The sequence below is a fragment of the Rhinolophus sinicus genome, linkage group LG06, assembly GCF_036562045.2.
Source record: "Rhinolophus sinicus isolate RSC01 linkage group LG06, ASM3656204v1, whole genome shotgun sequence".
In the NCBI taxonomy this organism is placed as follows: Eukaryota; Metazoa; Chordata; class Mammalia; order Chiroptera; family Rhinolophidae; genus Rhinolophus; species Rhinolophus sinicus.
In genome coordinates, this window is record NC_133756.1 from 54,711,853 (window position 1) to 54,955,645 (window position 243,793).

The following is a 243,793-nucleotide window of genomic DNA, read 5'->3' on the forward strand; positions in this document are numbered from 1 at the left end:
ACTCTGCACTTTCTGGACTTGTATGTCTATTTCCTTCACCAGATTAGGAAAGTTTTCAGTCATAATTTCTTCAAATAGGTTCTCAATTCCTTGTTTTCTCTCTTCTCCTTCAGGTGCCCCTATAATGTGAATGTTGATATGCCTGATGTTGTCCTAGAGGCCCCTTAAACTACCCTCATTTTTTTTCATTCTTTATTATTTTTACTGTTCTTATTGGGTGTTTTCTGCTACTTTGTCTTCCAAATTGCTGATTTGATCCTCTGCTTCATCTTCTGGTGATTCCTTCTAATGCCTTCTTCATTTCAGTTATTGTATTCTTCATTTCTGACTCATTCTTTTTTATGGTTTCTATGTCCTTTTTTATGATTGTTATCTCTTTGTTGAAGTTCTCACTAAGTTCCTTGAGCATTCTTATAACTATTGTTTTGAACTCTGTATCTGCTAGGTTGCTTGCCTCCATTTCATTTTGTTATTTTTCTGGGGGTTTCTCCTGTTCTTTCATTTGGCATGTATTTCTTTGTTTCCTCATTTTACCTGTTTCTCTGTGTTTGTTTCTATGTATTAGGTAGGGCTGCTATACCTCCCACTTTTGCCGGGTGGCCTTCTGTAGTAGGTGCCCTACGGGGCCCAGTGGCACAGTCTCCCTGGTCACCTGCACCTGATGTTCCAGGAGTGTCCCTTATGTGGGTTGTGTGTGCCCTCCCATTATAATTGAGGCTTGATAGCTCTTGGTACATCAGAGGGTGGGATTGAGCCTCAGGTTGACTGGCTGTGGTGTTTGGCCGTGTCCACAGTTTATGGAATGCTGTGTGGGGTCTTTCCCCACAGAGTGGGATTCACCCTAGTGTGCTCTGATGCTGGCTGAGATTGCACTTTGGGAGTGCCATTTGTGGAGCTAATCGGATGGTGCTCTGTTGTGGTCTGAAGCCAATCTCCAAATATGTTGGTTCTGGGGCCTCTTGTGAGGGGCTTCAGTGCAGGCCCAGGTCACTCACTGCCTGTGACTGGCTGGGAACTACCTGATAGGAGCTACAAAGTTATCCCCAGTTGGTTGCTGCCTTTGCAGGACCTGGAGGCATGTGGCAGAGACTATGCTGTGAACCTAGGACAGCTGCCTCCTGTATCAGGCCTGAGGTAGCTCTGCAAAAAGCCAGGATACCCTGAGGCCTGCTGCCACCTGCCAGCTCCCATAAGTTTCAGCTGCTGATAGAGCCCCCTGCAGTCCATGAGTTGGGTAAATTGTGTTCTCAGGGAGTCACCAGGGTGGAGCGAACAGAGCTCACCAGACCAATTCAGAATCAGATTTGGACATGGGTGTTAGGCGAGGGCTCAACATAGGAAACGTGGCAACCACTATCGGCTGCACAGGAGAAAGACCCTACACAGAGAAAATGGCCACTGTCCCTCCAGTCCTTGCTCAGAAGCCACACAACTCAGTGTCTCCCTGTATGTTTGGATGCCCCCTGAGTCACTGTCTTGCAGCTGGAGCTGAGGGTGAGTGCCTGTGAATGAGTGAGTGTGTGAGTTTGTCCTCTTTAAGAGGATGCCTGTGTTTCCCACAGCTTTCTGTCCCACCAGAATGGTCAGAATCCTCACTGTTTTTCACAGCCAGGGACTCCTCTTCCCGGCACTAGTATTCTGGGTTGGGGAACCTAGGGTGGGGCTGGGGTCCCTTGTTCCTCCAGGAGGGAAACTCTGTGTCCGAGATATCCCTCCAGATTCTCAGCCACCACATGCAGGTGTAGGGCTGGCCGTTTTGCATCTCTGCCCCTTCTATTTGTCTCCACGTGGCTTCTTTATGTCCTTAGTTATAAAACTTCTGTTCAGCTAGACGTCAGGTGGCTCTCCAGGTTGATTGCCCTATAATTTAGTTATAATTTTAATGTGTTCACGTGAGGAGACAAGCACAGTGCTTATCTACTCTGCCATCTTGGATCCTTCTGGGCTCATTTATTTTTGAATCTCCATCATTCAGCAGACTGTCTGGCATTTGGCAGAAGTGCAATAACTATTTTTTTAAACAAAATAATGTATGACTGAACCTATTGATTCCAACAAAATTGATTATTCAATTCCCTATGTCTCCATAACACTTTGTTTATGTTTCTTTTATGGCACATGACTTTCTACCTTGTATTGTAATTTATTTGCGTGAATATATACTTCCCCACTGAAATGAATGCCTGCTGTGGGCAGGCAACACATAACACCAAGCATAGTGCTTTGTGTATAATAAGCATTCAATTAATATTTAATGCAGTTGGGCAAAAAAGATTTTGAAAAACAAAGTAATTATTATGATCTAATTAACATGAAAAACAAATATATGGATGCTAACATAGATGCAGAAATATAAATAGGACGATCCTTCCACAATATTGTCATCTTAGAGCCAACAGAGATAGTCTGAGGCTTAAGTGAACTGACTTATTATGCACATAGTACCTAGCAGCCAGCGCAGCTCCATCGATTTGCTCTTCCTCCCTCTTTACCTCAGGCTTCCCCTCCAGCTGATGATAATTTTGACTTTCACACTGTAAGGAAAACTGGCACCTGGAAAAAGTCAGAGTGTTACTTCAATTCAAACAGCAAGTCAGCTGGAGAATCAAGAATAGATCTGCCCTCTCTGGCGTAGATACAGCCACTCTGGCATGAATCTGCTGCATAAGCTCTGGCTTTGGGAGTGTGGAGACAATTCCCCACATTTATTATGTGGATGACATACATCAAAGGAGAAGTTGCTTTTCAATTTCATTAAGAGGCGGTTTCTCAATCTGAGTTCTTAGGACCCCAATATATATAAGGAGATATATAAAGCATATATATACATATGTTTTACATCCCATACTCTCCTTTATGACTTGTGAGCATGTCACAGTCTCAGCCTTAGTTAAGGCACAATCATCTTTTTGTTGTGGGAGGAACTTTGAGGTATAAGCTATTTAATATTCCAGGAGCAATTCGCAGGTACTCAAGCTTAGTCACAAAGTCTGCTTAATGATGCTGAACATGAAAGTCTGGATTGTCTATTTTCAAGCTGTTATCCAGACTGGCTAAATGATCCATATTACCTCTGGCCTGAACTCCAAGAGAATTTGGAGTTTAGGATCAAATCTATATAGCTGTAGTCAGGTAAACTAGGGTTTCTTCCAGCAGTATCGACATTCTGGGCGAGATGATTCTTTGTTATGAGGATTCTGTGCATGGTAGGATTTTTAGCAGCATCCATGGCCTCTACACACTAGATGCCCACAGCACCACCCCTCCTCAAACCAGTTGTGACAGGTGACAACCAAAAATGTTTCCAGATATTGCCAATGTCCCCTGAGGAGCAAAATTGCCCCCAGTTGAGAACCTCTGACATAGACCCTGAGCTACTTGCCATTTATCCTCCAAGCCAGAGAGAGATGTTCCCAAACTCCTCTTACCTCCAGGCCCGCCAAATGGAGTCACGTCTCCTTTCACTGAGCCATAGCTTGGAATTTTTCTCTCTTATTTGTCTGGCAATTGCTGGTCTCCTGGTTGCTTGAGCTCCTTGAGCTCATTTCCCTTTGACCTTGGGATGACTTCACTGTTTTCCTGTTTCTGCCCCTGAACTTCTGGGCCAACAAAAATAATGTACACCGCAGTATTTGCAACATTTATTCAATAAACTTTTATTACTATGTATTCTGCTCTGGTGATATGCTAGGCTATACTACAGATTTTAGAATTTATTGATTAGAATTATCTTCAATTGTAAATGACAGTGGCTTGAATAGGATAAAAGTTTATTCCACATAAAAGTCCAGAGTGAGGCAGGCCAGAACTGGTGGGTGAGTTTGCTCCATGAAATTGCTCTGCTAGGCCTGCCCTCTTTCCTAAGATCACTTCATGGTCCAAGATAGCTGCCCACCTCTAATCAGATCGACCCATCAAATGAAGAATAAAACTAAATTAAGGAAGGTTCCTGGAGACTGCTATATAACACTTATGTTTACGTATCATTTGTCTGAACTTAGTTACTGGGCCACACCTATCTCACCTATCTGTAAGGCAGGATGAGGAAATGTGCTCTTTATTCTGAATGGCCATGTGACCCATTTAAAAACTGGGGGCCGGGGGGTGGGAGTGTAGTACCGTGAATATTGGAGGACAACTGGAAGCCTCTGCTGCATGGAAGACACGAGGACACTTGAAACACACACCTACCCTTAGGCTGCTTCAGTCTAGTAGCAGAATTTGGTTGTATACACAACTACCTCTAGTTTAACTTGACTAAAATAACTTTTGGCCTAAAGGGAAAGGTATGATTACAATGCTGATAAAATTATAAGGAGCATAAACCAAATACTAACCAAATGTGGATAAGGACATATGTTTATATTTGTACAATTGTACACATATAATTCCTTAGATCTTGAAATTTTATTTTACAACGAATTTGAATTTAGTTTTTGGAAAAGTTTATATCTTAGGAAATGAGTACAGGAAACTTGATTTCCAGTATTTGAAATGTCGGAAATAATAATGATAGTTCACTTGGTTGGTTCCCTTTTTGTCATCTAGTAGTGGGTGTCAAATTAACCACTGTTTTATTTTTAACTATGTGATATATCACTCAGTACACATTCCCTGGCGGATTACATTGGCTGAAATATGAAAAAGATCTGTAGTGTCAATAGGGTTGCCAAATCTTCATCAAAGATGATCTCAAACTGATAATTTGTTTCTCAGTACAAATTGACATATCATCTTCCAGTGCCAAAAATCATGATGCTCAGGGAGAGTTGGAACCAATGCAGCTCTTACTCTGCCAGTTTCCACGTTTTTATAGCTCTTTGCCCTAGAGAACTCTTTCAGAACAGTGCTGTTCTGATGGCCTCCATGGAGGGTTGGCCCAATCTCAAGGACTTGCCACATATTAAAGAGTCAACATGAGGAGAAAAGTTTAGTTCTGAGTAGGAAGCAGGCAGTCTAAATGCAGATGAACGGATTTGCTTTGACTTTCCTTAGGAAACTTACATAGAACGAGTCAAGAGAAAGCTGACCTCATTTTGCTACATTCATAAAAGTAAGCTTGGTGTCCTCCAATTCTGATCCCAGTTCCTTTCTGGAATCATTGTTCATTTCTGGAATTGTTTGGGTAAAGACAGAATCCTAGAGGTAAAGAGGAAAATGAGGTGCTCTTGAGGCCTGGTTCTTGGATAAGACAGAGGAGGTGGCCACTCCCATGGGTGCAGCAATCGGTAATGTGATGGCTGTTTTAAACCTTTGGGGTCTAGAGAAGAGGAGATGGAATGAGGAAGGGCTGAAGTTGGCAGCTACAGCTAGACATTAAAGGGCAGCTTTCTGTTATATGTATAAGGCCACGTCTCTTCAGTCACCGACACACAGTTGAATAGCAATCACTATCAGTAGTATCAACTTCCAACAGGAAGAACGATGGCGTCCTTCCATATCTTTGAACATATGTGTGTCATAGTTCTGTGAGGGAAAAATATGTGTAAAGTGCATAGCACTGTAGGTGCTCAAAAAGTGCGAGCTTTGGTCAATTTTATTATCCAAGTGAAGGGATACCATAAAGACTCTTCCTCCTGACCTGCAAATCCAACTCTGAGGCCATGAATGCAGATGAGAAAAATGTTATCTAGACCTGAGGCAGTGTCTCTCACCCTCTTGCAATATTTGTTGGCAGGTTCATTTTCACCAATCATCTTCCTTCTCCCTTCTCACCCTCAAATGCCTATTTTTTCTTCAAGACCCAAGACAAATGCCAGCTTTCCTCTGTACTTACACCTCATCACATTCCCAAATAGTCATCCACTTTCTCCGATGGGTGCCCACAGCACTTTGCTTATACATGTAATATAGTTCTTATCGTGCTGTGATTTATTTATGTGCCACCAACTCCAGCAACAGCGAACTCCGTGGTAAGGATGACTTCTTCTTTATCTCTGCATTTTCAATTATTAAAGTATTGCCTGACTGGATAAATTGTACATGTATTCAATGAATATTATTCATAGATAAAAAGAAATGATCTATCAAGTCAGGAAAAGATATGGAAAAATCTTAAATGTATATTGCTAAACAAAATAAGCCAGTCTGAGATGTTTATACACTGTATGACTTCAATTATGTGACATTCTAGAGAAGGCAAAACTATAGAGACAATAAAAATAGTGGTTGCCAGGGCTTCAGGGAGAGGGGTGGGGAGGTGAAGTATAGGTGACATTTAGACAGGTAAAACTATTCTGTGTAATATCTTAATGGTGGATATGTGACGTTATGCATTTATCAAAATCTATAGAACTTTACAACACAAAGAGTGAAACTTAGTGTATGAAAATTAAAATAAAGCCATTTAGAAGATCAGAGAATTCCAGAAAGGACAAGCAGACCGTGACAAGAGTATCTAACTGTATTAAAAATGTATGCGACAACTTCACTGATGGAGGAAAAAATGTGCTGATCTTAAGTAAAATTGGAAATCCGTGGAATCTGTAAGACTGAAGGCAAAAGAAATCGCATAAAAGAACTCTACTTTAGTTGATAAAGTTGTCTCACTTGGGGGTTTGGCTTACCAATTCCAGTACAGCTATATGTGTGTACTGGCACTGAACAATTGAGTAAATGAATGGCAGATGGTGGGCGCTGAGTGAGAATTTACAGATAAGCAAGGGGAGGAGGCTAGAATGATTCATTTAGTGATGAATTATCATTGGAGACATCAGTAAGAACTCATGTTTACCTTTATATAGATATGTATGTTTACATATAGAAATATTTATAAATAATGTGCATATATACCAAATAGTATGCACCCATATATTTTTTTTATCTGTTAACCCAAAAGTTGTAAAAGTACAAAAACACCTGGCACCCAGATCTTGGTTGTTAATATTATCCAATAAAAGGAACTAGGGCTATTTGGAGAAATGGCTGATTGTAGGACTGTGGCAGGAAATGTATAGGATGAGCCTGGAGCATCTTGTAGTGCCAGAAAGTAAGAATGTGATTTAGGAAAAAATCACATTGATAGGAGTATGACAAAGGAAAAGGTGGAATAATTTGGGCAAATAATAATAATAATAATGTAATTTTTAATAATAAACCAAAGTATAAAATAAATATCTATGAGTCAATACTGATATAAACAAATAATTGAATAAATTAATAGAGGAAAAGAGACAAATTTTCATGCAGAAGAATTTAAAATAATTTATATAGATACTCTGCCCTCAAGGAGAGGGAGCATAAATCGCTACTCCTTAAGTGTGGACGGTAAATAGTGACTTCCCTCCAAAGATTGCAGAAAGGGAGGAAATAAAATAAACTTACATGGGAGAAACCTGCCAAAAATTACATCAACCAGGTGATCAAGGTCAACATCAACAGTCATAAATCATGATGATAGTATATGATGTGATCAAAATGGCACTTTGCCTCTGTGATCTTCCTCCCCAAAATCCCATAACCCTCATCTAATCAAGAGAAAAACATTAAATTCCAATTGAGGGACATTCTACAAAATACTTGACCAGTACTCCTCAAAACTGTCAAGGTCATCAAAACCAAGGAAAGTCTGAAAAACTGTCACAGTCAGGAGGAGCCTAGGAGACATGAAAACTAAATGTAATGTGGTATCCTGGATGAGATCTTAGAATAATAAAAGGACATTAGGTAAAAACTAAGGAAATCTGAATAAACTATGAAATTTAGTTAATAATAATGTATCAATATTTACTCATAGATTGTAATCAATGTACCATGTTAATGTAAGATGGGTAATAATAGGAGAAGCTCGGTGCAGGATACATGGGAATTCTAGGTACTATCTTCTCGATGTTTCCGTAAATCTAAAATCGTTCTAACCTGACCAAAGAAAATATAAAGATGGCAATTTAACATATGAAAAGATGCTCCATGTCATATGTCATCAGAGAATTGCAAATTAAAACAACAATGCCATACCACTACCTACCTATCAGAATGGCCCAAATCCACAACACTGACATCACCAAATGCTGACAAGGACGTGGAGCCACAGGAACTGTCATTCATTGCTGGTGGGAATCAAAATGGTGCAGCCACTTTGGAAGACAGTTTGGAAGTTTTCGTACAAAAATAAACATACTCTTACACGGTTTTGCAATCACAGTCCTTGGTATTTGCCCAAAGGAGTTAAAAACATATGTCCACACAAAAATATGCACACAGACGTTTATAGCAGTTTTATTCATAATTGACAAAGCTTAGAAGTATGTCCTTCAACAGGTGAGTGGATTTTTTAAATGTGGTACATTCAGACAATGAAATAATGTTCAGGGATAAAAAGAAATGGACTGTTAAGCCATGAAAAGACATGGAAGAACCTCAAATGCATATTACTAAGTGAAAGTAGCCAATCTAAAAAGATGCATATTATATGATTCCAACTTTATGACATTCTGGAAAAGGCAAAACTATGGAAGCAATCAAAAGATTAGTGGTTGCAGGGGTTTGGGGGAGGGAAGAGATGAATAAGTGGATCATAGAGGATTTTGGGGGCAGAGAAAATACTCTATAAGATACCGTGGTGATGAATACGTCTCATTATACATTTGTCCAAACTCATAGAATGTACAACACCAAGAGTGAACCGTAACACAAACTACGGACTTTGGGTGTGTCAAGAGGTTCATCAGTTGTAACAAATGTTCTATCTGGTGGGGGATATTGACAGTGTAGGAGGCTATGAGGTATATGGGAAATCTCTGTACCTTCTCTTCAGTTTTGCTGTGAACTTAAAATTGCTCTAAAGAAAAGTCTTAATGAAACAAATAGATAAATAGTCTATTTTAAAAATTTTCCTGGCAGATAATTATTTATTATGAAAGAACCTGAAGTCCGGAGAAGATAAATAGTTTCCTCAAGTTAGCAAAAATATATATTGTCAGTATAACCTAAAGATAAGGATGATATTTATTGTGATTTGTTCTAATTTATTTAGAAAACATTTATACTGTACTTACTATGAGATAGACATTATTCTAATGTCTGTTCTGTTAATCCTCACAACAATATCATGAAGAGAATATTATTATTATTCCCATTTTACAGACGGGGAACTGAGATATGAAAGGATAAAGCGACACTTGCCCAGGCTCAAACAACCGGTAAATGGCAAAGCTGGTGTTCGGATTGAGGCAGTCTAGCTCCAGAGATTATGTGGCCTGTATAGTTCAAGGAAAACTTTGAAAAGTAGTTTTGAATTCAAGTTTTCTCCGTTGTTTTTGGCTTCAAAAGTTGTTGGAGAGCAGTAAACGCACACAATACTATTATGACTGGCCACTAGGGGGCATCAAAACTCTTACAAACCTGCCAGATGACTGTAGTATTTCAAAAGGCGTAAAGGACTTAGTTTTCATTTGCATTGCTTTTAACCTGTTTCCATTTGCTAGCCCACGAATAAACGGAAAATCATAAATAAAATTAGTACACAGACGTTTAAGTCTCACAAAGTTTCTCTCTTGTCTTTTTTTCTTTATTATTTACAGCCTATAAATTTTCCATACTGTACAATTTAACACTTCATTGTATGCTGTTTTGTTTTCAAGTTGTTTCATTTATTTGTCTTGTGCCCACAACTAAGATGCAAGCTCCTTGTCAGTAGGGAACATGGCTTGTATTTAAAACATATCAAGGTCCGACAATTAAGTTCACGAACTTATTGCAATAATGTTGCTAATCTTTTTTTTTATATTAGAGGGGTTATTCATCACGAATTTGTACCAACTGGACAAACACTTAACCAAGTTTATTACTTGGAAATTCTGAAAAGGCTGCGTGAGAAAGTTAGACAACCTGAAATTTTCGCCAACAATTCATGGCTGTTGCATCACGACAATGCACCAGCTCACACGGCACTGTCTGTGAGGGAGTTTTTAGCCAGTAAACAAATAACTGTATGGGAACACCCTCCCTACTCACCTGAGCTGGCCCCCAATGACTTCTTTCTTTACCTGAAGATAAAGGAAATATTGAAAGGAAGACATTTTAATGACATTCAGGACATCAAGGGTAATACAACAGCTCTGATGGCCATCCCAGAAAAAGAGTTCCAAAATTGCTTTGAAGGGTGCAGGAGGCACTGGCGCCAGTGCATAGCTTCCCAAGGGGAATCATTCGAAGGTGACTGCAGTGATATATAGCAATGAGGTGTGTGGCACTTTCTCTAGCATGAGTTCCCGAACTTAATTATCTGACCTCATACTGTTTTAAAAAATCGTATAGCACCTGGCACACTGTTAGGTACTTTATAAACACTTGCTAATCAGTTTGAGTGCATAAATACTTTAATTTACATAATATATGCATTCTTGAGGCCAACTTTAAAATTCAGTAGGGGATCTAGATATTTAAGGGAATCCAATAGTGAATCATTTTAAATTAAGTCAAAAATCACTCTGTAAATTAGCCTCGTGTAAATCTCTGTTTTTGTAGATGGTTTGGCTTAAAGCAGAAAGCATTTGGGTATCATTGGTTGAAAAAAATCCATTTCTGTATCTTGTGCAAGGTTCAAAAAAGGCTTATTTATATTCTGCCCTTTCTCTTTGCTACAGTTGATGGCAACAAACTGGGGGGCAAGGGAGGCTGGGTGGTCAAGATGCTGCCAAAGGAGGAAAGGACCTGCCCTCGATCACTCACTATTAGGTCAAACCACTGGAACTTCCTGGGACTCCGTGTCCTCATCCATAAAACAATGAAGTTGATTGAGATGAGCTCTTTCAAAGTAAACATTCAATTTCTTTCTTTCTTTTTTTAATTGGGGAAGGGGTACAGGACTTTATTGGGGGACAGTGTGTACTTCCAGGACTTTTTTCCAAGTCAAGTTGTTGTCCTTTCAATCTTAGTTGTGGAGGGTGCCGTTCAGCTTCAAGTTGTTGTCCTTTCAGTCTTAGTTGTGGAGGGCGCAGCTCAGCTCCAGGTCCAGTTGCCATTGCTAGTTGCAGGCAGCGCAGCCCACCCTCCCTTGTGGGAGTCGAACCGGCAACCTTGTGGTTGAGAGGATGCGCTCCAAACAACTGAGCCATCTGGGAGCTCAGCGGCAGCTTAGTTCAAGGAGCCGTGTTCAATTTTGTTGCAGGGGGCAGAGCCCACCATCCCTTGCGGGACTCAAGGAGTTGAACTGGCAACCTTGTGGTTGAGAGCCCACTGGCCCATGTGGGAATCGAATCGGCAGCCTTTGGAGTTAGGAGCATGGAGCTCTAACCGCCTGAGCCACCGAGCCGGCCCCCAACATTCAATTTCTTAGGTAAGAGGGTGGAGAGACAGAAAACACCTTCACTGGCTCTCCCTTCAGACTATGACTTACAGCACTTGTATTCATAACTTCAGTTAGATGCCATTGTCACTGGACCAGTTTGTAATGATATCGTCATTGTCCACAAGGTAAAGGGAGGTACCATCCTTGTGATCCAGTTTCAAAAAGGATGTTAAGGGACTGGTAGAAGAGCTGGTAGTGAACTTCACTTTTTACTTCTTTCCAAGAAAACACTCAGGTGTTATTTTTTTCTAATAAATAATTATAAACTTTAAAAAAGTGTAAGATTATTCAGATATTTCATTTTTTCTACCAAGGGACACTCAGGACTATCATAGGTAAAGAGGTTTGGGGACCATTTGGGAGGGGGTTTATGAGCTGTAAATTGAGTGCAGTGAGAGCAATTAAGCATTTAAATTAGAGCGATGTGTAAATTTAACAGCTGGTAAGTGCTGTCAATTGCAAGCTACTGACCACCTGCTTGGCATAACCTGCATACAAACTGAAGAAAATAGATTCAATAGTGGAGAGTAGAATCTGGATTTGGCAATTTGGAGCATAAATTCAGATTACACATACAGCTGGAGTATTGTTAGGATTAATCTAGAAGTACAGCATCTCCTCTAGGAATGCTTGACTGGACAAAAATTTGTTAGGCTATTTAAAATGTGCTTAAACTGCTATTTAATTACTCTCACAGTTAATCTCTTGGGATTGTTTCAAGAGACTCTGACCTTGAAGACTGATGTCTGTTTATCTCATAGTCATTTTTTGGTGCTAAAAAGACCAGATGTAATGAAGACTTAGAAGCTTCTATTTATAGATACACTATTTATAAAATTTATTAAGACAATGTTTTTCACATGTTCCCAGGATCCTCCCTTAGGACTTGCCAAGGGGAAAAAGAGGGAGTTCTTGAGACACTGGTCTTCCAGGCTTCTATCATTCAGCAACTTCTCGGTTAAATGTATGTTTTAAATCCTTTGTAGTAAAGCATCAATGATTGTTGAAGGGAAAAAGATCAGGGGTTTACTCTTCTTTTTCACATCAAAATCAACTCATCCTAGATCTGTTGCTCTTTTTTTTAAGGTAGCAGGTTTGGTCATTTCTGATAAACCAGGAGACAATAATCACAGAAAGGAAGCCCCACTTTTTGTATTAAGTGGAAAAGGGAAAGTTTGAAAAGTTCGAAGGATTTTTTAGGGCTCCTATCATTTGTTTTGATTCCTTTCTTAACATTCTTACATTTATCTTAGAATAGATGAGATTCAGCAACATATGCTGAGTTCTTCATGCATTCATATGCTTATGCAACAAATATATATTGAGTGCTCACTGTGCCTGGAACAGTGTCAGAAGTTAATGATACAAAGTTGAGGAAGGCTGTTCCTGGCCCTCGAGGAACCCCCATGGTCAAGGAGGGAGACAGAAACACAGAAATAACCACAACATAATAATCATAACCTCAGTATTTTGAACATCGATTCAATATCAGGCACTTTACTAGGTGATTTACGTATGTCATTTAATCTGGCCACCAACCCTAAGAAACTGGTATACATCTTCCTGTTTGCAGATGGAGATTGAGGCTTAGCGAGTGACCTTGCCATTCTCTCACTCTCCTTTGTACATTTCATTCTTCTGCTGGACGTTTTCTACCTGCCTGCACCTAATTCCTGTTTGTCCTTCAAAAAGGCTTCCCTGACCCAGGGAAGGGTCGGCGCCTTGCCTGGTGCTCCCTGTGCATATCTCTGGCAGTGCACTTGTCTCTCTAAATTTTAATTTACTGTTTGTCTGACTCCTCAACTAAGTTGCATTAGGACTGACTTTCTTTCAGTGTGAGCACAGCTTTGTCATCTTTGGATTCCTGGAACATGGCTCAGTGTGCTTTAGTAATTGTATTGAGTAATTCATACTCAATAAAAGCTATTTGACTGAACGAAGCGTGGCAGAGTGAGGATTGGACCCTATCTGTGCCTGCCTGGCTCCAAAGCCCTGGCCTTTTCACACCGTTAATTTGCTTCCCAATCTCCTGAGATAAATGCAATTGTAGAAATGTATGCAAAATACGGGAGCACAGAGGAGAGAAAGTCACGGCAGGGTTCACAGAGGTGAAAGGGACACTGGGTTTTGAAGAACGTGTAGTAATTTGTCAAGTAGAGAAAGGAGCAAAAGCATCCCAGCTGGAGAAACAGTTCACACAATGGGATGAGAGAGCAAGGTGCATTTGATTTATGAAGAGTGGTGAGTAATTCCATATTAATAAAGCAGAGGCTGGAGGGGGTGAATGATAGTAGATGGAACAGGAAAGCTAGGGTGCTCCAGAATGAGAGGGACCTTGTATGTCGTTCTAAGTAAAATATTTTGCCACTGATCGTTTATAAACAGAGAAGGTCCTACTTGAGAAAGGAGCTAGAGTCAGAATACTTGGGTTTAAGACCTAATTTTGTCACTAACTATGTGATTTTAGGGATTCCCATATCTTCAGTTTCCTAACTGAAAATTATAACACCATCCCAAACACCTCACAGAATTGTTACAAGATTCAATTAAGATATGTAACCTACAGTACTTTGTAAATAGTCAAATTAACCAATACAGGCATACTTTATTTTATTGTGCTTCACTTTGTGGTGCTTCACAGATGTTGAGTTTTTTACAAATTGATGGCAGGACCCTCCACCAGCAAAAAGATTACAACTCACTTTATTGCGATACTCATTTTGTTGTGGTGGTGTAGAACAAAACCCAAGGTATGCCTGTATAAATGTTAGCTATTATTAACTTAGCACGTGTATTACTTTGTTAGGGCTACCATGACAAATACTTCAGACTGGGTAGCTTAAATAACAGAAATTTATTTTCTCACAGTTCTAGAAGCTGGAAGTCCCTGATCAAGGTGTTGGCAGGATTGATTTCCTTCTGAAGCCTCTCTCCTTGGCTTGTAGATGGCTGTCATTTCCTTGTGTCTTCACATAGTCTTTTCTCTGTGCATTCCTGTGTTTTAATCTCTGTTTAAAAGGACACCAGTCACATTGGATTACAGCTACCCTGATGACCTCATTTTACCTTAATTACTTTTTTAAAGGCCCTATCTCCAAGTGCAGGCATATTCTGAGGTACTAGGGGTGTCATGCGGGAGACCCTGCTCGCTGCGCCATTTGTCGTGCGGGGTGTCCGGCGGGGTCTCTGCTCCCGCTCCCCATACAAGAACGCAGGATATGGTGAGGTCAAAAAGGAACACCCACGGAGCCATAGGTAGGGGAGTCATACCACTATATTCTCTCTGGCGGCACTATACTCTCAATGGAGGCTGGATCCACACTGTCCGCAAACCGCCATCCACAGTTGCCAGCCCAGCCACCATCTTCTTGCTAGCCCCCATTCTTTCTCTCTCTCTTTCCTCTCTCTCCTAGCGTAGCCACAGCAGTTATATTAGTGGCCAATGGCTCACTGGTTACAGCTGACGGCCAACCAGCCACAGCTGATGGCCAGTTGGCCATTTACTACCTGAGCCAGCACCTGTCTATGTGAGGCCGAGAGCCTGGAAACTACTCTCTGGGGCTCTGCCCCCACAAGGGGTTAGGACTTCAATATATGAATTTTGCAGGTGATATTCAGCCATAGCAGCATATAAGACAAGTAAAAGGTAATAACTCCAAAATGTCTACTTAGTAATGCCAAATGAAGAATGGAAAACTTACGTTATTTTCAGACCACACCATTCCAACCAGAAATGGAGTCATGGACATATATCCACACCTTCTTCCCTATGAAATGGATCCCCAGGTCAGGGGCTATGTTGAGTGGAATTTCATGTCTGTGGATCAAGTTTCCCACAGCGCCCAGAGAATAGTGCTGGCTGTGGCTCTGCAAGCAGGAAAGGCAGAACCTACCCCTGGAATTAGTATCTGTGCGTTCTAAGGATGAACCACTGGCTCTTCTAAGATGGAAGGGACCCTCCATCTGATCTCTCTAAGGATTAGTTCCACATGAGGACCCTGGTGTGGGGACAGAGCCCCAGAAAGTAGTTTACAGGCTCTCGGCCTCACGTGGAGGAGTGCTGGCTCGGGTAGTAGATGGCCGTCAGCTGTGGCTGATTGGCCGTCAGCTGTAGCCAGTTAGCCAATTAGCCGCTAATATAACTGCTGTGGCTACGCTAGAGGAGAAGAGAGGAAGAATGGGGGCTAGCAAGAAGATGGTGGCTGGGCTGGCAAGCGTGGATGGCGGTTTGCGGACAGTGTGGATCCAGCCTCCATTGAGAGTATAGTGCCGCCAGAGAGAATATAGTGGTATGACTCCCCTACTTATGGCTCCGTGGGTGTTCCTTTTTGGCCTCACCATATCCTGCGTTCTTGTATGGGGAGCGGGAGCAGAGACCCCGCCGGACGCCTTGCATGACAAATGGCGCCGCGAGCAGGGTCTCCCGCACGACACCTGGTGTTGGTGTACGTTGCTGATGTTTGGACATCCAGAGGCAGTAATTGCTAGACTAGCCCAGGAAGTCAAAGTTCGTGCTTTTGAGCCAGTATATAACCTCCATTTCTGCTATGATAGCCAGTTTGTTCATGTATCCATCATCATGCCTGTTCCAGGGCGACAATGGCAATGGCTGGCTAACATCAACTGAAACATTTTGTCTACTTTGTTCAACATTTCTATGGTAGACACTTCTGGCACGCATTAACACATGACATGAAAATCTTCATTCTCAGTGCCTACTCTCTATGTCCTCTCACATGTCTATGTTCCTTGTCTCCAGTCTTCCAATCCTTTTCTTTCCACGCCTCTGACCCGATGGTCAGACCATTGGCCACTGCCAAAAGTCTGTATATATTACCTCAGACCATGTCTCCTTCCACACCCAGGACAGGCAGAGTGAATTACCTGTCTGGTGAATTCTGAAGAAGATGAGCATGCTCCTTTCCTGTCTCTGCCTGCGAGTGTGTGGGTCAGTCTGTCCAGTTCTGCGGCTAAACTACCTCCTCAGAGCTAGCCTTTATCAGTAATTAAGGTACTGTTTTGATCTCCAACTGCTGGACTCCTCCATCTTTCTCTTAATTAGTTCCAAGCTCTGGAAACGTTACTGATTTTGCAACTGAAACCCCAACATAGAGTATTAAAGCTGGGGCTTTGGCAAACAAACAGGCAATGTGTCCTTACTCCAGAGAAGCAGGCGTTTCCCTGGGCCCAGGGAATTACAGAGATATCTGATATCATGGTGAACACGGAAGCTGAAGCAGCTTGAAAGAACATTATCCCTTGACGGAAACTCGTGAGTGACAACCAGGTCTAGATGACCCGGAGGTAGGTGTGGTCTGGTTGCTTCAGCTTCTTAGCCCGCTGCAGGGGCTCCTTTTTGGAGGCTGATGTGATGAGACTCAAAACCAGGCTCCTGCAGAAACCCGGATTCTCAGAACTCATAGTTCGTTTGGAATACATCATGGAGAGAATTTGGGAAGGGTTAGAGTGAAAATGCTTTTTCTAATTCTTGCTGAAAGCACATATTTTTCTTTATATGCATTTTTGTTGATCGTGACAGAAAGATTCTTTCCATATGTTCAATTCTACACAAATATTAATTGCCTGCTGCATTTGAGGTGTTTATTATGAGATGTGTGTGTGTGGTGTGTGTTGTGAAAGAAAAAAAAATAAGCAGTTCTCATGTCTCTTACAAGTATTTCTTTAGTGACTACATGCCAGTATAGGATAAGCAACTTTTTTCTTTTCAAAGCAATTGTTGAAATACCTTTGCTCAAACTGGTGAATTATTAGGAAGGAAAAGTTCACATATAAGTGTGGGAACTAGAGTACTTAATTTCACCTCAAAAGATAAGTGTCTTGTGTTTTTGTTCTAAGTAAACGGAACAGAATATATTTGATGTTCACTCTCTTAATTCCCACAGTACCAACAGTTGCCCCACACCTGCCATTCTTGTGGCCACACCTGGGGCATCACAAAACTGAAAACCGATGTGTGGACTCCTAGAAAGCAGAAGTAAGTGTCAGACTCAATCAGAGAGGCAATGGGAACATCATAGGGTGAAGCCTGTGTTTAACCACAAAGTGACAAATTTGATCAAGTGATGCTGAAGACAAAGAGAAGCCACTGAGAGTAGCTGGGAAAGGAAGAGAGGCAGAAGGAGAAAAGAGATGGAGATAAGAGATGGGAGAGCAGATATAGATCAATCCAGTGTACTTTGGGGAGGTGGTGTCTTTTGAGTTTTGGGCTGCTTGGAGTGAACCCAATGTCACTATTATTTCTTTCACCTCCTTGCACTGCCCAACACTGGACACCTGTAACAGGCACACTTTCATAGAAGGCCAAATAATGTGGCAGTGAAAAGCCTGGGCTTTGGAGGCAGGAAACCTGGTGGAAGGTCCAACTCCATTGTTTACCACTGTGTGATCATTAATTAACTGCCCTGACTTTTAGTTTCTTTATGTGTAAAATAGAAGTAATAAGGGATTCTTTCTCATAGAAAGGTGTGGTGATGGGTACATGAGATAATAGATTATAGAGTTCTTAGCCCAATACCTGGCACTTAGTGAGTCTCAGTAAAAGTTACCAGTATTATTAACCTGGGTCAGTCAATAGCGCTCCAAGCTCTGGAAAGAGCTACAGGTGTGTGGATGTGTCTGTTTACTCCCCACCTTCACCAAAGCCTTTCTATTTTTATCTATTTTATATATTTGTCTTCTGTGAAGATGAAGATTTTGAGTGAAGTTATACTTTTAAAAAACCTTTCCAAACCATGGTCTTAATCACTGATATAAATCTTGAATTGGACAAGTCCAAGAACTTGACAAGCACTTTACTAGAAGTAGAAAAGTCCCAGGGCACTTTACTAGAAAATTCCCTCCAGACTGGTAGGGAACCCTTTGGATACAATGTCCCATCAACCTTGAAGACACTTGTAATGCCATCAGCCTATTTACATTTTAACATCTTATGCATAAGGAAACAATGTGGTAGGGAACCCTTTGGGTACAATGTCCCATCAACCTTGAAGACACTTGTAATGCCATCAGCCTATTTACATTTTAACATCTTATCCATAAGGAAACAATGGGAAATTTTTGCCCTGTTCTAATCAAGAAACATTGCAACTGTGGGGACAGAGCCCCAGAAAGAAGTTTCCAGGCTCTCGGCCTCACATAGACAGGTGCCTGGCTCAGGTAGTAAATGGCCATCAACTGTGATTGCATAGCTATCAGCTGTGGCTAGTTGGCCGTCAGCTGTAACCAGTGAGCCATTGGCCACTAATATAACTGCTGTGGCTACGCTAGCGGAGAGAGGAGAAAAAATGGGGGCTAGCAAGAAGATGGTGGCTGGGCTGGCAAGCGCGGACTGCAGTTAGGATGACTGGTTGTGGACAGTGTGGATCCAGCCTCCAGTGAGAGTATAGTGCCGCCAGAGAGAATATACTAGTATGACTCCCCTACTTATGGCTCTGTGGGTGTTCCTTTTGGGCCTGGCCATATCCTGCGTTCTTATGTGGGGAGTGGAAGCAGAGACCCCTCTGGAGACCCCGCAGGCCTCCCTGCACGACAGCAACCATAGCATTTCTTTGATCTATCCGTCTGGTTGATGAAAAAGAAAAAGAAAAAAAATTGTCTCTCCTTGGCTTCGTGTTTCCAATGCAGTTTCCCAGCTCACAGATGATCAATGCTGGCAATGATCATGTATAGGTTCTTAGATTAGCCACATAGAGTTACTTCTTTTAGAAAGAATCTTTTGGATAAAGCTTGGGTTAATGTCAACCATGAAAGTTGTTCCCTGGATACAGAGCCCAATACCTTGGAAATTCATATAAGTCAAATAAAGGGAACAGTGAGTAGGTATAGAAAAGCTTTGATTTCTACAATATTATGTCAATGAAATTTAACTGAGTTTTTTTTTTTTTTAAATCTCTTTTTGGCATTAGTTATATAGTTAAATGGTTTTCTTCAAGAAATAAAGCTAGATGCATTATCATTTCTATAAGGTTAAGTTGGTGTGTCTTAAAGAATACACTGAGTATTCTTTAACATAGAAGGTCCCAGGTGGGCTCTCAGATTGTTCTATGCTTGAGCAATGTCATATAAATTGGTCTGAGATTATATTTCCCAGGCCTCCACCTCCTTTTATCAAATGGTAGTATATCATCCACCTATACAAGGTTAAAATCTACACTTGCATCATGCAGTTTTTAAAAGAGTATGTTGTTTTGACAGAAGACTTTGACAAGAAGGCAGCAAAAGTGAATTTTATAAACTTAGAAGGGCAGTGGTCTGGAAAAATAAATAAACTCATTATATTTATTTAACAATGATGAAAATAAGGTTTTTCTTTTAAAGTAAAAATATGTTTTTGATGGTATATCACAGAGAGAGGTTTAGAAATCTTAGTTTAGAAACTAAGTAAATAAAATCTTTACTTAGAATATATTTGGTCAGAGAATAGGATATATTGATAATCAAACACCACATGTACACTATAAATACAATATTCTGGGAATTAAATCTTCAAAGCACTGAAATATTATGTTATTAAAATAAAATTGAATGTAATGTCACCATTTTAAAATTTGAATTACTATATGAATCCCAGGGTCATATATGAAACCCCATAATCATTATATAGTACTGGGCTAAAAAGGAAAATGTCAGTTAACAGCTTTTTCTTACTAACAGAATAATGGATAATAGAATTTACTGCATTCAGTAGCATCTAGCAGCCCATCACCCCAGCTTAAATTGCTTTTCTTCAAAACTAGCTTCTTACATCTCATTCTACATTCAGTAAATATTTTTGATTTCCTGTTACTGTAATAGTTAACAAAATAACAAAAGTGTTCTATGCTTTAGCTACATGAACCCTGATGCAAGTATTTTTCTGGCTCAATAGTAAGCAGTATAAATAATTTACTATTTGAACATTTCTCTTAGGCAATTTGTATAAGTGATCTTTATTTATTAAACCCTTCAAATTAGCTGTGGATAAAAAGCTATTTAAAATTTATCATTGAGCATCTGCAGTTATAATTTGCATGCTATCTTTCTGCTCATTTATTCTGAGAGGGTTGAGAGGCTGATGACCTTTTCCTCAGATACCTCCTGGTTTATCTGACGCACATCCAGACAGATGCATGTCCTCGATGGGTGCCCCAACCAACCACAACTATGCTCCCCCGAGGCTCCAACTGCTGGATGCCTCCCCTGTTGCCTCATTCAACCACAGCCCCTCTTGGGGGTAAAAAAGTTTTGAGCAGATCAAACGGTTCCCCACTTAGACTCCTGCCTAAGTATCCAAATGATGATGGAATGTATTTTCACTGAACTTTTCTTTAAACTGAATCTAGAATTGTTGAGCAAAATATAATCCACTCTTTCAGCTTTTTTAGGTCAGAACAGTAGAAGAAAGATGAAAACATTCAATTGATGTCTGAGAATCTGAAGAATAAAACGTAATGTGCTCAAAATCATTCAGTTGGAAAAAAGATTAGAACTTGCAATCTCATGTCCTCAGATGCTTATTCAAAGATGTGTCTAAAATCACTTAGAAATGGAATATTTCAATCAATGTTGGTTTCATGGGCATACAATCTGAGCAGCCGAACAAGACCCACCCTCAAAAGTGCCCTACACTTTTGGTTCATTGCTCTGCTGTCTCCATCTTGAAATTCTTTAAAAAATTATCTTTGAATGTATATTTTGTAAGTGAAGTCTGATGGGAAAATGAAGCCTGCACTTCAGCAGAGGAGCTATGCGGGCCTGTCCTTTTTTTCTGTCAAATTTGCATACAACCCTCCAGATTTACCCCAGAAACATAGGATTCCAGTGTAGATCCAGAATACCTGATAATTCAGTGTGATTCAAAGCAAGTACATGGTAAGCATGCTACATCCAAAACTAAGTGGGCCCCTGACAGCCATGAGAGGCCATGTTTTCCATTAAACAAATTTTTTAAATTTAAACATTCACCATATTGTTTGATCACACCTCGTATGAGCTACAATACATGAATTGTATGATTTTGGTAATTCTGCATGAGTTAAATGCTCTTATATTTGCATTTAAAACTGACATTGCACAATATAAAGATGAACATTGAAATTCATGCTAATAATTTAAAATTTTTCTTTACTTAGAATGACATTAAATATCCAATAAAAACACCATTGCAAGTCCAGAAGGAGACCTCAGAAGAAAAGAAAAGACTTTATATTTCAGTGCCTTTTTTAAAAAACAGCTTTATTAAGATACAGTTCACATACCATACAATTCTCCCATTAGCAGCGTACATTCAGTGGTTTTCAGTATTGTCACGGATAGGTGCAACCATGACCACAGTCAATTTTAGAATACTTTCATCACCTCAAAAAGGAAACGCCTCCTCTCACCCCTGCATGTCTCTGGCCCCTGTCCAGTCCTAGGCAACCATTGATATGCTTTCCATCTCTATACATTTCCCTGTTATGGATATTTCATATAAATGGAATCATAGGATACGTGGTCTTCTTTTTTTTGTGACAGGTTTCTTTTATTTAGCATATTGCTTTCAAAGTTCATTTATGTTTTAGCATGTATCAGTACCTCATAACATTTTATGGCCAAATAATATTCTATTTATGGCCAAATAATATACCACTTTTGTTCATCCATGTATTTGTTGATTGACATTTGAATTGCTTCCACTTTTTGGCTATTATGAATCATGTTGCCAGAAACATTATCTTTTAGTACTTATTATTGCGATTTTTTCTTGCTTTTTGAGCAAGGAGACCTGTATTTTCATTCTTCCTTCTCCACCCCCCACCCCCCCACTTACCCCTACTGGGCTCAGCAAATTATGTAACTAGCTCTGGTTTCAATTCACTTAATTCAAGAAATTTTGTTAGATGTCTACTCTGCCCAAGGTATTATATTTTTTGCCCTTAAGTGGTCTACAGTGTGGTAAGCAAGTATAAATCAGATACGTGTCATACTTGGATCATTAATTTCAATGAAATTGAGATATTAAAAAATGTACTTATCACTAAAACACTTAAATACATCAAGTACAGTTAGACCTAGACAGGGAGTTTTCTGCTAAAGAGTGTGCTCCAACTTCTGGGATGAGCACTGGTCAATTTCTTGAGCATACTGACTCCCTGAGGGCTGCCAACAGAGTGCCCTTTCTTTCAAATAAGCAGAAAACAGTAGACATGCTGATAAGGACCAGGGAAACCCAGCCTCTGAAGCTGCCAAGTGCCTCTGTCCATTGAAGACAGGGGAGAAAGGATTTAATTTTTGGTAAAAGCCATTATAGTGACTTTATTCGATTTTGTCTTTCTTTTGTGACTAATGTTTGCCACTAAAATAAATCACAGTTGACTGGTAAATAGTCCAAATGAAAAGCCTAAGACATCAGTCTGAATCTAAAATTAGCTCTGTGACTTAAGAGTAAGGACAAGCCTGAAAGCTCCTTTAATACTTCAGAATTGAAAAGAACGGATAAAATTGTGGAAAGATGGTCTTCAGAACACTCTTGAATAATGTTCCTGGGTTCCCTGCCATTATAGACATGGGAAAGGAAAAAAATCTTATGAAAAAGAAACATATAACAAACAATCCACACTAGTATTCTTAAAAATTCTTTTATAGGTATATGTAGACTAACTCATATGGAAAAGCATAGGCAAAAAAGAAATGCTGTTTAAAAAAAGAGAAGAATGAAAAAATGTTGTTCATCTCATTGTTGATTCATCGCCTATTTATGTGTATATTGTGAGTCTGCTCTACAATAGAACATACATGGAGACGACACAGTTCTTTGCTTTCAAGGAGCTCATACTAAAAGGCAGAAATAAGTAAGTCTATTTCTAAATAAATTACAGTGTGAACAAGTGAAACGTGGAAATATGAGCCAAGTGAAGCACAGAAGGAGCTTTCACTTCTGGTACTAATGGAACTAATATCGAGAAAATCTGAACTGGTCTTTGAAGGATGAGGAGGAGCTCACCATGTGAACAAGGGAAGGAAGTTCATTCTGGCATGGCAGAAGGCCCAGGGCTATGGAAGAACATGTTCTCTTTGGGGAAATATGACTGGACTTGTGGGCTGGAGAATGGGGTGTGTATTAGGGTGGTGTAGGAGAGGAGGGTTCTGACCAACCTTAGGCTAACGGCTCAGAATGTTGCCTCTATCTTGTGGAATCAGGGGCATTTAAGAAGAGGAATGATACAAGATGCATTTTTTGGACAAACAAATCTGAGCTGCAGAGAAGAATCTTTGGTGGGAGAAGAAAAATGAAGGCTCAGAGATTAGTTAGAAGACATGGGAAGAAATGATGCCAGTTGTGTTAGGGCACAGGCAATGGGAAGGGAAAGGAAGAAAGAGACCTGAGAGATGTTTTAAGGTAGAATCGAAAAGATTTAGGGATCAGCTGAATGTAAATCAAATGCAAGCTGAAAGCTAGGGCCTGCCTAAAAGTCCTCACCCATAATAAGAAGGTTACAATTAATGTGAGATGGCCAGACAAGACCAGAAAATTACATACAGGTACCCACAATCCAGCAAACAAACAATAGCCTAAGTAGTACATGACAAGAGTCATGTATTATGACTGATACATGATAGACCTTTAATGTTTGATGAATGAATGAATGATATTACAGTTGACAAATGCTATGAGAGTTCAGAGGAACAGAATGGTAGACCATTAGGTGCAGTATTAATGAGGACAGGTGTTGGAATCAGGCCTTTTTCCCCCCCAAATTTCCATGCCACTTAGCAGGAGGAAGAACTTGGACAAGTTATTTAACCTTCCTAAGCTTCATTTACTCATTTGTAAAGCGGGCATAATAATCACTTCCTCAAAGGATTGATATAAGGGTAATAAAAGTATTGCATGTATAGGGCCTAGCACATAGTACATAGTCAATAAATGATAAGTATTACATTTCTGATGTCTTGGGGATGGTCCAGGAAGATTTCTCTAAGAAACTGTAGAGCCTAAACTGGATTCTATAGGAAGTGGAGATTTTATATAGGCAATGAAAGAGCAAAACTGTTATTATTGTCATAAGAAAAGATATGAGCAATATAAAGAATAAAAAAGGCAATTTTATAAACCAATTCTTCTGTACTTCCTCTCTGTACTCCCATAACAATATGTATGTATGATATTTTTAAGGTTTAATTTCCTCACTCCTTGAAAGCAAGAAATATATCATTGATGGCTGTTGCTGTATTCTCAGTACCTAACAATGTCTGTGGCACAGCAGTACTCAAAGGTGATGCCGAATGAATAGAGAAATAAACAGAGCTCAGATCAGCTGCAAGATTAATCAGTTGTGGATTTTGTGGGACAATGTCACTGATACACATTTTCATAGCAATTTATCTTTTTCTCTCCTGTGAGGTAGATATTTTTATTGGAGCCACAACCAAAGGGTGGTTTTACATCCCTGACAACATAAAGGCAGCAGCTTGCTTCTTTTCTGGCTTAAAACTTTAAAGAGTAAAGTATCTTCAAAAGGAAGTTAAAAACTATTAGGAAAATATAACTTTATAACTTCCGCAACTAGTTATTAATAGATTCTACAGCAGATTTCAGAGAAATTCTTTACAATGGCACAAGATCCTAAGTTAAAAGCAAGTGCAATCAAACTTCTAACACTTTATATCTTTTTTAACACTTTCTATAAGAAAATTAATTTATTTGAGAACTATTGTTATAACACTAAATGGCCTTTTGGCTTTCTCTTTCTATAGCTACACTATAGCTCTTGAATACAGTTTTGTTGAAAATTATAGCTTTATTTTTTATGCAGCTGAAAATTTAAGTTATCTTAAAAAATACTTTTAAAAAGTGTTATGGGGGGTGGGTTATCACTTTGCGAAAATTGTAAATGTCTAACTATTACATTGCTTTGTACACCTGAAACTAATAAAAAAAAAGTGTTATGGATAATGGAGCTACAGGCTCCCCTCTGCCTCTTCCTTGTGGTAATCAAAGCAGCAACTTCCTTTTATCTCTTGTTTCCGTATTTTTATTATCCAATCTCTTTTTCATGTCAGGACATTGAAAGCTCCTCATTATTTGTACAGCTGCATGGTATTCCACTTATGGATGTACCATTATTTATTTAACCAGTTCTCTATAAATTAGTGGTTTCAACAAGGAAATGGGAGAGATTTTGTCCCATCCCACCCCCAATCCCAACACCAGAAGACATTTGTCAATGTCTGCAGTCTTTTTAGTTTTGAGGGAAGAATGCTATTGGCATCTGGTGAGTAGAGGACAGTGATGCTGCTAAACATCCTACAAGGCACAGGACCCCACAACAAAGAATTTATCTGGTCCAAATTGTCAACTACTGCTGAGATTGAGAGACTGTGCTATAGACGGACACATGGGCCATTATTAATCAACAAAACACCTTGTAAATTTGTCATTTTGTATAAATGCCAATGTGTTTTTAGGATGATTTGCCAGAATTGAGATTGCTGGGTCAAAGAACAAATGCAACTGAAATGCTTTCTAAATTCCCTTCAAAGAGTTATGTTTTTTTTTTACTCTCAACAGTTTATTTATTTCCATAATTTCCCCAATAGAGTATATTCACACTTTTGCTTTTTAGCAAATCCGAAAGGTACAGGATGTTATTTCAGTTAGTTTTAATTTGCAATTATCTTATGGTAACACGTTTTTATATGTTTAAGGGCCATTTGAATTTTGTTTTCTTTTGCCTGAGAGTGAGATTCAGACTTGTCTAAATAGTATTGATGGGGTTTTCAGAGGAAGGCATTTGGACAACTCCTTCCTTGACAGTATTGTGCAAGAAACCCCTGGGGGAGGGGGAAGTGTAGCGCAGGAGGACTTTGTTCTCTTATCTGGGAGAGTCAAAGCTCCTATTGTAATTGAACTATGAAGATGGGAAAATCACCAAAGATTCATAATTTATGACTCTTCCGGTTGTTGGGTTCTTGTGACTAAGGACCTACTCTCCTTGATAATGGAATATCTAGAGTTCCACGAGAATGTAAAAATCCATGAAGACAGTAACTCTGGTGTTTTTGTTCATTGATGTATCTCCAAAATCTAGAACAGAGCTTGGTACATAGTAAGTGCTCAATAAACAATTGTTGGAATGAATGGGTAACCTGAAAATTGTGTTATAGGGATATGGTAATGGAAATGGACAGAAAAGAACAGGAAAGAAGCTAGAAAAAAAATTCGTGTTTGTTGACTGGGACTGAGTGCCAAGAGAAAGGAATGAGTAAATAGGACTTGGTGGATTAGCAAGCTGGTGCCTTTTGGAATTATGGCCCCATTGACATAAGTAGGGAAGTCAGAAGAGTGTCTGGTTAAAGGAGTTAGTTTGTGGGCATGTTAAGTTAGAGGAAATGACAGGATATGTAAATGGAAATGCTCAAAAGGCAGAGTTGGAGGTATTGATTTGGAAGACATTTGTTAAGAGAGTTGATATTTTACTAGTGCATGAGATCTTTGAAGGACAGAGCATTGAAAGAAATGTTTGCCAGGGGGAAATTAATTTCTAAAACTTTTTTTAAGAAATAGGTGAGCTCAACCTATTAATAAAATAAGTCCTTGTTCCACCAGTTATCCTTAATTCCCTATATTTTCAAGTTCTCTCTCTCTGTTGGCATCTCTCTCTCTCAATCAGTAAATGTGCTCAATTATCCACAGTACTAATAATACCCTCTCTTACTTCCCTGGTGACCTGCCTATCTCTTCTTCAAGCCCACAGGATCTCACTTCTCCAAGGTATCAAAAGTTTTTCGAAACAAAAAGGAGGTGGTGGTATTTTTAAACCTTTATTATGAAAAATTGTAAAGACATACAAAAGTAGAGAGAATAAAGAATCTCCCTCACTGAGATTCAATAATGATCGACTCATGGACAATCTTTTAAATCCATGGCCCCCCGATTGCCCTTATTTCTTAGGAGCAAATCCCAGACTTCATATGATTTCATCTATAAACACTTTGATGTATATTTCTAAAACACATAGACTTTTTAAGAAAACCACAGAACTATTATCACAACTAAAAAGTGAACAATTTCTTAATATCACCAAATATTCAGTATTCAAATATCCTTGATTGTCTCACAAAGTTTGTTTTTTACAGTAGTTGTTTGAATCAGAATCCAAAAATGTTCATACATTGTAAGTGGTTGCTATGTCTCCTAAGTGTTTTTAGTCTATAGGTTTCCTCTCTCTCTCTCAAACTTGAAATTTATTTGTTGGAGAAACCATGATTTTGTCCTAATGTTTTCCACAGTCTGGATTTTGCTGAGTTATCTCCATGATATTATTTAATGTATTCTTCTGTCCTCTCTATTTCCTGTAAATCGGTAGCTTAGATTTGATTAGATTTAGGTTGGCTTTGTTTGTTTGTTTTTTTGAAAGACTACTTCATGTATGGCGGCACTTACATCAAAAGATACGCAATGTCTGGTGATCTTTTTATAATGTTAGCAGCCACTGATGGTCAAGGCCTACAATCATTAATTCATTATGGGTTGTAAAATGATGATATTCTAATTCTATCAGTCCTGCATTATTAGCAAGAATGCTTCTGTAATGAGAAATTTTCTCTCGCCAACTGTTTGGTTATTTGGTAGCGTTCACATAGGAAAAGCAGGATAAAGGCTGCTTTTTCCCCATTATTTATAGGTTTTCAATAAATTTGTTGGTTCCTTAGAATTCTCTAAATGTGATTAATTTTTTTCCTAATTATTATAAATTCATAGACTTAAAGTTTATATTCTTTTCAACTCGTTGCAATTATTTTCTTTATTAATAACTTATTAATACTTAAACTATTCCATCTTTGGCCAGCTGGCTTCTGAGTTCTTTTGACATAACCCCAGTAGTCTTTGATTACTTTTTTGCTTTCTGGCATTACAAAACATTCCAAGCTTTTCTTTTATATTTTCTGCCTTAGATGGAATCAGCCATTTCTCCTAGTATCCTTGACTTCTTATAGTGGGAAATGTTATGTAAAGCCTACAAACGGGGCACTAGACTAGGGTGGCTCATTATTTCTGGTTTGTCATTGTTTGTAGACCATTTTAGAGGGCAGAGATAGGAAATACTGATTTAAAGATAAAATACATGTCGAGTTCATATTGATTGATATTGGCAATTCAAATTCAGCACTGCAGGGTTTTTCCTCTTTTACATTTATGTCTCCTTTCTCCCATGGCAAAAATGCCAGTTCTCAATGATGCCAATGTAATTGCTTATTTGCTGTAACCCACAATAATCTCAGGATAACAACAACGCCTCCAACAAGAAAGTTTAAGGGTTTTTATTGTTTTGCTTTTGCAAGTGTTTTTCCTTAGAGTATATCCCAGTAGGAATGTACAGTCAAATTACTGTGTTTTAAAGTCACTTGGAGTAGTTCCTGTCTGTGTGATTATGCCATCAACTGAATATGTGTGTAAATTTGTTTCCTTCTGCTTTCAATTTTTAGAGATTTAAAATTTTCATTTTGTTTTATAATCACATTAACTATTTACATAATTTTGGAGTCTAAATTAAAAAAAAAGCAAGATATAATTAAACACATCTTGTATGCCTGTCTCCTCTGCTCTACTCCTTCTTTTTCCTCACAAATAACCCTTTTAAAAATTGCATGATTATTCCATTTTTAAAAAATATATAGACAAATGTATATATACATTCATTTCTTCCTGTTCCTAATTCGATAAATGGTAGCATACCAAAACACTTTTCTCCCTCTTGCGTTTTTTCATTTACAGAATATCTGGGTGATCATCTGATTCTAATATATAAAGATGTTTTTCATTTCTTTCTACAGCTTTATAATTCTGCAGTTTGTTAATGTATCACAACTTATTCAACTATTCCCCTATTGATGGACTAGTGGTTCTTTTCCAGTCTTTTGATAATACGAAAAATGTAATTATGAATACCTTCATGCAAACTTTTTTTCTTATTTTTGCCAGTGTTATGTTTGGGACAGATTCCTAGAAGTGGGATTTCTGAGTCAAATACACATGTAATTTTGCCAGATATTGAAAATTTCCCTGCCATTAACCATTCTAGCATTTTGCATTCCTACAAGGAATATATGAAAGTGTCCGTTTCCCAATAGCCTCACCAAAAGAGTGTTGTCAAATTTTTGAATTTTTGCCAATCTTACAGGTGAGAAATCATACCTCACTGTTGTTTTGACTTGCATTGTTCTTCTTATGAGTGAGATTGTGTTCAATCTCTTTTCATCTGGTTGAGAGACATTTGCATTTTTGTGTGAACTCTCTGTCCATATCTCTAATTCAATTTTTGTATGGGATTTTTGGTATTTTGTATTTTAGAAGCTTTCTGTGTACTAGGGATATTAATCCTTTCTCTAAGATAAATCTTACAAAAAATTTCCCAGTTTGGAATTTTTCTTTTTGTTTTCCTTATTCTGTTTTTTAATCTTTTTCCTTATTGCTTCTGGATAGGAAAGTTTTCTCTGCTCCCAGGTTATAGAGAAGTTTACTAATTTCCTCTTTTTACATTAAAAACTCCAATCTTATTAGAATTTATCCTGGTATGTGGCATAAGAAATAAGTCCAATTGTATCTTTTCCATATGATTATTTACTTATTCCATCATTATTTATTTAAAAATCCACATTTCACTCACTGATTCATAGCGCTATCTTTATCAATTACTGAATTTCCTTATAAATTTGGATTTATTTCTGGACTTTGTATCGTATTTCATTTGTCTGTCTCCCTATTTGTGGGCCAATACCTCATTGTTTTAATTATGGAAACTTTATATATGCTCTTATATCTAATAGAGTGATCCCTCTTTATCTTTGCTTTTCTTTCTTAGGTTTTTTTCCTGGTTATTCTTGTTTGTTCTTCCAAATGAATATTATAATCAATGTCTAGTTCTAGTTAAAAAAAAACCCTAAGATATTTTTATTGGGATTTAATTAAGTTTATTTAATAACTTAGAGAGAGTTGACATTTTTATGATGCCAAGTGTTTGTATCCAAAAACATCGTATGTCGTTCCATTTGTTCAAGTTTACTTTTGTATCTTTCAATAGTATTTTATAGTTTATATAAGTTGTGGACATTTCTTGTTCATACCTAGGTATTTTCTTTTTTTCCCTTTGTAAATGGGATCTTCTATTATAGCTTCTAAGTGGTTTTTGTTTATATACAAAAAAGCTAGTGATTTCTGTATGCTAATTTTAAGACCTGAAATTTTATTAAATTCTTTTATTGTTTGTAGTAATTTTTCCATTGGAGAGTAACATGTTCAAACTTGTCACACTAACATGAACACATAGTTCTATTATCCAGAAATAAAAAGAAAATTGTCGTCTGTATGGAAAATCCAATATTCTATACAAATGAGCACTGAACCTCCTTTATTTTTCAGACTACTTCCATTTGGGAGCCAACCAGTATAGGGTAAGAAGAGGAAGTAAGAGAGGAGGGAAGAGACTAGAGCCATTTATCTGGTTTGAGTCTACTCTGGAAGATTCTAGAAATTTTCACATCTTTGTTATTCCTTGATGTTCCCCATGTGGACCTCAGCTTCCAAACAAAACAAAACAAAAAAACCCTAATGGCAGTTTGGAGGATGAAAGCATTGCCTGGCATATGCCCATTTTCACAATAGTAACAGATTAATGAGAAGTTTTAAGTTTCCCATGCCCTTTCTCCTGAGGTACAAACTTTCCTTTGCCTGCCTGTATTTCTAAACTTGTATTCCTCTATTCCCAACACAAACTCTTTGTTCTTGTAAGACTGGCCTACTCACTTTTCACTGTACAACACTTCCTTTAGAAGTGTCCTCCTTGACTGTCATCTATCACCTCACATTTTTATCTTGTTGGAAGGAGAGCCCCCATACACTAACTTCACTCTCCTCCTCCTCTTTTTCTGTGCAACCTTAAGGGCTCTTCCACCTCAGAATTTTGTTCCCACTTCTATTACAGCATTTAACTTGTATCACAATTGTTTATTTACGTTTTCCTTCACTTAGCTGTGAGGATAAGATTCATAAAGGCTTTTTTATTTCTATATCTCCACCACCTAGCACAGTGCCTGGCATATAATAAGCACTAAATTAACCTTTATTAGAGGAAGAGAGAAGGAAGAGAGATTTTTGTTTGCTCCTGATCATATTCTGCATGTTCCCCAGTGTATATCTGGTGCTAATCTGAGAGCTAGCTCTGCGCCAGGCGTCCTCTATCACCAGCTCTTTGCATTTGAAGTAATTGGTTTTCTACTCAATGTTGGGACATTTTCCATCTCCACTTCAAATATGCTAATTAATTCTAACCGTTAAAATGTATATAGTCTTCTAAATTAATAAATATACTGGGCTATCACTATAGTATGTTCAGTTTTATTTGTGTGTGGTAGTGACCAGAAACTCAGGGTGTGATGAAAGTTCTGTTCTTCAAAACAAAACAAAACAAAACAAAACAAAACAAAACAAAACAAAACAAAACACCCCCAACATGTTCTGATATCCATACTTCTCTGGTGTTCTTTATGACTATTTGATGTCTCACATACGACTATGGCTCTCATGCCCAGTGAATTACTCATATTGCGTTATCCAGATACCCTTCTCATGAAAAATTCTAGAGAAACACTAATGAAATATTAATCACCAATTTTACCTTTTATAGAATATTTGAGACTCAATTTCTTTTGAAGGTTTTTAAAAAGTTATATTACCGGCCTTTGTTCATTTCAACAAGCTTTTATAATTCTCTAAATTTAGTATATTTTATATTGGATTCTTCTTGATGACTTAGCAAGAAATACACTTTCAATGCTAAAAGTCTACTAACATTAAATTGTAAAATTTAATACTTCAGGAATATTTCTTGCAGACAATTACTCCCGTCAATGTTTCAACTCAGTTCAACAAGTATCTTGTGAAAAGTAATATAGTAAGTCTGAGTTTTTCTCAAAGCCTGATTACCACAGATTGAAGTATGTTTTATCTTCCATGTTCCTAGTACATACTTGGTAACAGAACAATACAAAGTTGAGTAATACTTATTTCCTAGCTCCTATTATAAGACAAGCTTCTTGGTGTTTGTTTTTTTTAAAGCCCCAGTTGTGATTATAAGTAAATGCTAAATTAATGTGAAGGTTGAGTCAGGAGTGGCTTCTCAAAACTAATGACATTTGCTGTAAGCTTTAAAGGATGAATAAGATATAGAAAGATGAGATGGAGGGCAAGGGCACTCCAGGCAGAGGGAACAGCATGAAAAGAGGCAGAACAGTAAGTAAAAACATAGCATACTCATCTGATATGCCTAAATTAGTAAGTGGAAGTGGGTAGAAAATGGTAGACATAGAGCCAAGATGGAAACACAGGGAGTGTGGGTATTTATAGTGGAAGAAGTGGATGAAATAAGTTATACGTGATTAAGTAACAGTTGAAGGCATGGAAGTGGGTGAACTAGTTTAGGAAGAGCAGACTAAAAAATCAAAAGGAAAAGGACTGAGGAAGAAGTGTCCTGGTTATTATTTAAGGGCTCAGCAGAGAAAGAGGAATCAGTAAACATGTAGATGGAAAATCCATCAGAAGAGGATTGAGGTTTGAATATTCATGTTTTATTTATTTTTTTATTTTAAAAATTAATGGAGTTTATTTTTTAGAGCAGTTTAAGGTTTGAGTAGAAGGTACAGAGAGTTCCCATGTACTCCCTCCCCCCACCTTAGTATCTTGCACTGGTGGGGTCCATGTGTTAAAATTGAGGAACCAATATTGATACATTATTATTTACTAAAGTCCATAGTTTACATTAGGGTTCAATCTTTGGGTTGTACAATTCTATGGGATTTTTATTGTGCTTTTTTATGTTCTTCCTAACTTTAAAGATTCATCTTGATGAGTTTATTCATCTCTTATTGTTCTTTATGGTGATATTTTAAAAATTAGTCATATTTAAAAATATTTTTGAAATCAATAGACGTTTTGTTGAGAATGGTAATTATAGATCTATCCCCTCTGTCTTCAATTTTGGTTTCATGAACTTATTTGTCATTAGCCTGCAAAATAGGTACTAGAAAATAAAAAATTCACATATATATTTAGTCACACTTCCAGTATTTTTTACTTCCAATTTAAATATGAACCACGGATGTCACATTTCTTTCTTCCTTTTAGAAGAAGTAATTTATATGGGAATATGGACACTAAAATATTAATGATGTTTAGCTTTAAATGGATTAAGAGTAATTTTTATTTTATGTTTTATACTTTTTTATATTTTTCTAGAAATAACATCATTACTTTGTTATTAGAAAAAATATCTGCTAGAGACAGGTATTGACTTACACAATTATTTTTCTTTTTGTAAAAATACAGAAGAAAAATCCAGGAAATCTAGGAAAACATAGAGGAAAAAATGTTATATATTACAAGAAAATATGTTATATGTTAAGAAAGGAACCGTTTTATAGAAGTCCTTAGAAATAAAAAGAAAATTAAGGCCAAAGCAAAAGTCATGTCATGGCTCAAAAGCACTTTATTCCCAAGGATACACAATCTATTAAACAGTGGGACTATTGTCCATAAGAATACCAAATATTTGGAATGGATAGAAGCCTCCAGCTGTAAACTGATGGACTTTTGTGGTCTAAAAGCAGTTGAGAGTTTCTACCTTTAAGAAACCATTTCTCACATTACAGCTATTGAGATTGTGAAAAATGTATAGAAAGATTAAGTTTCACTCTCTTTATTTGCACGGCTTGTTGAAAGTAGGTTAATACTATGGGAATCCTTATTACATTCACAACTCTGATTATGTACTTATGTTATTTATACATCTAGAGTTTAACTGATCACTTTTGCCACCATCTGTAAATGGATAATTTTTACCCTAAGAGCTATTGGTTCCAACGTATTGTTTTGACATTAAACACTATAGTTGATTCAAACAGAAGTAAATGCCACAACAGTTGGTGCTCTGAAAGAAAATTCAGCCCAATAATTTTCACATTATTGTGAAATCTAATATACTCATCACCCACACTGAGTTCACTATACAATCAAAGTGAAAGCTTGGGAAAGTAAGAATGAGATCTGAGTAGGAAATTATCATCATTCACTTGACAAAAAATCCTCAGTAAAAGGAACTGAGACTAAATAATTCAATTTAAGAAAGTTAAACAGACTTAGAGTTCCCAGAATTTATCAATTATGGCTGTTGACTGATATTTATGACCTCCCTTTCCATTTCTATTCTGTTTCTTTTTAATCATGATATAGTATAACTTGTTTAAAAATTTTTCAAGAACTGAGGATAAAAAGCAAAACTAAATAATTTAAAAGCAAAACTTCTTGGGATTATAGATGCAACCTAAAAAATATGAGCATAAGGTATAGGAAATCTTTATAATGTTTTTAGAAATTTTAATAGCAGCCAAGGTATAGTAGGTATCAAACAATCAAATTCCAGCCACAAAGGATGGTTTGAAAACTCATTTAAAAAAATTATACCACTTTCCACCAATTTTAAAAAAAGAGCAAAGAGAAAGCATGTGGATTATACAAGAGGATGATTTTTAGACATAACCGATGTTATTTATTCATGTTTTATGTGTTTCTAAATATCATTACAATTGAAGTTTTATGTTGAGTAGTTTAATCAAAACCTATCTAAAGTTGGAGAGAGAAAATATTTTGATAAATTGCTATATTGATTAATTCCTAACCTTAGTTATAATATATACTGACTTGACTCTAATATGATCTGAAACTATTAGGTTGATATTATTGTAATTATCTAATTCTGAATGCTCATACACATAGGGTCGATATGTCTGTAGGTCATCCAGGAGGTTTGCCCTGTTCTAACAACAACAACAAAATTAAATAGTGGGAATTTTGAATTGTTAAGGAACCCTGAAAGAGTGGGAAGAGGAATTTATATTCCTTGAATGCAATTATATATCAGACATCACGTTAGGCATTTTACCTTGGTTTCCTACTTAATGTTTCCAATAGATGAAGAAAGTAAGACTTAAAAGGGGGAAATGATATGTACATGACACATCTCTTCTTTGTGATGAAAACCCCAACTCATGATAAATTAAAGGAAGTTGTTAAGATAGTGAGGTTGGGCAAAAACATGTCAGATAAGTTTCAGAACGAACAAATGCAAAGTGACATTTATTTAAAATATATTCAGAGAATAATGGTAAGTCATTTTTCATTACTCCTTTAAGATAGTAATCCTCAAACTGTTACAGCCAACAAACTATTACAAAATTAGGCAAAAGTTAAATGGAAAACTAAACTGAAAACACTGTCCTACCCTTGAACAAACTACGATATATCCACATCTAAAATATTCTGCCCTATTCTGTGTACTTCATCTCTAGAAATAAATAATGGAATCAAAAAAAGCCCAGATGAAATTGACTGACTTGTTTAAGGGAAAGAGGCACTTAAAGTTTTTTAGACTAAAAATACAGATTCTTCCATCCTCAGATCACTTTTTTGAAATGCTGGTTTAGACTCTGGAGAATGATGGCAAAGAGTAACATGATCACTCAGCTCCTATCCAATCATTCATGTAACAAACATCAGACACTGTACATATACTAGAAATCAAAGATTTCTAGTTTAGATACCTCCTGTCTAGACATCCCTACGATCTTACTCTAACCTGGGATAGAAACACAGATCTGTGCCAGGTTCAACTTGTCATCTTGGGCTTGGAATACCAGTTCCTTATTTGTACTTTGGTTTTCCCCAACTCCCATCCTACCCCAACCCTGTTCCTAGATCATCCTCCTGTCCCCTAGAGGAAGGCTGGTTATGAAAGTTTATTGTCCCCATTTCTCACTCCAGCTGGCTTGGGTTTTATTGGGAAAAAAGTGTGATCTGTGTTGAACCCTAGGACCAAAAGCTCTGTATCAACTTCAAAATCTTGAAGAAATGAGAGTGACAAAACTATCACTGCCCCTAGCCTTTGTTTTTTATGTAGAGTAAGATATTTTAACTAGGCCTTAATGCAAACAAGACAGCACATGAAGACGATAAATCTACAGTGAGATTTCTAAAATATTTGTTTGATAAAATATGGTCAATTTAATGAATATTAACTCAGTTAATGTTAACAAGCTCTTAATGAGAAATACATGGATTTTTAAATAAGACATTAATCCAGTAACTACATTTGAAGTGGAGATCAGAGCTAGCGAAGTGGTAGCAGAAAACTCCAGAGGGTTGGGCCCCTCCTTCCCAAGGTCAGCTCGGCATTGGGCGCTGGAGAAGAGTGATAACACAAACACCATGCACTTTCTAAACTCTGGGTTAGATTAGAAACCCACTGAGCCAGAGTCCTTGGTATGTCTATCTTTTTATCTCTGTAGTTATAATAAACTATTTTCTGGCCTGGATTACTTCTCATACATCTGGCCCTACTAGGTACCTGAGCTTTTGCAAAAGGCAGAGGGTTTGTCACAGATTGGGAAGCAGACCCTGAGATGGAAATTAGCTTGCAGAAAGTTTATTATCACCCGTGAAATCATCACCTGTGGGGTAAGGGAAGAAAGGAAGACTGGGCAGAACAAGAATTTGGCTGCGATGTAACCACAACATGATCTCAGCTGACTCCATGGGAAGCTCTGAAGTTAGGATGACCCTTCAGAGCTGTCTCCAGTTGAAGTAAGGGGGCCTGATGGCTAATGATGTTGAGTATCTTTTGATGTGCTTTTTGGCCATTTGGCGATACTTCTTTGGAGAAATTTCTATTCAGAGCCTTTGCCCATTTTTAATTAGGTTATTTGTATTTTTGAGTTGTAAGAGTTCTTTAATATCCTGGATAAAAGTCCTTATCAGATATGTGATTTTCTCCCATTCTACAGGTGGTCTTTTCACTTTCTTGATAGTATCCTTTGAAGTAAAAATTTTATTTCATTTCGATGTAATTCAATTTACCAATTTTTTCTTTGCTTGTGCTATTGGTGTCATATCTAAGAAACCATTGTCTAATTCGAGGTCAAAGGCATGTTTTCTTCTAAGAGTTTTACAGTTTCAGCTCTTACATTTAAGTCTTTGGTTAATTCTGAGTAGTTTTTTTGCAAGTATGATGTGCAAGTAACAATTCGACATGGACAATAGTCTATACACTGTAACACTTGATTCAAACCCAGAGCAATCCAGTGAGATCCTCCAAAGGCTTAAAGGAAAGAGACAGGTTCTTTATCAGAATCCCTGGTTGTGTGTACTAGCAAGAAAGGCCGGCACACAAACACTGCAGCTCTTAGCAAGTTGCCATATGCCGTTCAATATCCTGAATACAGTCCGCAAAAATCTAAGGTCCTACACGCAGTATAACATCCTCCAGGACATGAGGACCTACACCACCTGCCTACATCAAAAGCAGGTCTTTTAGGCTCAAGGGATGACAATGCCTGCTCCCGAATGTTTGCACAGGCAGGTGGCTGACAAGCCTGTCCCTAAGGCTCCATCCAGGTATGTAAACCAGTGCAGGGAAACCAGGGAAAAGAAATGGAGAAAGTTTTAAAGAGATTAGATCAGATTTCAGGTTAAGCTGATCAGATATATTAGCGGTAACCTTTAAAAAGTTTTGAAAGCAGAAGAGTTGAAAAAAACTATTTTAAGATTTAAATTGATGTATGTGGAGGAAGAAGTGTTCTTGGCAGTGTCTTGTCCAAACCTCAGCTGAAGAAACTACTGATTTCAAGGTTGGGTGGTTGTGTCTAAGGGAGCTTTAGGCTGAAATAAAGGGTGAAATTTAAAGCCAACTGAATATCTTAAAGATCTGGGACATGGGTGTGAGTCAGCTGGAAGAATAAAGACAAAAGAATTAGCCAGTAAAGCTTAATGAATTAAATGAGTCTACACTGGTCGAATTTAAGTTTCTCTGCAACTGTAGTCTGCCTACTTTTGTATTGTTTATACCCTAAGATTTCCTTATAGGGGATCAAAGTAGTTTTACTGTCTAATCAACCAATCAAACATGCTGTGCTAAGCAGTGATAATGGAAAAGGTTTAAGCCTTAAGTAAAATACAGGAAATTTCCCATATCTTCTTAGTGAAAAATGAATATGTATGAGCAACAACATTCACTGATTTACTCATGCAACAAAAATATATTAATCATCTATGTGACAGGACATTCTTCTGGGCACTAGGGATATCAAAATGAACAAAACATCTTGACTCTCATAGAGTTTATATTCTAGTGTGGAAAACAGGTAATAAAAAATATGTCTTCAAGTGGTGATAAGTGCTATGAAGCAAATAAGAGAGCAGAGTGACTGAGACGTGCTGTTCGATACAGGACCATCAGAGAAGGTGGCAATTGCTCTGTTAATATTAACAATATTAATTAATACTGTCCAATAGAATTGTCAACATCAAGTACTTTTTTGGTGCCTATCAGAATAATAGCAATATCTGAGTACGTCTAGTGCCAGGTGTTATTTATCTTATTCTTCCAACAGATAAGAGGTAGGTATAGTATTATTTTTAATGTACAGTAGATGAAACTGAGCCTTTGAGAGGCTGACTGCTTCAATTATCTATTGCTAAGTAACAAAACATCTCAAAATATACTGGCCTAAAATAACAACTTCTTTACTCATAATTCTTCAATTTAGTCAGGGCTTGGTGGGGACAGTTCTTCAGCTCTGCACATCATGTCAGCCAGAGTGGCTGCACTGGAGCTGAAGTACCTACATCCAAGGGGCCTCACTACCATGGTTGGTAAGATGGCGCTGACTGTCACCTGGGAACTCAGCTAGAGTGTTGGCAAGGGGCCTCAACTTGCCATGGTTTCTCCAAAGATCAAGGTTGGGCTTCTCACCTTGGTGGTCTCCAGTTACTTAGACGTCCCTAAATGGCCACTGGCTTTCCCTAGAGCACAGACATGGGAGCTGCCAGGCCTTTTTGATACCTGGGCTCAGAAGTCCCGGAATGTGGCTTTTGCCACATTATATTAGTTAAAGCTCACACAGCCGGCTCAGATTCAAGTGGAGAGGCTACATCTGGGCATGTAGACCAGCGGGCATGGTTCATAGGGAACCACCGCGTAATTGACTACCATGGTCTACCCTTCAGCCTCTAATAATTTATGTTTTTTCTACATGCAAAATTATACTCACATATCCCAACACCTCCAAAAGTCTACTACATTTTACATTGGCTCAAAATCTAGGCTCTACCTGAATCCTAAACTCGTGGTACCACCACCTGCTCATAGGCTGAGGCTAGAATCTCTCATTCTCCTTAATTTCTCCTTCTTTCTCCTCCCATTTCAATCCAGCAAACTATATCATTGATTTTCCTTCATAAACATCTCCCCAAGCCCTAACCCTAACTCTAACCCTCATCAGCGGACTTTTTTCCTTTTCTACCTCCTCGAGTCTAAATGATCATAATGTCTACCCGGGCTACTGTAAAAACCCCTATGTGGTCCACATCATTCTCTCTTGCTCTTCCTCTAATTCAGTGATTTTCAATTAGGGATGATTTCTGCCCCTTGGGATATTTGTCAATGTCTGGAGGCTTCTGTTGTTTCAAGTCGGTGGCTGTGTACTGCATCCAGTGTGGAGATGTCAGGGATGCAGCCTCCCACAACAAAGAATTATTCACCCCAAATGTTGAGGAGTGCCAAGGTGGAGAAACCCTGCAATCTTTTCTCCACCAAGTAGCCAGAAAGGTCTTTTTCAAATACAATCATGTTAACACCCTGCTGGAAATCCTTCAAGGTCTTCCTACTGATGTCACGTAATGGGAACTTCTTTTTATGACCCATGGGTCCTCTATAGCATAGCTCCGACCAGCCTCTCTAGCCTCCGTTTGTGCACTCTCCTGTTTGCTTTCTGTGCTCCAGCCGCACAGACCTTCCTTCACTTGTGTACACATTGCACCTCTCGACAGGACTTCACTTACTCTTTGTCGATAATGCTCTCCCTTTTAACACCCACCACCCTCACCCTAACTCTACCCAGAGGAACCAGTGGGTGGGGTTGAGGCGGGAGCAGGCAGCTGGTCAAGATCCAGAAGCTCCACGTGGATGGTTCGGAAGTGTTGAGTGAGGCTACTAAATATACCTGTCTGCCATCCACTCTTTATACAGACTTATTTATTTATTTATTTATTTTAACAGGACTAAATTGGGGAACAGTGTGTACTTCCAGGCCTTTTTTCCAAGTCAAGTTGTTGTCCTTTCAATCTTAGTTGTGGAGGGTGCAGCTCAGCTCCAGGTCCAGTTGCCGATGTTAGTTGTAGGGGGCACAGCCCACCATCCCTTGCGGGAGTCGAACCTGCAACCTTGTGGTTGAGAGGACACGCTCCAACCAACTGAGCCATTCGAGAGCTCAGCGACAGCTCAGCTCAAGGTGCCATGTTCAATTTTTTAGTTGCAGAGAGCGCTGCCCACCATCCTTTGCAGGAGTCGAGGGATTGAACTGGCAACCTTGTGGCTGAGAGCCCACTGGCCCATGTGGGAATCGAACCGCAGTCTTTGGAGTTAGGAGCACGGAGCTCTAACTGCCTGAGCCACCTGGCTGGCCCTATACAGACTTATTTTTAAAGGCATAATGTGACCAGGGGAGTGGTATAGCTGAATGGAGCAGTGAGGAGGGAGCCTGGCTTTGTTGCCCTGAGAGGCCGGGACCGGGCACTGCATGCCTCTGTGGCTCCAGGGCTTCTAATACTTCCTAGGTGTGAACACAGTGATCCCGCCAAAAGTGGGTATTCCCTGTGCCTCAGTCAACACCACATGGTCTTCCAACCATAGGCCTGGCTGCCATGAGAGGGAGAATGATGTTTAACTTGGCTATTGAGGACTGTACCTTGGGAGAGGAAAGGCACTAGGCTGGTGGAGGCCGTGGCTATTGTGCATCCTGGCCTCTGTGAGCGCAGGCGGCACCGGCTCCATCATGCAGCTGGTGGGGATGCTCCCATTCTGAGTCCTGTTTGGGGATGGGGCCCCGATACCTTGATGTGATCGGCAAACAGCCTACAGCAAGGGTAGAAAGAGGTCGGTAGTCTCACTCTTGGTTGTGCCTTGTGACTCCTCCATGGCGGACATTTTCAGTCAAAAATAAAAGGGGCGAATCTCTGAAAAAGCAAGCAAACAAATAAAACCACACACCAAGTTAACGTCTATTCATCTTTGAGATCAGAGTTCTAATATATCTTCTTTAGGGAAGACTTCCCTAACCCTCCAGACTATAAGTTCTCATAGCTTTACGAAACTTTTATTCACAGCAGTGTGTAGTTAGGCACTTATTTGTGTCACTATTTCATTAGTGTGAGCACCCTTACACACTGCACTGTAAATGCCAAGAGGGCCAGTAATCCCAGTTGCTAGTGCAATGGCTGATACACAAGGTCTGCAAGTAGGTTTGCGAAATTGTTGCAATGATGTTGCTAACCTTTTTTGATATCAGAGGGATAATTCATAATGAATTGGTACCAACTGGACAAACAGTTAACCAAGTTTACTATTTGGAAGTGCTGAAAAGGCTACATGAAAAAGTTAGATGACTTGAACTTTTCACCAACAATTCATGGCTTTTACATCAAGACAATGTACCACTCACATGGCACTGTCTGTGAGGGAGTTTTCAGCCAGTAAACAAATAACTGTATTGGAACACCCTCCCTACTCACCTGATCTGGCCCCCAATGACTTCCTTCTTCATCTGAAGATAAAGGAAATATTGAAAGGAAGACATTTTGATGACATTCAGGACATCAAGGGTAATACGATGACTGTTCTGATGGCCATTCCAGAAAAAGAGTTCCAAAATTGCTTTGCAGGGTGGACTGGGCACTGGCATAGCTTCCCAAGGGGAGTCCTTCAAAGGTGAACATGTGATATTCAGCAGAGGTATGTAGCACTTTTTCTAGGATGAGTTCGCAACTTAATTGTCAGACCTCATATAATAGACACTCAATAATATTTTTATTAACAGATTTTAGTTTTTAGAAGTTTTAGTTTTACGGAAAAATTGAGCAGATAGTACAGAGTTACCATATAATTCCTGTTTTCCTCCTCCACTCCTCCCAGTTTCCGTACTCTGCTTTAGTGTGGTACATTTGTTAGTGTGATACATTTGTTATGATTAATGAACGAATATTGAAACATTATTATTAAATGAAACCCATAGGTTACATTAAGATTCATTCTTTGTGTTGTATGGTTGTGTGGGTTTTAACAAATGCACTATGTATCACTATATAATCCACCATTATTGTATCATACAGAATAGTTTCCCCACCCTAAAAATCCCCTGTGCTCATCCTGTTTAGTCCTCCCTCTCTCTTCCCTAGGACCTGTCAACTACTGATCTTTTCTTGTCTCTATATCTATATAATGATCTTTTCCAGAATGTCATATTGTTGAACTCATGCAGTATGTAGCCATTTCGGACTAGCTTCTCTCATTTAGCAGTATGCATTTAAATTTCCTCCATGTCTTTTCATGGCTTCATAGCTCATTTTTAAATCATTGAATAATATTCCATTATATGGATGTACCACAGTTTGTCCATTCACCTCCTGAAGGACATATTGGTTCCTTCTGGTGTTGCTACAAACATATATAACATATATAAATATTCATGTGCAATTTTTTTTGTGGACATGTTAATTTGAGTAAATATCTAAAAGTGTAATTTCTAGATCATATGTTAAGACTATGCTAGCTTTGCTGAACTGTTTTCCAAAGTGTCTGTACCATTCTCTGTCAATGATGAGAGTTCCTGTTGCTCTACATCGTCAGGTGAACCAGCATTTTGTATTGTCAGTATTTTGGATTTTAGCTATTCTAATATATTTGTTTTAATTTTCAATTCCCTAATAACATAGGATGTCAAGCATCTTTTCATATGCTTCATTTGCCATCTATATATAGTCTTTGGTGAGGTGTCTGCTCAAGTCTTTTGCACATTTTTAACCAGGTTGTTTGTTTTCTTATTGTTGAGCCTTAACAGTTCTTTGTGTAGTTTGGATATAAGTCCTTTACCAGATACGTGTTTTGCAAATATTTTCCTTGGCTTTCTTTTCATTCTTTTAATAGTGTCTTTCACACAGCAAAATTATTTTTCTTAAAGTTCAACTTATCAATTTTCTAATTTACAAAGAATGGTTTTGGTGTTGTATCTAAAAATGAACTGTCAAACTCAACTCATATAGATTTTCTCCTGTGTTATGTTCTGGAAGTTTATCGTTTTGTATTTTACATTTATGTTTACACTCAATAGTATTTGTTAAATAAATTAATGAAGGCTAATGGTAATAGAAATGAAACATATAGAAATGAGTTTGGGTGGGAAGAAAATTACTGGCTCTATAGATTTTAAAGGCATCAGCATTAACTGTTAAAGCCTGTTGGGAACTCGTCCAGAGAATTAAGTTGCCAGTTAAGACATAGTTGAGAGAGCCAGCTCATCAGCAGAGCAGGATTCAGGGTTGACTAAGGGCAAATAGGTCAGAAGAGAGACTGGGATCTGGTTTACTGATCAGAATTTCAGGAAGTGAATCCAGTACCCTGGAGAGCTCCCCAAAGAGCCCACGTTTTGGTAGCTTGGCAGCTTTCAAATGCCTCTAGCTGACAGCATCTAACTTTTCTCATGGGTCACAGGACCAGAAACCTATATCACTGCACTACATGAGTTTTAAATAACCTTTAAAATTTTTTAAGATTAGGAAAATTAAGAAATAGAAAGGAACACAAAAAAGAAAAAAGAAAAAAACCTTAGCCCAGAGATGATGATGAAGTACTTTCATTATTAACTGACGACAATCGTGAAACAAGACCCATAAATAGACCCTATTTACTTATGCCTATCTTCCTTTGTCAGCAATATTTCAATTACTCCAGTTTAATGTGTAAATTTTGTGAAATGAAAGTTGAATACCTAAGACTATGTAATTAAATATATTCTACTTCTGTTATAATTGCTATTTGTGCCAAGCCCTTGTCCCTGACATACAGGAGAGAGCAGAGGAAGAGCACTAGTGAAGCAAACTGGATTGGAGTACCAAGGCTTGGGTAAGTGTGCAGTTTTCCATTTAACACCAGCTCTGTCCTTTCTTGACCTCCAGATGCATTTCTAGCTGCCTACTAGACATACTCATTTTACTACTCTATGGGCACCTTAAATGCAACTTGCTTAAAACTTATTTCTTAGTTTTATGCTCAAATTGTTTCCACATCTTTTTTCTATGTTGGTTAATTTCAACACCAGCCACCTCTAATCTTTGTTAAAATGAATCAGGGAAGAAAGAAACAGGGAAGAAGAAACAAAGAAACACAGTCAACATCTCTCATCTCACTAAAGCCCTGAACCTCAAAGATTCTTAAATCAATCACTCTTTCACCTATCTCTTTCAAGGACTGCCAAATTTTGTTTGTATCTCCTTCTGTTTCTGGAGTCTCTTTCCTCCTTATTCAGGCTTTCACCAACTGGACGGTTGCAGTGGCCTCTTTACTTGCAGTACTTCCCCTCTTGAATTTAATTTCCACACCACTACAAGAAAAGTATTTCTAAAGGATGGATTTATTTTAAAGTCTCTGATGGTTGTCCTATTTCTATATAGGATAGTGGTTAAAGAGTGGTCTCCAGAGTCAAACAAAACTGAATTAAAATCTGCACTTCCTGTCGTATGATTGTGGACTACTTTCTTATCTTTTTTGTACCTCAGTTACTCTATTTGTAAAATTGGAATTAATAGTATCTTCTTCATAAGTTTGTTTGAAAGATTCAGTAAAATGACAAGTAAAGTACTTTTCACAAATCTTGGCAGAGGGCAAACGTTCAATGAATGTTACTGTTACTATTATTACTACTATTATTGTTATTACTGAAATTCAAACTTCAAAGTATTTTGGCAGCCCAGAACAGCAACCCCTTCTTTGCGGAAACACCTTCTCTCTAACTCCCATTATGTGCTTCTTGTGGTAGAAGCTAGTAAGACTCCACTTCTTTGGCTACACGGATGGGCATTGATCCAATTTTTGTTGAACATAGTATCTTATCTTCTTGTTTATAATATCTGGTCCAGGATAGGCGTGTGACCCAAGCCTAGCCCATCAGACTATTTCCCTGGGACTTATTTACTTGGCTAGAACTCTAAGGGTGGGAAGTGGGATTGGGGGAAGGAGGTAGAGGAGAAAAATTCCCTTTTCTTAATTACTAGTTCCTGTAATAAAATGGAACTTTGTTGAAAGCCATGTTTCTCACTAAATAGAGAAGGCAATACACAGAAGGAGAGAATAAAAACACCAGAGAGGGTGGCTGGATGGCTCAGTCTGTTAGAGGGCGAGCTCTTAACAACAAGGTTGCTGGTTCAATTCCCTCATGGGATGGTGGGCTGTGCCCCTGAAACTAAAGACTGAAAACAGCAATTGGACTTGGAGCTGAGCTGTGCCCTCAACTAGATTGAAGGACAACTACTTGGAGCTGATGGGCCCTGGAGAAATGCACTGTTCCCCAATATTCCCCAATAAAAAACAAACAAGCAAACAAACAAACAAACAAAAACAAAAGAGAGAGAGAGAGAGAGAGAGAGAGAGAGAGAGAGAGAGAGAGAAAGGTAACACCAAGGTAAGAGTTCCTGCCCTTCCAATGTTGCAGTTCAGGTGGCAATCGTGACCTTTGCAATAAAAAAAAGTCTTACTGATACCATTTGTCATATGAAGTCTCTCACCGTAAGACTGAACCATCTTTCTGTGCTTGTTTCTAACCTTCACACCAGGTTCCACTAAATCTATTTTCATTCCTAGTACATGACACCCTTTCACACCTCTATACATTTGTATTGTATCTTAGCGACTTGTTAATGTCACTGTTTCCAGACTGTAAGCCCTCCAGCCTGCTTTGTGGATATGGCTTACTAACGCTTGTATCTACTCCTGAGCAATATATAGCAATGTATAGTTCTTCACATATATAACATATTTAACATTGTTAAATGAATGAATATCCATTTTAAAATTTATTTACATAAGGGCTGCTCTGTGGTCGAGATGTGTTTTCAGGAATAGAGATATACACAAGGGTACCTCTTTATAGAAGTGCATGTAGAGGAGTAACTTCAAGGAGTTTGCAGTTCAATTGGGGATATCAGACATGTAAAAATTGCTGTGAGGGAAAAATAAAACCCTTTTACACATATGATTTCATTTAGTCTGTATGATAAAACTTTAATGTTGATGTGCTTATCCTCCCCATAGAGCCCACAAAGCTCGGGCTGTGAGAGTTGAGGAAACTTGTCCAAGATCACTCGGCTAATAGAGACAGAGGCTGCCCAGCAACTGAGGTCCTCTGTCCTGCAGGGCTCCTGCTTCTGTTACTCAGCCTCTCACTTCCTGCTACGTCTCTTGTCCACATCTTTGAATGCTCCGTGGACAAATCAGCTGTGTGAAGCGGATTTTTTATTTTTAATTGGGGAATGTTGGGGAACAGTGTGTTTCTCTCCAGCTCCAAGTCAGCTCCAAGTCGTTGTCCTTCAATCTAGTTGTGGAGGGTGCAGCTCAACTCCAAGTCTAGTCGCCGTTTTCAATGTTAGTTGCAAGGGGCGCAGCCCACCATCCCATGGGGGAATTGAACCGGCAACCTTATTGTTGAGAGCTCGCGCTCTAACCAACTGAGCCATCTGGCCGTGCTCATTGTCTTCAATCTAGTTGTGGCAGGCACAGCTCACTGGCCCATGTGGGAATCGAACCCTCAACCCTGTTGTTCAGAGCTCGCGCTCTAACCAACTAAGCCGTCTGGCAGCCCCTATCTTTCCTACCATTGGATTATTCATTCTCTTTCTCTCTCTCTCTCTCATTTCCCCCTCCCACCACAACCAAATGTTGGTGATTTCATCTTCAAAACCTTGTGTCATCAGCCGGGTATGTGGAGGTGGAAATTGGAACTCAGCTCTTATGACTCTTAGTTGAATGATTTGTTTTGACTGCACCCACACTTTTCATTTACTCACTTACATTTCTGACTGCCAAGACAGCACAGACATCACCTGATGGCAACACACATAAATTTTTCTGGGGTTGGTGTAGGGAGATGATTTCACAAGCCTGAGAAGGTGCACGTGCTGCGGGATCCCAGCTCTCGGGAAGCTGTGCACATTGTAGGAGGCTGCTGAGTGCACTTTGGAAGTAGGAAGGAAAACTGCTTTATAATGCATGGTCTCTACTGATGAAGCTTAACATTCTGCCAGCGGATGAAGGAAAAATTTAAAGGGCCCATAGACACTTTCACAAAGCAAGTAAGGAAGGGTACATTTGGAAATGATAGGCAACAAATTAATAATGGGCACACTATATTTTAAGATGTAGTTATACAAGAAGTCCAAATTTGCTATATATACTTTTTACAGCAAATAACTGAGTTTAAAAGTAGTGTCCACATTACGTATGGATCTTAAGCTTTGGACAAAAAGGAAAGACATTTTATTTTTTTTAAAGGAAAGGGTTTTTGGAGGTGGCCAGTTAGCTCAGTTGGTTAGAGCATGGTGCCAATAACACCAAAGTTGCAGGTTTGATCCCCGCATGGGCCACTCTGAGCTATGCCCTCTTTAAAAAAAAAAAAAAAGGAAAGGAATTTTAACAAATCCTTTTGATTTGATTATTATGAAAACATTCTTTTTTTGATGTTTCAGATCTAGTTCCCTTCTCAGACCAATGAAAGCAAACTATAAATACACAGAATGTCTTTCTTTGAACTCTCTGACTTCTCTGATAATTTGCGTTTCTATCTCTGCACAATGCGCGTTAAAGGTCTTCTAGCCCTTTTCCATGAGAAAGTAATACTAATAATTGGGAGCTTATAGGTTTATACATACAGTATTTTTTAACATCCCCTGTGACTTTTCAATGATAAAATTTGAGAATTACCTAATGTTTTGAATATTCTGCTCAAATTTTTATATTTTTAATTTTTGGTTCTGATCCTGGAAGACATTTCAATGCTATTTCTGACTTCTGTTACACAGTAACATATCTAGATTGCATGAGTCAGAGTAGACTAAAATATGCTGGTAGCAAACAAGTCCAAATTGCAGTGGCTTAACACAACAAAAGTTTTTCTCCAAGTAAATATCCACATGCAAAAAGATGAATATAGACCCATATCTCACAGTGTACCCCCAATGAACTCGAAATCATAGACTTAAATGTAAGAGCTAAACCTACAAAACTTCTAGAAGAAAACATAATAGAAAAATCTCTGATCTTGGGTGAAGCAAAGAATTCTTAGATGTAAGATCAAAAGCATGTGGCATTTAAAAAAGATAAATTGAATTTCGTCAAAATTAAAAAATTTTGGACTTCAAAAGTATTGGGCTATTATTTATAAAAGCCAAAGATTGGTAACAATCCAAATACTACGCATCAACCGGTGAATAGATCAACAAAATATGGTCCATTCATACAATAGAGTACTATTCAGCAATTTAAAGGAAAGAACAATTGACACATGGTACAAAATGGATGAACCTTAAAAATATTGTGCTGGTTGAAAGAAGCCAGACCAAAACACTATATATTATATGAATCCATTTATATGAAATGTCCAGAAAAGGCAAAACTATAGAGATAGCAGATTGTCTGGGGTTGGGAGTAGGAACAGAATTGACTGAAAATGGACATAATGACTATTTTGGAGGTGGTGAAATGATCTGAAACTGGATTGTGGTGATGGCTGCACAACTCTTATCTGTGCTTAGTGTCATTTAGGGACCCAAAATGACAGATATTTTATCTCAACACATGCTTCCATGATCACCACAGTAGGGGGAGGGGAATGTGTGTCTGCCTCTTAAAGATTTTCCTACCCCTCCCATTTTATTGGTAAAAAGCAAGTTGCAGGGCCATGCCAATTTTCAAGGATGCAAGAGTGTGTAATTTGTGTCTGAAAGAGAGGAAAAGCAGAATTTTTGTGAACATCCCTAATGACTCTCACAGAAATAAATAAAAATGAAGGGTACTGGTTACTCTGACTAGAGTTACTTTGATTTGCACTTGAGGGACTTACTGACATTTGTTTCTTCTTAAAGTCCTAATCCTTTGCATGTTGCTTAGTTAGAAATTTCTAAGACCACAGTAACAGTCATTCTTTGTATATTACTGTGACTTTCTCAGTGCCCTTGATTCACTGAGCACCTGGTTTCCTTAAATGATTGCAATTTTGCATGCATGTTTACATAGAAAAACAAGCTTTTTTTTTTTTTCAAAGGTATCATTCACTTCTCTAATGTTTAAGGTATTAGAATACTTTTGAGTGCCTACAGAGGCCAGCATCATACCAGTAAATGGAAATTATAGGAAGGCAGATTGTACATCTCCATAGGGGAGAATTTTCTAATTACTAGGGTTTCTGAAATTTAAACGACTGCCTCTGAGGTATTGAACCATTGAAGATGCTGAAGTTGAGGCTTGATGATCACTTGAGAGAAACGTGGAGAACAGACCAAATGTTCTCCAAAACTGATGTTCTATGATTAGGCTTAGCTGCATAGCAAATATACCTGTTTGTATAACAACTGCATCTATTTTTGAACTGCATCTACTTTTTTTAAGTCAAAACTCAAACTCTCAACCCAAAGTGTAAAGGGCATTGAAGACGAATTTATGAAAAACTGTTACAACAGAATTCAGACAAAGTGAAACTTGAAAGGTAGCACATAGGTTGAGGCTGCAGAAAGCAGAAAAGACTTAGAATTTTCTTAGGGCTATCAGGAGAAGCAAGGAGTAAAAGGGTATGACTAAAATATTTATAATATTTAATGGTGTGGATAAAAATGAATATTTATGTGCCAAATCCTGAGATCAGAGGCTGAGGAATCCCTTCTGAAATATGAGCAAAGTGAGTTTAGGCCACAAGAAATACTTTTTGCAGAAAGAGACAAAGTATGGTATTCATTATCCCTTTGTTGTAATATGAGACAAAAACATAAAATAATTAAACAAATATTATGACAAAGTTATAAACAAAGGTATCATACGTAGCTACTAACAGGAGCTGGGTTGTATCTAAGTATAATTCAGAGAGACAGCATGCAGTTTGTCACTTGAGACCCCTGTCGGCAGCAGAATATTGGCAGGCTTAGGGTCAGCCCTAGTATGAGAAAGTTCTCCATTCCTAAACTACACCACTTTGCACGCTCTTATTCTCAGGTTTCATGACAATTAAGAAGGATTGTAAAGCAGATAAACCTTTCATCGTCAGGGGAAAAGAAAGTCCGAAAATCTTCTATATAAGCAGCTCCTGATTAGAAGGAATGTGGGGCTGGACAATAATCGGCGAACAAATTTCATTCTGACATCCAAGGTCTCCTGTCCGCTGAAGGAAATTGAAGAGCAGGCCTCAAGGTGAAGATAGAAGAAACGTACTTTATCTAAGGTATTCTCCAAGGAAATCGGCACGTCCAAGATGTGGCGAGCAACACCCTATCTCTCAGGAGAAGTGGAGATTAGACACGGCGCTGTCCTTTATAGCAGAAACAGCTGTACCACAGCCGACGGCCCGGAGCGCAGCGCTCACTATTGTGTTAGCACCGGCGGCGGAAGGACTCAGTGCCGCCGTAACGTTAAAGAGTCCTTCTTTGTTCAGCTCCGGTCCAGGACGCAGGGCGCGGTGTTCTTCCGCGCTCGCCGCATAGTCCCCGCCCCCTCGCGGCTCTGGAGAGCTGCCATTCGGCACCGGAGTCGCTCCGCGCTCCCAGAATGCACCGGCAGTCCGCGGGAAACCAAAATGGCGAAGGGCTGTAGCGAAGTGGGCTGTGTTTAAGGCCGGTGTAAGAACGTTCAGTCTTACCCCCAACCCTCGTCCCCTGGACCTCGGTTTGTGCGTTTGTATGTGCGGGGTGTCCGGTGGGGCGGGTGCCCAGTAAGTGCTGGACTCGCAGGGGAAGCGCCCACGGGGACGTGATTGGTTGTTTTTTTCCTGTATGAAGCGGTTGGCACCACTGAAGTGACCGAATGAGGTGAGAGACCTTCGCCTGGGAACCAGGCTCTTCCGGAGGAGGCTGGGGGGTGGGGAGGAAGAAAGGAAGCAAGTATAAAAGGGAAAGATGGAGGCTCGAGGTGGGGGTGGAGGCTGTGCTGTGTGTATGTTGAAAAGAATGGATGGAAAAGAGTAGTCAGTTGGGTGTTGGAGAAAATAGGGACTAAAGGAGGGAGCTGGGCGTTGGGGAAGTCGGAGGAACAAGATGAAACGTTTAGGCGGGGAAGCTGTGTTTGGAGGGGCAGGAAGGAACCTGGGGGCGGGAGACGGTTGGAGGGGCAGGATGAACCTGGTGATGAAGGAGCCGTTGGGAAATACGGACCGAAGGAGATGTGGGGTGCAAAGTGAAGGGACTGCCTGGGACCTTAGGGGGCGCAAAGGGAAGTAGCAGCTTGGAACGGAAGGTGATGGAATTGTGTGGAATTGGAGTATGGGGGTAGAGTAGAAGGGCACGATGGAGTACGAGGATAAGGGGAACAGTACGTGGAGCCTGGTAGCCAACCCCGAAAGCTTAAAGGGAAGAAGTGGAAGAGAAAGTGTGAGGTGGGGGAGACGTACCTTACGTTTAGAGCGCACTAAAAATCTGAGACAGTTGTTCTATTTAATTAAATTAAGTCATATCCCTCCTCGGATAGAGATTTGTATTGTGTTCATTTTTACAACTGAGTTAATTACGGTTTAAGAGATTTTAACTAATTTGCCAAGATTTCTTAGCATATTTTGATTATGCCAGAACTCTTAACTCTGACAGTGTTTTACAATCTGGTGTCCTTGGTTGCTAGAATTTTTCTTTGGAAGCAACTAGAGGGAACAGATGGATTTATGGGGGTGCTTTGACGAGCAGTAAGGGTTTGTGAACAATGGGAAAAGGGATATGGAATGTTAGTCTATTTTTTAAAGCATTTAACTTTAAAGGTAGAGCCCATGGACTAATTCAAATATGAAAACCAAGGTAGGCCTGTGTATAACATAAGAAAGCATGTGGAGTCAGTACAGAATTAGAAATATGTAAATAGTGCCTGATTTAATTTGACTCCAGATGCTCCGGTAGTAGTAACTTTCTCCTTTAGATTGATTCCATGTGACCCTCCTGTGTACCTTGCCTGCAGGCTGGTTTCAATTTCCATGTTTTCAGTCTCTTGAGAATTCCTTTTTTGGCAGTGGATTGCAAACACAGTGAATTTAAAAATATTTAATGTGGATAAAGTAAAATGAACTCAAATTCTAAAGTGACCTTTTCAAAGGTTTGAAAATACTTCAAATGGAGCCATTTTAGGTGCTCAGTAGTTTTGGCAAGGAAAGAGTTCATTTTCAATTTCTTAACATAGAGCATTCTGTTCTTGCTATTTGGAATGTTATTCACACTCCAAGCATTCGCAGTGATAGCTTGAGAGGGAATAGTAGGTGAAAATTTTTGTTTTTGTCTTAGTAGGTTCCTAAATGTGAAAATGTATAATTCACATTTTAAATTTGCTCACCTTCAGTTTTTTTAAAGTACTAAAAATATTCTAAAATATTTGAATTAAGAGTGCACCTGTTTCCTGATACTGCATATTCATGTTAATAGGCATTAACAGAAATCTATACCGGTCAAATTGAAAGCGTACACAATTTTAGAACTAGAAGTATAGAAATCATCTGGTTAAACTTTTATTCTAGATAAACACAATATATTTAATCATCCTTTTAATTATGTCTGTTGCTTCAGAGCTCAGTTTGGAGAGGGGTTTTATTCTGTGTATTTTGCTATGGGTGCTTGGATGTCATGGATTATAAATACACCTTTTCATTAGATCTTTGAAAGGATAATTTGCTCTATTTATATTTCATCATAATCTTTACATCTGACTTTAGGAAACTGGTGATAATCTATTTTAACACATGGAGAAATTTACCTCTGAGGTTGCCATGGCCAACATCTGTAGCTTGGTGGTTCTGAAAGTAAAATTCAAGTACTTTTTAAGTTAGTAAACTTAAAATGAATGATATTCCTTGGTTAATATTTTCATGCTTCATTTCCTCTGTTTTTCGGGATTTGTTTATTGATACAGTATAGCAACCCCAAATTGGAATGTGGAGATTTCCCTTTGGATGTTTTTTATGTATTAGGGTAGTGCTGCCCAACAGAACTTTTGCACCAATGGCAGTAATCTATATCTGCTCTACTCAGTGTGGAGGCCAATAGCCACATGTGGATGTTGAACACTAAAAATACAGTTGGTGAGACTGAGAACTAAATTTATAATTTAATAAAATTAAAACTAAAATTTGAATGGCCATATGTAACTAGTGGCTGCTGTATTGGACAACATAGTATTAAGGGTTATTGCATCCATTTATTAGGAATTGTCACATCACTAACCATGGAAATCCAGGGACCCAAGGGGAAGGAATTGTCTTAGAACTAAGGGAATTTAAATTCTCTTTGTCCGTTTTTAAGATGAAATAGTCTTCGTTTTTGCCACATATCATGTCTTCTGTCATCTCTGTTTTCATATAACATTGCTGAAGAATATTGAAGGTAGTACCTTCTGTGGGCTTTTTAAAATAGAAGAATCTGTTTCCTTTGTTGAAAAACAGCAAAAATCGATGTTAGGAAAGTTAGTTTACTTTGTTATTTTTTTTTAAAAATTACTTTTTTTAAATAAAAAAACTTATTAAGGAAAATCAAATATATACAAAGTGAACAGAAATAGTATAATGAACTTTTTTGTATACATGCCCGTTTCATATATCTCTAACCAATGATATGAGTTACCCTCATGGCCGATGATGTTGAGCATCTTTTCCATGTAGTCATTGACCTTTTGTATACCTTTGGAGAACTGTCTATTCGTGTCCGTTGCACATGTAAAAAAAATTGTATTTATCTTTTTATTGCTGAGTTGTAGGCAATTCTTTCTTTATATATTTTGGATACAAGTCCCTTATCAGATGTACGATTTGCAATTATTTTCTCCCGTTCTGTGGGTTGTCTTTTCACTTGGTGATGTCCTTTGAAGCACAAAAGTTTTTAATTTTGATGTAGTTCAATTTATCCCCTTTTTTTTGCTTGTACTTTGATGTCATAGCTAAGAAAATGTTGTGTAATTCCAGCACAGTTTTGACTAATGGATGTACCTGTGCATCTCATACCCTTATCATGGTATAGAATATTTCTCTTTTCCCAGAAAGCTCACATATAGCCGTTCTCAGCCATTTCCCTTCCCAACTACTGTTTTGATTTTTTTCGCTTTAGATTAATTTTGTTTAGAACTTCATATAAATGGAATCCTACAATATGCATATCAGTTAAATTTTAAAAAAATTTTGCTTCATAAAGCTAAAACTGAAGGCTTAACTTGAAAATCCCATCCTGTAAGGGATATTGTAGTAGTGGCTTAAGAATCTTAAATCATGTCATGGTAGTCTTGACCAACACTTTGTGTAATATAAAGTTGTTTTTTAATGGCTTTTGAAGATAGTTTTTTGTATTTTGAGTGGATAAAACTGAGTAGGGACCTAATGAGTATGTGCTTCCAAATGTTGCCTAATATGAGGATTTGAAAATTGGGAACAGGGCAATGTGAGGGATCCTTGGGATGATGGAAATACTGGTATTTTCACTATATTAATATAAATATTTTGGTTGTCATGTTATTCTATGGTTTTCAAAGATAGTACCATTTCCGGAAATTGGGTAAAAGTTACACAGAATCTATTAAATAGTTCTTAAAACTACATGTGAACCTACAGTTATTTCAAACTAAAACATTTGTTCAATTAAAAAGTAAGTATTAGGAGAACAAAATAGACCAAAGCAGGCATATCCCAAAACAGGTCGCATTTGTTTGATTTCAGTCAGCCAGGTACCAGAACAAAATAAAGATGAGCTTTTGTCTTTCTCTACCCTTCTATTGAAGTTTATATTGCAGAAAAAGCTCCCACAACTTTTTTGGTCGTGTGAGGAATGTAAGACACAGTTGTGTTGTGGAAAGTACTCAATATATACTCAGAAGATTGGGTCTGTGTTTAATCTGCTACCTCAGCAGCAGCTTTAGGTTTTTATTTTTCGTTTTTTCTTAAACCTATAAAATGGAGACGTTACCCACCTGTCTTATTGCTGGGAGGATAAAGAAGGAAAATACAAGAAAAAGTACTTTATAAACTCTAGGTGCAATATGCTTGTATAGTTTTAATTTTGAAAATCTTTTCCCAGAATAGTTATTACATAGAACAAGAGAGCCGTGTATACCTATGATGAAGCCTGTCCACAAAAAACACTTCCCAGATGATGAGTATGTTGAATACTGGATAGTTTATTTTGCCCTATTCATAATTATGATTTCAAACATGTTAAACTACCATGTACCCTGTTGCATATAATACATTTAGAAGTGTTACTTAATCAAATGTACATGTTTTAAAAACCATGTTTAGTTAAAGTCTGAAAAATACTGTACCTTAGTATTTTGGGATGTTTTATAAATTGCTGACCAACCTTACAGAGTTCTAATTGACATTAAATAAGTACCAGAATCACCTATTGAGATAAAAAATAAAATAAAAAAACCAAAACAAACAAGACCAGTTACTTAGAACTCATACCCTAGAGATTCAAACTCAAGGTTTGGTATGGGTTTTTATATATTTTTGTGTTTTAAAATTTTTCCCACTTTATTTTGTTTTGCAGCCAGGGTTAAGAAGTACTAGATTTTGTTTGTCAGGATTAGAAACTTACAATTCTTACTAAAACATTACTAAGCTGTACAAAGGACGGACTAATAATAGACATGTTTTTCATACTTGAAATAAAAAAGAAAAATATTTTTGTACTGTTTCCATCACGCTCACTTAAAATCTTTAAAATTGGTGGTTAATAAAATACTCGTAGTTAATGGAACTTTGTAGCCTGGGAACCTAGTGAACTGTTAAATGTTTCATAAAATTGCATTTAGTTGTTATAAGATAAAGAATTCTCCTTTCAGCAGAGGCTAGGGATATTATAAGCAGGGATTGTTTTCATTAGCTAGGAAGTAAATGACCTTCCATGTACTTTATTTTTTATTTTCATTTTTTTCAATTACACTTGACATTCAATATTATGTTAGTTTCAGGAGTACAGCATAGTGGTTAGACATTTATATAACTTGCGAAGTGATTCCCTTGATATGTTTAGCACCCACTTGGCACCATACATAGTTATTAAATATTATTGACTATATTTCCTATGCTGTACTTTACTTCTCTTTGACTATTTTGTAAGTGCCAATTTGTACTTATTAATCCCTTCACCTTTTTCACCCAGCCTCCAAACCCTCCTCCATCTGTTAACCATCAGTTTGTTATCCAAGTCTTTTTCTGTTTTGTTTGTTCATTTGTTTTGTTTTTTAGGTTCCACATATAAGTGAAATCATATGGTATTTGTCTTTCTCAGTCTGACTTATTTCACTTAGTGTAATGTTTTTTAGGTCCATCCATGTTGTCCCAAATGGTAAGATTTCATTCTTTTTATGGCCAAGTAATATTCCATTGTATACAGGTACCACATCTTCTTTATCTAGTTGTCGATTGATGGACACTTAGGTTGCTTCCATATCTAGGCTGTTGTAAATAGTGCTGCAGTGAACATAGGGGTGCATATATCTTTTTGAATTAGTGTTTTGAATTTCTTCGGATAAATACCTAGAAGTGGAATTGCTGGGTTATAAGGTAGTTTTATTTTTAATTTTTTGAGGAATCTCCATACTGTTTTCCATAGTGGCTGCACCAATTTGCAATCCCACCAACAGTTTCTCCACATCCTTACCAACACTTTTTTGTTGATTTGATAGCCATTCTGACAGGTGTGAGTTGGTAGCTCATTGTGGTTTTAATTTGCGCTTCTCTCCATGTACTTTCTAAAACTAAAATAAGGTTTTAGATTATAATGAAAACAGTGGGCCCTATTTTTCCTTTAGGTTAGGTCGGGGGTAAAGAATCCTTCCCAAAGTCAAAGTTCCTCCTGAGTGTCCTTTTTTCTGTTTTTCTCTAGGTGTTTGACAGTCTTTTCCATTTTTGGTAGTTGTCTAAATCCATTACTTAGATTTTTCTTTCTCAAAAACAGGCTGAAGAATATGATGTTATTTTCAGTTGTTTTGTTTTAAGAGTTTTATTCCTGCTCATTAGAGAGGAACAAACAAAAGTGGTTATTTGCAAAGATTAAACATAATTTAGAACATCCTTATAGTATTTGTTAGTGCAGTGATTCTCAAACTTTTTGGTCTCAGGACCAGTATGTACTCTTAATTATTGAATACTCCAAGAACTTTTTATGTAGGTTATCTTTATCAACATTTACTGTGTTAGAAATTAAAACAGAAAGTTTAAAACAAGAGTACATATATATATATACATACCATTAGTCTTCAGAGCGAAATCATCACATATTTATTTAGTCTCTGGAAAATTCCACTCTATACTCGTGGGAGAAGGAGAGTAAAAAAGGCAAATACCTCAGTATTATTTTGAAACTAGCTGTGACCTTGTAGACCTTGTAGGTCCCCAGGGATCATACCTTGAGACCTGCTAATCGAATCTATTTCTGTAGGGAGTTAGGATGGTTTTATGCAATCCAGGGTGTTTAGCATTCCCGGCCTCCTTTTAAGCATATTTTTTGCCTCTTTGTAGAAAAAAATGTGAGGCTGTCAGATATGAACTGTCCACTTCCTATCTTCACGTCTACCAACTTAACTATAAATGCACCCTTCCTCATATCAGAAGAAAGTTACCTTCTGTGATACAAGGCTAGTCTTTTTCCCTTATATCAGGGGTGTCCAAACTTTTTTCAACGTTTTTTGCCAAGGGCCACATGCGGTAAAATACACAAACAGCCGGGCCACTCACTCGAGGTGAAGTACGTATTGCCTCACCTGGTTTATTTAAGTAAATTAAATATATTTTTGTAATTTGCTGCGGGCCAGTTAACAATGGATTGCGCAGTTTGGACACCCCTGATCTAGATGTATGTAGCCTTCTCCTCTTTAAGTAGCCATGCTCCTTGAAAAAATGATTTCAACTTCTTCAGCTCTCAAAGTATTAGTAATAAAAATCTATTGTTTTTCTATACATACACTCATTTTAGAAAATTTAAATAGTAGAAAAACTTTAAAAGGATTTTATATCACTCAGACAGCTACCAAAAATGCTTTTGTCTTGTCTCATTGTCTTATTTCTAAGCATGTTTTTTCACTTACATTAAACACTTTAAAATTTCCTTTGTTGGAATAATGCATGTATTTTGACTAAAAATATCAAAGTACGGAAGGGTGAGCAGTTTAAAGTGAAAAGCTGCAATACAGTCTTTGGGCCTTCCTGAGTCCTGCTTTGAGAAGAAATCACTTTAATTTTTAAGTGTTATATTCCTTTGGTTATTACCTCCATTATGCTACATAATACTTTTACACTACCATTTGATTCATTTCAACTTGAGACATCCTGCTGTATAAAGGCCTTCTTGCTGTAATAAAAGATACAGTTCATTTATGCCCTACATCTCATCTCCTTTCTAGTTTTTGTGTTTTCTATTGGTTAGTTCAGTAACTTTAAACTTAAACCTTTTTTCTTATTCCATCAACTCTAGACTTTATTTCTCCACTTTGTAAGGTGAGTATTATTAAAGTCCCTGCCTTTACTTGGTTTCTCTTCCTCCTTCCACCTTTCAATTTTTGTGATCTTTACTGTGCTTTGTATTTTTAAATTTGATAACATTTAATCTGTTCTTAACCATAATTACCTGTGCTCTTTTATGGGCTGATTCTAAAGGTTAAAAAGTGATAAACATCTTTTCTGTTATTTTGACTAAGTAAATCTTCTCTGCAGAACCTTATAGTACTGGGATTGCAGTTCCTTTCTTAAAACATTTTTTCCCCTTAAAATTTCTAAGTCTTTTTCATATTTTCTCTGCTTTCTCTTACCTGTCAAGTTTTTCTAGTGTCTTATATGCTGCCTAGTTTGTAAAATCCTTTTTCCTCAAACACCTCTCTCTGGGGGCCCTCTTTCCTTTCTTCTTAATCCAGATTGGTTGCTCTCTAGGTCTTTTTCTTGGCTGCCATTCTGGGACTGCCTGTGTTGCTTTTTGGGTTGGAAGCACTGATTCTTGCATCCCATGTTTTTTCTTTCTTGGGTGATACTTTCTTATTTTGCTAGAGCCAAATCCTCACGTTTCGGCGTAAGATCTTATCATTTATTTTATGTGGCTTCATTTAAAAAAAATTAGTTTGGTTGATAGAGGTTGCTAGTTTGAACATTATTTTTCTTCACAATTTTGTGGTATTGCTCCACTGTCTTCTAGAATCTAGTGTTGCTCTTTGGAGTCTGATTCTAAGTCTGATTCTCATTCCTGTGTAGGTAACTTAATTTTACTCTTTGGGCGCTTATGGGGTCTTCTGTGTTTAGTATTGTGCAATTTCATATGAATTTAGGATTTTTAAAAATCAGTACTTCAAAAGTTATCCAAAGAAAGCGAAAATACTCGAAAAGACATATACACCTCTGTTTATTGCAGTGTTGTTTATAATAGTCAAGATATGAAAGTGATTTATAAGAAGCCAACTTTTAACAGGATAGTATTTCTTAAACTAACCTATACCTTGGTGTCCATTGATGGATAAATGGATAAAGAAAATGCGTGTGTATGTGTACAGTGGAATATTATTCAACCATAAAAAAGAACAAATTCTTTCCATTTATGACAACATGGATGAACATTGAGGAAATTATGATAAGTGAAATAAGTCAGAGAAAGACAGATACTATATGATTTCATTTATATGTGGAATCTAAAACAGCAGCAAAGACCAAGCTCACAGATAACAGAAAATAGATTGGTGATTACCAGAGGTTGGAGGCGAGTTGCTGGCAAAATGGGTGAAGTGGGTCAAAAAGGTACAAACTTCCAGTTTAAAATAAATAAGTCACAGGGATGTAATGTATAGCATGGTGACTAGTTAATGCTGTATTGCATATTTGAAAGTTGCTAAGACTAAATATTAGAAGTTCTCGTCACACTTTTTTTGTTAGTTGAACCCTCATTTTTCTTCCTTCCCTCCCAGTTGCTGGTCATAGTAATGATGGTTTAGATGTAGAGGAGGCAGCCGATTCTTGAGATGCTGCTCAAGAATGGTGGCATCTCAGTAACATGGGGAAGTAGATTTAAAAATCATTTCTTCCCCACCCTCAACAAAGGGGAGAAGGGAAGGAAAGGACTAATGCTGTAGTGAGTTGCTGTTATTGGGATTTTCAGGAGCATTGGGCCAAGTTGGAAAAAAAAAAGATTGAGAAATACTTGTTTATGAGTTCCAAGCATGACAAATAAAGCCCTCTGTGGTCTGTTGCTAGATAACCTCATCTCTCAGGAATAATGAGAGATAATGAATTAATTGTGATTGGGGTGTTGGGAAGTGGGAATGAGGATTGTATGAGAAAGGTTAGTTTGAGAAAGCATTTTATATTTTAAAGTGTTTTAGACTTTCTTTTTACTGTTGTGTTTCCTAAACTTAAGTAATTTAGTTGCCAACATTCTTTCTTGCCATATCTGAGTATCGTCTTTATTATTTAACATTTTCTTTATATTAACTTTAAATTAACTCATTTAGCTTTAAGCAATAACCATCAATTTAGGATAAAACGTATTTTTAATACACATTAAAATAATTACATAAAATGAAAAATGTCTTCTGCCAAGGTACTTGTTACAGCTATCAGAGAAACACTTAATATTTCATCAAATATAAGATGCCATCAATTGCAAGATGTACCATTATTTGATGTATCACCAAGAAAGAAAAAGCCCTGCTAACCAAGCTGGAACACAATGCTTATCATGTAACATTTTCATTTTATGCTGATTAAAAGACAGCTTTTATGCATCATTCTTGCAGCAACATAAAAAGGAAAGTATAATAAAAGTGAAGTACATTGGATTAAGGTATTCCTAGAACATTTTCCTGTTAAAAATTGGCTTCTTATGAATCACTTAAAAGAATAACAGCTTTAATGAGATATTTCATATGCCATTATAATTCACCCTTTTAAAGTATACAAGTCAGTGAGTTTAAAAAAAATTATAGTTTGTAATCATCAGCATTATCTAAGTTTAGAACATTTTATTACCCCTAAAAGCATCCCCGTACTAATCATTCACTTTCCATTCCTCTTTCCTGTCTAGTCCTTGACAACCACTAATCCGCTTTCTGTGTTTATATTTTGCCTATCCTGGACATTTCACATAAAAGTAATTAAACAGTTTGTGGCCTTTGTATGTAGCTTCTTTCATTTAGCATGTTTTCAAGGTACATCCATGTTGTAGCATTTTTCTGTACTTCATTCCTGTTTATGGCCAAAATATATTTCATTGTATGGATATCCTGCATTCTGTGTATTAATCAGTTAATGGACAGTTGTTTCCACGTTTTGGCTATTATAAATAATGCTGCTGTGAACATTCGTGTATAGGGTCTGTGTGGACGTGTGTTTCCATTTGGGTACGTAAGAGTAGAATTGCTGAGTCAGATGATACCTGTATTTCACATTTTGAGGAGCTGCCAAACTGTTTTCCAAAGAGCCAGTACCCTTTACAGTGTCAGCAACGATGAGGATTCCAGTTTCTCCACATCCTTGCCAATACTTGGGCCTTTTTTATTATAACCGTCCTAGTGAGTGTACAGTGGTATCTCATTGTGGTTTTGGTTTGCGTTACCTCCTGGCCGATGATATTGAGCATCTTTTCCATGTAGTCATTGACCTTTTGTATACCTTTGGAGAACTGTCTATTCATGTCCATTGCCCATGTAAAAGAATTGAATTATTTATGTTTTTATCGTTGAGTTGTAAACATTATATGTTTTGGATGCAAGTCCATTATCAGATGTATGATTTGCAGTTATTTTCTCCCGTTCTGTGGGTTGTCTTTTCACTTGGTGATGTCCTTTGAAGCACAAAATTTTTTAATTTCGATGAAGTTCAATTTATCCCTTTTTCTTTTTTTGCTTGTGCTTTGATGTCATAGCTAAGAAAAACATTGCCTAATACAACGTCACAAAGATTTACTCCTATGCTTTTAAAAAATTACGTGGGGCAGACGGCTGGCTCAGTTGGTTAGAGTGTGAGCTCTGGGCAACAGGGTTGCCTCCGAAACTGGAATGAAAACAACGAGCTGCCACTGAGCTGCCACTGAGCTGCCACTGAGTTCCCAGGCGGCCGGATGGTTCAGTTGGTTGGAGCGAGTGCCCTCAACCACAAGGTTGCTGGTTCGACTCCCGCAAGGGATGGTGGGCTGCACCCCCCCGCCCCCCACAACTACGCAACTAAGGTTGAATAACTACAACTGCATTTGGAGCTGAGCTGCGCCCTCCACAACTAAGATTGAAAGAACAACAATTGACTTGGAGCTGATGGGTCCTGGGAAAAACACACTGTTCCCCAATAAAGTCCTGGAAATACTGTTCCCCAATAAAGTCCTGGAAATACACACTGTTCCCCAATAAAGTCCTGGAAATACACACTGTTCCCCAATAAAGTCCTGGAAATACACATTGTTCCCCAATACAGTCCTGTTCTCCCTTCCCCAATAAAATCTTAAAAAAACAAAAATCACACAAACAAATGTAGTTTTAGCTCTTACATTTAGTCTGTGATCTGTTAGTTAATTTTTGCGTATGGTATGAGGTAGGTGTCCATCTTCATTCTTTTACATGTGAATACCATTTTCCTAGAACCATTTGTTAAAGACTCTTCTTTCTGACTGAATTGTTTTGAAAATCTTTTCAAAGAACAATTGACCATAAATGTAAGGGTTTGATTCTGGATTCTCAGTTTTATTCCATTGAAGTATGTGTCCTTATGTCTGCATCGTAACATCTTGATTACTGCTGCTTGATAATTAAATTTCGAAATTGGGAAGTGAGTCCTCTGATTTTGTTTTTTTCAATATTTGGGTATTCTGGGTTCCTTGCTTTTCTATATGAATTTTAGGATCAGTCTGTAAGTTTTTGCAAAAAAGTCAGCTAAGATTTTATAGATACAGCATTGAATCTGTAGATTGATTTGGAAAATATTGCCATTTGATGTTAGCAAGCATGACGTGACATCTTGTAGGTCTTATTTAATTCCTTTCTCTGTTGTTTTCATTGTATAAGTCTTGTGCCTTTTTGTTGAATTTATTCCTAAGTATTTTGTACTTTTTGGTTCAATTACAAATGGAATATTTTCTTAATTTCATTTTCAGAATGTTCATTGCTAGTATGTAGAAATATAATTGATTTTTGTATGTTAATCTTGTATTCTGCAGCCTTGCTGAACTGATTTATTCTAATTGTCCATGTGTATGCACGCGCGTGTGTGTATGTGTATGTGGGGGGGATTCTGAACCACTTTGAGTTTTGTAGCATATTTTCCCTCACAGTACCAATTTTTGTGCCGTCTTGAGTATTGGTGATAGTATTTCTTAAACTAACCTATATAAGAATTAAAATTTTATATACAACTGGTGCTGGGCTCTATAGCAGGTTTATAGTTAACTATAGCAGATCTACTCTAGATTCTTTAGAAAACCAGCTGAACATATCCGATTTACTCTGTACCCTACCTTCTCCCACCACCGTTTGGTTTCTGAAGGGATAAAAGATGCTGTAGTATTTTCTCTTAACATTTTCTCCCCAGTGGGGAGAGACGGCTGCTGACACCCATTTTCTGTGTTTTGAGGCCAGTGCTCTTAGGGTACGCATGTGCATTAGTATTCAGGACGACTGCTACTGCTGCCTGGCCAGTTAGTGATTACCAGGTACTGGGAGTTGTGGCACAGATCTACATTTCAGGAAGTGAACATGTGAAAATTATGTGTCCTTTAGTTAATGACTTCTCTAGGCACTAGGACCCATTGGAGTTCTTTAAATAAAGGAGTGAGTAAAACAGGTTTTCCTTACTGCAAATTGAAAGTGCATTAAAGAAGCGATGGGGTTGGTGGCAGGAAGATCCATTAGGAGTCTGTGGTAATAGTGCAGGCAAGTCAGATAGTGGTTATGGGAGATCTTTGAGAGGTGATCTGTAAGGAAGAATCAGCAGGATTTGGTGAGTGGAGGATGAGGGAAGAGGGAAGAATCAAGGATAGCACATTTCTAGCTTGAAAGATGATCAGGTGGAATGGCATTTACTGAGATTCGGAATACTGGCAGAAGGAGGAATTGGAAGAAAATGTCAGTTTTGTTAAGTTAAAGGTGCTGGGGGAGAATCCAGGTTGGATGTTTTGTGGACAATTGGAAATAAGGTCTGAGGCTTATGAGATAGAATGGGCTGGAGATAAGAGATTTAAAGATTGTCAACAGATAAAAATTAGGTGAAACGTTAGGACAACATGACTCCTTAGGACAAGCACAACATGTAGAACAGGAGGATCCCTAGGCAACTCCAACATTTAAAGGGTTGGCAGAGGAGGAAAAATCAGTACAGGAGAGATGGGAGGAGTCACTTCTTATGGGTGATGGGATCTCAGAAACCCAGGGAGGTGAGTTTCAAGAACTCAGTCATGATCAATCAATTATGCAGAGATTGGGCACAAGGAACACTGAAGTTAGAGCGCTGTTTGGTATTTGGTCATTTGGAGGTCTTTGCGCTTGTTAACAGTAATCAGGACAGTCAACTTCCCACAGATTAAGTGGAATGTGCTTTTTAAAGTTTACTGGTGAAAATAGAGAAATAATTTATGAGGACTTTTGCTTTTGTTTTAAATTTGACTTTGGTTGTGGCAGATTTGCGCCAACGAGAATTGGAGATTTAAAATAAAGGAGATAATAGATAATGTAAAATTCTTAATGTGAGATCTCAGATTCTCTAATACTGGAGAGAAGAGCCATGGTTTTCTTAGAGAAGTGAATTAGATATGTGCTTTTGTGGATAGGTTTAGGGGACAAGGGGTGGGGAGAAAGTTGAGGAATTTCATATCAGTAGCTTCTGTTTTCTGTGATGTGTAACCCAACCCTGCGAGTGAAGGAGCCAAGTGCCCCAACACACTTTTCACTGAGCTCCTCTTTCTGAAGGTGTGTACATAGCAGAAATGATTATAATATTTTTTTAAAGTTCTTTTCTTTGTGCATTATTTTGCACATATGTTTAGTTATAGCACCTAAGCTTTTTGAAATATACATAATTATCAGTTTTCTCCTGATTTTTTAAAAAATAAATTTTATTGGGGAATATTGGGGAACAGTGTGTTTCTCCAGGGCCCATCAGCTCCAAGTCGTTGTCCTTCAATCTAGTTGTGGAGGGAGCAGCTCAGCTCCAAGTCCAGTTGCCATTTTCAATCTTAGGTGCAGGGGGTGCAGCCCACCATCCCATGCGAGACTTGAACCAGCAACCTTGTTGTTGAGAGCTCGTGCTCCAACCAACTGAGCCATCCGGCCGCCCCTCTGGAAGCTCAGCGGCAGCTCATTGACTTCAGTCTAGTTGTGGAGGGTGCAGCTCACTGGCCCATGTGGGAATTGAACCAGCAACCCTGTTGTTCAGAGCTTGTGCTCTAACCAACTGAGCCATCCGGCCGCCCCAATTTTCTCCTGATTTTAAGTTCCCTGAGGAGACTAGGTCTTAATCATCTAACTTTCAGCTCTTTGAGGAGTGTCTGGTACATGTACCACTTAACTATTTCTGGTGTTTTTTTTTTTAAGAATTACAGTTTATAATATTAGGATGATTTGATCATATAGAAACAAAGCCAATTTTCATTGAGAAGAGAAAGCATCATTTCTTCTTGTCCTCACATTACTTTAAGGTTTTTTTTATGGGTACTTGAATACCTCTATTAACAGTCTGTGACTTTTTGATAGTAGTGAATTAACATTCATTAATCATGAATTAACATCAACAAATATCTGTTGGTTGCCTATCTTGAACAAAGTACTGTACTTTGGTTCTGTATGCTACTTACTTGTTCATTTACTTGTTCAATAAATATTGAAGACCTTCTATGTGGGTTATGTAGTCTTAGACGCTAGAGATACGTTGTCAAACAACATTGACATTTTCACTGCCCTTGTGGAAGATGCAGTATTTTGGAGGAGGGACACACACACACACACACACACACACACACAAACAAACATACACACATGAAACAAACACGCAGCATCAGCTATGTAGTTTTTTGTTAAAACTGTTTAACTTGACTTTAATTATGAGGAAACAATAAGACAAATTCAGTATGTGTAACATGCTACCAAGATAGCTGATTTAAAAAAATACAACGGTTGAGATTGAAGGAGAGAAAAGAGACATGACAAATGCAAACTGCAAACTTTGGGTCCTAGGTTTTGAAAAAAGCTTTAAAGAACATTTTTGTATCAAACTGGAGAATTTGGACTGTGTATCAGATGATAATATTAAATTTGCTGGATATGATAATTAATGGTCTTGTGGCTGTATAGGAGAAGGTTGCTTGTTTTAAGGGGATACATCTGATATTGACAGGTGAAAATCATCATGTCTGCAACTTTCTAATGAGCCAGCAAACAATGTATGTGGGGGGAGAGGGAAAGAGAAATGTGAAATATTAATTGGTGAATCTAGGTGAAGAGTGTACTGATTATTACATTCTTTTGAATTTATTGGGCAATTTAAAAAAAAAAAGAATTGGGGAAAGAAGAAATACATAGGTTATGGTAAGTTCTTTAAAGAACAAGAGTTTTCTGGTAGAGAATATTGTAGAGTACAACTACTTTGGTAGAATTACTTAAAAGAATCAGCTATGCAAAGAATGGAGAAGTGGGGAGGGCAATTTTGGCAGGAGGTACAATATGTATGAATGTCTTGGGTGGGAAAGATCTTTGTTTTTGAAGAATTGAAAGGAGGCCAGTATGGCTAGATCTTGAGACGCAAAGGTGTAATACTTCTATGGGAGGACAAAACTAACGTGATACTTTATTTGTAGCAGTTTCAGCCTAATAAATATCTTAATATTCTAGTTGGTGTTTGAACTATTTATAAAGTTCTTTTGTATTTGTGACAACGCTACACACACCCAATAAAGCGAATGGATGAATAAAAAAAGTGTTTTTATATTTATCTGTATGAGACTGTTATATGCAGGCAGAGCTTTGAAAAAGTAGAGAGTTGTCCTTGAGCTTTTTATTGGGTCAAAATCAGGGGCAGCCAGCTATTTCTATCTCAGGAAACTCAACAACCAAGTTGAATCATCTCTAGAAATGCATTTCCTCACTGATAGACTTAAATTAGGCCTATAAAAGTCTTGTGACTAAATATACTAGGGACAAGAGGCTTGAATAGTGGCAATGAATGACTTGACTTCACCACTTGTTAAATCTGGGGTGTAATACAGTACTACTTGACTTTCTTTATAACTTTAAGGAAGTGATTTTACTTCTGAGCTACAGATTTATTTGTTAAAGGGAGTAGTAAGTAGTCTCTCCTTCCTATTTTATGGCATTGTTATTAGAAGAAAATGAGATGTGCGTGTTCTTAAGAAAGTTAAAGACTAGAGTAAGGTGAAGGTATTTTTCAAGCCCATAAAATCTACCTGCTCTACTACCCATGATCCAGTTCATACTTTTCTTTGAGGAATTAGAACTTAACTGTAGGGTAGTGTGGGGCTTGCAAGGATACTTCAGTTCTGTAATTTCTTCTTCTTTGGTCTTAGAACCAAATTCTGCAGGATTGTAATGAAAATTCTGAACTTTCCATTCAGTTCATTTTTGCCTGAATTGTTAGTTTCATTTATGTATTGTAATCAACCTTACCAGTTCTGGACTTGAACATGAATGTATATACTTAAAGTTAACTATGTTTTTTATGTATATTATTAGCCTTGTTGGTTTTGGTGTTTTAAATCTGTAGTTACCTGAGATCTATTGCATATGCAAAATAACTAATCATCTTACAACTAATAAGTCATCAGGGATCTCCAAACTGATATTGTTAGCTAGTATTAAAATGTTATTGTGGAGACATTCTGTTTTCCATTTGCTCAAATAGTTAAGATGACTGGATATTGTGATGAAAAGGCTTAACTAATTGTCATTTTAAAAAGTCTTATATAGTCTTGAAATGTCATGCTATCTAAATTTTTGGTATTTCTTTGCCATTCTGAAAATACTTGATCTGTTATATTTAACGGTATTATTTACAATTTTTTCAAAAGTTTTGATTTTTTATAGTTTATAAAAATGTTCTGTAAAACTGATATTTTATCCTAAATTTTCAGTTATTTAAACATGTTTTCTGTAATTTCATGGAAAGAGCCAAAGCCACACTCACTGAAATTACAGACACCTCTGTCATTGCTTGACCTGCTAGGTGGCTAAGCTATTTTTAATTCTAAAGGGCTCAGGCTGAACCTGAGGTGTGGGGGTGGCGAATTTGGTTCTGCTTTTAGTTTCATTCTTAAAGTTAAAGGTAAAATTAAGTACAATTTTAGAAGAGTTTTTGGCTTTTTAATTATACATTTAAATATATGAACAAATACATGTGCAGTAGAATATATGCATTCATAGGATAGTGATATTTGCTTGATAGATGGAGGATTTATTTACTGGTATGGTTATTGGTAAGTACAGGCTTTCACTAATTTATTCAGGAGATAATTATTAAGTACTTTGTACAGACACAAGAGTTAGAGATCTAGTGATGAGCAGAATATTTTCTTTTAATTGTAATTTGAAATGCAAATTCCATTTGTTTACATGGAGTTATTTAGGTAATACATTTCTAGAAAATTGTTTGATTCTGCTTTTAATATGTTTTACACAGAAGATTCAGAATTAATCATCAGTGTATGAAAGTAAGAGAGTAACTTTGTTAGAATATGAATATTTATGGTAGGTTGTTTTTTTCTCTAGTTTCAACAACTTTTCCATCCATGTAACCAGTAGCTTGTATTAATGCTCAAATTTTTCCTACGCCAAAACCTTCTTTGACCTTGAACTAAGCTTTTAGAGAGAGTGAGCTAATCTCAACCTGTTGGTCTTCTGTTCTAAACCCCAGGTGGTTGATCTGACATTGGAACCCAGTGGTCATAGGTGACTTTGGGATTGTTAACTTCAATAAGCAATTTTTATTACTCATTTTACCTAACTTATTAAGTATATCTGATATACTACTCTCTCCTTTGTCTTGTTTTTTTTTTTTTTTTTTTATTCTTCTTTCTGCATTGTCTTTATCTTTCTGTACTGACTTGTTTCCTAAGAGGATTCTTTTGCTCATCATTCGAATAAGAATTTTCCAAAGATTCCCAGATTTCACTTGCACAAACCGTTAACTTTTTTTGGTGGGGTGGGGGCAATATGTTGACCTAGGCTTGCCACCTTTTTATTTTGAGAAGTAAGAATGTTGTTAAAAACTGCCACTTATCAAAGAAAAGATGTTTAAAATCTAAGAATGTACGAAGGATATGCTCTCAAAATATGGAATGGTCTGTTGATTAAATAAAACTCAATACATTGCCCTTGCTTTTCTTACTTTGTACTGGTCTGTGGACTCAATAACATTTGAGAATCACTGCCTTAAAAACAATAGTTTCTCAAACTGATTCGACGGGAGGGAGCGAGATGTTAATGTTAGGGAAAAATTAGAAAGTGTGTTTTAATCTACTAAAGTCTCAAAGGTAATCATTTTGTGAAAAAGCTCCCCTGCCCCCAGTTTACTTTAGGTATTAGAACCCTTTTTTCACATAGCAGCTATTAACATTTTGTAGAACTGTTATTTCAGAAGATATCCTTTGGGAAACACTGCTATGGATGTTGATGTTACCAAGGGTTTGTCTTTACTTTTTTGTTTTCTATCTTTTAAAAGTGAATTTTTAATATTTATCAAGGGCGAAATAGTTATAAAATTAAGAAAAAACTTTTAGCTAAAAGATGCAGTGTCTTAATCTGTTTCCTCCATCTCTCTTAGAGGCAACTACTTTTAACTCTTAGCTATTTTTTCTTTTATATTTCTGAATAAAACATTACTGTGTCTTGATTCATCAACTTGAGACTTTTTTTCTTATAATGTTAGGTGAGGAATTTCTCCCAGGAGGCTCTTCTCTCATTCTTTCAATATGCTTGTATAAAAATTTCAAACCCTGTTTCCCTTTGTCTGATTATATAAAAATTTACATGTGAACCATATAGAATATGATAATGGCAAAGTAATTGTGAAGGTTAAATGAATTAATACAATATGCAAAATACTTTGAACAGTGTCAAATATTTGTTAGCTTTTTTTTAACTGTTATTTCTAGTGTTACATTTCTTTTGTATACAATTAGGTTTAAAAACTGACTCATTAAAAAATAAAATTTGTTTAGTTTTCTTTGAGCCTTGACATCGTCACACCTTTCCCGTTTTGTAAAATGGCTTGCGTGGTAGTTTTTCACACTGTCAATTTGTCATCTGATTTATCAGTTACATTGGTTTGATTTTTGTTTTTGTTTTGTTTATTTTTAATAGGGATACTGTCCTGGAGCCCTTCTAGAATTCTTTTCCAATCTGGACTTGTTGCTGTCTTGATTTACTGCACAGCTGTTGTTTTGGAGGTTGCTTTCACAATTCCCTTTGCATTTCTGCTGTGTTGACGACTCCCGTGCATTCCATGTCTGCCTTTTATTTTGTTTGCTCCCTCTTTTTGGTATCTTCTAATCAGACCCAAAGGAAGTGTGCTGGGGTGATAAATCTTCATAGCCTTTATATGCCTGAACATGTACTTATTTTACCCTCAGTCTTGACTGATAATTTGGCTGGTTTTAAAGTTGGTTTTCACTCAACTTATTTTTCGCTCAGAATTTTAAATGGATAGTTCTGTCTTCTAACTTCTGATACTGCTGTAACAATGTCATTACTGTTCTCAGTGCTTTGTAAGTTGCCTTTTTCTTTCTTTATAACCGTATCTTTATCCTGATTTTGTTGGCACTGGTCTTTTTTATTCAATTTGCTGGACAGTTGGCCTTTACAAACTGACGACTTCTGTTCTTTAGTTCTGGGATGTTTTCTTCTACTTTTTAAAAAGATTTTCTCCTTTTTTCTGTTTACTCTTTATGTACTTTTACTAGTCACATGTTAGGTTTCTTAGATTGATTGTGTGCTTTTCTTACCTGTTTTTTATTTATCTTTGATTTGTGTTGTATTGATTTTTATTTTGGCTGTAATTTTATTTCTTAGTACTTATTCTCTTGTATAGTATCTTCATGGATGCAGTGTTTTCTCAGATTTCTGAGGGTATTACAGTTTTTTAAGAAGACCTTTTTAAGAGTAAGATAAACCACAGGCATGGGCTGCATAAAATAAATTTATAGGTTAATACATTATTATAAGATTAAAGCCTTTATAACCAACCCAGTCAAGAAATAGAGCATTGCCAGCCAATCCAGAAACCCAAATTTCAACCCTTCTGTCCCCCCAAAGGTAATCCTGACTTTTATGGTGATTACTTTTTTCCTTATAATCTTATACAGCTGTACTGTACATCTTAAAGATTATAGTTTAATTTTGCCAATTTTAAAACATGTTTTAAATCTTTTTCACTTATAGATTTCCACTTGCATCTTACCTCTTTTTTTGTGTGTGTATGCAGTTTTTTTGTGGAAGAAAGCAGGTCATTTGACTATGGTAGATTTCTTAGCCTGGGTTTTGCTGATTAGATCCCCATTGTGCAGTTGAACATTATTTCTCTGCATTTTCTATAAGTCGGTGGTTAGATCTACAGGCTTATCAGATTCAGCTTTGCTTTTTTGGCAAGGCTACTTCATAGGTATGGTGTGTTCTCCTCAAGAAACATAACAATGTCTGGTTGTTTCTCTTGTGCTGTTAGGAGCCACTGATGCTCAATGCGTAGATCCATTTATTCATTAGGTGTTGCAAAATGATGATTTTGAAAATTCATTTCTTTTTCATTTGTTGTCTTGAGTATATTTATATAAAGAAAACTTACTCAGTTTTCAGTAGGCACTTCACCTATTCCCCTCTCTGCGCCTTGTGTTTCCCTTGATTCAGTTCTTTAAAAGAGTAACTTTTAATGGAAATGTGCCTTGGCAGTCCAACTGTCCTTTTCTACAGATTTCTACATATTACTCCATTCTTTGTGCCCCACCTGACCTCTGCCTTTTGAGTTCGGCACCACCAGTGCTTCAGTCTTTGAGGGTTCTGTGGGACAAATGGATTTGTTTCTTACTGTTTTTCTGCGGGCCACTTAAGTTTAATCGCCTTCCTCATTTTACCCTTGTTTATTATTCTTTCATCTGTTTTTTATTTTCATATATTGTGATTTGGAGTTTTGCATGTACTGTAGAATGATTGAAGATCGTGCATGTTTAAATTTTGTTTGTCCTGGTTTTAGAGTGAGAAGGAGTACAGAAACCTTTGCTATTTTAACACAGTAAAATCTTCTTCATCCCATTTCTCTTCTCATTTCTGTCCAAGCTCCAAATACAATCAACATTTTTGTGGCCTCCAGACCTTTACTTTCAGACCTGATTTTCTTTCTGAGGTGTGCATCGTTTCAGTTGCTTCCCAGATTTCCTGATTAATCTTCCCCCAGATGTTTGCCAGTTTAGTCAGTGTTTTCAAAGGACAAATTTTGGGTGCTCTCTGTTATATATATATTTTCTTGCAATAATTTTATTTTTTAAATTTTTACTCTCCGTGGGCTTATTTTTCTTTTTTCCCTTCTTCAACATGAGATAGAACTTAATTAACTTACAGTCTTTCTTCTCCCATCCAGGATCTGTGCTCCACTTTTTACTAATTGAAAGCTTATTCCAACTTGTGAAATAAAAATGACAGCTACAACTTTCCTCAGTTGAATTCCTGTGTGACTCCATATCTACTAATGTACTTTTTTTAAATTGAGGTATAATTGACATATAACATTATATTCGTTTCAGATGTACAACATCAAGTTAATTCTTAATACCTGTTCATACTGTTTCAGTAAATATTTCTTAATGTAAGAGAAACGCCATGATTATTAAAAAAAAAAAAACAACAACAAACTTGGGAAGTGTAAAGTCTGTGAATTCGGTTGCTCAAAGCCCTACTGCCCAGGGCTTTTTATCACTATAACTTCTTCATGGCCCTAATTCAGGTTTTTCTTTCTCTTTTTCATAGATTATCACAGACTTATTAGTCTCTGTTCTTTCTCTCTTTTGCATAACATTTATTTGCTTGTTTGTTTATTCATTCAGCCAGCATTGACAATCTATTATGTGCTAAGTAAGGAGGTATATAGCAGTGAACTAGACTGAGAGGCAGGGTCTCTACATTGAGCTTTTACACCTTGGGCCTTTTTCATTTGTCCAGTGTTATTCTTGCCATTTTCTCTCTGTTGTCGTTTGAGCTGTAACTCCATATGCTGAAATTTTGTTCTTAGAAAAGTGTGTGTTGGCTTGGGATTTTTGTGCCTTTGCATATGTTCCCTCAGCTTATTAAGCTGTCTCTAAAGTTAGTCTGGGAAACCACTGCTCATCCTTCAGGTTAAAAACTGAGCGTTCATGAAGTCTTGACTGACCCTGCCTCTTGCTCCGGAATAGGTTAGAAATTATTTTCTTTTTGTATATACTTATTATAGGAATTTTCTAACATAGTTTTTGTTTGTCAGCAGCATGGGTATTTATTTCCCCACTTAGGCTGTAGTTCCTTGGTGTTATGTATTTATCCATCGGTATTTATTTCTCTTAACACCCAGCATAGCACCTGGCACATAGCAGACATTCAATAAATACTTGTCGGATGGTGATAGCCATAGTTTAAATAAAATCATCATGTTTTTCTTAACTTTCGTTGGACCCTTATTCAAAATGGCTCAGATAATGGACTTTTTGTTTGGCTAAAATGTTCTGGTTAATTAAAATTATATTTATTTTGAGATACCAGTTTTTCAACTGTAAGCAGTTAACAGCTTGGGAGACAAAATTTTATACTTTAGTTTTTATAGTAAGGCTGCAGTTTTGCATATAAACCATTATAAATGGAAATTAGGATTCCAAGTCAGCCAGTCTGTAATTTGTAATATACCTTATTTGCAGTGTTCCTAATACTTATCACCCCTATAATGGTTTCAAAATTTAACCTTGTGCTCTAATGAATGCATTTCTTCTCAGTGTTGCCCAGATTTGGGACTAAGGTGTCTGCTGATTCTGAGCCACTAATAGTCACCCTGACTAGGGATCCCAGCAAGGTGAGAGAATAACACCTACAGAGGGTAAGAGTGACACACTCTTGAACTGCTATACACCTATCCTTACCCAGTTGTCTGGCCCCTCAGGTAAAGAATGTGGCGGGGCTTTATACATTGATAAGTTCACAAAGAAAGACCTTCATAGTGGCATTTGGAGGTCTACAGCCCAAGTGTTGCCTTCCCACCTAAGCACCTGAAGGCAGAGCTCACCACTCTCCAAGTCCTGCCTCACATACAAAGCGGCCCCATGCAAATTCTTATAACCTCAATTTCAGGTATACGTGGATAGCTAAGGAACACTACACAGTTGAGGAAAGCCTGGTACATGAAGCAAGAGCCCAAGATAAACAGGAGAAATGATCCCTAAAGAAATAGATAATGAAAAAGGTTTACTGAGAGCTGAACTAACTAGTATGATTGCAAGAAAACTTTCCGTCTAGACACATCCTTATGAAATTTGAAGACATCAAGGATAAAGAAGGATAAAGGAAGATCCTAAAAACTTCCTGATGGGAAAAAATGCAGTAACCTACCAAGGAGGAAAAATCAGTGGCATCAGCTTTTTCAACATCAGTGCCAAGTGCTGAATGTAGTATAGGGATATCATCAAACTTCTGAGGGAAAATTATTTTTAATATAAAACTCTATATCTAGGAAACTAGCAGTCAGCTGTGAGGGTAGGATTGAAATAGTTTTACATACATAAAGGCTCAGAATATTTACGTGCACACTTCCTTTCATTGCATGCCACTGTTCCCACAAAAGAATATGATCCAGAGTACAGAGGGGGAAGGGCAACTTGGAAGATGACAGGCACGGAGGGTAATCAGTCCAGACTGGTACAGGAACATGAAGAGCGCTAGAAGCAAGTGTTACCTGTGGAAAAAAGAAAGGTTTGAAATTCTCCTTGACTGACTGAAACAAGGAGGCAATAAAGGGATACATTAAGTCTGGGAAAAATAAAAAGTGAATAAGACAAGATGTTAAATAAGATTTTGCCATTAATCATTTTGCAGTGATTAATATTTACAGTTAGAGGATGGGAGTTGGCAATTAATATTTTTTATAATGTTAGATCTGAAATTGATCAGTTAAAGAAAAATAGAGAAATGTAAGCACATTATTTAGAAATATGGCAGTAACTCCCAGAAGAAACAGCTGAAAGTGTTAAAACATCAGCCTCTGGAGATGTCAGAAGGGATGGGTGGGGAATTATTCCATTTCATTTTAATCTTCTCTATACTACTTGATTTAATAAAAGTATGCGTTATATTTTTATTATTTCTAAAACTAACAGTTACAGGAGAGCCAGCCATTAAGCTGCCTGCTTTATGCTTTCTACCCTCTAGGTCTGACCCCGGTTCCCTTTGATGCTCTACTTTCAAGGAAACCTCAACCAGAAAGAAGGCAGCCAGTCTCAGGCTTCGTTGTACTATACCTGCCTCAAGAGACAAAAGAGAATTTCTTCCTTGTAGCTTTAATGCAGGGCCAAGCTTCAGTAGATCGCCTCTGCTTCCCTTGTAGCTGGGCCTTACTTTGCCCCTGGTTGGCCTCATGAATTTGATCATGTTAAAGGTCCCACCAAAAGTGCCACTGTTGTTGGGTTATGTTATATCCTTCACGTGTGATTTCCCCCACACGTGCTACTTTTCCCAGGAAAGGGAAGAATTTGTGGAAAAGAGCCTGGGAAAGATGGCAGCTTTTGCTTTTTAAGAAATGAGATCGGTCAGGACCTGAGATGCTTGGTTTAGGATAGCAGCAGAATAGGTGGTTTTCTTCCCTTTCTCTCAGCACTGCTGGTCTTGTCTTGCTGTTGCATAGTCTTTTGACTTTGCGGATTGGGTGTGAGTCAGAGGACGGGGATTGCTCCAGTGGGAGGTGGCATTGCGTAGGAGAGTGGGTTTTCCTTCCTTTACTCCCTTTGTAGCCAAATGGTATTTTGTAGGCTCAACAGTAGTGGCGGGGGTACAGAGACGTGGTTGTGGTGGCTCTCTTATGGCTGATGGGGGATATCAGAGAAGTTGAGGGAAATTCTCAACAGCACAGGAGAGGGATGAAAATGCCTTCTGGGAGGAGGGTTCTTTGTTGGGGAATTAAATTAACTGCTGATAATTTATTGACTGTTGTGTTCCTTCTACATTCTGGGCGCTGTGCTAGGTACTGGGAAAGTAATGGTAAACAAAATGTGAGAGTCTTCTCCCCTTCTCCCCCATTACCTAAAGACAAGTAGGTAACTGGAACACAGTGGGAGAAGTGTAATTACGGGAGAACTACAGCAAACCAAGAGAGCATATAACCTAAACTTGGTGGATGGACCTGAATCAGGAAAGGAGACTTAAGAAGGAAAGTCTAGCTGAGTATTTCTTACCATATTCTTGGGCTCTGAAGATAGGGACCTTGATTGTCTTGAAGGAAGTATAATTAACCTGAAAGTGGGTCAAATTTCTTGATATTTCTTCTACCACTCACTGAGAAAGTATACTAAGTCTGTCAGAGTCTTAACCCATATTCTTTAATATTAGCCTGGTAGTAGTCCTCGGATTATCTCAGACACATGAAATAAACTGCTCATGGTCTCACCAGGAATATTCAGGTAGTTTCCTTGTTAGCTGGGGCAATAAATTGGGGAATGTAGGGAAGAAAAAAGCCACACTATTTGAATCAAGCATCCAGTTCCCAAGTTCTTGAGTCAGGGTTTTATTTCTTGTGGGAGTCGTAAACCAAGAAGGAAGAAGTGGCGTGAACCCACTTAGTTTCAAGGGAGGAAACTTCTTGATCCAGACAGTCTCTTTCAAGGTGGATATCAGTAGCAGAGATGAAACAATACTTCTCTAATAATAATGGCTTTATTGATAGAAATAGTCTGTATACGTGTGTTGTCAAATAGGAAAAGCAAATAGCAAGTAGGGACAATAGTAGTAGTGACTATCCTGGAAATATAACGTTCTGTTCTGCTGCTCCTGCTGCTCTGTCACCTGTATTGTGTGCTAGGAGGAGTGCATGTACTGAGTCAGATCGTAGTAACACTGGAAAAGTGTACATCATCCCGAGTCTGTGACCAGGGTATGTCGTTTTCCTGCTTTTATTTTACAATCATCTTAATATACCCACTTGAGCATATTTAATATACGTCCTGCATATGTGTGTGTCCTTGATAATATATGGTGTTATATATGCATGTTTTCAGTTTGCATAATTGATTATTGTGTTGTAAATTTTTTTCTGCTGTTTTCATTGATACATTTATAAAATCTTTCCATTTTGAATGTATGCTCCACTTTAAAGGTCACAACAATATACTACATTGTATAGTTAGATTTCAGGTTTTACATTTTACTCTTATGTCTTTAATCCATCTGGAGTTCATTTGTGTGTGTGTGTGTGTGTGTGTGTGTGTGTGTGTGTGTGTTTTGTGAATTAGGGATACAGTTTCTTCTCCATTTAAGGTGAGCCAGTTTTCCGAACACCATTTAATAAATAATACATTCTTTCTGTACAGATTTGTGGTATCACTTTCATCATTTTTCAGCTTCCCATAAATGAATATGTTTTGGAGATACCTATTCTGTTACATTGGCTTTATTGTCTATTCCTTTTTTTCTGCAACAGTTTTTCTCTGGAATATGTCATAGTGTGTGGTAGGGTAAGTCTTCTCTTTGTTCTTCCTTTTAAAAGTTGACTTAGCTATTCTATGGACTTGCAGTTTTTCTTACTAATTTTATAAAATATTTGACCTAAAAAAATCCTGCTGTAGTTAATTGGAATTGTATTGATCTTATATGCTAAAGATGATCTGCCAAATGCATTGAAATGTAACTTGCATCAACTCCATTGGGAGAAGTGAGACTATTTAGATGTTCTTAACATCCTATAAAATGCAAAGGTATGGACTGGAGGTTCAATGGGTGTTGGGAAGAGCAGGGAGCATCTTATATAACCCAACAGCAGAGGTAGGGAATACATCTATGAAAAAAGCTGCTTCTCTAATAATAGATAGATAGAAGTGTGTGTGTGTGTGTGTGTGTGTGTGTGTGTGTGTGGTGTCAAATAGCAATAAGGTAATACTCCCTTTTTTTGAAGGTGTGGGCCATCAAGTACTACTCTGATGGTGTCAGTGTTAATTGGTACCTTTTGGGGATTAATTTGACAATATCACATTAAAATATATACATAAGATGGTTTGGGGGAGATGGAGTCTTTAATTGAAACAGTATTGGCCATAAGATGATAATTGAAACTGGATGGTGAATACCTGATGGTTCATTATGTTTGTTTTGTCTACTTATGTATGTGTTTGTAATTTTTAACAATAAAAAGGGAAAATGTACATATTCTTTGATACAGTAGTTACTGGTATTTTTTATGAATTTATCCTATATAGTAATTGTAACATTTAAAAATGAAATATAAAAGGATGAAACTGTATTATTGCTTGTAATAGTAAAACATTGGAAATGTCCTAAATGTTCTTTAGTTGGGTAATAGTTGGAAAGTAGCATAGCAGTTGATGATAAGAATATTTTATATACTTCTATTTTATACTTACACAGATGGATATTACATTGTCAAAGACATGTTATATGAGAAAAGTTGTAGAATAGTATATAATCTATATTTTGTTAAAACATTTGTATGAATTATATCAATATGTGTAGTATATACATAAGAAAAATCAGAAGATTTACAGTTTTATTTTGTGGGAGGAGGTAGCATGGGGAATCTTCACCTTTGACTTTCTATATTATTTATTTATTTTACCATCTGCATGTTTACTTTTGCAATCAGAAAGGAAATAAACTCTAAAATTAGTAAAATTAATTTGGCTTCTAATAAAGGTCACATTCTAGAGAAGAGGGAATTAATCAGTGACATTAATGGGGGAACACAACCTTACAAGGGAGATGTACCACGTTTATCCTGCTTATGTTTTGAGTTGTGGTATTGCGGGCCGTTTACCCTTTTCTTTTTTGCTTTGTTTTCTGTAAAATTTCTTTGGACAGAGAAATTTTAAAAGAGGATAATACTTCCACAAATATCTGTTTATTAATGCAGTTTTATATTTGATTTTTGTTCTTCATGTTTATATGGATAAAGAATTGGCATATATAATTAGAATCTATTGTTTACTCAGAGCAAAACTGAAATTATTTGTGCAGTTATTTTTAGAAGAAATTTAACTCGTTAAGCATAGATTTTTCTTGAATTAAACTTGAACTTTATAAATTTCATATAACCTTTCTGCCTTTTATATACCATGCTATATGCAGAATATTGAGGGTACATCTGTGCATAAACCTAAGACACATTTCCTGTTTTTGGTGGCGTGTTGGGTTGGGGAAGGGTGGTATGTGTCGCAATGGGCAGAAGACTGTAGGAGTAGAGACAGTTAAGTGTGTGTAACTTTGCCCTGGAAGTTTGGCTGTGAATGGGAGGAAAGAAATAGGAACACAAGGAATCAAGGGAATTTTAGTTGTTCTCTTTTCCCTACAAATTCTTGAAAAATTTTAAGCACAGTTGAAAGATACCAGTAGAAAGATTTATGGAAGGCTGGCTCTGGTCTATAATTGTATAAACTTCGTCAAGTTATTTAATCTGTTGTTGCCTTACAGTTACAGTTTTTTTAATATTTAAAAAGGGATCTGTGAAGTGATCATCTATAAAAATGTCTGTATTGCTTTGTTCTGAGTTAAATTATCTTTGTTCCCCTGCTACAGTAAATGGCTCTTAATAGGGGCTTAAAAATGATTTGTGAAGGAGTAAATATGCAGAATGCTCGTGTAGTAGAGTTGAGCATGTAGTACGGATTCAGTAACTGTCCCCAGTGGTTGGGCTGTAAATAGAGGGAAAACATAAGGAGTTGGTGGTGGGAGGGGGCGTAAGGCGTGGAGGGTAACTATTAATAGATTGTCTATCATTGAAACACAACATACAACAAGTATTAGGAGAAACAGGGCAAAAACTCTAGGAGATGGTAAGGTAAGAAAATGTTTGAGATCTTATAATGTAAGGACATGTTGCACAATGGGAGTAATACAGTGGAGAGTAACATGGAGACAGACCTTGCCATCATGAAAAAAGAGAATTTATTGAAGCAATAGTAGAGCATATGAGACTGTCTGGGAATGTTTGCAATTTTGATTTTTGTACATCTTCATTCTAGAATTGGAACAGTCTAGGTCCTGTTAGTCACCCTGATATTCTATTGAGGTCATTTCTCACCCATAATTATGTTGCTCAGGCTTTGGTTAGTTTCTTCAACTTAAGGGAAAGAAAAATCCCTCAAGTGACCACTGGATTTATAGCTTTTAGAAAGTTGCTTGCTGATAATCATTTTTGTACCATGATTTTGAAGGCATTAAATTGTTTCCGTGTCTGGAGAAAGAAGGTTCTCAGCCTGGTATTGAGCATTTCTGCTGATAAAATTCATTATAGTGATTCATCCTCCATTTTTACTTATCTCTAGCAGTCATCAGACTTTTAAACCTTTTAGCCCCTCTAATAGTAGTAAAGTTGCCTTTTCTTCACAGCTGACTATGGCAATAATATATGGCAATGTATGTTCCTTTATTTAGATCATTGGTTCTCAAATTCTTTCAGGGTGTCTGCAAGGTGAAAACCATTTTCATGATAATACTGTTACTTGCCTTTACCACTGTGTTGGCATTTGTACAGATGTTGTAAAAACAATGTTTGGTCAAACTGCTTTGTGCCTTAGCATGAAACGAGGCAGTGGCATCAAACTGTAACTAGTATTCTTTGTTGTTGAGCACTTACAGTAAAAACACACGTATGCATACACACATGCACACACACAGAAATCTTACTTCACTTGAGAACATTCTTGACGAAACAGTAAACATTATTTTCACTATAACTTAACCTCGAGTTTAGGTTTTTTTTAATATGTGTGATGAAATGAGAAGTATACATAACGTATGTATTGTTTGTATTGTAAAGTAAAGTATATATTATGTCATTGTTTGAGTTGCTAGCTGAACTGGCAGCTTTTATATGGAACACTATTTTTACTTGAAACAATGATTAACTTGGATCTATGGCAGATATTTTTTGAAGTGACACACTCACTTCACTTATATTTACTTTCTTATTTACCATTTTTGGTTTTCTTTATTTGTTCCTATGGGTTGGAGTTAACCATCTGGTGTCATTTTAATACAATTTATTTCCCACTACCTCTTTTGTACTGATATTGTCAAATATATTACATTTCTATGTGTTAATAGGGCTACTAATACAATTACATACATATTGTTTTATATACTTACATTAGAGGAAATAAGCATATATACTGTATTTTATAATTAATTACCTTTATCAGTGTTCTTTGTTTTCTTGTGTGTGTGTATGTGTGTGTGTGTGTGTGTGTGTGTGTGTGTTTGAATTTTCACCTTGGTTTACTTGCTTTTAATCTTAAGAACTTCATTTAGTACTTCTTGTAAGGTCTTCTGCTAGCAACAAATTCTCTTAGTTTTTGTTTATCTGGGAGTATCTTTATTTCACCTTCATTTTTGAAACAGTTTTACTGGATATAAGTTTCTTGGTTGACAGTTTTCTTTCAGCGTTTTGAATTATATCATCTCACTGCCTTCTGGCCTTCATTGTTTCCGATGAGAAGTTGATGTTACAGGATTTCCTTGTACGTGATGAATAATTTTCTTGCTGCTTTCAAGATTTTTGTCTTTTTTTTTTTTTTTTTAGCATTTTTAGTATTGTGTGTCTGGGTATAGATATCTTTGAAGTTTCCTAGTTGGAGTTTGTTGATCTTCAATGTATAGATTAATGTTTTTTAGTAAATTTTGGAAATTTGGGGAGATACCAGATACCATTAAAATGTTTATTTTTCAAACTGAGACTGTATCCTTTAAACACTAACTCCTATGCTGCCCTCCTTTCAGCCGCTGGCAACCATCATTCTACTCTCTGTGTCTCTGAGTTTGACTACTCTAGTTTCATCATATAAGTGGAATCATACAATATTTGTCCTTTTTATCCAGCTTATTTATGTCTTCACATTTCATCCATGTTGTACCTTATAACATAATTTTCCAGAATTTGTATATTCTTAGGTATTGAAATAGGTATTCCCAGTTTGTAGGTATTGAAGCATTTTTTTCCTTTCCCACTTGTTTTATTTTTGCTTAACTTTTATGCTATTTTTGAATCATTGTTTGTCTAGTTTTACATATTTTTGTTTAATTAGTAAAAAAAATAATTAAATTGAGAAAGCAAAACAAAACAAACACTGCTTTGTTATCTTTAAGAAAGTTGATGGTATTCTATGCTGTTTATGGAATAACTAATATGTAAGTTATAATATTTTTAGAATGTGTAATTTTGGGGTCATTTGTTTAAAAAAGTAAAATGATCTTATATTTTTCATTTGAATATGATTTTGTGAAATTAGTGTTTCTCAATTTTAATTTTAAACTCCCTCAAGTGCATATTTAAGAGACTGTGATACATTACCATCAATAAACAAGTCTTAATTCAGTAGTGATTCCCTGTAGGGAGGTCATGACTACCCTTCCCATGAGTTGAATATACCCAATTACCCCAAAGTCACTGGTTAGTTTTAACTATATGTGGTATAATCATTTTTATTCTTTATCAAGTGCTTATGAAATTGTGCCATGCAACTTCTTTTAGTTACATAAATTTCTTTTATGGGTAGTTAGCTAAACCCAGGTATGAGATTCAAGGCATTCTTTGCTTTTGACCATGGACTGCTTACTTCAACTTACCGTTGCCCTTAATAAGTTAACTTGGAGTGGTTGCTGAATCCTGGCCTCTCCTAAGATAGTCACTGATTGAATATTGAGAACTGCTCTCATTTTGTTTTCGAACTTCTTTGTTTCTGCAGAGTATTTGTGATTTTGAGTTATTTGTCCTATTTTCCCTCAATTTAAGGTTTTTAATAAAGCAACAATTTTAATTAACATGAAATATATCATTGGTATAAAATAAGCTCTTACAAGTATGTTAATCTTGTATATGTTTTATCTTTTATTTCCTAACCAGAGACTCTACAGGGGCAGGTAATTCACTGGTCCACAAGCGGTCTCCTTTACGTCGAAACCAAAAGACCCCAACATCCTTGACCAAGCTGTCTTTACAGGATGGACATAAAGTCAAAAAACCAGCATGTAAATTTGAAGAGGGTCAGGATGTCCTAGCTAGATGGTCAGATGGCTTGTTTTATCTTGGAACTATCAAAAAGGCAAGTTACCTTAATGTCTTTTGCTGTTTTTGCAGTAAACTTTTCATCTTGAATTTAAATTTAGCTTCATGTTTTTCATTTAAAAGAAATCACAAGTATTCCTCTGTATTTCAGATAAACATATTGAAACAGAGCTGCTTCATCATCTTTGAAGACAGTTCTAAATCCTGGGTTCTCTGGAAGGACATTCAAACAGGCAGGTGCTACTATTTCTCTTGAACATGATTTATACTAAAATTTGATTTTTTTTTTTTTTTAGAATGTCATTTTTGAGTGTTTTCTGTTCAGCAGGGTATTAAGATAACTCAGAATCACTTTTGAGGAGAGGCTGAAAAATCAGTGTTCCCTTCATAGTCTTCAGGGAGTTATGATCTATATTAAAGATCATAAAAGAACAAGAATCACTCTGTTAGGGTAGAGGTAGACCAGAAGACAGATGCGTCACTGAAGCACTCCTATAAACTAAACTATTGTTAGGACCTTCTAGGAATTGAGAAGAAAATTTTTAGTCACTAATATGAGTAACACTTTGGGCTTCATCTTAACTATTACTTATATTAGTACAGAGTAATGTAGAGAGTAGGTTTTGAAAACATAATATTTGTCAGATGTTTTGGAGAATTAGGACATATTAAACAGGCTTAGAGGACTAGAAATATTCGTTAATATGAATGGTTTGAAATTACTATTTAATTTTTTTTATGTTCATGTGGGAAAATGAGGCTGTATTGGGGTGCATGTAAAAATGAGTACAGATATGCTTTGGTTTGGTTGTAGGTATGTTTCTGTAACGCTTTTCATTTTTACAAGCTATAATTGCTGTAAGCCCTTTGAATATGCTAAATAAAAATGTTTTTCCAGGTATCTCTTTCATGGAAATCGCTTTATTTATTAAAGGTATAAATACTGAAAATCTTGAATATTTTAACTGCACACTAAAGCACCACTTTTGGTTTTTCTTTTACTGGGTTAATAGACCTGTACTAAGACTGGTGTTATATTTCCTCTTGTGGAAAGGAGATTTAAACTCTCTTTCCCTAAAGGATGGATATCTTTCTAAAGTATTTAACAATTGGATTTTATATTTGAATTCCAAGTGTAACTTTATGATAGGTTCCTGCTGTGTTGTATGTTTTGAATCTGAAATTGATGGGTCAGTGAGAAAAGGGATAGGATATCTTCGACAGTAGTGAGATCGAGCTGGTCTTATTACACTGCATACACAATTATCCCTTTGCATGTCTGTAAACATGAGTTTCTCTGTGGTGGGACTGAAACATGTTAATGCTACTTCTGTTCCCCTTCTATTAGCTATGTGTTCCTTTCAACCTTTGTACCTTTTCAGGGTTCCTGTGGGTTAAATATAGGTCTCTCTGTCTTTTGTCTCCTCCTTTCCCCTGTCCCTCCCTACCTCCCTTCCAGAAAGAAGGGAGAAAACTAACGGTGCATACAGTTAGAAAGTTGTCATGAAAGTGAGGGTCCTGTCCAACTGGTGCCTCACTCTGTTTATCAGTTTAGAGGTACCAGTGGTTCTTTTCTCACTGGCTGCTTTTACCATCCTTAGAATTACAAAGGATTGCTCTTTGGCCATTTAACTCTTTGTAACATCCAGAAAGTAGCACACATGTAACTTGGATCTTGCTATAGAAGGAGCACGTGAACCTGAAAACTGCATTATGAAGGCTTTACTGTGGAAAGTAGCTTTAGTAGTTTTCTTCCTGTAAGAAACTTGCTAATAATAGATATTATCAAAATAACTTAGTAAGTTAGAATAATTTCACTCATCTAATAAGGATTCCTTTGAAAAGTTTACATAAATAAAGAAAAATGTATTGTTGTGTTAGTAATCAAAGAAATGTGCACGGCAGGGAGATAATATGATAAAACCATTACATGAATTTAAAAGGATTTTTAATCTTAACACCTAATACTAGTTATGGTTTCTGTGGACATGATACACTGCTGATGGCAGTATAAATTTATGTTTTGGATATTACTTTGACAGCTGCATTAAATGTGTAAAAACGTTTTATACTCTTTATACAGCAGACTCACTTCTAGCAGTGATTCAAAAGAAGTAATTCAAATGTAGAAAAGCGAGATGAAAAAAATTTGCTGTAGCTTTATTATAACAACAACAAAAATTTTGATATATCAAAGCTGAAATGGCTAGAACTTTATAATCAATTGGATTTAGAGTAAGGAAAATGATAGAATGCCACTGAGCTACACAGGAAATTCCTGTCAAGTTTATGTACTTGGATTTCACAAGTAAAGACATTCCTTAGGGTTGTTTCCTGAGGTGAACACCGTTTGTTGGATCAGCACCCACTTTTCTGAGGAGCTGCCTTCCCCCACACCAGCCCACATGGTTGCAGTGAGTCAGAGCAGGCACGTACCCCAGTCTGAGGCTGTCAGTCCTTCTCCTGGGAAGTGCAGGTTTGGACTGAGAGATCCCAGGTTTAGTCTGGTTGCTTTCCTGACTGGAGCTGTACATTTAGAAGCTATGGGAGGCCATGTCCAGCCAACTGTGCAAGGAAGTAAACAAAGCCTGGGAAAAGAAGAGGCTGGAGAGGAAAAGAAACCAAAACAAACAAGCAAAAATGCAAAAAATGAACAAACTGAAAAATTTGATAACCTATGTGTAAGAATAGAGGCGTAATAAAGTAAGTTTGGTTCTTTCCACTGGATGGAATATTATATAGTTACTAGAAGTTATAATTTTGGAAAGTGTGGTGTGAAAAATGCTTTTGATAGAAGATATATAGTATTAATGAAAGGAAGCATCTCACGGTGGAGAGAATATGGATTCAGTCATATCTAGGTTTTAATCCTATAGTCTTGATACTTTTTGACGAGGGTCCTTGGGTTGGTTACTTTATCTTTCTGAACCTCATTTCCTCTTTTTAAATAGGATATTTATCTAATAAGCTGTAGGATTAAACAAAATAATGTATGTCAGGAGCCTAACAATGCTTGGTCCATAGCACAAAATTGTAAATTTTTATTGTTACTATGTGAATAAAGCCTATGTATGAGTATTTTAACTGCATATCAAAATTGATGACAAGAGTGATAAAATAATTGTGTTAGAGTGATAAAATCATATTCCAAATTTTGTATAATAAAATTATTTTAAGAATAAAAATGTTTTAGAACAAAAATGTTTAAGGAAGAAATAATTTACCATGTTTAATGAAGAATAATTTATTCAGGTAAAAAATATAACTCGTAACTGTGGAACCCCCAACTCTTGTTGCAGTGGGATTTTGTTAGGGTACATTGTTGGGCATATTTCCAGATTTCAGAAGCTAGAGAGAGTAAATAATTGGTGTTCAGCCTGTTTCATAAATTAGTAAATAAAAAGAAATGTTCCAAATCCAGAGAGAAAGAGGTCATTGATATATCTTTCTTGCCCTTTTTCTTTAGTCTCATGATGTTAGGCAGTGTAGGGTGAGTGAACATGTACATGGGTGCATTTGTGTTCTGGAGAGTAGTTCTGGTGTTCACAAAACATCCCCTCCCCTCTCTTCCTCCCCCAGGAGAGTGGGAAAATCAGCAGTGAATGAGAAGCCATCCTGCCTGAGAGGAGTTTAAATTATGCCCTTGGCAGAAAGTAGGCATCTTAGGTTAAAGGTGGGAAGAACACAGGGAGCAGAGAGATAGCATTTTGTATAGAGTACTTTGCCTTGAGAAGAAATCATTATGATCTAGTGAACAGACGTCACCAATATGGGCTTCACTGAGTCAAAAAGTAGTTTTGTTATATGCAACACTTCTTTATTATGACTGTCTTTTTAGTGTATATTTGAACTATTTCAGGGGCCACTGGAAGTGGGGAAATGGTCTGTACAATATGTCAAGAAGAGTATTCAGAAGCTCCCAATGAAATGGTTATATGTGATAAGTGTGGCCAAGGTAAACATCGATTTCTTTTACTTTTGTGGAAAAGTTTTGTTGCATACATAATCCCCCTGTTGAATATTAATGATCAAAAATACTTTATTTTGGTAATATGAAGCTGTTAACGATAAATTTATCCACCAGCTGTAATTATATTAATGTAGGAAAAGAGAATACTAAAATGCCTTCTTGAAATTGTGTTGCAGTATTTATTAATAAAATAGAATTTGCTTTATGCTTTTTTTGATATTAAGGATATCATCAGTTGTGTCACACACCTCATATTGATTCCAGTGTGATTGATTCAGATGAAAAATGGCTCTGTCGACAGTGTGTTTTTGCAACAACAACAAAGGTATCTTTTAAGTGTTTTGGGCTAAAGCCCTAAGTGGAATTTGTAAGGCACTATCAACATAGTGATTTGTATACGTTGAAAGTTTATTTGAATGAAATGAACAATTAATGCTGGGTAGAAAGAGGTGCTGCTTATTGTTTGACTAATGATGCTTAAGTGACTTGCAACTATTCTTACACTTATTTTCCGATAGTGGTCTTGGAATTGGGGCAATAATTTGAAAGACAAGACAACAAAATAAATAAAGATTATTATTAGTCAAACAGTTTGTGATATGGTAAGAAATTTAGAATGAAAATTATTTCTTCAGCAGTTTCAGAAGCATTTTTAAGTTACAGAATTGTATTTAAAACTTTATCCTTCACTCTTTTAAATAACTTTTTCCCTCTAATATAGAGGGGTGGTGCGCTTAAGAAAGGACCAAATGCCAAAGCATTGCAAGTCATGAAGCAGACATTACCCTATAGTGTGGCAGACCTTGAATGGGATGCAGGTCATAAAACCAATGTCCAGCAATGTTACTGCTATTGTGGAGGCCCTGGAGAGTAAGTACATGTAGTTATTTAATGCCCTTTAATTAATTTTTATTTGCTTATATTGTCGACTTTATTTTTTGCGGTTTGGGAGTGATAGTGAATTGTATATTCATGATACTTTATTAAAGTATCAATAAAGGAAATTAGAAGCTGTAGTTTTATTCATCTTTGTCATTAAATGTTTGATAAATAAATTAATCAGAGTTCTAACTGAGAATGTTTAGAAATTTACCTTTAACATTTGATCTCTGGTCTTAGTTCTGCTCTATGGAACATCTTATCTCTCTTAGGAGGTAACTCTTAAAATATTTCAATTCAGCAATCATATTTCCCACTCACATGACTCACATACCAGTAGTGCTCTCTTTTCCAGGCTAAAGTCTGCCATCAAACATTCTTTATGGCATGATTTCTAAACTCTTATTTCTCGCTCACCAGTTTTTGAAAGTTAGTCTTGAAATACGGTGTCAGGATTAGAAAATGGAGCGTTGTCAGGAAGAGTCTGACAGAATATAATGGGGCTATTAGAGTTCTGGTCATTGTGCTTCTGTTGTTGCAAAGAGAGATTGTACCAACTTCTTTTTGGTCAACCCGTCATTTTCTTTTGCATCATTTGGATTTGTAGGTGGTCAGCTAATACCTTCAGCTTTTTTTTAATACAAGCTGATATAAGTCGAGTTGTACATCATGTATTTGTACTACAATTAAAAAAATATTAGTGAATAACTGTACATTTAACTCTAAATTACTGTTGTTGATTTTTTGTGTCTTGTGAGACTCTGCTTCTCTTAAGACGGTGCAGGAAAATTCTGGGATATGTTAGGTATTTAATGATGAAAACATGAATAAATTAATATATAAACAAATGAAATTTTAGTTCTTTATTCTACCTCATCTCTGAGCTTAGGGAATTTTTGTGATTTAACATTTTTATTATGTTTATTTTATTATAAACATATTATTTATTTTATTATATTTTATATTTAACATAACACTTCTGAGTTTTTGTTCATTTGCAGATTTAAGAAACATTCTGTCTAGTTTTAAAAAATCACTTATAAAAAAGATACAATGAATCGGCCTGGAGATTGATTTTTCTTCTTTACTCGTTTATAACTAGCATTTAGTTTAAAGCATTATTCAAAATAGGTAGAAAACATTATAGACATTATTTTATGAGCAGATTTTCATTATTCTTCAAGTACCATGACTACATGAGCTGTATTTGATACTGCTAATAACTTAACTTCGGCACCAAGCAGAGTACCTGGAATGTAGTATTCATCAGTCTTTGATGAATAAATGACTTTAGTATCAATCTTCATGCTTTTGTGTATATGTGGCTTAAAATCAATGTGGGGCTTACTTTTTGAGCAAAAGAATTATTAGAAGAAAACACGTTTGGGTGGTAAATAAGGATATCGATTATCTTAACCTTATACTAACTGAAAAAAGGATATCCTTATTCTGTACAATGCCACGTAAAAAACAAACCCTTTACCTCATCAAAAGGTAGTAATTTTAGTCTTAACTTTTTTCTTATAGCTGGTATTTAAAGATGCTACAATGCTGCAAATGTAAGCAGTGGTTTCATGAGGCTTGTGTGCAATGCCTTCAAAAGCCAATGCTATTTGGAGACAGGTAAGAAGGGCATTTGAACTTCACTGATTGAATTTTAAGTCTTTTTTATTGTGGTTTTGTTTATAGTTTCAGATTCCTAAAAGTAGTTTTAACATTGATTTGTAAAGGGGTTACCTTAGAGGGAAAATATTGAATAATATTCTTAAATTATATATAACACCATGTTTCCCCGAAAATAAGACCTAGCCGGATAATCAGCTCTAATACATCTCTTACAGCAAAAATTAGTATAAGACCCGGTCTTATTTTAATATAAGACCCGGTCTTATAAAATAAAATATATAATATAATATAGTATAATATAATATAATAATATAATGCCAGGTCTTATATTAATTTTTGCTCCAAGAGACGCATTAGAGCTCATTGTTCAGCAAGGTCTTATTTTCAGGGGAACACAGTAATTTAAAAATACACATAATTTCTGTGCTTTTGAATATTATTCCAGAAAGCTCTTAAGTATTTGATCATTGATTATGTTTGCTTTTACTGTCCCACAATGCTCTAAACTATTCTCATTGGTATCTTCCTTTAAAGAACCTCAAAGGGATCCTATGAAAGAAAATTGAAAAAAGCCACATAACCTTGATACACACAATTTACACCTTAGATCTAAAGGATTTCTAAAAACAGACTTATTTTGCTTTCTGGATTAGGAAATGTGGGATAGCAGAGCTCTAGAAAGAAAAATTAAAGATAGAACACTAAACTTGGCATCAAAAAACATGGTTTTAAATCTTGGCTGATACCATTTACTATCTTTCTGAACTTAGGAAGGTCAGTTTGTCTGCTCTGGACTTATTTTACCGGATTGTTTTCAGCACTGAATGTAACAATGTACATGGAGGTAGCTATTACAATTCCTAGTACACACAAGCCATTAGTAAACTATGCCTATATATGACTCTGTGTGTAAACGCTGAAGGTTTCTAATGGTCTAAAAAAATTTGCCCCTTTGTCCCCAGGTAGGAACTATTTCATTATTTGTTGTTCCCGGGGAAAAAAATTCTTTAAATCACAGACAGTGTCATAATTCACATTATACTTTTCTCTGTGTAACAGTCCTTAGGTCAATTATAGAATATGCACTTGCTGAATATTAGCTTTAGTTGTTAAATAATGTATGTATAGTATACCCTTGATATCTCAGTATACAGCTTTTCCTTTTTTCTTAGGTTTTATACATTTATTTGCTCTGTCTGCAGTTCTGGACCTGAATACCTCAAACGTCTACCATTACAGTGGTAAGTGTGGACGTTTCTGATAAGGAGCAAAAGAGAACCATATTCTTAAACCTACAGGATGAAACTTTGTATACATTTACTTGGCTCAAATAAAAACTTTGGTCTTCTTTATGTCTGGCTTTATTTCTTTTATTTATCCTTAAACATAATGTCATCTTCACCAAAGATTATCTAGTTTCATTGCTAAGGTAATAAAGCCATTCGTTTTCTAATGTCATAAAATGTAATTTTTAAATATCTTTTAGATGTTCAAAATTCTTTTTCGTGTTTCCAGTTCTTTTGGGCATTCAGAATAGCATATTGTAGAAGAGATAAAGTCCTTAGTCCTTAAATGTGCCAATTTCTGCTTCACAGTAATTCTTGGGCATGGGAAGTGTAATGAATTTGGGGGATTTACTGATAAAATGCTTACCTATACAGTAGTTCCCCCATCCACGGGGTGGGTGCCTGAAACCATGGATACTACCAAACCCTATGGTTTTTCCTGTACATAAATGCACTTTACACCTTCTGTTTGGTGAATTGTAGACATTACTACTCTTGAACTTTGGGCCCATTATTTAGCAAAATAAGGGTTACTTGAACACAAACACTGCGGTACTGCAAGTTGATGTTGATCTGATAACGAAGATGGCTCCTAAGTGACTAATGGGTAGGTAGTGTGTACAGCCTGGATAGGCAGTACAAAAGGATGAGTCGTGTCCTAGGTGGGACAGAGTGGGACAGCACTAGAGTTCATCATGCGTCTCAGAACAGTGCTCAATTTAAAACTTATGAATTGTTTACTTCTGGAATTTTCCGTTTAATATTTTCATACTGCGGTTGATTGCAGGTAACTAAAACCATGGAAAACAAAACCAAGGATAAGGGGTGGTGGGGGCTACTGTAGTTAAGTACTTAGAAATTTTTGTTATATTTTACATATTTTAGGAAAAAGTAACACTTGCGAATCAGATAAAGTCTGTTTAAGTATGGTCTATACTCTAGTTTATATGTAGTAATTAAAACACAACATTTTTTATTGTAAGTTGTTTTATCTTGAAGTCAGATTCTTTTTGAATACATTTTAAGAAGTTATTCAAATATCTTTTAGTTTATAGTTACTATTCAGGATAAGTACATGTTTAGTTCATGTTTTCCAGTTATTTTCATATGTAATGATTCATTATATTGTAAATATGACTTATGATATTGACCCTCTGGTCACCTAAATACTTCATATTGGATTTTTTAAATTGCTGATGTTATAAAAAATTGTGTGATTTCTTAACAATAACCAAGAGCATTGTTTTTGCATATTTTGATTTTGATTTTTTTTGGATTCCAGGGTAGATATAGCACACTTATGCCTTTATAACCTAAGTGTTATTCACAAGAAGAAATACTTTGATTCTGAACTTGAGCTTATGACATACATTAATGAAAACTGGGATAGATTACATCCTGGAGAGGTAAGTGGTTTTAGAGCTAACTTCATTAGCTGCTTGATGTCTCTTTTGTTTTTGTTAAAGCAACTAAGACACATGTATAAGCCACAGATCTAAAGTAGAATTCTAGTTTTAGTTCAGGGAAAAATAACTTTGGCAAGGAAATCAGGACCGGCCCTCTCATCTTCCTGTTCGTTGCCTGTTAACTAGGAAGGAAATGGAGGAAGAGGAAGTGAATTACTTGAATCTTCAATTTTTCTGAAGTGAGAGTCATTGTAGTTAAAGATGGAAGGTTGGGAGAAATCCTTATTATTGGGTATCTTACTTAATGGTTTCTGCTCTTTTTCTTCTAAGTTTCCTATACACTTAAAGATGTAACTAATGCTCTTTACAAATCTCTTGTTGGTATTCATAAATCTTTGACTTCCACTAATAGTGTTAGAATAATGAGTTAGAGTAGTGAAACTATCTGGAGTTGGAGATTTTCCCTCTCATTCAGACATCTCATTTTTCTTTTCATTTGGGAGGTTTAACCACTCATGCTGGCTTACAAAGAATCCTTTTTTCAATGCAGTATAAAAGTTAATGCACGTTCATTGAGAAGATTTTGACACCATAGAATAGCACAAAAAAGAAAGTAACTAGAATAACTTTAATTGTTACCTGATTTTAGCATTCATTTGGAGTTACTAAAATACAGGTTAACTACTCTTAGGTTAAATAAAATTTGTTTCGTAATATGTGGAATTAGATGTATGAATTTTAGTTACACATATTTTGAGGTAAAAATTGTGTAAACTGATTTGACATTGAGGAAGAATTTCTGCATTTGTGGCTTTTAGACATGTGATAGTTTATAAGGTTCATATCAAATAGGATATCAAGCGATTTTGTTTTTTTGTTGGGATTTTATGGCATATCACAGAGCATAATGCACATTTATTTAAAAGCTAGTTGATAGATCTGTTGCATAAAACAAAATAAACATTTGCAGAATACTTAGATTTTTAAAATGAAGGATATTTATATAAATGACTAATCACTGTGTTGTACACCTGATACATATAATATGTCAACTGTAATTGAAAAATTATTTTAAAAGATAAAATCAAGGATAATATTAAAATCAATTGTGCTAAGATGTACTGAGTGTTAGAAGTTGGAATATAACACACTTGTTAAGTTTTCTGTTAAATGGTACTTTTTCAGGATGAAGTTTGAGTGAAAATGAATGACTTGCAAATTTGATCAATTTTAATAAACTGATTAATAATAAAAGAAAAAAGTAAGTGTAGGACACTAGTAACTGTAGTGTTCTTTATAGTCAACTTAATATGTGATGCTCTAATATATTCATTTAAAATGTTTTATTTCTAGCCATGATTCTTTCAGCATGTTATGCAGATACATTTGTATTCCTGTTAGTACATTTTATGTTTTACATGATTAAATTCTGCAGTAGTTACTTCATGTAGACAGTGGACATACACATAAAAACTCAAGTTATTGTATTTATTTCAAATGCTATCATTCTGAATTAAAATATAAGTAATTCTTAGATTTTAGTTATAGGAAACAATAAAAATCACAAGTAGTTTGTTTTATTAAAGAAATGAGTTCAGTTTATGAATTTCGGGTATCTCGGTTCCAGTTGACCTGATACGTATCAGAAGAAATTTATTTCAGCAATAGATACATGTTTTCATTTTCTGTAGTTTATGAGACAATGTCTTAAAAATAAGAAATTTCAATTTTTTTATTCTTTGCCAATATGGAAAAATGTTTCTCTTTTTGTTTAAAAATTCAGATAAGCATGATTACAATCTAATAAAACTTTACAACAGAGAAATTTTACTTTTCTGAGGAGTGTTCCCCCTTTTTTGAACCATCAAATTATCAGAACAAATGACTTTCAAATCATTTCTCATTGCTCTTTCTCTGCATTAAGAAAAAGAAAATATTCATGCTTCTTAGATTATTCATGTGTACTTAGCCTAGTTATTTACAGATGGAAGTTCAAGTTTTAATTCTTTGTTAAGTTTCTACATCTTTATATAATACAGACCATAAAATTTATGCCAGTTGGGAATGTTTATTCAGTGACTTTTGTCTAATTTATTTATAAATGTTTGTGGTAATAGAAACAAAGAATACAAATAATGGATTTTTCTAGATTATTAAAATAATAAATTTTTGGTTAAGTGAAATTGAGTTGCAAATTGAATTCTGTTACTAATCCAAATTTAGATTAACAAAAATGTCCATTTGTGTTCAAAATTTTAAAAATTAGCGTTAATTACTTCCAAAACATGGGAAATATTGTACGTTAAGTATATTATTGGTTAATTGAGTACCTAGGAGTACTCGAGAGTCATTTTGAACATCAGTTCTCATATGTACTATAGATTATATGACAGACACCTGCTCTAGAAGTTCCTCCTCAAAAATGAAACAATAAAGAAAAATAGTTGTGATTTTGCTCTCTCAAAAAGTGGAGTTTCCTCCCTTACCCTGTCTAGTTAAAAGAAAAAAAATTTTGTGATGATTTGAGAAGTTGAGATTTTTATGACATTTTGTTTAGGAATATAATGGACACCTAGTCACAGGGGGCACTTATTCATATTTACTATTTGTGAGTGGAATTTCATTTACATATGACGACTGTGATTGAAGTCAAATGGTATTTCTCTGTCGTTTGGGAAGCCAAGTAAATAATTATTTACATTTCTAGTTACTTGGAGCAATCTTATATTGAATCCATAGTATTATTTGTTTAGTGTATTATGCTTTTTGTCTCTTGACTGCTATAAAGGATATACTGTGACCTTAATAACAAAAAGAAGTTTAAAAACGTTAAACTTCTTTTGGAGAGTATATCCTATGATACTGAAAGGCAAATTTAACATTTATGTATCATATGTTTTTCTTAGTTAATTATTTTCAGGATTGCTGTGAAAAGAAGCTGAAACTTTTAGACCGTATTAGAACATACAGCTTGATATGTTTCCTTATGTGATTTGTTTTTTACGTTTGAGAATTAGTGACTTAATGCGTATCATATGTGAATATAGCTATTTGAGAAACTATGTTTTGAAATGTTTTCTTTGAGATAGTGTGTGTGTGTATATATATATATATATATATATATATATATATATTTGTGTCCCCAAATAATGGTTGCTTAAGATTTTTTACTTAGAATTGAGGTATCACTGTTTACCAGGTTGCTTTTGGGAGTTAAAGAGAGAAAGTAATACTTTCTGGAATCTGCCTGTTATCATTTGTCTTTGATTTCTAATGTGATTTGAAACCCTAATTCTGTAAGGACAACCCACTTTTCTGTTAACTGTGGTATTAACAATGTGAGTGCTGTTTCATTTTTGAGAGATGTAGGGAGAAAAGTATAGATAAAACTCAAATGAAATACTGTGGCAGAAATGATGTTTTGGCTAGAGAAAACTTAGTATGATAGAGGTGGTATAGTATTTTTAAGTGAAAATTGTAAGAAGCATGATTAACAAAAATACTTGGGGTTTTGAGTGTTATATATTAGCATACAGTATTAGATTGGCAAATAAATTACTTAAGCTGTTTGGCCTGCTTAGGCTTATGTGGCATAGAATTCAACACGTGTAATTGATAGGTGTATTTTATTGAAGGGGGAAGAGTTGTAACTATACATAATAGCGTTTATTCTATATAGAAGTATACAACCCTGACAGTAAATGTATAGTGTGAGATTGGTGTCTGTAGAAGGAGGAACAAAAATGATTATTCTGTTGAATATACGAGGTGTGATCAAACAATACAGTGAATGTTTAAACAAACAAAAAAATTATTACAGTGAAAGACACATTGTCATTAATCCCTCAAAATACTCCCCCTCTCTTCAAACACACTTATCCCATCGTTCTTGCCACTTTCTGAAGCAGTTTTGGAAGTCCTCTTTTATGAGTGTCTTTAGCTGCGCTGTCATGGCTGCCTCAATGTCCTGAATGGATTCAAAATGTTTTCTTGTCATGGTCATTTTGATTTTGGGGAAGGGCCAGAAGTCGCATGGTGTCAGATCCGGTGAATGAGGTGGAGGAGGACACACCGTATGTTTTTATTTGACAGAAATTGTCGTACCAGTGATGTGTGACACGGAGCCTTTCTGTTGTGATAAAAAAATATGGTGAATGCTGCTGCCGAGTGTCATCCAATGGGAAGGCAGGATCTTCAATACGGGAAACGGTGTGTCAGACCTTAGTAACAGTGTATGACAAGTTTTGTTTCGTTCGGTGCAGTCAATTTGGTGTGAACTATGGTTGAGAGAAGGTGTGTATTAAAGTGTACCATAATCGTCCTCCATCATGACAATGCTCCATGTCACACATTTGTCTGGTATATGGCAATTTCTGTCAAATAAAGACATTACGGTGTGTCCTCATCCACCTTATTCACCGGACCTGGCACTGTGTGACTTCTGGCTCTTCCCCAAAGTCAAAATGATTCAGGACATTGAGGCAACCATGACAGTGCAACTAAAGACATTCACGAAAGAGGACTTCCAGAACTGTTTCAGAAAGTGGCAAGAATGATGGGATAAGTGTGTTCGAAGTGGAGTATTTTGAGGGAGATTGATGGCAATGTGTGTTTTACTGTAATATTTTTTTTAAATTTGTACATTCACCGTAGTTTTTGATCACACCTCGTACGTGTTATAAAACTTCTGGTAAGATGGAAGAGCTAGAAAATAATGTTCTTCTATTACAGTTTATTGATTTACACTATAGTATTTGCACTCTTAGTTTCTAAACTACCGAATAGGATCCTGTATGTGAGTTGAAATGTACAACTCTATGCAAAATAGTCCTGGAGTGCTGAAGGAACGTACTTACAGATAAAATTTCTGAGAAACCATAGAGAATAAGTAGCTAACAGAAAGAAGAGAGTTCCTTGTGATTTTCAAGTAGAAAGGAGTGGATTTGAGAAATTAGAAAGTCATTTTTGTTGTTGATTGTCAGCAAAATTGTAGAGCAGATTTTTCAAATACATGGTTTGTGAAGATTTAAAAAGCAGTATGAAAAAAACATTGATTTATTAGAATAAATCATGTTAAATAACCCGGACTCTTTTTCGTTACGGTTAGCGACACTGGTATGTCAACTGCTATGGGCATGGTGTAGACATAGTGTAACTCAATTTCATATAAGATGCTGAATGTGACCTGGTTAAAGTAAAAATTAAATGGATTTGTAACTAATTGAATGATAGTAGCAAAAGCTGTCAATGGCTTTAAATATTCTTGAGGGAGACTCTAATGGAGAGCCACAGGGTTCTGTCTTTGTCTCTATCCTCAGTTCAAGAAAGATGACAGAATCAAGAGAAAAGATCATCTTGAACACTGAGCTGAAAACAATATCAGATTAACAACAGTTATAAAGCTCTGCTTTTAGGCTTAAATATACAAACAGTACAGAAGAAGCAGGTATGATAGGGGATACTTGATTTGATAGAAGTTCATCTGATCAGAGTTTAGAGTTGGGGTGGGGAGGGGGTTGATGAGGAAGAGGATGGAATTAGTTAGCCAAAGCTTCATATGAAATAATTATGTGATGTTGCTGCTAAAAACTTTAACCTAATCTTATACTTAGACATAGCTGCTGTCAAATATTTGAAGAACTATCTTATAAAAGAGGGAATAGAAGAGTTCCAGGAAGGAAGGTTTCGTCCACCTATGGAATGGGCTTCCTCAGTAGGTGCTTCAACAGCTTTCTCATCAATGGTAATAGTTAAGTCAAGGTTGAATGAATGTCAGTACTATAAAAGGGATTGCAGTGTATTGATGGAAGCTTGAATTAAATAGTCATCTAGAGTCTCTTTCAAGCTTTAAAGTCTGATTCTTTTACTTTTCCTTTAATAGAAATTCTTTGGACACTTAAATTATATTAGGAGAAAGTGGTATGGAGGAATGAGCACGAAGTTGTCCTATTTTTTAATTATAATTTTCTTTGAGCACCCAACACATTGGCACAGAATTGTCTCTCAATGAATGGTGAATGAATGGACTTATTGTCACTTGGGTTTAAGTTCTAGCTCTCACTAACCAGCTATATGAATTTGAGCAGTTCACTTAATCTTTGTTAACTAATTTGTAAAATGAAGAGTTGGAGTAGATGATTGTGTAAGTTTCTTCTACCTCCAACATTATATTTAGCAGATTTGTTTGCTCTTTTTTGCTTGAAGCAGTTCTGAGGTTTGGGAGTTTTAACTGGTAAAGAACATAATTGGTAGTAATTTTGAAAGTGAGTTGTGATTTTTTTTTTTTGAAAGTGAGTTGTGATTTTTTTTTTTTGAAAGTTTTTTTTTTAAGTTTTTTAGTTTTTGTGACTTTAATAGAGGGTGGTCCTTTTATAATTTAGAATTTTTTTTTGCCATTGCGGCCCAGTCTTTAAATTTTGAGGAAGAGGCAGAAATGATTCTGAAGGAAGCCCTTTTGTAACAAAATAGAATATTTTCTAGAATTTAATATTTAAATTTTAAAATGGTTTGTGATGATAAAAAATTACTGAGCCATTTTAGATTTTGGGTTTGGCTAAAGTCTATAATTGTTAAAAAATAAAATCCCTAAATTTCACGGTAGTTTTTAAAATTACAGAGATTATTGGTTTGTGCTAATATTAGAAGTATTGGGAAATAAAATTGTATGTTTCTCACTACTTTTTATACTCCCTATTCATATCTATTAGAAGCTTTTATGGTTGATATTAAAGTAACTCAAATATGTTACTTCCCCAGGTTATAGAATTAAAATAAATTTAATGATAACTAATCAAATCCTATTTTGTGGTATCTTACAGTTTACAGTGCAGGATTTATATTCACCTTTTTAAAGCCTTGAGAGATTAAATGACCTTAGATCACACAGCTAGTCAGTGAGGACCTGGAATTAGAATTTAGACTTCTGACTATCAGTCAGTACACTTTTCTTCTGCATCATATTGCCTCTATCTAGCCCCTATATATAACTAATTGATGAAATTACAGTGCGTTAAATTGTTTCTTGATACTTCACAGCTGGCAGACACACCAAAATCTGAAAGATATGAGCATGTTCTGGAGGCATTAAATGATTACAAGACCATGTAAGTTGATTTATTTTATGTGTCCCAATGAGGGAGACATTTATTAAGTATAAGGAATAATGACATTGTTTAAGAATTGTGGGATTTGTGTTTAGAACTAGTACATAACAATTTTAAACTTTCTAATGTTCTGTTCTCTTTCATTCAGAGTAGAGCATTGATTCTCAGAGCAATCCTATAGGAGTGGGAATTTGGCCTGGTCATTTGCAAATGCTAGTCAGAAATGATTTGTTTTTATAATGCAAGCTACTGAAAGTGAAATAAAATCTTGTTAGCTGGTGGGAATATGCAGAAGATAGGTGGATATATTGTAGAGAATATGGGTTTTAAAATGTTTGAGATCTTTTATGATTTTAAGATTTGTTATTGCCATCGGTTATAGAAAAGTAGTATATTAGTGGTCTTTAAGTTTTTGATAATTAAGTGATGTTTGATATTTTCTTGTATATGTCTTTTTTTTTAAACCAGCATATGTATATTTCTTAAAAATACTTTCAAAATGCAATAGAAATAATTTTTTTAAATGTATTATGCTGGCTCCAACCAACTATTGACTTACATTATAAAATTTTGTTGGTGACAAGTTTCTATTTTTGAACTTGGCAGCATTTCCTCATTAAAAAAGTGTTGTTAGTGGCTAGATTTTTAGGCCAGCTCAAAAAGCCATAAAGTACCTGACCAGATACTGTATTGGTAAAAATACTTCACGGGACAATGAATTCTGTAATCCAGTTTAGGGTGCCAGAAATACATCTGTTCCTGTTATGGTAGAAATGGAGGGCTCCCCCTTTTCAATCCTATGTAAAAGTGGAAGAACAGTCCAAGCATTTGGTAGTGCTTCTTGTGGCTAGGCAGGCAGAACTAAGATAGATTGGGGTGTTTTGGAATAAGGACTCTAAAAACTTGGGGAAAGGGTTAAGGAACAATTTTTCAGATACCCAAGCCCACAATGAGTCACACTTCTCTGCTCCAATTTCAGATTTGACACAGTAGGTACTTCTTTTATTTTCTGGGCCTCTAGGATTGGTCTCCTACTTTCTTTAGCAATGCTATTATTACCTATTACTTTCTGACCATGGTTTCTCACAGACACACTCTGAAATGGAAGTTTTTTTCTACACCTTTTTTGAGATGTTTTTAACAGATGACACTAAAATATGGAAAAACATCGGGACTAAAACGATACCACTACATACTCTTCTTTCTTTTAAAGTTAGATGTCATATTTGAAAAAGAAGTGCTCTTTTTCCCTTCCCTCTGATCTTATCCCCCCTCCCTATCGACCCATCATATTGTCTTTGTAATGATTCTGGGGCACATAACAATCAAGGAAAGCAAGGGGAAAGTGAGGTTTTGTAGTATTGGGTGGACTTTCATGTATAAAGGCTTTATATTTGAAAGTTATGAGTTAGGGTCTGCTATGTATATGTGTTCAGTTTTTAAATTTTTAGTTAATTTTTTTAAAAATTTAGGTTTATGTCTGGGAAAGAAATAAAGAAGAAGAAGCATTTGTTTGGGTTGCGAATTCGTGTTCCTCCTGTGCCACCAAATGTGGCTTTCAAAGCAGAGAAAGAACCTGAAGGAACATCCCATGAATTTAAAATTAAAGGCAGAAAGGCATCCAAACCTATATCTGATTCAAGGTAAAAGTTGATCTGTGGCTTAGTTTTTCTCTTCAGTTTATTTGTAATTAAAAATGTGTGTTATTTAGTTTCATTAGTATATTTGAAAGTGTAAGTGGCAGTTACCCTAATTTGTTTTACTGTTTATAATTTTTTGCTTAGACAAGTTACAAGGAATTAAATGCTAGATGTTTATTTATTTTAGATCTTAGGCTTTCCAGGAATAAGCCCTATTGATTTGGTTAGCAAACAGCTTAAGTACTGGCCTGTTCATTTGTTTGTTCATTTCTCATTCATTCATTCATTCATTCCTTTATCAAGCTAAGTGCTGGGTATATAATAACAAACAAGACAGACTTTCTTTCTTGTCTGATGAGGTTTACACTAGTAGAGTGGAGAAGAAAGGTGATAAACAAATAAAATAATTATAGATCATGCTAATGCCATTTAGAAAATAGCATAGAGATTTCGACAGTACTGGGATGGAGAGAGATGAAGGGACCTACTTTAAGATGGAGGCTTAAGGAAGGCCAGTTTAAGCTAAAACTTAAAGAATGAGAATGACCTAACAATTTGAAGAACAAAGGGAAGAATACTGCAGGTAGCAGAAATAACAAGTGTGAGGCTGTGAGGCATGTTTCAGGAATACCCAGAAGGTTTGTGAGGTATGAATGAGGGCTCCAGAGTAGCATCTGGATGTTGGAAAGATTGGGTGGGGCTTGATCATACAGAGTCTTGTAGGTGTCATAAGGACTTTGAGTTGTTTTCTGAGAATAATGGGGAACTATTTAAAGATGTAAACAGGTTGGATTATTCTTTAAAAGTACCTCTTGGGATGCTCTTTGGAGAATGGATAGATATAGAGAAAAGAACAGAACAAGAGAAAATTAAGAGTCTTGACGTTGTCTAGATAAGAGATAGATCATGGTTGCTTGTGCATTGGTAGGTGGTAGCAGCCAAATGGAGAGAAAGTAAATTCAAAATTTCTATTGAGGCAGAATTTATTGGCTTTGCTAATTAATTGAATTTATGAAAGAATGGAAGGAATGAAATTAAATAATACCCAGATTTCTGGGTTGGGGGTTGGGGAGAGAGATCAGATTGAAGTGTGATTGAATCTGCCCAATTTACATGTCAAAACTGGGCTTTTACTACAAATGAACGCCATAGGGAGATTCAAAATAGTGATGATAATGAGAATATAATAATAATAATAGAAAAGGAAATAATCTTTAAGAATTCTGAATGAGGAGGGAGAAAGTGGAAAGAGTATGTGTTCTCAACTCTAGTTTTACTGTGAAGGGAAGTAGACAAATGTAATAGAAGCTGAAGAAGGGACAGGAGTAATCAAGTGATGGTTTTTTAGTAGATGGAATATAATTGGAACCTGTTTTTGTGTGCTAATAGGAATAATCCAGTACTGAAGAGATTGGTATAGGAGATAGGGGAGGTAATTGAAGATATTGTAAAGTATTTGAGAAGCCAAAAGGGGAGGGATTTAGAGCCTAAATGTGGGCGTGGCCTTTGATAGGAGGACTCACCCTTCTGTTGAAGTGAGGTGAAAAGGAGAAAATGGGTACAGAGGCTGGTCCAATTGTAGATTTGACATTTGGAAAATGACTAAAGTTTTTGCATGATAGCTTCTATTTTCTCAAAGAAGTAACGAGGCAAAGATAGCTGAGAGAGTTGTGCAGAGGGGGAAATTTAAGGAGCAAATAAAAGGTATGAGGTAGTCATCTTGGAGAGTAAGAAAATGTAATTACAGAGGGTTGACAGTGCTTCATATTCATTTGAGTTTGTAATAAAATAGACATTACTTCAAGGTTTCTTTTCCTGAAGGAAAGAATATTCCTTTCACTTTCAGATATTATTATTAATACTTTGCTAGCAATTGCTCATATGATGAATTAGAAAAAAGACTTGCTCAAATTTTCTTTCTCATTCCTATCATGATTTTGATGGGACACTCCATGTGTGGTAGCTTCCAGGTTTTTATTTGTTGCCACCAGATAATGGTTCAACTTTCTCTATAGGCACTCTTAGTTCTTTCTGGGCCCTATATATGAATAGGTCTTTTTAATTTGAGAGTACTTTCTTTATTCCAGGGGTCCTTTATAAATTTTATGTTGGATCATTTTTCAAAAAAGAAAATGTATTGCCCCATCCATCTTATACCCTTGAGACTTTTGATTATAGTTCTGGTTATGCTTTGTTTCTCTAGCTCTCCTACTTTCGCTTTTCCTGTCTTTCCACCTTCATTCCTCACCCTTAGTTTAGTGTCTGGAGGGGTAGTCTTTCCTAATTTTCTCCATTCACCTCTTTCCAGCCTGTTATGTTGTATTGTTCCTTTTCCTTGTTTTTAACTGAATTTTCCTGGATAACTTTCTTGTAGTACTTAACCCGTTTTATTAGCTTGCTTGTATACACAGTAGTCACCTAACTGTATTGTGAACCCCTGAGCACAGGGACCATCTTTGTATTTTTGTTATTGAATATCCCCTTTATATAATAGATGTTTGTTGAATAAATGAAACAGATGTTCTATATGTTATTTGTCCTTTTCTTCCCTTCTATTAACTAGAGATGTCCTTGATTATTGCTTTTTTCATGCTATTGCTTGATATTTGCCTTTATGTCTCAAAAACGGTTTTTTAGAGCTTTCTAATTTAGCTCTTGGAATGACTTACTGCCCGATATGAAGGATTCCTTGCTCCGTTACACTCTGACACCCTGGGCTTCATTCTCTTTCTGATTAGCATCATTCAATAATTAATATTTATATACACGTATAAATATTATTTAGATATATATGCCTAAAAGCAACCTCTATGTATAGTTACTTGTACTTTTACACAGATACTTCCTGGCTCTATGAAGTTAACTACTAAATTCCTAATCATTTTTAGTAGTAAATCCGTGAAACATCTTTCAGGTACCCAACCTAAACTAAATAATTGAACTTTTGAGGTGTTTTGAACTCTTCCATCGAAATAGTAGTTGTTTTTTGTTTGTTTGTTTGTTTTTTAATTTTTAGGTGGCGTTTATTTTTTACAAGTGTATTAAAGAAAACTTTTTTCTTAAACTTGCATTTGTAAACATCTCAAGTCAAATATTTACATTAGAATGTATTTATGTACTTGGCTAAACTTACAGATTCAGCTTACAGTTAATTTTCATTTTATGTTACTGTTAATATAAAATATAAATATAACCTAATTATTATATAAGTAGATATATAGTAGTGTATATTGTCCTTTTTTTTTGTTGTTTTCTTTATGCAGAGATTAAATACATAATGGTTTTATGTTTCAGGGAAGTCAGCAATGGCATAGAAAAAAAAGGAAAGAAAAAATCTGTAGGTCGTCCACCTGGCCCATATACAAGAAAAATGATTCAGAAAACTGCTGAGCCATCTTTGGTAAGAGAATATGTTGGTGTATATTCTCAGAGAGGTAGGATGCTTGAAATTACTGAGAAATCTTTTCAGCTTACTTTAGAACCATGCTTTAAGTATGTATTTTTTATTTTCCAGGATAAAGAATCAATTTCAGAGAATCCTACCTTGGATTTACCTTGTTCTATAGGGTAATAGAAAGTTCTTTTCTCCTATGCTAGGAATTTTCTTTTGGGGGTGGGGTGGGATTAGTATTTCTATTGTTATGTAATATAGTCGTTATACCATTTTAATTCTTTTGTCTCAGGAGAACTGAGGGAACCGCACATTCATCCAATACCTCAGATGTGGATCTCACGGGTGCTTCCAGTGCAAAAGAAACTACCTCGTCTAACATTGCCAGGCATTATGGGTAGATATTTATGTTCTTATTCTTTATTAATTTTCCTGTAGACTCTTTTTCTTTGTGAAGTGATGATTAATGAAATTTTTAGCAATTGAAAGTGATACAAGTATGTTTTTCACCTTTTGAGACGCAATCCATATATGGATTTCTTAGGTTGCTCATATTCATTTGAATAATTTTGCTTTTCAGAGCAAGACATTAAAATTTTCGAATGTGTTAGGAAGATTGCTAAGTGCACAGAGAAGAGGTATAGTAGTGTTAATAGGCTGTGCTCTTTTCTATGAGACCTTTTTATGCTTTTAATATACAGGTGTGCCTTGCTTTAGGAAGACTTGATTTATTTTTTGTAAGTCTGAATCAGTAACATGAATCCTTGTGTTAGTAGAAGGATTTTTAAACTCAGGATTTTTATTAATAGCACACTTCTCTAATATTTTATTTAGCCTAAGTCTTCAGAAGGACAACTTTTTCCTAGAGTATGATTTATCAGTTATGAAAAGTTTCGTTTACTCTGGGTCAAGAGTTATTAGCTTCCAAGTTTTGTACTTCCCTTTGTTTAATTTTTGTTCACAATTAAAAAACTGCTCTTGTAAATTATATAAAATTCTAAGTGTTTGAAGGCTTAAAATGTAACTCATTTTTAAATGGATCTTGAATAATAATGTAAAGTATATTATTTTGGCCTCTTACCAAGCATTATCTTAAGCTTTTAACATACATTGTCCTATTTAATTTTTAAAGCAATCTTCTGAGTGTAAGCCCTGTTATTTCCATTTTGCAGATAAGGAAATTGAGACTTAGAAAGTTTTAAGCAACAAGTCCAAAATAACATGTTTAGCAAGTACAATAGAGTTGGAATGTTAACTGGGGCAGTGTGATTGTGAAGTCTTTGAATTTGGCTCTTATGTTATATTCTCCCCTTATTATAAGAGTGTAAAATCATTGAATTTCTGAGCTGAAAAGGACCTCAAAGATTATCTAATTCAACCCCTTCACTTAATCTTTTCACTTCGAGAAGACAGAAGATGAGAGATTTGAATTTGGCCACTATCACATAGAGCTAGACCCAGGGTACCCTGACTTCTAGTTTATGCCCACTTAGTCCAGTTCATAACATTACTCCAGTAGGCCTAGAACTGGTAATAAGAGACCCTTTATTCTAGTTCTACCATCTGTTTAAGCACATGGAACAGTGTTTGTATTAGTAGGTGCTAATTAAATATTTGCTGCACTGAATGAATGAATGACTTGTTTTCTTTTTAATGATAAGACTGTCGATAAAACCTGACTTATGAATAGGGTCTCTTGGTAAGAATTTACCTCATTGGCCTTGTAATTCAAAAATTTCCTCTTGATTCTTCTAAGCTTAATAGAACATAGTTGAGGAAGAAAAAGCTCTTCAAAGGTCAGCCCCAAGAAGGTGATGGAATCTAACGAAGGCGACGAGTGATAATCCATTTATATAGCATATATTGTTTTGGTTTGGCTAATTTTTATGTCCGCCAGGGTATATACTTATAACAGAATATGATTGTGCAGTAAGAAAAAAATCAGAGAACATATTGTGTGGGCAGAGGACACTTTACAAGCTTAGTAGATAATTTTGGCCTTTTTTTGTTCCATAGTTTATCTGACTCCAGAAAAAGAACCCGTACAGGAAGATCTTGGCCTGCTGCAATACCACATTTACGGAGGAGAAGGGGTCGTCTTCCAAGAAGAGCACTCCAGACTCAGAACTCAGAAATTGTAAAAGATGATGAAGGCAAAGAGGATTACCAATTCGATGAACTCAACACAGAGATTCTGAATAACTTAGCAGATCAGGAGTTACAACTCAATCATCTGAAAAACTCCATTACCAGTTATTTTGGTGCTGCAGGTAGAATAGCATGTGGTGAAAAATACCGAGTGTTGGCTCGTCGGGTGACACTTGATGGAAAGGTGCAGTATCTTGTGGAATGGGAAGGAGCAACTGCATCCTGACTGTAGGACTGAACATTATGTTCACTGCACTCTCATTTTCTGTAGGTACCATTCAAAGCCCTAAAGGAGTCTGGCTTTTACTATCTTTCTTAAAAAAAAAAAAAAAAAAAAAGAAGTCAAAAAAAATTCACAAAAGAAGATGATACTAGCCTTAACATGTACCTGTCAATGTTATGGATATTGTCATAAAAAGATATCTTTTAAAAATAAGAGACTTAATTTTTTAAATCTTAAGATTTGTAGAGTGTTTCTAGGGTAGGATATTAAAAATGATTTAAACCCATGCATGGTGTTAGACAATTTTTCTAATTATTCCATTGAGTCAGTTTTTGTGATTAGTGGTTATCAGAGCAAACAGATCATGTAGATATATAGCACAAGTATTTGAAGAAACATTGTCTGTTTTGTTACCAAAATGTTGGAAAAACTTTATTTCAGTACCTTTTAGATTTCATAAAGTGCAGTGTATATAATGCCTACTAAAAGACTGTAAAATATTGAAATTTTCTTTCAAGCAAAGTGTAAAAAATATATTGAGCCTGTAAATTGCTCTGTGACTAGACTTCATTGTCGTCTTAATATATTCTTTGCATGTGCATATATATACACACAGGTGTATATATATGTGTGTGATTATGTGACCTATGCAATACAAATTATGGGAATGGGCAGCTTTGGAGTATATATCCCATAATTCTTTTTTCAGGAATAGTTGCAGTATTTACACAGCAGCATTTCTTCTCAGGCTTTTATTGGGTGCTGTTGCTTGCTATGTATGAAGAGAAATGTGTCAGACAAGGTTAGTGTGTTCTGAAGAAGGGTGTGAACAACAGTGTTCATGGGCTTTTAGAATGCTTTTCTCTTTCAGTCCTTGTAACTCAGCTGTTCAGTACCTAAAACAAATTCAACAATATGAACATTATCTCCTACTAGAAGTAACGTTTTTAAGTTTTCATGGCACATTATGATTGTAAATGTCTCTCAGTTTTAACAGTAAGTCTATAGGAGTCCTGTGAAGATTCCTGAAATGTCTGTAGTAACTGTTAGTCATGTTGAATAAGTGTAGTATGAACAAAGTATTTTATTGCACAGGGTTAACAAGCAGTATGTTGCCTGCCAAGGCTACTGCTGTTTTATTACAACATTACCTCTTGTTTTTATAAAATGTACCAAGATTTAAATTGATAACTTTATTTTACATGTAAAAAAAACCAATTTCTTTTATCACCAGTGTTAGAGTTGTCTTCTGTTTCTTTTTGTTTTGTTTTGTTTGTTTTCTTTTTTAGCCAAAGAGTAAACAGAAGAATATTCTTATTTTGGTGGCATTCATTTTATTCTTAAAAGTGATTGGTGGATTTTAGCCTAAAAATTGGGAATTTGCTGCCAAAATGAAAAATATGTAAAGTGTAGTGATTACAGAGCGCTAAAAATGTGGGTTAGTACTTATTTATTCCATTGATTGATTATTTGACTGTTTATAAAGAAAGTTGCTTTATTTCTTTAAACATCTTCAAAAGATGACCTTTTCTTGTCACATTATAGCCAAAAGAAGCAGAGAACTTCGTTGTCCTGCGTCTGGTTCCTGGTTGGCCAGGTATAAATGAGCTTTACAAAAGTGCAAATTAAAAACTGTCACTTCTGTTTACCTCCACCAAAACTTGATTTTCCCCTAGCTATTAATTTAAAGTTGCCTTTCCTGCAGCTGCAATATTTTGAATAACACACAGAGTTTGTGTTGATTTTGAATGTTTGTTTATATCTAGGGGTAATGGAAAATGTAAATCCCGTGTAACCTTACTCACTCCACCTGTATCATATTATTTCATTTTCCCCAAAGTCCTTTAATTCTAACTGAACACCAGCAGTATTTTTAGTAACTCTTTCTTTGGCATATTTGGAAGATGATTTATTAAGCTGAACTGTCTTTAGACGTAATTATTGTGAATGTCTGTTTTATTTTATCATGGTGGTTCACTTGGCTCTGATGTTCAGTTTGTATTTTTGGAATTGCTTTACTTAGAATTAAAACAGACCAACATTAAATGTGTGTATTTTTTAAAGAGCTAATGAGTTTTGCTTCTGTATTTGCTTGAAAATACACACTGGTTCAGTAGATGACTACTTTTATTTAGCCAGGGAACTAAGGATTTTCCAGTTCCATTGTAAATATGTTCACTTGAATCATTTATAAAATTTTGCTTCCATTTTCCTATTGTCCCCCAAATAATATGAATAATTATTGCATGTTTATCTTAAATGATCCTTTAAAAAAATTAATGTTTATCCACCTTGTACACTTTATACTTGAAAGACAGTATATACCTCCCTCTCTGCCCTGTCCCTGAACTTAAAAAAAATCAGACTTTTCAACAGTTTGCTTTTTACTACCGTTACATAGAAGGTAACCTTACATAGAAGGTGTCACTATTCACATAAAAGGATTTTCTATTTTTTGCCTAAAAAGCTTTGCCCCTAGGCTACAGAAAGAAAAGATGTAAAAATAATATACGTATTCATTTCAATTCCATTTTTATTTCAAACACATTTTTATAAATACCCTGATAATAAATGATACAGATTCTTAGGCTCTTAGGTGATCAAACAAGATCAGAACATGAGCTATCAGAGTTACTCTGTAAATTCTAATGTAGGAGTGATGAAGTTAGGTCTTGCTAGATATATTTTATTACCAAATGTTTAACAGAAGTGAATGTTCATGGATATGTGACTTGAGGTACATCTCTCTCCCCTTTTATTTTTCAGAATATGTCCAACAATGCATGTTTGGTTTCTGTTGCGTGTATATTCAGAAGATTTCTATTTTCAGTGTTGTGGGTAGTACTGATTCTAATTTTTGGTCTACTTAATTGAGTTTCTACTAGTACTATTAAGTTTTGATTGGAACATGATCTGACTTGCGTTGTTACAGCAGACTTTCTTATAATGTGCTTCTCGAGTTGTTTGAATGAGGATGTGATGGCAAAGGAAGATGCCTGTGCAACTTTGGGAAAATATTTTTCAAAATGTTGGGTTTGTATGGAGAAGTTTTCCTCTTTAATTATATTTGAGTATCTCTATGAATATATATTCCCAAAAGCCTCCTTTAGTTTCTTCTATGGCAGTTGATCTGTCATGTCCTTTCCTCAGGAAAACAAAAACTTGACAGTTAAATGTAAAGTGAGAATTTCATCTGATCGTGGATTCTTTTCTAATTAATAGCAGTTAAGAAACCAGATGTCTGACTGATATAAATTTGGAGATGGGATAAGCTGTGAAAGCAAACCAGCTCACTGAATAAAAAGTAAATGGGAGCAAGTACAATATTTGTAATTTTTAAGTTGTAATCTCAAAATGTCTTGGAGAAATAGCTAGTTCAAAATATTAGCTATCTTTATATTAAAAATTAGAATAAGACTGCAAATTTAATCAGTTCACTCTTTTTTTTCTCCCCTCCCCTCACTTCCAACAAAATCCCTTTTTGCTTGCTCCCCTTTCATTTTCTTTTTATTGGAGATGAGTATTGAAGCTGGATACTTAGTAATGACGCCTCACTTTTGCAGCATATTCAAGGAATGTGATAGCTCATTCAAGGAAAATTTCCACTGGATTTAAGCAAGCAAACAAATGAACAGTCTTCAAAGGTGATAAAATGTACCTACTGGATAAAAACAAAAATACATTTTGTCATTATCATTAGTTTAATTTCTGTTCCTTGTATTTACTAAAAGGTGTTCAATTTTTTTTTTTTTAAACCCTATAATGTGATTTGTAAATGAGGGTAGCAGATTGGTTCTAAACAGGCACAGATTGATTCATGAGGGGCAAAAAAACTTTAGTTAATGGTTTGTGGCCCTCCAAAGCTCAACTCTAGCTGACAAAAATGTCATTCCTGAGTAATTAATTATTTCTGTTGAGTTTTCTTAAGTATCAAAAAAGCAGCACTAACATCAAGTTCATGGAACATACACAAAATATGTGCAAGGTCAGTGCTACGAAACTATGGCAAATGGATAGTTATGTTTTGAAGGACTTTGTTTAGTCTTGAAGTCACGTGGTGAGAGGTGGTCTGCACATGTCTGTTGGCTTCCATTGACTCCCTTGTGGATGTTGTTTATGTTTGACCCTCAGTGCTTTTGTTTGTGACCTGGGCTTCGAGAATTAAATAAAACTAGTTTATATTTTGTTAATTTAGTTCTGCCAAGGTTGTCAACCCATTGTTAATTATGTCAACCCCTGAAAAGAAAAAATGATAATACCTGAATGAATGTCCAGCAGATAGTTAAAAGTTTTTTCATATCAAACAGAAGTTAAAAGTAAGTTTACCAGAAACAGTTTTTATAACAAATTAAGTTTTTCAAATGTTTTACTTTTGCTGGAGAAATACTGTTTTGAATTTTTAAAAATTTGATTACATTGCTATTACGTGTTTATGTAAATTGATAATTTGCATATGTAATCTTAGACACATTGCAATTTATTTAATAGATTACATTCAAAGATACTCAAAATGAAGTTATAAATTTAAATGTTAATAGCAGTATCCAGTATTAATAATATATACTTAGTGCAGGATTATAATTAGTGTTGTTTTAACTACTAATTGACCTCAAACATATTTTATCTTTAATACTATTAGTAATAGAATGTAAAGAAATTTTTCCCATACAGAATTTCCTGTACAGAATTAGTGGAATGTGAGGAATTTTTTCCTATACAGAATTTGAGACAAAAACAAGATTTTGTGAGCATTTCGGTCCCCTTTGAAATAATGTAAAACTTGCTTAGCTATCCCTGAAGTTTTCCTTGAGGAGACATGAAAGTTTCAGGAAGTGAAGCTTGTTGATGAGAGTTTTGATAGGGAAAGCCTCTTGGTTCATCTAAGACATGGAGGCACAGTTTTGGTTCCTGTATCCCTCTTATCACCAAATCTCTCCCAGAATCCAAGAACATACCTATAACAGGTCCATTGACTGCTATTGTTTATTTTCTTTGTATTATAAGTTTGCATAACCTTATATCTTAGACTTTCTGTCTTATTTTTACCTCTGGATATAAATTTTCTAATGAAGGATTCTGTCATTAGAAACCCATTCTTGATACCTCTTTATACACCATTAAAGACCAGAAACAGTTAAAATGCCACTTTGTTGAAGATTTTCTGGAATGTGTTAAGTACTTCATGTTTTTAAAAAACAGTATTCCTAGCATGTTAACCTTTTCCTAATTACTGAGAGGTTGTAAACGTTCATTTATTGTATATTGTTATAACATGGTATTCTCAGGGATATAGATGTGGTTTGGGGAATCTTGTTCTTACTCTTAATGACTTAAGCTAAGTGGCGATTTTATGTTAATAGCAACATCAGTATTAATAATATATACTTAGTAAAGGATTGTAATCAGTGTTTTTTTGGTCTATTTTTACATATCTTCTGTAGCAGTCTCATGTTAATAATCCATGTTGATTCACAATGCATTGAGCATCTTTCTCCCTTTCCCTTCTCTCCCACCTAGTTTCTAAACATTACTAATTTGCTGTAGACTGGAAAGAATTTAAGCAGGGTTTTCTGCAACAAATAGATAACCATGTAAAAATAAAATTTTAAGCCTTATTTTACCCACAGTTGGATGTTTTTAGACTCGAGTGCTCAAAAAAGAAGTTTTTCTTTTTTCTTTCATTTTTATTTTTCTTCTTTTATCATATATATGGTGGTTGGGATTTTTAGAAATCCGACAGCTGGATAAGTGCGATAAGACTGTAATGTAGGCTAGAATAGGTCATTTTGTGACTCTACTCAATCTTTAGATTACCTTAAAGTAGCAAAAATGCTTGGAAAACTAAGCACCATGGTCCATGGTTTTCTGTGACCTAGTAACTGGACTAAGACAAAAGCAAAATTACAATACAGTAAAACAAAACAAAAAATCAGTGGACCTATTACAGATACACTCTTGGATTCTAGAAGAGATTTGGGGATGAAGGGATACAGGAACCAAAACTGCTTTCCGTAAGTTTTAGATGAGCTGGTAGGCTTTTCCTCTCCAACAAGGTGTTAGAGTTTGCTCATGCCATCTGTGCATTATAGGAAAGATCTAGTACGAACTTGTCATATAAGAATAATACCATTTTAGAAATAGCAAATTGACATGGGTTTATTACATGCACATATTTAATAGTCATAAAAGTAGCCTGAAGGAATAGAGAGGAGATGGTATGTCAATCACAGCAATAATTCAATACAAAAACTTGACAGTTAAATGTAACTATAAATGAATATAAGAATTCATTCATAAGGTTAAGTGAATATAAGAATTAATATTAGTTATTTAATTTTTTAGAACTTTAAGTGCTGAAATTGTCCGATTACAGTAAATTTAAAATGTTAAGCTTCAGAGGATCATAATTGATAAGAAAATAGTTATCAAAATCATGTAATAATGTTTGATCATGGCTAAATAAGTCAGGGAAATGTGTAAAATTAAATTCAGTGCTGGTTATTTCCTTTATGGAGAAGGTATTAGGTTGGTGCAAAAATAATTGCAGTTAAAAAGTTAATAGTTGCAAAAACCGCAATTACTTTTGCACCAACCTAACATAATTTAAAATCTCAGTAAGGTCAAATTCTTGATTTTTTGTTGTTGTTAATTTTTGAAATAATTTAAAAATTTGAAAATATTTTAAAAGTAAGTTTTTACTAGTACTTAATACAAAGACTTATGTGCTTGAAAATATAATTACGTTTATTTTGGGGCCTTTTCTAGAGAAAATAAGTATGTTGTCAGCCATATTGTCAAATTTTATTTGCTAAATGAAGATGCCAGTGTCATAGATAAGCAAAATTAACGAAATACGCAGTCAGTTATGTTATATTAGGAATTGCAGGACTTTATTATTGGTTTAGGCTCATTGAAATTATTTTTGTATTCCTTAAGCACACTCTGACTTAAAGAAGCAAAAGTTGGATAACATAGAAACATGGCATGGCGCAAGAGTTAAAGGAAAGCACTGAATTAAATTTTTTATAGAGAATAAACAAAATATTGACCCATACCTAATATCAAATTATCTTGATAATATGAACTTTCACCATTAACATTAAGAATTATATCGTAGTGAAAATAGCAATCATAAAATAGAACATCTATTCACCATGATTATACTCTGTAGAAGTAGCATGAATTTAAAAAATTATAGTATATATAACTTTGGTTTTATGTGTTTTAAAACTGTATACTTTTAACATAAGACATTTATTATTGAGAGGTTGCACCGAACTCAATATAAGCCACCAGTATTTATAAACAAAATCCACTTCATATATATTCAGGTAAAATATGGTTTTAGTTTAAGAAGTACCTGTTCATTTCTTAAGAACCTCAGTATTACTCTAATTTTTGAAGATAAAAAGTTTATTTTTCTGAGTGTTGAAAAAGGTATACTAGTAAGGTATCAGTTGCCTGGGACTACCATAACAAATTACCACAAACTTAGTGGCATAAAATAACAGCAGTTTATCTCAGTTCTAGAGACTAGAAGTCTGCAATCAAGCTGGTGGGTGGCAAGGTTGGTTACTTGTGGAGGCTCAGAATCCATTCCATGCCTGTTCTCTAGCTTCTGGTAGCAGCCAGCCAATCTTGGCATTCCTTGGCTGTAGACTAGCATTACTCCATTTTCTGCCTCGGATTCACACAGTTTTTCACTAAATCAGATCTCCCTCTCCTTTCTCTTATAAGGAAACCAGTCATTGGATTAAGGACCCTCCTTAAATCCATGATAATCTCGTCTCAAGATCTTTAATTTAAATACATCTGACCCTATTTCCAGATAAGGTCGCATTTCACAGGTACTTGGGTTAGGACTTGGACATATCTTTTTGTGGGGGACACAATTCAATCCAGTTTAGTATTGTTACAGGAATTTTTTTTTGGTATGCTTCAGTTCCTGAAAATGATTTTTCAAACCATTTTGTTATTTATTCTAATGCAGCAACTCAGCCTGTGAGTTGCTGTGAAGAAATGAAATACTAGGAGCCCTGCTCTGAATTCTTAAATTATAGAGGATACAAACATAAATACAACTAAATTTGAGTTGAAATGTGGTAAGTACTATGGAATATTGGTACAGTTTCCATAGGAACATACAATAAACCTAAGAGAGGCATTATTAGGAAAGGACATTGAAGGGAGTCTCATTTGACATTGGCTTTGAAATAGGATTTTGACTGGTAAAAATAGGGTGGGATAAGAAAACAGCATAACTTCAAAGAGATGGAGTATTTTTGGTGGAGGGTAGGGGGAGCTCAAGGAGTATAGTTTAGAGAATGATACAGTCTTGGGGAGTTAGGACATGAGCATTAAGCAATATTTGAAAACAGTATATGACTAAAGGTATCCAAATATGTGCTATATCCCTGCAGAAATGAGATTAATTTGGACTGTAGTATTTGTTAGGTTACTTTGAAGGATAGATTGGTTTAAAATAGCAGCTAAGGAGGGGCAGCTGATGGCTCAGTTAGAGCGGTGCTCTTAACAAGGTTGCTGGTTTGATCCCCACATGGGCCACTGGGAGCTGAGATGGGTTCTGGAAAAACACATTAAAAAAAAAAAAAAAAAAAGCTAAAGGGAGAGAAAATCTTAGTTCACAATGAGGGTGCAAGATAAGAATCTGCCTGGAGTTGGGAATCAACATCTCATTGTGAAACATACAATATGAAATAGATACAGTTACCTCCTTCACTTAGTGTTCTGTTTGCTGGGAAGAGAAGAATGTATATGGTTAGCTACTATTTAAAGGGGTCAGAGTGGCAAGATTTAAGGGAAGGAAGAGATTACTTTTGCCTGGGGCCTGGCTGTAGAGGACATTTGGGAAAAATGAATTATTAAGGAAGGCATCATGAAGGAATTTAAAATGGGGCATGAATGATACGGACCCATAGAGAGAGACAGCACGGAGGCATTCCAGAGTGCAGGGAGAGGCAAACACTAAGTCCCCACAGAAAAGGCTATTCAAGTTCAGGTAGTGTGTGGCATGGGTGAGGCTGAAGGATCTGGACTCTGGTGGAACTGCTATGCTAAAGTGTGTTTTTAAGATTAGTTTGGCACTGGTATGTAGTGTGACTTAGAGAGAAAGATGTGAGGTGCAAAGCCAGCTAGGGCTAATCTAAATCTAGGTAAATCGGAGGTGGTAGCAGCAGTAGGAATTTTAAGAATATGTATAATAAGAGATTTGGGGAAATCAGCTGATAGTACTTGATGACTGACTAGGTAAGGAGGGGTCTTTTAAGTTTTGAGGACCTGGGAGGCTTGTGATGTGATTAGAGGAAACGAGGAGCAGACCTGTTCAGAAACCAGCAAGGAGGGTGGGCTTAGTTAGAATAAAAGGTGCTTGGAAGCGATGGAAGAAGTACGTGAAAATAGGTCTGGATTATGGAACAACACTTAGTTAATAGTTTCTGCTTCAGTCAGGCGTTTCCCAGAACCTTATGCTCTTTATTATTAACAATTTGCTCACCGTTTTTTGAGCAAATACCTAGACTCAAGTTCTTCATGGTACTATGGCAGGAATGTATAAAATTTTCAGTAAAACTGAGTGTTTCTGTCTTACTTGCTACCATACTTTCAGAATAATAACTAATTTAGAGCAGAGTTAAGATATTTAGCTGAACCCCAAAACTGTTTTGTTGAAGCATAAGTACCTACGAGTGTGTTTATAGTGAGAAATCATTGTGTGTTTGTTTGTTTAAAGCTTATTCTGAAGCAAAAACACTAGTAAGTGTTTTCAAGAGAATACTTCGTGGGGCTTTCTAGGTGGATATACTGTTGTGGATTCAAAAATCCATACTGTACTTCAAAGTATTACATAAAAAGCAGGTTGTAATAAAAATCAAACTTGAAAATATTTTGTAAAAAATAATTGTAAAAAACTAATGTACAAATAATTTGGGTTTTAAAATGAATGAGGGAAAGACACTATCCTGGGAAGAAAAATTAACAATAATACTTAAAAAATAGCTATTCAGAGTGGTGAGTAAAAATGTCAATAGGTTTCTTGTCTAACACTGGAAAGCAGCATTAAAATATTTCAAGTAGTTACTGAAATTGAACTTTTAAAAATTACACTATTTACTTTGTCTTTGGTATTGAGAAATATAAATTTAGGTTGAGAAAATGACAAGCATTTGCTGTAGCCCAGTCATAGTGTACTTGTGAAAACTACTACAATCAACAAGTAATTCATCCCCTTCACAAGGAAGCTGCAATAGCCTCCAATTTTGCATTTTCTTGTAATAGAAATTAATCCTGTCTCAGATGAAAAATACTCCTTTTCCTCACTAAACCTGATTTGGAGGAAATAGTGCTAATTTGTTTCTAAAGTGTTGCTTTTCTGCTTAATCTTAGATTGTATTTTAGTTTGCAACAAAAAGAATTAGTGAAGCATTTCCAAGAGAAATGAAGATGTGGTTTAGAAGAAAGGGGTTATGATGGGAAAGGATGGAAGAAGTAGATGAGAAAAACGGTAGGAAGTTTTCTAACAACTCTGTTGGGTTTTTCCCTCCTAAATGGAAAAGCTTTATTTTATAACTATGATATAAAAATATTTCTCATTGAAAAATTCAGATAACACAACTAAAATATTCTGAAAATCCAATTCTACAATCTAGAGTAAATGGTATATAAGCTTTAGCCATCTAGACTTTGTCTAGTTTTTGTTTTTACCAAAAAAGGATCATTCATGTTGTTTTGAAACTTCACTTTTTAATTAATAATAAAGTGTGCCTCGTGTTTGCCCCAACAAATACTGTGTCTTAACCACGGGGTGCGGTGGGTAGAATAGACATGTTCTCTGCCTTCAGAGATTAGTAGAAGGTCTACATATGTTAATAATGATACAGTGTGATGAGTGCTTTGAAAGCCAACTGCAGAGGGAACACAGAAGAGGGACACCACCTAGGTTTGAGGGATCTGGCCACACTTCCTGTAGCCATAAATAACAAAGCTGACTTGGAAATGTGAGTAGTTGATAATTCCTGAATACTCGGTCTCTCCTAAGTTACACTGTCAGCTCTTCAACTGCAAATTCTTTGCTTTTGTGTTCTCCAAAGTCTTGCTCCAATTTTTCTCATCCTAAAAATATTAAAGCTTGTCTTGGGATTATTGTGATCAATGTAACTCATATTAAATGCTATATGGGGATATAAAAGTATTGCATCCTGATCTTCCCTTGGGTGCCAAAAAGGAAATACTTTCCTTTGATAATATGTGGGTCATCCGCATAATGTTTTATAGCCATTTCCTGTTCCCCTGTCTAAAACTGTTCTTTGTTCATTCTTTTCTTCTTTGCTGTTTGTCCAAGGAATAGTGAAGTAGTAGCTGCCAGTGCATTAAAAAAAAAATTTATGTCCCTGTGGCATTTAAGAGTTATTAGTAGTTTGTATTACACTTAATAAATTGCTTCTCAGTTGCATGTGCTGTATACACCTTAATTCGAAGATTCTATATAGCAAAAAGACTTTGTTACCTTCATGGGTGAAGGAATCAATCATCTTATGTTCAAGATGTTCGTTATACCTATATGCCATGTCCACTGAAAAGCCAGCATTTGAAAAAGTCAGGGATACCTTCTGTTGAGATTGACAGACGATGATTCTGTAACATTTGGGAATTAGGTTTGGTCTTCCCATGGCAGTGTTCTAATAATCACTTCATCACAGTATAACGCTTTAGACAACAGTTTAGAATATGGAATTGCTTTAAAAAGGAAAAAGATCGACTTGATTTTTCTTTCATATTTCATACAGAAATGATCCGGCTCAATCCCTTAAGGTCCCTGTTTCTACCTTTCTACTAATAACTAAATTCTTAATTGAAACAACTACAATGACAATCACTTTTTCACTGAGAATATTTGGGTTTTATTTAATATGAAGGTAGAGTAAATTGTTATCCATGGGCTCATTCAAAAATAAGTATATACCAACATGCTAATGTCTTTCAGGTATAAAATTTGCCGTTTTAAATTTTTATTTTAAAATAATTATGGACTCACAAAAGAAGTCACAAAAAATGTACAGTTTGTGTACAGAGTTGTGTGCTCTTCACAGTTTTCCCCAGAGGTAACATCTTTCATATACTCAAAGTACAATATCAAGTCCAGAAAATTGACGTTGGTACCACCCAATTTATTCCTTTTTCACCTAATTTACAATCACTCATTTGTGTGTGTTTACATAGTTGTATGTAATTTTATCACATGTAGATTTTATGTAACCACTACAATTAAGACAGAATTGTTCTCCCTCAGACTGCCTGTATACCACATTCCCTTTCTTTACTCCATTCCTAACACCTGGCTACCACTAATCTATCTTCCATCTACAATTCTGTTATTTCAAGAATGTTACATAAAAGGAATCATACAATGTAACCTTTTAAGGTTGGTTTTCCCCCTACTAACCATAATTCCCTTCTTGCATGTATCAATAGTTTGTTCCTTTTTATTGCTGCCTAATATTCCAGACTTACCAAAGTTTAACCATTCACTATCTGAAGGACATTTGGGTTGTTTCCAGTTTTGGGCTATTACAAATGAAGCTGCTTTCCTTGGGTACATGTTTTTATTTGAAATATGTTTTCATTTCTCAGGGATAAGTGGCAAAGGATATAAATGCTGGGTTGCATGGTAAGTGCATGTTTAGTTTTTTAAGAAACTGCCAAAACATTTTCCAGAGTGACTACCATTTGATATCCCATTAGGAATGTATGAGTGACCCGATTTCTCTTGCATCCTTGCCAGCATTTGGTGGTGTAACTGTTTTTTATTTTAGCCATTCTGGTAGATGTGTAGTGGTATCTCATTGTGGTTTTAACTTGAATTTCCCTAATGGCTAATGATGTTGAACGTCTTTTCACGTGCTTGTTTGCCATCCATGTATCTTCAGTGAAATGTCTGTTCATATTGTTTGCCTACTTTCTAATTGAATTTTACTTTTACTGTTAAGCTTCGAGAATTCTTTATATATTCTAATCCTTTTTTGGTATGTGGTTTGCATATATTTTTTCATCCTCTTAACGGTCTTTTGTAGAGCAAAAATTTTTACTTTTGATGAGGTCCAGTTTATCAGTATTTACTTTTATGGGTCATGCATTTGGTATCAAGTGTGAAAATTCTTTCTCTAGCCCTAGGTCCTCAAGATTTCCTCACTTTTTTTTTTTGGAAAGCTTTAATTTTTTTTACATTTAAATTCATGTTTGTCCCAGTCTCTCTAGCCTATTTGTTTAAAAGGCTGCCTTTTCCCTATTGAGTTGCTTTCATACCTTTGTCAAAAAACAGACTTGTTTTGGTGTATTTCTATGCTGTTCCACTAATGTATCTATCCCTCCACCAATACCACAGTGTTGATTATAACTTCAGTAGACTTGATTCTTTTTCAAATGTCTTAGCTATTCTTAGTTCTTTGCCTTTCTGTATAAAATTTTTGGAATAAGCTTGTCTCTCTCTACAAAAACAAACCTTGCTGGATTTTATGAGGAATTATGTTTAATTTATAGATTAATTTAGGAAGAATTTACCTTTTAACTATGTTGAAACTCTCAATCCATAAACATGGTGTTTCTCCATTTATAATGTCTTTGACCAGCATTTAATCATTTTCAGTATATGATCCTTTACATGTTTTGTTAGATTTATACCTAAAGTATGCCATTTTCTTTGGAGTGATTGTAAATGGTATTGTTTTTAATTTCGAATTTGTTTTTGAATATCAAGCAAGAATCCAGCAAAATAGAACTCTAAAATGTGTCTCTTGAAGCTCTGGCCTTTTTAGTTTTCTCTTACAAATGGCATTACTAGTCCTTTTAGAATTGAAATGAGTAGAAAGGATAGGTTTATTAATCCATCCTCCCACTTGATAACAGATGTAGAAATAATCCCTTTTTTATAACATCTGATCACTATTGCCACTTGAAACTACCAGGATGGGTGAGTAGTCTTATGCATAAGGGAGTTCATTTCACTGTTGGGTAACTGTTCCTCATTGTTCATTTTGCTGTTGACTCATAGTCATTGAAGACCTCCAAGTATTTTCCCTGCCCTGCATTTTCCTGCCTTTCTCTTTCAGATTCAGGGATCCAGAGTCTATATCTTAGGGTGCCTTCTCTCATCTATCATCTTAGGTCTAGATTCTTTTATTCTGTGCCCTTCCCCCAGACGTACATATATTAAGTATAGTGATTCCAGTTTCTAATGAAACAAGCCTTCCAGAAGCTCAGATACCTGAATGTGGTGGGAGTGTAGAAGCAGAAAGGTGCCTTAGGAATTCCCCCAGCGTGTAGAACTGAGGAAGAGTGGCTTGTTGAGATGATATGAAGAAAATGACCAATAATACACCAACCTCCCGCAAGTACTGGACTTTAAAATATGCCATTTTAATTAAGTTTTAAGGTGTTACTTAAAATATTTCTACAAATGAATAGGCTCAATGGAGTTTTTATTTCCCAAGGTCACCCAGTTAACGAATGGTCCAAGGGCGATGGACACCAGGATCCCAAATTGTGTTGGTTAATTTACGATTCTGGAGTCATATTCCAGAACTAAACAATCCATTTCTGGGGAGGTGTAGAGGAGTGGAACAAGCTCCCAGACTTTCAGAACTGATGGTCTTTGTCTCTATTATGAGCACCTTTTAGTTACAATGCATGTTTGGCAACAGATGAGTACACATATACAGAAATCCAATGCAGCGTAGAATAATAAACAATAAGAAGTGTGGAGAACTGGGTTTTTAAAGAGAAGGGAGAGCACACTTGCTAAGATAAAATCAATGAAGACGTTAAGGATTAGACAGCATTTACAATGACTCATAGATAAGTTAGACTTAAAAATTTTTATTATATATATTCAGTGCAGCATTCATTGCTCATTTAATACGGCTGTCTGTTCACAACTGAGGCAACTGGAGCAACACTGCATTATTACACTTCAGATGAATAACCATTACATGCATGTTCAGTTTCTTAAAAAATTTCAGATAAAGAATTTTCATTGGGGGAGGCATACAATTACAGATACTCAGTCTTTTGTCAGTTTAAGACATAATGATGCTTACGAAGGATAAACAACAAAATTACATTAGAATTTGTAATTTATTTCAATGTTATTTCAACCACTTATTATTTACCCTCTATGCCTTGGCATTCACATGAAAGCGTATCATTAATGATCCAGATGTAAATCAGCAAAACGCTAGGCCTTATATATTGTAGTATTTTAAAAGTTTAACTAAAAACTGAAGAGAAAAAGCTATTAGTGATAGCTTAATCAATTTTAGCATAATTTTAATTTTGAAATTGAATACTGACATTAAACCATTTGAGGCAGATAATACACCTTTAGAAATATTAAAGAATTTAGTCTTTGCTTACAAATTATTTTGGTTAATAAAGATAACATACTTTTTAAATCATCTCTTTTCACTTCGTGTCTATAAAAATAAAATTGTCCTCAATATTCCTAAATTCTTTGTTTTCCAAATAAGGCTATTGTAAGAAGTTACTGAATTGGTATAACATCAGTGGTACAAATCATGTAGAAGATGATATAACAAATCGTTAGGTAAGGAACCAAGAGTACAGTATAGTAACTAGCCTTACACAAGAGGTAGAATTATTAATCACAGCTTTATAGAAAAGATGCAGTAGTTGATATCTGTACTGTTTTATTAGTTATAGTACTATAAGTTTGCTTCTCATTATGAGGTTAACAGAAGAGGGAAAAGGGAGGGCCCCTCAGAGGCAATGATCTTACTAGCCCTTGTTTTGCATGTGCTACAGGGGCTTCTGAACACTTAAAGCACTTTCTCGGCTAATGAAGGTAACTGATCATATACATATTGCATTTCTCTCATTTTTAAAAAGCTTCAGAGTAGGGTAAGGAAATCTAAGTTTCTGTTCTCTCAAAGGCATAAGGAGGGAAATAAATCTTTTAGTACCACTCTGAGTGTAAATTATAAATAAAACCATTCTCTCTGGATGTCATTTATTGCTTGAAATTCCAGCGGTCCTAACCTACAAGGGTTCTACACTCAGATTTGTAAGTTGATTGTTTCTGACTCATTTGTCATAAACAATATTACAAATGGGTATAACCTAAAAATTCTATTTAATTCATGATGTAGCTAAATTACTAGTATTTGAGTAAGACTCCACAGACTGCAATAAGCTAGGATGGCACAGACTTTACATAGAATTAATCACGTATGGAGTATTTAAACCTGGGTTTCCAATCCTTACTTGAATCAATAAAATGATCAGAAGTCATTTCATGAAAGTTATAATAAAAATTGTAATAAATACGTGTACTGTGTTTCCCCGAAAATAAGACGTAGCCGGACAAGCAGCGCTAAGTCGCATTAGCGCTGCTTGTCCCGCTACGTCTTATTTTCGGGGAAACACAGTACCCAGTGCTAAACCTTACAGTAGGGCTTATATTTCATAAAATGTACCTGAATACTTATAAAAGATTATTCAAAACAGAATAAAACAGTTGTAAAAAATAAAACTCAGCCAAGTAATACTTCTTCCAGTTAACTGGAAATTAGTTCATGATTTGTATTAGGATTGGGTCATGATGAGCCAATCAGATTCCAGATACTTAGTTTATTTAAGTATCTAGATATTGATCAGATATTCTCAAGCTTACCTCAGTTTTTTTCTTAATTTTACTAGTTCTTTTTTTACTGATTTTGAGAACTCAGAAAAGGAGATATTTGTTAGGTCCAGATCCTTCTAGCAATATTTCCTTTACAACTGCTGGTAATAATGCATTATCCAAGTCAATAAGATGACAAATAATAGAAAAATAAAATTTATTTCCCTCAGATTTAATTTTCAAATCCTATACCTTAGTTAAGGATTAAACAGAATGTATACTTAAAGAGACTGAACAACCTTTAGGTATTCTTCATGTCAAAGAAAATTTGTCCTAATTTTAATAAGTATAACTTAGCATTTTTAAGAATTATCAAAATGTCAGCTTTTGGGAGTATAGGATAAATATATAAAACTGATACTTTTTGCTGATATTTTAAATTGAAATATATTTGGTTATAAAAGTCTCACAAATCTGCTTTTCACAGCAGTGCTTCGATTTACATTATAAGAGAGATGCCATGTGTAAAACAGAAGAGTTGAGTCTTTGTCTTCTAAAGATATATTCAATCCATGACTAGGTAATTCTCAGGTGTTTTATAACTTGATATATTGAAAATGTCTACAATTAATTTGTAATTGCCACATTTACAAAGAAACTTCTGAGTAAGAGAATCTTTTAAAAACATTGTTCAGTGTTGCATTTAGGCCCAAAGTTCATTTATCAGTCACCTATGACATTTGCAAAATTTTTTTAAACTTTGGAAAATGCCATTATTAATATGGCTTCTTTCAGTTATACTTTCCAAAATACCTGTTATACACGTAAGTACAACTGGAGCAATACGATTACTTGCACAGAAGAAAGTGAAGACTTCTTTCTCATTAAAATTATACTTGTTTCACACTATGGTAATGACTGAAAACATCTTGGAAAAGACATTTTAGAAAAAAACATTTCTTGACTGTAATAGTTTATTGCATTTTTCTGTCATTTTTTTTTTCCAATGTTAAGTACACTAATTTGGAATGTTAAGTTCTACTTTTCCTCTTATCTTCAAATAGACTCTTCAGCATGTAAACCTGAATGGCTGACACCACTACCATTACCATTAAATTAACCAGAGACCAGAAATTGACTCTATCAAAGTTGCTTTCTTGTATGTTTCGATCACGAGCTTCAAATGCTCTAAGCAGAGTTTGGATATGACCACTTTTGCTTAGTCTGGACTTGATACTGTTGATAGATTCCTGGGGACAAAGAAAATAATTTTATTATAAAAGAATTCTAATTTTAAGTTAATTTTAAAATGTGTTTTATAGTACTGTGATATTCATATTAGTTTTATATCCAAAACAACTTTAATTAAGGAACAAATACTACTTAGATTACCTAAAGATCTTCTGTAAGGTTATATAATAGTTTGGATATACATATATATATATATATATATATATATGTATTGTTTATAAATAGTGATTTAACAAAGGAGCACAGCTACTGTGAATTGAAAATAAAAAATACAAAAATGTATTTGAGTGGAATAGTGCCAGGAATTTTACATACTTTATCTCTTTCTTAGCCCTTGCAACCATAAGAAAATGATTAAGTTTTAAAAAATCTACTTGGCAAACAGCTTTTAGGTATTTATCTAATGCATTGTGTGTTAATATTTTCTTCTTTGAGTGTTAGTTTGGTCCAATTTAGTATTTAGTAAAACACCCAATGTTTTTATCTCACAAAGTAGTAGTGAAGTTAGAAAATATTCTTAGCCTTAGATGTGTATACTATACATCCAAAAGTATAACCTCTTTTAAATACAAACATGTTCCAAGATCACATTCATTAAACAAACTTATTAAAATGTATTCTAAGTTGCATGTCTTCCAAAAAAACTATTTTACAGTAGGGACTTGGTCAGAAATAATTTGAAAACTTTAGACTATATGAATATAAGGTATTAATTTTACTTAATTTGTTCAGAAATGAAATGATGTCAAAGTATTTATATCAAAAATAAAATACTAGAAACGGATTTTCCTGGAGTGTCACTAGCTTAAAATCCTCATTTAAGCAAAACAAAATACAATCAAAATTTCAGACTGCTGTGTTAAACTTACAAAACCACAAAATGTAACATTTATCAATGGGCATATTTATAAAGCAATGAAAATACTTTCAAAAAAATGGGATTCAGATCCTCAAAAAGAGCAGGCATAGTTCTCTTCAATATCCTAATGATAGTTAAACATAAAATTATTTATTCAAGTTTGCTATTGTGATACAAAATTTGGAGAAAGTAAGTGAAAAAAATTCCTGAAAGACATTTCATTTTTCTTAAAAAGGGATTTGTAAGTATTTTAAGTCGTATTTAAATCTGAATTTTCTGGTCATTTTGTTTAACTGTATAAATAAAGTCAATCTCTTGAGAATGCAGTGAAGTACTAATAAGATTTATACTTGTATTTTGTTCTTGTTGTACATCTTAAATGAAGAGTATATTCATATCATTGAGATTTTAAAAGTGGGTGGGAAGATGGAACTATGGATCCATCATTTCCATTTTCACTTTAAGGCAGTTCATTATCTATAAAATGGAATGAAAAGGAGGGAGGTTGGAGCTAGACTAACAACTAAGTCATTTTCCAGTTCTAAAATTCAACTAAGTTTAATGCACATATGAAATCATGGTGAAATAAAAAACTGTCATGGAAAAAACTCATGCCAATCAAACTTAATCCTTTCAGTTTGTATTCAGAGTAACACCGGTGGAAAAGGTAAGATTAAAACATTGTGTGCCGGACACTTACACATGCTTAGATCACATTTCATTCTCACCACTCTAGAGGTAGTATCCCCATTTTGCAGGTTAAGAAACCAAGGTTCAGAGAGGTCAGGCACCAAGGAATTACGCATGTGATACCGTTTAATATTCCAAATTTTAAAGCTAACTATACATACATACATACATACATACATACATATATATATATAGTGTCTTCTGCTGTTTGATAGTTCCTTTCCTAAGAAACTGCAAATGGAGAACTGACTAGGTGGTGAACTATATACAGATGATATATTATAGAAATGTACACTTGAAACCTAATATAATTTTACTAACCAATGTCACCTCAATACAATAAAAATTAAACACGGAAATAGTCAAAATATCGTATTATAAAATAGTTCGTGTTATAAGAGTATTATAAAGTTTCAAACTTGCAATAACCATGTTATTTCTCCTGCAGGAATTTCTACAATAGAAGTATATGTTATTTATAAATAACACAGTAAATTCTATCATTTGATTACATCTAGCTGCGATTGAAGTTATAACCTTGCCCCCATCATTGGTAGTACTATTATTAGCAAATAGGTTCTTATACATGCACGTTTCATTATGTATGTTTATGAGAAACAAAGCATAAAGCAATTCAAGCAAAGACGCCATATCCTAAAAATTTTTACTCCCAAGTGTAGTGCTAGTTTCTGTAACTGCTAGGTCTGGTCTGAGTAATGCAAACAGTGTTCCCAAATTAATCAAATAATATCAAATTTCATGTTATAAAAACGGTGCTGTGAGAAAAACGCCTTTACATCTTAAGTGTTTACAAATTACTCAGTTTAATGCTATGTGCAAGTATGCTACAGATCATTACATTCTTCTGTTAGGGAATATTCTAACGGAGTTTTGTAGTTAAGAGTCTGTGTTCAAATTTTAGTTCTCCCTCACTCTGGTTATGTGATCTCCCTAAGCTACAATTTCCCCATGGGCAAGATAGAGCTAATCCTCAGCGTTAAGTAAGGATTACATGAGACAATGCAGATAAAATTCTTAGCTCACTGCCTACCACATAGTAAGGTCTCTGGATGTTAGTAATTTTTATTTTATTAAAATACCATACTGACCAGGATGTCTTCCAGTTTCATATCCAACATATCTGTGCCAGTAATATATTTCTTCCAGTCCTCTTGTTCTTGCCCCTGTTCTCCCATATTATCCAGGATTAATTCAAAGAAAATAACCTTCTCTGAAATGGTGCTGAATGTATTATCAAAACAGAACATGTAGTCACCAACTTCAGTCTCTACCCTGTATTAAAAAAAGGACATGTCTTCAGTTATCAGTATTTCTATTTGGGATCAGAGGAGAAACTACTACAGATAGAAGAAATGGTTTATAATAATTGCACAGCTTACTGGTAGACTTCCTTAGTTTTTAAAGATAAATTTATAATTTCTTGGGAAAGAGACAAAGTGGAAATATATATTCAGGTAATATATATAGAGGTGTGCTTAGCCTTTACTCAGTAAACTATGGTAAATGATGACCTAATTTTTGGAAAAGGATAGAATTAAAAACCTAGATACATGATACCTCACAATGAACTTCAATATTTATGTTATTAAAATAATTTTCCATGAGTTCAACTCATGCAAATATGACTATAAACCTCCCCTTCCATTGAGTTTAATCTGTAAATTGAGTTTTGTTTTCAAAAACAGTAATGGATTTTCCTAAATACTTTTTTCCAGGCCTCCTACCAATTAAGTACATCTTTGTAATACTGTTCACAAAGGTTAGGGATGAGGTTAGTGGCCAAAAACCAGAGCTTTACTCTCAGTGGCATTGTCTTTACTGAATAAATGCAATTCACATTTAAACTAACCTTATGATCTTAGTTTCACATTGGCTTCACATTCAAGATAACTGGCCTGGGCAGATTTAATTTATCAAAGTGGATTTCTAATAATTTTTTTTGTGGAAAGAAACTTTAACAAGGAAAATATTGCACAGGATAATGACATTTATTACTGCTATCCACAAAAAACACTGTTCAAACTCTGTTTTACCTTTTGTTGTGATTATTCATGGAAGGTTAGTCTAAATGATTTTGAAATTGTCTTATCTGCAGTATGCTGGATTGCTAAAATTTTGAGGTGGTTTGTATTATTTTTCTATAGCATTCTGAACACGACATGTGATTCTCATCTTTTAAGCCAATCTCCATCTCTTCCCTCCCCATCTCCAACTCATTATTTTTGTTTAAACATAGAAGTTAACTACTTTGAAATGTGACTGACTCTTAACATATATACGATAAATAAAAATATCCAATATTTATATACCCCCTTCAAAATTTACATCCTATTTGATAGTAGGCATACTTTACTTTTCCAAGGTAAGTAAAGTAAGAGTTACATAGATGAAGACACTTGCCCATGATCTCACAGCCTGTTATAGCCATAGACAAAGCTTGGTTTTCTGACTCGCACGTTAATTGATCTTTCTACAATACTGCTCAGAGCCTGTCTGCATTCTCTGCAATCTCCTCAATCATGGGGAACAATTTTAAAAGGAAAAAAACGAAACAAAATGTCATGCCTATTACGTAAAGTTAAATTTAATGTTAATAGCTCTTTAACTTTTTATTTTGTTTAGTCTTAATTTTATTTAACTCAACTTTAGCTGTTCTTAACCCAGCATTGGATAAAAAGGGTAAGCTTTGTACCTACTCTTTATATACAGAGGGTACCAAAAGAAAATGTACACACATTTTAAGAAAGGAAAAAACTGTATTAAAATTGTAATACTCAATGTATACCCATAACGAAAGATGAACACAAGTCGTGTGTATAAATTTTTTTGGCATCCTCGGTAAAATGTACGTGTGTGTGTATGTACACATACATACATACACAGTACAAAACCATATTTAGTATATCTGGTATTAAAATTTCATGGGGAGATGATTAGGAAAAAATATCGTAAAAGGTTGCATGGAGATGGGTAAAAATGAAAAAAAGTTTGAGAAACAGTGACTTAAATGTCTGAGCTTTGGCATGTGTGTAAAGATGATGTTTATACTACTTTACAGTCATTCGTATATTAATCTCTAAATCTGTGTCGAGACTGCTTTTAGTAGAAAGGAATTTTATTACTACAAATAATACAAAATATACAAATAAAAATGCACAGACAAATTGACTAAATTTTCCTGTCAAGTATAATAAAGAGTTAGCATAAGTAGTCCAAAATGTGTAAGTTCTGGAGTGAGTTGGGGTAATATTAATTCAGTTGTTTAGAAAAATGAATTTATGTATAACTCCTCTTTACAGGCAGTACTAGACAAACAAGTATTATTAAAGCTTTAAAGGGCTCTGTTTGGAGAAATTTTTACTAACCCTCCCTGACTTCTGGAAGGACAGTACTTGTTTTAAAGATTTTAATGCTATAACTGAGATTTCAGTTGCCTTTAAAAAGTTAATGTAGCTAAAGATAAAATTTTTATTGAAATCTAATTTTTAGAAAGTAGATATGTAAATTTGGTGTAAAGATTAAGAGTGAGTTAGACCGCGGGTTTTAAATCCTGGCTTTGCTGTTTACTAGCTGTATAACTTTCATCAATGTACCTAACAGCTTTATGCCTCAATTTCCTCATTGGTAAAATGATAATTTCCTCATAGAATGGTGGTGAATAATATATATTAATACATGTAAAGTGCTTAGAACAGTGACCTGGCACGTCAAAAGATCTCAATAAATATGAACTCTTATAAAAACGCATTCTTGTCTCCCAGTGTTATAATGGGAGGTAATTCTATGCATTAAAGTAGTAAGATACTTTTGTCCCCTAAAAATTAATATTTATCTCGAAAAGAAAGCAGAAAATTGGAGAGAAATAAAAACTGACAGAAATTCTATACATTTTCTATTCTGAAATTTAAGGATGAACTACATTTCTAGTTCTTGCTCAGATACCTATCAAAGAGAAAGCATAAACTGACTTTTTAAATCACTTAGTCTCTATTATATTTATTAATATATGCAGATATTTTTTTCTGAGCTCTGCACAGGTAAAATGCCATTTTAAAAAGCACTTTGAAATGACTATCTTAAAAATTATGGTGGAGATATCCCCTCCCCCCTCACCATTCATTCATACATGTATTTAGTATTTACTATGAGTTATGTGCCAGGTACTTTGGTTATCAAAGACCAATAATTATAGTAATAGCTAGTACTTACATAGTGCTATGTGCCAGGGATGTTCTAAGCATCGTATGGTAGAAATAAGAATTTTGGTCCATCCTGCCTCCTCCTCTTAATAAATGTGTATCCCTGCAGACTTATTTAACTTCTCTGAGCCTCCTTGTCTGTAAAGATTCCTTGTCTGTAAAATGGGAATTAGGGGATCAAAGAATCTATCTCATAGTGGGTTGGAATGATTAATTTAGAAGCATATATAAAGCAAAGGCTAGTTTATGACAAATATTAGACACTCGGTATTCATTCTTCCTATAAACTTAGTTTAATTTTAACACAGTAACAATACTGAGTAAAGAAAGTAATATAGTAAAACAATAGAATGGAACAGGGAACCACCAAAGAGAGATGAAAAATGGAAGTGAGATGTAAGAAGAGAATATATATGGCTTTTTGTCAAACTTTAAACTGAAAGCATTATAGCAAGTATTTTCTTTCCATATGGTTTCCTATGGTGAGAGCTTTTACTTTCAGGTCCTCTGTCTAAAAAGAGTGAGGTCTGAGTAAAAAAAAAAAAAAAAAAAATTTTTTTTACACTGAGATGTACTTTAATGTTTTAAGAAATACAAGAATGGACAAAGATGATATAGCCAGCAGCTCAAGAAACTTTAGGATACATACTTGGAACAGTAACTTATAGTTAAAGTAATTTACACCGTGTTTCCCGGAAAATAAGACCTAGCCGGACCATCAGCTCTAATGCGTCCTTTGGAGCAAACATTAAGACCTGGTCTTATTTTCATATAAGACTGGATCTTTAATATAATATGTAATTTAATATAATATAATATACATAATAAATATAATATATATAATAAATATAACATAATACAATATAATAGGCCCGGTCTTATATAAGACTGGGCCATATATTAATTTTTGCTCCAAAAGACACATTAGAGCTGATGGTATGGCTAGGTCTTATTTTCAGGAAAATACAGTAGTTACTTACAGTAATGGGAAGCCTGTGCTAGCCAGAAAGGCATGTTTAAAATACCACAAGAGATTGAATGCAATACCTACGGAATACTCTTCTATTTAACCAGAACAAGGGAAAAAAATTTAGTTAGGATCAATGCCAAATGCCTGAACAAAAATAAAATGGTTAATGGAAAAAACTTTTAGAACACTATTGAAGACTGTTTAAAATGCTCCCGTGGAATAATTTAATACTGATATTTAGTATCAAATGTACTAAATTTCCCTGCTCTGCAGATAGCCTACTGGTATTATTTAGACCAAGGAATCAACTAAGAGATTACTTACGTATGAACTCCATCTGATTTTCTTTGTTCAAAAACTAAGGTTCTTCCTTCTGGAGAAGCAAGATGGAAATCAATATCTAATCCTGCTCCATCTAAAACCTGTAGAAAAAAGTACAGAAGAGAAGAACACATATTAAAAATTCTGGGAAAAAAAATAGATCATATGGTAAAAAGATTTTCTTTGTAAATCCAGAGGGGTAAGAAAGTCAATGGACTCATGTTAGAGCTAGAAAGGAGCAGAAAGATCAAGTTCAATTCCATTCATTTTTGGAAGTGATCCCTTTCCTACCAATTCATCTTGGCTATCACTTAAATTTAGGCCTTATGGGTGCTACTGAAATAATCTTCCTAAAACAATACCTTCATTGAGAAGCCCTGCAGAGTAAAAAGAAACACAGAAAGGAGTTCAAATGGTGAACCTTTTACTTAGACAATTTAGGGTATGCTATGTAACTTTTCTGCATTTGTTTTCTCTTCAATAAAATCTGAATAATAATTAGCTACTTCTTAGCCTAGAACTCAAGACCTCCATAATCTGACTCCAACTGACTTCTTCAATGTATTCATTCCCCAATATGAACTGTATTTATTCCCCGATATGAACTGTATATTCGAAGTAGGCTATTTATTTACTGTCCAATGAACACAATCTATTCCTTTATTATCCCAAAATGTCCTGCTGCTGCTATCAGTTAACAATTACAACTTATGCCACACATTGCCTTTTAAGTGCTCTATGTGGATTAATTTTTTTCCTCACAATAACTCTAAAAAGTAGGTCTTATTATTGTTCACTCATTTCAGTAAAATATAAAAAAACTTGGGCACAGAAGTAATTTTCCCAAGATGATACAGCAAATAAGTGCCATGGCCAAAATATGAACTCAGCATTCTGCTTACAAGTGTTCTTTTTTCTCTTATATGACACTCCCATTTTATTTTTCTTAGTGCCTTTAATGGAATGATATAAAAAGATTATCTGCTCCTGTGCTCGCTCTACTTACTGATCAAAAGAATTGGTTTCAAATGACTAGCTAAATATACGTAATTCTTTTTCTTCTTTAAATCTCAGTAAAATGAAGAAAACATATAATACAAATAATCTGTAACAACACTGGAAATCTAGGAAGGCATTTCTGGATGATCACTGAGCAAAGGATAGATCTAGGTACCAACATCTCAAAACTCAAGTGTCCACTGCCAACAAATGTCATGATAGCAGAATGAACACGGATGGAGATGAAAAATCAGAACTAGAAGGAGCCAAGGACTTCTCAGAACAAGGTGAAAAAGTATAGGTGAAACGTATGAAGGAAATGGTAAGACCCTTCATGAAGAACAGAGCTAAAGACTTGAAATGATCCATCTAATAAGCATTTCAAAGGGGAGAACCAAGAGAAACGAAGGGAGAAAATTATCAAATAACAATAAAAATTCCTGCTTCAAAAGATAAAATTCACTAAACTGAAAGTGTCTAACAGATTTGAAACAGGATAAATGAAAAAATATCCAAATATCCTACTTGAGTTTTCCAACAAATCTAAAAAGAACCGACGGTGTTTCTCAGAAAATAAGACCTAGCCGGACAATCAGTTCTAATGTGTCTTTTGGAGCAAAAATTAACATAAGACTGGGTCTTATGTTAATTTTTGCTCCAAAAGACTCATTAGAGTTGATTGTCCGGCTAGGTCTTATTTTCAGGGAAACATGGTAGAAACGTCCAATGACAAGTAGTAGAGTACTACAAAATAACACAATGGAGCCATGTCTTCAATGTTCCCAAGTAAAAAAATTATAGTATTTACTGAGGTGAGCAAAAAGTAAAACCATTTTCACATCCAAGGACTCAAAAAATTCCAAAAGAATTACTTAAGGTTATCCTCCAAAAAAAAAAAAAAAAACACATTAAATCAGAAAACGAGCTATAACAAAATGAAGCAGATTTCAGTAAAAATAAGTTTAAAAGATATTATTGGTAGTGGCTATTAGGCTTAATGAAATTTTTTAAAACGGTATTTAAGAACACAGATGCTAACTTAAAAATATATAAAGCAAATATTTAAAATATAAATTACTTATTAAAAAATAATACCATAATTTGAAACTATACTTCCCAATGATTTCAATGGAACATGATGGGCGGGTACCATTTTCCCGTCTGTAAGCTGTCGTAATAATAGTGTGCCAGTCCCTCAAAAGTAGTCTTCTGTCTTCTTCCTCAAAACCTTTGCACATACTGTTTTTTTTAGCTATCACTTTGTTCTACTCACCCACTTATGGCTAGTAAGCCCGATTCTTCTACACATCTGAACTCCATTTACTCTGGAATGTCTTCTCTCAGTTACCAGATAAAATCAAATCCTCCTATTGAATACTCTCATAGCTGTATGCATGTACATTCATAGCACTTATTAGGATTATAATTTCACATTTATTTGTGTAATAATTTGATTAACGTTTGTCCCCATACAAGACTGAGGGCACAGACTATATTCTCACTTATCATTGTATCATAGCACCTAGCATATTGCTGATACAAATTAAGCACACAATAAAGATGTAGATTTTTAAATGAATGCTCTAGTTTATTCATAAGATATATGTATTGACATTTTAAAATGTCAAGAACTTAATACAATGTGGGGCTTGTCAATTATCCTAAAAGTGTCCTCCTAAACCTGAAAAGTAAGAAATAGTTACAATTTTTCAGTAAGTCACAGTAACCCAAGGGCAATGTCTGTAATGTTGGTTCCCTGAAATTTTATAAACTAAGACAAAAACCAGTAGCTTGTAATTAATGGAAAATTAATCATGGAGTAGGAAAATGCAAACAAAGGGCTGAAGATGATCTCTGTTCTACAAACCCCTCTGGGATTATAGATATTAAACGATTTTACTTTTCAGCGGAAACAAATTGTGTAGGGAGAATGCTTTGGTAGAACAGTCCCTTTAAGAGTGACTAAAAGATGCAAAGTATGTAACACAAGAAGTGTAAATGTAAAACTAACATTCATTTTATACCAGGGGTGCCAAAAAAATGTACACAGGTGGACACTTTGGTCAATCCTACTCAAGCAGTGGTTCCTAGTAATCAGAAGTGTCTGGACGCTGATGGTAACCACTTTGAGCACCTCTTGTAATTGCAGAAGTCAAACGTGACTGGTATTCATCTTTTGTTATCGGTATATATTGAGTATTACAATTTTAATACAGTTTTCCTTTCTTAAAATGTGTACACTTTTTTTTGGCACCCTCTGTATTTACTATGTGTCAGGGATGGTCTATGAACACTTACTAACTCATTTTTTCAAGTCTATGAAGTAATTATTACTATTATCCCTGATTGAAAAGTTGGAGAGTAAGTAACTTGTTCAAAGTTCAAAAATCACACAGGTAGTGAGAGGATTTCAACCCAGCCATTTTATCTGTAGAGCTGGTGGTCTTAATAATAAGAGGTCAGTAGTTAAAATAGATTCCCTCCCTAATACCTGGTTAAATACTGAGGAATTTTTGAATAATACGAATTGTTTTCTTGGAGTATTTCCCTGATTTCCTTGCCTCTAATTTTGAGTTTCTTAAACTCATCTTCCACGCTGTACCCAGTGATCTACCTGAAAAACATTTTTGACTATGTTTCCATGCTGTATAAATTTTTAATGGTGCTTGCACAGAATAAGGGCAAAGCTACTTAGCATGCACAAGGCTAAGATCATGATGCAGCCTCCTCATCTCTCTAATCTTGCTCTTTTACTCCTATCCTGACTTTCTAGTTTAAAGTCTAATAAAAACTCAGCACTATATACTGCCCACTGCCAAAACACACACATTTTCAGAACTGTCTATTTCTTTTATTCTTTTTCTTGAAATGTCCCTCTTCCTTTCATGTTTGTCTCACTTAAGCATCTTTCTAGATTCAAATTTATTTTCTCCAGGAATCCGTTTCTGAAATGTCAGAGAAGTGGCCCTCCTCTAATAACACTTAACTATATTTTATTGAAATTTCCTGTTTATGAGCCAGTACCTTAAATATTAAGATCCTTGAAAACAGGGACTCTTTCTTTTGCATTTCCTCCCCACCCACAATTACTGGCACATGGTAACTGTTCAGTAACTGAACTGGAAATCAAAAAAACGTTGAGTTATGGCCTGTTTTGCTCACTATGTGACTTTAGATACTTTACTCTCTATGCTTACCTTATAAATCTATAAATAATCTGAAGTCCCTTCGGAAGAAAATTCTACATAACTTTGCTCTACATGTGACACTACCTGTTACTGAAAAAAATTCTCTACATCATCTTTAAAAATTAACATCTGATTATAAATTAAGTAAGTTATCAAAAATTTAAAAGATGAACCGCACCAATGCATCTTTTTTTTGCAGTGCTACCTAGAATCGTGGGAATTAGCTGTGTGAAACTAACAAAATTTCTTCTAAGAAATTACTCTCTACCAGAATTACTACATAAATTAAGGCTATTCCCTATATATTATGCAGATACTAAAAAAGAAACAATGATATGGGAGAAATACTTACAATGCTAAATGAAAGGTTACAAAGTTTTAACATACAATTAGATCTTCTTTGATTAAAAAATAAGATATATAACTGATAATGTACCATTAAATACATCAACAGCCCCTTTCACAATTTTCCAAAATCGGATTTAGTCATAATTACATGGTCACAAGTCAAACATCCTTAACTGAAGCAATGAGAGTGAAGATGTGGGGTGAATAAATCAAGTGTCATCATCTCGTCCAATGATGAAGGAGAACGTGTATCAGTCCTGTATTGTGAAATTCTCAACTGGAGCGTGTACTGGCTAACAACGCGACAGGCGTATTATGAAACAGAAAAACCTCCGACATCACCAGTACTGGCCTCTTTCCGACCGGAGGAAAGGGGAGAGGGAAAGTTAATTCCAGGTCTCGCCTAACTTCTCGGTACCCGGCCCACCGAGAGCCCAGCCTCGTGCGCCTGCGCAGAGCTGGCCGGCTTCCCGGGCAGCCCTCGCCTCACCACCCCGGCCCGCCACAGGAAGTTTTTAAGCGAGTGAGGGGCGACGACACGGCGAGCTGGGCTAAAGGATGGAGGCTGGCTCACTCTCCGCACTTACCTGGTACTCGATCTCCAGCGAGGCCTTCAGGGGCATGGGCTGGTAGAAACACTCCCGCTGGCCAGCCGGAAGGGTAAACGTGAAGTCGCTGTCTAAGGAGTGCGTGAAGCCGGCCACCCTAGGCAGCAGCACTGCGAGCAAAGCAGCCAGGAGGAGCACCGAGAAGGGCAGCCAGATCTTGTCGCCCATCCCTGCCGGGGCGATCTCGGGCTGGAAGAGGCGTGGGAGGTGTGGGTTATTGGCACCTTGGCTCCGCTTTTCCTCCCTGGACTCCTCGTGGTTGGCAGTGAAACCTGGAGCCTGAACAAACTCCAGGTGGCGGCCGCGGCGGCGGCGGCGGCAAACGCTCCCTCAGAGTGGGAAGCGCGGACCTTCAAAGGGTAGGAACTGAGGGCGGGGCCAGTAGTCCCTTTCCGCAACCTCCAGTCTCGGCTCCCTCGGGCGGGGCGTCAGCTCCGCTCGCCTCACACCCGGACCGCCGCAGGTTCCCATGGTTTCCCCTACACCAATGGGTGTCTTGGGAGTAACTGTGGGAAATGTAGTTCCGAGAGTGGAGTCTGGGACGCGCCTTCAGACCACGATACCCAACAGGCGCCGCGCCCCTTGCGCGGCCTCACGTTGAGCTTGCGCGGGAGGTGGGGCTGCGTCCGTGAAGCGCTTCACCAACGGCTCCCGCGTCGGTTCGAACTCTGCAGGCGGGTTCCTCTGGTACCTCCGCGTGTTGTGCTTGATGGTTGCACCACTTGGGCTGGGGAGAGGGTCCCAGGCTTCCGAACGCAGGCGAAAGCGCGGCGGCTTCTGTCATCGAGTGGATCTCTTTCCCGATTGCGACTTGGGTGGTGGGCGACTGCTCCCTGGAGGGTGGAAACAGGCCTACTTGGGAGAATTTTGTTCCTTTCCCTCCTGGCATCCTCGGATGCCCCTCGTCTGGTCCTCTCCCCTTCTGCGCACGCTGCTCTGCAGGGTTATATTTTGAGGAAAAATGGAGAGGAAGATTTCATAGTTGCCTCAATTTCTAGATGAACGTAGGATCAATTCTGTCCAATTGAGCGTTCTTGATACCGGACAGTACTGTATAAAGCTATGACTTTCCAAAGTGAGAAATCTTTTTTGACTACAGCACTTCCTGTTACATCGTTGTGATGAGTGTGCGTATATACAGCTACAAATGCATTGTTATTTGGGTCAAAAAATGACGTTAGGGCTTGTAGGTGCATGATGTGCTTTTCCACGTATGTACAGGCAGTGAAGGTAAACTTATTACTACTACAAGGAGGAAAACAATCTTCATTAGACAGTAAATGGCCCACTAGGAAAAAATAATATTTGAATATCAAACGTATTCATTGATACTAAAGGAGGGTTAGAGAACTCATATATTAAAATACATAGAGTATGTCAGAGATAAAACCTAATTTAGTTGGACCACAATGTCAAATGACATTTTAGAACTTACCCAAATTTTCTTTACCCCTTTTTCCTTCACCATCCTGGAGGAAGCTATAGGTGTTGAAAAGATAAAGCAGAATGAGGACCTGAGCCGTTGACTTATCTGGGAGAGTCTTCTCACTTAAGCGGAAGCGAATTTGTGGGGAAAACGGAAAGAGGATAGAAACATTTTCTCTAAGATTACATAATATTTAATTTCCTGCCATAGTTTCTTCCAATAAGGTGAGAGTTTTTAATCTTCTTCAGAGAAATTTTGAGTAGGGAATAAATTTGTTATGCTGTTTTAGCTGGGGGAGGGGAAGGAAGGGCAGTTTTGTAATCATTTGTGCACTGAAAATACTGAGCTTCTCTAAGTGCCTTACAGTCCTGAACATAATACACAGGACTGCTGGTCTTTTGGATCTTTAGGTGTGGTCAGAATTCTAGAAGAGTGATGAAAGAGAGATGCTACAATGGCAAAGGTAAATGGGATCTGAAAGAGGACTGTAATTTTAAGATTATGAAGAAAGATCTACAGGAGTAGTGGAGATTATAAAGCCTTCATTTAATTGTATTAATTATGAATAATAATGTGTTTTCATACATAATTGTATTATTAATAAAATGTTGCCCTTTATCACGATTTTTATGTGCAAAGGTATTTAGCAGAGAATTTCACAACCCTAGAGATACACTTTTGTTGAAGAAACAAAGGCTTTTATTTATATATTTCTATGAGTTAACTTGCCAAATGTTATTTTGATCTCTGTGGTTGTGATGTGAATGTGTGTAATTTAAAAATTTTATAACCATTGTGAATGAGAGAAGGGGATAATCTTTATCTGGTAATAAATTGCCTTTAGCAAAATATGAATGATACTAATTTTATCAGCTGTTTAGAGCTTGTAATGTGATTATGTAAGATCAAGCACCTCATATTGAAATTGATCTATAGTAAGAAAATTGCGATGTGGCATAATTATAAGGTCTTTGGATTCTGATGACTTAGGTTCAAATCTTGGTTCCTTTAGTTTGTGTGACCTTGAGTATGTTATTTAATTTGTCTTATTCTTAGTTTCTTCATCTTTAACATGGAATAAAAATACTTAGTTCACACACTTGTTAGAAAAATGTGGTTAGGAAAGGGGAACTATAATAACTAGACCCTGGCTTTGTTTTGTTTTGTTTTGTTTTAAATCACCATGAAAGATTTCACAACATCGGAGAAAGAAAAATAATGAGTTAAATTCTATTAGTAGAAAAGAATGAGTTAAATTCTGTTAGTGTTGGAGTATTTTAACTGACACCAAAGATTCTTTCTTTCAAGGTACAGTAAATTCATTTCTTTTTTTTAGGAAATGGCATCTAATTCACCAGACTACTATAATAAAGACAATGAAGAAGAAAGTTTGCTTGCAAATGTTGCTTCCTTAAGACATGAACTGAAGATAACAGAATGGAGTTTGCAGAGTGTAGGGGAAGAGTTATCCAGGTAAGTAAGTAGAATCACATATAGAATTCAGAGTATGACTTTAATTTATGAATGTAAAATGTATGAATTTTATTATTACTTACTGTGTTTCTAATATGTCTCTAGAATACGAAATAATGTTCTATAATTTTGAATATAACTCAGTTTAGGAAAAAATAGAAATATTAGAAAATCATTTACATATTAGGAAAACACCTTTCATGTATTAGGACTCTGTGAAATACATGTTTTGGGTGTAATTAATCTATTATGACTATTTTTTTAGTCTTAAGTAATTCTAGCATAGAGGCTCTCGAAATTCTACATAGATTGGTAGTTTAAAACTAACTGGTCTATTTAAAAATTTGGTTGAAACATTGCCTTAGGTTCATAACTGTGAATCTGATTTCCAGCAGCATTTCAGGTGCTTTTCTTTCTGTTTTCTTATATAATATACAGAAATTTGGAGTTGAACATTTAAACTACCTAAGAACTAAAATGTATTTTTTCTTTTTTCTCTAGTGTTAGTCCAAGTGAAAATTCTGATTATGCCTCTAATCCCTCAAGGTCTGAAAGGCTCATTGTGGAAGATTTTTCTCAGCCTAGCCAGCTTGGACTTTTGAATTACTCACCTTATAAAAAAGTTTGTAAACTGCCCAGTAGCAGTACTGTTTTTCAAAAAAAGCCAAGAGATAAGGTTATTGTTTTTAGACCTCTTTACTTAAAAGTAGTGTTTGTTTTTGACCTGTCTACTTAAAATAGTTTTTCTTTGAGTTTTTTTTCTTCAAATGCCTTATTCATGTTTTCCAGTCTTTTACTATAGTGCTAAAGACTTGTTGAATTTAAATATAATGGTTATGGTCTTGTCTTAACAGAAAAATAGTTATTTTTGGTGTATTATTCTATTTTTAAACTTTTATATTTATCGCCTTTTTGCAATTAAATGTTTTGTTTTCTCAAATAAATTAAACCCCCTTGATTTTAACACTATGCCGTATACATAATAGGTAATCAACTATTTATTAAGTTGTTAAAGTATGCTTACTGTATAACCTGGGTCAGAGTGCTTTGTGATAGCATTTCACATTTTTTATTGTGAAAATAGAAAATGATATTCTATTTTCATTATTGCTGAATTTTGTGGATGATCTTAGATATCTTCCCTGGTCTGGAACTCGTCTGTCTCTCTGTGCTTCTTTCTTATTCAGCCGTATAAATATCTCCCTGTGTTTACCCCTCTACTTTAGTCAACCCTTTATCTGCTTTTCTACTCTTCTTCCTGTTCTTTATTACCCGAGTATATATATGGTTGCATATGTAGATCATAATCTTGTTTGATAAAAATTTGCTCTTCCCACTTCATGCAGTCAACAATTGAGAGATTATCTTTTTGTAAGAAAGCTGTTTAATGAAGCTGTTTGACTGAGCCTACATTTTAGAAAATGAATTCAAGTTCCAGGTCAACAAAGATTATATCATTCTGGGAAACATGATCTATATCCTAATTCAAATTGCTGATTATTTTTTTAATCATATTTATGCCTTAGTTGAAATCATTGTTTTTCCCGAAGCAAAATCGAAAGAGAAATGACAAATTGGAGGAGAAAAAATATTGGTAATGCCTATTAAAGACAAAAGGCTAATCTTTTCCATACATAAAGAGCTCCTTAAAAAGATCAACAACCCAATAGAAAAATGGGCAAAAGACATGTATAAAAAAGGAAATTAAAATGATCTTCAAACCAAAAAAAAGTTCACTTTCACTCATAATAAATTTGCAATAAAATTATAGTTAGGTACCAGTTCTTATGTAACAGATTGTTAGACATCCAAACGTTTGACACTATTTTGTTGGTAAAAATAGGTGGAAATAGGCACTCTCATATTGCGGTAGGAATGCAAAATTATATAACCCCTATGGAGAGTATTTAGTAATTTTTGCCAAAATCACAAAACTGTGTTTACCCTTGACTTGTAAATCCCATTTCTAGAAAATTACCCTATAGGTACGCTTGCATAAGTGCAAAATGAGGTATTGTTTGTCTCAACAGAAGATTAGAAATAGCTCTCAAGTGTCCAGTAATAGGGGATTGATTGAACAGACATGTAGTGGAAACTGTAGTTGATGGAAAAAAAAGAATAGGAGTTTCTCACTGTATTGATTGTGGAGAGGTTGCCAAGATGTATCACTTAAGTAAAAAATGCCGAGTTTAGAATGATATACAGTCCTTTGTTGGTATCTGCGGAAGGTTGGTTCCAGGATCCCCTACAGACACCAAAATTCGAACATGCTCATGTCCCTTATGTAAAATGGCATAGTGTTTGCATATAACCTATGCAATCCTCCCATATACTTTAAATCATCTCTAGATTACTTACAGTACCTAATACAATGTAAATGCTTTGTGAATAGTTGTTGCACTGTGTTGTTTAGGGAAGAATGATATCTCACCAACATTCACTAAATATCTTAACTCATTTTTTGAGCTCTTAGTCATTTTATTGATAATTGTTCATCATTTTACAGTAACATGTAATGCTTAATGGAATAAAAATAAATTGTTCTTTTTCATTTTTCAGATATCTTTTCCATCTACCCCCGTGGATCAGGAGATCAAAAGTCTTCGAGAGAAACTTAATAAACTTAGGCAACAGAATGCCTGTTTGGTTTCACAGAATCATTCTTTGATGACTAAAATAGAATCTGTCCACTTTGAATTAACACAGTCAAGAGCAAAAGTATGTTTCTTGAATTGGTGATTATGTCAACCGAATCTTCATCACTTAAAGATTTATAATTGGAAAACTATTCCTTGTATTGCTTTAATGTGTTATGTATAATTTTTATTATGATAATATAGTATCAATATGTTATGGAATCAGTTTCATATGACTTTAGTATCTGAAAATGAATCAGGGGAACTTGTATAGTCTGCATTTAGATAAGTCAGCTTCTTAAAATCTTAAGATTACCAGTTTCTGTGGTTCTTTGTACAAAGGAAATATAATTTATTTATCTTCCTTTTTAAAATAATACATTCTCATTGTTGAAAACTTTATAAATTTGAAAAAAGAACAGAGAGAAAGGTTAACCAGTTTCCACCATCTAGGAACTACCTTATTTGTTTTAGGTCTCTATGCTTGAATCTGCTCACCAACAGGCAGCCAATGTGCCAATCTTAGAAGAACAGATTATAAATTTGGAAGCAGAGGTTTCAGCTCAAGATAAAGTTTTGAGGTAAATATACTTTTTATGACTTTAAAATTTTTATTTCCTACTTCTGCTTTTTGATGTATCTTGTTAAATCTTGTTCTCCACCCCAATAAGTCTATAGTGGCTATAGACTATTTTACAACATGTTGAATCTGTGTTCAGTCCATCATAACTCCACTTGGCTGCAGTATATGGGGGCTAAAAAAGACTAAATCTAAGCTGAGATACTTATTTACATGCTTTTATTAAATATGAACTAGTTCATTTCTTGCCTTACATAGTAATGTATACTCAGTACAGCAAGGAATTAGGCAATTTATAATTTATCCTCTTCTGCTTTGAAATGAGATATATATGCATATTAAATAGCACATTACTCCATTTTAGTGATTCTCAAATTGTAGTTCTGGGATCAGCAGTATTAGCATCATCTGGAAACTTGTTAGGAGTGCAAATCTCAGGTCCTATTTCAGACTTACCGAATCACAAACTCTAGGAGGTAGGACCCAGCCTTCTATTGTTTAACAAGTCCTGCAGCTGATTCAGATACACACTAAAGTCATCTTTCATGACCATTAGAAATTTGCAATTTTCTTTGTAATACATATTTTATGTTTATTCCTAGGTATTTTATAGTTTTGGTTGTTGTGAATTTGTTCTTGTTTTGTTCATTGGTGGTGTAAGAAAAGGCTGCTACTTTTTGTGTAATATAATTATTTTGTAATTGGACTATTTGTCATACTCTTATTATAATAATTTTTCATTTGATTCTCTTGGATTTTCCAGGTAGTTAATGATATTAGCAAAAAAAGAAAATTTTGCCTTTTCTTTTATATATTTATACTTACTATGTTTTCATTTCTGCTTTTTTGCAACTCAGAAAAAAATCATTGGATATAGTGGTGATAACAGTCATTTTTATCTAGTTTCTGAACTATATGGTAATGCTTCTAGTATCTCAGTATGAAATAGGATATAAGCTATATATGTATCATTTGATGGAAGTATTCTTTTATTCCTTATTTAAACTCTTAGTTAACAAAGGATAAATATGCCTTTTCTCTGTCTCCTATTAAATATTTGTTTCTCTTAACTCAGTGGTTTAAACTAATAGAATTTCTAATGTTGAACTTCCGTGTTTCCCCGAAAGTAAGACCTAGCCGGACAATCAGCTCTAATGTGTCTTTTGGAGCGAAAATTAATATAAGACCCGGTCTTCTATTACTATAATATAAGACCAGGTCTAATATAATATAGTATAATATAATACAATATAGTATAATATAATACCGGGTCTTATATTAATTTTTGCTACAAAAGACGCATTAGAGCTGATTGTCTGGCTAGGTCTTATTTTCAGAGAAACATGGTATTCTTGCATACTGGCATAATCTCTTTAATTAATAGCTTTTAAAAAATATCCTTTGTTTTGTAGAGAGGCAGAAGATAAATTAGAGCAGAGCCAGAAAATGGTAATTGAAAAAGAACAGAGTTTGCAGAAGTCCCAAGAGGAATGTATAAAGTTGAAGGTGGATTTACTTGAACAAAGTAAACAAGGAAAAAGGTATTGTGTTTTTAAAGCAAGTAATTGTTTTTATAGGGGAGAATAGAATCTATTACCTGTTTAAAATTCTAGCTAAGTTTTGAAGTGAAAACTTTTCAGAAATTTGGCAGTAGAACAACTTTTCTTTTTTGTCCATTTTTTTTTCATTAAAATTTTCATGTGTGGATTTTGTTATTGGCATTCTTGATTGTGATTAATTCCTAGAAGCTCGATAATGATTATCAATGTAATGATATTTACTTATTTCTGAAATAAAGTTGCACGACCTCTATAAAATTCATGAGAAACTGTGTTTCGGTCTTCCTTACTTATTTTTACATACGTAATGTAAAAATATCTATTTTGTATAAACCATGTCTTAAGATAAAGTTTTGTAGGTAGCCTTGACCCAGGAATCATTAACTTTGAATGTCAGTTAACTTTTAACTAATATTTAAAAACAATTTTAGTTTAATGAGATTTTACAACATAATAATGTAATTACAACAGCTTCTATGTACAATACAGTAAGATCATAATCTGCATTTTAATCTTGAACAATAAAAATATTTTTTCAAAATTTATACTACCATAATGTTACAAAGAAAGTATGTTTTGACACATTGTAATAAATAGGTTAAATATTTGTTTGCATTTATACTTCTAAAAACCTCTCAAACCCATCAATAAGTCATTTTTTGTTAAAATGGGTTTGGAAGAATATTTTTCCAGCAGCATTTGGTTACTCTAGTTCCAGTTACAATATATATTTGGTAGACAATATTACTTAGTGGAAATACTTAGTTTTTGGAGCCCAACAGCCAGATTTTATCTCTCAGTGGATTTGTTAACCTTGGACAAATGATTTAACCTTCTTGAATCTCAGTTTGTTCATCTGTTAAATCAAGGTGATATTGTCTTGATTAAATGAAGAAAGAAATGTAGGGTGCCTCTTATATAATAAGCACTAACATGTACCTATTGTAAGTGTAAATTGTATGGTTAAATATTCTGAAATTCAGGCTTATTCAGATAAGCTTTTTGTACATGGTTATTTAAAATAGTGAGATAATAGTACATGAAAACTAACTTTATAATATAGCTAAGTAAAAGTACAGAGGAAAGCGACTGGTTCTACAGAGAACTTAAATAGAGATGATTTTTAGGGTAGGATATTGACTTTGTTTTCAGAAGATGAGTAAGTGGGCATGGACAGTCTGGACAGCATGTGTAAAGACATAGAAGTATAAAATAGCATCATTCCTGAAGAATTCTAAAGAATTTTATGTCCTTATGAATGGATAGGTGTAGTAGGAAATGAGGCAAGAAGACATTTGATCCGGACTGTAAACGGCTTTGTTTGTTACACCAAAGGATTTGTATTGTAACCTGCAGAGCATAAATAGGCAATTGACGTTTTTAGGTAGAGGTGTTACATGAAGACTCTTAGAGCGTTTTGAAGAACTAGAATGAATATAGGCTTCACTAGAATTCACTAGAATGAAATTCAAAGATTGATATCTTTGCAAAGACATTTTTGGGAGGGTGCAGAAGATTAATCACAATGGATTAAAAAGTGTAAAGGCAGAGGTTGTTTAGTTTTATGCTGTTTATAAGAGACATACCTAAAATATAGAGACACAAAAAAGTTGAAAGGAGGGAGAGAAAGAAATATTTCAGGCAAATATCACTAAAACAAAGTAAATACAGCTATATTAATATCACACAGACTAGATTTAAGTGCAACAAGCATTACTAGAGTTAATAACACATGATATATTTTAAGTAACACTTAAGCAGGAAGCTATAAAGATTCTAAATTTGTATGTATCTAGTAATTTAGTCTCAAAATATATAAAGAAAAATAACAAAATTTCAAGTAGAAATGAACAAATCTATACTCATACAGCATTTTTACAAATTTACAGGAATTGTTAGATTAAACAACAAAAAAGTAAGAAGTTGAAGATGAATGACAATAATCTTGATCTAATGGATGTAGATACGGAACACTGTACCTAACAATTTGAGAATTCACATTCTTTGGAGCACTTCTAGAACATTTATAATCTGTTACCTCACTATGCCAGAAAGCAAGTTTGATGTCATAGATATAACCTTCTCCGACTACAGTACAATTAAATTAGAATATACGCCCCCAAATCGTGTATGTTTGGAAATTTGAAATCAGACTTCTTGTTACTTATGGACCATTGAAGGATTTATGAAGACAATTAGAAAACTTTTAGAACTTAGTGAGATAAAAAATATTGTATATCACATTTTATGGACTGTAGCCAGAGATATTCTTAGAGGAAAATTTTTAAGCCTATGCATATATTAAAATTAATATATGACTGAAAATGAGTGAGCTAAAACATCCAGTTTACATAGTCAGTAAAGGGACATCAGGAGAAAGCATCGACAGAAAAATAGAAGTAATAAAATAATAAAGGTGAAATGGATGAGCAGAAAACAAAGAAATGAGAAGATTACCAAAACTTAAATTTTGTTTTTTCTTAATGACCAAGATAATGGGCATCAGACAAGATTAATCAAGGAGGAAAAACAATTTTGGGATTGAAAGGGGACTCCTAAATTATACTTTTTGCTGTGATTTAAAAAGACCAAACTATATGAACCATTTTAGGATGATAATTTGAAAATTTAGAGTAAATAAATAATTCCCCAACAAAATATGACTTCACAATACTAACTTAAGAATAAATTGAAAACCAGAATAAATATAGAGCCATTAGAGGTATTGACTCAGTAGTAGAAAATTTGCCTACAAAAAAGCAAACCAATCAAAACATGATAACAAAAGGCCAGGGCCATTGCGGCCCCCAGTGGCCAAAATGAAAAAAACTCACAGTATTAAGCTTTGGCAAGGTTGTGGAGTAACTGGAATCCTCATATATTTCTAGTTTTTTCCTTCAAAAATGTCAGTGTCATGAAAGACTAAGAAAAGCCGAGAAGATGTTTCAAATTGAGACTAAAGAGACATAACTAAAGCAGTATGTGATCCTGGAAAAGAAGGAAAAAAAAAAAAACACCTATAAAAATATTATTGGAGTAATTGATGAAACTTAACATGTGAATTGTATATTAGATAATAGTATTGTATCACTTTTAATTTTCTTGAATTTGATAATTGGGTTGTGGTTGTGAGGCAATGTCCATGTTTGTAGAAGATGTGTGCTCAAGTATTTAGGAGTGAAGGTTACTAATTAGAATGTAGTTCAGTGCAAAAAAACTCAAGTGAGACATATAAAGCAAATGTGACAAAATGTTAAAACTTGGTGAGTCCACATTCCGGGTGTGCCAATTTGAAATTTTAAAAACAAAAATTCAAAAAATGATGCTGAGAGAATTGATTATTGATTTTAAAAATTAAATTAGAGCCCTGCCTCATATTATGCCTGCATATTAAAAAAATTTTTCAGATGTAATAAAGATCCAATTGTGAAAAGTAAAACTTTTAGAAAAACTATAGGGGAGTAGTTTCCAGAATGTATCATGGTAGGGAAAACTGTATTTAAATGAGATCCAGACAGCATAAATATTACAGGAAAAGACTGCTAAATTTTAAGTCCATTAAAATAAAAACTTTATGTTCTGTAAAACACAGCATTTAAGAACTGAAAAAGACAAGCCAGGTACTTGGGGAAGTATTTGCAAATAATATAATTCACAAAGATTACTACCCAGAATTTATAAAGAACTCTCACAAATCAGTAAGAAAAAGGTGGGGTGGGGGGATCCAGGAGTAAAAGACAAAGCATCTGAACGGGTGAAGGACAGGAATCCCAAATGGCCAATGAAACAGGAAATTGTTCAAGATTACCATCATTAAAAATGCAGATCAAAATTACAATGAGGTAAAACTACAATAATCTCACACTATTGGCAAACATTTTTAATTTGATAATAATATTAACTTACTGAGTGTAAGTTACTATGTGTAAACACTTTTCCAAATGTGTAAAGAGTAACTTGGGGCCTGCCCGGTGGCTCAGGTGGTTGGAGCGTAGCTCCTAACATGGAGGTCGCCCGGTTCGATTCCCACATGGACCAGTGAGCTGCGCCCTCTATAGCTAAGATTGTGAACAACAGCTCTCCCTGGAGCTGGGCTGCTGTGGGCAGCCGGAGGTTGGAGTGAGCTGCCGTGGGCTGCTGAGTGCTGCCGGACAGCGGCCGGCCGACGTCTGGAAACCCACTGCCTCAGCCTGGGGGAGCGCAAGGCTCATAATACCAACATGGGTCAGGGAGCTGTGTGCTACACAACTAGACAGAAACAATGGCTTGAACCGGATTGGGGGGGGGGGGCTGTGGAAGAAGGGGGAAAAAATAAAAAACAAAGAGTAACTCATTTACTCCTCAGTCAGATGAGATCAATAACATCCTCATTTTACAGATGAGGAAACTAAATTAGAGAAAACTTAGAAATGTTGAGGTCACACAGAAAGTAGTAGAGGTAGAATTTGAATCCAGATGCTGGCTCTACGGCCCACTGGATTGAATACCATGCTAGAGGTAGCCAAAGTAGTTAAGTAGAGAGATTTTGGGAACAGGTTACCTCTCAGTGCCTCATTTTGTGCGCTTATCTTCATTATAGATTGTTGGGAAGCTTAAATAGGTTACTATTTTATTATTACGCTGTACTGGTTCTCTAAGCGTAGGTGAAGGTGTGGTTCAACAGAAACTCATACACGTTTCTAGTTGGGAATGTAAATTGGTACAGCTGCTATATTAATTTTTTAAAAAGGATTGAATAAAGTTGAAGTACTACCTAGTACTTTCCTAGTACTACCTAGTACCTTCAACTTGGAAATAACCTTTTGGAAAATATGTAGCAATTCAGCTCATAGTTATTTATCTTAAAGAAACTCACACATACTGCCAAGGAGCTGTGCACCTGGGTGTTCACTGCAACGTTGTTTGTATTAGCTGGAGAAAACCTCAATGTCTACCATCTGAAAATGGATAAATTATAGTATTTTCATACAATGGAATAGCATGTAATAGATTTTTTTAAATGAACTATGGTCTCATAGGTGAACATAGTTGTTGAATGACATTGATCAAAATCTGCAGAAGGATATTGGCAGTGTGATGTCATTCACATAAAGTATAAAAACATGGGGAAAAGACTATTCATTGAATGTAACATTACACAAATTTTAAGATACACCATTATTTTTAGTAATCACGAAGAAAAAATATCACCATGGAACTATGATACACCATTAATTGTAAAAATACTTATGTTTAGAGATGTTAAAAATGTGACAACAACCTGCCTGTTAAAATAGATGAATGATGTACTATTTGTGAATTTAGGTTAGCATGAATGTACAAAATGTTTGGTAATTAAAAAACAACAACAACAAAGTGATTCTAGGATTACCTTTGTGGAAGAAGTCGGGAATGGGATTTAGAAAGGACTCACAGAGACCTCAACTATAATGTCTAATGTTTTGTTTGCTTAAAATAAAAGGTTACATGAAGCAAAAATAGCAGAGTTAAGATTCATTAAAGTTGGATTGGAAGTACATAGATACATGTATCCATACTTTTCTGTGTGGCCGAAATATGTCATGATTTTTAATTGGTGGTGAGAAAGAGTAGATAAGTGAAACGTGGATAAGTTTGGCTTTAAAGGAAGGATGACAGAGGAAAACAATGTGGGGTTTTTTATTTAAGTGAGAGATATAGGTACCCTTTGCGCTCTGAATTCTAGCTATGCAAATTAAGGAATAGAATATGTTCTCTTAGCTTTTCAGGTAAATTCCTTATTGTTTAAACTTTGTGTTTTTTTAAATCTGAAAGCTTTGGAACCAAATAGACATCTCTGATATTCACAGTTGTTATCCAGACTTAAGAACCATATTCTGAAAATAAAGGATACTTTCACTTGAGTTTGTAAGCCAATAGAGAAGAAACTGAAAATACAGAAGACAGTTCCAGAAAGGAAAGAGCTATATATAAAGCCAATTCACCTTGGATAAGAGAAGAGTTACTAACTTCCCTTACACTGGAAGAAATGTGATGAGAATAGGTTTAAATATAGAAGAGATTCTTGGTGTGGGTATGAAATTTACCAAGTTCCAGCCCAATTGTCTCAATTCAGTGTGAGAAGTATGGGGAAAGGTCAGGGTCAACTAAGGCAACTTAGTTGGGCATAGGACAGTGCGTGGTGGTGGTGGTTGGATTTTGTTCAGATTTTCATGTATCAATAGATGTTACTGTCTTTTAAAATACCTTTTTGAAAATTTAGTTTACCTTTGCAAATCACAGGATTTACAAAGTATTTTTAATATACTAGACAGAGAGGACTGATTCTGTAATACCTGATCTTTGGTAATTTATCATATAGCCTCAGGCTACTTCCCTAACCTGTCTTTTCCCAACTGAGGGAAAAATATTGCCAACACATAAGAATGTATGTATATTTCAAAGTTTATGTTTATAAGTATTTATGTTATATTTTATTTTCCATATTTTTATTTTATAGGGAGGAAATTATTGTAGTCTAATCTTCATTCTTTATTTTGCAGTTTAAGCCTAATATTCTTTTTGATACAGAGAAATCTGCTGCTCTCTAATTATTCCTTAAAGTTAAATATAAATTACTTTGGAACTTAACTATTTAAATGCAGAGCATTTTTTACTTTTATTAATTATCCCTTTTTAAATGTTAGAGCTGAACGACAGAGGAATGAAGCACTATGTAATGCTGAAGAGCTGGGTAAAGCCTTCCAACATTATAAGGAAAAAGTGGCTGAAAAACTGGAAAAGGTAAGAGGCAGTTGTTCAAATTCAATGTTTTGTATTGCTGTCCATATTCTAAAAATAAAGATAGATATAAGTAGAATATGTTTGCTTATGGTTAAAGCAGGGAGTAATTTTTAGGAATCTCATTTATAATAAAATTATTGAAATAAGGAATTTATAAATACTAATTTAGGATGATGTTCACAGTCTTTTAATAATGAGCAGAAACTTTTTTATCCATAGAGGAAAAAGAATGGAGACAAAAGAAACAAAATGTAGAGAAAGATGGGGTGAGTGAGCAGAGGTTGAGCTATAGAAGTAGAAGCAAGAAATTTGTTCCCATCACCTCAGTGAAAATTTAATCAGAGTACATTATGTAGCCTTCAATTGATCCCCTGGACGTGCCACTCTGAGGGGCTCACTTCTGCCTCTCTAAGGGAAGGTTCCTTAAACATAGTCACGTTCAATGAACATAGTAATTCTACATAGCAATATAGTGGCTTGATTACATTTATTTCATATCTTCAGGTAATACCGTATAATAATACCTGTTTGGAGGAAGGCCATGTTGGATATTCAGATGCTGAGCTCAGAATAGAGGTCTGGTCAAGAGACACTAATATGAGAGATTTGCATCTTGAGATAATAATTGAAGCAAAGGAAGTTAATGATTTTGATTAAAGGTAGAATGGCAAAAGAAAAATATTGTTAAAAATTAAGAAATCAACATCCCATTAGTTACCTAAGTCTTATGTGTGAATTAATCAGATCGCTGTTTTGAAAGCTTTGAAGAAGGTCCCTGTGGGAACAAAATATCATAGAAGGGATTTTTAATAAGGTAATCAATAGAGGGAGGTAGAATAACTTGTAGGGGAAATAGCATTGGGGAGTGGGAGGACTTTATAGAGGAAAATGTAAGAGATAATTTTGTTACACTTCTCCTTAGGATGATCAGTTTATTTTTTAAAGGAGGGCGCAGCTCACAGTGGCCCATACGGGGATCAAACCAGCAACCTTGGTGTTGTTAGCACCTCACTCTAACCAACTGAGCTAACAGGCCACCCAGGATTATCGGTTTCGAACTGCTCAGCAGAGCCCAATAGTTAGGAAGATGTAGCAAAGATAAAGTAAGGCAGATCTGCCCAGGCCTCCACTCCCACCACTCCATCCTCGGTGCTTGACTTTTATCTGTTTTAAATTTGGGACTGATTTTAGTGGGAGTATTCTGTGAATAAAATTTGAACAATGACTTTCCAGGAACACTGGCACTAAAGTTACCCTTTAGGAACTTGATGCAGCATCCATTCTAAAATTAGCCTTGATGAGTTGCTTGCCTTGTCCAGGTGAGGTGAGAACACTTTTGCGGTTGCCCCTCTGCCATGTGCTCTTAACCATTTCTGAACAGAAGTAGAATCCCCTCCTTGTCCAGGAAGCTCGCTTTGCTCCCTGCACTACAAGTATGGGGACTTAAATGGGTGGAATAGTTATTCCACTCTCCTGCTTATTTCTGAAATCACTATTTTTTAGTTCAAAAAACCTAAAACTTATGACCACATGAGTGTGTCTACTTAAAACAAATTATTGTTTTAGGTTCAAGCTGAAGAAGAAATACTAGAGAAAAATCTAATTAACTGTGAAAAAGAAAATAAAAGACTACAGGAAAAGTGTGGTCTATATAAAAGTGAACTTGAAATTCTGAAAGAGAAGTTAAGGTACAGTATCCTATTGTAGAAAAAGGACTTTTGTGTGGAAATGGAGAAGAAAAATTTTGAAATTGAATATTTTGTATATTGTTATTATGGCTTTAAATTATATAAAAAGACGCTTCATGACAGAAATCTTTTTCTAGGTATAAAGTTAGGTTTTTAAATGACTAAACGTGTATTGATGTTAAAATACTTGTAAAGATAGAGTAATATGATCAACATTTTTGCTTTGCATATATTTAGAGAAAACAGATATGATATCTTTGTGGTATGAAGACATTAGCTAGTTAGTAAATTATGTATTCTTCAAATCATGAAGAATCATCTAGTCCAAACTTCTCATTTCAGAGATGTTAAAAATCTGAAAAAGGGAATTGATGAAATACAATAACATTTTTAAAAATTAGATTGTTCGAATGTTTGACGTGTTTTTATACACACACACACACACACACACACACACACACACACACACACACAAATATTACTGCCTAGTAATTTGTTGATAATTAGACTTTATCTTGTAGAATTGTGGCTGATAGTTCATGATTTTTTTACATGATCTAAAACTTTCTTGATGCTGCAAAATGTTTATCGGGATTTTGGAGTTAGATCTCCTATTTTAAAAGGGGAGCAAAAGATAGTGGGGTTATCCTGCCCTACTTCTTACTTTGAGACACTGGGCAAGTTTCATAACCTTTCTGTGTCTCAATTTCTTCATCTATAAACAGGGGGTAATAATTGTGCTAATCATATAAAGTTGAGTGGCTGGCATGCAGAAAGTTGACAGTCAGCAAATGTAACCAGGTATTATTACTTCAGAATTAAGCTTTAAAATATTTTAAAAGTGAGATTAAATATGATTATTGAAAATGAATATATATATATATATTTTTTTTTCTTCATAGGCAGTTAAAAGAAGAAAATAATAGTGGAAAAGAAAAATTAAGGATTATGGCAGTGAAAAATTCAGAAGTCATGGCACAGCTGACTGAATCTAGACAAAGTATTTTGAAGCTAGAGAGTGAGTTAGAGGACAAAGACGAAATACTTCGAGAAAATTTTTCTGTAATAAATGAAAACCGAGAATTAAAGGTCCGTATTGCAACACAGAATGAGAGACTGGATTTGTGTCAGCAAGAAATAGAAAGTTCAAGGGTGGAATTGAGAAGTCTGGAAAAAGTTATGTCCCAGTTGCCAGTAAGTATATGTGAAAAGGAAAATTTTACTGAAGTGCTTTATATTAGATCATCATTTTGTGGTTGCTTTATTTGCTTGTGTTTTTTTTTTGTTGTTTCTTACATGTCTGTATTTTCAGTCATCAATTTCTTTACTCTCTAGTCCCCATTTCTTTGTATTTTCTGCTATTTCATCCTTTCTCAGTCTCTCAAATGCCATATATAATAATGGCACAGAATATTTAAAAACCAGCTTTACTGAAGCAACAACATTTATATATCACAGAATTCGCCCATTTTAAGTGTACTTACTGTTCATTGATTTTCAGTAAATTTACAAGTTTTAGAACAATGACCACAATCTAGTTTTCAAACATTTCTATCATCTCCAAAAGATCCCTGTGCCCATTTATAATTAGTCCCTGTACTCACCGTCACCCTAGGAAACCACTAATCTGCTTTCTGCCTCTAGAAGTTTCTCTTTTCTGGATATTTCATATAAATGAAATTATACAGTATATTGTCTTTTGCATCTGGTCTTTTATATTTCTAATGCTTTTGAGGATCATTCGTTATGATGTATATCAGTATTTCATTTCTCTTTATTGTTGAATATTGTTCCATTGTATGAATATACTATATTTATCTTTTCACCAATAGATGGACATTCGGGTTGTTTCTACTTTTGGCCTATTATGAATAATGCCGCTATGAACATTTGCATACAAGTCTTTGTGTGGACATGTTTTCATGTCTCTTAAGTAGATAGGATACTGATTATTTGCTTAGATTTTTTAAAAATTTGCTTAGATTTTTTAATGCACTGTTTACTTTTTTTAATGCACTGTTTACTTTTGAAATTTGGTAGTAATTAGGTGCAGATAGCATTTAATTTAAATTGATGTTTCCATTTGACCCAGTTTCAAGAATTACTTGATATGTGATTCTGAAGGTGGTGTGGTAATAAATACTTCATCTGTGTTTCATGCAGTGCTAAGAACAACATGGTTTGAAATGTGAATTTTTTTCATTTCTAGAAAGTTATTTGGTCATAGTTTGAAAGCAGTCGTCTTTTTACAACTAATTTAAAACAATTCTGTGTTATTCAAACATATAGAAAAGCACAGAGGCCATTGTAGCACAGCATTTGCTAAATCTGGGTAACATATTGCACTATCCATTTCAGGTATTTTTAGAATAAAATTTTACAGATAAATAAAGCCTCTTTATGTACCTTGTCAGATCCCAGTTCTCTCCTCTTCTCCTCAGAGGTAGCGACCATTGTGAAATTCATGTATTTCCTTCTTGTCCGTGTTTTAAATATTGCCACATACAAATGCATCTAGGGGGAAAATAATGTATCCATATATATATGTATATATAGTTCAGTGTGTTTTTGAAAATACTACATGTGTCGCTGTTGTTTTTCACTCAATGTTATGTTATTTGATGTCTCCATAATGATTTAGGTTAATTCAGGTTTATTTAACTATTGTAGTTTTCCCGTTTTCTTAATATTTCATAATGTACTTATACATTCTCCTATTAATGGATATTAGCTAGTTTCTATTAAATTCACACAATTTTTCAGACTTGAAGTTCTGAATAAAAAAACAATTGCATCAGAGATATTATAATTTTATATATGTTTGTTTTAAACTTTCAGTTAAAAAGAGAAATGTTTGGTTTTAAATCATCTTTTTCTAAGTACCAGAGGAGTAGTTTGTCAAACAAGGAAGATAACTATATTGGCTGCTGTGAGGCAAATAAAATGATGATTTCGGAATTAAGGTATGGTTTTCAGGTTCTGAAGTTGTGGAATACAGTGTTTTTTAAATTGATAATTAAATTAAGATCTTTAATTGAAATGTTGAAAAATACACAAAAAAGTCCAAAGAATATTAAAATAAGTATCCATGTTGTCACCACTAAGAACTGACTCTTCACATTTTGTGATTTGTTTAAAATATGTCTTTAAATAAAAAATAAAACATTACAGGATAGATAATACATTTTGATTTTTACCACTAGTCCTATTTTCTTCCTAAGTATCCACCATCGTGAATTGGGCACATATTCTTCAATCCATTTTGTGTATGTTTACACTCATACACACAGAAATATACTGTATGTTTATATTGTTTGTAATTTTGCCTTTTCACTTAGCATCATTTTAAAAATTCTTCTACTTTGAGGTAGGTAGAGTAATTGATGAATGCATGGATTAGTGTGGTTAGTTTTTATAGCTGTGTAGGAGTGTATCTTATAACTATGTCACGATTTATTTATTCCTTTATTGATAGTTACCTTGTTTCTAGTTTTCTGTTACAAACAGTGCTACAAAGTATGTACTTATACATGTTGACTACAGTCATGAGAGTTTTTCTAGTGTATATTCCTAAATGTGAAATTGGTGCACAATGTGGTATGTACATTTTCAATTTTACTAGGTACTACCAAGTTTCTAAGATAGCTGAACCAGTTTACAGTCCTATCAGTGGTTTATAAGAGTTTGTATATCGTGCCCAATAGTTGACTAATATCAGAGTTTTAAAATGTTTGCCATCTGGAAAGGTCAAAATGGTATGAGATATTTTTACAGAATCTTTCTAATAATTTTGGCTTCTTTTCTAGGATTAAGCTTGCAATAAAAGAGGCAGAAATTCAAAAGCTCCAGGCAAATCTGACTGCGAGTCAGTTATCTCACAGTCTTATTGCTCATAATGACAACAAAGAAAGTGGCAAATTAAATAGTTTAGAAACAGAGCCTGTAAAACTAGGAGGTGGTCAAGTAGGTGAGTATATTATACTGAATTCTATTAATAAATTATAATCAGATAAATTAAAATTATTTTAATAAATTATAGTTTTTTTAAAGAAATGGATTATCAACTGGTTTCTGTTATCAAACATACTAAATGATCTGTTATTACTAATTATGGGTTGATAAGACAGCAAAAATTATTTCAAAATTCTTGAACTTTGTATCATTCTTTAAAAATGTACTTTATTGAAGCTATGTTACTACTTTATGTTGTGTTTTCATTTTATTCAGTTCAAAATGTCTTCTAATATCTCTTCTGTGTGTTTATTTCCAAGTAGTTAGGGAATTTTTCAGATGTCTTTGTGTTATTAGTGGTAGACATTAGATCATTTCCATTAAACAACTTAATTCATGAATGAACCTGATTTCATTTTTAAAAAATGTTTTGAGACTTGGTTTATTGGCCAGCATTTGTTCTATCTTGATGAATGTTCCAGATGCATTTGAAAAAATCGTATATTCGGTAATTATTGGGAAGAGAGTATTTTGAATGTCAATCGTGTTAAATTGGTTGATAGTATTGTTAGTCTTCTTTGTCCCTAATGATTTTCTGTGTACTCGTTCTGTCAATTAATGAGAGAGTAGTATTGAAAGCTTCAGATATATATGTGGGTTTGTTAATTTTTCCTTTTAGTTCTGTCAGTCTTTGCTTCTGATGTTTTGAAGATACGTACATATACATTTAAGATTGTCTTCTTGTTGAATGGACACCATTATTACAGTAAATGTCTCTTATTATCACTGGTAATATTTCTTAGTCTGCTTTATTTCTTGAAGTCTGCTTTGTCTGAAATTAATATAGCCTGTCCAGCTATTTTTTTATTGAGAAATAATTGATACACAGTGTATACACTGTATAATATTGTATTAATTTTAGGTGTACAACATAATGATTTGATATATGTACATACAAGGTATTGCAAAATGATGACCAAAGTCAACATCCATCACCACACATAGTTACAGACTTTTTTTTGTGTTAGAACTTGAAGATCAACTCTCTTAGCAATTTTCAAATATACAATACAGTATTATTAACTGTAGTCACCATGCTGTACATTATATCCCCAGTCCTTATTTATCGTATAACTGAAAGTTTGTACCTTTTGACCACCTTTACCCATTTCACGCCCCCGGCTCCCACCACCACCATCCTTCACCTCTGTCAACTACCACGTTCTCTGTATCTATGAGTTCAGTTTTTTTTTAGATTTCACAAATAAGTGAGATCATACAGTATTTTTCTCTGTCTGACTTGTTTCATTTAGCTCAATGTCCTCAATCAAGGTCAATCCATGTTACAAATGGCAGGATGTCCTTTTTATGACTGAATAATATTCTATTGTATCCATATATATTCCATTTTCTTTATCTGTTCATCTGTCAATGGATACTTAGGTTCCTTCCATGTTTTGGCTATTGTAAACAATGCTACAATGAAATAGGAGTACAGATATCTTTTCAAGATAGTGACTTACTTTCCTTCAGATAAATACCCACACGTGGAATTGCTGGGTCATATGGCCATTTTATTTTTAGCTTTTTGAGGAACCTCCACACTACCGTGTTTCCCTGAAAATAAGATTTAGCCGGACTATCAGCTCTAATGCGTCTTTTGGAGCAAAAATTAATATAAGACCCGGTCTTATATTCTATTATATAAGACCAGGTGTTATGTTATGTTATGTTGTGTTGTGTTGTGTTGTGTTGTGTTGTGTTGTGTTGTGTTGTGTTGTATTGTATTGTATTGTATTATATCATATAAGACCCGGTCTTATGTTAATTTTTGCTCCAAAAGACGTGTTAGAGCTGATAGTTCAGCTAGGTCTTATTTTCGGGAAAACACAGTATTCTCCATAGTGGCTGCACCAATTTACTTCCCACCAAAAGTGTACAAGTCTTCCCTTTTCTCTAAATTCTCACCGACACACTTGTTAATTCTTGTCTTTTTTCATAATAACCATTCTAATAGGTGTCAGGTGATAATTGTGGTTTTGACTTTCATTACTTTGAAGATTATTGATGTCGAGCACCTTTTCATGTGCCTGGCCATGTGTAAGTCTTTGGAAAATGTCTATTCAGATCCTCTGTCCATTTTTAAATTGGATTGTTTGGTTTTTTGTTATTGAGTTGTATGAGTGCTTTATGTATTTTAGATATTAACCCCTTATCAGATATATAATTTGCAAATATTTTCTTTCATTCCATGGATTACCTTTCCATTTTATTGATTGTTTCCTTTGCTGTACAGAGCTTTTTAGTTTGATACAGTCCTACTTGTTTATTTTTGCTTTTGTTGCCTTTGCTTTTGGTGTAAAATCCAAAAATCATCGCCAAGATCGATTGCAAGGAGCTTACCCCTGTTTTCTTCTAGGAATTTTGTGGTTTCAGGTCTTATGTTCAAATCTTCAATTCTATTTTGAGTTGATATTTGTTCAGGGTATAAGATAGTGGTTCAGTTTATTCTTTTTCCTGTGGCTGTCCAGTTTTTCTAACACCATTTATTAGAAGCTACCCTTTTCTCATCATACGTTCTTGACCTCTTTGTCATAAATTAATTTTTCATGTATGCATGGATTTATTCTTGGACTCTATTATGTTCCATTGATCTATGTGTCTGTTTATATTCTGGTACCATGCTGTTTTGATTACTATAGCTTTGTAATATGGACACATGGTGCCTCTAAGCTTTTTTCTTTTTCAAGATTGCTTTGGCTATTTGTGGCCTTTTGTGGTTCCATACAAATTTTAGGATTGTTTATTCTATATTTGTGAAAAATGCCATTGGCATTTTGATAGGAGTTGAATTGAATCTGTAGATTGCTGTGGATATTATGGATATTTGCACAATGTTAATTCTTCCAATCCATCAGCATGAAATGTCTTTCCTTTTTTTTTTTTTTTTTCACTTTCTTTCATCATTGTTATAGGTTTCAATGTACAGATCTTTCACCTCCTGGATTAAGTTTATTCCTAGTTATTTTATTGTTTTTGAATTGATTGTAAATGGGATTTTTTTTTTTTTAAAAGATTTTATTGGGGAAGGGGAACTGGACTTTATTGGGGAACAGTGTGCACTTTCAGGACTTTTCTCCAAGTCAAGTTGTTGTCCTTTCAATCTTAGTTGTGGAGGGTTCTGTTCAGCTTCAAGTTGTTGTTCTTTCAGTCTTAGTTGTGGAGGGCGCAGCTCAGCTCCAGGTCCAGTTGCCGTTTTCTAGTTGCAGGGGGCACAGCCCACCATCCCTTGCAGGAGTCGAACCGGCAACCTTGTGGTTGAGAGGATGCGCTCCAACCAACTGAGCCATCCGGGAGCTCAGTGGCAGCTCAGCTCAAGGTGCCGTGTTCAATTGTAGTTGCAGGGGGCGCTGCCCACCATCCCTTGTGGGAGTCGAGGAATTGAACTGGCAACCTTGTGTTTGAGAGCCAGTGCTCCAACCAACAACTGAGCCATCCAGGAGGCAGCTCAGCTCAAGGTGCCATGTTCAATCTTAGTTGCAGGGGGCAGAACCCACCATCCCTTGCGGGACTCAAGGAATTGAACTGGCCACCTTGTGGTTGAGAGCCCACTGGCCCATGTGGGAATCGAACCGGCAGCCTTCGGAGTTAGGAGCATGGAGCTCTAACCACCTGAGCCACCAGGCCGGCCCCGGGATTTTTTTTTTTTAACAAATTTTATTGGGGAATATTGGGGGACAGTGTGTTTCTCCAGGGCCCATCAGCTCCAAGTAGTTGTCTTTCAATCTAGTTGTGGAGGGCGTAGCTCAGCTCCAAGTCCAGTCGCTGTTTTCAATCTTTAGTTGCAGGGGACACAGCCCACCATCCCATATGGGAATTGAACCAGCAACCTTGTTGTTGAGAGCTCACACTATAACCAACTGAGCCATCAGGCCGCCCCTCCTGACACTCAGCGGCAGCTCGTTGTCTTCAATCTAGTTGTGGAGGTTGCAGCCCACCGGCCCATGTGCTAATCGGAATGGCAACCGTGTTGTTCAGAGCTTGCTCTCTAACCAACTGAGCCATCTGGCTACCCCGGGATTATTTTCTTAATTTCTCTTTCTGATAGTTTGTCACTCTAGCTATTTTTGATTAGTGTTTGCCTGGTATGACTTTTCCCTATCCTTTTAACCTGTATGTTTATATATAAGTGAGTTTCTTATGCTCACAGAATGCATATAATTAATTTTTGCTTTTATAACCAGTTAGACATGTTTTGCTCCTCAATTGGCATGTTTAGATCACTTACATTTAATGTAACTATCAGTCTTTTGGTGTTTAAATATGCCATCTTGATATTTGTTTACTATTTATTCTATTGGCCTTTGTTCAGCTTTCCTGTATTCTTTTGGATCAAGTATATTTTAGTAGTCCATTTTTTAATCTCTGCTATTAATTATCTATACCTCTTTTTTTTTAATGGTTACCACATGCATCTTTAACTTATCACAGTCTATCTTCAAATACAATGAACTGCTAGCAGCAGAAATGACAGCAGAGAAAATGAAATGTCTATTAATAAGTGATTAGAGAGTATAGAGAATGATGGATTAGCGAAGGGAATGCCAGTGACTAGAATTGGTGATGAACATAATATATCATAGATGTTTCTAACATCAAAGAATAAAGCCAATAATGTAGAAAGTGAAATATTAGTGACATAAAGAATCGATGGGAAAGTAGCTATTTGTGAAACCCTTAAAGCCGTAGTACATTGCTCCTTGTTTGCACATCTGTGTGTTTTCATGCCTTTTTAAAGCACTCCTGAAAGTTCAGTTACCTTGAGGTGGGGACAGATATGCATTATAGTGGAGAAGGGGTATACTCAAACAACGAGCTCTAATATAACCTTCAGCAGTTTTTAAAAGTGTCACTGAATTCTCCATCAGTTAATTTGGACTGGAAATCACTATTTTCAGTTTTTGAATATCAATCAAAATATTCTTAATGATATCAAGTTATCCAAATAAATTATAGCATTAAGTTCAGTTTAAGGAGGCAGGACAAGGTTTGGGTTTTTTAAACAGTGTTTGTTTTTTAATTATTGGGGAATGTTGGGGAACAATGTGTTTCTCCAGGGCCCATCAGCTCCAAGTCAAGTTGTCCTTCAGTCTAGTTGTGGAGGGCGCAGCTCAGCTCCACGTCCAGCCACTGTTTTCAATCTTTAGCTGCAGGGGGCGCAGTCCACCATGCCACGTGGGAATTGAACCAGCAATCTTGTTGTTAAGAGCTCGCCGTCTAACCAACTGAGCCATTTGGCCACCTCTCCAGCAGCTCAGTGCAGCTCATTGTTTTCAAACTAGTTGTGTAGGGCGCAGCTCACTGGCCCATGTGGGAATCCAACCGGCAACCTTGTTGTTCAGAGCTTGCTCTCTAACCAGCTGAGCCATCCAGCTGCCCAACAATGTGTTTTTTTGTTTTTGTTTTTTACAATGACTTCTATCTTAAAAAATGGGAATTTTAAAGGTTGAGAAGTGCTTTCTCTGTTACATAAGAAGAGTCTTTCTGGTATGAAAGAATGGTCTAGAAAAGAGAGATTCAGAAAAAATTATTTCCACTTTGTTATGTATTTAATTTAGAAAGTGACTTACTTACCATGTTCCTTTATTACGTTTTCCTTAATGTAGGTCTCATTCTCCATCCCCTTTAGTATTCTTTAGATCAGAAACTAAACTTTATGATTAAATCTTTCAGCACTGCAATAGGTTTATTTTTTCCTTGAAGTTTATATGGAACAATTTTCCTTTTATATGTATTGGCAGCAAGTACAAAAGATCAAAATCAACATACTGTGAACAAGCAATATGAAAGAGAAAGGCAAAGACTTGCTTCTGGAATAGAAGAACTACGTACTAAGTTGATGCAAATAGAAGCTGAGAATTCTGACTTGAAGGTTAACATGGCCCACAGAACTAGTCAGTTTCAGTTGATTCAAGAGGAGCTGCTAGAGAAAGCTTCAAACTCTAGCAAACTGGAAAGTGAAGTAAGCTTGAATTAACTGTTTATATGTGCTAAATTTTCATACAGAAAAAAAGGTATTGTTGCAGAATTGTGTAAAAATTGTATGTTTAAGTCCAGTTTTATACATTAAAAAAACTTATGGTACCACATAAGTTATAAATTCTTTTAAAATTACATTTGGAAACCTTTGGGTTTTAACCTATGTTAAAAGTAGGAAGATACACTATAATAGCTAAAAGGTCTAAAATTTGGTGGAACTTACGAGGTCAGACAATTAAGTTCGTGAACTCATCCTAGAACAAGTGCTACATACTTCACTGCTGAATATCATTACGCTCACCTTCAAAGTACTCCCCTTGGGAAGATATGCACCAACGCCAGTGCCTAGTCCACCCTTCAAAGCAATTTTGGAACTTTTTCTGGAATGGCCATCAGAGCTGTCATCGTATTACCCTTGATGTCCTGAATGTCATCAAAATGTCTTCCTTTCGATATTTCCTTTATCTTCAGGTAAAGAAAGAAGTCATTGGGGGCCAGATCAGGTGAGTAGGGAGGTGTTCCAATACAGTTATTTGTTTAATGCTAAAAACTCCCTCACAGGCAATGCCATGTGAACTGGTGCATTGTCGTGATGCAAGAGCCATGAATTGTTGGCTAAAAGTTCAGGTCGTCTAACTTTTTCATGCAGCCTTTTCAGCACTTCCAAATAGTAAACTTGGTTACGTGTTTGTCCGGTTGGTACAAATTCATAATGAATAATCCTTCTGATATCAAAAAAAGGTTAGCAACATCGTAGCAACAAATTCATGAACTTAATTGTCAGACCTCGTATACTGTGTTGCACTCTGTTATATTTTTCCAAGTCCAAGTTAATGTGTCTAATACACATGTAAAAGTAAAGGATTTGGATTATGTAACTGGAAGGAAAGGAGTGGTAATGGAGGATTTAAAATTTTAGCAAACTGCTAAACATGCAGATTTCTGGATCCTAAGTAGTGATTTTGATTCAATAGATAAAGAGTAATGCTCAGGAATCTACATTTTCAAACAACTGCCTGTGAATCTGGTGCAAATATTCTGTGGGTTACATTCTGAAAAGGGGATAATGTGTGTTTTGTAAATATCTGATCTTCATTTCCACTGATGACTGAATAAGGAGACCTCAGTAAGTAATTGTTGACCAGAACCACAGGTGTATATGTTACACTCAACCTTCAAACCAAAGGGTGTAGCTATCTTTGGGGGCACTTTCTAAATGTCTCAATTCTCATCTTAAAGTTTGTAGTGAAGGGAAAGACCTATGGGATAGGAATTGACTTAAGTAATGGAAAAGGGGATTTAGTCAGCCTATAATTACAGCCATCAGCTTACTTAGAAAATGTCAAGTATTGAGATCAATAACTTTTAAAAAAAATTACAAAATTAGCACAGACTTATTGAAAATACAGAAAGGACAAAGAAGAAAATAAATCATTGATAATTCCAGCACCAGAAATAACAATTGTTAACTTTATTATACTAATTTAAGTCTTTAGCAGCTACTTTTAAGAAATGGGTTAGGGTGCAATCCTATTTGGACATAGGGATATGAATTAAATTATTATGTATTATATTACATAGATGGAATAAGCTGTGTCATATCTGTGGCCTACCCTCCACTATTTGTTTTTCTTCTAAATTGTCAGTTATTTTTTAAAATAATTTTTTATTTATTTCAATCTGTTTTCAGATGACGAAGAAATGTTCTCAACTTTTAACTCTAGAGAAACAGTTGGAAGAAAAAATAGTTGCTTATTCCACTATTGCTGCAAAAAATGCAGAACTTGAACAGGAGCTTATGGTAAAAATGACCTTTTTTGCTACAAATTCCCTATGTCTTTAAGGCACTTATTTTTGATAGCATGTTTGTTTTAGTATCATTATTATAAATTCTACCAAATAGGAAAATATAAATTCTGCTAAACTCTTCTCACTGTTCATTTTTTGTTTCTGTATTTTTGGATTAATCGGCTTAGGTAGCAAGTTATTATCTACATTCTCATATTTTTATCCTAGTATAATTGAAGGAAATAGTGGTAGTTGTTTGATATGCTTTTAAAATAGTTTAATTTCTCATTTTGATATAATTTTTTAAATAACTATTTTGTCTTATAAATTTTAAATAATTTTGAAAATTGACATTAACTACTATGAATCTTTAAAGAATAGAATATCACAAATTTAATGCTGTACTCATGTACGTTTACGTTAAAGAAGCTCTCAGTTATGTTTTTAAGTGTTTTTGTATTTCTAGGAAAAGAATGAAAAGATAAGAAGTCTAGAAACCAATATCAATACAGAGCATGAGAAAATTTGTTTGGCTTTTGAAAAGGCGAAGAAAATTCATCTTGAACAGCATAAAGAAATGGAAAAGCAGATTGAAAGAGTAAGATATTAATAATGGTTTTAAAAGTAGATATAATGTATATTTAGAATATAAATGCTAAAAAGAACCTTAAATGAGGAAATTGAAAAATTATTGGCAAGTACTATACTTAGTATCCCATTATTTCTGGATCATTTTACACTGCTTTCTTATATACTATTCCTACCATTTCAGTTTTGTCATTTTTTGACATTATCAAACTAAGTGATTCTGTAGACTCTTTTCCATTAGAGATATCAGTTGCTTGAAGATTGGTGGGGAGTAGAAGCACTGTTAATCCTGGTTTAAAAATAAAGAGTAAAACCAAAAGTAAAGAAGAAGATGTGAGACCAAGAATATAAGACCAAATAAAAAATAGATCATTTGGATATGCTTAATAGTAGAAGGGAGCTTACGAGGAAAAAAATATAGCTTGAAATATAAAGCAATAGACATTATTCGATCTGAGCAACAGAAAGGGAAAGAGATTTGGTAGAAAATGAACAGGGACCTGTGGGACAATATCATGAGGTCTAACATTCATGTCATTAGAATTCCAGAGAAGAGAATGAGATTGGTGCAAAAAACTATTTGAAGAAATAATGACTGAAAAATAACTTTATTGAAGCAAATAAATTTACAAATTCCACAAGCTCAAAGAGGTTAAATCAAAGAAAACCTCTTTCAGATACATCCGAATTCTTGCTGAAAACCAAAACAAAAAAATCTTAATAGCAGCCGAAGATAAATAACACATTGCATATGGAGGAACAAAGATTAAAATTACTGCAGATTTCTCATAAAAAACCATGAAGATTAGAAGACAGAACAACATTTTTCTTTAGTGCTGAAAGAGAAAATCCATCAACCTAGAATTCTATGTCTAGTGAAAGTATTCTTTAGGAATTATGAAAACATTCTTAGCTGGAGGACAATTTAGAGAATTTGTCACAAATAGACTTGTTTTAAAATAAATACTAAATAAATTTCTTCAGACAAAAGAGAAATAATACCAGAGGGAAATTTTGAAACTTAGGAATTTTGAACCTTTGTTGCGTGGGAGCAACAAAAACAGTAAATATTTGGTTAGCTACTATGAACTATTATTTTCCTTTAAAGTGTTTTTGATATTTGTGACAGTTGAAAGAAAAAATTACAACATTATCTAGTAAGGTTTTCAGTCTATGTTGGTGTAATACATTGGACAACTACAATATAAAAGAGGAAGGATAAAGGGATCTATGCTGTTGTCAAGTTTCTACATTTCACTTGAAGTGGCAAAATCTTAATTCTGAGGAAACCATGGAAAGTTAAAGGTCTATATTATAATCTCTGGAGAAGCTACTAAAAAATATACAGATATGGTAAAAAGCCAATAGACAAGTCAAAACGGAATTCTGAAAATATTCATATATTTAAGAGAAGGCTGGAAAGAAGAACCAGGAATGAAAATCAAAGGAGACAGAGAAAACAGTAAAATGGTATGCTTAATCCATGTCATATCAGATACCGGGGGTGCCAAAAAATGTATACAAGTGGACACTGGTCAATGTTGCTCAAGCAGTAGTTCGCTGTAATCAGAAGTGTCTGGACGCTGATGGTAACCACTTTGAGCACCTCTTGTAATTGCAGAAGTCAGCTGTGACATGTATTCATTTTTTGTTATCGGTATATATTGAGTATTTCAATATTAATACAGTTTTCCTTTCTTAAAACGTGTATACATTTTTTTTGGCACACTCTGTACATGTCCTACAACCAGTAAGTCCACTTTTAATTTTGGTCTGTTCCAAAGAAGCTTTAATATATGTACATAAAGAGACATGTACAAAAGTGTTATTATGACATTGTTGTAATAGTGAAAAAGCAGAATATCTAACTTCCTGAGTAGAAGAGTAGACAAACTGTAGTTTGTTGTTACAATGGAATACTGACTGTACTGCCTTAAAAATACGTGAACTAGACCCACATAGATACATGGAAAATATCTATGGATAAATATCTAATTCAATATTGAGTGAAAAAAAAAGTTGCTAAAGTTTGCAGAAATGTTGATACCATCTATTTAAATTTTCAAAACAGAAAACTGTATTACAAATTGTTCATGTATCTACATGTATAATAAAAGCACAAAAAGCATGTGTAAGAATGAAACACAACAGAGAATGATACACGCCAATTTCAGCATCGTTTTGGTGAGGGAGGAAAAGGATAAGACATGGGCTTGTGATTTCATTACTTTTCTAAAAGGCAAATTGAAGGAAATTTGGCAAAATGCAAAAATCTGTTTAATTTCAGTGGTATTTTAACATGTATTGTTTCTGTATATTTAAAATGTTTTAAAATTTGATATAAAAGTTAATAAATTCTTGTTTATTTTTAGCTTGAATCTCAACTAGAGAAAAAAGACCAACAGTTTAAAGAGCAAGAAAACACTATGTCTGTGTTGCAGCAAGACATAATATGCAAACAACATCATCTTGAATCACTAGACAGACTATTGACAGAAAGCAAAGGGGTAAAATCATCTTTATAAAAGTGCTGTTTAAAAGTTGACTACTATTTTATGTTTCTGTAACTACCTTTAGCTTTAATCAAATCACTTGTTTAATAGCCTGTTAGTAGTGCTGAAATATTCATACTCATATTTTTGCTTACAAATCTGTATGTTTTCAGGAAATGGAAAAGGAAAATATGAAGAAAGATGAAGCTTTGAAAGCATTACAGAACCAAGTATCTGAAGAAACAATCAAGGCTAGTATGCTAATACTTTAAAAAAATTTTTTCTCTGGGAGGTGAACACATAATGCAATATATAGATGATGTATTATAGAATTGTACACTTGAAACCTATGTAGTTTGGTTGCCCATTGTCACCCCAATAAATTTGAATTTAAAAAAAGTTTTTTTTCTTAATGGAGACATTTTCTTTTTTTCTTTTTTTTTTAAACTAAAGTTTATTAGGGTGACAATTGTTAGTAAAGTTACATAGGTTTCAGGTGTACAATTTTGTAATACATTATCTCACATTATGTGTTTACCACCCAGAGTGAGTTCGCTTTCCATCACCATATATTTGACCCTTTTTACTCTCTTCTACAACCCCCCTACCCTTTTACCCTCTGGTAACCCCTAAACTATTGTCTTAGGTCTATAAGTTTTTGTTCCTTCATTTGTCTTGTTTTTTTGTTGTTTTCAGTTTTATATACCACATATCAGTGAAATCATATGGTTCTCTACTTTTTCTGTGTGACTTATTTCACTTAGCATTATAATCTCTAGATCTATCCATGTTGTCACAAATGATGTCATCTTTTTCATCTTTTCTTACCGCCGAATAGTATTCCATTGTGTATATATACCATAACTTCTTTATCCATTCATCTACCGAAGGACATTTTGGTTGTTTCCATGTCTTGGCCACTGTAAATAAAGCTGCAATGAACATTGGAGCACACGTGTTTTTATGGATAAATGTTTTCAGATTTTTTGGGTAGATACCCAGGAGAGGGATTACTGGGTCATATGGTGATTCTATTCTTAATTTTTTGAGGAACCTCCACACTGCCTTCCATAGGGGCTGCACCAATCTGCATTCCCACCAACAGTGTATGAGGGACTTCAGTTTTTCACCATTAATTATGATATTAGCTGAGGGTTTGTCATATATGGCCTCTATTATGTTAAGATATTTTCCTTTTATAGCTTTTTTATTAAGTGTTTTAATCATAAATGGATGTTGCATCTTGTCAAACGCTTTTTCTGCATCAATTGATATAATCATATGGTTGTTGTCCTTTATTTTTTTTATGTGATGTATCACATTGATGGATTTGTGGATGTTGAACCATCCTTGTGCCCCTGGGATGAACCCCACTTGGTTGTGATGAATAATCTTTTTAATGCATTGTTGCATTCAACTTGCTAGAATTTTGTTTAGGATTTTTGCATCTGTATTCATCAGAGATATTGGTCTGTAGTTTTCTTTTTTTGTTTTTTGTCCTTAACCAGGTTTTGGTATCAGGGTAATATTGGCCTCATAAAATGAGTTAGGGAGTATTGTCTCTTCTTCAAATTTTTGAAAGAGTTTGAGTAGGACAGGTATTAGAGTCTCTTTGGAGGTTTGGTAGAATTCACTAGTGAAGCCATCAGGTCCTGGACTTTTGCTTTTGGGAAGATTTCAGATGACTGATTCAATTTCCTTACTGGTGATCGGTCTATTGAGATTTTCCAATTCTTCGTGATTCAGCCTAGGAATGCTATATGTTTCTAAGAACTTGTCCATTTCTTCTAGGTTATTGAATTTGGTGGCATATGTGATAACTTCCCCTCTTTCATTTCTGATTTTGTTTATTGTCTTTTCTCTTTTTATCTTAGTGAGTTTAGCCAAGGGTTTGTCAGTTTTATTAATCTTTTCAAAAAACCAGCTCTTTATCACATTAATTTTTTCTATTGTCTTTTGTTCTCTATTTCATTTAGTTCTGCTCTGATTTTTATTATTTCCTTTCTTCTGCTGGGTTTCATTTGTTCTTCTTTTTCTAGTTCTTTAAGGTTTAATGTGAGGTTGTTTTTCTGGGATTTTTCTTGTTTCTTGAGGTAGGCCTGTAATGATACAAATTTCCCTCTTAAAACTGCTTTCGCTGCATCCCAAAAATTTTGGTAGGATGTATTGTTTTTTAATTAAAGTTTATTGGGGTGACAATTGTTAGTAAAGTTACATAGATTTCAGATGTACAATTCTGTATTACAGCATCTATGAATCCCATTGTGTGTTCATCACCCAGAGTCAGTTCTTCTTCCATCACCATATATTTGATCCCCTTTACCCTCATCTACCACCCCCCTCCCCCTGGTAGGATGTATTTTCATTCTCATTTGTTTCTATGTATCTTTTGATCTCTCCTCTTCTTTCTTCTTTGACCCGGTTGTTCTTTAAAAGTGTGTTGCTTAATCTCCATGTATTTGTGGTTTTTCCTGCTTTCTTTTTGCAGTTGATACCAATTTCAAAGCCTTGTGATCAGACAATATGATTGGTATGATTTCAATCTTCTTAAATTTGCTGAGGCTAGTTTTATGTCCCAATATTTGGTCTATCCTTGAAAATGTGTACACTAGAGAAAAATGTATAGTCTGCTGTTCTAGAATGAAGTGCTCTATAAATGTCAATTATGTCCATTTCCTGCAATGTGTCATTTAGGGCTGCTATTTCTTTCTTTATTTTCTCTTTGTATGATCTATCCATAGCTGTCAATGATGTATCTACGTCCCCTAGTATAATTGTGTTTTGGTCAATTTCTCCCTTTAGTTCTGTTAGTAGTTGCTTGGTATATTTTGGTGCTCCCTGAATGCGGGCATGAATATTGATGACTGTTATGTCTTCTTGTTGTATAGTCCCCTTTATCATTATGAAATGTCAATCTTTGTCTCTTGTTACCTTTTTTATCCTGAAGTCTGTTTCATCTGATATTAGTATGGCTATACTGATTTTCTCTGGATACCAATTGCTTGGAGTGTCAATTTCCACCCTTTCATTTTGAGTCTTTGTTTGTCCTTGTAGCTGAGATGTGTCTCTTGGAGGCAGCATATGGTTGGGTTTAGTTTTTTGATCCAATCTGCTACTCTGTGCCTTTTTATTGGTGAGTTTAGTCCATTTACATTTAGGGTGATTATTGATAAGTGAGGATTTCCTATCATTCTATCTTTGGTTTTCTGGTAACACTGTGTCTCAGTAGTTTCTTTGCCTTTTTGTTGTTGTCTATTATTTCTGTCTGGTGGTATTCTATGATTTTTCCCTCTGTTTCTTCTTTTATTATGTTACATATTTTGGTTCTGGATTTTTTTTGAGTGGTTACCATATTCCATTTTCTTCAGCATGCTTACTTTCTCCATTTTCATATTCCAGTTCAAGCCTTTACTGTCCCCCCTTTAATGTTTCGGTTATCACAAATTATCCCTATTTATGCTGGTTGAATAGCCTCCTTCAGTGTTTCTTGTAGTGCAGGTCGTGTGTTAGAGAACTCCCTTAGCTTCTGTGTGTCTGGAAAGGTCTTTATTCCTCCTTTATATCTAAAGGATATCGTTACTGGATATATTATTCTTGGCTCATAATTTCTCTCTTTCAATCGTTTGAATATTAGATTCCACTCCCTCCTGGCTTGTAGAGTTTCTGTTGAAAAATCTAATGATAATCTAATGGGCTTTCCTTTGTAGGCTACCGTCTTCTTTTCCCTGGCTGCCTTGAGGATTCTTTCGTTGTCATTAATTTTTGACAGCTTCAATACAATGTGCCTTGGAGAAGGGCTGTTGGGATTGAGGTAATTAGGTGTTCTATTTGCTTCTTGAATTCAAGGATCCAGTTCTTTCCACAAGCTTGGGAAGTTCTTGTCGACTATTTGTTCGAATATACTCTGTTCCCTTCTCTCATTTTTCTCCTTCTGGTATGCCCATTATTCTTCTATTGCTTTTTCTGATGGAGTCAGAAAGTTCTTGTAGCGTTCTTTCATTTCTTTTAAGTCTCAAGTCTCTTTCTCTTCTATCCGTGTCATTTCTAGATTTCTATCTTCAATGTCACTGATTCTTTCCTCCATCTGGTCAACTCTACTACCTAAGCTGGCTATTTCTTTCTTCATTTCTTCTATTGAATTCTTAATCTCCAGAAATTCTATTTGGTTCTTTTTTAAAATTTCAGTCTCTTTGGTAAAATGTTCATTTTGTTGTTTGATTTTGTTTCTGAGTTCATTAAATTGCCTTTGTTTTCTTGCATCTCATTACATTTTTTTAAGAACTGCAATCTTGAATTCTTTCATTTAAGTCACATATTTAAGTTCATTTACTGGAAACTTTTATTTTCTTTCTGAGCTGTCTTGTTACCTTGGTTATTCATGGCTATTAATGATTTATTATTTATCTTCCTAGGCATCTATAGGAGTGGGTTCTGCAACAGGTTGATAGAAAGAGGTCTTTCTTTTGTTTTCCAGTAGGTGTTGGTAGAATGTTTTATTTTCTTTCTGACTGCAGCCTTTTATTCTCTCTCACACTGTAGTGTTATATTTTCTCTGCACTATTGCAACTTCTCACACAATGGGGGGATTCCCTGGAAGGCGGGCTTCTCCTCTGTGAACAGTTCGCCTGGGTCATAGGGTGCCACCTCTGTGGGGGTATGTGGAGAGCTTCTGAAGTTCCAAAGGTCTTCCTGCACCAGATTCAGAGCCCCTGTGTTTCAGCAGCTCTGTTTACTCCTGCAGGGATCCGTCCAGATAGGTGGGGACAGGGGTGAGGTGGGTTGTGAGAGGTGGCCCAGCACAATGGCAATGACCACCACCACAGCCAGTCCTGCTTCCACAGCTCCCTCCCCTTTGCTGGAACTAGTTGGGCTGTGAGTCCACGTCTGTGGACCACAGTTCTCAGAACTGCAAATATTCTGTTCTTTTGATCTGACACTGCTAGTGTTCCACTTCTAGCACTGGGCAGTGGGTGTGGGACAAGCTCTGGGAGGATAGGGAGGGGGCGGCTAGTCTCAGTGCCTAAGGCTTCAGTTCTCTGCTTGGCAGTGGGGGCTTAAACCACCGTTTTCAGCCTTCTTCTCTCAGTCTTTGCTCCCAGGTCTCTGCCATGAGCGTCGGGTTCAGCCATGTTATATGCTGTCCCCTCAGCCCTGTGGACCATAAGCAGAGCCCTAGCAGTCCGAGTTCTTCCCTCTCCCACAGCTGCGGTAGTTCCGGGAAGCAGCGAGCTCGGAGCACTGAGCTAGGTCTGCATCCTGCGTCTCGCTTCTCCCTTCCCTCCTCCCCCGCTTGCACAATTTGACCACCTTTAGATGATTTCAGTAGTGCGTCTCTTAGTCTTGCCTGTCTGCTTTGCAGGGAGTCCTTTGTGGAGTTATAGTTGTTCAATTTGTTGTAAATTCCAGGGAAGATTTCAAGAGGCTTACACTACCATTTTCATGATGTCACCTACCAAGACATTTTCTTAATGGAGACATTTTTTACTTTTCTCTGTAAGTTTTAAAAATTATTCATATAAAAATTAATTAAGAGGTAAAGATTTTACCTGGGTCAATGAACTTAGTTTCTGTAAGTATATTTTCTTCAATGTGAATTATGATCTTAATTATTTGATAGTTGATAGTCTGGTTTGTAAACCTTTTTTTTGCCTACTTAACCTTTTTTGGCCTTAAAAAGGATTTTTTTTAACACAATTTTTTTTTTTTTTGGCATTAGCTACTTATTAACATTACTAGTGAAGAATTAACAGAGCAAGTGAAGGGAGGAAAACTAGAAGCAGTCCAGTTTTGCTTCTTTTTACCAGTTCTGGCATAAGATTAATTAGGGGATAAATTCAGAATTTCCAGAATTCAGAATTCAGATAAAATACAGTGTTCTAATTAGTGTATCTTCATGGTTAAAAGCACGGGCTTTGAAGCTAAATTGACTTAGGTTTCACTTCTGGCTTCGGAGTGTTAACTGACTAAACTTGGATAGATTATATAAGCTCTCAGAACTTTAGTTTCTTCATCTGTAAAATAAGGATATTAATACCCTAGAGAGTCAGTCTGAGGATTACATAAATGAGATATATAAAATGGTTAGCGTATACTAAGTTACTCAAAGTTTTATAACTAATTACTATGTATTAAATATTTTCTCCTTTGCATTTTTAGTGTTAAAAATAGGTCCAAATATACTGCTACCTTTATTCTATCATATATGGCTTGAATATAAAGGAGTAAAAAAACTGATATTTAGTACTTTTTGCCTAGTACCTGTTTTTATTCCATTTTGTGAGTTTGTATAACCATGTAAATACAATATGTTTATCTATAACTTTCCTATAGTATCCTCCAAAACTTTTAATATTTCCTGCCATGTCAATTTATTTCTTCATAAATTGACATGGCATGAAATATTGCGTAAATAATATGTAAAAATAACCTCTAAGATTATCAATATTAAAAAACTCATTGCTATACAAAGGTTGTAGGCATGAGATGTTTTATTAAACAAAATTTACATTTCCACTTATATTTTTCCGTAAACTACCTAACACATCTAACCTGTCTCCTGGTAAATTATTTCCATATGTTAGTAACCAGGTATGAGACAGGAAGGAAATCAGCAAAAGAATGAATATGATTTTGGATTTTATTCCCTTGGTACCTTTAATAGGCTTGCTGTTATTGGGGGGGCGGGAAATCAAAATGAGGAGGAAACGTAGAAACAAAGTTTCTATGACTCAAGATGTACTAAATGATTCTTAGCATATAGGATATTTGTAGCAACAAAATAGAAGTTTGAAACCTAGTTTTCTCTTCTTGATCATGTTATACCACCTTTCTTTCCTGACTTTAGGCCATGTTCCTCTGCATGCTTCAGTGTGTTCTTTGCATAAAGTATATTATGAATTTTCTATCTGCATGTGAGTTATAAGGATTAAAGTTATATCATTTAAGTAAGTAAGTTAGAAAAATTTGGAAGCCCTTTTATTTCTGCTGAATTATTAGCTCATGCATTGGCTTACTTATTTAAAAGGTCATCTTTCTTTTCTTGCAGAGTATCTGCTGTCCCCTATACCTATTGAACAAAGGTGGGACTAAGGTGAATTAAGCGAGGCAAAATTTAAGGAGATGTTTACTCTCACGGTCGTACAAGTAAAGGGTCAGAACTTGCATGATCCTGAGAGTGAGTGCCTCCTTAAATTCAGAGCCCTAGCCACCTTCCTTGCGTACCCTAGTCCTAGCCTTGTTACTGAATCATAATTTGCATTTCAGTGGGATGTCCAGGTGATTTGTGTGCCCATTAAAACCTTGAGAAACACTGCTTTAGCTTGTTCTTTTTCTTTCTAGGGCTGAATTATAATTTGCATGTTCCGTTTGGTTCTTCAGATTCCCCTAAACTCACTGTCTCCTATTCCTCATGACATTGAAAAGTCTAAGTCAACTAGAACACCACATGGGTTATACTGCATTCCTCTTACTGCTTCACATCAGGAGGCACATAATGTCAGATCACCCCATTACTGGCATTGCCAATCTTGACAACTTTATTAAGGACAGTTGGCCTGACTGTCTTGCCAGTCTTATCTCCCAAATGTCCATTTCTTACAAATTCATACTCTTCATACCCTAAGCCAGTGCCAGTTGCTCACCATTCCCTTTTGCAGTGCCTTGTCTCTGAACATACTCCCTCTCACTTCAGTGCCCGTCTTCATTTGTTCATGTCCTGTGTATTCTGTAGGACTCCAGTCTCAGGTTTCCTAGTTTGCAATGAAAAATTAGTTTTCTGAATAAATCTCTTCTGCAATAGCATTTTACATCCTAAGTTGGATTGTATATACACTGTTTGATATACAGCAGTAAGGTAACATTAGGACATAAATCTATAAAATATTGAGCTTATAATGTGCACTCATTAATAATAGTTAATTTTCCTTTTTTTCCTGCTTAGGTCAGACAGCTGGATTCAGCATTAGAAATTTGTAAGGAAGAACTTGCCTTGCATTTGAATCAATTGGAAGGAAATAAAGAAAAGTTTGAAAAACAGCTAAAGAAGAAATCTGAAGAGGTAAATTAACATTTCCTATATATATATATAGCATATTTTTCAAGTGATTTCTTTTTGAGATATCGTTTATTTTCAAGATACTTTAAAAAGTCCATCTTTATGTGGCTGATATAAAAAAATTCCAATAAAATGTACATTCCAATTCTATGTTCTTTTAAAAATAAACACTATTTCAGTACATCACAAAATATGACACCTTAAAATTCTGATTCTTTTATATATTTAGGGGAATCAGAAAATTTAATTATTATTAATATGACGTGATTCTAATATAGATGATTAGTACTTAGAACACTGTTTTAGATTTAGAGGTATAAAATTCTTCAAATTTTTTCCATTTTGATTTTGTTCTTTCTAATTATCCGAAGATTGAGAACTAGAAGTTCAACTTTCTTTATTGAGACAAGTTTCTCAGATGCTAGTTAGAAGACTTTTTTGAGTTATCTTATTCTGTTTTCTCACTGTTTACCACTTTGCTTTCAACATAATAGGTGCTCATTAAACGTTTGCTCAAAGGAATAATCTTAATGGAGAATTCCTTTATTTCTTTGTTAGAATTTATAATATAATATTTAAACCTTAAATTCATGTTTAGAAATAGTTCCCAGCAAATCTTTGTCAAGGTGACTTGAATGTATCAGAAAGTTCCAACCAGAAAAACAGAAACCCTTTTATACCTTTAAAATGGAGGGAATTTTTTACAGGAAATTAAATACACAGGTGATGGAAGAGTGGAAAAGCCAAACAAAGCATGCTAAGGTGACTCAGAGATTATCATAAGCAGGGACCCATTGCTAACCTTAGGGATAGAGGAACATCAGGAAGAGTTGATGTGACTGTTGTCCAGTAGCAGAACTGCCTAGTGGAGCCAGGGCCACGGAGAGAGTCTGTCTAGTAGAAACGGGGCAGGAGAGGAGGAGAACTGCTGCTACCGGCCCCTCCCATTTGCCAGATCTATCTGTTATCCAGAGGGCAACTTCCTGCAATACACTGAGCAGAGCAGGGGCAGGCAGAGGAAGATCTAAGAGAAAATATGTAGTTGACGAGCACTCTAGATTTAGATGCATCATGTAATTAAGTATATAACTTCAGAGGTTAAAAAAAAAATATCTTTATATTTCTTCCCTTCCTATTTCTTTCTTTTTCCTTCTATTTCCCTCCATTAAAGCTTTTATCAAACAATGGCAATGATAACAACAATAATGTAATAAATAGCACCTAATACTTATACAGTGCTTTCATGGCTATAATTTATTAATTTTTATTTTTTTAAACTATTATTTATTTAAGTGTGTTTTTCCAGGATCATCAGTTCCAGGTCAAGTAGTTGTTTCAATCTAGTTGTGGAGGGCGCAGCTCATAGTGGCCCATGTGGGGATCAAACCTGCAACCTTGTTAAGAACACTGCACACTGACTGAGCTAACCGGCTGCCCATCATGGTTATAATTTATTATCATTAGGGGGAAAAGATACATCAGATGAGATGTGGAGAATTCATGGCTTCCTATGTTCTCTCCCTCCTTCTGGGGAGATATATAGAACATGCTCCTTTCTATAGCAGTGAAATGTGGTAACGTGTCTGCAGTATTTCTGCCCAGGGTAGCCTGCTTATGACTCAAGGATTTTTTACTGGGGGGCTGATCTCATAGGAACAGCCACAAGTATCAAAATTCCAGACTCAATGCGCTATGATTCAATGCGCTAGCCAGGCAAAACAATCTCATCTCATAGGGAATGTTTTAAAACCCACATTCCCAGACACAAGCCAATAGCAAACCCTATAAGCAGGCCCTTCTAACACATCTTATCAGAAAAATGGACCCTGTCCTTCCACATAATAAACTATAGCCATAAATGCAATTATCCCACATGACAAGTGTGGGAGATTAATAAGGCAAACGGCTTTGACATCTTGTTGCTTTTTATTTGAAACATATCATTGTAATGAGAAATGTATATATTTGTTAGGTATATTGTTTACAGAAAGAGCTAAAGATAAAAAGTCACAGTCTTCAAGAGACCACTGAGCAAAATGTTATTCTACAGCATACTCTTCAGCAACAGCAGCAAATGTTACAACAAGAGACAATTAGAAATGGAGAGCTAGAAGATATTCAAACTAAACTTGAAAAACAGGTATATGTTATTGGTCAAAATTATTTTATTTGTATGAAATACAATTTTTTAAAACAATTTTTATTGAGGAACAGTGTGTTTTTCCAAGACTCATCAGCTCCAAGTCAAGTCGTTGTTTTCAATCTAGTCGTGGAGAGCCCAGCTCACTGGCCTATGTGAGAATGGAACCGGTGACCTTGGTGTTATGAGCACTGTGCTCTAACCAACTGAGCTAACCGGCCACTCCTGAAATAGAAATTTTTACAATTGATAATACATTTTTAGATATAAAATTGCTATTTAACACCAAAGATTTCATATTATAAGAAATATTCTATATTAACATTGTAAAATGGATATAGTTCTATTCCTATGTAATGTGACCATCTAATACCATGGGCACATTTTTGTCATTCCCTACAACTTAGTTATAATTTAGACTTCTTTATTCCATCTCTCCTTTCTCCCTGTATTTGAATATAATTCCTATCTAAATCATTATACCTTCTAATCCTTTCTTTTTGGATCTGGACACGTGTGATAATCCTTAAAGAAATGCCAAAGCAATGCACTAAAAGAAAAATCCCAAAGGGTACTATTTATTTCTAAAAATAAGTTGCTATTCCAAAGAAAAGTCCTAGGAAAATTTATTCTAGAATCTAATCTTTTCTCTCTCATTCATTAACAAATTCATCTGAATTCTTCAGACAAATATTTCACATATTTTGTTGTATTACTCTTTTCAAACTTTATAGAAACATATACATCAGGAAATGATGGTTCCCTGTAATCTCACAACACCTCACCTTTATATCATTTATATGACCTTTTATCTATATATTCTGAATTCATCCTGAGGCTCTCCAATGGAACTAAAGAATCTCCTTTCAACACATTCAAACATATGAGGCAGGTATTACGTATTTTCTGTTTTAGAGACATCACTCCCCATCCCTTTTGTTAAAGTCTAAACCTATTGCTTGATATGCCTACTGTACAGCTTTATCCTTTGTAACATTTCTTCATCTCATCTGTGTTAGATTCTCACTTCCTAAATCTCTTGTCACTGACTCTGGGTTTTGCAGGAATGATTATAATTCTTGTTCCTTCTGGAGTTGTTCTCATTTCTATAATGCTGTTACAGTTTTCTTCTGTTTTTTCCCCCCCTAAGTCTACCAGTTCATTTGTATTTTTCATTTGATGATTGTATTTCTTCACGATATTTATTTTAAGAGATGTTTGTGTTCTATCTTTAACTTCTTTGAGGGTCTAAAGGAGTTTATATCTAAAAATTTCTTCAGTATTTGGAGTAAAATTTTTAGTAGGTATTTTTCTAGCTTTCATTCCTGTTCCACTATGCATAGATCTTGTCCTGGATTCTTTCAGATTATTACTCATTTTTAGATTTTTTTTCTGCTTATGAGGGTGCTAATTAAGCACAGAGTGGGTAGATTTTTCATGGTTCCCTTCCCTTCATCCCTGGGTACTATTTTTTATTTTGAATTTTCTTAAGAGTTTATTTGAGCCAAATGATGACATATGCCAGGGAGCAAGGTGTCAAACCCTCCCTTCCCGGGTACTATTTTAATTTTATTCTTGGAACTTGAGTTGGGGGTGTGGATATTAATGATTTACAATCTGTATTTAGTTCCTCGGTGGGAGGTTTTAGAAGTGCAAAGAGGATATTAAAGTTATTATCCAGAGGTTAACTTTGAGAGCTCAGTCATGTAAATAAATGTTCTTTGAAAACACAGAATGGCTGAGATTAACTAGGGAGAGTATAGAATGAGGGGTGAGAAGATTGACTTGGACAGATCTCTGAGGGATGTGGTGTATGGAAGCCGAGTAGGTATTTCATGAAGTAAGGAATGATAGTTGGTGTCATTGGCTACTGCAATCCATGTCAAGTAAATTGAGGGTTGAGAAGTATCCATTGGAATTGGCAACATGGAGGTCATTGATGACAGAGCACTTTCTGTTGAATGACCAGATTGCTTCGGGTTGAGGAATGAATGAGAAGTGAGAAAATGATACAAGCATAGAAACTCTCAGAAGTTGGGCTATGGAGGGGAGGGACGAAAAGTAGTTGGAGGGAAGTAGAGTATAAAGGAAAATTTTTTACGATGGGAAGATCTTGAACGTGCTTAAATGCTAATAAAAGAAACCAGAAGAGAGATTGAAGATACAGCAGAGAGTAGTCAATTGTATGAGGTTCCTGAGAAAGTGGATAGCAATTGAATCCAGAATACCTATGAAGCAATTTGACTTGTACAGGAGGAAGAATACCTCCTTCATGGTAGTAAAACAGAAGGAAGAATAAATAGGAGAAAATGCAGGTTAGGTTTTAGCAAATGCAAGTTGTAATGTTTGAGGGCAGATGAATCTAGAAATCCTTCACTGAATGAGCAATTTGTGAAGAAGGAAAGGAACATAGTTTGACAAGAGAAGAAAGAACATTTCAAATGGAAATAATGAATAGGGGAACATTTACTATTATTTTATTGAATTCTTTTTTTTTTTAAGGAGAGCGCAGCTCACAGTGGCCCAGGCGGGATCAAACTGGCAACCTTGGTGTTATTAGTACCACGCTCTAACCAACTGAGCTAACTGTTCAATTCTTATAAATCCTAGATTAGTGTTATGATGCGGGCACTTCTATAAATATGTATATGAATGAAATGTCTTTATTATTAAAAATTGTTTTGCTTTTATATTTCAAAACATTACAGTAAGTCCTCACTTAACATCTTCAATAAGTTCTGTGACACTAAAGTGAAATGATGTATAATGAAATCAATTTTGCCACAGGCTAATCGATGTAATCAAAAGTTAGGTTCCTATGTACCTCATCGATGTCACAATAAACAGATAGGGTTTCCAGGCAGGAATTCCCACCCGTTCTCAGGAATTTTTTCACTTTCCCGTTCCTGAATCCCGAGAAAAGTTGGTCAGGAAATCGGGATAATCGACTCCTTGAACCCAGGTGGCTGGTAGTATCGGCCGTCACTTTGTGGAAACAATTCATCGTGGAGAACAGAAAACAGTTTATATCTTGGGATTTGGGAACAGGAAAGCGAAAAAAATTCCTGAGAACCGGCGGGAATTCCCTCCTGGAAACCTTAGAAACAGCATTGAATGAAATGGCGTTTTTCGAGGACTTGCTGTTCTTCCTGGTCTGTACACTGATTTTTGTCATACATCTTGAAACTGAATGATAGGCTAGGCTACAAACTTACATAAATATTTTTTTCTGAAGAATATTGAGCTGTGACTGAATTTAAAATACTTACTGAAAACTTTACAAGGTATCAAAACTGGAACAAGAGCTTCAAAAACAAAGGGAAAATTCAGCTGAAAAATTGAGAAAAATGGAGGAGAAATGTGAAGCAGCCGCACATGAAGCAGATTTGAAAAGGCAGAAAGTTATTGAGCTTACTGGCACTGCCAGGTAAAATGAATATGTTAGTGTTTATTATCTTTCTGTTTAAACGTCAGTAGTACCTGAGTTTCAATATCAGATAATGTTCAGTGAAGCTTTTGCTTAAGGAATTAATTTCTCTACGGTCTGTGTTCCTATAATGTTTTGTTTATACCTCCCTCTTAACCTTCCTAATATAAGTTCCTTAAGGCCAAGATAATATCTGGTTTATTTTAAGGGTTTTCTCACAACAATTAGCATAATACCTCATAGGCACTCAGTTGTAGTAAATTAAATTGTGAATAACATTAAAAGTTTCAGACAAAGATGTAGTCATATATAGGAATTGGGTCTAATTATTTATGAGAGGGAATAACTTAACAGAATAAAGCAGTGGTTCTCAACCTTGACTAAACCTTGACTGAACATTAAAATCACCAAGGGAACTTTAAAAAGTACTGATGCCTGGGTCCCACCTCTAAAGATTCTGATTTGTAGTTTTCAGTTCATGTGTCCCTTTTTAATTAGTCAAGAAAGGGACACATGAGCTGAAAGCTATACACAGCTTCTCCAGACCTCTTCTACTTTGGCAACAAAAATTGGCATAATAATATACTCATAATTAGCCCACCATTCTACCAGTAGGAGTCAGGAGTTAATTTATGCACTTGAACTAAAACCACATGTCCCAGGCTCCTTTTCCCCCACTGACCGGAGTAAAGATAGAGCCTTTTGCTTTGAATAGCAACTTGTTTCCCCAGATGTCCTCAACTTTCTCAACAGGGTCAAGAGGGTGTCCTATGTAAGACTAAGATCACAGTTCTTCGGATTCTTCAGACCTTCTTTCTTCCATTGACAGGTCTCTACCCACAACACGGCCTCAACACCAGTGTATACCTTAATTCCTCAAAGATTAATCACAGTATAACTGTATCCTTGCTTATGCGAAACACCACAAGGAGCTAAGATTTCCAGGTCAACCGTCATCTCTCATACTAACCTCTCCATGTATTCTCTTCCGTTCTCCCGTTCGATTCCACCCTTTGAAAAACTTCCACTGTGTCCTCTGAAATTCACAATCCGTCCTGAGAGACATACCCTATGTTTTCCACTTCTTTTTCCTGGTGTAGAAATAGAAATCTGACTCTCCCCTGAGGACATTGTGTCTTTCCCTGCAGCCTTCTAAAATAAAAGCTTTTCCCCACAGTTCTTACACCACAGGGTCAAGATGTAGAGTAGTGTACTAGTCATGTACTCCATGAACTTCATGTCATCAGATTATACCATCCCTCACTGTTGCTGACACCTACGGGCCACCTGACTTACTGTTGCTCTCTAACACCACTTCTGTCATTATTTGGGGGGATTTCAATATATATCTATCTAGCTGATCTTCTGACATCTTAGCCTCTCATTTTTTAAAATTCTTCTCTAATGATCATGATTTCTGTCATACCTCAGCCACTCACTCACATGATTTACCCTAGATTTTGTCATTTATAATGTCTCCAATATTTCATCATAATCTGAATATTAATGCATCTGCCCCTATGTTATCATCTCCTTCCTTTTTAATACCTCAAATTCAACAATCTGTGGTCTCCAGACCTCTAATCCATCAGTTCCACAACTGTATCAATCCCTGATGCCTCTCTTCTCTCTTTATCCAGCTTAAATTCTTATTAGTTATTAAAATCATTGATTTGCATATACCCATAACTCCCATACCTCTCTCTTACTTTGTGATACTCAGCCTAAAATTCCAACTCAGACTACTCCATCTTTATAGAGGCTGGAGAAAAATAGAACCACACTGACCAATCTTGCTTTAAATTCATAATTTCATACTTTAAGTGTTCCCTTAATGCTGTCTGACAATCACAGTATCACTCACTCTTGTAGAATACTCTTCTACACCTTTGCCTTTTCTTTCAAAACTCCAACACCCCATCCCCAATCTTGCTTTTTGTTGCACTGAGAAAATTGAAGCAGTTGTTTCTTCCTTTTCTCACCCCTACAATTTGACTAATAGACAAAAGCTCTTCATGATATTGGCAAGTAGGCACATTCACTAGGAAAAGTAAGTCCCAAATACCAATAGGAAACTTATAAACTAGATAATTAAATTTCATAAGAAAGATGCATCCTAGTTCCAAGGAATCTCTTCATGAAGCAAGGTTTTCTGTTTCTTTGTTTCACTATTGCTTCTTTCAGTTCTGGAACTACAATATACAAAACTTTTTCTCTCCTCAAAAGTATTAGAGTTAAAATATATCTGTTACATATATATCTGATATATAATATATCTGTTATATATCTCCTAGGATCTGTTTTAACATTAAAATATCTTCAGATATAAAGAAAGGAAACTAAATGTATCGAGCACCCTGTATGCCAGGCAGTATACTAGGTAGACGCATTAACTCAATCTTCAAAACACCCACATCGAGTTTTATTATCCCAATTTTAAAAATAAGGAAGCTGAAACTCAAAGAAGTTAGGGTATGAGATGCACAATTTGATGTGCTCTAAAACCAAGTTTTTTCTGTTAACACCACTACTAAAAGTTTCTTCTGGTATTACATGTATAAATGACACTGCGTGTGAATAATCCTAACCCTGGTTTCTCAATCCTGAGGCTCATATAGCACTTGTTACATTTCTCAGACTGCCTCCATAGCCATTTGAAAATCTTTTTTACATTTGAGGAAGCCACAGAGTCTCAGCTTTAGTTCTAAAAGTTTAGTATTACTTTTGCATAATCCTTCCTTTGGCCCTGTTCCCAGCCTCACAGTTATTGATTCCCCACAATAACTCTGTGACAGTAAGGTGAAGTATTCTGGAAAAACTGGTGGGTTTAAGCCCCGTTGTAAAATTTTGGAAGTTATGGGAAAATTTTTAGTATTGGATTATTTATATAATAGTTAAAAATTTTAAACCCATAAATATTTATTGTATTATAGTAATGCCTCATTTATGTAGCATCGGGATATAATGCCTAGTTGCTCATAAATAAATAAGACTAGACTTTATCTTTACCAAGTACCGAAACTTTAAAATAAAACAAAACTTTTTTAATAGAAATTGTCCAAAATATATATTTTCTTGTCATTTTTACTTTCTCTGATGTCTTGAGGTTATCATTACATACATCAGTTATTATACTGTGCTAGATATGAAACCTTGAGGAGTATAGAGCTCTGTTTATTTTTTACTAAATATCTTTAGACAGTTGTGCTTTTTGAGTTCTTTTATTTTTTAAAAAAGATTTTCCCCAACTCCTTTACTGACAAGCTGCCACCTCTTGGTACTACTGTATGCCAGCCTCTTTTGGTTATTCCTTTTTTATTAAGTTTTATGTCTACCCTAACAGAAAAGAATTAGTCAAGCTGAAAATCATTTCCCTAGGATTTTAAACATGTAAAAGGGTCATTAGTACTTGTCTAATCCAATAGTTCTTAACTTTGTTGGGCCATGGACATATTGAGGATATGATAAAAAGGTATGGATACATACATAACTTTGCATGTTGTCTCAGGAGTTTTAAAGTTTTCCTCAGTTTCACTCATGGACATTGAAAAAAACCTCTTGAACAAATATAAATTCGTCTTAAGTTGCCTTTAGCAAAGAAATGCTTCTACTTGCAAACTCAGTTTATGAAATGTCAAAGACCAAAAGAGCAACAACAACAACAAAATTGGTGATGTAAAAGAATAGTAGCTCTGCCCACGGTTCTGGATGACATTAGCAATTGTGTAATTAGTGAATATCACTTTGGAATTACCAGCAAATGGACTTAAAACTTCCTTTCACTGTGTTGATTAGCCTTTAGGTAGCGAAGCTTCCTGATTGGAATAAGCCCTCTCACTGTTAATAACTGTTTATATTATCCTAGACAATTCACTTAACCTTCCAGTTTCCTCATCTGTAAAGCAAGCACTAGTCTAAGAATCTCTAGTCCCTTTTAAAGCTGAAAAGGTAGCATTAATAACAAATGCCTGAGTAAAAATGACTGACTTGGCTCTCCTTTAAGTAGTACTTGTATGGTCTTTATGATGAATATTTTGATTGCCTGGCTTATTTATTTTCCGTGTTGCAGATAATAGAAATTAATAAGAATGAGGTACCTATCTGTGGATGTTCTCTCTCCATATAAAGCTTTATAAAAGTTAACTGTCGTTAGATTGAAAAGAATGCTAGCACTGCTAAATATTACTAGGTAATACAGTTGTATTTAGTGGTGTGTAATTAATTGGTGCAGAGTTACAGTCTTTTGGTTGGAGCATTTTCAACAGTATAATAGGTGACTTAAGATTCTGACTAGACATTTTGCTGATATTTGTCCTCATATAACTTGAAGTCTTTGTTTGGTCAGAGATAAGTCAGTTGGCTTTTAAGTTTCCAGATTATCATTTTATTTTATTTTTTGTTTTTAATTAGGCAAGTAAAACTTGAGATGGATCAATACAAAGAAGAGCTGTCTAAAATGGAAAAAGAAATAATGCACCTAAAACGAGATGGAGAAAATAAAGCAATACATCTCTCTCAGTTAGACATGATCTTAGAACAGACAAGGACAGAACTAGATAAGAAAACAAATGCTGGTAAGCAGGAGGTTAGCTGAGCTTAGCTACCTGCTTGTTTATATTTAAAGAAGTGGACTAAAGTAAGAATTTGGGATGGTGGGGTTGGAAGGGACAATGAGTGTCACTATTTTGCCTCTGGTAGATGAATAAAATTGAATATTCTTAATTATAATTATTTACAAAGTTCTTAATAATAAATGTTTTATATGTACTTTAAAAATAATTCTCTTAACAGCGAAGGAGTTAGAAAAATTACAGCACCACACTGAAACTGAACTAACAGAAGCCTTGCAGAAACAGGAAGTACTAGACACTGAACTACAGAATGCTCATGGAGAATTAAAAAGTACATTAAGACAACTCCAGGAATTGAGAGATGTACTGCAGAAGGCTCAATTATCATTAGAGGAAAAATATACTACTATAAAGGATCTCACAGCTGAACTTAGGTGAGTTAAATACTAAGAAATGCTATCACAATTCAGGTGATTCACTTTTATTATTCGGAATCCTTGGGTCATACAGTAAAGTTTGTTGTTGAATTCTAGATGTCCAAACTTCTCACTGAGGCTCTTCCTGGTCAACCTGTCCCTAGCTCCATCTAACTAATTCAGCAGTTGCTATTGGCTAAGATTTCATCCTTGGTCTTTGGACCATTTTACACTGGCCCACTCCTGTATTCTGTAGTGGGGAAAAAATGATTGGATCAGCCTACAGCAGTGGTTAATAGCAAAATAATATTAATAATTACAATATTGTTCTTTGTATTAAGCCCTTATTTTGTGCCAGGATTATGCCAGGGACTTCATATATGATCTTAGTTCTTTACAACAAACCTATCAGATACATATTTTCACCTTTTTATACTGAGAAAACTGAAGCTTGAGAAAGTGAAGTAGAATGCCCAAAGTCAGATAGAGGGTCCAGAGAAGGGAATTAAACACAAGTCTATTCAGCGCTAAAATCCTGGTTCTTAGATTAGCAGCTAGCATAAAAAGCTGTTCTAGCACACATTACGGTAAGTGGGGGTGGAGAGCCAGACCAGAGCCAAAGTGTAGGAAATAGATTCCAAAAAGGAAAACAGAATTACAAACCAGGATGTGAAATGTGGAATGAAAGAAAAGAATAGAGAGCAGCAAGATGACCCAGATGTATCTCATGATTCAGTGTAGGGCTCCCTTTTTTCTACCCACAAACTCATTTAGTAAATTTCATGTAGCTTTAAATACTGTATCTTCGACTTTCAAACCCATATCTGCAGTAATGATCTGTTCCCCAAACTCCAGGCTCAAATATATAATGACCTACTTGTTATCTCCACTTAGATATTTTTAAGCAGCTTCTTCAGCTTGGCCAAAACAGAACTCTTTTTTTTTTCCTGCCCTCCCTCTCATTATCATACAATAGCTCAAACCCGAAATCTGTTTATTATCTGTGATTATTTTATCTCTTTTCCTCCCTTTTGCATTCAGTCTGTTAGCAAGTCATGTCAACTTTATTTCCAAAACATATTCTGAAATCCGTTGATTTCTTGGCCTCTTTTCTATTACCACCATCATCATCTCTCACCTGGTCAATTGCTGTGACTTTCCAACTGGTCTCCCAGCTTAAAGTATTGACCCTCCCCACAATCCAGAATGGATTTAAGTTTATGATTTAAAACATCAATCAGGTCATATTGCTCCGCTACTTCTAATGGCTTCCCAAAAGATTCAGAATAAAACCCAAGCTCCTTGGAAAATGTAGATCAAAACCACAATGAGATACCACTTCACATCCACTAGAATGGTCATAATAAAAAGAAACAATCAACTGTTGCCCCCACCCACACCCCCCCTCCAGAGAATAATAATTGTTAGCAAGTGTATGGGGGAACTGGAACCCTCATACATAGCAGGTAGAAAACTAAAATGGTATAGCTGCTGTGCAGAAAACTTTAACCACAACAGGTTAAACATAGAATTACCATATAACTCAGGAATTCCACTCCTAGGTATGTACCTAAAATAATTGAAAATAGGTTTTCAAACAAAAATTGTGCACATATATTCATAGAGGCTGTGTTCACAATAGCCACTATGTTAAACAAGCCAAATGTCCATCAGTAGTTGAATGGATAAACATAATATGGTGTATCCATACAAGGAATGTTATACAGCCACGAAAAGAAAGTACTGATACATGCTACAACATGGATGAACCTTGAAAACATTCTGCTGAATGAAAGAAACCAGAGACATGTTGCACAATTCCATTTATATGAACTATCCAGAATTAACAAATCCATAGAGATAGAAGGCAGATTAGTGATTGCCAGGAACTAGGGTGAGGGAGAATAGAAAATGGGATGGGGTTTTCTTTTGAAGTGATGAAAAAGTATTGGAAATAGTGACGATGATAACACAACATTGTAGATGTACTTAATGCCACTGATTGTATACTTTAAAGTGGTTAAGATGGTATATCTTATATTATATGTATTTTACCACTATTTTTAAAAAATCTATGTTCCTTATCCTGGAATATAAAGCCCTACATGGCAAGGTTACTGCCTAATTCTCTAGCATCGTTTCATATTGTCCTCCTTGCTCTGGCCTTTGTGTTGTCCTCAAAAATTACCAAGTTTTTTTCCCATCTTTGATCTTTGCTATAGCTCTTTCTTTGGCCTGAAATAATGGTTGTATGGCCAGCTTCTTGCCCTTCACATTACCTCAGAGGGCCCTTCCCCGACCGCCTGTTCTAAAGCAGCAACCCAGTCACTATTTCATTACTATGTAATGAATGCTCTAACATAGTACTTTATATTATCAGATTTTTCTTGTTGAGTTGTTTATTATTTATAGTCCATCTTCTCCTCTGGACCCAAGAAGGTAAGCTCCACGTGTGATGAAGAACATCTGTCTTGTTGACTATTAAATCCACAGTACCTAGAACTCTGACATATAGGAAGCATCCAATAAATATTTGCTAAATGGTTAAGTGGGTGAATAGATGAAAGAAGTAAAACTGAAATCTTAAATTCTAGCTAATAGCTCAATTTTGGAAGCTCAGTTGTTTGCATAGATAGCAGTTGGAGTTTTCTTTAGAATTCATTTCACATTACTTTTAGAATATTAGTTTAGCCTTATATTTTATAAGTCTTGACTTTTAGGAGATCATAAACAAATTCAGAATCTGCTTTTTAAAATCGGTACCTTTATTCAATATTGTTTCATATTTAAGACTGGAAACATCATATGAAGATTTTCAAGATCAACATTTTCAGACTTTGTCATATTAGAATGTAGAGTTCCAAATTAAAATTCTCTGATCACAGCCTTCAGAGTGGTAAAAGTCTTAAAATTGTGTTAGTACTGAGCATTTTTATAATGTAAAATTATACATTAGTTAGGTGTTTTGGAAGATGAGAATTTATAAGAAAATATGTTTATAAAATATATGTATAAAATATATTTATAAAAATATTTCTATAGTATACGCCATTACTTCACTGTATGTATGACATCATTTTGAATAAAATTCCCATGAGAAATACAGTGGTCGTTTTCTGAGCTGTGGACATCAGGGATATCAACCATGAGATAAATGCCTCATTCAATTGTAATAAACTCACAGCTGTTATATAGAAAAGACTTTCAAATGCTCTCTGATCTATAGATGAAAAAATATGGAGGTATATATCATATATATGTATATATATGTGATATGTATATATGATATATATGTATATATATACATATATATATATATTTATTTATTTATTTTTTTTTTAAGGAGGGCACGGCTCACAGTGGCCATGCGGGGCTCGAACTGGCAACCTTGGTGTTATCAGCACCACACTCTAACCAGCTGAGCTAACCAGCCACCCCATGGATATTTTTTTTTTTTAATTCTTACTCTGGTTCAATCTTACACCCTGGGAGTGCTTTAACATTTAGCTTAATTTGTGTACAGTAGTAGAGTTTGAGTTAACTTTTGCCTTTTTTTTTTTTTTTTTTTTTTTGCCAAAACACGCAACCCCAACTTTTGCCTTTTTAGAATACTCTATTAAAGTAATTGTATTAATATCAATCATTTTTCTTGCACATTATTACTTGAACATGAGCCCTTTCAATCTGAAATAATTTTATGTATCCTATCACTATTAACTTAAAGAAAAGGTAACCTGGTTAACTTAATTTTTTAAAATTACAATATTCCTAATACTTGCTTTGATCTTTTTCCTTTGATACATTTCAGAGAATGCAAGATGGAGATTGAAGACAAAAAGCAAGAACTTCTTGAAATGGATCAGGCACTTAAGGAGAGAAATTGGGAGCTAAAGCAAAGAGCAGCTCAAGTTGGTTTTCTTAATTATATTTTAATGAAATTTTCTGTTAAAATACAATCACAGTGTTTCAGAGGTCTCCGCTTTTGCGTAAAATGGACATGTTTATAGCATATTTAGTTTTTGTGCACATAAATATTTTAAGAATTAGGAATAGATAGTTTTTCTTTATCTTGCCATTTTTATAGCAAGTGGATTTTTGAGAATGGAGGTTAATTTAGTATCTGAACCTTTTGCTCTCTTATATTACTGTATATCAGAAGAAAATGGGATTAAAGGAGTTACTTGCTCAGCTAGTGTTTGTTGGAGGAGCCAAAATATTCAGAAGGTATTATTTACCAGCATCTTTTTTGAAGACTTTATTTTTCAGACCAGTTTTAGGTTCACAGCAAGATTGAGCAGAAGGTCCAGAGATTCCCTATATACCCCCTGCCCCCACAAATGCGTAGCCTCCCCCTTTATCAACATTCCCCACCAGAGGTGGTATATTTGATACTATTGTGAACCTACATTGATAGATCAGAATCACCCAAAGTCCAGAGTTTACATTATACTTTACTCTTGGTATTTTACATTCTGTGTGTTTGGACGAATGTATAATGACTTGTATCCACCTTTTCATTCAGTATTTTCATGGCACTAAAAATCCTGTGTGCTCCACCTATTCATCACTCTCTCTCTTTCCGCAACCCTGGTAACCACTGATCTTTTTATTATCTTCATAATTTTCCCTTTTGCAGAATATCATATACGTAGTTTGAATCATATAGTATGTAGCCTTTTCAGATTGTTTTTCTTCATTTAGTAACATGCTTTTAAGGTTCCCTCATGTCTTTTCATACCTTGATGGCTCATTTCCTTCTAGCACTGAATAATATTCCATTGTCCAGATCTATTACAGCTTATTTGTTCACCCATTGAAGGACATTTTGGTTACTTCCAAGTTTTGACAATTATGCATGAAGCTGCTATAAACATTCACGTGCAGCTTTTTGTGTAGACATATGTTTTCAATTCCTTTGGGTTAATACCAAGGAGTGTGATTGCTGGATCATATGGTAAGAGTATGTTTAATTTTATAAGACACTTCCAATTAAAAAGTGGCTGTATCATTTTGCATTTCCACCAGCAACAAATGAGAGATCCTGTTGCAGCACATCCTGGCTAGCATTCACTGTTATCCGTGTTTCGGATTTTGGCCATTCTAATAGGTGTGTAGTATCATTTCCTTGTTGTTTTAATTTGTATTTCCCTGGGGATACATGATGTGGAGCATCATTTCCTATGCCTATTTGCCACCTGTTTACCTTCTTTGGTAAGGTGTCTGTTAAGATCTTTGGCCAATATTTTAATTGGGTTGTTTATAATTTTATTATTGAGTTTTAAGGGTTCTTTGTATATTTTGGATACCAGTCCTTTATCAGATTTGTTTTTTGCAAATATTTTTTCCCATTGTGTGGCTTTTCTTCTCATTCTTTTGATATTAGTTTTCACAGAGTAAAAGTTTTTAATTTTAATCAAGTCCAGCTTATCAATTATTTCTTTCACGGATTGTGTCTTTGGTGTTAAAGCTAAAAAGTCATTGCCACACCAAAGGTCATCTAGGTTTTCTTTTATGTTATCTTTTAGGAGTTTTATAGTTTTGTGTTATACATTTAGGCCTGTGATCCATTTTGTGTTGATTTTTATGAAGGGTGTAATGTTTATGTCTAGATTCTTTTTTTTTTTCTGTGAATGTCCACTTATTCCAGCACCACTTCTTGAAAAGACTATCTTTTCTTCATTTTTAGTCAAATGATTTGTCTAAGATCAGTTGACTATATTTATGTAGGTTTGTTTCTGGGCTCTCTGTTCTGTTCTATTGATCTATTCACCTTTTCTTTCACCAGGACCACACTGTCTTGATTAGTGTAACTTTTTACCTGTTAAGTCAGGTAATGTCACTTCTCCAACTTTGTTCTTCTCTTTCAATATTGTCTTTGCTATTCTTGGTCTTTTGCCTCTCCATATAAACTTTAGAATCAATTTGTCGATATCCATAAAATAACTTGCTAGGATTTTGATTGGAATATTCATGAACATTGACTCTTTCTCCATTTATGTAATTCTTTGATTTCTTTCATTGGAGTTTTGTAGTTTCCCTTATATAGATCTTGTATGTATTTTGTTAGGCTTATACCTAAGCATTTTTGCTTAGGTATGTCTTTGTCTTGTTTTGGCATTACAGTAATTGTGGCCTCACAGAATGAGTTAGGAAGTATTTCCTCTGCTTCTACCTTATGAACGAGATTGTAGAAAATTGGTATAATTTTTTCCTTAAATATTTGGTAGAATTCACCAATGAACCCATCTGGGCCTGGTGCTTTCTGTTTTGGAAAGTTATTAATCGATGATTCAATACCTTTAATAGATATAGGCTTATTCAGATTGTCTCTTTTTTCTGAGTTTTGGCAGATTGTGTCTTTCTAGTAATTTGTCCACTTCATGTAGTTTTATTAAATTCATGAGCAGAGAGTTTTTCATAATAGTCCTATATTATTCTTTTAATGTCCATGAGATTTGTAGTAAGGTCTCCTTTTTCATTTCTGCTCTTAGTAATTTTTGTCCTCTTTTTTTTTAGTTAGCTGGGTGGAGACTTAGTGATTTTATTGATCTTTTCAAAGAAACAACTTTTGATTTTATTGATTTTCTCTATTGATTTCCTAATTTTAATTTCATTGATTTGTACCATAATTATTATTATTTCTTTCCTTATGCTTACTTTGGATTTAATTTGTTCCTCTTTTTCTAGTTTCCTAAGGTAGTTTAGATGAATGATTTTAGATATTTCTTCTTCTTTTTTTTAAATTTCTTCTTTTTTTAATGTTTGTCTTCAGTGCTATAAATTTTCCTCCAAGCACTGCTTTTGCTTCATTTCACAATTTTTCTTATGTTGTATTTAGCAGCTTTTATCTATCATAAAATGAAGTGAAGTCTGAATCATTTTATTTCTCATTCATGAACATAATCATATTTTTTAAGTTTCTATAATATATAGAGAGGGTGCCAAAAAAATGTATACACATTTTAAGAAAGAAAAAAACTGTTAAAATTGTAACATTCAGTATATACCGATAACAAAAGATGAATACAAGTCATGCATATACATATTTTTGGCACCCGCGGTATAGGGCTCAGGATCCAAAATTAGTAAGCAATGATTATTTTTCTCATTCTTTTTAATAATTTATTTGAGATGAGTTTGTTTCAATTATACCCACAATAAATCATTCTAAAACACATTCCAAGCACACAATTTTCCACATTAAAATAAAATTGAACGGCAGTTTAATGTTACTTTTCTATTTAGGTTACACATTTGGATATGACTATTCGTGAGCACAGGGGAGAAATGGAACAGAAAATAATTAAATTAGAGGGTACTCTGGAGAAATCAGAATTAGAACTTAAAGAATGCAACAAACAGGTAAATCATGAAAAATGGTGTATTTTAAATTGTTTATAAAAAATTACTAAACTGTAAGCATCCATTGTTCACGTAACATAGCTTTTTCATAGAATGCATACAATAAAAATACTACATAATTTTGATCATCTTGTACATGCTACTTTATATTCCTTTTTCTCCTCTTAGTATTTTCCCTCAGCTTTATAGAGGCATAACTGACAAATAAAAATTGCATTATATTTAAGGTGTGCAATGTGATGTCTTGATATACATACATATTATGAAATAATTACCACAATCAAGCTAATTAACATATCTTCACCTCCCTTAGGTTTTTTTTTTGTTTGTTTTGGTTTTGGTGAGAACACTTAAGACTATTCTCTTACCAAATTTTAAGTATACAATGCAGTATTAGTAACTGTAGTTACAGAGCTATACATTAGCTCTCCAGAACTTATCCTGCAAAACTGAAACTTTGTACACTTTTACCAGCATTTCACCATTTCCCCCACTTCCTAGAACCTGGTGACTACCTTCTTAATAGTATTTTGAGTATAGTTTTTCTTATATCGATGTGTCCACATACTTATAACGTATGCATGTCTGAAATATATCTGGAAGGATTTGCAAGTAATTCTGTTAACTATGGTTGCCTCTAAGGAAGGAACACAGTGGGATGAGGACTTTTTCAGTATATTTTTTATCTCATGCACATATTACCTATAAAATTATTTGTAAGGCCGTGTAACATTTGTTGTTTTATTGTAACCTAATTTTCCTTTCTTATACGAATATAATTGAGGCTTTCATCTCTTTCAGCATATTTTAGGTATACATATAAGCATCTTATTAAGTGCAAGAATTCTGATGTTTATGCCTAAGTTATGGTTGTCTTAAAAACACATTTTTGTATTTTGCTATTTTTAGATATACATGTTTAAAGCTTGACTTACTTGGATTGCAATTATGATTAAATAATTATTTTTCCTTAGTTATATTAATATTCTGTTTAAAATGCAGATAGAAAATTTGAATGAAAAATTGCAAAATGCCAAAGAACAGCTTCGAGAAAAAGAGTTTTTAACACTACAAAATGAACAGGAGATTAGTCAACTGAAAAAAGAAACTGAACGAACACAGCAAAAGATGAAAGAAATGGAAAGTGTAAGCAAATTATTTTCCTCCTAAGGAACAAGTAGTATTATCTGAAGAGTGACATCAATCTTTATGTTTTAAACTGGTTTATTTTTAATATACAGAAACTGTACAGTAAGTATTTTGAAGGTAATTGTTTGAGCCAGATACCTATCAGTTTCTTTGATCTAATTAAATATTTTATTCTGATGTTCTAATGAGTTGCCAGATGATGTTTGATGACTTTGTGTCATCAGTTTGCATGTGTGTTGAGTAGTGAACCAATTCCACCCACTGCATTTTTAAAAACTGATACTGTTTCTAGTAAGAGCTTTCATAGATGTAACTTTCTCTTATTTTTAAATACAGTACTGAACTTTAAAGCTTTGTATATAACTCTTTATTGTATTTGACTAACCATTTGATTATCCGTCTCCTCCAGTAGAATATAAACCCCATAAAGGTGGCCATTTTATCTCCTTTGTTCACACTTGTGTCAACACCTAGATTAGTACATACCACATAGTAAGCATAAATATTAGTTTAATTATTCTGTACATAAATCAAACAGGGTCTCTGAGAATAAGTTTGGGCCCTAGTGGGGGTAAAAATGATTACTGACCCTATCACTTTATGTTCACTAACAAGGATGGGTAAAAATATTTATATCAGGTTTATATTATGATAAAACAGAGTTGAACCCTGGGCTCCCATTCCAGAAATCAGAGTCCTAGTAATTTGTACTGGTTTCTTCTTATTAGTCCTAAAATCAAGTGTCATTACCTACCACCTAAGTTAACTTACCAAGCAAATTTAGAACTAACTTACTTTTCACTGATTTTTTTTTCCTCTAAGAAACAATACTTTATGAGGGATTTAACTGAGTATTGTCAAAATATTTCAGAGAGAGTAGCAATCCCAGTGACAGATTTTACTTTCGCAGAGAATAAGTCATGAGCTTAATCCAGCTGTGTGGATTAATGTTGGGTTTTGATTGTTCATGCCAATATATTCTCCATCTTTGATATGCATAATCAAATATTAAGTTGTTTTTTCTCTTTATACTATATTTTGTCTTGTTACATTCATGGTAAAGGATTATACAGTTTGCATATTAAAGTAATGCTAAATATACCAGTGAGTTGCAGATTTATTACAGTACTTTTGTCGTTTTCTTGTCATTAAAAAAGAAACAAACTTTCTGAATATCAGTTTCACTGTGGGTGAGATTCATTGTTATGTTAAATTTTACGGAGATTTAGTTGAGAAGGGGAAAGTCACTTATTAAAAGAGAAATCAAAATAAGAAATAGGTTATCTGTATCATTTCATTTTGAAGCCAGCAAGTATCTTGTGTATTTCAGGTTATGAAAGAGCAGGAACAGTATATTGCAACTCAGTATAAGGAGGCCATAGATTTGGAGCAAGAATTGAGGCTAACCCGAGAGCAGATGCAGAACTGTCACGCAGAACTGTTGGAGGCTCATCGTCAACAAGTCCAAGCACAGAGAGAAATAGAAAGGCTCTCAAGCGAACTGGAGGAAATAAAGCAACTCTCTAAAGAGAAGGTAATTTGTATTTTAAATAAATTTACCTAATTGAAAAATCTTAATTTTACTGTTCACTTTTTTGAACTGTTGAATACAGTTCTTACTAAAGTTAGCGTTGCACAACAATGTGAATGTACTTAATACCACCAAAGTGTACACTTAAAATTGGTCAAAGTGGTAAATTTTGTGTTATGTTATTTAAAAAGAAAAAAAAAAGTGTTATATTTAGCATAGCTTTCTAATGTAACTAGAAAGTTCCTCAGAACTGAGTTTTGGCCAACCTAATTAGCTGTCAGTTAATTGAGTTATAAAGCACTTTTAAACTTTCAAGTGAGTTTAAGTTATCACTTAAAGAAAAAATAAAGCTAATAAATGTTTTTTGAGTAAAAGTTTTTATATTTGTAGCCACTCTTATAAGTGAAAACTGATTTTTTAAATGTATAACTACTATGAAACCTGTAGTCCAGAACACTTGGGGAAGGATAGTGCTTTTAAGAAGCAAGAGCACTCATAAATTTGATTTCCCCAGTAATTGGTAGAAGGTTAACAACTTGGCTGAAACATATTTAGATTGGTACACATGGGTTAATTACTTAGACTTTGAAAAAAGTATATTTATTGGTGTTCTAGAAAGTTCTTATGATTTTTTGCTTTCTATTATGGTTACTAATTCAGAATAGGAATTAAGTTAAATATTTTTATGCTTAATTTTAGTTAACCTGACAATGTTTTTGTTCACATTTCTGGATGGTTAGATCAATAAAGAACATTTTTATTAAAATATGTCAGGCATTTGGGAGTCTACCAGAAGGGAAGCTGTCTACTTTTGTCCTTATCAGTGGTATCTAAGTACAGTGTGATTGATTTCATATGATAAGCTCAATCAAAAAAGTGAGTGAATGTGGGAATTATTTAAAATGATATTAAAAAATATTCTATGTCAGCCCAAAACTCTAAATATACATTCATATGTTAATATTTTAATGTGGAACCAAATCTTGGTTCTTTGTGTATGGGTAGGGTCATTTGATTAGAATTCCACCTAGTCTTTCTTGCATAAACCATACATACTCTTATTCAATCATCTATAATTCTAATATTGGTTTCTTTAAAGTGAAAGAAGAATTAAAAGACATTTGTAAATCAGAGTATAGCATCTCTTATATTTTTTTCTGGGGCTTCCCACAATGTTTTACAACTATTTTGACTGCTTCTACTTGGGGAGCAAATGTTTGTGATTCACTCATTGAGTGGTTTCAAAGCATGTAACTTAGTTTTCATATAAAAACTGTTGCATTCATTCTTCATCAGTGTTCATAATGTTTAATAAAATTATGTAATTACAGTAACAAGCACAGTTAACATAAATAGGTTTGGATAAATACACAACTGACTTGATAAACAGCACATCTGGTAAACAAAATTGCATGGGCATGCCTACGAGTAAACTATTACCTATCTGCCAAAGTTCAGCATGCTGTGGTTAGTTTTACAGAAAGCATTGGTATTAAACCTATGATAACAAACAATATGTCAATACTCTTCCATTAGTACTAGTCTTTTAAATGTCTATATTTTAAAGTGTACCATTTAATAAGTTAATTTTGTATATGAGTGTTTATATTATAAAATAGTAAAGTACTTCCCATAAATGCACTGGATTGGCCAAGCTATAGTTAACAAATAAACGAATCATATAGCCTTTACTTAATATGTCATTTTTAAGGATGCTCATGGAAACCATTTAGCTGAAGAATTGGGGGCTTCTAAAGTACGTGAAGCTCATTTAGAAGCAAGAATGCAAGCAGAAATCAAGAAACTGTCAGCAGAAGTGGAATCTCTCAAAGAAGCTTATCATCTGGAGGTAAAGACCATTTTAATTTGTACCATTACTCCCTGCTAAAGTGGGGACCTGTGTGGACAACAGTATAAGTCTAGCTCTTAAATGTTCCGTATAGAATAACACATTGTAGTCTTTATTTCTGGTCATCTAAATGTACCACTTTTACTTCATATCCAGTGAACTAATATGCTGTGGGGCCAGGAGCTTGAATCTTGAGCCACGTAGCGTGGTTATGAATCTCAACTCATCTCTTAGCACTTACGTGACATTGGGCAATTAACTTAACATCTCTCTGTAAATGGACATAATAAATGTGTCTGTTTCGTAGAATTGTGTTGAGGATTAAATGAATTAATATAATTAAAGTTCTTACACCAGAGCATGGATCATCGTCGTCATCATCAGTTATAAAATAGCACTTGCCAAAACTAACTCAAGGGATTTAAAAACTAACAAGTAGTTTCATGTGATGTGAATATGCAATTCTTTATAGTTTCCAAGATTTGTTCTGATATTTAGCTAGAGAGGCAACACCAGAACCTGATACTTTGCTTTTTATTTATGAGTATATCTGAGCCTTTATAAAAATGGGTATTGTTATCAATTAGAATAGAATTTCTTGTCTTTTTAAAAATTACATCTGAAGATATCCAAAATTTATTTATAAGACCTAAATAAATTACTTAGGAAGTTCTAATAAAGCATTTTTCTCTTTGGCAAGGCTTGCAAATACATTTATATTAAATACCTTTCAGGGAATTTGGTAACATCTTTGTAAAGGATTGATCAGGCTTGTGGTCACTATGTCTTACTTAAATGCATTTAGATTCAGATCTCTTTGAAAACGTGTCTGTGAAACAAAACACACTTGCAAGCTAAAGCCAATCTCAGGCCAAGAATTTACAACTTTTGATCTTTAGAGACAAATGTGAATGCTGTTGGATTCAGCACAATTATTTAATTGATATTAGCTGCTCAACTTAGTGACCATCAATAATAATTAGTCCATCTCAAGTGTTTGCTAGCAACTACTCATACACTTTTATTATATGATCTCTATTCTACGTTTATTTTTAATTATCCAATTTTTTCCCTTTAGTTTTGTAAGCAACCTGAAATTATTTATAAGCAGATAATACATAAAGTGAATTGTAAAAATTGGTTCTGGTATCGTGTAATATTTGGTACTAATTTTTTATATGTATGATATAAAAATATGTAATATGGGCACATGTGCAGGGTCCCCTACAGGTGGTGTCAAGGCCTGTTAAGGGTGAAGGTACCTGGTGCAACACTTTTCTGGCCAGGCTTAGACATGCATGTCCTTGTAAGCCTCATGGTGCAATAGCTGTTGGACCCATTCAACAGAAGAATGAAAGCAGTAAATCGGAACATGATGTGAGTGGAAGAGACGTCTCATTATGCAAACAGCACAGCTCTCTGAACAGACACTAAAAACAGGTCTCATTTCAAAGAACCCAGCACTTGTATCACAGTATGAGACGTGAGATGCTGGGGAGCAGTGTTTGATGAACAAAGTCTTCCAGTCACATGGTGATCTCTTTGGGCCCATTTCCTTGCATCTGCGATCAAGTGGATCACCTTCCATCCAGAGGCTCCCCAAGACTTGGAACAGTTTATCAGTGATCCTTAAAGAAACATACCCTTTCTAGAGAAACACAGTTTTTATATACAATGCATTAAATCTCTTAGAAAAAAGACCAGAATTCTCAGTAAAGAATATATTAAATGGTTCAAGGACTACTGTGCAGCATTTTTCTATGGCTTGACAGTAAAACTCCTGGAACCAGTTTGTGTCTCTGCAACGAGGTGTTTCTTTAAAGTCAATGATATCTCACAGACCTACAAATTCATGCAGGGCATATCCTGAAGTTCTTACAAAAGCAGAATTCTAAAGATACCTTCCATGATATGGGAATAGCAATGATTGATCTGTAACCAAGAGACTCCTGGAATTTTGTCTTTGGATAGGCCTCTTTGTCAGATGGTATGGAATATTCAGTTTTGCCAGGTATGGCAGTGTTTTTTTAGCTCATGCTATGAAAGCAAAGTGAAAAACTGCAAAAAATATCTTCAAGTGACTATTCCATTCTTGATAACTATTACATTCCTGAAGTGACTTGCGTTTTGCTGCTTTGATCCCGTAAGTCTTTATAACCCATGAGATTGGACACATGTTTGAACTTCGACACTGCCAGTGGCTTGCATGCCTGATGTAAGGCTCCATCCACTTGGGAAAAGCTGACCAATGCCCCAGAAACCTTTGCCCTACCTGTTGAACCCAAGTTGCAGTGTACTGTTGGCTTCAACATAATAGAAAGATACGAAGTGCTGGTGAGGTGGATTGATGATGAATCTGCTGACACTTCTGGAGTCACTCTAAAACATAGTCATGAGGATAAGTGAACTTGCCAAAACCTTTAAGGAAGCCTTTAAGCAATGGAAAGAGTGGATAACAAAATGCCATTGCTGTTCTCCAAAAATAAGGACTTCCAAACAGGAGTAATTAAAATAAATGCTTACATGCTAAAAGAAAAAAGAAGTAATGTTTTTCTCTTTTTGGTAATTGACAAAGATTTATTTTTAAAGGTGTATATTGGTTGAATATAAAAATGAGACAATATGTCATTAATACAGAATTAGAAAAGGGATCAATAATTTTTAAAAGTATTTTTTAAAATACAGGTTTCAGAATTGTTAGAAAAGTCACTTAATAATTGCAATACATTTTTTAATGAAAATGATATTTTAAAAAGTTTGTTATTGTGGAAAATTTTAAACATATTCAAAAGTAGAGAGAATAAATGAAAAAAAAGTAGAGAGTATAAATCCTCCCATATTTATTATTATTAACAACGCTTGGCCAATTTGACTTCATCTATAAGTATTTTGACCATTTCTTTTATTTAAAGGAATACTCTGAGAATGAAAAGGGAGGCTGTTACTAACTAACCAGGACCCCAAGGCATAAAACCCAGACAGTTAGTTGTAGGCAAACTGGGAAGTGTGTTCACTATATCTTTAACCTCACTCACTTCCCTTCCCCCTCCGCCTCCACATATCACATATTATTTTGAAGCAAATCCCAGACATCATTGTTTCATCAGTAAACATTTCAATAACTATCTCTAAAAAACAAAGGCTATTTTTAAAAATAAAATCACACCTAAAAATTGACAGTAATTCCTTAATATCATCAACTATCCAGTCATTGTTCAAATTTCCCTGATTGTCACAAAAATGTCTTTATAGTTGATTTGTTCAAATAAGGATCCAAAAACAGTCCATTTTTTTTCAGTCTTAAGTAAATTTCAGACAGTACATTACTCCTCCCCCTTTTTCCTGTATTATGTTATTTGTTGAGAAATTAGATGTTTGTGACTAAAAATAATTCACTTTCATTTAAGTGGAAGTGGAAAGTATTAGAATGTTGTTGAAACCAACTCCACATTATTTTCTTCTTTTCCTTTTCAATTTGGGGCTATATAGATGATTTCACATCAAGAGAACCATGAAAAGTGGAATATTTCTGCCGACTCTCAAAAGACTTCTGTTCAGCAACTAAATGAACAGTTGGAGAAGGCAAAACTAGAATTAGAAGAAGCTCAGGACACTGTAAGCAGTTTGCACCAACAAGTCCAAGACAGAAATGAAGTAATTGAAGCTACAAATGAAGCATTACTTATTAAAGTAAGTAAACACATATAAGTATGTATAGCATATGTTGACATCAGAATGTCCAAACCTGTAAAAAAATTTTTATGAGTTTATTTGAGCCAAACAGAGGACACGCCTGGAAGCAAAATCTCAACAGACTGAGGAAAATGTTTCCCAGAATGACAGTTGCAGTTTCTTTTATACATTTGGATTTAAGGAGGGAATGTAAGGAAGATTACATGACATGTGGAGAAAGCAAGGCAGAGAAATCTCTATGATTGGATTACAGGATAGTTAACAAAATTATGTGCTTTCTTGAGGGTGGTTATGCCTCTGAAAAAGAGGATTACTCTGGCGTTTCAAAGGTGTGTTAATCTAGGTGCACAAGAACAATGGGTAGGGATTGCTTAGGGCGAAGATAACCTTTTATTGGGAAGTTCCAGGCCTGAGGCCTGACTGTCACCATGACCTGCCCAGGTAGGAATTTATGATCAGATCATCCTGAGGTTACTTTCCATTAGATTTACTACAGAGCTCCTTTTTCATCCATTCATATCTATGAAAAAGTAAATTTATGATTTATTTTCCCATTCTTATAGTTTGTAGAGGATTATATGACCAAATATTGACCTATTTGAAAAGCATTTTATTTAGAAGACATTAAATTTGGTAATTATTAATATGATGTGTATCATATTACCACAGGAGAAATAATTTATAAATGTTTAAACACAAAGTTTTTTTTAATTAAAAAAAATTTTTTTGGTGACAACATTTTACTCTCTTAGCAAATTTCAGTTACACAATACAGTGTTACCAACTATAATTACCATGTAGTTATACATTAGATGCTCATGTAGCTGAAGGATTGTACTCTTTTACCAACTTCTCGCTATTAACCTATGGCAACCACTTTTCTGTTCACAGTTTATATGAATTTGACTATTTATTTATTTATTTTTAAGGTTTCACATGGAAGTGATACCATGCAGTACCCTTATCTAGTTGTTTCCTTATCTTGGCTATGGTGAATAATGCTGAAAGGAACATGGGAGTGCAGATATTTCTTTGATATCCTGTTTTCATTCAATATATACCCAGAGGTGGTGTTGCTGGATCATATATATGGTAGTTCTATTTTAAATATTTTGAGAAACCCCCATGTGTTCCCTAGTGGCAGCACCAATTTACATTCCTATCAACAGTGCACAAGGGTTCTCTTTTCACCACACCCTTCCAACACTTACCTCTTTTCTTTGTAATGATAGCCATTCTAACAGATGTGAGATGATAGCTCCTCACGGTTTTGACTTGCATTTCCCTGATGATTAGTGATACTGAGCACCTTTTCATGTACTGGTTGGCCATTTGTATGTCTTTGGGAAATTGTCTACTCTGTTCCTCTGCCCATTTTAAGTTACATTGTTTTTTTGCTATTGATTTGTATAAGTTCTTTATATATTTTGGTTATTAAACCCTTATCAGAAACATGATTTGCAAATATTTTCTCCCATCCCATAGTTTGCTTTTTAATTTTATTGATGGTTTTCATTCCTGTGCAGAAGCTTTCTAGTTTGATGTAGTCCTGCTTGTTTATTTTTGCTTTTGTTGCCTTTGCTTTTGGTGTCAAATTAAAAAAATCATTGCCAAGCCCAGTGTCAAGTAGCTTACCCACTGTTTTCTTCTAAGAGTTTTATGGTGTCGGGTCCTATATTCAAGTCTTTTTGAGTTAATTTTTGTATGTGGTGTAAGATAGTGGTCAAGTTTCATTCGTTTGCATATGGTTGTCCAGTTTTCCCAAGACCATATATTAAAGAGACTATCCTTTCCCCATTGTATATTTTGGCTCCTTTGTTATAAAATTAATTGGCCATATATGCATGGGTTTATTCCTGGGCTAACTACTCTGTTCCATTGATCTATGATTTTATTTCTATGCCAATACTATACTGTTTTGATTACTATAGCTTTGTAATATAGTTTGAAACCAGGAAGTGCGATGCCTCCAACTTTCTTCTTCCTCAAGATTGCTTTGACTTTTGGGGGTCTTTGTGGTTCCATACAAATTTTAGGATTGTTTGTTATATTTTTGTGGAAGATGCCATTGAATCTGTAGATTGCTGTGGGTAGTATGAACATTTTCACAGTGTTAATTCTTCCTATTCATGAGCACAGAATACTTTCCATTTATTTGTGTCTTCTTCAATTTTCTGTTGTCAGTGCCTTACACTTTTCAGTGTACAGTTCTTTCACCTCCTTGGTTTAATTTATTCCTAGATATTATTTTTGAAGTAATTATAAATGGATTGTTTTTTAAATTTCTCTTTCTTATAGTTCATTATTAATATGTAGAACTGCAACTGCCTTTTATATATTGATTTTGTATTCCTGCAAAAAAGAATTCCTGAATTCATTTATTAGTTCTAACAGTTTTTGGGTGGATTCTTTAGGGTTTTCTATATAGACTAGCCTGTCATCTGCAAATAGAGACAGTTTTACTTCTTCCTTTCCAATTTGGTTACTATTATTTCTTTTCCTTGACCAGTTGTTCTTCCTAGGACTTCTAGTACTGTGTTGAATAACAGTGGTGAGAATGGACATGTTTGTCTTGTTCCTAATCTTAAAGGAAAAGCTTTCAGCTTTTCACTGTTGAGTGTGATGTTAAATGTCAACTTAGCATATATGACTTTTATTATGTTGAGGTACGTTCCCTCTATACCACTTGTTGAGAGTTTTTATCATTAGTGGATATTAAATTTTGTCAAATGCTTTTTCTGTATCTATTGAAATGATCATATGATTTTTATGCTTCACTTTGTTAATGTGCTGTATCACTGATTGTTTTGCAAATGTTGGACCACCCTTCCATCCCTGGAATTAATCCCACTTGATCATGGTGTATGATTCTCTTAATGTATTGTTGAAAGTGGATTGCTAATAATTTTTTAAGATTTTTACTTCTGTGTTCATCAGAGATATTGACCTGTAATTTTCTTTTCTTGTCTCAACCCTAAAGAATCTATGAAAAAAACTGTTAGAACTAATAAATGAATTCAGTGTCCTTGTCTGGTTTGGTATCAGTGTAATGCTGGCCTTGTAAAATAAGTTTGAAAATGTAACCTCCTCTTCTGCTTTTTGGAAGAATATGAGAAGGATTGGTATTAATTCTTTCTAAAATGTTTGGTAGAATTCACCAGCGAAACCATCTGGTCTTTGAAATTGTCTCTGATTTTACTTGAGTCCTCCCTTTTTTTCTTGGTAAGTCTAACTAAAGGTTGTCTATTTCACTTTTTTAAAAACCCAGGTCTTAATTTTATTGATCTGTTCTGTTGTCTTTTGAGTCTCTATTTAATTTATTTTCACCCTGATCTTTGTTATTTCCTTCCTTCTACTAATTTGGGGCTGAGTTTGTTCTTCTTTTTCTAGTTCATTAAAGTGTAAAGTTAGAGTGTTCATTTGTGATATTTGTTTTTTAATGTAGGCATTTATCATTATAAATTTTCAGCTCTGCTTTTTTCTACATCCCATTCATTTATCTCAAGATAATTTTTTATTTTCTTTCGAATTCTTCTTTGACCCATTAGTTGTTTTGTAACATGTTGTTTAATCTTCACATAATTGTAATTTTCTGGTTTTCTTCTTGAAATGGATTTCTAATTTTATGCCATTGTGGTTGGAAGATGGTTGATATGATTTTAGTCTTCTTAAGTATATTAAGACATTTTTGTGACTTAACGTATGATCTATCCTGGAGAATGTTCCATGTGCACTTGAGAAAAATGAGTATACTCCTGTGTTGGATGGAATGGTCTGTAAATGTCTGTTAAGTACATTTGTGCTAATATATAGTTCAAGTCCAATGTTTCCTTATTGATTTTCTGTGTGCATGATCTGTCCATCAATTAAAGTGGGGTATTGAAGTCCCCTTCCATTATTATATTGCTGTCTATTTCTCTCTTCAGGTTTGTTAATGTTTGCTTCATATATTTAGGTGCTCCTGTGTTTTTCAGGTACATATATATTTACAAATGCTTTATCCTCTTGTTGAATTGACCACTTGATCATTGTATTATGACCTTATTTGTCTCTTGTTTTTTCTCATATAAGTATAGCTAGCTACTCCAGTTTCTTTTGGTTTCCATTTACATTAAATATATTTTTATAACCTTTCACTTTCAGTCTTTGTGTGTCCTTAAGATTGAAGTCAGTATATAATTGGATCTTTTTTTTTTAATCCATTCTCCTTCTTCCATTTGATTGGAAAATTTAGTCTATCCGTATTTAAAGTAATTATGGGTGGATATGGACCTACTATTTATATTTTGTTAATTGTTTTCTAGCTGTTTTCAATTCCTTTTTTCCTTTCTTCTCTTGCTCTCTCTTTTTGTGTGTGTGTGATTTGATGATTTTCTGTAGTAGTGTGCTTAGATTCCTTTGTATTTATCTTTTTTGTATTTACTATAGATTTTTTTGCTTTGTGGTTACCATGAAGCTTACATTAAACATCTTACATTTATAACAGTCTATTTTAAGCTGATAAGAACTTAATTTTGAATGCATACTAAGGCTTTACATTTTTACTCTGTCTTCAATTTTACATTTTTGATGTCACAATTCTGTCTTTGTATCCATTAGCAAATTATAATAATCACTATTACTTTTAATACTTTTTAACCTTCATTCTAGAGTTATAAGTGATTTACCCACTACCATTACAGCATCAGAGTATTCTGAATATAACTATATATTTAAGTTTACCAGTGAGATTTAAACTTTCATGTTTTCCTGTTACCAGTTAGTGTCCTTTCAGTTCAGCTTGAAGAAGTCCCTTTAACATTTCTTGTAAGTCCAGTCTAGTGGAGATGAATTCCTTCAGTTTTTGCTTATCTGGAAAACTATCTCTCCTTCACTGCTGACAGGCAACTTTGCTGGGAAGAGTGTTCTTGCTTGGTAGTTTTTTCTTTCTGCACTTTGAATATATCGTGCCATTCCTTTCTGGCCTGTAAAATTTCTCTGATTATCTAAGGGGGGAAGTGGTTCTCTTATATGGAACAAGTTGTTTTTCTCTTGCTGCATTTAGATTCTCTCCATAATTAACTTTTGATAATTATGTATCTTAGTGCAGGTCTCTTTGGATTCATCATATTTGGAACTTTCTGCGCTTCCTGGATCTGGATGTCTGTTTCTTTCCTCAAATCAGGGAGGTGTTCAGCCATTTTGTCTGTGAATAATCTTTGTGCTTCTCTTTCTCTCTCTTCTCCTCTAGGACCCCTATAATGCATGTGTCTGTTTCCTTGGTGGTGTCCCATTAGTCCCTTAAGTTATCTTCACTCTTTTATTCTTTTATTTTTGCTCCTCTGATTGGATGAAATCCACTGCCTTCTCTTCAAGTTCACTGATCCTTTCTTCCACTTGATTTAGTGTGCCGTTGAACTCCTCTTTTGAATTTTTCAGTGCAGTTATTGTATTCTTCACGCTGTGATTTCTGTTTGGTATTTTCTTAAATTTTCTTTCTCTTTGTTGAAACTAGCACTGTGTTCATGCATTATTCTCCTTACCTTGGTCAGCATTTTTATGATGGTTATTGGTATCTAGGTCAAGCATATCACCTCTGTTTAGGTGTTTCTCTTTTAGGTATTACATTAGGGTCTGTTTCTGGAAATTTATCTTGTTCTTTTGTTTGGAACACATTGACTCTCTTTGTTGGTTTCTGTGCATTAGATAAAGCAGCTACTTTTCCCAGTTTTGATGGAGGGGTCTTATGTAGAAGATGTGCCTTATCAGTCAGCCCGACCTGAGCTCCTTGTTGTCTTTCAAACCTTTGTGATCGTCCAAAGAGCCTTCTTGTTGTTAGTGGCTCCTACTGGTTGAGGGGGTGCCAAGACCTGTCAATATCCCAAAGTGGAAGATCTCAATCAGCACCTAGATGCAGGCTGGTTGAAAGCTGAACTCTCATGCAACAGCTGGGAAAGCATGTAGTTAAGGCTCTTCCAGGGAGAAAATGGGCCATAAGTATAGCGAAATAGCAACATACTGGTTGCTCACAGTTGTATATTATGCTTAGAATACCTATCTAACTTACTAGATTTCAATAGGTTAGTGTTTCCAGATAATTTATATAGTCACATGCTGTATTTGAAGCCTGAACCTCAGGCAACAGCTTTTAAAGTATGATAATAGACCTCTTTCAGGGAATGACTGGTTCATGATCTTCTTTTTACCTGCTGAGTCCTATGGGTATAGCTGTGGTGTGTCCTCACAACCCTGTTAAGAACTGTTTCTTTGCTGTAGTCTTGTGGGTCTCATGGATGCAAGTCCTGTTAGCTTTCAGAGCTAACTGTTTTGGGGACCCATCCCTCAGGTGAGAATCTTAAAAACTGGAGCAGTAGATGTGGGGTCCAAACCCTTTACTCCTCAGGGAGAAGTTGGGAGTCAGGTGTTCCTTCTCATTGTATGGCTTTGTGCTGGGCATGGGATTTATAGCTCATTGTGTAGCCAGCTATATAGATTTGGTGTGTCGTGGGAAGAGCATCCTATATTACCATCTTGGCCCTGAACTTATACAAATACAAACTTAATCATAATGTTTACTTTAGAGGATTTTATACTTGGTGTATTTAAAAAGTAGCATTTTTCAAAAGTAAAGTTCCTTTAAAAATCATAAATTAGAAAATGCAAGATTGTTTTTTATTCTTTTATTTTTTACTGGGTTTGAATATTTATGTCATTTTTCAAATAGCTCATTATTACTTATTCACACCTACTGATCATGGCAGTTTACTTTGGAATTTGGAATTAATATCAATATTGAAGCATAGAGACAAAAATTTTAATATTACTTCAAAACTGCCAATATGTATGATTAACCATTGTTAGCCAAGACCTTAAAAAAAGAACAATCTCACTGATAGTTGTAAAGCAATTAATTATTTTATAGCAAAATGGAAATTATTGAAAAGCCAAAAACTCTAAAATAATACCTTAGAAATATTTCTAGTTACTAAGCTGAGCACTTAAATTTCTTATATAATATACTTGATATTCACAGTACTAGAGGAAAGCTGAATAGACAATCTAAAATTATGTTTCAGTTGAACATTATTTTTGCTTTTATTGAAACATTAATATACCTAATGTTCTGGGGATTTACAACATTTATACAAAATTATAAAACTTTATTGTGAAAAATTCACTCTAAAAATGTAAAAGGTTCTATTTTGTATATCCCTTGTCACAGTGGTTATCTCTGCTCACTTGTTAGATATTACCAATGAGATAAATACAATTGGATTGCACTTGTCTATTATTCAGAAGTTTTAAACTTCATCTGCTTTGGAAATTACCAAAATATTGGGTAAATAGCAGCAATTCTAAAATGAAATGTACATATAGAGATATTAGAACATGTACCATGATTAGCCAATATACCAGTCAGAAAACAGAATTCATTTGTTTTCTAACATTAGCTCTCAAAATCAGTGTCAACTGGCTCTAAAGCCTAGACTGAAGAGGAGTTTAGGAGGATAAGAGAGAAAGAAGTAAGAAAAGCTAATAGAGCAGAAGCTTGCATAACTGTAACAATTAGAAGTAGCTATAAATAATGGAAAGCAATTCCATTAACAGCAGCATTAAATGACAGAGAACAGAAACAGAAGTGAGGGAGAACAGTCTTTGAGGCAATTGATCTTTCCAGCTCATTTCCTTTAGTACCCTAACTAGTGCCTCGTATTTGATGGCAGCTGGAGCCAAGGCAAAGCTAAAACCTTTAGTACCCTACACTACAACAATAATTACAACAGTGACCTTAAGAGAAAGTTGAATTATATTCATTGTATTCAGTATACTACATTTTATTGTAAAAGGTAGTGTTAAATGGAATCCTACTTATCTGAGATACTGCATTTCTCTATTATGACTAGATGACATACAAGAGTTTAAAAAAAAAAAACAGCTCCCCACACAACTGTATATATATATATATCAATTCTATAGCTACTTTATTAATTATAAGAATGTGAGTACAATATTCACTACAAAAAATTGGCACTCCAGCCACTTACAAAGTTTATCTAGATAAAGTAGTATAATGACATCAAACAACTGAAATATATATGTTAAACTTTGGTTTGTAATGTACACTGTAGTTATGACAATTATAAGCACAGTATTTGGAAAAAATAGAAACTATCAGATTTGAAGTGGCTGATTTAGAAATTTGTATCTCATGGACACCCATAAGAAAAAGAGAATATATTTGAACAGGAGACTAGGACACAAATTATTTATTTTTTTTAAATAAAATGTCTTGGGGCGGCCGGTTGGCTCAGTCAGTTAGAGTACAGTGCTCATAACACCAAGGTTGCCTGTTCCATCCCCTCATGGGCCAGTGAGCTGCACCGTCCACAGCTAGACTGAGAAACAATGGCTTGACTTGCAGCTGATGGGTCCTGGAAAAACACACTGTTCCCCAATATTCCCCAATAAAAAATTAAATATAAAATAAATAAACTGTCTTCTCTTCACTTTTTTAGGCTTTCTGGCTTTCCAGTATATGTGGTCTCATTCTTAGGATCCCAAAATAGGGTCAGAGACCCAAAGGAAGGACATGGAAAAATCATAGAAATGAAAAGTTTATTTAATAAGGATAGATATATTAAGTATTATTAATCACTTTCTTAAATGTCTTTCTTTGAAAATTTTTTAGCATAATAAAGCTTTCTTGTAATGAGGACATACAAAGCAGAATCGCTAATACACATTTATTTATTCCTATTAGAAATTCTGAAGGGAGTTTTTGTGTGTGTATATATATGTTAGATGAACAAAAGATAGTGTATCTCTACACTTTTGCAGAGAAATTTTTAGATATAAGGTTTCTGTCTTGACTAGAAATTGCTATTGTCATTAACACTAAAAAGAAAAAAATTCTATAAGGAAAATCTAGTTTTCATGGAATTCCTTAGTGTAGTTTAAATATATTTCAAGTGAAATATGTAATTGTCCAAAATGAAGGGTTTCAACAGAGCTTGAAATTTTCTGATGAGTTGTTATAAAAGGAATTTCTGTACTGAGATGCAGGTTGACTTAGATGACTTCTAAGAGTCTGTGATTTTCTAAGTAATTAATTTAACAGAAGTATATTGAGCACCTACTATGTACTAATTTGTCTATAGGAATCAGAATTAACAAGATTACAAGCCAAAATTTCTGGACATGAAAGGGCAGAAGACATCAAGTTTCTACCAGCCCCATTTGCATCTTCAACAGAAATTATGCCTGACATTCAAGATCCAAAATTTGCTAAACATTCTCACACAGCTTTTTTCAAGTGTGGAAAACTGCGTCGCTCTATTAGTGCCAGTGAACTTAGTTTCAAAACTCACAGTGATGAAGATCTTTCTGAAGACTTACTGAAGGACTTAAAAAAAATGCGATTAGAACAACCTTCAACATTGGAAGAAAGCCAGAAGGATCTGACTTATATCCCATCAGACTCATTTAAACCTCTCACATATGACCTAGAAGATGACAGTTCTGAAAATAATGACTTCAGTACTCTTAGTGGAATGCTAAGATACATAAACAGAGAAGTGAGACTATTAAAAAAATCTTCTGTGCAAACAGGTGCTGGTTTAACTCAGGTATGTATTTCATAAATTAGAAGTTATAATAATTTGTCTCCATTGAATGTCACTTTGTTACTGGTAGAAAAATCCATATATTTAATTAAAGCGTGCCAGTAGATGATATACACAAATTGAAACAAGTACAGAAAAATTCATTGTGAGTTTGGAATGCGTTTACCCCAGACGAGTAGATGAAAATTTAGCTTTGAGAAGTAGCTTTTGTTAAAATAGCCTATATATTTGATTAAATGTAATATCTATATCTGATTAAATAATTCTGCTTCATGTAAGGAAAGCATTTTTAATTCTAGAATATTGGAAAATGTTTTTGGAGCGTCAAAATTAGTTGTGTTCCCAGACTTGCTGGAAACCATTCTAGTAAAAATTAAGGTAACCTTTGTTTTGGTCATAGACTTCCACAGTGGCTCAGAATATCCAATTCACATGATTTATTTACTCCCATTATTCTCTGAGCATATCATACTGAAGAGGCAACTTTATCCTACGACACTTGCCTGTGGACACTCAACATTGTTTATAGCATTTAATCTATATTTTACATATGGAAATAAGAATCTCTTTCACATCAGCTTTTTCAAGTGCCCATTTGCCTTGTTTTCAAACATATCATAATAGGGTTGGTGACCTAAACAATTTAACAAATGTTTTTAGAATGGATCCATTGCAAAGACTGTTAGAGCTTTTTGTTTTTTCATATTCTTCCTTACATTAAAAAGAACTTAATTTACTATTTGTAAGTAGAAAACTATATAAAAGTAGTGATACTATTGGTAAAACAAAATTTGCACATTATGAAATTTCAAGTGTATAATAAACAAGGCAAATGGCGTAATAAACAAGGCAATCTTCTATCGAGCCTGATAAAATTAGTTTCCATATAGCCTTTAAAAGTGCAGTTGTGTTTCCTGTGTATCATTTATTCAGCCATTCAATTTATTCATTATTTATTGAGCATCTACCATATACCAGGTACTGGGACTATAGAAATAAACAAAAATGACCAAGACCCTGTCCAAACAGAACTTACATTTTAATGAGGAGACCATCAATAAACAAGTAAATAGACATGTGTTCTAATGCCAAGTGAAAATAAGTGTTGTAAAGAAAAGCTGGTAAGAGGATACAGTGTGACATGGGTGCTATTTTAAATAGGATGGTCAGGAAAGGTCTCACGAGAAGGTGACATTTGATCATAGTCCTGTAGGAAGTAAGGAAATAAACTATCTCTATATCTAGAGGAAGAGCATTGGAGGAAAGGGGATAATAGCAGGTACCAAAGTCCTGAGGTGGTAGCATACCTGGGATGTTCAAAAAACAGCTAGGAGATATATGGCCGGTTTGGTGTAACCGAGAGGGAGAGTAGTAGGTGGTGAGATAAAAGATAATTTGGGGGGCGGGGGGTGCCCTAGTGGTCTTATAGTTCCTGTAAATTTAGGATTTTATTTGCAGTGTGATGGGAAGCAATTGGAGGGTTCTGCTTAGGGAGGTGATGTGATCTGATGTAAAGCAGCCACTTTGGCTGCTTTGTGGAGAGTGGATGGTAAAGGGACAAGAGCAGAGATCAACTAGGAGGCTACTTGCAATAATCCAGGCAAAAGATGATTTTGAATAGGCAGGAGGATAAATATAGAAGTGGTGAGAATGGTTCAGTTTCTAGATATATTTGAAGGTAGAGCCAACAGGATTTGGTGTAGGTTTTGCGTGGAATAGAAGTCAAGGAAGACTCCAAAGGTTTTTGCCCGAGTAACTGAGCATTTATGAGATGGGGAATACTAGCTGAGCAGATGTGGAGGCATAGAGAAAACAGTTGGATTTTAAATATATTAAAATTGAGATTTCTATTAGATGTCCAAGTGGAGATGACAAATGAGTGATTAGGTTTATGAGACTGAAGTTATAAATTTAGATATTATCAGCATAGTAGAGGGTAGTTAAAGCCATAATGCTGGATTAAATCAAGGGAATTAATGGAGGTAGAAAAAAGAAGTCCAAAAACCAAGCCTAATTTAGTAAAGCTAAATTGCCTTTGGCATTCAAGAAGCTGAGGATCCGGTAGAGCTAACTGAGAAGTAAAGTGAAACAGGAGAAAAATTAGGAGAGCGTAATATCCCATAAACCAAGTGACAGTTGTGCTTCAAGGAGGGTGAGATCAGCCGTATCAAATGTTGCTAAGTAAAGTGAGGCCTGATCATTGATACCATATTTGGTAATATGGAAGAAAGATGATCGCTAAGGCAGGGTGAGGTGTTGGAGGTTTAAGAACAGGAAGGTATATGAAATAGTTATCTTGGAGAGTGGGAAAATATAAATGGGGAATTCTAGTAAGATTGCCGGGCAGATAGTTTTATTGTGTGGAACAGTCCTGCAGAATACATGTGACATCTTTTGTCCCTGTCTATATTATATGCTAGCAACAGGATGTCCCTTTTTCCCCATCATAGTGACAACCAAAAAGTACTCTCACAAATATCTATAATTTTCCTAGATGAGAAGTAAAATTCTCATTTCCTAGATGCTCCCTGTAAGACCTCTGCTCTATTCCAATAACTTTTAGGGTCCTAGGTGTGCAAGAGTCTATTTTTAGTAAAATGGAACTTAATTTACATAGGATAAATTGGATAAGTACAGTGACAGATTGTGATCATAGTAATACATAGCATTTGCTATATGCCAGGCACTATTGTAAATGCTTTACATAAATTAACTCATTTAATCTTTATTAACAACCCTGCAATAGGTACTATTATTATCCTAATAGTACCAACTAGTTCTTCTACTGTGGTAGGTACTGTTATTATTCCCATTACATGGGTGAGGAAACTGAGTCTCTATTCTTAACCACTAAGTTAATATACTATTAAGTTAATATACTAATATATACATATTACATATACATACAATACTAATATATACATATTAAGTTAATATACTATTTGCTTAATTGTATTTGTATTTTCTTCAGTATTGTCTAGTTTGGTCTTATAGCTGCTTAGTCAATTAGGGATTAAGAGGATGGGACTTAAAAGTTACTACACAACTGATAGAATGATTTCTAGATAGATGCATTTGAGTATTTCAAATTTCCTATTCTACGATCATGGAAGCTCAGTCCCAAATTAAAATATGCAAAGTATTGTAGCCAGTTCTTTTTTTTTTTAATTAAAGTTTATTGGGGTGACAATTGTTAGTAAAGTTACATAGCTTTCAAGTGTACAATTCTGTAATACATCATCTATATATCACATTTTGTGTTCACCACCCAGAGTCAGTTCTCTTTCCATCACCATATATTTGATCCCCTTTACCGTCATCTACCACCCCCTCCCCACTTACCCTCTGGTAACCACTAAACTGTTGTCTGTGTCTATGAGTTTTTGTTTCTTCATTTGTTTGTCTTGTTCTTTCGTTGTTTTCAGTTTTATATACCACATATCAGTGAAATCATATGGTTCTTGACTTCTGTCTGACTTATTTCACTTAGCATTATAATCTCAATATCCATCCATGTTGTCGCAAATGGTACTATTTCATTTTTTCTTATGGCAGAATAGTATTTCATTGTGTATATACACAAGATCTTCTTTATCCAGTCATCTGTTGAAGGACACTTTGGTTGTTTCCATGTCTTGGCCACCGTAAATAAAGTCCTGCCAAAGTTAAATTCTATGTGTATAGAATACACATAGAATTTAACTTTTGTTTATTACTAGTGATACTCTACTGAGTTTTACATTTGCATTAGCCACAGTCAGTACTTACAACTTTAAGCTCTCATGGCTCATAACCCTCAGTTGCATTGCCTGTGTTGACTTCATTTTGTCTTGGATGTAAGGGTCTGGCTCCTAGGGTTGCTGGGTGCTCAGTTCAGTGCTCCCCTGGGACCCAGGCTGGGACTGACGCTTGACAAATGCTCATCTGTGAGTTTTCTTCAGTTCTCTTATGGTCATTACCTGCATATTATACCTTAATCCTAAGGGAAAGTTAACTGAAGATATCTCCTCAATGCTTTTTCTGTTGGGCCTTCATTTTTTTCTAATTTCATTGTTTTGTTTTTTAATGGAAGGTGAGAAAATTCAGAGCGAGGACTGCTACTGTTGAAAGAAACTTTGACTTGCTATGGTTTAACTGTTCATGGGCATCTACATGTATATTAATAAATGTGTACCACTTTGTAAAATTTTACGTGAGATGCTTTATATTGGGATGTAGAACCAGTCCTCAGCTTATTTCAGCCACTAATAAAGTCTGACAGTGCATTGGTCTCTCATTTCCAAAAAGAATTTTAAATTTTTTTAAGCCAAAGAAACTGTTGTTTAAATGAAATGTTTTAAGGAAATTCAAATATGTTGATCATATGCAAAGATAATTTATCTGATTGAGGGTGTTGTTTCTGACCTTCACCCAGTGACTTGCTCACACTGTTTCATGGCTGCTTATGCAAAGACCCCAGAGCAGCCCTGGATTAACCTTTAAGGAGAATAAGCAGGAGCTTAGGGCACCAGGGAAGTGGAGCACCCTAAGAGCACCCTGCTCTAGCTGTCACGCCCTTAACTCTTTCTTTCACTGCCGCACTTAACTGCAGTAGAATTTTTTGGAATTGTCTCCATCTGCCATGTTCCAATTTAATTTGCACTGTTAAAAAATCTTTTTCTTTGGTATCGTGAGTGACTAAAGTTTAAAAGCTCGGTTTGAGATGTCATCAAATATTACATTTGTTTCTGACTTATGGTATGAGTTTCACTACTGTAGAGAGTAAAACCAGCCGAGTCCAGATAGCGTTTAATTCATAAGCTGATTTGTGTGAAGGACCCTTACACTCATTATTGTAAGCAATGAAAGGGCCAGGGGACGCTGCTGGGCTGTGTTTAGGGCACCAATTGGCCTTAATCGAGCCCTGCCCCAGAGAGTGCAGTCTTAAAATCCCCTGAACAGCAGAACATAGAAATTGTTTTGTGAGAAGTGCTTCATAAGTGCTAGCTCTGTTTCTTGTGTTGCAGCCCAAACACTAATTTTCCTAATGGTTAACTATGTTGGCAGTTCTGTTCACAATAAAGCCTGTGACACAGCAGTATTCTGCTTTCAGACTCTGACAAAAACTTCAGAACTCACAAAAAATTACACATACACACAATTTTGAACACAGTTTCAAAGAGTTCACAGGCTTCAAATAAAGAACTTTGTTTTAGATTAGAGCAGTGGAAGTGTTGTAAATACCGATTAATTAGTCTATTTACAGTTTATTAGGAAGTTATAAAAAGTATTATTTATATCCATCTTATTTCCAAAAAGGAAAAGTAGTTTACAGAATATGATCTATATACCATGCAATAAGATGAAAAATAAAAATTGAGAAAATAAGCTATAGGAAAAACAATTAAAGATGGAAAAAACAAGATGAAGTGGGAATGCACTAGAGACATGATAACATTTTCAGATTCCTGGCCCAAGTAAAGACCAAGGTATGATAAGACTGTTTGACCTGCAGTTTTAGACTCTCCTGGGCCTTCTCCTTTATTTTTCTACTTCTTTATGTAAACTTTTTCTCCTCTCTTTTTCCTTTCCTGCTCTATTTTTTTTCTTCTTTCTTTTCCATTGACTTTTTTCACGTCACCCTCCATCTATCTTCCTTTTTCTGCCCTCATTCGAACTATGTGACACTAGTGTCTATCTGATTTTTATTCTGTCCCGTTTTTTTTAACCTTGCACTCCCATCCTACCCCTCCCACCAGAATTATTTGCTTTTTACATTCATGTGTTCCATTATTGACTTTTTTTTTCACATTAAAAAAAGTAATTTTCACTCTTGCTTTAAATCATACTTCTGATTGTTATAGTGAACATTTAATGCTAAATCAATATAAGAATACTTCAGTACTAAGCTATTATTTTGCACTATTCCAGGGAGAAAATTTATAACTAAAAGAAGATGTTGCTGTGATGGAAAACAGGATTTTTGGTACTGTGCTGTGTTTTCTTATATGTAGCTCATACTTCATAGAAGCTGTTATTTTATTGCTTTTGAATAAATATTATATTTTAATATTCTTAAAGAAAGTCCTTTCTTCTAATGTTTACTTATGTTTTTGTGAAAATTAATTCCTTTTATTCATTATTTTTGGTTTAAACTTGCTGCTTTCCTTATCTTTGTTTTTTTATATAAAAATTATTGTTAAAATGCATATGTACATTGAGTAATTTATATTTTCAATCAAACTACCATACTATTGTTTATTTTTCTAGTAATACTTTATTTTTTAAATAAGTAATATGAATTTAGAAGTCATTCTACGGATTCATAATGGTACAGTTTCATAATTTGTTGAGTATTTATCAGGCACTATTTAGGCACTTTACATTTGATAACTCATTTAATCCACATAGCAGTCTTGTAAAGTAGATACTATTATTATTCCTGTTTTACAGGTAGAATTATTTAACAAAGACACAAGTATGTGTTCCAAAGAAATTGATTTGTTATAAGCATCAAGAGATGGACTTTGGGTTAGTGACTCCATTTAAATATGGTTAGATTTATGGTAGAATAAAAATTATGCAGGAAAGTAAAGAAGACATTTAAACGTTTGAATTTATAAATCTCTCAAGAGTTCAGATTTGATGTCTTTAGACCAAATATTTAATTTGTAAGTGAATATAAATGATCCTTAGACAATAATACAGAGTTAATCTTCTAATAGTTAATCATTAAAGCCATTAATATATTGACAGTACCATTTGAACAATGCTAATGCAGAATTTGGAATTACTTGTCAGCGGTGGAATAAAGTTTATCTTTTTACTGCTACTTACTAACAACTTGCTCCTAAGAGTTCAGTCTCCTTAGCCAGCACCCTTATTTCCCTTTCCCCTGTCTTTCGGGCATGTGCCTTGTGAGTTCTTGTTCATAAGATGAGTGAGCATTACTGAGTAGAGTCACAGTGTACATCTGGCACCTTAATAAATTTATAGTTTCCAATCTGAGTTGGACTATGAACAATTTTTGACAAACTTTAACCTCTTCCTTTTCACTTCCTTTCTCTTCTTCACTACAAGTATATTAATACTCATTATTCTTTTCAAGCATCTCTTTTACTGTGTCTCCCACTCTCTTGAGATAGCTTAGTGACGAATAAATAGGAGGTCTTCAGGTCTAGACCTTCATATGCCCATGTACATTCATATTTTCTTCCCTCCTATCTCAGAAAGGCTTATTTCTCTTCAAGGCTAATCCTTGTACTTGGGCACAAATTTCCATTATTTTCCTTTGCCTCCATTCATATAAACATGTTCAAATCCCTTCTCTAGCCTAAAACTACCACCATTAAAACCCCCACCTTTATACTACTTACCCCTCAAGAAAATGCTCTGTCTCCTTATAGTGCAGGCTTATTATTTTGTTTGATCTTTTACACATCCCACTGGATTCATATAGTTGCAATAGAAATAGCCATGTTATGTCCTAATCCATTAACCTCTATGATCCCTGGTACAGTTGATTCACCCAGGATTAGACACTTAATTTAAGTAGGGCCACAGTCCTTTTTTAAGAATTTTGAAACGAACTGAAAAAGAAAAATCACACTGTACCATCTCTTGTGCCTGGACTGTGAAATGCAAGACTCCAGAGCTCTTGATGGCCATATTTCCTCCCATGTGGGCCAAAGAAGTAATGCAACTAGTCTGGATAAAGGAGGAGAGCAAATGAAGCAGACCGACAGAGAGAAACAAGAAGAAGAATACCGGTGATCCTTGGTTCCACGTGTTTGTGAGACCAGCCACATTGTGGACCTTGCAGTCTTAAACACCACAATATTCTCACAGGAAGCTCTTGTCACAAGCTAGTTCAAATTAGATTTCTGTCACTTGGAAGCAAAAAAGCCCTAACCGGTGTACTTTGTCTTTCCTTTTCTCAGAAAATGTCTTAGGAAAAGTCGTCTCTCCTACCTGTTTTACTCTCTGTTAATACAATCTGACTTTCACTCCTACTACTCTGTTGCCACTCCCAGTGTCCTATTTTCATACTTTAATTTTTTGTAGCATTGGACCTTGTTTACCAGCTCTCATTTAATATCACTGCAAGTCTTCCCTGATTCTCCTTTTAAAAACAGAGCTAACTTTTACATAATGTTTACTACATTCTAGGCAGTGTTATGAACAGTTTACAAATAGTAATTTATTTAATCTTCACAACAACCCTCTGAGGAAATATCTTGCAAGAAGGTCATGCAACACAGCACTATAGTGCCACGTGATGTAGACATAAAGTAGTTTGAGGAAATCTTAGCGAGGAGGGTAGTAGTGGAGTACACACAGTCCCCCAAACTCTTATCCTACAGCTTAAATCTGTCCTAGTCTGCATGCACCATGATCAAAGTTGCAGCCGAGAGGAACCCTATCTTCATAATATTCTACACACTTATTAGGTTGGGGTGGGCAGAGAATATCTGTGCAGCTATGCACCAATGGAAACTGCCTTGTTAGAAAGGGGGAAACTTTGTTCCTCTGTTGAGTTCATTCAAACTTGTTGATCTTTGCTAGTAAAAGTGTGAGAGGGCAGGGGGCTGAGGGCAGATGAACTTCAGAGCCATCATTATTTGTCTCTCATCGGGTATATACTATTATTTATCGCTATATTTTTACAGAAAACAGGCACAGACAGAAGCGTTAAGTAATTTTTCTCATGGTCATGGAGCTTTCTTTACAAGTATAACATCTAGGATTTGAATCAAGTATTTGATTCCAGAGTCCATGTTCTTAACTGGTATACCAGATTTCCTCTTTATATTGCCTTTCACTTCTCTGAACATCCATTCTTAGTCTACTTGTCTCTAAAATTTTGGGATTTCCTGGGTTTCTGCGTTGGACCTTTCTTATTCTAAAGATATATGTTCTTCTTAGTTAATCTTACCGAGTCCTATTGCTTCAATAAGAATCTTTATGGTAATAACCTCCAGATCTACCTCTATCTTTTCCTTGCAACAGACCTATATATTCAATTGCTGACTTGGAAAATTCCCTGGATATCCTGTAGATTGTTTTTAAGAAAAATTTAAGTTTATCGAAAACTCAGCTCATTATCTTGCCTCAAAACTTTTCCTGCTTTTCTATTTCCATTTTTGTTTAGATGGTTTGCTTATTTACCGTCATTATTCACCCAGTTCTTGCCGTCAAAGATCATAATCTGATGGCTATCAGATCACTGTTTTCTCTTTCTGCAAAACAGATTAGATTATTATGTTTTAGCCATCCATACCTGTGGCCATATCAGGATCTGATTGTCATGTGTTCATTCTATGAACTCTTATATTCCAACATCCACATTCTATGACAATAATGTCTTATTCTTTCAGCTCTCTCATTCTCCAATCGCTGTTGATGTTTTTCCACATTATTAAGAACTTATTTCCATTTACCATTGTCCTATATATAGACTCCCATTAAAGAGATAATTTACAAAAGTGGTTAAGAATATGGACTTTGAGTATACAACCTCACACTTCCAGCCATGACTGGATACTAGTATTGCTTTTACCCTCGATGCCTATACAATTATAAAACTGGACAAAATATGCAAGGCAGTTCTTTAGGTATTGAACTACAGGCAGCACAAGGTTGTAATCCTTAAAAGAAGGGAAACATTCAAGGTTAGCCCTCAGTAATTTAAAAAATAAGAGACTGAAAACTCAGTAGGGGTATAGAAGATATGAACACCACCATCAGCTGATTTAACTGAAGGTAAAGAATACCATTCCAAACAACTGCAAAATATGCATTGCTTTCAATTGCACAGGAAATATTGAGAGATCATATGCTGGGCCACAATTTAGGTCTCAATAAATTTCAAAAGACTGATATAGAGTGTGTTCTCTTACTACAATGTAATTAAAGTAAATATCAGTAACTACATATCTAGAAAATCCAGAAAATTATGTGGAAATTATACAACCTTGGGTCAAAGAATGTATAAATAGAAAATGTCGGTATTGTCTTTGGTAATAAAGACAAAAGTTAAAATTGGTGAGATACAACTACAGTGGTAATTAGAGGGAAACTTATGACTCCTTAAGATTTTCATTTCCTTATGTTGAAATTAAAGCTGTTTAATGAGAATACCGATCCAATTCTGTTACTAGAAAAATGTGTGTGTGTGTGTGTGTGTGTGTGTGTGTGTGTGTGTGTGTGTACACTGAGCCCATGCAAACAGTATTTGATATATCTAAATTCTAGTACAACAAAAGAATTTTGACAAGCTTTTAGAAATCATTGGCTGTTTTGTATTACCCTGATTAGTATGCTTATTTGTCTGCCTGGTTTTGAATGGTAGTTATTTTAGCCTGTGAATTCATTGCAAATGGCTGGTTTTTAATGCATAGTCTACTTGACTTCTCTGCTCAATTTGACACTGTCCACTACCATGGTTTGATGGTCTGTCCTCTCTGATCTTCTCAAATACCGTTGTCCAAGGTCCTTCTAACTCTGATCATTCTTTTTCTTTGTTTGTTTTGTTATTTTCTTTTTTTGTAATTCTGATAATTCGTATCTTAGGGTCCCTAACACATCTAATGCAGTGGGTCCCACATGATTTTCTTGGGCCTCTTCTTTTCTTTCTCTAGTGTGCTTATCTGGTGGCCTTATCTATTCTCATGGCTTCATTTATAAACATTGACTTCCAAATCTGTTTCTTAAATGCCAACCTCAACATTGAATTCCAGACTCGTATTTTTAACTGTATTCTGGACACCTCTACCTAGATATACAAAACACATTGTCGATGAGAGAACATCCAGCCTAAGAAAAAGTCTTATAAGAGTTTATTTGAGCCAAACTGGCAACAGTTGCCAATAAGTACAATCTCAACAGCTGAGCAAATGCTCTGGAGAATGGCAGTTTTGCAGCTTATTTTATACATTAGAATCAAAGGAAGAGACACATGAAATTGTCACATACAATGTGACAAAGGGAGGTCACATGAAATTCATTGGTGGTAGATAAGAGATGGGAGAAAGCAAAGTGGGAAAATCTCTGAGATTGGATAAAAAAGTAAAACGGGGAGACACATACTTCTCATACATTGGTGGGTACAGGACAGTTAACCTTTACAGCACATAGAGAGGGTACGTGGGCAACAAGACAACAACGTGGTCTCGTGCTCTGGTGCCGGCGGTTGTGCCTTTGAGGGGTCTGGAAAAGAAAATTAACTCTGACATTTCAAAGGTATGTTATCTTAGATGCGCCAAGACAATAGACAATTTCAAAGGTAATGATGGACCTTATCGAGGAAGCTACAGGCCCAGGGGGTGACTACCCACCATGACCCGCTTTTAGTTAGGAATTTTTACGTGCAGACCACCCTGTGTGGTTACTTTGGTCTCTGGGTTTGTAAGGCCCGCCATGCGGGCCTCCTGAGCTTGTCAGGTTTAGTGTGTGACCACTGTTTTGTTCACATTTTATTTATTACCTACCTGGATAAACAAAACACTCTGGTCCTCCAGATTCCTGCTTTTAGTTAATGGTGTCACCATCCATCCATTTTCCCAAGCTGGAAATCTCAGTTATTCTCAATTCCTTCCTCTCACCCTTCTCATATTCAATCAGTAGTGGTGAATGTTCTTTTTCAGATAAATCTTCAACCTGGCCCATCTTTTCCATCCTCTCTGCCTTATTAGCTTAGGTTTGCATCATCTTTCACTTGGACTATCCAAACTAGCCTCCAAATTGGTCTTTCGTTTCCTGATCTCGTTTGTCCTTTACAGTACCAATAGTGTAATCTATCTTTGAAAGAATGCTGTCAATATCACAGCTTGCTTTTGCCTATCAAATAATGCCCAAAGCCTTAGGCTATCAAACAATTTATGACATAGTTACCTTGGGATCTGTTTGGATTGTTATAGCTGTATCAAACATTACTAATAACTTAGTGAAGAATCAAAGTGAAGATTTTTTTCAATCATGTTTAACACTGGATTAAACAGCAAATTCACAAAAAATAGTGTCAAGCTCTGCAGAGCTACCTAAGCATAAATAAAAGGATAGTCTTTACACACAAACGATGAGGAAAGGATTTTTAATAGAATAATGTTTTTCCAAGTACATTCATCAATATGTAAATAGCAATTATTTAGCATTGTATTCACCTATTGGAAAGGTTCAATTCCCCTGTGCAAATTCTCTAGGTAGAATTGGATGAAGATATTGGCAAACGGACAGGAGAAACCTGCCCAAAGGACTAATTACTATTGTCTTAGACACTGCCATTTTATTTTGTCAAAGACAGTTTATTTTTAATAATTATATAACAGGCAAATATTTTATTTTCCCCAATTTAAAAATTTAGCATTGCCGCCAGAGCACACTGAAAAAAAACACCCTCTGTATTAGGATATTAAAACGACGTGAGTTTTTTATTGTTGGTGGTGTTGGTTTTCTAAAAAGTTTAGTTCTTTTTTTTCTAAAGGTCTTTTCCTCCTCAGAAGTGCATTTTAGGATCCACATACCGGGAATCTAAATAGCCACTAGAGGGCGCAAGTTACACAACGACTGAGTAGTGGTCCCTGCCTCCTCCCTTCTGAAATATCTCTGATCAGAAAAGCCAGTGGCCTTACTTAGTAAAATATGTTTATATTCGCTCTCCTTTGTGATTTGCAGTGATACATAAACATGAAACCAGAGATAGCTATGGCCACGCTTACATTTCTCCGCAGCGTAAAAATAGCTTGTAGGATCATTCCAGGGCAAGAGGACCAGTTCAGAGTTACAGTCTTTGTCAACTTTTCTTTGCCTTCCCCATTGCCATGGTTTTTGTTTTTGTTTTCGCACCTGTGAAGTTGTCATATTCTTTCATTGCTCAACTGAATGACTATAATAATGTTAACTGACTTTAAAGTGGTCAAATTTCTCTTTTGCCTCCCATTCTCTGTTTCGTTTTTCTGCCTTCCCTCCCTCTCCTTCCCTCATATATTTCCAAGCATACTTTTCATTTTTATAGTACTTTTTTCAAGTATTTTACTCCTGAAAGCGGTGTTACGAGAAATGGGGAGGCCATGCTATACAAAACTCTAGGAGTAAGAAAAGCCTAACGTAGGAGTCAAGAGAATCCGCCAGTTTCGCATAACCCTCCTTGGGGCTGGTCTTCCACAGCAGACACTGGGGAATGTGGTACTTCATCAATGGGACAGAGAAGAAATCTCCCTGAGTCTTCCTAGAGGAGGAGAGTAAGCAAGATGAGTGGTTCTGAAGCTTTTGGGAATGGAGTTCACAGTGTTAGCTGAACAAGACAAAATTTATTACTTATAGAAGAAGATCAAAGAGTCTGTAAACTCAAGCAAATATAAGAGTTGCCACATTGGTGTCACTAAATATCCATTTAAATCATTTTTCAGCTACAGTAATTAAAACAGCATGGTACTGGCATAAAAACAGATACATAGATCAATGGAACAGAATAGAGAGCCCAGAAATAAATACATGCCTATATGGTCATTTAATCTATGACAATGGAAGCAAGAATTTATGGTGGGGTAAAACAGTCTAGTCAATAAATGGCGCTGGGAAACCTGGACAGACACATGCAAAAAAATGAAGCTGGACCACCTCCTTACATCACATACAACAATAAATTCAAAATGGATTAAAGACTTTAAGATCTGAAACCATAAAACTCCTAGGAGAAAATATAGGAAGAAAGTTTACAGACATTACCCAGAGTAAGATTTTTACTGATATATCCCCTTGGGCAAGGGAAGTAAGAGAAAACATAAACATGTGGGATTACGTCAAACTAAAAAGTTTTTTTTTACAGCAAAGGAAACCATCAATAAAACAAAAATGGATCCTACTGAATGGAAGAAGATATTTGCCAATGATATATCCGATAAGGGGTTAATATTCAAAATTTATTAAAAAACTCACTCAACTCAACTCCAAAAATAGAAACAACCCAATTAAAAAATGGGCAGAGGACATGAAGAGATATTTTTCTAAAAAGGACATACAGATGGCAAATAGACATGAAAAACTGCTCAACCTCACTAATCATTAGACAAATGCAAATAAAAACCACAGTGAGATACCACCTCACCCCAGTCAAAATGGCTATCATCAATAAATCAACAAACAACAAGTGCTGGTGAGGATGTGGAGAAAAGGGAACTCTTGTGCACTGTTGGTGGGATCGCAGATTGGTGCAGCCGCTATGGAAAAGAGTATGGAGGTATCTCAAAAATCTGAAAATAGAACTACCTTATGACCCAGCAATTCCACTCCTAGGTATCTATCCGGAGAAATCCAAAACTCTAATTCAAAAAAATTTATGCACTCCTATGTTTATTGCAGCACTATACACAATAGCCAAGACATGGAAACAACCGAAATGCCCATTGGTAGACAACTGGATTAAGAAACTGTGGTGCATTTATACAATGGAGTATTCCGCAGCCATAAAGAAAAAAGAAATCTTACCATTTGCAACAATATGGATGGACCTAGAGAACATTATGTTAAGTGTAAAAAGTCAGACAGAGAAAAACATACCATATGATCTCACTTATATGTGGAATCTAAAGAAAAGAATAAATGAATGAACTAATCGGAAACAGTCTCAGAGACATAGAGGAAAACTGAGGGTTGCTAGATGGGAGGGGGGGTGGGGATAAGGGGGAAGGTAAGGGGATTAGAAAGCACAATCGGTAACCACAAGATTGGCACGGGGATACGAAAGTCAATTTGGGGAATGTAATCAGTAATGTAAAGATTTTGTAGGGTATCCGATGGACACTTGTCCCATTAGGGAGATCACCTCAGGGATGATGTTGATGCCTGATCACTGCACTGTACACCTGAAGCTGAAGCTGAACAATAATGAAAGTCAACTACAATTTTATATACATATATATACAAATATATATATATATTTACAAGAAGCGGAGTACAGCTTTAGGAATAGAGACAGTGGAAATGGCTGTGTGTGATGTCAGAGGGGTAGTAGATGGGGGCAGGGGGGTTGTCACTGTGTGAGGGATATAAATGATAAATGTCTAACTATTACATTGTTTTGTGCACCTGAAACTAATAAAAAAAAGTTTACAAAAATCATTTTTCATTCTTGAAATAATGTTACAAAGAAAGTTTTGTGATTCCCTCAAAATGTCCCTAAAGCATCCATTTATCTTTATAATCCACTATAGTTTTTCATCACTTGAAGTATTTAAATCCTCCTGGGATTAGAAGCTCCTTGTGTTTATAGTCATTTATTTTTTGAAAAGTATTGTGCACTTACTTTGTGCCAGGCACTGTTTTATGTACATCCTGAGACTATAAAGATGAAAACACAGAATCCCCTCACCCTTAAGATTAGCATAGTAAGAAAGGTGGCCTTGTAAAGTGTAATATATCACTCTTGTTGTTATGATGTAAATTGTTAATGCGTATCACCGTTCTTTCTTGTCTGATTTTTACTTTCAGTCAATCTTCAAACATGTTTTCAGTGCCTATCATGTGCCAGACTCTGTGCTAGGATACAGATGTGAATATGACATTGCCTCTGACTCGCTACAAGTTACTGTACATCTCCTCTCTTCTTAAAGCACCAACACTTCATCTTCCCTCACTTTCAACTGGTGATCTCACTTCACGCTTCACTGAAGGAACAGAAGCCATCAGGCAATAAGTACCTCATTTTCTCACCATCAAATCTACTAACCTACCTAACTGAATACATGTACACCCTCTTTTCATGATGAAGAATTATACCCTCTTCTCTCTAGGGCTCTGGATCTCAAGCCCAACTAGTTGAGGATTTTACTCCTTCCATTATCTGCATCAGACCTTAGTATTGTCCTTGAGTAAACTCACCCAGGAGTCCATATCCTCACCAGCGTCTGCCTTGTGTCTCAGCATCCTTTCAAGGTGAGACTTAACATTGCCTATACTTGCTCTCTCCACCTTCTCACTTCTCTTTCTCTGTTCAGCTCACTCCAATCGTGTTCATCCCATTTGCTGAAATGACTTTCATTAGATCTGTCACAATGACTTCAGCTTGCCAAATACAATGGCAGTTCTCAGTCCTCTCTAGTTTGACCTCTCTGTAGGATTTGGCAGAGGTGACCATTTCCTCCTCTTTAAAGCACACTCTGTTTTTGGCTTCCATTACCGTATGCTCTTGATTTTCCTTCTGTATTACTGGAGTTTCTTCTGCGTCACTTCTTCCTTTACTCCACCTCTAAATATTAAAGTGCCCCAGGTCTGTCTCTAGGACATCTTTTCTTTTGCACTTGAACTCACCCCATAGGTAATTGTATTCAGTCTCATTGCTTTAAATACAGTCTACATGCTGATGAATTGCAAAATGATATGTTCAACTCTGATCTCTCCCTGGATCTCCACACTTGAATATTTAACTGCCTTCTACGTCTCCACTTCTATCTCTTAGTGCATTTCAAAAATAACAAGACCAAAACAGAATTATTGGTCCCCCTCCAGAATTTTTTCCTACTCCAGTCTTCTCGATCTTGAGTAAAGCATCCCAAAGCACCCAGTGCTTTCTCTCATCACCCTGTCCAATCCATCAACAAGTCTTGTTAGCCCTCTCTGCAAAGTGGTACCTGAATCAACCCTCTTCTCACCAGACTGCTACCACCTTGATCCAAGCCACGCTCATCTCTTGCCAGATGACTGCAATGGCCATCTGACTGTTCTCCAAGTTTATCTTCTTGCCACTCGAGAAGCCAAAGAGACTTTTTCAAAGAAAATCACATCACTGCCCTACTTAAAACCCTCTGATAATTTCCCATTGCCATTAGAATAAAACTGAAACTCCTTTGCAAGGCCAGCTTTGTGGACTCATCTGCTAACACTCTTAGCTTACTTACTGCATTCTGACCATATTTGATGCCAAATGCATTTCTATCTCAGGCCTTTGCTCTTTTTGTTCCCTTTGCCTGCCTGGAATACTCTTTCCACAGATCTCTTCTTGTGGCTGCCTCCTTGTCATTCATCATTCACTTCCCAGAGTTGTCAGTGCAAATGTTGTCTCCTCAGATCCCCTCACCACTCTATCTAAAGTATTCTGCCACCCACTGCCCACCTCTAAAGTCATTCCACACCCTATTACCCTGTTCTATTTTTCCCTAAGACTTATCATCCACATTTTTTGGTCTCTCTCATCACTAGAATATAAGGCAAAAGGTGGAGCGCTCATGTGTTTTACTCACCGCTGCATTTCCAGTGTCTGGCATATATAGGTGTCTGTTAAACAATTATTAAATGAATGAAAAACTGAATGAATGAATGTGAAGATATGAAAGCCAGCATATAACAACCCTCAGGGATATGAGCCGAGACAGAGATAATCAAGCAAGAAAGTGGTCCATGAAGATAAGCAGCTATCTAATTGCTGGATACTTTTTATATACCTTGAGAAAGTAAGATATTTTTATCATTCAGATCTGGTACAGCTAAAGATAATTAAACTAAATACCTTTCATACAGCGAATCTCACATTTCACCCCTTTCTACTTTACAGCTCCATGTGATTCTTCCACACTAAGGCCCATATCTCATGTCTCACCCCCTTTTCAGGCTTATACAATATGTTACTCACAGAACAATAGCAAGTGAATAATTAGGTTGATCTGTATCATTGAGATGCTATAGTTAAATGATGTTTTGGACTTTGTTAATAGCAGGAAACTTGCTTTCATGACTTCTGTGAAATACTCTGATAGTCATCTCGAAATTAATAGGTGTATTTTAAGTAAATTACCAAAGAGTGTCATACGCGTATATCATGATCTTTAGAACTTCCTTTATTTTTTATTCAGGCTTATTGAGGCATAATTTATGTACAGTAAAATGCACCCCTTTACATATGCAATTTTATGAATGTTTACAAAAGTATATGGTCGTGTAACCAGCACCACAATGAAGATATGGGATATTTCCATCAGCCCAAACTTTTCATCTGCCTCTTTGTAATCAGTCTCCTTCCCCTATCCTGTCTACCACTGATTTGTTTTCTGTCCTTATAGTTTTGTCTTTTCCAGAATGAAATCATATACAAATAGTATATGTCCTTTAGATTTTTTAATAATGCGTTTGAGATTCATTCATGTTGTTACATGCATCAGTAGCTCCTTTTTTATTGCTAAGTAGTATTCCATTGTATGACTATAATTTATCCCTTTATATCTTTCTGTGCTAACTGCATTTTGAGGTATGTATTATAGTCAGAAATAAGATTTTCTGGAACACATTTTGGGTTTATTAAATAAACATTTATTTAGTAGAGCCTCTACGATGTGCCTGTGAGTTCTAAGGTGAGTAAGATGCAGTTTTCTTCTGAAGGAGAAATAACAGAGCCAGTGAAAGAACAGGGTGTGAGCTTTTGTTATTGTTTTTAGAAAACCCCTAGTAGAGGGCAAGTTTTGTTAGACTGTGAAAATTTTCTGAAACATAAGCACATATAGTATTTAATTGTGGAACTGTTTCACAAATCTATTTTTTAGTTCTCTTCACACATATTGTGTGTGTGTGTTCAACTTTATTGATTGTAACGTCCCAAGTGAAATCTTAAGATGGGATAATACGGTAATTAATTATTGTGGACATTTGTTTTGGATTAGCAGACATTTGTTCCTATCCAAAACATCCATGGCAACATTTTGTCCATAGTTAATACAAATCCCGCTCTCCTGTAAGATTTGAACCGTGAGCCACCTACCTGACCCCGTGTGCCATTACCAGCTAGGTTACCAAGGTAAGAAGGGTTATTGTTGGCAGTACAGCAACAATATAATTATTGGACCAAGAAAACATGATAGTATTTTTTCTGTATTCATCCTATGAACCCAAAGTAGAAGTAAACATTATGGGCTCTTTGAACCCAGGGACGTTTTCTTAAGCATGGACATTTTGGACAGGACCAAACATCAAGGACCATTTGGTGTGCACCAACTGTCTCCATGAATGTTTCGGACAGGACCACATTTCAAGGACCTTTTAGTGTGGGCCAAATGTCTCTGTGGATATTTTAGACAGGACCAAATGTCCTGCAAGGCTTCTTTTGTCTTTCCAGAACAGAAACACATCTCTATTCTGGGAAATGCTCCCTAAACCTTTGATTCTCATGAAAGCTTCCATCCCTGAGTCACTGACTTTTTGAATCCTGGACCTTCTTGTTTTCCTATCTTAGCTCCTCCTTTGCTTCCCACCCCATTTGCACTTGAACACCAGACCTCACTGTCTATTTTGTGACTGATTCAGAAATAATAGAGCTAGTTTTTTGAATGTTTACTATGTGTCAGGAACTTTGCCTAATTTTTAAACGCATTATCTCATTTAACTATGAGAACCACCCTGTAGTCACAACACAGTGACTCTGACTTTTTATGTGGGGAAACAGATGTTTAGAGATGTTTGAAATTCACATGGCTAGTGTGTGGTGGGGCCCACTCCCTTCCAAGCCCTGCTCGTAGCCCCAGGACCGTGGCTCTCAGCAGCCAAAACCCCATTCCTAACTCAGGGCTCGTCCAGTAGGGCCTCTGGTCTCCTGCTCCGTGGGTGGGGGTGAGGGGTATCCAATGTCTTGTTTTTCCTCCACTATGCTTTGGCTTTACTGGCCTCGAGGATTCTGTGAGTCTTGTTAAATGCTAGGTAGTTTTCACTACTATTTTTAGTTCATTCAGCATTTACCAGAGTGCCTAGCCTGTTATAGCCTTTGAGGGCCTTCAATATAACATTTATCTCTTTCAAAATAGACATGATGCATCTAATCTTCGCTGTCTGTGGTTTGGGGTTTTCTTAGATTCCCCTGTTGTAGATGTGTTCTCCAGGCTCCTATTGCTTTGTTACTCCTTTTTGGAGTTGCAACATTTTGTCAGTGAAACTGAGTTAATTCCTTTCATTTTGTTTAATCTTTTGGCTCCTCTTTTTGTAGTTGATGTTTGTTGGGGACAGGTCTGCTGAACTATTATCCTGCCGATGACACTGCAATGGACTAAATGTTTATGTCCCCACAAATTCATATGTTGAAATCCTAACCCCAAAAGTGATGGTATTAGGCAGTGGGGGCTTTGGGAGGTGATTAGGTCCTAAGGGCAGAGCCTTTGTGAATGGGATTAGTGCTTTTATAAGAAACACCCCTTGCCCATTTCCACTATTTTTGAAAAGACCACTGTCTGTAGAAAGCGGGCCCTCACCAGACACCGAATTTTCCAGTGCCTTGATCTTGGGCTTACCAGCCACCAGAACTGTGAGAAATAAGTTTATATTGTTTATAAGCTGTTCAGTTTATGGTATTTTGTTAAAGCGGCCCAAACAGACTAAGACATATACCTAGAGCAGTGTTATTCAAAATTGAGGACACAACTCATTAGTGAGTTGTGAAACCAATTTGATGTGTTGTGACCAGCATTTTAAAAACAGAAAATAGTATAGAAAATATCAGGGTGTGACATACGTATTAAAGATTAATATAGGGAACATCTGAGCTCTTGCTTCCCAGCAATTGTCAGTTTTGGATCAAATAAACTTATAAAAATCTTCTAAAACAAAAAGGATTAATATAGTTTTGTAAAACTTGTGTTTCAATTTGTGTGTGTTGCAATGGAAAATGTATTTCTTACTATGAGTGATGGTCAAAAAGTTTGAGAATGGCTATCCTAAAGGATCCTCCTCTTTGGAATATACTCAATTTTATTCAAATGGAAGGTCGTTTTTTCATTTTCCTTCTGTAGCTCAACTAAACTACAAATAATGATATTTACTAGATTTTACAGTTGAGCCAATTATCTAAAGAATTGAAGAACAGCTTATAAGTATCCTAGACCTATTTCAATTTATGATATTAAAAACAATTTCATCTCAGATAGAAAATTATAAAGCACTTAGAATATTTCTTATCCCAAAAGACAGTGCATTCAATTTGTGCCCTGTCCTCAGAGGTTTCCCCACCACCAATTCCATATTCCTGGCAGAGGGAATCTGATGGGCCCAGCTTCGAGCAGCTGTTCAAAGCAGCTGGGTCCAATCAGTAATGGCAGAGGTGAGGAGAGAGTGGAGGGGTCACATGATCTAGTGTAGTAAACAGGAGCTATGGGTGGAGTGGGCATTTAAAAATCTGCCTTTCAGTGTTTGCTGGGAATACCCTGATGATGTGTCAAAATTTGTTCATTGGTCCAGTTATTAGGACCATTCCAATAAAGCAACTTCTTTGCCTAAAAGGAATCATTATTCAACCGTCTAGCAAGAGCATGAGTGATTGGGGCTTATGTAAACTGTTCTGGTTCCACCCAGTCCCACAGCGGCAGATCTGAGCATCTCTAAATAAAAGGACTAGAGACTGAATAGCAAGACCCACTGGGAGCTAACCCTGCAGCTCTGAGGCCCCAACACAGATTTATCTCACCTGGGCTCTGACCTCTGCCCATAAATCCCATTAACCAAGGCTCATCCCAACTTCCCATTCATTATGTCTTAACTCCTAAAAAAGATGTTTTGGCCTTATCATCCCCATCTAACCAAGCTCCTAATGCTTTGATCTCATCTGTTCCTTGTGAGTGCCTACCACATGCCAGGCATTGAGCTAGTTACTAAGGATACATTGTTGGTGGAGGACATGGTCGCAGTCACCCTCCTGATGGAGCTCACTCTTCGTTCCTGACCAGGACTGCCATTTAGTCCTAGTGATTTTGTTCTCTAGCTCAATCCTTACTCAAGGGATTTTGCCTCTTGTTGAAATCCTTGCCCACTTTGTCCTCAACCATTCTGTGAACACTGGCTCAAGGGTGAAAGGAAGGGTGTGGGGACAGCCAGGAGTGCAGTTTCCAGGCTCTCGGCCTCACGTGGAAAGGTGCTGGCTCAGGTAGTAAATGGCCATCAACTGTGCTTGGATGGCCATCAGCTGTGGCTAGTTGGCCATCAGCTGTAACCAGTGAGCCATTGGCCACTAATATAACTGCTGTGGCTACGCTAGCAGAAAAATGGGGAGCCTAGCAAGAAGATGGTGGCTGAGCTAGCAAGAGCGGTTTGCAGCTAGCAAGCGAGACTGGTGCAGGAAGACCCCTTGCTGGGGTGCTGGCAGATGTTTGCTTCCTGTGTCTCCAGCCCAGCTGCCAGCGAGACTATAGTGGTATGACTCCCCTATCTATGGCTCCGTGGGTGTTCCTTTTTGGCCTTACCATGTCCTGCATTCTTATGTGGGGAGTGGGAGCTGAGACCCCGCCTGATGACTCCCTGCATGACAAAGGGTTACTCTGTGTCTGTCCTGTGGAAAGGAACATTTTTCCTGCCTATCAAAAAGCCAAAAACAATCTGTCGTGCAGGAGACCCTGCTTGCTGCTCCATGTGCCGTGTGAGGCGGCCTGCGGGGTCTCTAGTCCTGCTCTCCACATAAAAACGCAGGATGTGGCTAGGCCAAAAAGGAACACCCACGGAGCCATAGGTAGGGGAGTCATACCACTGTAGTCTCACTGAAGGATGGAGTCACATGACCCGCAACCTGCTGTCCACTTCTCTGCCTGCCAACCCACCAACCGACTCGACTCTTGACTGGACTCCCCAACCAGTGCAGCCGCGGCAGTTATATTAGTGGCTAATGGCTAACTGGTAACAGCTGACGGGCAACTAGCCACAGCTGATGACCATCTACTACCCGAGCCAGCACCTTTACACGTGAGGCCGAGAGCCTGGAAACTGCTCTCTGGGACTCTGTCCCCACACAATTTTAAGAGTGACTGAAACAAATATCAAGCAATTTTTCTTTCTGTAGGAAATCACTAGATTGGCCTATTTTGTCTTATCTGCAGAATTCGCTTCTTTAACTTATGAGATATCTCATGCAATCCTTAATCTTAGCAAGGTTCTAGCAAGAAATGTTTTGGATCCAACGATAGTAGCTAGAATAATGGTGTCACCAGCTATGGAAAATTCGGACTACACAAATGTTTTAGTGTGGTAAAGAGTCTTACCTATGAGATGTGTTATGAGTAACTTATTACTATCAATAACTAAACTACATATGTTTGAGAGTGATGCTTAGAGTGGATTTAGGGTTATTCCTATAATCAAACCATGCAACATAAATATTTTTGAACATCTCGTAAATATATGCCAGGCCTTAGGCTAGGCACTGAGAACACAGCACTGAACAGTCAGAAGATCAGAAAGGTTGTCTATATTCATCATATCTAATTTGTCTCCTCCCATTCTCTTTTAAACCTACTCTAGTAAAGCTTCACCTCCACTACCCTTCTGCCACTGTTTTTATCAAGGTCACTAGTAACTGACCTCTCCATTGTAAAATCCGATAGTCAATCTTCAGTCCAAATCGACTTGACCTCCTGGCAGTATTTCACACAATTGCTCACTCCCTCCTCCTTGAAATGTTTTCTTCACTTGACTTCAGAGACATTACACCCTCTTGGTTTTCTTCCCTAAATGGGGTAGGAGTGGACTCCCTTCTGTCCCCTCAATTTCCTTAAGGCCACTATGCCAGCTCAAGCAGGCGCATGCAAACCACTTGACTGAAATTCTGGACAACTTTAAAGGGAATTAGGAATCATTCCTTTTTATATTTACAGTACTTTATTAGGATATAATTTATAAACTGCACAAACCTGATTTTTGGCAAGTGTATACATCAACACTCAGGTCAAGATATATCACCTCAGAACGTTTCCTTGGGCCCCTTTCTAGCCGCCCCAACCCAAGCACAGCCCATTTTCTCCTTTCTACCATCAAAGATTACCTTTGCCTATTCTTGAATTTCATATAAAGGGGATAATACAGTATATACTGTCTTTGTCATGTGCTTCTTTCATCCACAAGGGTTTTAGCCATGTTTTCATCCATGTTGTTGCATGTATAAGTAGTTTGTTCTTTTTTATTGCTAAGTAGTATTCCACTGTATGAATATACCACAGTTGTTTATTCATTCTGTTGATAGACAACTAGGTTGTTTCCTGATTTGGGCCATTATAAATAAATCTGCTATAATAAAACTACTATTATCATTTGTCTTTTGCTGACATATGCATTTCTCTTAGGTATATATCTAGGAGTGGAATTGCTGGGTTATAAGGTAGTATATATTTAACTTTATTAAAAAACTGCCAGTTTTCCGAAGTAGTTAAACCACATTACATGCCCACACACATTGTACAGTAGTGCCAGTTACTCCCCATTCTTGCCGGTACCTACTAACGGAGTAAACCAGGCCTCCCTTCTGCTTCACCCCCTGTCTTCTTAGTCCCCCTAAGTCCCCCTGGGCACTACTAAAGGGCTATACAACTTTAAAAGGGAGTTATGGAGTCCCGTCTTTTAAATATTGGTCATTCTGGTGGGTCTGCATTGGTTTCTTACTGCAGTTTTCTTTGGAGTTTTTCTGATGACTAATGATGCTGAGAAAGCACATTTTCAGAAGTTTATTGGCCATGTGAATATCTTGTTTATGAAATAATGGTTTCCTTTTTTTGCCTGTATTTACGTTTTGTTTAACTTGACTTGTAGTACTCTGAATAGGAGTCCTTTATCAAATATATGTACTGTGAATATTTTCTCCCAGTTCGTAGTTTGCATTTTTACTTTCTTAATGACATATTTTGATAAACTGAGATTTGAAATTTTGATGAAGTAAAATTTATCAGATTTCTAATTTTTGGTAAATTTCTTTGTGTCTTCCTGTCTAAGAAAGCTTTGCCTATGCCAAGGCAGTGCCATTTTTCCCCCTATGTTTTCTCTTGGAACATTTATAGTTGTAATTTTCACATGGAGTTGTACGATGCTGATTCAAAGACCATCGTTAGTCACTTGGATTACTGCGGCTGCCTCTTGTCTCCTTGCCTCCATCCTTCTCCCTGTTGTCCCTTTTCAACCCAGATGCCATAGTGACCCTTTACAAACAAAATTCCGGTCTTGTCATTCCTCTGATCAAATACTCTGGCAGCTGCCTATTTCATTCACTTAAAAGCCAAATTTCTTGCAGTGGCCCCCCAAGCTGTATGTGACCTGGGGCCCCCATCACTTTCCCAATTACCTTGTTGCTCCCCTGCTGGCTCGCTCTGCTTCCCTCACATTGGCCTCCTTGCTGTTTGTAGAATGTGAACACAGGTACACCCATGCCTTTGCACTGGCTGTTTTCTCTGCCTCACATGCTCTTTCCAGGTATGGGTGCCGTGTTTCCCTGAAAATAAGACCTAGCCGGACCACCAGCTCTAATGCGTCTTTTGGAGCAAAGATTAATATAAGACCCAGTGTTATGTTATGTTATGTTATGTTATGTTATGTTATGTTATGTTATGTTACGTTACGTTATGTTATATAAGACCCGGTCTTATACTAAAATAATAAATACAAATTAAAATAATTAAAATAATTAATAAAATTATTCTAATTATATAAGACCCGGTCTTATAATATAATAATAAGACCGGGTCTTATATTAATTTTTGCTCCAAAAGACTCATTAGAGCTGATGGTCCAGCTAGGTCTTATTTTCGGGGAAACACGGTATGAAAAACTCCCTCATATGCTTCAAATCTTTGTTCAGCTGTGTCCTTTTCAATGATGCTGACCTTGACCACTATGTTTAAAATTGTGTTTGTTTCCCATCTTTGCACTCGCACTCTTTTTAATCCTGCTCTATTTTTCCATAGCTCTTAGCACCTCTTACATGCAGTAGTTGTTCTTATTTATTTTCTTTATTATTTATTATCTGTCTTTCTCTGCTATAGTGTGATTTTGGTCTATTCTATTTGCTGATGTTCACAAGCCCATAAAACAGAACCTAGAAGTAGAAGGCAATTAATAAACATTGGGTATGTTTGTTTATTTTACTTTTTACTAGTACTAGGCATTTCAAATATGAGACAAGCAGAGAAGACAGTATAATAAACTAACAATGATCAATCATTTCATTTTAACAGTTATTAGTATTTTACCATATTTATTTGTTGTATATTTTTTGCTAAAGCATTTCAAGTAAATTATAGCAATCCTGATGGCTAATCCCTATTACTTCAGTATACATCTCTAAAAAAATAAGGACAGCTTTCTACATAATTCAAATGCCGTTCTATATCTAATAAAATTAATGATAATTCTCTCTCTTATTTTTCACATCTAATTAGAAGCCAAATCTTTCTTTTTTCTTTTCTCTTCTTTTTTTTTTGGTATCTTATTTCCATCTGTATTATTCCTGTTTCCATTATCACTTGGACTACTGCAATAATTATTATTATTGTGATTCATTATATTAATAATGATATCTTATTGTGTATCAGGGCTGCTTAGAATTCTTTATTAACTCATTTAATCCTAACTGATCTTGGCTGCTGGAATATGCTCAGAGCCCAATTTGTAGTTCACCTTTAAAAAGTGAGCATGCCTTGTGGTATGCATATTATATCCTAACCGAACACATCCCTGCTCCCAGCATCTCCAGCTTTATCATATTTTTTCCTTACTTTCCCTGTCAGTCTGTTACATTATAACCCCTACTGAACTACGTTTCCCAGTGTTCACAGATTCAGACTTGTATAGTCCCTTTCCCTTAAATCTGGGCTAAGCCTGTGACTTGCTTGAACCAATAGCATGTAGCAAAAGTAACACTGTGCCAGTTCCAGGCCTCAACTGTAAGGAGGCCTAGCAGCTTCCATTTTGTGCTATTGGGAGCCTTATAGCACCATCTAAGACGTCTGGCTACCCTGCTGCAGAGACCACATGGAAAGAAGCCACATAGAGCGGCCCCGTACAGAGAAGGAGGACCTGAAACTACATGGAGAAAGAGAGAGAAATCCGGTTCAGCCTTCCCCGTGTCCCAGCTGAGTCCAGCACAAATAGATTATGCAACCATGAGCAAATTAATGAGTTAACTAGGTAGGTAAAGAAGAGATATCCAGATTTTTTCTGAAACATCCTAGCCAAGATCTTCCTACTTTAAATAGTGTTTCTCAAAGTCTGGCTGCAGACCACCTGTATCAGAATAACCTGAAGTGTTTATTTGAAAGGGAAATGTCTGATCCAACCCCAGCATCTCTTGAGCAAGGCTGGGGAATCAGGATCTTTAATGAGACTTCCCTAGTTGATTCACAGGCACAAAAAAAGTTTAAGAATCTGCTTAAGGGCTCTCTCCTACCTGTTTTCCACACTGTTCTAAGTAAATCCTCTTTTTTATTTATTTATTATTATTTTTAACAATGTACTGCTTTACTCTTAGGAGTTTGATCCTGCTGGTTGCTCAAATGCTGGACCAGAATTCTAAATCAAATAATTTCTCTTGGTTGGTATTTTTTCCTCACCTACCCGACTCTGTTGTGCCTGCTTCATTCACTCTGGATCCACCTTATCTTCAGGATTTCTCCTGGTTTTGAGGTGCTTCTCATATTCCAGCTGAAGAAACGCAAGCCTTTGAAGATCTGAAGTCCCTGGCTGTGTAGACTAGTTCTGATTCCCACCTTATTTCTCAGGCTAGCCACATCAGCTCTCCTGATCCTTAAAAGAAATCGTGATGAGAGCTTTTAAAACTGGATGTTGTTTAAGGACAGAAAAATATATGATGGCTTTGTCAATTAGGAGTTGACATTAGTGAACTCAGTGAGATCAATTTCAGGGGTGTGATAAAGGCAAAAGGCAAATGTTGCAGAAGGTTGAAGCATGAATGGGACCTGAAGGTTTTTATCAAGATGGGAAAGACTGAGCATACTCACAGGTGGAGGAGAAGGAACCAGTAAGGAAGGAAAAGTTAACAAAATAATGTGTGTTGAGAAGGTAGGATGATCCAGAGGGATGGGAGTAGGTTATAAAATAAGGTCCCAGAGAAAGAGGGAAGGTGTTAACAGTTTTCTATTGCTGCATAATAAATGATCTCAAACTTCACAATTATTATAGCTCATGATTTTGGGGTCAGGGATTCAGGAAGCCTCAGCTGAGCAATTCTCTCCCACGTGATGTCATATGAGGTTACTTGCCAGACCTTCCAATGGACGGGTTAGTCTGAAAGGTCCAAGATTGCTTCACGCGTATGTCTGATGCCTTGGAGGGAGTGACTTGAAGGAAGGGCTCCGCTGAGAATGTCAGCCAGGGCAGTAGGGAAGGCTCAGGGTGACTGGCCTTCTTGCATAATGGCTCAGGCTTCCAAAGAGAAAGTTTCAAATGTTTTGGACAGAAGCTGCAAGACTTCTTATGACCTAGTCTCTTAGGTCCCAGAATGTCACTTCAGATGAATTCTGTTGGTTCAACAAGGTCACCGGCCTTAGTGACTCAGCCCAGATAGAAGGAAAAAGGATAAGGGCTCCACCTCTCAGTGAGAGGAGAGTCAAATAATTTACAGACATTTTTTAATCTGCAAAAGGGGTGGATGAAATCAGAGAACATAAAAAAGACTTGCCTTGGATATGAAGAGACACCACTGAACTTCTAAATGTTAGAGTATCCAGAACTCTGTCCTCAGTGCTCTCTCTCCTGTCTCCCTAAGTGAGCTCATCTAGTCCTGTTGCTTCGAAGACCTTCAGATATTGATGACTTTCAAGTTTATGTCTCCAGACCCAAAACTTGCACTTGAGCTGCAGACGTGGATATTTAGTAAACATCTCAAATTTAACATGGCCAAAACAAAGCTATTGATTTCTCTCCTACCCTAAGTCTGCTCTCCCCAGCCTTCCTGATTCTAGTAAATAATACAAACATACACTGAGTTGCTCAGGATGCATACTTAGGAGCCCTACTTGGCTCTTCTGTTTTTCTCACACAGCATATTTAGTCCATCCATGAATATCTATTACAAATTCAAATTTATACTGGTTCCAACTTCTAACATATATCCGAAACGCAACACCTTCTCTTCATCTCGCCTTTTCTCATCTAAGCCAATGCCATCACCCCTCACCTCTCACTGGTCTCCCTGCTGCACCCTTGACCCCTCGTTGCCCTTCCTCCATCCACATAGCACCCAGAGTAATCGCTATAAATGATAAATCAAATAATATAAATATCCTGCTGAAAACCATCTAAAAACTTCCCAATGCAATCAGAAAAACCTACAAACTTCTTGTCAGGTCTATGAAACCTGCCAAATCTTGCTCCATCTGCCTTTCTGCTCTCATCTCCCTCCACTCTTCTTCCCCTGTTCACTGACCTCCAACGAGGATCTTCTTTCAGTCCCATGAGCACACTAAGCTTGTTCGTGTCTCAGGCCATCCCACCTATTGCTCATTCTGCTTAGAGAGCGCCTCTAGATCTTCATTGGTTCCTCCTTTTTATCATTTAGGTGGTAAAAAAAAATGACTCAAATGTCACTATCACAGAGAATCCTTCCCTGACCACTGCAGCTAAAGTAATACCACATCTCCCCCAGTCACCTTCATCTCAGTATCCTATTATAGCTTCATAATATTTATCAGTACCTGAAATTCTTACTCATTTCTTTTTTTTTAAATTTTTTATTAGTTTCAGGTGCACAAGACAAAGTAATACTTAGACGTTTATCATTTATATGCCTCACATTGTGTGAACCCCCCTACCCCCATCCACTATCCCTCTGACATCGCTCAGAGCCATTACATTTCCACTGTCTCTATTCCTAATGCTGTACTCCGCTTCTTGTAAGTACATACATATACATATACACACACACACACGTGTGTGTGTGTGTGTGTATATATATATATATATATATATATATATACACATATATATATATACATATATGAGCTTGTAGTTGACATTCATTATTCTTCAGCTTCAGCTTCAGCTTCAGGTGTACAGTGCAGTGATCAGGCATCTACATCTTCCCTGAGGTGGTCTCCTTAACGAGACAAGTGTCCATCGGATACCCTACAAAATCTTTACGACATTATTGATTACATCCCCCAAATTAATTTTCAGAACCCCGTGGCCATCTTGTGGTTACTGACTGTTTTCCAATCCCCTCACCTTCCCCCTTATCCCCACCCCGCCCCCACCCATCTAGCAACCCTCAGTTTTTCCTTTATGTCTCCAAAACTGTGTCTGATTAGTTCATTCACTTATTCTTTTCTTTAGATTCCACATATAAGTGAGATCATATGGTATTTGTCTTTCTCTGTCTGACTTATTTCACTTAACATAATGTTCTCTAGGTCCATCCATGTTGTTGCAAATGGTAAGGTTTCTTTCTTCTTTATGGCTGCGTAATATTCCATTGTCATTTCTTTTTTATGTTTATTGCCTGTCCTCCCTCACTAGAGCACAAACTCCTTGGGAGCACTATACTGTCTTATTCACAGCTGATTTTCCAGTACTTAGAACTATTTTGTAGGCCACAAAATAGATGCACAATAAGTGTTTGTTTAAATGGGATATTTCTTTATTCCGCAAGTAGGTTGAGGAGAGGAAGGAAAACCCTCTGTTCTCTGTGAGATGAGACTTAAAGTGGTTGGCTGATAGAAAGAGGTGGGCAGGGATTTTGGAAGGGTATCTTGCATTAAGGATAAGGAAACATTCTAGACTCTTCTCTCTTCAAAGATTGTGTTGTTTTTTTAATCAGTAGATGAAAGCGTTGTTGTTTTTATTCTAATTAACATTTCTTAAAAAGTAATTTTATGGAATAAAGAATGTGATGTTTGTACTTTTTCAGATAGCATTGGCTTTCAAAAACACCAATCTCATTTTATTTACAATTTTGGCTTAGAAGTGATTTCCCTTAATCCATTTTTTTTCGTTTGTTTGTTTTGCGTTTGTTTCTGTTTTCATTTTCCTCCCTTTCTTTAAAGGATCTGCTATTATCTGGGCCTGACAACACAGGATCAGCCTCAGGAAAACACAAATGTCAGTGCTTTCTGACCTCATTATAGCCTTAAGTGAGTCCTTTCATGCATCCATGTCTGTACTTCCCCTCTTCCCATCAGGAGCCTAGGTGTTTTGCAAGAATCAAATTCATGTTTTGATATCCATGCTTCTATCTCTCTTTCCCATCAGCAAAGTCTACATCTTTTGCAAGAATCAAATAGGCATATATGCAGTTGTCATTTTCTACATTTGAACAAAGAGTTCTATTCAAGGTATATCTTGGCTGCAAATTTTATTTTCTTACTCATTTTTTTATGATATTTTTCTTTTTTTAATTACCAGTAGTGACATATTTATTATCAATTGCACAATTGCTTTATGTAGTTCTAGTAAAACATTACTTCAAGTGTAAAATATGTCTAGTTAAGAACAAATTATCCATGCTAATAAACAAATTTGACACAAGCCATTATTTACTGAGCTTAAACATGGTATTTGTTGAAAAGCCCCAAGTCATTTCATTTTTGCTGAAGACTCATTTAAGTAATTATGTATTATACTCATTTATTACTGTCAAGATATACCTCTGTCTTTTTAACAAAGGAAATAGTCTAGCATTTAGTTCATGTTCTACAGAATTATATTTATTTATTTTTATTAGTTTCAGGTGTACAAAACAATGTAATAGACATTTACACCCCTCCCAAAGTGACAATTCCCCTCCCCTAATCCGCTATCCCTCTAGTCATATATAGCTGTTACAATTCCATTGAAGTTGGTAGCCACAATATTGCCACAGGGACATGAAAGACAGTTTGGG

General features: G+C 35.5%; 3 protein-coding genes and 1 pseudogene across 6 annotated transcripts; 3 read left to right on the forward strand and 1 right to left on the reverse strand.

Annotated features, from left to right (window-relative positions):
* The first annotated feature begins 50,994 nt into the window (after positions 1-50,994).
* Positions 50,995-109,404, forward strand: MTF2 (metal response element binding transcription factor 2). 3 transcript variants are annotated; one of them, XM_074335147.1, is made up of 16 exons: positions 50,995-51,269; positions 83,501-83,517; positions 83,598-83,699; positions 83,814-83,899; positions 87,522-87,617; positions 87,857-87,957; positions 88,354-88,502; positions 90,039-90,134; positions 91,310-91,378; positions 92,706-92,829; positions 99,865-99,932; positions 101,405-101,575; positions 104,867-104,972; positions 105,087-105,139; positions 105,256-105,360; positions 106,980-109,404. In XM_074335147.1, the coding sequence occupies exons 5-16, from the start codon at positions 87,542-87,544 to the stop codon at positions 107,335-107,337; spliced, it is 1,476 nt and encodes a 491-aa protein (XP_074191248.1). In that variant the 5' UTR covers positions 50,995-51,269; positions 83,501-83,517; positions 83,598-83,699; positions 83,814-83,899; positions 87,522-87,541; the 3' UTR covers positions 107,338-109,404. The 3 variants fall into 3 exon arrangements, with proteins under 3 accessions (XP_074191248.1, XP_019608351.1, XP_019608342.1); XM_019752792.2 differs by having other exon boundaries at positions 50,996-51,269; positions 83,814-83,895; XM_019752783.2 differs by having other exon boundaries at positions 50,996-51,269; positions 83,501-83,699; positions 83,814-83,895.
* A 12,800-nt stretch (positions 109,405-122,204) lies between these two features.
* Positions 122,205-137,901, reverse strand: TMED5 (transmembrane p24 trafficking protein 5). 2 transcript variants are annotated; one of them, XM_019752756.2, is made up of 4 exons: positions 137,416-137,891; positions 132,297-132,394; positions 127,892-128,075; positions 122,205-125,232 (listed from the first exon to the last, which is right to left on the reverse strand). In XM_019752756.2, the coding sequence occupies exons 1-4, from the start codon at positions 137,602-137,604 to the stop codon at positions 125,014-125,016; spliced, it is 690 nt and encodes a 229-aa protein (XP_019608315.1). In that variant the 5' UTR covers positions 137,605-137,891; the 3' UTR covers positions 122,205-125,013. The 2 variants fall into 2 exon arrangements, with proteins under 2 accessions (XP_019608315.1, XP_019608321.1); XM_019752762.2 differs by having other exon boundaries at positions 125,036-125,269; positions 137,416-137,901.
* Positions 137,902-139,115: 1,214 nt separating this feature from the next.
* Positions 139,116-226,174, forward strand: CCDC18 (coiled-coil domain containing 18). Its single transcript, XM_019752732.2, has 29 exons — positions 139,116-139,325; positions 140,199-140,335; positions 140,837-141,011; positions 142,895-143,053; positions 143,446-143,552; positions 144,964-145,092; positions 151,776-151,872; positions 153,439-153,560; positions 154,463-154,754; positions 156,399-156,523; positions 157,367-157,527; positions 163,313-163,533; positions 165,241-165,351; positions 165,805-165,936; positions 168,299-168,433; positions 168,592-168,669; positions 176,358-176,474; positions 178,444-178,611; positions 181,896-182,038; positions 186,449-186,612; positions 186,830-187,043; positions 190,834-190,933; positions 194,271-194,387; positions 195,390-195,533; positions 196,867-197,070; positions 198,779-198,916; positions 202,406-202,606; positions 211,747-212,214; positions 218,122-226,174. Exons 1-29 carry the CDS (start codon positions 139,317-139,319, stop codon positions 218,134-218,136), a joined length of 4,383 nt encoding a protein of 1,460 aa, XP_019608291.2. The 5' UTR covers positions 139,116-139,316; the 3' UTR covers positions 218,137-226,174.
* Positions 200,186-201,478, forward strand: LOC141572390 (archaemetzincin-2 pseudogene; annotated as a pseudogene).
* Positions 226,175-243,793: the final 17,619 nt, after the last annotated feature.

Excerpts from the sequence above, each read along its gene's own strand:
- CCDC18 (XM_019752732.2), top strand. Across the intron at positions 143,553-144,963 it reads GCTCAAGATAAAGTTTTGAG|AGAGGCAGAAGATAAATTAG; the intron begins GTAAATATACTT and ends TTTGTTTTGTAG. Across the intron at positions 194,388-195,389 it reads TTAAAGAATGCAACAAACAG|ATAGAAAATTTGAATGAAAA; the intron begins GTAAATCATGAA and ends TTTAAAATGCAG.
- TMED5 (XM_019752756.2), bottom strand. The coding sequence starts at position 137,604 with ATGGGCGACAAGATCTGGCTGCCCTTCTCGGTGCTCCTCCTGGCTGCT. Across the intron at positions 128,076-132,296 it reads AAATCAGATGGAGTTCATAC|GGTAGAGACTGAAGTTGGTG; the intron begins GTAAGTAATCTC and ends TTTTTAATACAG. Across the intron at positions 125,233-127,891 it reads TGAAACTGGAAGACATCCTG|GAATCTATCAACAGTATCAA; the intron begins GTCAGTATGGTA and ends CTTTGTCCCCAG.
- MTF2 (XM_019752783.2), top strand. Across the intron at positions 83,700-83,813 it reads ATCTTGGAACTATCAAAAAG|ATAAACATATTGAAACAGAG; the intron begins GCAAGTTACCTT and ends TCTGTATTTCAG. Across the intron at positions 105,140-105,255 it reads GATTTACCTTGTTCTATAGG|GAGAACTGAGGGAACCGCAC; the intron begins GTAATAGAAAGT and ends CTTTTGTCTCAG.